Source organism: Hemibagrus wyckioides, linkage group LG14 (genome assembly GCF_019097595.1).
Source record: "Hemibagrus wyckioides isolate EC202008001 linkage group LG14, SWU_Hwy_1.0, whole genome shotgun sequence".
In the NCBI taxonomy this organism is placed as follows: Eukaryota; Metazoa; Chordata; class Actinopteri; order Siluriformes; family Bagridae; genus Hemibagrus; species Hemibagrus wyckioides.
Window position 1 is genome coordinate 7,152,193 of NC_080723.1, and position 237,955 is coordinate 7,390,147.

At 38.3% G+C, this 237,955-nt stretch overlaps 17 protein-coding genes across 30 annotated transcripts; 12 read left to right on the forward strand and 5 right to left on the reverse strand.

Moving 5' to 3' along the window:
- The first annotated feature begins 642 nt into the window (after positions 1–642).
- sergef (secretion regulating guanine nucleotide exchange factor) lies at positions 643–21,981 on the forward strand. The gene is made up of 12 exons (XM_058408447.1): positions 643–733; positions 2,407–2,542; positions 3,007–3,162; positions 3,944–4,035; positions 4,181–4,241; positions 4,336–4,449; positions 4,546–4,608; positions 5,111–5,269; positions 9,259–9,383; positions 13,898–13,934; positions 19,828–20,027; positions 20,345–21,981. The coding sequence occupies exons 1-11, from the start codon at positions 674–676 to the stop codon at positions 20,010–20,012; spliced, it is 1,188 nt and encodes a 395-aa protein (XP_058264430.1). The 5' UTR covers positions 643–673; the 3' UTR covers positions 20,013–20,027; positions 20,345–21,981.
- Positions 21,982–22,116: 135 nt separating this feature from the next.
- kcnc1b (potassium voltage-gated channel, Shaw-related subfamily, member 1b) lies at positions 22,117–41,250 on the reverse strand. 2 transcript variants are annotated; one of them, XM_058408446.1, is made up of 4 exons: positions 39,886–41,250; positions 28,530–29,463; positions 27,454–27,627; positions 22,117–23,398 (listed from the first exon to the last, which is right to left on the reverse strand). In XM_058408446.1, exons 1-4 carry the CDS (start codon positions 40,468–40,470, stop codon positions 23,289–23,291), a joined length of 1,803 nt encoding a protein of 600 aa, XP_058264429.1. In that variant the 5' UTR covers positions 40,471–41,250; the 3' UTR covers positions 22,117–23,288. The 2 variants fall into 2 exon arrangements, with proteins under 2 accessions (XP_058264429.1, XP_058264428.1); XM_058408445.1 differs by lacking the exon at positions 22,117–23,398 and adding an exon at positions 24,394–25,662 and having other exon boundaries at positions 39,886–41,247.
- Positions 41,251–47,327: 6,077 nt separating this feature from the next.
- Positions 47,328–62,748, forward strand: dhtkd1 (dehydrogenase E1 and transketolase domain containing 1). The gene is made up of 17 exons (XM_058408050.1): positions 47,328–47,621; positions 47,905–48,057; positions 48,223–48,434; positions 50,138–50,332; positions 52,417–52,686; positions 54,110–54,281; positions 54,723–54,921; positions 55,005–55,317; positions 56,895–56,979; positions 57,132–57,271; positions 57,391–57,541; positions 58,137–58,243; positions 58,366–58,530; positions 58,823–58,905; positions 59,015–59,184; positions 59,984–60,069; positions 60,189–62,748. The coding sequence occupies exons 1-17, from the start codon at positions 47,429–47,431 to the stop codon at positions 60,288–60,290; spliced, it is 2,796 nt and encodes a 931-aa protein (XP_058264033.1). The 5' UTR covers positions 47,328–47,428; the 3' UTR covers positions 60,291–62,748.
- Positions 62,749–64,699: 1,951 nt separating this feature from the next.
- Positions 64,700–79,210, forward strand: camk1db (calcium/calmodulin-dependent protein kinase 1Db). 2 transcript variants are annotated; one of them, XM_058408051.1, is made up of 11 exons: positions 64,700–65,079; positions 71,217–71,348; positions 74,667–74,741; positions 75,344–75,482; positions 75,589–75,718; positions 75,905–75,980; positions 76,080–76,192; positions 76,609–76,687; positions 77,412–77,499; positions 77,601–77,763; positions 77,862–79,210. In XM_058408051.1, the coding sequence occupies exons 1-11, from the start codon at positions 64,985–64,987 to the stop codon at positions 77,951–77,953; spliced, it is 1,182 nt and encodes a 393-aa protein (XP_058264034.1). In that variant the 5' UTR covers positions 64,700–64,984; the 3' UTR covers positions 77,954–79,210. The 2 variants fall into 2 exon arrangements, with proteins under 2 accessions (XP_058264034.1, XP_058264035.1); XM_058408052.1 differs by lacking the exons at positions 64,700–65,079; positions 71,217–71,348 and adding an exon at positions 71,588–72,497.
- A 78-nt stretch (positions 79,211–79,288) lies between these two features.
- ucmab (upper zone of growth plate and cartilage matrix associated b) lies at positions 79,289–82,272 on the reverse strand. The gene is made up of 5 exons (XM_058408053.1): positions 82,140–82,272; positions 81,883–81,951; positions 81,631–81,726; positions 80,509–80,607; positions 79,289–80,315 (listed from the first exon to the last, which is right to left on the reverse strand). Exons 1-5 carry the CDS (start codon positions 82,195–82,197, stop codon positions 80,218–80,220), a joined length of 420 nt encoding a protein of 139 aa, XP_058264036.1. The 5' UTR covers positions 82,198–82,272; the 3' UTR covers positions 79,289–80,217.
- A 1,141-nt stretch (positions 82,273–83,413) lies between these two features.
- Positions 83,414–90,283, forward strand: hal (histidine ammonia-lyase). Its single transcript, XM_058407363.1, has 20 exons — positions 83,414–83,687; positions 83,799–83,859; positions 84,024–84,051; positions 84,263–84,337; positions 84,563–84,635; positions 84,825–84,891; positions 84,991–85,028; positions 85,115–85,240; positions 85,382–85,521; positions 85,656–85,703; positions 86,055–86,202; positions 87,300–87,395; positions 87,483–87,541; positions 87,650–87,730; positions 87,840–87,905; positions 88,005–88,170; positions 88,351–88,485; positions 89,224–89,332; positions 89,446–89,515; positions 90,019–90,283. Exons 1-20 carry the CDS (start codon positions 83,441–83,443, stop codon positions 90,148–90,150), a joined length of 1,965 nt encoding a protein of 654 aa, XP_058263346.1. The 5' UTR covers positions 83,414–83,440; the 3' UTR covers positions 90,151–90,283.
- A 713-nt stretch (positions 90,284–90,996) lies between these two features.
- On the forward strand, positions 90,997–100,722 carry nox5 (NADPH oxidase, EF-hand calcium binding domain 5). Of its 2 annotated transcripts, none has more exons than XM_058407361.1 (17): positions 90,997–91,128; positions 91,460–91,581; positions 93,024–93,174; positions 93,450–93,660; positions 93,753–93,990; positions 94,083–94,236; positions 94,597–94,772; positions 95,794–95,976; positions 96,245–96,377; positions 96,583–96,725; positions 96,900–97,073; positions 97,243–97,287; positions 97,547–97,671; positions 97,822–97,906; positions 97,995–98,094; positions 99,004–99,170; positions 99,401–100,722. In XM_058407361.1, the coding sequence occupies exons 2-17, from the start codon at positions 91,462–91,464 to the stop codon at positions 99,530–99,532; spliced, it is 2,337 nt and encodes a 778-aa protein (XP_058263344.1). In that variant the 5' UTR covers positions 90,997–91,128; positions 91,460–91,461; the 3' UTR covers positions 99,533–100,722. The 2 variants fall into 2 exon arrangements, with proteins under 2 accessions (XP_058263344.1, XP_058263345.1); XM_058407362.1 differs by having other exon boundaries at positions 96,903–97,073; positions 99,401–100,720.
- A 296-nt stretch (positions 100,723–101,018) lies between these two features.
- Positions 101,019–104,694, forward strand: glcea (glucuronic acid epimerase a). Its single transcript, XM_058407640.1, has 4 exons — positions 101,019–101,197; positions 101,546–102,124; positions 102,347–102,586; positions 102,689–104,694. Exons 2-4 carry the CDS (start codon positions 101,635–101,637, stop codon positions 103,711–103,713), a joined length of 1,755 nt encoding a protein of 584 aa, XP_058263623.1. The 5' UTR covers positions 101,019–101,197; positions 101,546–101,634; the 3' UTR covers positions 103,714–104,694.
- An 854-nt stretch (positions 104,695–105,548) lies between these two features.
- ambra1b (autophagy/beclin-1 regulator 1b) lies at positions 105,549–120,051 on the forward strand. The gene is made up of 19 exons (XM_058407850.1): positions 105,549–105,875; positions 107,355–107,592; positions 107,688–107,746; positions 107,854–108,037; positions 109,216–109,388; positions 109,480–109,546; positions 110,008–111,401; positions 111,594–111,680; positions 111,760–111,939; positions 112,378–112,458; positions 112,656–112,756; positions 112,861–112,971; positions 113,200–113,388; positions 113,513–113,667; positions 113,769–113,908; positions 114,381–114,473; positions 114,584–114,783; positions 116,159–116,290; positions 116,900–120,051. The coding sequence occupies exons 2-19, from the start codon at positions 107,461–107,463 to the stop codon at positions 117,421–117,423; spliced, it is 4,002 nt and encodes a 1,333-aa protein (XP_058263833.1). The 5' UTR covers positions 105,549–105,875; positions 107,355–107,460; the 3' UTR covers positions 117,424–120,051.
- Positions 120,052–122,364: 2,313 nt separating this feature from the next.
- Positions 122,365–128,390, reverse strand: mdkb (midkine b). Its single transcript, XM_058407851.1, has 4 exons — positions 128,236–128,390; positions 123,396–123,472; positions 123,124–123,282; positions 122,365–123,045 (listed from the first exon to the last, which is right to left on the reverse strand). The coding sequence occupies exons 2-4, from the start codon at positions 123,469–123,471 to the stop codon at positions 122,855–122,857; spliced, it is 426 nt and encodes a 141-aa protein (XP_058263834.1). The 5' UTR covers position 123,472; positions 128,236–128,390; the 3' UTR covers positions 122,365–122,854.
- Positions 128,391–129,237: 847 nt separating this feature from the next.
- Positions 129,238–163,011, reverse strand: dgkzb (diacylglycerol kinase, zeta b). 2 transcript variants are annotated; one of them, XM_058408523.1, is made up of 32 exons: positions 162,209–163,011; positions 144,786–144,894; positions 144,280–144,375; positions 143,862–143,939; positions 143,712–143,768; positions 143,554–143,622; positions 143,363–143,431; positions 143,155–143,271; positions 142,544–142,615; positions 142,350–142,445; positions 142,164–142,246; positions 141,984–142,044; positions 141,662–141,775; positions 140,919–141,059; positions 139,903–139,981; positions 139,743–139,798; positions 139,610–139,672; positions 139,337–139,410; positions 139,121–139,232; positions 137,740–137,939; positions 137,379–137,479; positions 137,158–137,237; positions 136,306–136,375; positions 136,083–136,123; positions 135,795–135,976; positions 135,139–135,246; positions 134,663–134,697; positions 134,521–134,570; positions 133,909–134,029; positions 133,749–133,785; positions 133,416–133,515; positions 129,238–130,709 (listed from the first exon to the last, which is right to left on the reverse strand). In XM_058408523.1, the coding sequence occupies exons 1-32, from the start codon at positions 162,391–162,393 to the stop codon at positions 130,593–130,595; spliced, it is 2,973 nt and encodes a 990-aa protein (XP_058264506.1). In that variant the 5' UTR covers positions 162,394–163,011; the 3' UTR covers positions 129,238–130,592. The 2 variants fall into 2 exon arrangements, with proteins under 2 accessions (XP_058264506.1, XP_058264504.1); XM_058408521.1 differs by lacking the exon at positions 162,209–163,011 and adding an exon at positions 150,938–153,327.
- Positions 163,012–172,571: 9,560 nt separating this feature from the next.
- phf21ab (PHD finger protein 21Ab) lies at positions 172,572–202,339 on the forward strand. Of its 7 annotated transcripts, none has more exons than XM_058407509.1 (18): positions 172,572–172,841; positions 178,324–178,364; positions 178,847–178,945; positions 179,985–180,017; positions 181,407–181,472; positions 186,322–186,489; positions 187,214–187,465; positions 188,084–188,176; positions 189,254–189,538; positions 189,737–189,841; positions 189,943–189,994; positions 192,218–192,297; positions 193,223–193,283; positions 194,271–194,446; positions 195,052–195,207; positions 195,633–195,708; positions 196,143–196,246; positions 197,054–202,339. In XM_058407509.1, the coding sequence occupies exons 3-18, from the start codon at positions 178,889–178,891 to the stop codon at positions 197,699–197,701; spliced, it is 2,412 nt and encodes an 803-aa protein (XP_058263492.1). In that variant the 5' UTR covers positions 172,572–172,841; positions 178,324–178,364; positions 178,847–178,888; the 3' UTR covers positions 197,702–202,339. The 7 variants fall into 7 exon arrangements, with proteins under 7 accessions (XP_058263492.1, XP_058263496.1, XP_058263495.1 ...); XM_058407507.1 differs by having other exon boundaries at positions 172,573–172,841; positions 187,211–187,465; XM_058407513.1 differs by lacking the exons at positions 194,271–194,446; positions 195,052–195,207 and adding an exon at positions 194,107–194,129 and having other exon boundaries at positions 187,211–187,465.
- Positions 202,340–203,136: 797 nt separating this feature from the next.
- Positions 203,137–211,179, forward strand: prdm11 (PR domain containing 11). 2 transcript variants are annotated; one of them, XM_058407505.1, is made up of 8 exons: positions 203,138–203,348; positions 204,895–205,015; positions 205,490–205,581; positions 205,708–205,970; positions 206,088–206,155; positions 206,288–206,475; positions 207,861–208,442; positions 208,858–211,179. In XM_058407505.1, the coding sequence occupies exons 2-8, from the start codon at positions 204,951–204,953 to the stop codon at positions 211,014–211,016; spliced, it is 3,417 nt and encodes a 1,138-aa protein (XP_058263488.1). In that variant the 5' UTR covers positions 203,138–203,348; positions 204,895–204,950; the 3' UTR covers positions 211,017–211,179. The 2 variants fall into 2 exon arrangements, with proteins under 2 accessions (XP_058263489.1, XP_058263488.1); XM_058407506.1 differs by lacking the exon at positions 207,861–208,442 and having other exon boundaries at positions 203,137–203,348.
- A 6,137-nt stretch (positions 211,180–217,316) lies between these two features.
- On the forward strand, positions 217,317–220,047 carry LOC131364410 (CD59 molecule (CD59 blood group)). The gene is made up of 4 exons (XM_058407552.1): positions 217,317–217,467; positions 217,614–217,680; positions 217,800–217,940; positions 219,638–220,047. The coding sequence occupies exons 2-4, from the start codon at positions 217,626–217,628 to the stop codon at positions 219,829–219,831; spliced, it is 390 nt and encodes a 129-aa protein (XP_058263535.1). The 5' UTR covers positions 217,317–217,467; positions 217,614–217,625; the 3' UTR covers positions 219,832–220,047.
- A 4,296-nt stretch (positions 220,048–224,343) lies between these two features.
- Positions 224,344–230,009, reverse strand: kcnj11l (potassium inwardly rectifying channel subfamily J member 11, like). Of its 2 annotated transcripts, none has more exons than XM_058407544.1 (7): positions 229,918–230,009; positions 229,329–229,475; positions 228,854–229,035; positions 228,456–228,692; positions 227,403–227,672; positions 227,001–227,208; positions 224,344–225,302 (listed from the first exon to the last, which is right to left on the reverse strand). In XM_058407544.1, exons 3-7 carry the CDS (start codon positions 229,010–229,012, stop codon positions 224,860–224,862), a joined length of 1,317 nt encoding a protein of 438 aa, XP_058263527.1. In that variant the 5' UTR covers positions 229,013–229,035; positions 229,329–229,475; positions 229,918–230,009; the 3' UTR covers positions 224,344–224,859. The 2 variants fall into 2 exon arrangements, with proteins under 2 accessions (XP_058263527.1, XP_058263528.1); XM_058407545.1 differs by having other exon boundaries at positions 229,291–229,475.
- Positions 230,010–230,097: 88 nt separating this feature from the next.
- bet1l (Bet1 golgi vesicular membrane trafficking protein-like) lies at positions 230,098–232,863 on the forward strand. Of its 2 annotated transcripts, none has more exons than XM_058408829.1 (5): positions 230,098–230,230; positions 230,343–230,393; positions 231,819–231,877; positions 231,999–232,055; positions 232,238–232,863. In XM_058408829.1, exons 2-5 carry the CDS (start codon positions 230,372–230,374, stop codon positions 232,403–232,405), a joined length of 306 nt encoding a protein of 101 aa, XP_058264812.1. In that variant the 5' UTR covers positions 230,098–230,230; positions 230,343–230,371; the 3' UTR covers positions 232,406–232,863. The 2 variants fall into 2 exon arrangements, with proteins under 2 accessions (XP_058264812.1, XP_058264811.1); XM_058408828.1 differs by having other exon boundaries at positions 231,819–231,904; positions 232,238–232,849.
- A 1,889-nt stretch (positions 232,864–234,752) lies between these two features.
- On the forward strand, positions 234,753–236,389 carry arpp19b (cAMP-regulated phosphoprotein 19b). The gene is made up of 3 exons (XM_058408827.1): positions 234,753–234,936; positions 235,238–235,360; positions 235,474–236,389. Exons 1-3 carry the CDS (start codon positions 234,883–234,885, stop codon positions 235,642–235,644), a joined length of 348 nt encoding a protein of 115 aa, XP_058264810.1. The 5' UTR covers positions 234,753–234,882; the 3' UTR covers positions 235,645–236,389.
- The last annotated feature ends 1,566 nt before the right edge of the window (positions 236,390–237,955 follow it).

Below are 237,955 nucleotides of genomic sequence, written 5' to 3' on the forward strand. Positions count from 1 at the left end.
ACACAGCATGATCGGCTGGCAGCCATTAAAACCTGCTGATAATAAATATCCATCTCCAACAATAACTAATAAGCATTCTAAGAAGTTGAGTTGAGAAAGCATTGCTGGGAACGAGGCTGGAATTCAGGTTTTTCTGTGGAGAAAAAAACAAAGAGATTAAAGTGAAAAATTTAGTGTATGTCTAGTTTATTTGACATGGGTTAGACACTGGCCAGTATTAATCCCAGAATAGGTTAACATGGTCATCCTGAAAGTGAAGACTGGACAGAGCACACTACACTATCTGTGAATGCAGTCTTATTAGAGATAAGACTGTCTCTTTTCTCAAGGTCTAAATAAAAAAATGTAATTAAACACGTGTAATAGTTGTTAACAATGTTATAGTTAACTAATTTCCACTTGATTTTTTTTAATTAATTTATTTATTCATTCTTTTATTCAAATGGAACTCATTCTGAATTTATAGTTTCGTTTTACATCTAATAACTGTAAGTACACTGTTTGGTTTACTAACTGATTAAATAAATAAATGAATAAATCCTTTATTTATTTATTTATTTATTTATTTATTTATTTATTTATTTATTATATTCATGTCGCTTATCATCCTTTATCCGTCGCACAATCACGCAACATTAAATATTGTCAGCAACAGCCGCATGACGTCATCACTATGCGTCCACAAAATCAAATGGAAACACGATCCACGATAAAACGCACACTGTACACATGGGTAAGTTTAAGACAGTCTACGAGTCACTTTACAATGAAGACGATGCAAACAACACACATTCACCACTCTGAATAGGGCGAGCTGATAACTGTGTGATTTTTAATTTATACGTCATTCAGACGCGCATGTTGCTTACTCTGGTCCAAGGAAAATAAATAAAGAACAAGAAGATTAGGGCTTTTTCACTGAATTACCCTCAGCACACACCATGACTGGTAGTAAATAATAACAATAAAGCATAACATACGCAGGAGTCAGTTCGTTCAAGCCATATCGCTTTGCAGATTTGTCGTCTCGTTTTGTGTGCAAAGAAATAGGAGGGACTTTTACCAAAACATTTACCAATACAGCCGAATACCTGTAGATACATTTACCTTTACAGATGTACTGAATGATGAGATTTGCTTTTTTTTAAGAAGCAATTGTACATGTGTCATGTACATTATGCATGATGAGTTCAATGAAAAGTCGAGAACTCAGAAAGTAGTAGTTTATTTGTCATGTGAACAAAATGTCAGAAACTTGATTGGATCATACATTAAAATCCCACAGCTGTCCTATACAAAATATAAACATAAGAAGATAAGGGGGAAGGAGAAGAAAAATACATATATACACTTTGAGCACTTTAATAGGAACACCTAAACTACTGCACATTAATCCAATCAGACAATCATCTGTCTGCAGCACAATGTATAAAATCATGCAAATACAGATTAAGAGCTTCAGCTAATGTTCACATCAAAACAGGGAAAAAAGTGTGAAATCTATGCCTTTATCCACAGCATGGTTATTGATGCCAGATGGGCTGGTTTGAGTATTTCAGAAACTGCTGATCTCTAGGGAATTTCACACACAGCAGTCTCTAGGGTTTACACAGTATGGGGTGAGAGAAGAAGAAAAAAACACATCAAGTGAGCAACAGTTCTTTTGATGGAAACACCTTCAGAGGAAAAATGCTAAATGTATTAAAACAGCTAGTAGCTGAGTGGATGTGAGATGTGTAGCGTCTGAGCAGTCGTCTATAGACATAGGAGAGCATAAGAATTATAAGCAGATGAGAAGTTGCATTATTTTTTTTCCACTGTAGTGTGTTACATGTATGTAGTTTATGTATTGTGTAATAAATATGATCTTTTATATTGCACTAGATGTCACTCTTGGGCCTGAAATGATTTGTATTCAAAGCCTTTTCCAAAATGTCTCAGGACAGATTCAGGGCCCCCTCTTTTTTTCTGAATATTTTTTTTTCCAATGGTGCCTTTAGACCCAATTCCTTTCAATGTGTTTAGGCACTTATAGGAGAATCATTAATACTATATGCACTATTAATAACTGTTAGTTGGGGTTACATCATAATTGGTGGGAAATTTCCAGGCATAGGTCATGCAACACATTATACACCATGTTCATATACTTGTTGCAATTAACCAAACCGCACAAACATCCATTATGGTGTCCCTGATCAAACTGATCCCAGGATCAAGTCAAACACAATAAACAACAATTTACCAACATTATTTTTAATACTGCTGAATATTGCAATTGAAATGAATGTATATGAGTTTTGATATTAGGTTGGTATGTTTCATTTTAATGTCTTAATCTGGAAAACTAACAAAAATCCTGTCTAAGTTCTGCTCACTTTCCTCTGGTGTTGTGGTGTTTGTCAGGGTGCTAACAGTTTTGGGCAGCTGGGGCTAAAGAATGCTGAAGATCAGGTGAAGCCACAGCGTGCAGAATATGGACAGGATGCAAAAACATTACAGGCCATCACAGGTGGAGGTGGACATTCAGCGCTCATCACTGGTGAGTGAAATTCCTTTTTATGAAAAAAGTACAGTATAACTCTATTTAATTTTGTGCAAAAGGAAAAATCCTGCTATATAAATTTCCAGATTTATAAATCTTTATGTATATTTTATTTCCTATATCTTTCTCCCTTTACTGTAGCTGATTCTTAGAATACATTAAAACCCAATACTCTAGAATGTAGTTAAATCTTTTTCTAAATAAGTGTGTTGTTGCATATTGGGCTTGTGCATGTGTGACTCATATAACCAGCATGGGTTGTGACAGCCAGAGAACTGTAGCAGGTACAGAGCAAAAATTTAATCAGAGTATTACATTTGTCTATAAAATTCCCAAACCTAGATTAAAACTTAAATATGTTGCTAGAGCTGGCAGTTCTGCTTAGTTGTTTTGGGTTTATATGGTCACCTGTCTAAAGGCTCTTTAGTGCAAAAATGACAACATATTGTTCTCTCCTGCAGAGTCTGGGGAGCTGCTGGTATGTGGACAGAATCACAAAGGCCAGCTAGGACTCGGCCACGTATCAGAGGTCATGACCTTTCAGCTTTGCCAGTTGCCTGGCAGCAGGACTGTCCAGCAAGTGTCATGTGGCTGGGACTTTACCATCATTCTTACAGGTGATGTAACCTACAAACTGATAACATGACACATCTTTAACACGGGCTTTAAAAGCTTTGAATTTACTTTTTCTTTTTTTTTTAATTTTAGGTAGGCTTGTGTAATATAACAGGCTAATAGTATTTTCATGACATAAAATCTATCAGTGCAGGTTTAACTTATCCTAGGTTTGACAGGTGTCAGTATATTTAACATTAATTAACTATATTTATTATGGATGGTGCTGAAAAATGTCAACTTGAAAGATGATTGAAGGATGGACAAAAAGTGTCAAACACTTTACAAGCAATGGTGATGGTGATTAAATATTTTTTTATTATTATTATTAAATGTGCTGCACTTTGCATAGTGTAAATTGTTGGCCATATGGACATTAGACAATTGATATGCATATGAAAAATATACAGTTAGATTTTTACTGTGCATCCACCATGTAGCTGAGTTTTTGAGATGCGAGCAAGCAGTTCCTGACTTCACAGCTTATAATATTACTTACACCTTCACTTTAATTCTCCTTGATCCTGAAATAGTGGAAGTGCTCTTTTCCTGTTTTCTTTACACTCTCAGTTCTGGACAATTACATTTCAATTTACTGCAATTTTTTACAATGGTAAATTTCAAAAAAGGAAGATTTGTGTCATACAAGCACACAATATCAATAACAGGGCTCTGTGTATCAACAGATACTTGGTATCTGTAGATCAGGTTACATCTGTTATCACAAAGTATCACAAATTTTTACAATGAATTCCAACAATACAATTGTGCTTCATCTGGTAGATGATGGACAAGTCTTGACATGTGGCTCCAATGCTTTTGGTCAGCTAGGCGTCTCTCCGCAGACACAATATGCTGCCCAGCCTCTAATCACGGTCAGAATGTGTGTTTTTCTCTATACATGGGGTTTGCATGCTGTAGAAAATGTTAGATTCAAGTATGTTTGGTGTTTGTATGTAACAGAAGTCCAAAATGTCTTCATTAAAAAGGTTCTTTTGTGTATCTTCTCTTTCTTGTTAGTCTTTAAAGGAACCTGTGATCAGTGTATCAGCAGGGCTTAGACATGCGCTCGCAGTGACAGGTACATGTATGACAAGCTCTGTGTTTTCTTTCCTCCTTGCCTCACTCCTTCACTCCCTCCACACTCCACTGTGTTTATATCTGTTTATGTGAAGGTTCAGGTGGTGTGTATCAGTGGGGTACAGGCCTGTTAAGTCAAGCAAAACGAGCACTGAATCCTCAGCCTGTCCCAAACCACTTCAGCTCCAAGGAGCCCTGCTTGGTCACAGGTAGACTTTATCACTTTCATCAAAATGCCCTATAGTTATGGTGATTGTACAGGAAACAATAACTCTTACATTTAAACCTTGCTTCTTCACCTGTAGGGCTAGACCATGTATCTGCCAAGAGTGTATCTGCAGGCTCTGCGCACTGTGCCTGTTTGACCGGTGAGGTCACTCATGATCAATAACAGTCTTCTTAATTTGATCGATGTTCATATTTAAACCAGGCCATAGAGATATCGAGACCTCCCTTCAGAATGTTTTGTCTGTAGTCCTGACCATGCATAGGTCATGTGACCTCCTGTAGTAAGATCAGTGAGATTTCTATTGTCATTGCAGCAGGCTGTATGTTTACCGCAATAATTTAACCAGCAATTTACATTTACATTTCTGGCATTTAGCAGACACCCTTATCCAGGGCAACTTACATTTTCATCTCATTTTATATACAACTGAGCCTTGTTCAGGGGCCCAGTAGTTGCAGCTTGGTGGACCTGGGATTTTAACTCACAACCTTGTGATCAGTAGTCCAACACCTTAACCACAAAGCTACCACATCCCCCCCAGCAATAGCAGCAATTCTCTAGCTAACCTTTTGGTGTGGGAATAGGTTATACTTACATAAATGTTTGGATTTTGAAAAATTCATTTGTTGTTGTTTGTCTAGTATCCGGGGAGGTGTTCCTGTGGGGAAGTAATAAACATGGCCAACTGTGTGGAAAAGAGACCTTCCTACCTCTGCCTACAGCTTTAGACTCGTCACTATTAAATGGAGAAAGAGTCGCAGCTATTCACAGTGGCTGGACACACCTTATCGCCCAAACAGGTACAAATGTTAATTCTGTAATAACACACAGTGTATTATTTTGAAATTGTTGATTTAGAGTCTCTGGTTATAGAAATAAACAGCTCATTAATGAATTCCTAGTATGGTGGTATAGTGAGATATAGGATTATCAAAAAACATCATTGCTATGTGTAAAATATGCTGCAAGATTTATAAAACACTCCTTGTGATGATTTCTCTTTTTGCTGTCTTTCAACATCAAATGTAAGTATATTACCCTGGAATATTTTTCCTCTCATTTTTAAAGTGTTTCTAAAACTTAAGTGATAAGTCTTTACAGTTAAAACTTCATTTCATGTTCATTTTCCTTCTGCAGCAGTTACAACTAAGTGTTATCTTACATCTATAAGCATCAATGAGCTTTGCACAACCCACATTTTCTCTAGCTTTCCCAAATTACATGGATGATGGTGCATAGCGATTTTCAGGTCCTACCACAGATTTTCTATTGGATTTAAGTCTAGATTTTGACTTGGCGATTACAGAAAAAAAACCCTGTACCCTTTTACCCTGTAATTTAATATTGTCATGTTGGGATATATAATGATCAGGCATAACATTATGACCACCTGCCTAATATTGTGTTGGTCCCCCTTTTGCTGCCAAAACAGCTTTGACCTGTTGAGGCATGGACTCCACTAGATCCGTGAACATGTGCTGTGGTATCTGACACCAAGATGTTTGCAGCAGATCCTTTTAGTGGGTCCATAGAACTCTAAGGGCCCATGGAAGTCCCACCTCACAACTTACAGCACTTAAAGGATACTTACAGGACTTAAAGGACTTACAGGATTTAAAAGATACTTTTGATAGATACTGACCACTGCAGACCGGGAACACCCCACAAGAGCTGCAGTTTTGGAGATGTTCTGATCCAGTCACCTAGCCATTACAATTTGGCCCTTCGTCAAACTCGCTCAAATCCTTACGGTTATCCAGTTTTCCTGCTTCTAACACATCAACTTTGAGGACAAAATGTTCATTTGCTGCCTAATATATCCCACCCACTAACAGGTGCCATGACATGGAGATAATCAGTGTTATAGCAGCTTTACAGAACATAAGAAACATAGTACAAAAGTCCAACATTAATTTTAGACAAAATCATCCCTAGTGAGCAAGCCTGAGTCAACTGTGGCAAGGAAAAACTCCTTTAGATGGTAAGAGGAAGAAACCTTGAGAGGAACCAGACTCAAAAGAGAACCCATCCTCATTTTGGGTGACATCGGAGTGTGTGATTATAAATTGTTATAAACACTGGAGAGTGCGATTATGAATAATGTCCTTTTTGTAGTCATAAACAGTCAGTTGGAGTTGCGTGATGTAGATCCAGCATATGTAGAATGACATTTTGTGTATTGATTAGGAGGTTGTTGTCCTCAAAGTCCACATGGGGTCGGCATCTTCTCTTTGACTGCCCAAAATATTCATGAATCAGAATCCAACTGGAGCTGGTCCATCTCTGGATGCCTCGGAATACTCGCAGGGTTGGCCTCTTCTCACTGAAGGTCCGAAATCTACCTGAAGCAGAACACAAATGGAGCTGGCACTCGGGATGGGTAGAAAAAGAGAAATGAGTGGAAAGGAATTAGTGTAGCTGCTGTTCATAAAATTAGCCAGCACTAGATGATAATGTGCATGTGAATGAATGTGTTGATCAGATGAATGTGTTGATCAGATTATGGGATATATTATGTGTATGCCTGGCTAAAGAGATATGACTTTAATTTACATTTAAACTGGGAAACTGTGTCTGAGCCCCGAACACTATCAGGAAGACTATTCCAAAGTTTAGGAGCTAAATACGAAAACGCTCTACCCACTTTAGTGGACTTTGCTGTTCTGGGAACTACCAGAAATCTGGAGTTTTGTGATCTCAAGGAACGTGATGGATTGTAGTGCGTTAGAAGACTGGCTAGATACATGGGAGCTAAACCATTTAGAGCCTCTTTACGTAAGTAGCTATAGTTTGTAATCAATTCTAAATTTAACAGGTAGCCATTGCAGGGATTGGGGTTAGATGTTCATATTTTCTTGACCTGGTAAGAGCTCTGGCACCTGCGTTCTGGACTAATTGTAGCTTGTTTATTGAGGATGCAGAACAGCCACCTAGTAATGCATTACAATAGTCCAGTCTGCAGATCATGAATGCATGAATCAGCTTTTCTTCATCAGATATAGATAAGATGTTTCTTAGCTTGGCAATATTTCTAAAGTGAAAAATGCTGTTTTTGTAATATTGGAGATATGATTTTCAAAGGACAAGCTGCTGTCTAATATTATACCCAGGTCTTTAATTGTTGAGCTAGTATTAATAGTACATCCTTCTAAATGCAGGTTGAATTGTATGAGGTTCTGTCTACTTGTTTTTTTTCGACCAATAATTAATATCTCTGTCTTATCAGGATTTGATAATAGAAATTCATAGGTCCAGTCTTTTATATCTTTAACACACTTAGCTAATTTAGATATTTCATCTGGTTGTGATGAGAGATACAACTGGGTAATCAGCATAACAATGGAAACTAATCCTATGTCTTCTAATGATATTACCCAAGGGAAGAATGTATATTGAGAAAAGCCGAGGTGCTAAACTGATCCGTGTGGGACCCCGTATTTCACTGGCATTACACTGGATAGTTCTCCATTTAAATCTACAAAATGGTATCGTTCAGACAGGTAGGGTCTAAACTATTTTAATGCTTGTAATTTTGTAAGCGATCTAGGAGAACATCATGATCTATAGTGTCGAATGCAGCACTTAGATCAAGTAAAACCAATATTGAGATGAAGCCTAGGTCCGAAGCTAAAAACAAGTCATTTGTGATTTAGATTAGCGCAGTTTCTGTGCTATAATGGGGCCTGAAACCTGACTGAAATTCTGCAAAGATATCGTTATCCTGTTATCCTAGAAGAATTTGTTTGTTTTTTGATGCCCTAATGGCACCAAGCTTTCCATTTGTTCCTGATAAATAGCAACCCTTGAGTCTGATGCTACCACCATCATCCTTGATGGTAGAAATGGTGTTTCCTGGGTTCTGGGCTGTATTTAGTAACATAATACTTTACTTTTGGACCAACTGTCTCAATTTTTTCTTTATCTAAAATTGTTCAGATTTTTCCCCATGCCATCTATCACCAACTCCAGGTTTCAAAGCTGATGATATTGTTGAGGTCTGTACTAGTTCTCCTTTTTCAGCCAGTGTCTGTATCTCCTTCAGTGTTGTATAAGGCTCTTATAGATAGAGGGGGTTAATGTACAGGTTAGTGCACAAGGGTTCCAATAAAAAGAGTAAGCAGAGTTGTTCTAAATCTACATTCGCACGTGATTTTATCACCGCAAGTAACCAGTCACTGTATTATGAAGTCTCCAGTTGGTTGCATAGTAACTTTTATCAGTGGATAGTGCAACTAGCTTTCCACTTTTGACAACAAATCAATTTTATTAGAACTAAAAAAAAATCTCTAGAGAGAGAAGAACTGAGGGCATGAAGCCTTTATTATTGCTACATATAAATTACAGCACAGTGGAATTCTTTTCTTTGCATATCCCAGCTGAGGAAGTTGGGGTCAGAGCGCAGAGCGTCTGTATCTTAAATTATATCAAAATTAAAAGTTTATATTATATCATATGACATGAAGGAGATGCAGTATGTGCTGTTGTCTCCATTGTCTTCACTCCCATTCGTAGTCGCTGCAGCAAGTTGCCCCATATTTCCATAAAATTAGACTTTTCTTAACTTTTAACATCACTGGACACTCCACATCTATTCGCCAATGGTTACTTTTCTCTCATTTTTTTGGAAGATATCTGTTGAACATAAATAATCTCTGGTCGCTTTGTCACTGTGAGTCACTGTTTGTGTGAACGTTGTGTAATGCTATACCAGTGGATATTTGAAAAGGCTTGTACAGTCATCAAATTGTGAACATTTCATTTTATCCCCACCCTATGTGAAACTTTTTAGAGAGTGGGAGAGTCCTTACATGGGGAAGAGCCAGTTATGGACAGCTTGGGAGGCAAGTGACAGTCAGTGACTGTAAAGAATCAAGTCTTCCTTCTGAGGTCAGGATGCTTCATGGGGCCACGCAGGTAAGAGTTTCTGACTGGTGTTAAAGGGAAGTTTTTATGCTATTTAAATACTTCTATTCCAGAATATAAACAAACTACTAAAATTGTTCTTCATTATTCTCTGGTTAAGTTTAAAGGGCATTTTATTTGGTTGTAAGATGTAGTGTGCGAACAGAGCCAGCAGGTGGAGACGTCACTGTGAATATTTTCATTGTTTCTCACATCCTGCCCAGAGACAGTGCCTTCACAGTCAATGAAGGTCACCACTAACCTTGGAGATGCAGCATTTCTGTGTGTGTGTGTGTGTGTGTGTGTGTGTAAACTGAAAAATATTAGGTTGAAAAGTTTGAATCTCAGTTCTTATAAATAAATGTAAAGAGAAAGGGTGGCTTAAAGGTGCTTAATCTGACACACAACACTCACACTTTTTTCTTTTACTCTTCTCAGGAACAGAATCTTTATAGACACTGACACTATTTACTGACTGTTGGTTTAAGTAAGAGTGTGTGTGTTTAAACCATAATTTATTTAAACTATGTCAGTTTTAGACCTTGAATGTGAATAGAAGCTTCAGTGGAAAAGTGGATTTGAGGGTACGTGTGTGTGTGTGTGTGTGTGAGTGAGACAGAGGGGGGGGGGGGGGGGGGGGGGCAAGAGAAGGAGAAAGTACAGAGTGTAATAAGGCAAAGAAGCAAGACAGTGCGAGTTACAGACTGGCATGTCATGTGCCATGCTACATTTATTCCTGGTGAGATTTCAGAGATGGATCTGTCCATATCCTGTCACTGTAGTTCAGCATTCCCTTCTTGCTCAGAGATTCGGGCAGCTGTCCCGAACTGACTTCATTTGTCCGCCACATCTTTTTTTTGGCTGAAGGTGTCTGGTTTTATCACTTAGTATATTTAAGTCTCAAAAGCTGCTGATTCCACATTGTGTTGTTTAGTGATATCTTCTTGAGCACTCTGTGCCATGGAGAAAGGGGACAGTGAAGGGCAGAACGTGCTGTAACATGCTGCAAAGTGTGCTATTCTTAATGAAAGTGAAAGGCAAAGGAACAGGGGAGTGCACAAACGGCCCTAAGGACGCATGTGAAGTCAGTGAGCGAGCACAGTGCTGAAATGTGAAGTTTCCATTCTTAATGTATTTTGTCTGAAAGTCCTTGCCTAGGGCTTTATGTAAAATCTCATCCATAACTCTCCAGCAAGGGCATCCAAAGGAAAGACAATTTACTGCATCTGGGCGGTGGCTTAAATCTGCATCTAAACATTTGCATTAATGTATATCTATTCGGCAGATGTTTTTATTGTTGAATGTTTTTATTACCGGATTAGAAGGATGTTCGTAGTTAATTTAGTATGAGAAAGAAAGAAACAATGGATTCAGTGAGTTGCAAAATCCACTGTCTTTTAAACCCAATGGTGATCATCCTTCAAAGGTCATATTGTGTAAAAATCCAGTTTAAAAAACGCTGCAGTAAATGCAGTCAGCCTACCTAATGATGTCCAAAACCTGGTTCAGTCTGTTTTTTAACACTGCTATAAATGAAAGGCAATTCATCAACTTCTCTTTTGAATCCAGATGCAATCAGACCATATACACAAGATACCATATTGAACACTCAAGACATACACATGCTTCCTACTAAACACTGAAAAATTACTGTCAAACATATATTAAAATACTATTATGCTCTTTACACTAGACACTGCTTTTTCTCAGAAAATATGTATTTAAAAAATGTCTTCCGAAATGTCTCACCAAAGAATATCTTGAGTTTTTATTGAGTATTAAGTCAAGGACCTTATATAGCTGAAATGCTGTAAGATTATTTTGTTATAATACTATAAGCACTACTAAAATATCTCGCTTTACCCACCTTGACCACATCGAAAATCTGGGATTTATAATCGTGTATTGTTCCTTTAATAAACAGAAAGTTTTATAATTCTGAAATATTTAAAACAAAGAAAGTAAATGTTCAGTATCTGGAATGTTTAAAATGTACAACGACTAGGTCCCAATTTAAACGTAAGCAGATGTGTTATATAGAGAATCTTCTCTGCTTTGTGCAAAAGGTCAGATGTCTAATCTTGTCTATTGAAGCATGCGTTCAGACAACACTGACAGATATGATCTAAAATGGTTCATAAGTTTTTGTAGTCCAACAGCTTGAGTGCAGACTGTCATTAAAGCAAAAAAATGTAGACAAACCAAATACAAAAATATTTTTAAAACAATTTGTGTAAAGAAGAGAATATTTATTTGAATGTAGTCACTTATATTACACAGACACAAGTTACTAACAATGTTAGAATGTTACAGTAGTCCTAAATTCTGGATCTCTGGAATAAAAAATTTAAGGTGGTCAAGACATGGAGTCTTGTAATCACTGTTATAATCACATCTCGGCTCTGAAAATATCCGCAGTGTTCCCTGTTCTGCAGTCAGAATGAACTCTTTACATTCTTAAAGTTTCCTCCTTTTCACTTTACTTTACAGTGTCTTAACTTCTACACAGCCACTACACATATACTACACCCTAACCTAAATCTTCTAGCCTTAACCCAAATGAGCAACAGTATCTCCTAAATCTATAAATAAGTAGGTGCTTGATATCTTCAGGGCTGAACTGCTGAGAGAAGACCTAGAATTCCACAATGATGATGTTCCTGGCCAACTTTCACTAGCAAAACTGCTTAGCTTTAAAGAATGGGTCCTTTTGTGTTTGGCCAATTTATATCATAACAGCTAGTAGTTAGCATGTATGTTAGTTTATCTTCAGAGTGTTTAGCTTTAATTGCTTAATTGCTTCTCTTTAGTCAATGTTTGCTCACATTCTTTGGTTCTTTGGTGCATTTATTTAGTGTTGTTAAGAAAATCAGTGTATGATGTTTTCTCACACTTTAATACTGTGAGCATAAGTAGCTGGATACATTAATTTAATTAAGTTACCCTTACTCAAAGTATGAAGGGTAAAGTAATAGAAAGAATCACACATATGGAAAAGACATCAGTATTACAGACAGACAGACAGACAGACAGACAGATAGATAGATAGATCACTCCTCTTGTTTTTTCATCTTGATAAGTGGAAGAAATTAAACAATAGCATAAAGTCCTACAGAAATGCCTTCTTAAAGAATATATTATTATGTCACAGGACCTGCATGTGGAATCTATGCTTTAGATCATACCACAGGTTTTTATTTATTTATTAATTTAGATGTGGGGCAAATAATTAGGGTACAGAATTTCAGAAAGTAGTGTCTTTAAACCGTTAGTTTCTGTGGGGTTCTAATCTAATTGGGCATCAGTTTTTACTACAATTTAAACTAGTAGACTCCATTTATGTTTTCTATCCTAACAAAGTTGTTGTGCCATTTTAAGCTAAACATCACCACATCATAGTCGATCATACATATGTCATACATGACATATTGGAGAAGGTTCTTCTATGAATTATTATTTATACAAACACACGTATCATTTGTGACCAAATTAACTGTTGGTCTCATTTGACACAAAGAAGACACTGATTATATTAATTCAAGATGCTAAAGTCTTTGCTTTGCTTTTAGCAAACTTTGACAAAGTTAGAGCGATGGGTAACAAACCTTGGAGGGTAAAAAAACATTAACTATTATAAACGATTTAATGATTATAGTGAACCTAATGGCTGTAGAATAAAGAATTTAATACTCAACAGGTGCTGAGAGAAGGAAGTAAATTGCTCAAGGTTGGCAGATCCAGTGTTCAGCTTGTTCACACAGTTGTTATGAGTGTTCTATTCAGTGTCCAGGGATTGTTTACACACAGACACACACAGTGATTTTTTTCTGTTGTGCTGTGTAAAGCTGTGTGCTTGGCTGAAGGACAGTCTGTTTTGTAACTAATGTAAGAAAGCAGGTTTCAGGACAGAGCTTCTCCTGCTTTTATCCAAATTCAGAATAATGGGTTTAAAGACTCCAAACCAACAAAGTTTCATTTTTAAAAAGTGGGAATAAAAATATTAAGTTTTAAATATTACTGACAGGAGTGTGGTCTTCTGCTATTGTAGCTCATCCACAGTTCCAGGATTTGATGTTTTCTGCATGCTGAGGTTCATTTATACTCATCACAGTTGTAAATAGTGACTATTTGAGTTACTTTATCTGTCCAGGGAAGTCAAATCAATCTGGCCATTTTGCTCTGATCTCACTTATCAACAAGCTGTTTCCACTCACAGAAGAACTGTGGCTCACTCTGTGTTTTTACCTTAGTAAACTCTAGAGGTTATTTTGTGTGAAAATCCATGGCTCCGTAGCTCATCATGCCATGGTCAAAGTCACAGATATCACAAATTTTCTTCATTCTGATGATTGATGTTACCTGATGCCCTTGACCTGTGTCTGCATGATTTTATGCACTGCTCTGCTGTATGCACTGTATGATTGGCTAATTAGATAATTGCATGACTGTTCCTAATAAAGTGCTCAGTGAGTGTAGCCTGAATCTACACTTCAAGTTTTTTAATAGTTTATTTTCTCTGGTTACAGATTGCATGTGGCTCAGAGCACAACCTTGCCATCGTAGGTGAGTACACTATTTGTTGTCATGTGTTCATCTTTCGTTGATGTTTTGGTTTGTCGATTCTTGTTACATCATAATGTTAATGTTAAAATGAAACACTGTCTCTTCCTTGAATTATGAATAGTCAGTGGTATATTCCAATTTACTAATGTCTGATTATTAGCACAAGCAAATTAGCACTGAGGGCAGTGATGTGATTGAGGCATGAAGGAAGTAAGAATTTAAAGCGCCATGCTTTCAAGCACTGGGCAAAAACATGGATACCACTCTGTTTGTTGTTTATTGGCAACAAGGTAATCCTCTAACTGTGATGAGTATATTTTCCTCCTGGAAGTATTAAACTGTATAAGTCAGTGTTATAGATTTACAGCTACTCCAGTAGGCTTGTGTGTTTCATTCAAAGAAACTTGGATATAAAGAATAACTCATTTAAATTTGACATCTTTCTTGAGTAAAAATTCCTAGTTAAGGGGCTTTTTTTTGGTCAGAGATCAGGAATTCAGTTATATCCTTCAGTTGAATGCAGCATAATGGCATACTGTAGGCTTTATCCACTGCTTTCAGACTCTGAGAGTTCAATGTCTGGATTTCCTGTCATTACCTTAGGGATAAATAAAGAGGTATAGTTAAGTAGCCAGTACCAGACTCAATATGAGCTTTTAAAGAGGTTTCGAGAAAGTATTCTGAGTGAATGTAGTCTTTAATGTACAGGACATTATATATTGTCTGAATGTAGATATTAGAAAGTATATGCCCTAGGTCAAATCTCTTTATTTATTTTTTATTATCCTTTGTACGTTAGCATACATTAAAAATTATAGCCTTTTTCATTTTTTTTAAACTGTAGTTCTAGCCAGTGTCTACCTCCTGTTACTGAAGGCACTTCAGAGGACACTGTCACTGCCTTTGTCTCTATACATGAGCTAACATAAGCCCAGGGCTGACAGAAAAAATACAAAATCCAGCTTTATTACCCAGAGAGCAGTGTCTGTCTTGCTGTTTTGGAATATTGGCCATAAATTGCACTTTTCTCATGAAAAAAGACCTCTTACTTATTGAGCTACAGTCACACTGCTTGTGACTCACTCCCTGTCTGTAAGCACAGTGGCAAGCAGATTTTTAGCTAGAGTGTCCTGGTCTTCCATCAGTCTTCAGAAGACCTCCTACACCTTCAACCACAAAACACATCCAAAGCAGCGTCAATGCTCTACCACAATATTACTCCATATTATCATGTTAACGGTGAACATGTTTGATCCCAACACACAGAGCACAAGTTTAGGAGCTGGTTGTTGTGGGTTGCTCTTAGAACTGGGCAGTTTGACACTATACAGAGATTTTGTAGGTATTGCAGTGTCTTTTTATAACCTTTTATAACAGTTTCATGTTAAAGATTTAAAATGATAAAAGGTTACTTTTCTTGTTTGTTTGTTTGTTGTTGGGTTTTTTTGGACAGAATTTTAAAATGTTTTTCTAAAGTTCAGTGTTAATTTAACATTACAAAAAATGTGAATAAAATTGAAAGTAAATAATTAGTGCATTTTACTTATTTAATAATCTAAATTAATTAAGCAAATATTTAATCAAGTGTTTTTATGCAACACTGCAGTTTTGCTGGTCATTTTTCTTCTGCCATGATTCATATCAATCAATCAATTCACTTTATTGTCATTGTCATAAATAACAGAGTATAAATAACAACAAGATATCATTAAAGCATCATCTTTCTAGGCATATAATAAAGTGCAACCATAGTGCAGCAGTGCAGTACTCTTAACGGTTATGTCAAAAAAATAGAATATGGGGGAAAGGGTCAAACCAAGAAATTGTGTTTATTATGTGTACTGCAGCAATGCAAAGTCCAGTTCACAGTTATTGTCATAGTGATGTGTGGTATATAATGATAGGTGGGGGCAGGGAGGGGGGTGATTGCTCGTTCAGCAGCCTCACAGCCGTTGGAAAAAGGCTGTGGGACAGTCTGGTGGTTCTAGAGCGTATGGACCTGTACCTTCTACCCGAGGGCAGTAGCTGGAACAGGTGATGTGCATATATATACGAACAGTGATAACATTGTCATTTCAGTTCAATTCACCAAGCTTCATTGTCATGACTGTATCGATGTAGAGAATTGCCAAAGTGTTACAGGAAAGAGAAAAATGTTATTAATTAACATATTATTTATAAAACTGAGTGTCTATATAGTAAAATGGAGGGGAGTGAATAGAACTTATGTGCTAATGCAAATATTGGCAATATTATCTTAAGGACAGAAAAGAAAGACAGAAGACACACAGGGCCCTGTGTGTGTGTGTTACTCACTTACTAAGCATATAAATGTTTTCATTATTGTGATATGAAATTTATTGTCACATCACCCACCTCGCATTGCTCCCAGAAAGGGTTTCTTTTGTACTATTGTTTCATGGAGGTGGTGTCCATGTCCATCTGCCAACTTGTCTTGTTGGGAAACCAGTAATTGGTTGTAGAAATTTTGTAGACAATGCAACTGTTAACTTTTAATTAAAGCCTTCAGGGTTTCCCCTTGAGTTCATAATTCTATAAGATGTTTTTAGCTTTTTAGATGCCACAGTACCATATTTCTACGTTTCATATTTTTGACATTACTGAAAGTTGTCTGTGGCTCCATTTTGTTTTATACAGATAGGAAGAGATGATTTTACTTGTAGAAATGTGAAGTGAATTCATTACACGGTAGTTCAGAAGCCAGTCAAGTGACAATGATCTCTCTTCTGACTTAGAAAGGAACATGTTTTTGCCCTATTATTTAAGATTAGTATATTGTGCCTTATGGTCTTTACGTTTGTTGCTATGGCAACTGCTGTGCACTTCCTTTCCCTGACTGAATGCTGCCTCTGTGTTGAATGGATTTTGCTCTAGTCTTTCTGTTTGGTAAACGTTTTGCTCTCCCAATGAGCTTTTAATCCTTTCAGACGTAATTGCTGCTACTACCATTCATATTCATATTCCTTATGACAAGCTGTATGGGGATGTTTTTTCACTGGCTTTGTTGTTAGACATGATCTCATGATAAGCTGCTAGGTTTTGTGCGGTTTCATGTTTTGGAATGTGTCATTTTTGAGGGGTGTGAAGTGAACACTGAGAGTGAGAAATCTGAGAAAAACTAGTCTCCCCTTGAGATAAGCAAGCTCACTTCAGGTTGCCACGGCAATGAGGCAGTTATGTAACGGTGTTACCATGGCACGTGTTGCAACTGCACGTGTTTCCATGGTGGCGCAAGCCTGACCACGCCCACCAGCTGGATGAACCCAGAGTCCAGTAAGCTACAGTGTGTTAATGTGTAGCAGTTTGATTACAGGAGGATCATTATAGTTATTTACTAGAGTACTAGATACCTAATATAGATTATTTACAAGCATTTACTATAGATATGCCATAGTTCCATATTTATATGTGTAAAATACTTCACATTCGGGTTCTAACCAAAGCATTACCTGATTGTGTGATTGGGTAAAAGGTTTTCTGTGTTGCTAAGAATCTCGTATGTATCTCATTTGCTAAACGGACCCAATGAATTACCTCCTTCTTCTATCTGTTGACCGGATTGTACGGGTTTGTGGAACGTAATGTTGCAAACCATGATCACAGGTCATTTGAGGTTGCAGAACCAGCTTCTGACTGTTGAGCCTAGTGTGTATTATTTATTAATGATAAATCTAGTGTATTATTAAAATCCCCACAATATTATGCTTTTTTTTTCACTGAAAATGTCCCTAAATGTGTCTTTGATGCACAGCTACACTGGTCAGTATGGGAGTGTATCTGGGGTGTTTTTTTGCACATTAAAAATATCTGACTGTTGATTGGACAGTTTGTTCTTTGTAATTGCATTTTGATCCTGACCAGATGCACATCTTGTGTGTAAGATGATTGGAGGTTCTTTCAAAGGGGCTGAACTCACCAGTCACTGAAAAGTAATGAGCATGACTGACAAGTCAACTGCAGACTTACAGAAGTTTTAGCAGCCATCAGCTGAGAGTCCAAATTTGTAAATTATATAAGTGTATGTATGTATTTTTCTGCTCATTTTTAAAATTTGATGTGTTTTTTTAGGTCAAGATAGCTAGTAGTTATTACATTGCTTGTTGCAATTTAGCTACTTTTGCGTGTTTGTTTGTTTGTTTGGTTGGTTGTTTTTTGGGGTTTTTTTGTTTTATTTTTTTGCTCTGACACTGAACAGACTTACTTATGACAAGAGCCTGAAAATTAAACAGGATTCCAGACTGATTTAATCAAGAAGTCATGGATAAAAAACAGATCCTTTCAGTTCTCTTGGTCCAGCAAAGCTGATCGGCTGATTGGTGGTGCTGTGAACAAATGTTTGTACTGCTTACCATGCCTGCTGAAAGACAGCAGTCTTTCCTCTTTTTTAAAAAAAACCCCACCAATCTCACAGTATAGAGGTGCAGCAGGTAGCACTAGTGTCTTCCTGCTCTAATCTCCATGACATGCCTTTTTGATGGGTTACAATGTGAGCAGAGTTTTGTTAGTTTTTGTATGAAGATGAATGATGAATGTGGTCAGTATTAAAAGTGGTCCAAGGAAGGAACAGTGGTGAATCTGCGACAAGGTCATGGGCGGCCAAGGCTCATTGATGCATGTGGGGAGTGAAGGCTGGCCCGTGTGATCCAATCCAACAGACGAGCTACTGTTGCTCAAATTGAAGTTAATGCTGGTTCTGATTGAAAGGTGTTAGAATACACAGTGCATCACAGTTTGTTGCGCATGGGGCTGCATAGTTGCAGACCAGTCAGGGTGCCCATGCTGACCCCTGTGCACCTCTGAAAGTGCCAACAATGGGCACGTGAACATCAGAACTGGACCACAGAGCAATGGAAGAAGGTGGCCTGGTCTGATGAATTACGTTTTGCAGACCATGTACACCCTTTCATGGTAACGGTATTCCCTGATGGCTGTAGTCTCTTTCAGCAGAAAAATGCGCCGTGCCACAAAGTAAAAATGGTTCAGGAATGGTTTGATGAGCACAACAATGAGTTTGAGGTGTTGACCTGGCCTCCAAAATCCCCAGATCTCAATCCAATTAAACATCTGTGGGATGTGCTGGACAAACAAGTCCGATCCATGGAGGCCCCACCTAGCAACTTACAGGACTTAAAGGATCTGCTGCTAACATCTTGGTGCCAGATACCACAGCACACTTTCAGGGATCTAGTGGAGTCCATGCCTCAATGGGTCAGGGCTGTTTTGGCAGCAAAAGGGGGACCAACACAATATTAGGCAGGTGGTCATAATGCTATGGCTGATCTGTGTATTTAAACAGTTGACCACTTGTGGTACAGCTTGAGCAGGCAGTATTAGCTACCTAACATTGATAAGCTACTCATTAAGCTGACTTTAACTACCGCACACGACCACAAGGCACAGTGTGTTTATATATAATGACACAGTATACAGTATATTATCTTACTTTAGCACAGTTCAAATCCCAGGTCCACCAAACTGCCACTGCTGGGCCCTTGAGCAAGGCCCTTACCCCTCAGTTGCTTAGTTGTATAAAATGAAATAAAATGTAAGTTCCTCTGGATAAGGATGTGTGCCAAAACATATAAATGTAAATGTAAATGCTCCTAATTGCATTTGACTCAACTGTTATGTGAGTTTAGATACAACTGCTCACTACTTGCACTCATGGACAATTATGGGTTCCTCAAAGCATGTTTAAGTGATTAATGGCTCGAGCCTAAAAAATAACCTTAAAGGCTATTTATTTTGAAACCAATAACAAAACCTTTAAGGGTACGTAACTCCTTGGATGCTGCATAGAAGCTTTGCATCAAAGTTTAACACTGATTTACTTTTTATGTAGGACATTATTTAAAGTGATCTGTCTTTTTAGGCAATCAGGTTTTTTCATGGGGCTGGAACGAGCATGGAATGTGTGGAGATGGTTCTCTTTATGATGTCATCCAACCACAGCCAATCCCCGACCTCCAAAATGCCAAAGGTCTCCTGATTGGCTGTGGAGCAGGACATTCCTTGGCCCTTTGTTGTTTGAAGAACAGTGAAGACACTGGAAGCTGACCAGAAGTTAAAAAGGTTTTAGATCCTCTTTGTTTCATTTGTTTGTCTATTTGTTTTGCTATAAAAGGCTATTATTGAACTTTCACAGAATCTATAAGCTTTTTTAACAAGTGAAGTAGCTAATCAGTTATGAGCTTGTTATGGTGTAGAGTAGCTTTTACCTCTTAATGTATTTGCAGCTGTAGCTCTCTGTCTGAGTCTCCCCCACCCCCCACCCCCCAGTCTGCTGAACTGGTAGAGCGGCGACACTCAAATGACTGAGCATATTCTGTTAACTCCATTATTTTCTCATATTCACATACTGTATCCCACTGTGATTTATATGTCTACAGCAGCCCAAGGTCGCCTTTTCCCAGGAAACACTTCAGGAATCCAGGAATGATGTCATCTCTTCAATCTAGCAGTGCTGATGTATTTTGTACTTGATGATTCTAAGACTGTTAATTATAACAGTCATATATACATCCAGTTTTATGTTTTATTTTTTTTAATGGAGTTGAACATTCAATAGATAGATTATCTATGATACTTTTTGTATTGATCTTAAGATTTCAGATTAATTATCTCTGTATTTATATTAAACATGTAATTTAAAATCCTTAATATACCTGACATTCACCTGAATTTGTCTTTGCCTTGAGAAGAAATGAACTCTGTAGTAAAGCTAGGTTATGTATTTAATCTGCTACTGTTAAATTCATTTCAGTTTTATGTGTATAGCACTTTTAACAACACACACAATGCAATTTTACAAAAATCTAAATGTAGATTTGTGATCCCTAATAAGCAATAGTGATAAAGAAAAAATCCTTGAAAGGACTGAAACTCAACCCAGTCACACTGTATACCAAGATTATAAATCATTACAGCACACTGTTGTAGAAAAGTAAAGTCAATATTTACTAAGTGGTTCGACAAGATGTTCAGTTTGTGAATAAAAGTTCTGCGATAAACACAGGACAGTTGTTATGACTGCAGCCGTAGTTCTTGGAAGAAATCTCCAGTATCTGTCTAAAGCAAGGGTGAGACTTGAAATATAATATGGAGGAATTACAAATCACCATGGCAACCAACGTTTTACAAAAAACTGTGTACAGCTGTGTATAGTTTATAATTCAGGTAGGCTTCATTTTCCAAAATACAAGGACTGAAAAAGGTCACATATTTGGCATGTTGTTTTTCCACATGGTATTGAACATTGAACACATTCATCTTGGTGATGATTCACTGTATTAAAATGATAACTCCATCCCAAATAAAATCTCAGCTGTTATATGTGACTCATTCACTTCTTCCTTCAATATGACTGCTATGTACTCTATGTACAACATGGCCAAAAGTATGGGGACACCTGACCATCTTGTTCTCGTGTGATTCTTCCCTAAACTAGAATCACACAGTTGTATACAATGTCTCTATGTTGTAGCATTACAATTTCACTTCAATGGAATTAAGAGACCCGAACACTGTTCCTGCATGACGATGCCCCTGTGCACAAAGCGAGCTCCATGAATACATGGTTTTGGAAAGGTTGGGGTGGAAGAACTCGAGAGTCTTGCACAGAGCCCCGACTCTGACTCAACCTCACTGAACACTTTAGGATGAACTGGAACGCTGACTGTACCCTCACACAACATCAGTGTCTGATCTCACTAATGCTCTTTAAGCTGAATGAACACAAATCCCTACAGACACACACCAACATCTAGGACTGATTCAAACAGGGGACTAAATCTGGTACAAGACGCTCAGCAAGGACATATGGGTGTCATTTTCAGGTGTCCACAAACTTTTGGCCATATAGTGTATGGTGTCTAACCCATAAAGACACCAATTTCAGACATAACTCTGAGCTGAACACCTCTGCAATGGTCTCAGCAATCATCCAAAAAAACAAAGAAGCTGTTTGTAATGCGCAGGTAATTTTGCATATTTAATTGCACACTTAGTAAACGCATTCTGCTCCTTTTTTCATACCACATTTTTTAAGTCTAAGAAACACGACACACTCAAAACACTTTATTAATATTTTTATTACCGTTTAGGTTTTTTTTTTCCATTGTAATTTTTTTTCCTCAGGAAAAAGACACAAATTTGCTTCAACAAATCAAACCATCAATGAAAACAACATCTTGTGTTTTAAATCACTAATCACACTACGCAGTATGTCGACTAAACATTTGCACTCTGAAACATTATCATTGACATGTACATGTGCTCTTGTGGTGTTGGGTGTACAAATAGTCCAGCATATTGTTACAGTGTGACGTCGACATCGCCAAAGTTGTGTACTGGCAGTGTTTCAGGTTGGTCCCAAAGAACTGGGCTTACTGTACATTTCCACAAATATGAAAAATAAATATCGGACTAAACCTAAGCCACAGTATTGTTTCCTTTCTAATGTGCACCTGCCGGTTAAAAACCCTGTATGTTTTGACATTGCTACAGATAAACCAGTGTACCAGAATCACTTTTTTTGTGCTGGATTGTCGGCTGAAAAAGTCTAAAAGTAATTCTTAAAGAGAGAACAATCCAGACACAATACAGCTGCATGGAATCGAAGGGATTAAACCCCCAAATCCTTCAAGATTTTCTTTTTAAAAAATCAGCTTAGGTGACATCATAAGGGACTTTACATTTGTTCAGAATGTGAAGTTTGGTCCTCTGGTTTTGTCAGCCAAATTCATTTATTCTATTCACTTCAATGGAGCGTTACAAGCCTAGCTTTCCAACTGTTATCTATTCTAGATAAAGAAACAGGTGAACAGGTGCAAACAGTGCAAATGCGTTTACGATATAATCGCTATGTTAGTACAAAAAAAACCCTCAGCTTCTCAGCTTTATTATTTTTCTCCCCTACGTGCGCATGACTGCAGACTACGTGTCTAATCACCTAAAAAGCACCGGCGCTACATTTCACAACATTAAAACAGCAAAAAAAAAAACCTTAGCTAGTCAGTTGTGATGCAACAGCACACAAAAGCAGTATATACAACACCGACATACACACGCACACATACATACATACACACACACACACACACAAGTAACGCAAAACAATAGGCACTTTACACAATACAACAGCACAATAATCAGTCACGGAACAGAGGTACATACGGCTGAACGACAAGTTTCTCTGAGCTACTTTGCTACATCTACGCTGAGTTTATGTCTGTCACTCAGAAATAATGCTGATCTAGTTTACGCCAACGAACTCGTCCAACATCCACACACACTTACATCCACATGCGTACAGACACACACGCTACAGCACTATCAGGTGGGAGAGGTGGCTTTATGGTTGACACACATAGTGGTTGGCACACCATGGTTCATAACACACACTGACTCTGTTGGTTGTCTGCTTCGGCTCACTCGCTTGGCTTCTAAAAAACACATAAAGAAGAGAAAACAACAACAACAAACAACAAGGAAAAATCATATTAATACACCAAACGAGCACGACGGAAAAAAAAGAAGACAGATGGAGGGCAAGGGGGAGCGAAGCATGCGAGCGGACGCAGCAGGACGTACCAAGGCAGGGAAATGGACTCGAGTGAAAATGCCAAACGCTTTGCCAAAGAATCATGGGAAATGTCATGAGTTTTTCCACCATGCACTGCAACCATGCTTGGGCAAAAAAATCAGCATTTACCACACTGGCGATACACACAGACATATATTATGGTAAGAACGTCCATTCGGTCCGAACATGCTGCATGAACTGAACATTTAGACGAGACATTACAGCAGCAGTAGTTTCTCGCATTCTCAGGAAATGCTGTGGGTCATGCTAGTGTGTGAAGCAGGGCAAAGTCATCACCGCTCCTGCTTTCTCTCTCTTGTTACACCCCCGAAAAAAAGGTCACATCCTCTTTGACCTTGTTGACCTCGTATGGGGTCCAATGACACATCTCTTGCACTAGCACTACAGCTACAACTCTCCAGAATTTAGTACATACACCACCAGCATGGAACAATTCAAAAAGACAAGAGGTGAAAGGTCAAAGAGAAACCATTGTAATGGAGGTGCAGAGCTTGTTGCCAGGCAACGACAGTGATGTGTATGTGTGTTCTGTCAAATAAAAACAGAGTCCAAACATGGATTCAATACAAAATTTATTTCATGCAATGTTTTTATTTACAGTGTCATTCGCATAGGGTACTTATAATTTTGCATAAAAGTGCATGCATTTACCTTTCCCCAAATAACTCCAAAAGTACACACACACACACACACACACATATATATATATATATATACATATATATATATATATATATATATATATATATATATATATATACATATATATATATATATATATATATATATATATATATATATATATATATATATATATGTATATATATAGTAGTTGTTTTGTTTGTGTTTTGTGCACATATTCTTACACAATACATTTTTTAATTGATTTGCTACAGAGAACAACAAATTACTCCAAATACCACAGTATGTAACTGAATTTCTGAAAAAATATACGCTAAACTCAAATGTATTCTAATTTCCATAGCTGGATTGGAGTAAAGTGGAATAAGTCTGCTGTTTTCAAGACTTTATCAAAGTTAAAGTGCAATATTTCGCTATTTGCATTTTAGTCTTTTTTTTCTCCAAGAAGGAAAACTGGATGGTCAAGGCGACCACTGCTACTATTAGAAATATGGCGTGTGCTCAAACGCACACAAGCTCACGGTTTGGGGAAAGGCAAAAAAATGTCAGCAAAGGAAACGTCCTGTTTGCTACATGTCATTTCTATCATGTTAAATGATCACATACTGTATCTGCATTAGATTTTGTAAAAGAAGCTCTGGATGTTCAATGTCAAACAAAATATTGTCCTTACATGATTTAATTAGACTTACATTTGTTTTCTCAGTTTCCCATGCAAGGCATGCAATGCAAATGAGTTTTCTTCAGTCATAGATTTATGTTGGTGACGTGTGCATCACTGAAGTCATAGTTGGTTAGTGTTACTAACTGCTTTAATTCCATGGCTATTTTTTTTTCGAATGCTTTATGAAATACTATATGAAAACGCCATTGTCTTTTCTTTTTCTCTTTTTTTTTCAAAATGGTGTCCAATAGCACCTGATGAAAAACCACAGCTTTATAAACAGTGAAAAGGGGAAAAGGAAGCTTGGGAAAGAGGGGATGCTGAGATAGAGAAAGGGAAAGCATGATAATGCAGAGCCTGGAAGAGGACAGGAGATAAGACATGATAAGTGGGAAGAAAAGGAAAGAGACGAAGGAGAAGACTATGGATTACGGTATGGAAAATAACACTATGTCAGTAGATGTTTGCTATGGGAAAACCAATAGAGTGATGAAAAAGACAGAAGAAGAAGACAAAAAAGAAGAGGAAATAGAAGAAGAAGATGATGTGAATGCTGGGGAAGTGATACTGAAGAACTGAAGGCTGATGACAAGACGGATGGTACACAGTGTGGGCGGGCGTCTCAGCGCAGCGCTGCAGAGTGGAGCCTCTGATTGGTTAGTTTGCTTGTCCATGCTACAGGATGGATGGGATGGGGGAGTGGGCCTGCTGCATGAGACAGGGCGGGCTGCAGGGGAGGGCCGACACTGAGGCCACGCCTCCAGACATGCTGCTATGGCTCCATGGCTTTTCATAACCTTCATTTGAAGAGAGAAAGGGCTTTCAGTACACCAAAGTGCAGTCTCAAACTCCAGACATGTGTGTGTGTGTGTGTTCATGGGTATATTTATGACTAAGAACACATTTAAGCAACTGGGGTGCATTAGTGTGTTAGACCCGTCAGGTAGTTATACTCATGGTGAGCAAGTTGACAGTGACCATTCACCAAGTCAACCGCATCATCTTCCATGCGTGTTATGCATTATGCATTAGACTGTCTACTGCATGCACGGGGTGGTATCACAGTGCTAACCATAACAACACAGCTTTAAAGAGACACCAAAGAACACAGCCAGACACATCAGCTTGATGAAACTACATGCCAACCTATCAGCCTATTAAAGTTCAGCAGGAAAATTCATAGCAAAATAGTTCTCTTGTGTGTGTGTGTCTGTGTCATTTGGAATGTGGTAAAAAATCACAGTTGTGAATAGCCGTGTGCTGTTGTGTGGATTACACTGGAATGTTCAAGCGTCTGTCTGCTCCAATTCGATCCTAACATAAGAGCTGACTGTGTTTCACAGTGAAAACAATCTCACCTTGGCATCAAATGAGGTGCAATATAATTGCAGTCATCCTGCTCGAGCAACAGGAAGCCGTCTGAGTCAGCTTTCGGTCACATCTTTGGAGTGATGTGATTCTCCAGAATGAAATAACACACTCATAATTGAAACATTATGCCACCTTACCTTTGAGTAATGCTGGTTTGGTTGTGCCGGGAGTTCGTTTCAATTATCTTAGAGGCTAAAAGCTAAGATCACCATCACATTACAGGGTTTAAGTGACACAAATCCGATGTTTTGCCTAAATGCCGGGCTGTGAAATAAAAAACATTTTATTTCCAATTAGATATAATTCTGGCATCCCATCATTGGTGTATTCCTGTCTTGTGGCCAGCGTTCCAGGGACTGAATTCACAGCAGCACTAATCAGCATAAAGCGGCTACTCAAGATGAACGAATGAATGAAAGTTTTAAGCTGCTTTTTACAAAGTCCATGTCCTATGTGGCCATGAAATCAGGATAAGAACTTTTTTACAACACAAAGATGAAAAAACAGACTATATACAAATAAACCATCAAAGCAGAAAGACTAGATTTGAGCAAAACATCAGAATTGAGCAACGAGCCTGTAATGTGGCTATAATGTGAATGTAGCCTTAGAGCCTCGCACTGGCTGTGTTCTTGTCATGTGACCACATGCCTCATACCCCATGCTGGACCTCTGTGAGGTTCACCATCACCAGTCCCACCTGGCATAGTAAATCTGCATGCATGACTAATTACCAGGCAAGAACATTTATTAAGGTCCCTATAATTCATTTGATTACATTTAAATAAATGTATTAAAAAAGTAATTTTATAGAATTATAATATTAACAAGCAGTTTTTAACTGATTTTGAATCTAATCCAGGACCTGGATCGCAGCTTGAGGAAGAAGTGAAATAGGTTTAAAATTTCAACCCTGGTAGATAAAAAATTATAAATTGTGCCTTGCCTTTTCCATGTCACAAACATATTAGATCAAGAGAAATGCAAGAGAAATGTGCCAATAGAATACGTTCTTTCTGTTACTACTACAACTCATACTGCCATACTCTGAGCAAGATCTGAAGAGCCGAGGCATAGACTGCATTGTGAGCCTAGCTAGTTAATCTATCTGCAGTGAAAAAGCCATCTTGATGGACAGCTGCTCCGTTTCACAGTAAGCACCTTGTGCACTCTTACTAATCTAGGCACGGATAAAAGGGACTGGCTGGGTTACGTACCCTTCCTGACTCTTGCCCCTATGTGATTGCCCCGATCTGAGGAGGTGAGCAGGAAACAGGGTCTCTCACGGTCTACAGGGCTGAAAACTTCCTCAGGTGATACGGCCTGGTCAATGTGGGGACAGTCTTCATTGGCCAGGGCCGCTTTAGACGGTTCTCCATTCACTTTGAAATCTGCATTTACAAACAAGGACAGAAATGACACTTGACATAGACATGAAAATCTTTCATTACACTTATAGCATTCGCTATGAGTTACAGCTTACAGACAACATCAACAGAATTAGAATGGTCAAATTAAGCTTAATGTCATCCATATGAAACTCTTTGGCATTCTTACATTTCTCTACAATAAAGCTGAGAGTATTCATTGTTACATCATTTCAGATCCTACAGTGTGGGGCAAATGTCTGTGACCACACTAAAAAGCTGGGATTCTTTTTTGTTTTCAATTAAAATAAGTAGATGATTTTCCAATTTTGGTTTTAGAATATTTAAAACAAAAAAAGTAATGCTTAATATCTGGAATATTTAATATTCCTGATTCAGCACTATTTCAAGGTCCCTATTTAAATGTGTGATATTGAGCATGTTCATTGCTTACAATGGCCAGATTTTCCTTATGCCTAATCTATTGTATTGAAGCGGGATTTCAGATGACACTGATGTATTTGATTTAAAAAAATTTTTTTTACAGACTCGAGGGGTCATTAAAGAAAAAAGGTGACAAACCAAATACTAAGTCTGAAATTCATGTAAATGGCCAAGACATGGCTGATCATAATGATTCACACTTAAAAAACATTTCCTTTATATAGAATATGTATCACAATATATACATTAGATAACAAATAGCTTGAAAAACAGTGTTGATGCTTTTGCAAAGTTGTCGAGGATTTATTTATCTAATGTCTACAAAATATATTTATTTCTAAAGAAAAATATGAAATATGTCAAAAAGTGTAACATTTTCCAATTATTTAAAGAAACGAAAAACATGTATACATTTTTTCCTTAAATAGTTATCACTGTACTCATTGGTTGTTGTGAATCAGGTATGTTGTTGGATGTCCTACCTTGGTATCTAATCTCAGAGACTTCTTCCTGGGCCAGAGGGCAGGTATCACTGTGAGTGCTGGGTCTTGGCGAGTTAATGGCTGACTTACAGTAGTTGGGGGACCCCAGCTGAGGTGCCCTTGGGATATGCTTGCTCTTTTTTTTTGGTAGTTTTTGTTTCGCCATTGCCAAAGAATAATACATGCCAAAGTTGTTGACAATCACAGGCACAGGCATGGCGATGGTCAGCACACCAGCCAGAGCACAAAGCGCCCCCACCAACATGCCCGATGTTGTCTGAGGATACATGTCACCATAGCCAAGTGTCGTCATGGTGACCACAGCCCACCAGAAACCAATGGGGATGTTCTTGAAATGTGTGTGTTCACTAGCACGGGGATCATTAGGGTTAGCTCCAATACGTTCCGCGTAGTAAATCATGGTGGCAAATATGAGGACACCAAGAGCCAGGAAGATAATGAGGAGGATGAATTCATTGGTACTGGCACGGAGTGTGTGTCCCAGCACCCTCAGACCAACAAAGTGCCTTGTCAGTTTAAAGATACGCAGAATCCGGACAAAGCGAACGACACGCAGGAACCCTAGCACGTCTTTTGCAGCTTTGGAGGACAGGCCACTCAGTCCTACTTCCAGGTAGAAAGGCAGGATGGCCACAAAATCAATGATGTTAAGGGCATTTCTGATGAATTTGAGTTTGTCAGGGCAGCAAGTTACACGTATTAAAAACTCAAAGGTGAACCAGATCACACAGACCCCCTCGATGTATGTGAGCTGCACCATGGTCTCTGTCTCTGGGTAAACACGCACCACGGTCTCATTGTCCACCATTTCAATCTCTGTGCGGTTGATGATGGGGTTAAAGGCCTCATGAGTCTCCAGGCAAAATGTAGTGATGGACACCAGGATAAAGAATAGAGATGCAAAAGCCACCCACTGTGTGAAAAAAATGAGAAAGAAAGAAAGAAATCACCAAAGGAAGTGTGGGTGTGTGTGTGTGTGTGTGTAGAGGGTTTAGTGTTGTGAATTAATATCACTGGAATCAGTTACATCAAATGATTGATCTAGGACTGATCTAGGGAGTCAGTATAAGCAATATGCATCCTTACTCACAATTCCCAGCTATTTTATTCATCACTTCCTGTTGTACTGTACCCATTGCACTGCACTGTCATTTCCCTGCACCATGCTAATGTTGAACATTTGCCTTCTGATTTGGGTCCTCAAATCCACTTCATACTCTGCTAACTGCAATGAGGACAATGGAGCAAAAGGACATAAAGCACCACAGCAATACTAATTGCCACTAAACAGCTGCTTCAGCAGAATTTGAAGGAGTTCAGAAGGATAATGTTGCTGCTTCAGTTTCTCTATGAGCCACACAATACTGCCGTGTCAACAGGAGTGTGTCACTTAAGCCGTTCTCCTTCTACTGCTCCTGCTGAAGCTCAAGGTCACCACTCGAGCTTCAAGGACAGTTTAGAAAGGGTAGCCAGCCCAGCTCTCTCGGCTAATTTTATCTGTAAGCTCTTCTCACTAGGGACTGCAGCCTGCCTAAGGCAAGGCCAGCAAGGGCACATTGATTCATCCTGGAGGACGGATGATGATCCCTGTGAGATTTTAACCCCTCTTACACTGTAACATGAGAGGAGTTCAGGTTCGGATGGATGTAGCTTTCTGTAGAGGACATCGAAGTTGGTAGTGGACAACTGGCCAGAAGCAAAGTGGTTTACGACTAATGAGAACAAAATGCTTTGACCTGAATACAATGAATAATGGATGGTGCTTCATATTGGACCTCAGTTATGAACGAGGCTGCAGAAGTCAAAATATCAAAGATGTCATGGCAACAGTTGTCATTATATGACAATCATCACAAATGTTTCTATTTCTATTTTGGTAGCGCTCACAAACATTACAGAGGAAAATGCATCAGCTGTATGTTCAGTATGCTAATGGTCATGAAAAGAGTCATGAGAATTTGATGGCAATGTGTTTAGATCATTTAAAGTCAGACGACATAAATATGACTAATGGCTACTTTCTAGCACATTTGATAAAGCCTTTGATAAAGAACATTTCATAAAGCCATTTGTAAAGACAGCCACTGGTGCTCAAGCATTACAAAAGTGCCTGAAACATGGAGGAGCCTTACTTATTTAATGACTGAGAACAACTTCAGCAATTTATTTGTCACTATTTGTTCTCAACATGGAAATGGTTCCATCATGGAAATGTGAACAAAACATTAAAAAAAAAATTTTACGCCATCTGGCAATACGTTTTCACTGTATATGTAGAGTCCTAGTTGCTTCATTTGATATCTAGAGTTTTCAATATCACTCATGTTTGTACTCATAATGTTGGTCTAATAAAAATGTCAACATTACAAAAGCATTTCTCTGTGACGTAGTATTAACTATCATCATCACCATCATTAATATCAAGCTTTATCAAAGCCCACCTAAAGCCCCCTTTCTATCTAACATCAAACTTGTGATAGCGAATTTAAATAAGTGTTCGCTTATTCATTCTTCTTCTTAGTAATGGTTTTATCCTGGTCAGTGTCACAGTTCAGCTGGAGCCAATCCCGGGAACGGTGGGCGCGAGACGAGAATACACCCTGTATTAGATGCCAGACCATCACAGGGTATTACACACTCATTGACACCTAGAGGCAATTTAGTGAAACCAATCCACCTACTGGCATGTGTTTAGGAGGTAGAATGAAACCGGAGAATATAGGGGAAACCCATGTGGACACAGAGAACATGAGAAAACAATGCACAGAGAGTAACCTGAGCTCAGGGTCAATTCAGGAACCTATGAGCTGTGAAGTGGTGACATTAGACCATCCAATACTTTGTACTCTGCTTAAACAAAAGGGATTATGCACTATCATTTATTATAGTAGTAATAGTAATATTATATATAAAAATATTTCATTTCTCGTCTAAATGTGATTTCACTGTTAATTTAAACAAGCATGAAGTGGCATAATGGTTAACGCGTTTGAGTCCCATCTCGATCCTTTGTGCCTGAATACTGTATCTTGTTGCGTTGTAGGTTTCCTCTGGGTACTCTGTGTTACAGAAAATGAACAGAAGTATTGGACCTACTAGAATTTACTGACCAATACATATAATATTAACATGATTACATTATAAAATCTCGCAAGGATGCTGAGCGCTGACTGGAAGAAATGACTATGCTACTAAATTAACTTGAATAAACAGAGTGTGGCAAGATAGATTAGTAGCTAATGCTGCTGCCTCACAATGTTAGAATCTTGGGCTCAAACCTTTTTGTGGAGTTCACTTTTATTCCAACAAGGAATCATCAAATAATGATGGTTGTAGGAAAACAAACTGTTACTGTAACATTTCATTTACATGGAACCAATGCAAAAAAATGTGAATAAATGATATAATTTTTGTTTGTTGAAGCAAGTTAAGTTGTGCAATCAGTAAATTCTATTAGATTGTAATTGCCAACAAAGTGGCAGGTGTTAGCTATTGATTTGATTATATATTAACATTTAATGGATCATCCAAGGGCTGGATTGCCCTGCAAACATTTACACAGCCATTCTCCTGAAAGCTATGCACTGTTCTGTTGGAATGTCTTTCTGCAGCATATTGCATCTCACTAAGTCTTGCTTTCGCTCCACAGGACCTTTATATCTGGGTCACCCAGTACTTAATCAAACAGACAAAATTCCCCGAATGTGCTTTGTTGGTCATTTGTAAGGCACTAGGTGTTTTGTTTCAGCCACTGAGAAAACACACATACACACATACAATTACACAAACAGGACCTTTTCATTTATCATTAGGATCACCTTCCTCTGTGCACTGAGGCGGTAACCCATCATTTGCTCTGAGACTTGTGTGGTTCTGTTAGGCGGCACTGTGCTTCCAAAAGTGGAACCGAATAGCCAGAGAGAAAACTGCATTAGATTTTAAAATGGGAGGAGGGACAAAATGGAGTGCAAAATCAGGAAGAAATGGGGAGGGGAAAATGAAGGACATGTACACTGAAGAACAAGGGAGATGATAGGTTTCTCATAAAGTGAGGAAGAAAGGCAGAGGAGCTGCTGAGGAGAAGGACTCAAAGGAATGCACATCACTGAAAATGTCAAAGCAGGAGGAGTTTGTAAAAATTGAAGAAGAGAATCTTTGGAATTAAATGAAGAAAACAGTAAAGTATAAGTAAGAAGGGAGAAGGAGCAGAATTTTGGAGCAGAATTTATAAAAAATGAAAAAAGAAAGGAAGAGATTTAAAAGAAAGAGAAATGGAGAGTGCTACAGTACAAAGATAGCAGGATAATTCACTTCCTCATATCCATGCTGATATCTACAGTTCGCCATAGTAGACTAACCACACTGACCATAAAAATGCTTTTAATAATTGATTCTGGTAAGAAAAGAGTTCTTTAATCACCATCAGCATAAACTGAGTCCAGCATTCCGTTTCACAAGTCGATAAGATATGAGTCTTTTTAAGTATATTTGATATACTTTTGTTATCTCTTGTCTCCCCCAAAAAATACTCTGAAAGTGTTTTTGTTATATAAATAGATTAAAGGTAAACTCGCAGTCACATCTGTGTGTGTCTTAAAAGCACTTAGTGATCTCAACTTATCTAATATTGCCTTACAATCTAATTCATCACAGCATGAGACATAAAATATTTGATCATCCACGTCTGGGTTGCCATGTGATATCTCTGTGCTCTTTGCCCTGCTGTGCCACACCAGTGACCTCACCAGGTGTTACCATAATGCACTGCTCTCTGATGAATTACTAAGCACAATCGCTGCTCAGACGATTTCCCGAGATGTTCAGCTAATGGACTGATGCTTTGTAAGATGCAAAATTAGAATACCATCATACCTATAATTCACTTCTGCTGACAGTCAGACAGACTGATGGTCTGTGTATATTACGTTAATATTTTTTTTGGTTGTTTGTTTCAAAGTGAAAATGGGAAATTGAGAGAAGGGCTTTTGATTTTATTTTCATTTTCACAAAATAAAAAAAATTACAATATGTATAAATAATACTGCAGTACACAGCAGTACATTTTTAGTATAAAACAGGACAAAAAAATTTTTTCAGCTGCCATGTCGTCCTTCTTTAGTCTGTAATTCTTTAAAGCATATTTGTACTACATCTGGCACTAACAGCAATCTTTAATCTACCCAGTAATTACTGGTACACATTGCGGTCATTCAAGAGCGTTAAATAATTTTTAGTCCCAATATCAATCTGAAAAAACAAGCAAAGAACTCTTTATAAGCATAATGTTCTTGTTTTAGAGCCAAAAACTGTTTCAGGCATCTCATTTACATTTTATTTCATTTTATAACAAAACTACACAAAAACCATTCACTTTAACCAACTGCAGATATTTAAGCCATGTTAAAGCTCCATTGTATTGTTGGAACAAAAATGAGAAATCTGTAAGCTCAAACCAGCTCAGAAGGAGATCTTTCTCAATGAAAACAAAATTAGATTGAGACCAGTATAAGCAGAATAGATTTTGCTGATACCAAATGCAGCTGACTGAACTGAAAATTGGGGTGGAAAAAAACACGGTAATGTGTGCTCTCTTATTTGTGTTCTGAATTTAATAAACTTTAATAAAATTCTGCCCACATTTTTTTCAACAATTACAAATGTGCACACAGTCCCTGAACAGAATGAAGGTTACAGTTCAGTATAAGAAAAAGGAGTTCATTATGGAAAGAGATTTGTGTTTAATATTAACTTTAGCATGGACTTGGAAAGGTTTTAAATCTCAATATACACTACATGGCCAGAAGTATGTGGACACCTGACTGCTGAAAATCTCATTCCATGGCCATTAATATGGAGGTGTTCCCTTGCACCTTTGCTATTATAATAACCTCCACTCTTCTGGGAAGGATTCTGTGTGGATTTGTGATCATTCATCCACAAGAGTGATGATGGTTTGGTACATAGTCATTGGTCCAGTGTTCATGCCAAATGATTAAATGATTGAGTAAAATTATGAGTAAAATGATTGGGTCGCTAAATCATCTTCATAACACTTGCTAAGTGCACAGAACCATTGTCATGCTGGAAAAGATTTTGAGCTGCTTAGTTCCAGTGAAAGAAAATTGTAATACAAAGCATATAAAGCCATTCTACAGAAGCTTTGTGGCAAAATTCAGGAGAAGAAGCACATATGCTTGTGATGAAGTGTCTACGTACTTTTGGCCATACAGTCTGTTTGCCTCATCCAGTCAACATGTGTGTAATCAACAAATCAAAATTGCAGTCAAAGAACCAAAATAGAACCAAAATATAATGATGAGTAAGCCTTACGTGCGTCATCTTAAATTGTATTTGTTAAGTGATGTATGAAGAATGGAGCCTAGGTCTTTGGCTGATGTTGTGCTGTTATTGCTGAGCATTGTTTACCCCCTCAAACACGCGCTCTCTCTCTCTCACACACACACACACACACACACACACACACATGAGATCCAGCAAGGCAGGCTAATGAATGACATGTGGGAGGATAATTACTGAGAAAGCGAGTCTGGACAAGCCTACACTCAGGGCCACAGTTCAATCAACCATCTTCTCAACACACACATTTACAGACAGCTGGCTTCTACACATGCATCCCAAACCATCAATGCATTGATCGCTATCCTCAGAATCTACAATAAACCATCTATAAAAGTGTTAATTGAACTGATTGAATTGATGCCTAAAATTCATCTTGTGTTTATACATCAGAAAACAGAAATGTAGACATCAGAAAACAATGCCAAATATCTTTTACACATATCATATTCCAGGCTAGATTTTATTCTCTGTTACTGTCACAGCAGAGCATTTTTTTCGCCATGACTTTCTTTGATGAACAGTTGTCTCTTTCCTTTCAAAGTAACCATGAAGCATAAACAGAACCGTTATTTAAATCCTCTGGCATTACAACAACAATTTCAGTTATTGCCCATTTCATTTGCCATGCATCATGATTATTATTTTGAAATAATCAGATTTTAGCATATTTAACAATTTAAACATACACTACCAGTCAAAAGTTTGGACACACCTTCTAATTCCATGGTCTTTCCTGATGTTTATTTCTTTCTACATTGTAAAACAGTTGATATTGAGATATGTCTGCTACTGATGCTCTGTAAAGCCTTCATAACGGCTCTAATCTGAGATGCTGTTAATTGGTGATTTCTGAGGCTGGTAACTCTAAATGAACTTCTCCTCTGCAGCAGAGGTAAGTTTTGGTCTTGCTTTACTGGGATGGTCTTCATGTGAGCCAGTTTCATCATGGTGCTTGATGGGTTTTGCAAATGCACTTGACAATACTGTTCTTGCAAGAACTATTCCAGAACACCTGACCTTCGTGTCTTAAAATAACAACTGACTGTTTTTTGTTGTCGTTACATATAGATTACTTAAGTCCATGTGTGTTATTTCATAGTTTTGAAATCTCCAGTATTGTTCTAGAATGTAGAAAATAAATCCCTAAACAAAAAACGCTGAATTAAAAGTGTCCAAACTTTTGACTGGTAGTGTATATAGCTATTAAATAAACTCACCAGCAGTTTTAGGAACACTGTACACCTGCTCATTTATTCAATTATCTGATGATGTCACAGCAGTGTGGTGCATAAAATCATGCAGATAGGAGCTTCAGATAATGTTCTAATCAAAATGGAGGAAAATGTGATCTCAGTGACTTTGGCTGTTGATGGTGCCAAATGAGCTGGTTTGAGTATTGTAGTGTCTGCTGGGATTTTTACAGTCTTTTGAGTTTACAAAGAATGGTGAATAAAAACAACATCCATTTAGTTGAAGAACATCCAGCAACCAGTAGAAATTATTTATTGGTGAGAAAGGTCAGAGGAGAATGGCAAGACTGATTTAAGTTGACAGCAAGCCTGGCAATACCTAACTGTACTAACTACTGTACTAACTTTAAAAAAAAAATTCTCCTTATTACTGTGGTGAGGGGAAAATCAGCCAAGAACAGGAAACTGAGACTATCCATGTACTATGAATCTGAGAAATCCATTGACCCAACTTGCCTTGTGTCAGCAGTTCAGGCTGGTGGAGGTGGTTTTATGGTGTTTTCATGGTGCACATTGGACCTCTTAATACTTATTGAGCATGCTTTCACTAGCATAGCTTATCTGATTGATGTAATTCAATTAGAAACACAGCCACAATTAACAATTATTTTGCACTTTTCTCTATGGTCTTCTGAAAGAAATATATTTTAATAAACATAGTTATTTCATAGAATGAATCATCGTAGAGTGATTATATAGAGTGGTGTCCCAAAAAGGTCTGAGACCACATTGAAAAATAGTTTTTTTTTTTTAACTATTTGACAATTCAGTTTTCAAGATGTTGCACAAAGTCCTTGATTAATGTAAGCAAATGTGTTATTTTGTTCATGTTAAATGCTTTGTACAAAAGTTCATATTTTCCGTCAGTTCTATCACTTCATTCAGAAGACACTCTAGAGTACTTGATCTAAACGTTTTTAGAAAACAAACATATCAAAGACCATTCATGATTGGAGGATTTTGCATGCCAACTTGAGTGCATACTGTGATTAAAGCAAAAAAGGGGACACACCAAACACCAAGACTCATTCATGCAATTTCCTTCATGCAATACATTCATAAATGTCATTAATGTATGTCATTTATTTGTAATGAAAACCTTTGTCTAGATTTAAAAGAATGCCAAACAGAAACATTTTCACGAGTGCTCTCTATATTTTGGACCTCTATATACTTTTACGTGCACGTTCCATAAATAATAAATATAGTTCCTAATATTTCTGTTTTTCACTTAGCCTGCTATATATTTTATGTTGCATGCATTATATGTGTTTGTTCGTCAAGCGAACTTTGTTGCACCCAAACACATTTGGTGGTAGTATTGTTGCTGACCATGTGGCATCCCTTCACGTCCACAATTTACCATCTTCTAATGGCTACTTCAAGCATGAAAATGCACCAATTCACAAAAAAAAGCTTTCTCAAACTGGTTCTGTGAACTTGCCAGTGAGTTGGATGTGTTTCAGTACTCTTGCCAGTCACCAGCTCTGTATCCAGTAGAGCATCTCTGGGATGTGGTACAAAGCTTTGCAGCATGAATGTGTACTTGGCACATCTGTAGCAATTAAGTGATTCAGTCAGATTCCAACATCTTGTGGAATCTATGTCAAAAAGAACTGAGGTTGTTCTCAAGGGCAAAGTTGAGTCCTACCTAGTATTACTGTGATACTGTGTTTGAAAAGGGCAGCATGGTGTAACATTGCTGGCTCAAAGCTCCAGAGTCCCCAGTTCGATCCTGAGCTCAGGTTCCTCTCTGTGTGGAGTTTCATATATTCTCCCTGTGTCCTTGTGGACTTCTTCCAGGTTCTCTAGTTTCCTTCCACCTCCCAAAAACATACTGGTAGGTAGATTGACTATGCAAAAATTGACCCTAGAATGTACAGCAATCCTGACTAAGGTGAAGTAGTTACTGAACATGAACGAATGAACAATTAAATGCATGAATGTACTTGGATAGTACAGCTCAGCTCTGCCTGAGGCAGAAGAGTTTAAAGTGGAATCAGGACAGCACCAGTGGAGCCTTGAAGGGCACTCCTAAAATCATTTTTTTCTTCCCTGATCTCCTGATTGCTCAAATGAGCCTCACACCTCACTGGAGATGTCCCTCAGAGGCTTCCATTCTTTAAGTAGAGATAAAAAGATACATCGATGGTGATTGCAGCAAGTAATTGAGTTGTCAAGTGGTAATGTAATTAAGATCTACAGTTTGATGGAGAGAGACTAAAAATAACTCGCACACAATTGAATTGGCCCGGGAAAAACACACCCAGTCCAGTTCCTTCATGCTGAGAAAATACGGTAAAGCATTAACCCACATGCTTGCAGTGTACTCCGTGCACAGTCTAAAATGATCCATAAATAAAATCAGCAACACAAAATATCAAATTTCTGAACCCTTCTGCTTTTGATAGCACCACAGCTTAACTGCTGCCACTTTTCATAGTTCACTTTCATTAAAACATCCATTATAGGCACATGACACTGAGTAGTGAGTAGGTCTATCTTCTAGTAAGTGAGAATATAGTATGTGAGAATGCATGCTGATGTATTCTCACTTTGTCCTGAATGAATAGAAATGCAATTGTGCAGCTGTAAATCACACTTTGCTATGATATGATTTCTAGACCTAAGAAACTTCATCAGCATTCTAGTGATTGTCTTAGATAGGGCAGTTCATCATTCTTGGCGGTGGGATCAGCAGCTCCAGCAGCTTTCAGCCATGGCAGACACACAGTCCAGCCTGACACACAGCAGTGGAGCAGGACAACCCTGATCACAGCCAAATTAATAAAACATTTCCCTCCAGCAGTTTAGCATCACCACTATCATTCAGGAGCAGATACAAGCAGCATATGCCAAAGCTCCTTCTATATAATACTTTTACACATCTCTATTTTTTCTTTCCTACACCCTGGCTCAATGATTAGAAGGTATTCGACTCTTTCACAGAGTCTGCTCATTTTGGGCCTGGAAACCTGCCATCTTGTGCCATTCCTGTGCCAGACCTTCAGGTCACAGTAAACCTATTTCAACTGACCTGCTTTAACCTAACTGCCAAAACTTGTGTGAAAGCTGTGATCACATTCAGACCTACTTTGAAGCTTACTGACCACATGGTGAGAATGCTGCTGGGATAATAGTAAGAAGAGTGGTGGGATATGGGCCAGTCTTGACTCTGGTTTGTGTGTGTCTGTGTGTGTGTTTCTCCATGGGTGGAGTTTGTAGCTTTTAGGACATCAAAGTAAATGCACAGCACTCACTAACAGGACAGAGCTCACATTGTCTTAACAATTATAGATATAAGCAGGACTTATTTGCAATGCATACACATAAAAACAAGAAAGCTGAAATGACTGACAGTAGGCAAGAAAGAGCATAAGAAATAGTCACAATTATTCATTGAGTTCTCATCAAGAAGATAAAGGGAAGATAAACATTCATTCCTGATTTATCATTATGGTGTTTTTGTTTGTACATTATCTAGACTATATCTTTCAATTTAAAGATAGGCAGAAGAGGGTGAAATGTTGTTTTCCTTTTCAAGGTCATTCAGTAGGCTACTGAATGGTGGTAGAACTAGAAGTTGCCTAAGCAACAGCATTAATGATCTTCTGTTGAACAGATGCTCAGTCAATATGAGACATACAGACAGGTTATATACTCGCAATAAATAAACGTTAATAATAATAAACGTTTAATGAGCAAGCTTTACTCGCTGCACTCACCCGCGCGTATTTGGAGGAATAGGGGTCCTCGAAGAGAGCCCACATCTTCCTCTGCCATCGGTTCCAGCGGCCTGAGCGGCTTTCGGGAGAGTCTCCGTGCGCGAGGCGTCGCGTCATTTCCGCTCCCTCGTCCCCTTCGGCGGGCGCCTCGTGCGTGCCGCCTTCTGCCTCCGTATCATCGTGTGCGCCACCGGCATCCAGCAACGCCCCGCCGCCGAAACTAACCAGCGCCTCCTCAGCCTCGCGGTGCTGCCGGTAGGTCATCCAGCAGCACGGCTCCACGTCCGTCTCGTCGATGCCCCAGAAGGCGAGCTCCTCCTCATAGAGCGGACCGCACACATCCGCCGGGCAGTGCAGCTTGCCCGTGCGATAGTAGTTAAGGATGTGCGCGAAGACACCCGGGTGCCGATCGAAGAAGAACTCACCGACCGTCGCGTCGTAGTCGAAGTGACTTGCGGCGTCGGGTTCTGCGAGCCACGAGAGGCGCGTGCCGGGGAGCGTGCGTAGCGTGCCGCGGTACGTCTGGTGCTTGATGCCCCCCACGTTGATCACAATACGGTCCTTCTCTTCGCCGTGGTGGCCCATCGCGACGCCCTGGGCATTATCTGCCACCTACCTCGGGCATGGCTACCGGGAAATAGGGGTGTGAGTGATTAGAATGCCAACAGGCCAGCGCCGCTCGTACTTATGCAAAACACGCATCTACAGAGCCGTTCAAAGAAAACGTTCTCGGAAACAAAACACGAATCTTATAAATAGCCTAGCACCTGTAAGGATATGGTGATGGTGCCAGCCTCGTATTTAGCGCGCGAATTCAGAAGGGTGATTTCTCACCGTTGAAGAGGACAATGAAGAATGCAAACGCGAACCTCATCTGAGCTCTAGAGTAGCGTGTAGTCAGTAACGAGCGGATTGAGTGTGAAGAATGCGTTAATTGCAGACGCCGTGTATCACTGCCCGCTCGTCTTGGCTCTCCGTGTCATTCGGTACAAGGTGACTGTGGCAGAGCTGCCGTCGCGCCTTCATCATTCCTCCTTACACCTCGGTAAAACAGGTGTCCTCTGTTCTCAGCTTCCGCCCAATAATACTAATACTACTAGTAATAATAACAATAATAATAATATGGAACCGCTCCTGATCTTCGGCTCAGACGGAATGTGCTGAAAATACTTTAATGAAATGTTAAATCAGTGCGTTCACGCGTTGACAACGCACAGCCCGACGCGCCTTCAGCCTCCCGCAGCATGTCGAGCGCCGCAAGTCACGTGATCGCTAGAACTACGTTAGGAATCGAGGCTATACGCAAGAACAGATATGAACACCATCCTGATGGAGATGTTTTTATCCTTCGTTCACTAAAAGCACCAGCGCTTTGTAGTGCGCGCGCGCGTAGCTTCTGGAGTCTGGAGCACATACTCTGTGTGTGTATGTGTGTCTGTGTGTGTTTTATATCTTGATCAAAATTAAATGCCCCCAAAAGGGTAGTAATGAAAGTAAAGAAATTTCTGCAGGTCTACAGCTGATGATGACCCTGGCATCTTGAACATGGCCCACTAGTAGCATCTTATTCCCTCTAGGTTGTACATCCTAATGGTTCATGGACTACAAGCTCACAAAGCTAAACTCATTAAAGTCATTCACTATTTGGAATAAATTTCTAAGCATTAATAAACCTGTAAGCAAAGATCTTTTACCAATCTACTGTAATAACTGCACCAGGCCTTCTCACCCTCCCTCCTCTTGTAGTTGAATGATCACAAATCCCCACAGCCACACACCAATATTTAGTGGAAAGCCTTCCCAGAAGACTTGAGCGTAAGAGCATGGGGGATTAATTCCATTATGACAGGATATTCAATAACGTGTGATGCTCAGGTGTCCGCAAGCATTTGGCCATATAGTATACTGTATATACTGTACATTGATGTGCAAAAACACCCTATTTTTGTTAGTACAGATTTGCCTTAAACACATATTTTATGATTTATGCATTATTTTGTCATTTAAAACATTATTAAAAATATTTCCAAAACTTTATTTTAAAATATTTTCTTTACCAAAGATAAATATTACATAAAAATGTTTGTATGACAACATATATTACACTATAATAATATATTATAGTGATCACCTGAAAAAACAAAAGTAAGTTTGACTGTCAGAGTCTCCAGAAGAGCTGTCAGATTCACCTAGATGCTTAGAAAAACTGACTCGCCAATTTCCTTATAGAATTGTACCAAATATTCCTGAGACTACTGATTAATGTTTAAAGACAAAAGTTATGTCAGATAGTTACTTTGTTTAGTTGTTGCTGTTATTTATATAAGTTTTTGTATAGATTTAATTTAATTGCATTCCATTTAACAGCAATATTTTTGAAGTTACCTTTGCTTTACTGCATTTTTTGGCATGTGTAATATGACTTAATAGTTAATATTAATGTGCTCATTCTAATATTTCTTATAACACTTAATTCACAGTGTTTTCTATAGTTGAAAAACAGATTAATAAACAACAAAGAAAAACAATTTGATTGGTTCGTGGATTTTTCTTGTTAGGACAAATTTATTTTACATTTATAGAAGGAGTCTCCAGTGTCAGCAAACGCTTTCCAGAAAGAGAATTCAGGAAAGAGGGATTCATGTTCTTTCTTTTTTTTTGCTATAATGCTAATGTGTAAAGTCAATAACCTGTCTCTGAACGTCGACAAGACTAAAGAGATGGTTGTTGACTTCAGGAGAGCAAAGAGTGACCATTCTCCACTGAACATCGATGGGTCCATCGTGGAGATCGTCAAGAGCACCAAATTCCTTGGTGTTCACCTGGCGGAGGACCTCACCTGGTCACTCAACACCAGCTCCATCACCAGGAAAGCCCAGCATCGTCTCTACTTCCTGCGAAGGCTGAGGAAGGCTCATCTCCCACCTCCCATCCTGACCACCTTCTACAGAGGGACCATCGAGAGCATCCTAAGCAGCTGCATCACTGCCTGGTTTGGGAATTGCACCATCTCGGACTGCAAGACCCTTTAGCCTATAGTAAGGACAGCTGAGAAGATCATTGGAGTCTCTCTTCCCTCTATCACAGACATTTACTCCACATGCTGCATCTGCAAAGCTAACAGCACGCCCCTCTCACACACTCTTCACCCTTCTGCCATCCGGAAAGAGGTACCGAAGCATTCGGACCCGCACAACCAAACTGTTGAACAGTTTCTTCCCTCAGGCAATCAGGTATCTCAGCTGAGCTGGACACACACACACACACACACACACACACACATACAACCAAGATCTGATCTCAAAGAACTGAACTGTGCTGGACACAGACACACACACATACATAACACACACACACAAAAAAGAACTGGACTGTGCTGGACATAGTCAGACACACACACACACTAAATGTCCTGTTTGCACGCACATGTCACTTTACATTTCACTTCACATTTATATTTATATTAGTCTTGTTACATGTGTCACTTTAATAACTGCAATCACTGTATACACTGTTCTTTCATTGTCTAACATTGTCTTGGTCTTTGCACAAAGTCGGCCTATATGTTGTTTGTCTTGTCTTGTCTTCCTGTGCACTTCTGTTGTATGTCTTAAAGATTGCACCGTAAGTATAGTTTAAGTATAGTTTAATTTTAATTTTTAAATTATAGTTTAATTTTTTTATCTCTATGTTTAGTTCTATGTTTGTCTGCGTCACTGTACTTTGTCTGTGTTATGTGTAGTACCTCTGGTCTAGGAGAAACGTTGTTTCACTTCACTGTGTACTGCATCTGCTATATATGGTTGAAGTGACAATAAAGCTTCTTTGAATTTGACTTTGACTTGAATGACAACAAGAACTATTCTCACAGATGTTCCACAATATTATACCCAATAATAAACATTACATTAAATTAAATACATTAAATACAACGTTACATTAAATGAAACATGGATGCCTGACCTTAGTAGTACAGGTATAAACAAATTTGGTTAATAATTCTTGAAGCAAACTAATTGTAAACTACAGTGTTACCTGCTTGTGTAGTAAACAGGAAGCTCCTGAAAACTCAGACCTGGAGAGAAACAACCACAGTGTTAAAAAATGGCATGTCTCCATGCTGACCAAACTCATATTGGCAGAAATAAAATTTTATTTTATATGAGTAGCTAATGGTATACCTTCTCTGCACTGCTGTTAATGATGATTATTAAAGCTTAGGCATCTTACTACATACAGCCAAGTTTGTTAATCCAATGCACAAACCGAAGTCTTTTTTTTGTTAACCATAAAACACATATGGGCACAGTGTGTCTCTTCCTAACTGAAAGGTGTGTAAATGTTTAGGGAGTGTAAATGTAAGGAAGTGTAAATGTTTAACATATTGAGTTTTTTGAGAGACAATGATCATACAAAATAGTGGATGTTGAAAATCTGCAAACAGGTTATAAAGCCATTTCAGAAACCTTTGGACTCCATAAGTCCACCATTAGACAAATAGTATAAAAGTAGTATAAAAGAAGGCAAGAAAACTTTTGTAACCCTGCCTAGAAATGGACCTTCAAAAGCTAGGAGGAAATTTTAAAAAGAGGCAAAAATTAATCTGAAAATCTCTTCCAGAGATCTACAAACCTACATCTGGTGCAAAAATAAGTATCCCCTGAAAAAATGATGTTTTCAACAGACCTAGAAACCTGAAGAGTCCTGGATGTTGGACATGTGAATTCAAAATTGAATTATTTGAGCAGACTGAGAGGGATCATACTTGGCAAAGAGCCAAAATCTTCCTACAGTCATCAAGGAATTCTTGGGAATAACATCATTTACGTAAGTCTAATAATGCATTAGATCAAAGATGCCAAATCTCTGAGATGAATCCTAATGAGATGTGGTGGCAGGATTAGATTAGATTAGATTAGATTAGATTAGATTAGATTAAATTAGATTAAATTAGATTAGATTAGATTCAACTTTACTGTCACTGAACATGTGGGTACAAGGCAACGAAATACAGTTAGCATCTAACCAGAAGTGCGTTTTCGCAGTGCAAATAATTAGCATATATAATAAGTACATAACAATAAATAATTTGCATATATAAACAATATACAAAAATATATAAATAATTTGCATATATAACAGTATATAAACAGTATACAGTGGGAGGTAAATGCAATGAGCAAATGATTATAGTAAATGCAATGAGTGCAAATGAGCAAATGATTATAGTGGTGCAATAAAGAAGGTATTGTATACCATGATAATAATTAAATATGTAAACAGTATACAGAGGAGTTATGTACAATGAGTGCAATGATTTAGATGTATGCAATGAGGAAGATATTGTATATTATGATAAATAATTTGTATATGTAAACTGTACACATACAGTGAGGGAAAAACGCATTTCAGGAAAGTTATACATTGATTTGCATTTTAATGAGTGAAATAAGTATTTGATCCCCTATCGATCAGAAAGATTTCTGGCTCCCAGGTGTCTTTTATACAGGTAACGAGCTGAGATTACAGTAGGAGCAATCTCGGGGAGAGTCATCTGTCCACAGAAGGAAGCAATCAATCAGATTGAGCCATGTACCGTCAAATCTTGAGTGAGAACCTCCTTCCCTCAGCCAGGGCATTGAATATGGGTCGTGGATGCAAAGAGGAGTGGGCCCAAATTCCTTGAGATGTGAGATGTGTGCAAACCTGGTGGCCAACTACAAGAAATGTCTGACGTCTGTGATTGCCAACAAGGGTTTGCCACCAAGTACTAAGTCATGTTTTGCAAAGGGGTCAAATACTTATTTCACTCAATAAAATGCAAATCAATGTATAACTTTTTTGAAATGTGTTTTTCTGGATTTTTTTGTTGTTATTCTGTCTCTCACTGTTCAGATAAACCTACCATTAAAATTACAGACTGATCATTTCTTTGTCAGTGGGCAAATGTACAAAATCAGCAGGGGATCAAATAATTTTTTCCCTCACTGTATGTAAACTGTACACAGAAAGGTTATATACAGAAAGGGTTATATACACTGATAATAATGTGCTCAGTCAATGTGTATGTGATCGGGTGGAGGCAGAGTTCAGCAAAGAAACAGCTGTGGGGAAAAAGCTGTTCCTGAACTTGCTAGTCTTGGTCTGGAGGCTCCTGTAGCACCTCCCAGAAGGCAGGAGGGCAAAAAGGATTTGAGGAGGGCAAAATTCTGCCATGATTCAGCAGGGCTGGTAGAACCCTATCCCAATAAACTTAAACCTGTTGTTGCAGCAAAGGTAGTTCTACCATGAAGTATTCTTAAGGGATGGAATATGCATTCAAGCAGCATTTATAAGCTTTTTAAATCTGTTTAAAAATCATTTTAAACATGATTTCAGAATTTAAATTGCAAGCATATTGGTTGGCAATAAAATTACAGGCTGAAACAACCTAAAGTTTTATTTATAATCCAGATGAATCCAGTGGCTTTTAAGGTGGGTGAATACTTTTGTAAGACTCTATATCTCTACAATAATAAAGATAAATAAAAAATAATGACTACCTTGAAGGTTTCACAAGACTTTGAGCATGACTGTGGTGTTTTTATTTTTTGTTATCACGGTAAAACTGTGGTGTTTTTATGTAGTGGAAGAACAAATAGCGGTGTTTAACACGGAGTAAAAGTTCTGAACAAGATAGTGACTTTCATCACACCACTATGGTGCAGTGATTTATTGCTAAAGATGAAAAGTGACCGGGCTTCAGTTTTAGCACTGTCCACATTTAGAAAAGAAATTGTGCAATTGGTGGAAGGAGCAATGGTCAACTGTCCCTTCAGTCTAAAGTTCACATCAGTGTACAGCTATGAGTGGTGATTAGAAGAAAAGTGTCACTTCAAACATTTTCAAATTTAATCCAAGAGACTCATGACATGTACATTACATGTCATTAGAGGTGCACCACAATCCCATGGATTATCCAGTACTGCTTGACTGGTCTCATCTCTCAGGGCACAAGAAAGGTGAACAAGACTCTTCTGTTATGGCACCTAGGTGGTGGACTAAATTTCCCCGTGTCAGAACCAGCAGTCTGCAAATGGTATCAAAAAAACAATTTATTACTGAAATACTTAAACTAGCACTTGTTAATCCATATATATATATATATATATATATATATATATATATATATATATATATATATATATATATATATATATATATATGTTTTATGCACAGGGTCATGTTTCTTCTTTAACAGGTCTGGGATTTACCCCTTAGATACACTTGACCACATCAAGTGTATCATGCCCGAGGCCTAATTAAAATAATGTCACCAAAATAACGTTGTAATAGAGTTTGTTTGCGACATGAACTGATCATTGGTTAATCTGGTTAGTCTGTATTCCAATCAACGACGTGTCACCAAATCTGTCCTCTTTCGTGCAGCCAATAGGATTTGAGAAAATTGTCGCCTCCCCTCGTTTCTGCCTGTGGCTGCTTCCTATGGCGTGTACAGACTTTAGCCGGTTCAGTGTCGATTTCATTTGAAAGAACCTTTAAAATGTCTGCCGGTGTTATGCTAAAGAGTTTATGTAAAGTTAGTAGATATCCGCTGGCGGTGTTGAGAGCGCCGTTAGTAGCTTCGTACCACACGGAGAGGGGTGTTTTTGGGTACAGACCGCGGAGAGGAAACTCGGAGGAGCCGGACGCCGTGCTGCAGGAGCTACTGAACACATACTCTTCTCTCAATCAAGGTCAATGTGGCTTATAGTTCACTTATTTACACACTGACAACAAATAATGCGAGACGCTAATCAGTATTAAGCATTTTAGATCATTTTAGTAACAGCTTTGTTCCGGTTATTCTTTAGTATCCTGTATGTAGCTACTGTTTATTGTAATGCACTTTATTATTAATGTCGGCGGTAGCAGTATGGCAGGTGTCTGATGTAATCATGTGCTTCTCCAAATGAAATACGCCATGTCTGAATTGCTATGTAGTTAATGTGAGTTTGTGAACTTGCTTTGTATAAACAGATCATGGCCTGGCGCGGTTGGTGGAGGCCTATCGCACACATGGGCACAAAGCTGCTAAAATTAACCCTTTAATGCCCAACGCGCCTGTTATGGACAAGGTGCCGGAGATCAGCATCCTTACAGGCAGCCTCCCAGGAACTATGATCACATCTGGTATGCACTGTTTCTTGGCTCTGGAATTGAGAATCGTAGTTGTTTGGGCATTTCAGGTTTGTCCTAATCATGTCATCTAAAGCTTGAGCTCGAAAAGTAAAAGTATTCCAACTGTAGCTCCGCATTGCATCATTGTGTGACTCTGGTTTTTGGTCCTTCCTGCAGGTTTAAGGCACTTTGGGAAAGTGGAGGCCAGGACAGAGGAGGTGGTTGCATACTTGGAGGACATCTATTGCGGGAGGATCTCAGTGGAAACCAGTCAGCTGCAGAGTCTGGAGGAGAGAGTGTGGCTCACAGATCGATTTGAGGAGCTGAAGAAGGAGAGCTTCACTGCTGAAGAAAGGAGGCAGCTAGCAAAACTCATGCTGGAATCACAGGTACTAGATGCCATTACAATGCACATTCTTGTGCAAAATTGAAATGATCTGATATAACCAGATCTTCATGCAACATATTATGTCTGTATTTTATTAAAGTAAGGGATTCAATTAAGGGACAAAGGTAGTTTGTGTTAATAAATGTATTTCTTGCAGTCAAATCAAATTTAGGTCATTCTGCCGCAATTCATAATGAAATACGTACATGAAATATTGAAGCCTTGACTATAAATCTTTTCTTACTAATGTTCTATGTACTTATCCATGTTATGTTAGTTTATGTTGGTATTTAACATATTCTTTTTTTAATTGCTGGATGTATTACTAACGCTGGCGCTAGTGTTCATGTGGTATTATTTAACTCTATAATCATACATGTAGCTCTGTTCAGCTTCCCTTTAGATTTATTCGAATGTGCTTACCAGGAATCTGACCTTTATGTGAACTTCTTGCATCTCTTCACTGATCTTATGCAGGTTCATATGAAAGTGTAGCTTTTGGCCCTGGCAAAGATAGTTGGATTAATAGAAACTTCAGTCATTCCATCAAAACAGACATTGGTTGAGATAGTACATGATTTTATGAATGAGTTTCTTTAATAAGAAGTTTACCAAGTGTAGTGTGATTTTGGTTAATATTTCAGCAGGTAAATTATACTGAACACTTAATCTGTAAGGATAATGTATGTGCTCAAATAAAACATGAATACAAGCTATCCCAGTCTCTGTAGTGAACCATACAAAGCTGCTTGGTATTAAGTTTCACTGTAGCTATATATCCAGACAGTTGCGGCTTAATTTAGGCACGATTCATGAATAATTTGACTTCATAAATAATTTGCGTGTACACACACAGGTAGCGATTACAAGGACACATGTGTTTGACTTTCCCCTGCTATGCAAAATAAACTCCTGAGCTGGGGCTGCTGACTGCCTGAAGTTTCTGTGGATGTTCTCCCTGTGTCCATATAAGTTTCCCCTGGGTTCTTCAGTTTTGTGCTACCTCATTTTAAACCTGCCACTAGGTTGATTGGTTACCTGAAATTGCCCCTAAGTGTGTTTGTGTGTGTGTGTGTGTGTGTGTGAGCTGAGGCGTACAGGGCACAGAAGTCACCAACTTTCTGCAGTCAATAGCTACAGACCTCCGAACCTCATGTGTCCTTCAGATTAGCTCAAGAACAGCTTCATGGAATGGGTTTTCATGGCTAAGCAGCTGCATCCAAGCCTTACATCACCAAGTGCAATGCAAAGCGTCAGATGCAGTGGTGTTAAGCAGATTTGATGAATTTAATCCTGGGCATACTTAACTTTAAAACCAATTTGTCATGTCTAGCAAATCTGACATTCTGATAAAAATAAAGAAATGTCTAAGCTTGCTGATATGTGGCAGTAAAGAACACCACAGTGTGAAACATAGTCCTTCTTATCCTACTTATATTTTAAATCATTACAAAAACGGAGGATATTTTGTATTTGTATGTTCATGACCATGTCAGATATGTTATGATACCTGGCAACCAATCAGAAACTAGTATTTTTCCATAGCCATCAAATTTATTATATTGGGGATACTTCTGCATTGTGAGATCTGGCCTGTTTTATTCGAATCAGAGGGAAAACCCTGGACAATCTCATAAATGTCTCATAAATATCTTAATACATGAGATTGATTAATTATATTTTATTATTTTTTAATTGTTGAAGGAATTTGACCACTTTCTTGGCACCAAGTTTGCCACAGTGAAGAGGTATGGAGGAGAGGGAGCAGAGAGCATGATGGGATTTTTCTTCGAGCTTTTCCATTCAGCTGCAAAGAGTGGCGTAACAGATGTGGTAATGGGAATGCCTCACCGCGGACGCCTCAACTTGCTTACCGGACTTTTGCGCTTCCCACCCGAGGTGAGTAGAATAATGGTGAAAGGAAAGGTTGTAAATGTATTAACCATTTTTCTGTAGTGCACTGTCTGTTATTGTCCGTCCATCTACAAATTATTACTTGACAAATCTTAATAGTAACAAGAATACATAAGGGTGAGTTGAACTCTGTAAATGCAGACAAATAAGCAGCAACCACATAAAGGTGCTAAAACCTTAACTGAAATAAATTTGTGCCTAGTGACTGTAAATTTTGAGTGTTTTTTTGTATTCAAATGGGAACCAGTAGTGATTTATACCATGTGCCATTTGTTTTTGAAAACATTCGGAATTTTGGTGCCAAATGTGTTCTGTGGCTTTCCATACTGGCACTAATATCATAATATTTGGGGATTTTACATAATGGGAATTTTGGAAAGCCAAGAACAGTGTATCATCCTTGTCTAGTTTGTCTAGTTTCCATATAGCTCCATAACTATATACAGCTCTGAAAAAAAATAAGAGACCTGCCACAATCTCCAGATTTGAACCCTATTGAAAACATCTGGAATGTCATCATGGATGGATGGTCACAAACCATCAAGCAAAGCTGAGCTGTTTGCTTTTTTGCAAAAAGAGTGGTATAAAGTTCCCTAACAGCAATGTGAAAAACTGGTGGAGAGCATGGAGCCAAAACGCATGCAAATCGGGGTTATTCCACCAAATACTGATTTCTTAATGTTATTTAGCCAAATCATTAACACAATTTGTTTACAGATTATTTGCATTTTGTTTTATTTGAGTTATTAAAGCTCTGCAAAATCTTGGGTTATTTTGATGTGTTGTCATTTCCTTTAAATATACACTCTAAATAACAATAGTTATATTTTGAATTTAGGAGAAATATTGTCAGCAGTTCACAAAAAATGAAATAAAACTGTTTATCTCACCAATACATGAACCTGTAAGAAAAAAACATAAACTGATTGTTGCAGTGGTCTCTCATTTTTTTCCAGAGCTGTATATATAAATATATATTTATATAGAGATATTAAAGAAACCACTTTAATATGCAAATTATAATGTAAAACATTGCTATGGACATTTTTTAAATGCATGCTAACAGCAGTTGCAGAGCAGTGAAATGCCTTCTCCTGTACACAAAAACTGTAACTTGGTTGGTTGGTTTGAGCCAGATACATTATCTAAACCTAACTGGGTTCTTTAGTGTTACACAAACCAGAATTCAACTTTCTTGATACACTTTTAACGACAGAAGCCCATAATCAGCTGGTAGCAATAGATTGTGGAATATGAAGAGAAATAAAACGATGGATTTTTGTTGTGACTCCTATCCAGATGTTCAGCTCAGCATTAAATAAATAAATAAATCAGCATTTCTGAATCAGTTGACATTCAAATCAATATCTTTGCTGTAACTATATAATTATAACATCTTTCAGGCTCAAATGAACTCTACACCATATTTCCTGTGGTGGACTTTTCCTGTCATGTTCTAGTTAATGTCTTGTGTTTTAAACCCATTGTTAATCTTACACAGATTCTTTTGATGAGGTTGATAAGTAACTGGAATTGGAGCTGGGGTGTTGGAGCAGAACATCAAACATGCTGTATTGCTGTAATTTGTATGACATTTCATGCAAAATCTCAGCATTGTTGAAAAGTTTTAGAAACAGTGGATTGCATTGGAAATGAGTGAGTGAGGACTGAATTACTTGGTCATCTGAGACCTGATAGCAGGATAGAACACACAAAAGCAAAAAACTGAGAATGAAGCATAAGTATTTCAGAAACCAGTGAAACTATAATGTAGGCCAAATACTGAGGTTACATTGGTTTTACATATCATACTGTATATTTTACATATACTTCAGATAATATATATCCTTCATACATGTTATACACCTGAGCGTTAATTAGGTTTGTCAGCTGAATGCCATTTAGTTATAATGCCCCGCACATTTATGGCACATCCCAGACAGCTAATTTCACTTTTTTTTAAGCCTTGTTTTCAGAGATCAAATAATGAAGCACACTTCTTTTAATAAATAATACTTAAGTCACTTTCAACACTGTCCCATTTGCATTCTCATCTTTTCTAACTCCAGCTGATGTTTCGTAAAATGAGAGGTCTCAGTGAATTCCCGGAGAACTCTCCCGCCATTGGGGATGTCCTCTCTCACCTCACTTCTTCTGTGGACTTGGAAGTTAGCACTGCTCACCCGCTCCACGTGACCATGCTACCCAACCCATCCCATTTGGAGGCCATTAACCCTGTAACTCAGGGGAAAGCACGCAGTCGACAACAGGTTAAACAGGATGGGGATTATTCTAATGACAGCAACGCTAGGCCTGGAGATAGAGTCATCTGTTTGCAGGTACCGTTTTTGTATACTGGCTTGTGTTATAAGGTAAAATATTGGCAGTGTTTTTGATCTGCCTTCATGGCATGGAATTACTATATATAATGGAAATTGGACTTTGGAAATTGGAAGTTGGTCTTTAAGGCAAGCAGCACTGCTCATACCAGGGGTGTCCAATCTTATCCAGAAAAGGCCAGTGTGGGTGCAGGCTTTCATTCCAACCAAGCAGAAGCTACACCTGATTCCAACTGGCTAATCAACTGATCTTGGCTTTCAGTGGACTCAGATGTGGCTTCTGCTCAGTTGGAATGAAAACCTACACCCACACCGGCCCTTTGCGGATAAGATTGGACACCCCTGGCTCATACGATCATGGCACAAGAAACCCGTTTTTCCAGGTTGAAGGTTTATTTCCTGTCATCACAATATGTCTGAACATGTTAACAAGTAAACTTGCCTAGCTAATCATCTTCTTCCTCTTCTTCTTGTCCTTCTTCCTCTACTACTACTTCTTCTTCTTCTTTCACTATTATTAATATTTTTCATGGCATGTGAATAGTATCATGTGCTTTTTTTCTTTCTTAAATATACTGTTTTCTCACATCTCACTTTTGTACCTACAAGGGTGAGTCAAATAATAAACTTAAAGTGCAACATAAATTTGAGCAACAGATTCTACATAGCTGTAATTTTACATGAGTCATCAGCAATAAGCAACATCCTGTTTTTGGATCACTGAAGGACGCATTGGGTGGAAAGATCTTCCAGTTGTATAAGGAAGTACAACAGATGGTGCAAACACAACAGGAGGATTTTTTTACAAGGAGGAATCCAGACACTCTTTAAGAAAATACTTGCTCTGAATGAAATGAAGTTCATGTAGAAACATGATGCACCTTTCTGACTCCTGTTTGCACAAAACCATGCGAAATTTTAAAAAAGAAATAATAATGATGATAAAGTTTTCATTTGACGACTTCTCATATATTTCATTGACCATCTAATTTGCTGGTCTTGCCTGCTTTTTAAGCACTGATTCATTCACTCCTAACTGTTCATATTCAATATGAAGGTCAATATCCACTGACCAACTCTGAAACACTCAAACTCATTACATTCACAGCGTTTGCCAGACTCTCTTATCTGGAGCAACTTACGTTTATCTCTCTTTTATACAACTGGGCAGTTGATGGTTAAGACCCTTGTTCAAGAGCCCAATTTGATTATTTTAAAATTACTACTCGTGCAGAAAGTAGATGCCTTAATTGACTTGCTAAAAGAAATGTCTGGTAACATCAATTGTAATTGCGTTAATTAATGTCCACTTATCAAATATTCTTTTGATATATGCATCCTCCTTTGTGTGAATTTTGTTAGAATTTGAAACTTAGTAAGGCAATGAGTTTTGATATTCTATTTTCTTTCATTATATATTTAGGTTCATGGTGATGCCTCATTCTCTGGGCAAGGAATTGTACCAGAAACATTCACCCTGTCAAATCTCCCTCACTTCAGAGTTGGTGGAAGTATTCATCTTATTGTGAACAATCAAGTGGGCTATACCACTCCGGCTGAGAGAGCCCGCTCATCCTTATACTGCAGTGATATTGGTAGGTTTGAGGAGCTCTGAGCACAGACCAGTAAGATATAGTGGGGAAGTGGTAGCTCAGTGTGAAAGAGAAGGCATCTTAAACAAAAACTTAAAAAAAAATATATATATTAAGAACAGATCTTAGAATCTACATGGGTTTAAGAATTAAGCAGCAATAAGTAAGTAGATTTATGCAAAGTGTGCTCAGAATGGATTGAATTATCAACATCTAAAGTGTAAGAAAGTATGAATCTATGCAGGGTAGATATCAGGATAGGTTTTTGTGTAGCTTTAATTTTGTTTATATTTGTATTAGTATGTGCTAAAATTAAAAGTTGCCTCTTGCACTTCCGTGAATGTACTGAATATAGTAGAGTCAAGTGTAGGATTAAATCTTAATCATTGGTCATGGAGAAGAAGTGCTGAGAAAAAATGCACCATGACATACTGTTTCTTTCAGGTAAGATGGTGGGTTGTGCTGTGATCCATGTGAATGGCGATGATGCTGAAGAGGTACTCAGAGGCACACGGTTAGCTGTGGAGTATCAGAGACTCTTCAGGAAGGACGTTATAGTGGACCTGCTGTGTTACCGGCAGTGGGGACACAATGAGCTGGACGAGCCGTTCTTCACAAACCCTGCCATGTACAAAATCATCCGGTGAGCTCTCACTCTGTCCTGGCTTTAATTTTTCAGCCATGAATTCATTATAAGGATAAATCATCCAGAATACTGTTTGGTAGCTCAAGGAAGAGCATTCCAGATTCCTACACTGACCAGCTGATCTCGGAGGGATTGATGACAGAGGAGGAACGCAGTCAAATTAAAACAGCTCACCACTCTTTGCTCAGTGACCGTCTGGCCAACATGACTTTCTATAGCCCTCCACCCACCAACCTGCAGGGCCGCTGGCAGGATCTAACAGAGCCGCAGAACAGAGTTTCATCCTGGGACACCGGCGTGACTGTTCCTCTGCTTCAGTATGTGGGAGCAAAGTCCGTGGAGATCCCTGAAGAGATCCAGGTGCACAGTCACCTTGTGAAGACACATGTAAAGGTAGAGGTTTTATAGCTCTTTTAACTTTTCTTGGTTTGTGTCTTATGCTTGTTTAGGCCCCGCCATTCTGTGAAGCACTTTTGATCCACTTTCATAAAGAAACCTATAAAATCTATTATATCATACTTTATCACAAAACCTTTTCAATCTACTATGTCGATAAACTTGTTTAAACTCTACAGGCTTCTGCAGTTGCTTAATGTTTTACTGTGTTTTATTGCATATGGGCTATTACATTGAACATTGCAAATAAGTATTAATAAAAATGAAGGAAGCTGCAGAAAAGAATGATCTTTTAATTTGATGCTCAAATCCTTTTTAAAAGATGTGTGGTAGTCTGAGGAATAACCATCAGAGGTTTCTGAGGTGGTTTATACCTTTAACATGTGTCCCTTCCCCAAACTGTTACTATAAAGTTCCCTTCACTGAAACAAAGAGGCTCAAACCTGTTCTAGCATGACAGTGCCCCTATGCACAAAGCAAGCTCCATGAAAACATGGTGTGTTAAGATCATGTGTTCTGCACAGAGCCCTGACTTCAACCCCACTGAACACCTTTTGGATGAACTGGAACTCTGACTGCTCCCCAAACCTCCTCACTCTTACATCAGTGTCTGATCTCACTAATGCTCTTGTAGCTGATTGATCACAAATCCTCACAGCCAACATCCAGTAGAAAGCCATCCCAGAAGAGCGGGGCTTATTACAACAGCAAATGTGGAATGGGATGTTTAACAAGACAGTAAATATTAAGCAAAAAGTATGCAAGTGTAATCAGATAACGGCTCTTAAAATATCTGCAATGCTCCTGTGCTGCATTCAGAATTAAACATTTAAACTGTGATTTTCTTTAACTTTAAGTTTAGGGGTTAAGAGATGCTTTCTTTCAAGGAAGGCTATGTGATGGGGTCTTTATGGAAAAAAAAAAATCTCACGTTTCACACCAAACAAACACAATAAAGGCATCTGGGATTTGCTTATAAAAATTAAGTTAGAAGAAGGAACTGTAGCAGATTCTCCAAATTCTCAGTACAAATTACCAGCTGATTTCCTTTAAACTTCACAAATTATATTTGTACTACTATTTTACCAAAACAAAAGCAAAGGATCGTCAGATCAGCTATTGAGTTTGTTTAGTTTACTAGTTTATTGCTTGCTTCACAACTTTTCTTTTAACTAGAAAGATTTAATATCATCATTGAAGACATATTTACTTTAAAGCATTTCTTTGCATTTGCCTATGCCTTTTGCACAGAGCTAACATTAAAAACATTATCAGCTTGTTAAGGTTTTCAGCTTGTTAAGTTTTTTCTCCTGTGTGAAGCATTTATGTAGCTTTTGTTTGTGTGCCTCATTTTAATGGTGGAAGCTGATGGAACTCAGACAAGCAAGAGCTCTCATCTGCAAATTTATTAAGAACACAGAAATTATTTTCATAAATGACCTTTCATTATATCCTGTTATTATATGATAAACAAAATTATTTAATTGGTTGTGAGATGTTGTAGACTACATCTCTTTGTGTCTCTGTTGTTTGTTGGCATTCGATTGAATCTGCTTTTTCACTGAACTTCACAGTCGAGACTGCAGAAACTTGAAGCAGGAGCTGCACTGGACTGGTCCACCGCTGAGGCGCTGGCGCTCGGCACTCTTCTCTGTCAGGGTAAGAACACTTCTTTAAGCTGAATGCTTTCTTATTGTATGAATGTTTAACCCTTCCATTAATGAGTGTTCAGATCCAGCCTAATTTTGCTGCATTATTCTATGATTTAAATATTTTTGGGGGGTTGTTTTTTTCTGCTTGCTTTAACGCAGGCTTCGACGTGCGGATAAGTGGACAGGACGTCGGGCGTGGTACATTTAGTCAGCGTCATGCCATGGTTGTGTGCCAGGAGTCTAATGACATGTACATCCCTCTCAATCACATTGACCCGCAACAAAAAGGCCATCTGGAGGTCAGAATAATACACAAATCTCTTTTACCCCTTCACTTTATAGTGAACTAATTGTATTTTCACTACTGCATCTGAGGTGTTGATATTGTGGATGAGCTGTGTGTGTGTTGTGTTATCAGGTGTGTAACAGTGCACTGTCTGAAGAGGCAGTGTTAGGTTTTGAGTATGGAATGAGTATTGAACAGCCAAAACTGCTGCCCATATGGGAAGCTCAGTTTGGGGATTTCTTCAACGGAGCCCAAATCATCTTCGACACCTTTATCTCTGGAGGTAAAAAATAATAATAACTTCAACAATTCTTTATTAATTGTTTTAATTGAGTGAGCCTAGGAAAACCCACCATTAGTTACTGTAGTTGTGGACGAAAAACTTATATACAGTATACTGTATCTTTAGGACGCCATAAATATATTGGACCAAAATAATGTTTTTACTGACATTCTCTTCATTGCCTAGGCTTTTTTCTAGCGAAGCGCTAGAAGGAGCCATTTCAACAACAAACAGATTTCCAAAACTTTGCTAGCTGTCTGTGATCTATTGTTTTTTGCATGTAGCTATTCCTGTTACTTAATCTGATTAATCTGGTGTGTTTCTAAAATTCTCAAAATGTGTATAAAGTCCCTACACTGCAATCAGAATTAAATCTTTAACTTCTAGCCAAGATATGTGAAAAAGAAATTTGTTTCAGTTTGCCGTTTTCTGAAAAAGTCACCAGGTACGGATGTCCCCATAGGCCAACACACAATTTGACTGATTTGCTTAGCTACTGCTTCTTCAACAATTAAGGACTATTGATTTCATACCAGGAAAGAAACAAGTGTTTTTTTTAGCTGTATATCCTTACAAAATGATTTTCCTCTACTAGGTGAGGCAAAGTGGTTGCTGCAGAGCAGTATGGTCATCCTGCTTCCACACGGCTACGATGGAGCTGGACCCGAGCACTCATCCTGCCGCATCGAGCGCTTCTTACAAGTGAGTAGTGAAAGTATTAAAGTAAACTCTGTTTCATCACACAGACTTTGTACAAGTCTAGAAACTGCTTTATTGATAAGGCAGGTTATATTATTATTAAGCCCCTTTTTCTCCTCTAACAGATGTGTGACAGTAAGGAGGAAGGCATCGACGGTGATGTAGTAAATATGGCCGTGGTGAATCCAACAACTCCAGCCCAGTACTTCCACCTGCTAAGGAGACAAATGATTCGAAACTTCCGCAAACCACTCATTGCGGCATCACCCAAAACACTGTTGCGTTTTTCTGTGAGTTCTGCATTGGAATTATTAGCATACTATTTTTTTTTTTTTTATTGTCTGATTAGACACTTTATGGAGCACTTATTGTATTGCTCCTGTGCTACAGTACAGATCACAGCCTATGTTCTGTGTATTTATTGTTCTGCACTCATCTCCTACTATTGTGTTTCTGTGCTTTATGTAGTAAGGTGTACTGTTATGTGTTGCTGTTGCACACGTTCCAATGTATGCATACAATCTATATAGAAGAATGACAATACAATCTACTTGACATGATTTTTATTTGGTATTACACTAGGGGGCAGTGTCGAGCTTAGAGGAAATGGGACCTGGAACTTCCTTCATGCCTGTAATAGGTGACACCTCTGTAAATCCTGAGAGGTAAGCCATGCAGTGAAGAAACTCATTTTGTTCAACTCTAATACTATACAACAATAAAACCTGCTTGTAATCATTTAATAATCTCTACATTTTCTCTGATGTGTATAAGTGTGCAGCGGGTACTGCTTTGCTCAGGCAAGCATTATTATGCACTGCTGAAACAAAGAGAGACACTGCCTGAGGCATGTAAGAACACAGCGCTGATCAGAGTAGAGGAGCTTTGCCCTTTCCCCACAGATGCCCTTCAGCAGGAGCTCCGCAAATACAGCAATGCCAAAGGTGAGCACTTGGCCATGACATTACATTCTTCTTATATTTTTCCCAAACCAGCAAAACAATGAGAGGGTTTATGGATTTTATTTCATCTTCCTTTAAATAGCAGTTTTTAAGTAGCAACCCAGATCATGCCTGAACACACAATGTTTTAAATCTCATTGTCCTCATGCCTGATGGTTGCATTTTATTTGCCCACTGATGCTTTTAGAGAGTTACTCGAGGATTTGCACTATATGGACAAAAGTTTGTGGACACCTTTAATCTTCCTGCTGTTATAATAAGCTCCAATTTTCTGAGATGTTCTGGGTATTTGCTCATTTAGCTCCTACATCATTAGTAAGATCACGCACTGATCGGGTGAGGACAGCACAGCACAGTCTACAGCACAGTCTGCATTCCAGTTTATCCTTAAATGTGATGAGGTCAGGGCTCTGTGCAGGACACTCGACTTCTTCTACTCCAATCATAACAAACCTGCTTATCATGAACTCGCTTTGTGCACAAGGGTATTATCATGCTGGATCAGGATTGGGCGTCTTAGTTCCAGTGAAGAAAACTGTAATAATACACCATACAGAGGCATCCTATGTGACTGTCTAGCAACTTTGTGGCAACAGTTTTGGGAAGAACCACATATGGGTGTGATGGTATCCACAAAACTTTTGACCATATCATGTATCGCCTGAAAAAGTGTGATGAGTGCATTTCTAAAACAGAGTACAGTATATGGATTTGTGCTGGGTGCAGTAACTCAATCATTTCTAATCCACTTTTAAAGCTTATGCCAAAACTTTTCTTGTAGAGTTTATCTGGAGCCAAGAAGAGCCACAAAACATGGGATGCTGGTTTTTTGTGTCTCCCCGATTCGAAAAACAGCTTGCCTGTAAGGTGAGGATGTGTACTGTTTTGTATCTTTTTTTATTCTTTTCTTATTCCAGTAACAATAATCATACAGTTCTTAATAACAAGATTTTGTCGTCTTTTTTCTTTGCATTTTCTTCACCTAGCTGCGGTTAGTCAGTAGGCCTCCTCTTCCTGCCCCAGCTGTGGGTATTGGTACTCTTCACCATCAGCAGCATGAGGCCATTCTTACAGCCTCTTTCTCCTGATAAACCTAAAGCCCTAAGCCAGCTTCGTCCAGTGCACCACCTGACGTAATGTACAGCTGCCACACAGTCATTCTCCCAATCAGCATCTGTGCCACATTTTTTCTGTGCTATATATTTTTGCATTACAGTCTATTTTATGTTTTAAGGATATGAATATACAGTGAAGAGTCAGTGAATTCTGTAAAGTATTCGGTATGACAGTTCTTTAAAACTGATCAATTACATAGAGCAAAAGGGCAGATTTATAGATGCAGTGTTAAAATACTGATTAGGATCAAGCTGTATTGAGAAAATACATCCTACATACCACACACCTGTGCAGGTGCAATGTATTCAAATGTATATAACAACATTTTAAATCACTCACAGAGGGAAACCATTTCAGATGAAGCAATCTATGAAACACAAATACTGTTACTTAGTAGTCCGGATAGAACAAAGCAAATCAAATCACAAAAACATCCAAATCGATAGTAAACAAATGACAATAATTAAAGCTCATTTGTCAAACTTGAAGAAACTTTGAAATTGTCTTCCTATAGTTTACATAATGAGAATGTGAAGTGTTGATTAGTACTCATTACATGATTATATACAGCAGGTGGTGCTGAATTGTACAAATTTCACACACACACACATGCATAATGTTCCATATGAAAGGGCTACATCAGTTCTGAATTCATTTTTGGTTTTCACTGCCATAATGTTTCTCCCTTTTATTATATACATACACTATATTGCCAAAAGTATTCGCTCACCTGCCTTGACTCGCATATGAACTTAAGTGACATCCCATTCCTAATCCATAGGGTTCAATATGACGTTGGTCCACCCTTTGCAGCTATAACAGCTTCAACTCTTCTGGGAAGGCTGTCCACACGGTTTAGGAGTGTGTTTATGGGAATTTTTGACCATTCTTCCAGAAGCACATTTGTGAGGTCACACACTGATGTTGGACGAGAAGGCCTGGCTCTCTGTCTCCGCTCTAATTCATCCCAAAGGTGTTCTATCGGGTTGAGGTCAGGACTCTGTGCAGGCCAGTCAAGTTCATCCACACCAGACTCTGTCATCCATGTCTTTATGGACCTTGTTTTGTGCACTGGTGCACAGTCATGTTGGAAGAGGAAGGGGCCAGCTCCAAACTGTTCCCACAAAGTTGGGAGCATGGAATTGTCCAAAATGTCTTGGTATGCTGAAGCATTCAGAGTTCCTTTCACTGGAACTAAGGGGCCAAGCCCAGCTCCTGAAAAACAACTCCACACCATAATCCCCCCTCCACCAAACTTTACACTTGGCACAATGCAGTCAGACAAGTACCGTTCTCCTGGCAACCGCCAAACCCAGACTCGTCCATCAGATTGCCAGATGGAGAAGCGTGATTCGTCACTCCAGAGAACGCTCTAGAGTCCAGTGGCGGCGTGCTTTACACCCCTGCATCCGACGCTTTGCATTGCACTTGGTGATGTATGGCTTGGATGCAGCTGCTCGGCCATGGAAACCCATTCCATGAAGCTCTCTGCGCACTGTTCTTGAGCTAATCTGAAGGCCACATGAAGTTTGGAGGTCTGTAGCGATTGACTCTGCAGAAAGTTGGCGACCTCTTCGCACTATGCGCCTCAGCATCCGCTGACCCCGCTCCGTCAGTTTACGTGGCCTACCACTTCGTGGCTGAGTTGCTGTCGTTCCCAAACACTTCCACGTTCTTATAATACAGCTGACAGTTGACTGTGGAACATTTAGGAGCGAGGAAATTTCATGACTGGATTTGTTGCACAGGTGGCATCCTATCACAGTTCCACGCTGGAATTCACTGAGCTCCTGAGAGCGACCCATTCTTTCACAAATGTTTGTAAAAACAGTCTGCATGCCTAGGTGCTTGATTTTATACACCTGTGGCCATGGAAGTGATTGGAACACCTGATTCTGATTATTTGGATGGGTGAGCGAATACATTTGGCAATATAGTGTGTATATATGCGTACACTGTATGTGCCTAAGAAAACGGCACAGATCACTGAAAAGTCTGTTTACCAACAACAATAAGAGACAATCATACATATTTTTCAACTGTTTTTTTCTCTGGGTGCAGGTGAATGTTATGTTATAAATATTATATGTGTATTATATTTCATTATATTTATAACTTATTGGAAAGAAACTGGCTCTGGAATCTTGAACAATCTGCTGTTTTGGTTAAAATATTTTACATGTTCCACATGCAAGTTAACATTCAACAAAGTCTGCTGTTTAAATCCGACTGTCTGTGTTGGGTTTACCTAACAGCCTAGAGTGTATTTTCGGGAACAAGCACTTTAATTATGGTATTTCATTTTCATAGCAAATCTGCAATTCTGCTGTCTTTGACTACATTTTGACTTGTATCCCCTGTTTTTTAAGAACCATTGTTGTACATTTAAAGGAACTGAACACTGAGAAAAATAAATATGATTTTATGTGACCTTGCTTGTAGCATTGTATAGCTGGTAGTTCCGAGTTTGGTTACGAAAGAAGAAGCAACGGATGTGAGAAGCTATATTTATTTTTCAGACCACTTGTTATGTAAAGTGCTTTTACTGATACAACTTTGCAGAAATCTGGTTGCAGATTTATATCCCAGATGAACAAAAAAGAGGCAACAGTGGTGAGAAAAATCTCACCGAGATGACACGAGGAAGCATCCTTGAGAGGAACCAGAATCAAGAGGAAACCTGTTCTCTTCTGGGTAATGCCAGATATTGGCATTGTAATTTGTTACAATATACAGCTGTAGAAAAGTAAAGACACATCACTAACATGCTGTGTTGAAAGGCTGGTCATGTTCAGTCTGAGCCCACTGTGAATAAAGGTCCTTGGAAAGCTACAAGCTTTCTTAGAAGGTACACATCTACTGTGGGATTATCCAGGAAAGCAAGGGGGCTTGGCTTTGGAAGTGGAAATGTACTTCTGTTTGTTTAGTGTAAATATATGTAGTTGATCCCCTGTTGACTCAAAATTGTATGTTTTATTCATACATGACTGTATGTAGATTGTATGCTTGTCTTGTCTTCTTCTTTTTAACTACATACATTTATACATGTGAAATGTCCTTTCAGTCAGTCAGACAGGAATCTATTTGCTGTATTACTCATAATTTCTAATGTCATTCCTTATTTTTAGTTTTATGAAATAAGATGATTGTTGTATCCAAAATATTGAGTTGGCATTCATGGATTGCATGTGCCACATATTTTAGCTGTCAGATGTCAGTTACAACAAAAGTTTAAAAGTTTAGTTACAGCTAAAATTCTTCTCAATCACTTTTAAATTGGTTTCAGAATGTCTTTGGTGAGTTTACAGCATGCAGGTATAATCTTGTACTCATGTCAGTGTTGACTTCTCTTGAGCATGAAGTTCGAAAAGACAGAAATCCTGATGGGATTAACCACTGATGGGTTAATCTTCCACACTCTGTGTCCCAGACAATTTTCCTTAGACCCTGTGCCTGTTTCTGTCTATTGAAATTTGATTTTCCCCTTCAGGCAAGACCTCTCACACACACACACACACACACACACTTTTTTGCCCCTTGAACATCTAGATACATTAGCAAATCTGTCAAACTACAATTTCCTAATGCTTGATCTCTCAAAGAAGTAATTTGTATTGAAGTGTTTTAATGTGTTTAAAGTCAAAGTATAAAAAGTGTGGAGCTTTGAAAAAGGAAATTCATATAATGAATTCACTATAGAGGCAAAATTATGTGGACACCTGTGGGCCTTCCCCAAACTCTTACCACAAAGTTGGAAGCACATAATTGTCTAGAATAGCTGTAGCATTAACTAATATCCTTTACTGGAGGGTAAACATGGGCAAAACATGCTCATGACAATGTCATTGTGCACACGGGTATCATCGCGTCCATAACGAGTTAGATCTGGATCTGGATCACAGATTTGCACCCCCGGTCTCTTCACCTTGTCAGCAGTGCCTGACCTTACTATTACTCTTCTCTAAATGAGCATAAAATCAAGTGGAAAACCTTTAAAAAAAAAAAATTTTTTAAGTGGAGGCTGCTATGGATAGTCAAATGGTCTACAAACATTTGACCGCATGCATTCATGCATCAGCTTCTGTACAGGTTTTTTTCCTGCCTGTTCTTTTATTTTCTGCATAACCTGCACACAGTATCATCATTAACAACGATGTCATGAAATGTGTTGTGGAGATTCAACTTCAGCTGTTTTGCATTTCGGTTCTTATTGTACTAATAAATTCAATTTTAAGACGCGTTGGTGTCTACGCTTCTACTTGTGTCTCCTGTTTACTGTTTGTGTTCTGAAGACTGACATTGTGCTATATATTGCAGTGCCCTGTGTTGCGAGCTTGCTCTTTATGTGCTGTAGCTTCTCCTTCAGCTATAGGCTGCAGTTACTTCATAATAAAGAGTGAGCAAAAGTGTGAGTGTTTTTCGTCTCATGCAGCCGTCTGGATGATCGAGAGAGTTTCCTCTGAGTAAAAACAGGCGTTAGCTGCAGCAGAGCCAGTTCGCTGGATTAGTGCAGGTTTTCGGCTCTGCGTAAATCAGCTGAGACACACACACACACACACACACCGTTAGACTTGCATTCACCGTTTCATTTTCCTCTGGGTAATATCACCGCGCTTGTATTTCTATTTGGTGACAAAGGGTTATCAATTTACGCACTGTTGATCCCATGGCCAAAGGAAACGAAGACTCGGCGAAAGGCTCGTGGAAAAAGCAAGTCGATGACATCAAGAAGATTTTCGAGTTTAAGGAGATTCTCGGGACGTGAGTATCTCGATACTGCTGCATCACCACCATTTACACATGTACACATTTTCACATACACACTGCACACGCGTGTATCCATTCATCATCGGTTTAAGAGTAAGAGCTGCTTTCCTGTAGTTTTTTTGTTTTCTTTCTTCTATACTCACACCAAGAAGGGCTAAAAAATTACATCAGTAGTGCATTGACAGACAGTGACTAATTGCACACTTGAGGAATGTCAGCACAACAGTCTGCCCCGTAGTCTGATTTCAAGCCAGAACTCAGATTTGTAAACCTTTAGTATTTATTGTTGTTGTTGATGTTTATGGTGTGTGTATTTACACTCATTATTCCTGGAAGATGACATTTGAATATGTAGTTGCTCTGCTTCACTGTACACAAGTAAATGATGCTTCATTCATGAATTCAAAGCTCTGTGAGTCAAAGCAAGAACTTAATGCTTGGCAACCAAATTAATTGTGATTCAGGCCTAGGATCACTTTTGACAATTTGTTGATTCTGTTTATTTTGATTAGATTCATTTAGTGCATTCTTGTGTGCCACTTTCCCCCTTTTGAAAAGGAAATCATGGTAAACCAGGTATGACTGTAAGTATGTGGACACCTGGACATCACACCTATTTGTGGATCTTCCTCAAACTGTTGCAACAAAGTTGGAAGAACACAGTTAGAATGACTTTGTATGCTCTACATCACAATTTGTCTGCACTGGAACTAAGAGGCTAAAATCTGTTCCAGCATGACAGTGCCCGTGTGGGCAAACTGAGCTCTATGAAGACATGGTGTGTTAAGGTTGAAGAACTTGAGTGTCCTGCACAGAGCCCTGACCTCAACCCTACTGAACATTCTCCACCTTTCATTGTGCCAGAATGAACACAAATCCCCATAGGCAAAATCTTGTGCAAAGCTTTTCCAAAAGAGTGGAGGCTGTTATAGGAGCACAGGTGGAAGTACATATTAATGCCCATTTTGGGATGTAAATGGGAATGAGATGGCCAAGGACAGATTTCTGGTGTGATGTCTACTAAAGATTTGGCCATATAGTATATGTGTTCATTTTTAGAAGGGTTTTGTCTTCTTTGTTTATGAGGGTTAAATTTTGATCATTTTTTCTGGCTGTGCACAAAGACATCAGTAATAATGTGATGAATTAATAATATGAATCTACATTGCCATTAAGCGAAATATGAAGAGTCATTTCCTCAACTGATTAGCATTTCCTTCTTGCTCCTAATTATGCCTTCTAACGTTTTGTGTAATGAAGAAAAGACATTTATGGATAGTGACCTAACTAATTCATGTGTAATCTTTTCATTTGTAATGTTTTTGTGTCTAATGTTTTCAAGTGTAAGTACAGAGTATCCAGCAATATCATGTATGTACATAAACACAGCTTCTAGGTTTGGGCTTATTCCAAAAAGACTGTATTACATAATTCTTTCAAAATAAAATGTTTCCGTTTCACAGAAGAAGAACTCTGGTCCACTTTGACAAGAATTGAGGGCTTCCCAATATAGAAATACACTTTAATTTCTCTTATTATGTTTAGTGATTAAACACTCAAATATGACAAATATATATTGCTGAATTATACAATTTGGCCTGTGAAGTTTTTTTGTGTATTATTTAGGTATTTTGCTAGGCTTATACTCTCTAGTAATAAAGCTTTGATTGCAAACTTCACCCCCTCATTGATTGCTAATTGAGTCTTCAAGTTATGAATCACCATTCACCATTCACGCAGCGCCATCCGACCGCACCACCCCCTCTCCCCTCCGCTGCACTGCCATCTCCAACGTGGATTAGAATCATGCTGATGCATGAGAGGCTTTAGAGTTGTTAGGTCTATAGTTATATGAGTTCTGTGCCTCTCTTTCTACTTGAAACATTTATTTTAGAGCCTCAGAAATATAGAAGTAACCATTTGTTTCAGAAGTCAGATTAGTCTTGGTAAAACTGGCCACTGAGTTATATAAAGACCAAACTGAACTCAGGATTGAACTCAGGATTATGTCCTGAGGATTTTCTGTCCTGTCACTTATATAAGAATCCTCTAATGCGTCCTATACAAAATACTTTAGTCTGATTATTCAGCAAACTGAGAAATCAACTAACAATGCAAAATATCAAACAGCTGATGTTATGAAAGATTTATTGCTTGCTTGCTCATGCGCATCCAATGTTTTTCCTGTCCGGATTAAAACATAAAGCCTGTGTGGCATGTGGTTAACTTTGTCTGCCTGTCAAAAATAGCTCATTTGTTCCCTGCAGTGGTGACTCAACAGAAATCTATTCTCAATCCAATACACACTTACACACCTCCTCCTCATCCCTGTCCTCTGGCATGCTGGAAGGAGTTGTTTAATCAGGGTAGTTTTTAATCCAGCAACATGTTTAGTTTTTAATCCTTTCCACTAGTACCAGAATACACCTACAGTAACCATATGTACTGTACAGTACAGTGTGTGCAGTGTGTTTATATGCAGGTTTGTATTCAGATGGTTGTTAGCGATGTGCATGTGCAAATTCACATACAAGCCACGCTCTATAGAACTCAGTACAGACATTTCTCTATATTTCAGTCGGTATAATTCTCCAGCTGCCAGTACCACTACAAGGACATATTTAGGTTTAAGTCTCTTAGCACAAGCTATCATGCCTAAACATAAACCATGGATTGCTGGCTAGTGTATATACACTACTCACAAAAAGTTAAGGATATTCGGCTTTCGGGTGAAATTTCAGGAGAACTTTACAGGTGAACTTCATTTGACCTTCTCTACACTTTTGAATGCACATGTCCAACTGTTCAGTGTTTCAGTACTTTTTGCATAACGTGCTGTTCTCTAACAAGGTGCTTAACGGCAAAATTCACAACTGGTGTTTGATCCATGAATCGACCAATACATTTTCTGGTTCAATTAGAATTGGTATTTAAACTGTCCTCTTCATCATGCTGTTCACATTTTGACATCATGAGACCAAGACAACACCTAACAATTGATCAATAGTACCTCGGCATTGCGAGGCTTCAAACAGGATGTTCTCAGAGGGAAGTGGCCACTGAGCTTAGAGTGTCACAGAGTGTCATACAAGTGGACGTCCTATTGGCCAAATCCCACGTTGATTATTGCTTCATTGTGAACAGTGCCCTGCGGAACCGGATGATGAATGCCACTCAATTCCAGGCACATTTAAGAGGGGCACCCAAGTGTCACGTCAGACCATTCGAAACCGTTTATATCAGCGTGGTCTGCGTGCTAGACGACCTGCAAGGGTACCTGACCACACCACCAGGCACAGGCATCGGGCCAGGGAGCATTTATGCTGGACGAGGGACCAGTGGGCCTCAGTGCTGTTCTCTGATGGAAGTCGATTCATGTTGAGCAGAAATGATGCCAACCAATGATGTTGGATATGTCAAGGAGAGCACTATGCATCAGCCACTGTTGTGGTGGTGTTACAGTCTGGGCAGGTGTGTCTACTCAATACAGAACTGCCCTGCATCTTGTGAATGGTACAGTGACAAGCCAATACTACCTGAATAACATCATTAATCCAGTCATGCCCCTGCATGAACAGCACAGGCCTAATTTCATCTTCATGGACGACAATGCTCCAGCTCATCGAGGTCGCATCATTAGGGAACAGCTGCTGGAGGCCGGGGTACCTCAAATGGAGTGGCCTGCACTTTCTCCAGACCTGAATCCCATAGAAAACCTATGCGATCAGCTGAGTCGCCGTGTAGAGGCTCGTAACCCTGCACCCCAGAATCTCAATGACCTGAGAGCCGCCCTTCAAGAAGAGTGGAATGCCATGCCTCAGCAGACAATAACTCGGCTCGTGAACAGCATGAGATGTCATTGATTGTCGTTGAAGCTGTAATTGATGGTCAAGGGCACATGACAAATTATTGAGACATTGACATTTTTTGTTGTGGTATACCCACCACTGTTGTTGGCTTTTGTTTCAATAAATTGTTTGAAATGAGGAAATCACCATTGCATGCTTCTACTTAAATGCCCTACATTTATATATATATATATATATATATATATATATATATACAGGTGCAGATAGGTGTTCCCAGTCTGCAGTGGTCAGAATACATAGTGCAGCTAGTCAGGGTGCTCAATGCTGACCCCTGTGCACCGCCAAAAGCAGCAACAATGGGCATGTGAACATCAGAACTGGACCACGGAGCAATGGAAGAAGGTGGCCTGGTCTGATGAATCACATTTTCTTTTACACATTTTCTTGTGTGTGTGTGTGTGTCATCTCCTACCTTACCATAACATGCTTCTGCTATTGGATTCTCAACAAATATAATGTATTTTTAAACAAATTAAAAAAATGTTAAGGATGTAGCTCGACTGCATCACCCACTGCAGTAAGAAACTGACTGTTTTCTGTATAATATGCTGTGAGGCACATCACTCATAGACACACCAGATGTGAGCTTCCTGTAGTGTTGTGCTCCTTTATTTTGTATCCTAAAATAACAGTGTTTTCTCTCTGTGTTTCAAAAATCAGGGAACTGATTCAACTTTTATGAAACAGTAGAACTTTTAGGGTCTGTTCTACAGCTAACAGAAATGCTAACAGCAGTAAATTAACATGCATCTTACAGATTTATAGTTTGGATAATGGCTGGATAAAAAAAATATTATATACTACATTGTTAATCATGATTGTTAAACTTATCATAAGAAGTGGTACATTTTTTACATTTTCTTTGAAAGAGTCTTCATTTGAGGTTGAGAGGAATTAGATTGGGGGATACAAAGTAGCTTAGTTGCTTGCACATTTGCCTCACACCTCTGTGGTTAGGGGCCCGACCTCCACCTCTGTCCTGTGTGTGTGTGTGTGTGATGTCTTCACCCTGGGTTTCTTCCCAGTCCATGCATTGTAGTCTGAATGGCGTCTCTAAATTGTCTGTAGAATAAGTGTTGTGTTTTAGGCACAGATGGAGCCTCAACCTGAATGCCACAGACAGTATAATTTTGTTAAATACAAGATTGTTTATAATCTGAAATCCACGTTAGAATGTTGTGGCTGCTGAGCTAAAAGCTGATAAATTTCTCTTTAATCTGACTGACTGTGTCTCTTGTGCTTGTGAAGGTCAGCTTCTGTTAAACTGCTGAGCTCTTAAAATCCATCCGAGAAGCAGTGTGTGTAATGTTCTTTTAGTTGCTGTTATAGGATAATAATGTTTTGATTTGTTTCAAAGTCTATTTCATACTGAAGAACATTTGTCTTATTAGAATATGTTGACTGAAGAACTGACTGTTTCTAGCTATTATTACAAGAAACAAACTAGTTATGCAGACAACATTAAATGTAACTATAAACGGATAAAAATTTTAATACTTTTTAGATTGTTTGTGCTATGGTATAAGAGGAATAAAACATTTGTTTTATGTGCAATAAGTGCACAATTATTTTTCAGTAATGAGCAGTTATTGGAAATTAAGCAATTTGTTGTTGATTATGTTCTTGTCCATTGATCTCAAATTACAATTGCTTAATATCCCGTATGAAATATTTTCTCCCATCTTTGTGATTTCTTCTGATCATGAATCTGTCGAAACCTGTCAATATCTCAGGTGAGCCTTGAAATATATTTTACGCTGTCTAAATTAATTGATGCTTAATTAATATTTTATCCGACACTGAGAATTTGCCTTTGAACTGTGAAGAATTGCAGTCTTGTTGGCGTCATGACATACAGCACACGAGTGAACAGAGAGCAGTGGCCTTTTGTGAGGTCTGACCTGCACTCCTGTGACCTTGCGCTGATTGTCGGGTGTGCATGTCTCCCTGTGCATGGTGTGAGGGATTACTGAGGATTTTCAGTCCCCATGGAAGGCTTAGCTACAGAATGTACACTGCAGATGACTTAAGAACATGTGAGCAGCTGAACACACACACACACACACCCACACACACACACACACACACACACCCACACACACACACACACACACACACATACACACACACATGATATAACAGAATTTTTCTGAACAGGCGGAAGGGAATTGAACTCTGTGTGTATTGGAACAGAGTCATAACGTCTACATTGCCTGTTTCTATTTTAATATGCAACTTTTTTTCTCTCTGATTCTTTCTCAGCGGTGCTTTCTCAGAAGTAGTCCTCGCTCAGGAGAGGGCCACGGGGAAGATGTATGCAGTCAAATGCATCCCAAAGAAAGCTCTAAGAGGGAAAGAGAGCAGCATCGAGAATGAAATCGCCGTGCTCAGGAAGTAGGTATTGCTTAAAGCATATAGACCCTTCTGCATGAGAGAGTAGGGTAATTGGCTAGGTAATTGGAACGCCTAGCCTGGTACACATTAAAAATATTTGTGTGTATATAAATAGGGCAAAAACACAATCAAACCCTTTTCCACAAATGAAACAGAAAAAAAGCACAGAAATAAACCCCAAACAGAATCAAAGTGCTTGTTGGTTTTACTTACTTTTGTTTCCATTCTCCTCTAAGAGCTAGAGATGAGTCAGGCCGTCCCCCACACCCACCTCCACCTTCTATTACAAGTCTGCAGTGGCCACATGAAGAACTACATGCTTTATTCAAATTGTCACTAGCTGGTAGCTTGCATACACAAATCAGCTACACATTACTGTGTAGGGTTACAACACTGCAGCAGGTAAATGTTCTTTCTTTCTTTTTTTTTCTTTTTTTGTTAACCTGTGTGGTGCTCTTCTGCACGCAGCCCATTTCTCTCCCTCAGCAGTGACTCATGCTGCCTCCTCTGCAGACCTCGCTATTCCACACACGTTTGCGCCCGAGTCCAACCTGATGGTTGTCATGGTAAAAGAGGAGCAGGGCTGGTTATGATGAAGAAGAGGGCCTGTGCAGACAGCTGAGGATCAGCTGCTCAAAACCGTGTGCTTGTAGTGCGAAAGAGCTACAATGCAGTAGCAGACGTGATTGTTTGCTGAAATGATTCAACTTTAGTGTGCAGATTTTTTTTTGATGGAGTTTTTCTTTAACTCTATCACTTTGGATTATAAATGAAACGATGACTGTGGGTTTTCTACAATTATACATAATCTACAATTATGTAATAAGATTTATTATTAATAATTATTATTAATAATGTGAATAATTTGGCTTGATTCGTTCTGTGGCAAATCTTTTGCAGTCATTGTTAACGGACAGAGAAAGTGCACTGATCATGTGATCAGGTTCTTTTTTGGAGAGTATGAGCCATTACCAAAATGGGAATCCTCTGCACTTGTGAAGTGCCTGATACCGCCTGAACACACCAGCTTATAAGAGCTCTTCAGTAGCTTTCAAACGCCACCAGCTGTGCACTTCTGTGATCTACTGTGCTCGAGAAAGAGGCCATGGATTTTGGGCATTTTAGCCAGCTTTGAAGCTTTATTTACAGGTAAAATTACACCTCAGGCATTGCCCTGAGATGGTTATGTTTGATTTGATCATTTTCAAAGTTCCCTATTCATATTCAGTTCAGTTTTTTTGAGAAACAATATCACTGCACTCCCTTGGTCCTGCTCTGTCGTGAGAATGCCCTCTCCTGGTCTTGCTCTCTCCTGGGCCTACCCTCTCCTAGTGCTGCCCTCTCCTGTGTCTGTCCTTTCCTAGAGAATGCCCTCTCCTGGGCATGCCCTCTTCTGGTCCTGCCCTAGCTTGGTCCTGCTGTCTCCTGGGCCTGCTAAATCCTGTGTTTGCCCTCTCTTAGATTTGCTTTCTCCTTGGCCTGCCTTCTCCTGCCTCTCTTCTTGGGCTTGCTCTCTCCTGGACCTGCCCTTTCCTGGTCCTGCCCTCTCCTGGGCTTTGCTCCCTCATGGGCCTGCCCACTCCTGGACTTGGTCTCTCATGAGTCTGCTCTCTCTTGGGGCTCTGCCATGTCTAGGGTCTGCCCTCTTGCCTGTCTCAGTATTTTAACTCCAGGTTTGCAGTCAGTTACTTACCTGAGATCTGTGAGCCATAAACCACCTTGTCAGATATTTTATCTTGGTCTGCATGAGGCAACTTTAACAGAATGACTTTTTATCATTAAGTGCAATACACATCACTGGTTTAAATAAATCAGCCAGTCGAAAAAAATGCTACATTTTGACCATAGTTATCTTAGTAGCAGGTTTCTTGGTATTTCAGTAGTGCAAGATAATGTATGCAGATCTATTCCTACTGCTGGCATAAAGTTGGATTGTAAATTGGATGTTTCTGTCCACTTCAGAATTCATCCTGCTGCCATCATCAGTCACTACATCACTGCATGCAAATGTCACCATTAATATCTGTTGCTATTTTATGCCTGAACAAACAATGTAGAGACACAACAGGCTAGGAAAACATTGATCACTGCTGCTTCTCTTAAATTGGAGTGACTATTCATACATTTCATTGCACACTAGGTCTATAGGTACCGTGGTAATTATACCATAGTCCAGTTATATATGGTTGCACCTTAAGTACCAACTATGATTACAAAATTCAGTAACATTTTATCTGAAGGGTACCTACACAGGTCACATTCATTAGCATTACACACTCCAGAAATACTGGAGGGTTTATCTAAGGCTTATTTCAAATCCGGTCAGATGACAGAACAGAGAAGAACCTCAATCCATTATGCCATTATAGGTCAACTGTTTGCGACTGTCACATCTGTCATTTTTAACCTTATCTTTGAAGTTATTATATTCCTTTCTCAAACAGCACATTACTGAGAGTCTTAAGTTTATGAAGTGTCCCTGTTATCTGTCTTTTGCATTAAAAACTCTTATATAATACCACCCAGCACATATTCCAAATGCCAAAGGAATTACTTAAATGCCCTTACATTAGTGAAGCACGTTTACATCTATTTTATTCTTTTTGAGTGCAGATGTTAGTTAAAAATAACTAATAACTTTTTGCAAGATGAGGATAAAAATCTTGATCATAGCCATAATGTTTTTTTCATACACATAAGCCTATTTTTCTTCTCTGGTTCATGAATCAAGTCGCACAGAATCTTAGGTTGAAACAGAAACCTTAATTTTGCCAGTATCACTTTATAAAAAGCATGTGTAATGCTTGTATAATGCTTGTATAATGTGTTTATAAGGGTATCTGTAAGCATCTGCAAGTGCTTTATGGCACGACATAAGCTTATATGGCCAACATTTATTAGTGTTTAATGTATAAAAATCTGTTTTGTTTTTGTTTGTTTGTTTTATTTTTTATTTAATGACACTTTCTGAGCTGACTCTTGTTAGAATTTCATAACACTGGATTTTGTAGATCAGTGTATTTCTGGCATGTCAGAGTCACATAACAGTGATGCTGTGACAATATTTTTGTCGTCACAAAAGTCAGCTCAGAATATTCTTTTACAACACAACCTTATGTCACCAAAACGTCATGTGCCTTAAGTGTTATGCCACCATTACATTAACACTGACTTATGACAGTGCTTTTAAATTTAAGTCATAGGTTTATGAACACTACATTCAAGGAAATTGTTACCAAAAATTCTGCATCATTGACATGGTGTTTAAATACAATGGCACAAGCTGATCATGTTTTTTTTTTTATTTCTTTTCCCCAGGATCAAGCATGAGAACATTGTTGCCCTTGAGGACATCTATGAAAGCCCCAACCATCTGTACCTCATCATGCAGCTGTGAGCAAAATGAAAGTGGCTACTTATAGCTACTTATGGAGTTTTAGAAGAAGCATTCCCCTTAGTAGCACCATAAGACCAGCTTCACTCTTCAGTCTTAGAGAACAAATTGCTAAACTAATCAGAATACTGATTACACTAAAGAGCATGAAAGTGGTCACTTCCACAAGTAGAGCTTGTCACTCCATAAATTTTAGCATGGCTTGTCAGCCGTTTTCATTTGTATTTTATGTTAAAAGTGGTACAGACAGATCCATAGATATAATAAGAGTTTAAGACTTTAAAATGTTGTATTTATAGTAGTTGGAATAAAACTGTAGTGGTTAAAACATTTCCAGGTTGATGGTTCGATTCCCACCTCTGCCCTGTGTTTCATTTTCTTTCAGGGTTTCCTCTGGGTACTGTAGTTTCCTTCCCATTCTAAAGATATGCATTGTAGGCTGATTGCCATCTCTAAATTGTCTGCAGTGTGTGAATGGGTGTGTCAGTGTGTGTGTGTGATTGTGCCCTGTAACGGGTTGGCACAATGTCCAGTGTGCCCCCCTGTGCCCCGAATCCCCTGAGATATGTATGGAATACATCTGTTTGTCTGGCTTTTCCAGTGTGTCTGGAGGCGAATTGTTTGATCGAATTGTGGAGAAGGGTTTCTACACTGAGAAAGATGCCAGTGCTTTGATAAAACAAGTTCTGGATGCAGTCAACTACCTCCATTCTCTGGGAATAGTTCACAGAGATCTGAAGGTTAGTAAAGGAAATGAAATTCAAGGGATACACTTGTGACGTTACACAAAGCTTTTATCACAGAGGAGAATTTCATCTCTCTGTCGTTCTTTCTTCTTTCTTTTAGCCAGAGAATTTATTATATTTCAACCCTCATGATGAGTCTAAAATAATGATTAGTGACTTTGGCCTGTCGAAGATGGAAGGAGCAGCAAATGACATCATGTCCACTGCCTGTGGGACTCCAGGATATGTTGGTGAGGTTGTCAGACATTTGCTGTAGCACATACTCATAGTAACACCATTTCCTATAACGGTAAAATAAAATGTGACACTAGGTGGCAGTATGCAGTCAGATATAACAGTAACCACTTGGGCTGTTTATTTATTTGTTCACTGGCATTTTCCCTGTTAGAATTTTGTTTCTTCTTCTATATCATTAGCTCCAGAGGTCCTGGCACAGAAGCCCTACAGTAAAGCAGTAGACTGTTGGTCTATTGGGGTTATTTCTTACATATTGTGAGTAACTATATCCAGTTTCCAGTCTCCTTCATCATGAAAGAAAATAACACAAACAACAGATATAAACTGAGTACCTGTGTGTCCCCTGTGTCACAGGTTATGTGGCTATCCTCCTTTTTATGATGAGAATGATTCCAAACTGTTTGAGCAGATCCTTAAAGCTGAGTATGAATTTGATTCGCCTTACTGGGATGATATCTCTGACTCAGGTGAGTATTAATTCTGTAACTATAAAACTTTATATATTGTTATTATTTTACTTTTACATATTTTATGCTTTTTAAGTGCCAGTGTGCTGAACCTCAGGTTTTGACAGAAGCCTTTACATGAATTTGCCAGTATTACTTTATACAAAGTATGTGTAATGCTTATGAATACTTTCCTTAAGGACAGTGTTTATGAGGCTGCATGCCATCTGCATGAGCACGTTATGACACAACTGACATAAACCTACAGTATAAGGGCAACATTTATGAATGCTTAATTCCCTACAATTTAACTATATAAAAGTCTGGGGATTTTTTTTTTTCTTTTCGATTTTTATATTGAGATCTATATTTTTACTGCCATGTTTAATGACTTTCTGTGTAAGTATCCATTGTGAACATATCCTGGTGTCAAACAGCTAAAGATTTCATCAGTAATTTAATGCAGAAGGATCCGGAGAAGAGGTTCACTTGTGACGAGGCTCTTCGGCATCCCTGGTTAGTACAGCTTTGCACAACAACATATTGTATGTGGATTTAGGTTTTAGAGGGTTTGGAAATGAACCTGCAAATAAAGCTGTCTCAGAGGACATGGTGGCTTACTGGCATCTCTGGAATTGGAGGTTCTCCTGTGTGCATGTAGTTTGCATGTTCTCCCTGTGTATTTTCTCATGGTTTTCTCCCTCAGTCAGGAGACATGCAATATAGGCTGATTGGCCTCTCTAAATTGCTTGTATTGTGTGAATGGGTGTGTGAGTGTGTGTGATGGTGCCCTGTAATGGGTTGGCCCCCACCTTGTCTCCTTTGATAGACTCTAAGCTTCAAACAGCCCTGTATAGGATACAGAAGATGGGTGGATGGATGGATGGATGGATGGAGGAATAAATGTGTCTCAAAACGAAAGAGATTATTTGTGGTTTGATAAAGCAAAAGATAGCAGTAGCATGAAGATTTGATGCAAGCGGTGATACATGGGATTTGCTCAAACAATTGTGATTAGAATTGTGTAAAAGGGTGATGAACGTCAGGGGATTATACAAATGTTAGCCATAATAATAAAATCATGTTAAGGGCTGAAAATGTGTTAGAGCAGGAAAGCCTAATGGATCCCAACAATGTATGGATGACAAATTTCCTCCGTTATTGGGAGAAACTGAGCAAAATGTATACATCAAAGTAATATTACACACCTGACAGAGGTTTTTGTATTTTGTGTCTTTAGGATAGCTGGAGACACGGCTCTTTGTAAGAACATTCATGAGTCAGTCAGCCGTCAGATGAAGAAAAACTTTGCTAAAGCCAAATGGAGGGTGAGTAATTCCTTTTTTCATTCATTAGACGGGAGCGAAGAGGATTTCTGTAAATGTAGCATATAACATGAATCATAACTAAGAATAATATTCTTTCACAGCAAGCGTTTAACGCTACAGCAGTAATTCGACATATGAAGCGCCTTCAGCTGGGCAGCAGTTTAGGCAGCAGCATGGACACCACACCACACAGGACTGGGAACCAAGCACCCATGCCTATCAAAAGCCAGTCTATCGATGTCTCCTCCATCAACCACAAAGACTGTAAGTGAATGTGTGCCTGCTATATTCTTTTTTTATTTGTAGCAATGATCATGATGTCATAATTAGCAGCTCATGAGAAGCGTGTTATTTTGGTCTAGACACGCCCCGTCGAATCTCGAACACAGGGGCAACAGAGAAGCGATGCACGCGGCCTTCGACCGTCACCACCATCATCACTGGGTCCAAATGAAGTGCTTTTGAAGAAAGCCATTTGAAGGCTGTTGTATTTTCACAATTCCTCGGTCACTTCTCGCCACCTTCACGCACCTTGTTCAATCCTTGTTGTGCTAGTCACCACTCAGTAGCACACTGTTCTGCCTGACAGTAACAGAATCACAGAAGGTGCCCAGAAGTCCTGTTTGAGAAGCCTAACCATGTCAATGATGTGATGGAAGACCCATTGATCAGCAGTGCTGCTGAAGACCTGAGAGGGACGTCGTCTGGATTTCGGTGGCTATGATTTGTATTGCTGGATTAATTCAAGAAGTGATTTGAAATGGAGTAAATTTATGACCATTTAAAAGCTGCTTTCATTAGAAGCATGGAATAAACACCAAGTAGAGGAATTGTATAGAGTTGCTTTAATATGTTCATTTTAGCTGGTTCTCAGTTTCTTCCATTTTGATTGTGTATAGCTGAGATTCTCCTGGTTTTGCCTGACTTTGAGGTAATATCCTGTTGTGGTTTTGTAAGTGAACTCGTAATTAAAAGCCAATAATCACAATAATTATTGGGGTTTTTAAACTGTGTTTCAGGATAGCAGTGATTCATTCTTTTGTGGGCAAAACCTTGCCAAGAAATTTGACTCAAATGATTAGAGCATAGATTATTATATGGCTAAGCAGATTGCCAAGCCCCAGTTTCAGAACGCAGTGTACTGTACAGCCCATCATATGTCTAAAGTGATACTTTCTCTATAGTGTTGCAGTGTTAATTGTGCTACTTGATAAAAAACACAGTTGATTGTTTTGGGAATTTTTTCTCCCATCATCTATGCTTAAATCACAGCTTGTAATGCAGTACTGAAATATACACAGTTTTTCTTCAGTGTGTGTGGGTATTGATGAAAAAATTTTGTGTGATTTGTTGAAACATTTAACATTTTCTTAAGATGCCTACTTTTGAAATGGTCTCAGATGGGTGTATTTTTTAAATGTAGGTGACACTATTTATTTATTTATTTAGCCACAGAATGTTTTTTGCAACCTTATTGAATTGTATCAGTGCTTTCAGAAATACATTTAAAGATGGACGGAAGTGATTTGTGTTATACACCGTTTTCGTTATGTTTTGTTATTATTTTTTTTATTTAAGACTAATGAATCACTAAGGAGAAAAGAAAATCTATAATTGTCATGCTGCAAAACATAAATCTTCATTCAGTGAGGAATCTGAGTGAAGTCAATTTGCTTGAGTAAGCATTTAATAAAAAAGAAAAGAATAAGAAGGATATTTTTTGAAGATTAATGCAACTTTCTGCAGCTAAGTATGATGTGAAAGATGAAAAATAGTGAAAGATAGCACATACTTGACTCAGGATTTCTTCACAGTCTTCATAGAAGGGCTTTGAATTTAGCAGCTAGGTGCAGCTTCTCTCAGTCTCATGCTGAGGCCCTGTTTTTCTTCCTGTTTTTCCTCCCCATATCCCCCTGTTTTTCATCGCCCACAGGCCTTAGAATCTGATATTGCTATTGGTATTTATTTAAATGATGTAGATCATTACACTGGAAAGAGTCAAGATTACTTCACCATAATGTCACGTTCATATTGTTTTATATATGATCCCATGTACAAGAGAAAATATCATTTATGTATGAGATTGCTGTGGAATGTGAGTACAACTGAATATTTGCAGCTGTTCCTAAAATGAATATAATTAAACGAATATAAATAACTATTTTTGAATATTATCATTGTCACATGTTTAATAAGAGATTAATATGCTGTCAATGGACTGATGATAAATCATGGCAACAATCCAGTTGATCATCAGACAGCATGCATAACCCAATGCATTGCAGAAATCGTTTCAAATATATCTAAAAATAAGGTAAAAATATAGTAGTTTTAGCTATGTATGTGAAGACATTTGGAATAAATAATGTCCAGTCACACATCTGGTTTAAGCTAAAAATTGCTGCACATCTCAAATACTAAATCAGGCTGTTTATAATCATAGGTGTTTTCAGGCCTTTTATAAGCATTTAGGTGATGCTATAACCTTTTGTCTACTTCTTCTACCTTCACCCATACCGTATGTAACGACTGCTTTAAAGTGGACCACTGAGATTTTGTCCAACAGATGGATGAGAACCTCACACTGTGTGTTTTCATTGAAGTCCTGCTAAACTGGACCTGAATCTACAGCCCATGCTGGTGATGATGTTTTTACATATTTGGCATTAAGAATATTTTTCTGTTCCCAGGAAAGACTAAAAAGTCTCTTGGACAGCTTTAAACAGTGTGACGGTTGTACTCGTAAGAAGGATCAAGGCCGTCATGGTGGAACTCTCTCCACTGCTCCGTACTCTCCTGAGTTCTCTCATCCTGCTCTGTGAAGAAAATGAGGATGACTTGAGAAAAACTGTAGAGATACTGCATATAGACAGGCAGACAGATACTGCATATAAACAGACAGACAGACAGTCAGACAGACAGATACTGAATATAGATAGGCAGACAGTCCAATAAACATACAGATACTGCAGATAGACAGACAGATTTAGGAGAGGTTGCCATATTCACCATTATGCTCTTCCTCTGCATAATTTTCAAACTCATTCCTCTGCTCCTCATGATATTCTCTCTTCCTTTCATCAGCTGCCAGTCTCTGTTGCTGCTCAACTAAAGGCCAAAAAATATACATATTTTTAAATATGATGCCAGGGTTCTGATGAAATCCAGATCTATTTTAATTAAAAACAGAGTTGCTTGGATAATTAATCTGTACATTAATCAGTGTTTTGGGCTATCGTTATCCTTTACATTCAGTTCCTGATTTTTACTTTGTTCTCCTCAAGCAGAAGGAATAACAGCTCACAGACATCACATTAGATCTAACATACTGAGCACATACACAACAATTCATACAGCTACACTATACAGAAATACAAAAAATGCATCACATTTCAAGGCCCAAGTCTTGCTGAAACAAAGGCATGTTTTCCTGAATTTTTACATTGCATAACCTCTGATATATTCGGTCACAACACTGGAGTTTCATTTATTTCACATTTCAATCTTCATCTTGTGCTTGAATGCTTTGCTCTCAGGACATGATTCTGAAACACATCGCTGTGACTGCCAAAAACTGTAGTCAAGTTTTACTATTTATTAACGCCCCAAAACTGGATTTGATTATGAATACGCTGCCTTCTCCATGAAGACCTGTGACTCCTCCACACCGGGCTGCATTCCTCAACTGACTGCAACCACACCAGCACCTGGGGTACCTATAACGTCTCCTTCTTCTGAGACAATTACATCTGTTTTCTAGTATTATTAAAAAAATCATCCCTTGAAAAAGTATTCAGATTCATGTATCTCTTTGGAAATTATATTCAGCTAAGGATCTGCTGATCTAAATAGACCTGAATGTAGTATTGCACATCTTCACAACCATATTTGTCAAATATATCTGTAAAAAGTGTAGAATTTTTATCTTTATACCACTCAAAAATTTTTATGTAACACCTTGATACACACTTTGTAAGATACTTGTAAAGATTATTTTCTCATTGCTGTTTACAGTTACAGTACTGCTTCCACCATGAGAAATATCATCCATAACAACTGACTTATACATAATCTTATTCAACAATCAACTGCAGCAGAAAGATTGTCTGAAGATACATTCCATAAACTCACCATTGAGCTCATCTTGTGATTTCACGGCCCTTCTGCCACGGCGCTTGAAAAAGTTGGTGGCGTCTCTCTCTTCCATAAAAATCCTTCTTAGCCCACCTTAATACACACAGTAATGAGGAACACAAGTGACACATTTCATCCAGGTGGCAATGAATGAACCGTTATTCCGAGGACATACTCTACAAATCCCCATATTAGCCGTTCTGTTCTGAATAATCATTAGTGTCTGATAGAGGTGATACTTTTTTTCACCTTGTAGGCCTGCTGCTTTCTTATGCGCTTTGCCATCAGGTGCGTTTGCAGTGTCAACCTCGTAAAACACTGGAAAGAATGTCACAAGTAAGTGTTCTCAATTCAGTCTCATATGACAAACTAATTTTTCTACGATCATACCACTGCTGCTGTTTTTTTTTTTTAAATCCAAACCTCTAATATCCAGAACATTAAAAAAAAACCAATACAAAGTGTACGTTAAAAAACATTCTCGGTCACCTGTCCATCATACTCACAGGTGAGGATGAACAGCAAAGCCAGACAGGTGAGCAAGGCAGGGCGCATCCAAGACATTTTTAAACCTGTGTCCAAGCTACAGAAGGGAATCACACAGGAATACAAGCAAGCTCTGATGTAAGGTGGAGTTTGTTACTGGGGACTGACTGCCAGTAGGAATTCAGGAGATCAGTCATGGGAGGAGCACGAGACTTTTGTCTGTTGAGGGTAGGCCATCATGGCAATAACAACACTGGGAGTTTAGTTTATGGAGTATTTCATTAAAAGATACAAAGGTATGCTTTATGTTGCTAGATTTGTTATAAGGTGATATGCGGTAACACAGCCGCACAGCAAGTAGCTCTGCCACCTCACAGCTCATGGGGGGAAAGTAATTTTATATTGTTTGGTGAGGATCACACCAACTATATAACAATAGTGGACAGGGAACTCGTAGTCACCCTTTCTCAAACAATTCAATTCAATTAAAATTTTTTTTTGTATAGCTCTTTTAACAATGGGTATAGTTGCAACAAAGCTTTACAGGAATAGAAAAAAAATCAGAATATAAGTTATACAGTTTGGAATTTAAATTTATGTTTATCCCAAATGAACAAACCAGAGGCAACGGTGGCAAGAAAAACTCCCTGAGATGACATGAAGAATTAAAGAAAGCCAGAGAGGAACCAGACTCAAAAGAGAGACACCGGAGAATGTGATTATAAATCATGAAAAAATTCTTCTCTCTTGAGTGCCACCAACACACTTAGCAAAAAATTATAACTTACTATATTGCTTGGGTACAAAATCTGATACAAAATGTGCCATGGAATTTATTTCAACTTTTCATCTCAAACCCAAATGTCTAACGCAACAACAAATAAATTGGCCTTGCTGTTCCAATAGTTTTGGATTGTACTCTATGTATGTATGTATGTATGTATGTATGTATGTATGTATGTATGTATAGACATTTCTTTGTGTTGTCATCATTTTCAAAATGATGTTTTCTTTTTTTATTTTATTTATATATCTTTATTTTGTTAATAATATGCTGATTTCGTTCAAATAAACAATGTTTACTAAGGTTTAGGTAATGTGTGTGTGTGTGTGTGTGTCTGTTGATAAATCTGACAAGGCTAGAGATAACTTGCTCAAACACAACCTCGGGTTCAACCGCCCTGCAATGAGGAGGGGTTCATTAGATGCCATTTGATTGGTCTGTTTCACCTGGTGGCTTCCACCAAATGTGGTCCCTCACTTATTTTCCCTCAGTACAAAACCTGAGTAGACATTAAACCTGGTAGACCAAAGTGGTACAATGCCCCGATTTACTGTGCATGTACGAGATGAGTGGCTGACCGTGCCCTGTAAGGATACATCCTGCTCTATACAGTGGTTAGGAGTGGAGGCTCTCAAGCGATATGTTAAAAACAAGCCTGATAATGGAGGCTTCCCTCACGTCAAAGATGTCTGTTTTGTGGCCAGGAGGTGCCAGGGCCAAGGACTGCTGGATGCTGATGATACGATAGATGACGTCTTGGAAGACAATGACTTTGTTGAGCTTGGTAATGTTCAGCACATTCTACTTTTTTTTTTTTAACACAGTTCTTCAGGTTGCTGTAATAAAACCTAATAACTGATCATTTTTTCAGTGACGTGTCTTTTGTTTTGTCTAGAAATAAAAGGAGACACCATGTCTTCTGATTTTATTCCTAGCCAGCCTGGAATGTCATATCTGTATCCTTACAAAACAATATATTGTGGTGTCACTATTTGTGTTCTCCTTGCGCTTAATACAATACATAGATTCAGAGCATTATCACTGTAAACTCTAATCTATGTGTCCGGTAAGTTTATTTAGAAATATTTGAAGAGTTGCCCACCTTAACAAGCATAACCAGAACAAGAGCCTACAGAGAGCCAGAGGAGGTGAGATAGTTTCTTTCCTAACAGAGCTGACAAAAAGGTTGTAATTTTTTTTAAAGAATGAAATTTTAGATAAGTTTCTCATTACGAATGCTGATGGGATATTTCAAATCTCTATAAAGAGACCTGACTTGTGTTTTGACTACTGATCAGAAAGACATTAAATTATCATCATTTTCAAAATCTCCTGAGTGATGAGTTTATCTGTGTACAGTACCTTTTCCTAGATGGCAACAGTCTCAATTCTACTGATCTAGTCAACCTAGGAAGAGGCCGTTACAAGATTAAGGTATAGGAATTTCGCTTGACTGTCATTCATCAGTGTCTCATTTGCAATAAATTTACTGTATTATTCACAATAGACACAATACAGTAATATTAAATGTAGTACTATTATTTACAACACTATACTAAAACCTCTAACCCACTTCTAAACGGCTCCAGAAATTGAAACAAAGCATGCCTAGGGATAAATATTGGTTGTTGTTGTTGTTGTTGTTGTTGTTGTAATCAGTTGACCCCTGAGGCTGAGAGAAAAGTCGAGCAGTCCAGAGAACTTCTGGACACCATAGTGAAAGAAAAAAAAGGTAAGCAGGTTATGCTTCAGAGCCTTTGATGTTTGATCTGTTTGTGTCTGAACTGAACTGAACTACATCTCCTATACTGTAGCACTCATAATATAAAAGACTGCTTTAACATTAAAAAGTTCCTAAACATTTTAAAATTTGGTACCTGTAATGAATTAATATCTGATTTTTTTTTGCTGTACTCTCCAGTTGTGTATGGAATCACCACAGGATTTGGGAAGTTCGCTCGGACCGTCATCCCAATCAGCAAACTCAAGTATAATCACACTTTTGATTGTTGGAGTAAATGGGTATAAATTTCAGCCCAAAAGATTTAAATGAAAAGAAAAAATATTTTAAAATATATTTTTAATAGGGAACTGCAAGAGAATCTTATTCGCTCACACTCTGCAGGTAAGGTGATTTTCAGTATCTAAATATTGACCATTTATTATATTTTCAAATGAATTGAGTTGAATGGATTGTGTGTGTGTGTGTAGGTGTGGGTAGCCCTCTGAGCCCGGAGAGGACTCGCATGCTGTTGGCCCTCAGAATAAATATCCTGGCTAAAGGACACAGTGGGGTTTCTCTGGAAACCCTGCACAGTATGATACAGGCATTCAATGGTACATAAAAGCTTTTAGTACTGTTATACTTGGAAAGTGCTCACTGATACTGATTTGTTCTTTTCTGCCAAGAAACACAAAAACACACAGGACCAGTTAAAGGCATCTTTGTTATTATGCTATTTCCTCTTGTTTCCTCAGCGTCCTGTTTGTCTTTCGTTCCTGAGAAGGGAACAGTGGGTGCCAGTGGAGACCTTGCTCCGCTCTCACACTTAGCTCTGGGGTTAATGGGAGAAGGAAAAATGTGGTCACCTAAGAGTGGATGGGCCGATGCAAAATATGTACGATCCTAGTACTCCGACATTGTCCATGCAGTGTCCCTGTGTTTACAAAGCTTAATGATGAAAGCATTATGAAATATATTTGCTTTCCCACACAGCAATCCTTTTAAGTCTGACCTTTGCATTGCACACAGGTTTTGGAAGCACACGGGCTAAAGCCTATATCACTGAAACCAAAAGAGGTATTACTCTAATCATTTCTGTCAGGCTTTAACCATGTTTATCTGTCTTTGTGTTGACACAGTGGTGATGGCCTCAGCTAGAAAATGTGCCCTTGACCCATCTGAAGCCAAGTTTTGTAACACCCTGAGATTATAGAAAAGGCTAGCTTTGGGGAGGATGACATAGAAACATAAAATCCATACAAAATACTGCTTAACTGCTGAATTGTTGAACTGCTGATGATTTTAGCAGGTTGTGTTTTATTCTAATCAATATGAACAAAGCTGGAAAGAAGGTGTTTCTGTGATTTAAAATGGTTTGTGTTGAGGATGATACAATTGCTTTAACATTCTACATGTCCTGATATGCAGGGTCTGGCTCTGATTAATGGGACACAGATGATCACTTCACTAGGTGCAGAGGCTGTAGAAAGGGCAGAGTCCATTGCCAGACAGGCTGATATCATTGCTGCGCTCACCCTGGAGGTCCTAAAGGGAACCACGAAAGCGTTTGACAGTGGTGAGAAAATACTCTCCATTATGCTTCATATAAAATATATTATATTTTATAACATTTGAATATTCAGGGAAATACAGTCAGAAGTATTTTCTTCAAGTTTATAGAACTTACCAGTTATATGAGTCTCTTTTGGTGCATATAAAGACTGCACTGACACAAACACTTCTGAAAAAGAGTGTAGAATCACATACATGGATAACATCTATATAGAGTTGTCTGCTATCTATATGCTAATATAAAGCAAATTATTGGCACCCTTCATAAAAATATATATGAAAACTAATTTGATATTTTGAGCTCACTGGACAGGATTCTTAGGTTCACACATATGGATATCCTCATCATGGACATATGGCTATCCTCATCAGGTTCAGACCACAGGTTCATATCCTGTGGCTGAGATTGTCATTAAAATATTAATATTTGTGTTAACCATTAATGTGTTTTGAACTGAATGTATGTGTGGGGTAAATCTATAGTTAAACTTTAACCTCCTGACTGAAGCAAACTGGTTATCTGCTAAAATGTTTTGGTACTAAGCAGAAAGCTGAAGATGAATGAAGTGTTTGTAGATGTAGGAAATCTATCCTACTGCTAAATCTATCAAAATTACAACAACCATCACCACCACCACCACAACAACAACAACAAGACTTGAGGGCAAAAAAATATTAAATTTTCAAGGATGCCAATTTGTTTTCATTATTTAATTTGTTTTATTTTAATTGCATTTAATTTTATTCTAATTCTGTAAATAAATATAAATAAATAAATATTTATTACAAAATTATTTATTTATTACAATTTTTTATTTAAATAGTTTTAATTAATTTTTTATTATTTATATTATTGGTCACTTTTATGAAGGGTTCCAATAATTCTGGATGACACATGGTATTATGGATTATGGTACATAATCGATACCTGAAAAAAGTTTGTGTCTTGCCAGGTCATAGTAGCAACAGAGAGCTCGTTGCATAGTGAGTTTTAGTGATGGATAAATGGAGAAATTCAGTGAAACTTCTCCTTAAAATATGACCTGTTTCAGCACCTGTTACAACAAAACTCCATACGCATACACACCAAACCTCTTGCAGACATCCATGAGCTGCGTCCCCACCCAGGACAGAAAGAGGTGGCCTTGCGTTTCCGTGCGCTTCTGGACTCTGATCACCACCCTTCTGAGATTGCAGGTAAAATGTTTAAAAAAGCCTAGCATAATATGTACACAGCTAACATAAACTAATCATTTCTAGCTAACTATATGTTTGCATTCATAGAAAGCCATAGGTTTTGTGACCGTGTCCAGGATGCCTACACCATGCGTTGCTGTCCCCAGGTAAGCTCTCAGCCTTAAGGGTGGAGAGCCTGCTTGAAATGCCTGTGATCATTTACTATACATGGTGTTCTCTCATCATGATCAATACCCTCATTTTTTGTTTTGCAGGTCCATGGCATCGTCAACGACACGATTGCTTTTGTGAAAAATATCATAAATACAGAAATTAACAGTGCTACAGATAATCCTGTATCCTTTATGCATATAAGAATTGTCATGTCACAATTACCTGTACTATTAACTTTTTTTTAAAGTTCCTCTAAAACTGGCATCTGTTTAACCCTGATAAATGAATCAGATGGTCTTTGCTGAAAGGGGAGAGACCATTTCAGGAGGAAACTTCCATGGAGAATATCCAGCAAAGGTATCATCTGTACACGTTACATTATTAAGGTCTGTGAATATACGAGAATTAATAAATGGCTGATTTTTTCACTTGCTTTCTCATATACCTTTCTTGTAGGCACTAGATTATTTGTGTATAGGAGTTCATGAATTGGCATCCATCAGCGAGAGGCGTATCGAGCGTCTCTGTAACCCGTCTCTCAGTGAGCTACCTGCGTTCCTAGTTAATGAAGGAGGACTGAACTCAGGCTTTATGATTGCACACTGCACTGCAGCAGCACTCGGTCAGTCATCCACTGTCCACCTCACACACCTCACACCATGAACTCCAACAGTCAAACACATAATGTCTCTAATATATAACAGTGCGCTTAGGCTCAATCAAGTCAAGCCAGAGAATGTGTTTAAGCAGTCAGTAAAAACTTATCATGTGATTGCATGCTGAAGGCCCTTTTTGTGTGCAGTTTCTGAAAATAAGGTGCTGTGCCACCCCTCCTCAGTGGACTCTCTATCCACCAGTGCAGCCACTGAAGATCACGTGTCCATGGGAGGATGGGCTGCCAGGAAAGCTCTAAGAGTGATCGAACATGTGGAGCAAGGTATAAACAGAAATGGAGACTTCTTATCAAAGATATAGTTTATAGTCAGCTCTCTAGCCACCTAGACTTAGTGGATAAGTGAATCAGTATGTAACGGTTTCAGACACTGGTAAGGACTTTGGCTTACTACATATTGGGACACTGATAACTCAGTTTCCTCATCAAGCACTATAAGAACCCGAACATATGAAATATTTAAGTTTTATATGTTATATTCATTTGTTAGCTTAATCACATGCATTTTAGTCATGGTTCTTCAAGCAGGATTGTATGCTAGATAGAGGTTTTTTTAAACATTAAAAACAAAAGTCATTAGACTTTAACATGATTACTTACATTTGTGATTTTTAACTTTAACTTTATTTGCCATATATATATATATATATATATATATATATATATACTTACAAATGTAAGTAGTCATTTCAAAGCTACAACAATGATAATCATTTCCAGTAAAGAAACATAGTGAGCAATAAGGATTGTGCAGTTAATAGTAAAATGTCTGACTTCCTGATCAGCGTAATGACTACTGAACTAGAGTTGACTGAGACGCAGCCTGTGTTTCCAAATTGAGATTCTAAAGTTAGAGCAATAATATAATTCAACTAACAAACACAAGATGGTTTTATAGCTTGACCATGATTTTGGACACCATGTTGCTGGTCCAAAGTTGTTTTTTCAGCAGTTTAATAATGTGTATTTCTGACTGTTCCTGTGCTGGGTGTGTTTCCACAGTGCTGGCTATTGAAATGTTAGCAGCTTGTCAGGGTATTGAGTTCCTTCGGCCACTCCACACCACAACGCCTTTGGAGAAAGTGTATGACCTTGTTCGCTCTTTTGTGAAGTAAGTTAAGCTGCACTGTCCAAAACACACTGCCTTTAGAAACAACAAAGTAGCTCATTGTGTAATTTTACCTATTTTTTTTTTTTTTTTTGCCTTACTCTTCTAATGCACAGGCCCTGGATAAAAGACAGGTTTATGGCTGCAGACATTGAGACTGCCCATCGTCTTCTCATAGAACAGAAAGTAAGTCTCATTCTATGCTGTTTTGAATCTTATAATTACTAAGATTATAGGACTATAGCTTAGGATCTTTTTCTCTATACCACAAAAGAATGTTAGGTTCTCATGATATACCACACTATAAGACACTGAGATAACTCTTTACATGTATCCTGAACCAGTGTATGCTTTTCACCTTCATAACTATTCACATTAATGAGAATAACAGGTCCCAAAATACAAAACATGATACCGCAGCTTGTGAAAAACTTTTGAATATAGTCATATTTATCTCGCATTTCCTACTATAAGAGTGGAGAGATTTTCTTATTCTATTGGCAGAACCTCTAAAACTTTATTTTTGCTTTATAAGACTATTTAAGATTATTTCAAATGATCAAAAATATCCATAAACAGGTTTACTAATCTTGTATTTAGTCTAAAGTATATAAGTAGAAATTTGTTCCCTTTCATAACAAAACATTTGTGTTATGGTGTTTGTTGCTTTTGTCATTTTCTTCCCCCAGGTTTGGAACGTCGCTAAGCCATACATTGAGAAGTACTGCACAGAGCACTTCCCCGAATCACGTCCTTCTTCCCCGACTGCATTCTCTCTGGAGTCACCACCATCTCCGCAGAAACGAGTGCGACTGGAGTGACAGAGATGCTACACACTGAGAATAAACACGACATAGGCCATCATTATTTACACAATGCTTATAAAGGTGTTTATGTACAAATGTGCAGCGTATAACTGATTGTTCTGGGTACAACTGTAGGTCTCAACTGTAAACAATACACTCATTCTACAAGCATTGTGTCTCTGTGTATGAAATACTTTGCTTATCATCACTGCGAATATTTGACCTCATGAAAAAAAACACAGTGAAATTGTGTAAGCTCTGAAAACAGAAAAAAGTTTAATTAAAAGTAATATTTCAAATAGTCTGAAAGGCATGTTCAGTAATCATGCAGACGCAAGCTGAAAGGAACACAGAAACATGAGTGAGTAGCAGTGATGGTTCCAATTCAAAGATGTGAATTGTCTATTTGCAGAAAGGGGACGCTTATAACAGATTTGAAAAAAACATATTTTTAATCTGAGTGTGGTGCCTAAAATGTCCTGTATTTGCTGGCTGAAGCTGCTGGACCAACATCTGTTTCTCCAGATGTTCTACTGAGGCATTTTCTCCCTTGTTATTAAGAACACACATCAGGGATTGTCTGTCAGGAAGTTTTAATAAAACAAGCTCACTAATTTTTGAAGGTTTGGACATTAGATATGTTTTATTTTTAAATCTCAGGTTTGGTTTATTTGATATAAAATGTGAAAAGATGTTCATTTATTTGGTGTTTCTGGCTCCTATAATTAGCAGGGATGTTGTGCACAGTGTAAAAGAAAGGGGGTCTGCTATAGTGATACACACCGCAGAGACGGCATGTCAGACACAGCTGCTCTGTTCCTATTAGGGACACTGATCAGCACAACAGCCCCTCCCTCCTCATTTTAATTTCTCCCTAAAGGAAAGAACACAAGAAACGGACGGTTATTTTAAGAAATATAACGGTTTGGGTTTGTTGTTTGCTTTGCTGAAAAAAACATTACTTCATAAAGATATTGGAAAATACACAATCAAGTAAGTTTCCAACAGAAACATTCTATAGATTTTTTTGTTGTTTTTCTTTTTATACTTCGATCTCAAATGTGCACTGTAATTGTTTTAACATTTTTATTTAGTTTCTATTTTAATGAAATGCCATTAATCTACTCTGTTCATAGTTCATCTTGCATCAAAACCACGGAATTCAAATTATCAAAGAAATGGCTTATTGAACAATATCAAGTTTTTGTGTTTATGTGTTTTGTGTTCAGCAGGTATTGAAATGCATAACTATATAAATGAATCCCACAGTATTGTTCTCCACCACATTGTGTAAATCCTAAGTAAAATCTTGTTCACATAACAGGAATGAGTGTGGATGAGGACACGCGTTGGCTTGAATGGGTCACAAAGCAGTTTGAGACTATTGCAGGTGAAGACAAGGAGATTGACTTGGATGAGTTTAAAACAGCTCTTAAAGTGAAAGAGGTGAGAGCTGATGATCTGTGTGCTAAGAATTGTTGTAAGTGATCAGTAGCATACAAGTGATCAGCAGCAAGTGGTCAGTCGATTGATCGATTGTTTCTTCATGGTTCATGGACAAAATTTATAGAAGATTCACAGCCTCTGTGTTATAAAAAAAAAAAAGAAAAAGAAATTGTATGCACACTGGGCTACAGCTTTATCTAAGATAATACAGCACTTGAAATAGTAAACCAGCTAGATTTATAACAGAAATATAACAGAAAAATTATATGTAAGGTAAGAAAAATCCATGAACAATATTCATTATTATATTTCATTTGAATATATATTTTAGGTGAGCTGTTTTCATATTGACTAATAGAATAATTGTAGAATTCTGTGAGAATTTTGTGAGAATGGGCAATATATTCATGCCACTACAGCTACTTTTGAAATGAACTATATTAAATTGTCCTCAATACAGGGAAATATGTGTAGGGTTTAGAGCTACGGTTGCCTACATCTACAGCTTATAATATTTGCTTAAGGATGATTTATATTTGTGTGTAGGCATGACGTTATAGTTATAGACATGGTACATTTTCTTATTGCCTTTCAAACTCCTAAAGCACTGTATATTTTTAGTTAATACTGTATATTCATCCTCTCACAAGAAATCTACTATAAGTATCTAGTATAAGTAACTCACAAGAAAAAATTAAGCCAGTGATTAATGCTAAAATGCGGAACAACATGGTATACCACTAGAATAGAGAGAAGACAATTTAGAACAGAGAACCTGTCAAGACATAGACCTCACAAGACCTCTGAAGGTGTGCTGTGGTATCTGACACCAAGACATTAGATCTTTAAGTCCTGTAAGCTGTGAGGTGAGGTCTCCATGGATCAGATTTGTTTGTCAAGCACATCCCACAAATGCCCAATCAGGTTGAGATTTGGGGAATGTGGAGGCCAAGTCAACACTTTGAACTCTTTGTCATGTTCCTCAAACAATATCTAGACAATTTTGTCACAGGACCTGTTGTTTTGGAGATGCTCTGGCCCAGTCATCACAGTTTAGCCATCACAGTTTAGCCCTTGTCAAAGTCGTTTGTCACATGCTCGTTTTTCCCACCCCTTGACAGTTGCCATTGTAATGAGATGGCATCAATGCTATTCACGTCATGTATCAGTGGTTTTAATGTTATGGCTGATCAATACACATAATGTGGTTTAACATTGTGTTTAGAGGTCTCTCAATCTCAGATCTTGAGGAAATTAATAATCTGGGAATTTTTGTTTGTTTGTTTGTTTCTATTTTATTGTTATATGACCTGAAAATATGTGTCCATAAATCGACCTCACTTACTCTAAACTGAGCAAGCATAGAGTTCTGTTTATCTCAGCTTCCATGTACTTAAAACAAAACAATACTGATTTCTTTCTTTTGGCCATTGCCTTGGCAGTCTTTTTTTGCAGAGAGGTTCTTTGCACTATTTGATTCAGATGGCAGTGGCTCTATTAGCCTCGATGAGCTGCTGAAGGCTCTGGACCTCCTCATTCATGGCAGCGAGACAGACAAGCTGCGATTTCTTTTCCAGGTCTATGATGTGGACGGTCAGTTACAATACAGGAATCAGACAACAGATTATTCTTCATGATAATGCACTTACATATAATATACATGTTGGTGTGAGTTGAGTAGCTCTTGTGTTTTGTAATTACCATTTGAAAGTTTTTACCATCCATCTGTCCACACTCTAAACACTTACAATCCATCTTTTATGTGTATCCAATTATATATACATACATACATATATAAATACATGTGGATCTGTCTGTGTAGAATATTGTATAAATAAATAAATAAATAAATAACCCTGGCTCTATAGGAAGTGGTTCTATAGACCCTGATGAGTTGCGAACAGTGCTGAAATCCTGCCTAAAGGAAAGCGCCATCTCCCTGCCAGAGGAGAAACTGGATGATCTGACACTGGCTCTATTTGAGTCAGCTGATAAAGATAACAGTGGCTCCATTACATTTGAGGAGCTAAAAGCAGAGCTTGAGACCTTCCCTGAGGTCATGGAGAACCTCACCATCAGGTAACTGCTAAAATATGAGAAATTTGGTCAGTTGGTACGTTTTTTGGAAACTATTTTTTAAACCATAGTATCATTTGCATTATTTACCATAGTGCTGCTAACTGGTTAAAACCTCCTGATGTGGACCAAACGAAGAGGAAGACGCCTCGCTATTTGACTCGAGCGTACTGGCACAACAACAGCCGAAAGCTGTTCTTCCTCTGCCTGTACACCTTCATCAACATTCTCCTCTGCATCATAGCTATGCTGCAGCATGCTGCTGGTGGACCCTGGTTCATGTTGGCGAAAGGGTGTGGAATATGCCTTAACCTCAACTGCACTTTTATTATGGTGAGCCTCACACATTCAGGAGGTTGTTCATTAAGTTCCAGATTATTTAAAAACTTCAATAAATGTTACAGCAAGATTGGTATTGCCTGCAGGTGCTGATGCTACGGCGTTGTCTCACATGGCTGCGTGCCACCTGGGTTGTGAAAATCCTACCTTTGGACCAGAACATCCTTCTGCATCAGATAGTGGGTTATGCCATCTTCATCTTCACTCTGGTGCACACAATGGCACATGTCATGAACTTTGGTAATCACATTTCCTTGAGGTTCTTTCATAGCTTATTAATGCTCTGTAGATGCATATTTACACCTGGATTAGTTGTTCACTACACATAAACCAACTATAATTTATTTATAAAACATTAGAGTCCTTTATGTTTACCACTGAGAAGAGGAAGACTAAGGCTGGCTTAATCAGAATTCATGATGCAATCTCTAAAGAAACATCTGTAGAAATTAATGTATATTTTAATATGCAGCATCATCTCGCATTTGGCACTGAAACTTGTATAATCCCATCATAAGTAAATTAAAAAGTAAATTTACTTTATTTTTTTTTTTTTAAATCCTGTAGACTGTATGTCATTTCTTATTACCTTCCCCGCAGTTTTGCTATCGCGAGGAGATAGAGGATATAAGATGTGGGAATACCTGTTCACCACACGCCCGGGTATTGGATGGGTTCAGGGCACTGCCTCTATCACTGGCGTTGTGTTGCAGGTCCTCATCTTTCTCATGGTGGTTTGTTCCAGCACATTTGTCAGACGCAGTGGTCATTTTGAGGTAAGTGGCCCTTACTGGGTTTTCCTCCAATGACCAAGAATATAATTCTTGTTTACAATGATATTAAATGATAAATCATCCTAAATATGCCTGGAAATAAGCTGTGTTGATCAACAAAGAATTAAATTTAACCTGGAATTAGTTTTATTTGTGAATATATTATTCTCATCTGTTCTACCTTGGTGATTGTATTTTTGCCTTTTTAAAGTGCCTTTTTTTCACAGGCTTTACTTTTTGTACATTTAAAGTGCTTTTATTGTAAGCTTCTTGAATTGCAGGTACTTTACTATACCTACACTGAATATTGGCTCCAAGTGTCTCAAACAAATGCAGAGATTTGGCACCTATAGCCAGGTCAGCTGTGCTTGTGGGTTTCACCCCTTGGAATGAAGAGTAGGGTACACCAACTGAGAACTCCAACCCTAGCAGTCCAGTAAATGCTCCTGAATAAAAGTGCTTTTAGAACGTAGGTCTCGTTTGGCCTTAACTGAAAGCTGAAATGCAAGTCTTTTGGGTAGTGATTGCATGCTCTGGTGATTACCTTGTTTTGCATGCATTACATCCCAGATGACTTTTGGGTGACCTTATAGTTGGACCCTGCTTGAGTCCAAGGTCACATCACATGGAGTTTGCACACTCTCTCTGTGCCTTGATGGTTTCCTCTGGGTACTCCGGTTTCCTCCCACAGTCCAAAGACATGCATTCTAGGCTGATTGGCATCTCTAAATTGTCTGTAGTGTGTGAATGTGTGTGTAAGTATATGTGCGAATTTGCCCTAAGATAGACTGGCATTCTGTCTGGAGTGTACCCTGCCTTGAGTCTGATGGGATAGGCTCCATAGTTCCCTAAATCATTTTTAATGTAACCCCTGTTGATGCTGCAACCCATCCTGTGTTGACTGTCTTGGACTGTATGATGCTCTAATATTATTTTGATCTACAGCCTTATGGTACAAATACTGAAATATTGACAAACCACAAAATTTTCTCTTATTGCAAATGTCCTTTTTGTGTATGTATAGGTATTCTACTGGTCTCATCTTTCTTATATTTGGGTCTGGGCACTGCTCATAGTCCACTGTGCAAATTTCTGGAAGTGGTTTGTGGCACCTGGTGTGATCTTCCTTGTGGAGAAGATAGTTGGCATGGCAGTGTCTCGCATGGCAACCCTGTACATTGTTGAGGTCAACCTGCTGCCATCTAAGGTAGCAACAAACGCTATCCCTAACCCAAACTGTAAATATAGTTCTTTGGGTGTTATTTTTAAATATTAAATCTTATTTCTTGATTGCATTCTGTAGCTCAGTGCAACAATGTTAGTGTTTAAATCTTTAGTGAGCCATATAATATTTTTACATATAGTCCTGACATTTCAGGGAACCATTTATAGACTGTATTGAATTGTTTATCCATACAGTGCTTTGTGCCTTGATATAACACCTTTGTCTTTCCTAATTTTAATGGATATTAAAGGTAACACATCTAGTGATTAAGCGGCCACCGTTCTTCCATTTTAAACCTGGTGACTATGTCTACATCAACATCCCAGTCATAGCCAAGTATGAGTGGCACCCATTCACCATCAGCAGTGCACCAGAGCAACAAGGTACAGCCCATTGCTTAGATCTACAGTATATAGCCAAATACATATTAGCAGTTCACTGTTTCACAGTGATTCTCCATCACAAAGGTTCTTTCTGTGTTCAAGAAGCAGTAAGTTAAACACATACATAGATCACTCTTTGCAAAATGGCTCTCAATATGTTATATATAAACATGAAGAGCTGATAATTTATATATCATTTTCATAGATACCATGTGGCTCCACGTGCGCTCAATGGGCCAGTGGACAAATCGGCTGTTTGAGTATTTTCGACAATCTGAGGGCCAAGCCATCAGCAACAAGAGACTTACAGCCAGCCTGAGGAACCGAAGACACCATGCGAGCACCCAGGTGAGCACAGGTGAACTTTTTTTAATATGTGATTAGAATCTAATCACATATTTATCTCACTATGCAAGTCATTCAAATGGCACCATACTGCTTGGCTCTTTAGTTGGTTGCCTGCATTTTACTTGAAACAGTTATCAATGCCACAAACTGTTTCTTGAAAACCCATGCTGAAAGCAGGAGGAGCTGTTCAAATCTGCGGGCATCGGTGAAACTGTAGCATCTAATGAGGATAATGCCATTGAGCTAACTTCTTATCGCAAGAACGGAGTACGGTCCAATTCTCAGAAACCAAACCCAGACTTCGGAGTGCAAGTAGAATTGGGTGATGGGCCTTCAGGTACCAGAGAGGTAATTTTTTGTTTTATTAAACAACACCCACGCCTGCTAACCTATTTTATAAATTCTATACAGTGTTCATTCAGTATTTATTCCACATGTTTTTTAATGTTCTACCCAAATAGACTGTTGTATGTAGTTGTTTTAGATGTTCTGATACTGAAATTGTACCACTTCACAGATCTCTGCTAAACTAAGTGAGAATCATCAATACTGTAACATCAAGGTGAGTAATGATTACATGGTCCCACTGAGGGTTTTAATTGTATTATTTAACTGTTATACAAATCAGTGTTAGAAAATACAAATTTACCATAAAACGACAAATAAAGGACAAATAACACAGGGGACACTCCATAGGTGTCTCATTACTTTACAAATGTGATGTTAGTGGGTTCAACCTATAAAGGCAGTTGTGTTTTTTTCTCTATTTCAATGAATTAAACAATTAAATAAATAAATCATGTGATTGACATTTACCACAGTGTTATGTAGATGGGCCCTATGGCACACCAACCAGGCAGATTTTTGCCTCAGAGCATGCAGTGCTGATTGGGGCTGGCATTGGCATCACACCCTTTGCTTCCATCTTACAAAGCATCATGTACCGGTGAGATCCTACAACCTACAAGCATTTTCAATTCATCTTTTAAACCAGAATGTCCTATGGATAAAAAGACTGCAGTAGAAGAGAAAATACTACAAGTCTAATTACTGTATAGACTCATTGTATTTATTTTCTACTGTTTCTGCTCTACAGTTATCGAATGAGGAAGCAGAACTGCCCAAACTGCAACTACTCCTGGTGTGAGACTATCAAAGATAATGAGATGAAGCTGAGGAAGGTAACACATAACTGAAATGAAATTGCAAGCAAATTAAAATGAAAGTAATCACAGCCATGGATGACATTAAAGTTCTGACCTTCTACAGGTGGATTTCATTTGGATAAACCGAGACCAAAAGTCCTTTGAGTGGTTTGTCAGCTTGTTGACCAAATTGGAGATGGACCAGGCTGATGAGGAACCTGAGGGTGAGAGAGAGAGAGAGAGAGAGAGAGAGATCAATAAAAAATGTTCAGACAGACAAAAAGGATATTAAATTGCATATCCTGTTTAATCTGCAATGATTTTTATTTTTTGCGAGAAAAGCAAATGCAATAATAGGTTTTTTTAATCAATACCTACATCATTATTTTATTTTGCTGTGACAATTTACATCTTAGCATTTTGTGTATTGTGACAATCTATCAAGATATTGATATGTTATCACCATATAACCAGCACTATTTGTTAAAGATAAAGTTAGTGAAATATCACATGTTCCCCAATCCTCCTTTTATCAAGAAACACCTCCACCAGCTCTTGAATATTTCTTGGTTGTATAATGTATGTCTGACTCATTACTAAATCGAGCTCTTGATCATGTCAGCTCTTAGCTTACTTCACAACGATTATGACACTTTTCTCTGTACTCCAGTTGCTCATGAACTAAGTCCATACAAGTTCATACAAGTGTGCTTCCACTCTGTTGTTACACATAATAATTTAGGCTAAACCTAAAATGTTTATCTCAAATTCACAAATATCAATACTTATGTTGATGGTATGTCTGGAAGATCTTCACAGGTTGTTAGACATCTTGCTTCTTTTTGACTCATTTGAGGCTTCCAATACTCATTTGACCATATCTGCCTTGTTGCACTTTTTCATACCATTGTTGTCTAAACTGTTTCGTGAATATAAACAATGCTAAGACATTTTCATTAACTCTTGTGTTGATTACTGCATTTATATTTACATGCTTTGTAAAAAAAACAAAACAAAAAAAAAAACTTGGGAGTAAAAATGAAGCTATATAAATGGATCTGATTAATGACTAATGAAGGAATAACAAGGACTGTGTCCCTGATCTGCGTGTGTGTGTGTGTGTGTGTTTTCAGGTCGTTTTTTGGAGATGCACATGTACATGACGTCAGCTTTGAGTAAGAATGATATGAAGGCTATCGGGCTGCAGATGGCATTAGACTTGTTGGCAAAGAAAGAGAAGAGAGACTCTATCACTGGCCTGCGGACACGCACACAGCCAGGCAGACCCGAGTGGGGCAAGGTACGTCACAAACTGTCAATGTAAAATACTCTAAAGGTGTAAAGTATCTAATACCTACGATGCATCAAACATGAAATCTAGTTTAATCATATGGATGCACAATACCTATTTCTTTGTAATGTTTACCGTGTGATAATGTAGTTTTCCTTTTTTTTATCATTTCATATTTGTTCAGTTTAAATCCACCTGCTTGTTACATTTGATGACTAAGATTTTGTTTTTTTTCTAAGGTGTTCCAGAAGGTGTCTGAGGAAAAGAAAGGCAAGGTCCATGTTTTCTACTGTGGCTCCCTGGCACTTGCCAAAGTTATCAAGGCTCAGTGCGAGAAATTTGGATTTAATTTCTACAAAGAAAACTTCTAAGATACTTGTTCATGTTTCTTGGGTATTTCCTTACTTGCATTTTTCATACCCATAGAATATAAGTCTGTTTTTGTTTTTTTGTTTTTATCTGTGTCATATTTCCTATTTTGTACTGTAGGATTGTCTTCTCTTCATGAATGCACTTGCCCTCGCACTTTCAAACTCACTTTGAATACACCCAGACAACCAAATGACCATAGCAAGATTCACATTTTAAAATGAATGCCATTGGTTTTCAAGTTGCAATTTGCTGTTTCTGCTCAGAGTTAGTAAAATTCATTTAAAAAGTAATAGATTAAGTAGATATTGTAGCTTTAACATGATTATGAAGTTGAGTTGTCCTTAAGTAATAATGTCTAGTGTGATTAGATTCACATATATATAGTTTCACATATATGCATTGTGCACATATTTTGTGTGTGTGTGTGTGTGTGTGTGTTTTACACCATAAAGATATTTCTATTCAAGGTAAACTAGAAGTGTAATGATTGTATGTAAAGGTTTTATTGCCATGAATATGTTTTTTGTGATTCTTTTTCTTGCACGTTTAGTGAGTTAAACTATGTATTAGAATATATCTGTTAAAACTTCTTAAAATTATATTGTACCTCTGAAAGTCTATTGAATATAAACCAATGGAAACTTACTAACTGATAAGCAATGTTAGTGACATTCATAACGTAATACTGGTACATAATAATGTAATAATGTTCTGTTTGAACATATAAATAGAGTGTACAGTAGTTTGGAACCGGAGCCTATTCATGGGAACACTGGGCTTGGCTGGAATACCCACTGAATTGAGGACAGTATATTCACACACTCATTGGCGATTTAGAAACACCAAACACATTTGATGCATACCTTAAGAATGTGGAAATATCCATTAGCTCAAGAGCAGGTTGAAATCAGGGACCCTGGAGCACCCACTGCACCACTTATATTGCAGTAAAGTGCAGGTTCCCTATAAGTGGTCCTGGAATGTCCAATGTTTTGTCTATTTTATTGTTTTTCCTGCTACCAGCTCCCAATTAATAGTTGAAGTGGGTGAGTTAGAACTGAAAAACCACTAAAATGTGCTCTTCAGGACCAGGATTGGGATCCTGTGCATTAAAGTTGTTGTAGCTGCTGCTCTTGTTATTGTTGTTATTCTCTTCCCACAGCGGAGCATCTCTTTAGTAGCTATACTTGATTTGGCACAGGTTTTACGCCGGAATCTGTGCATTAGAGTACAGCCTCATAAATAGTGCCATCTGGCGATGTAGTTTGGAAATGTCATATTTTATATACCCACACATTTTGATAGAAAATCTAATTTAACAAGTATTATTATTGTTTTTAATTTAAGATCAAAAGAGTTAATAGATAAGTAGCACTTTAGTAACAATAAAGCACTACTTCAATCTTCTCTATATTAAAGCTGTTATAAGCTACGCCCCACAGTCTGATTGGCTGGTGTGATTGTATCTTGCGTTTTCATTGGCTGAAAGCTGTGTCACTCTTTCGTGTACTGTGGCGCAGGTGAGGGAGAAACGAGCTTTGTTTGCGCGCATATATTTTGCCGGCTTATATATATTTATAGCTTTAGATTTTAAATATATGTGGCATTTCTTTCTTCTTCTTGTTTGCTTTTTGGATCTGTTTCGCCTGAAATTACATACGCAGGTAGGTGTTAGTATTTTTCCTGAATTTGTTTAATGCTGCATTCTAAACGCTTTCTATCGCAGTCAAAACCACTTGAACCATTACAGCCTCAGATCCTCCCTATTATTAAAATAACGGGGCTATTGAAAGCCAGAATTAATTGTCGCGATTTCAAAACAATCCTTCAAAAATCCTGTATATCATTATGGTATAATGTACATGTATGCTGTAAAGGCTGTCTGCTTCACTGACCCCTGCATGGTTATAATTCTGAGAACAGGCTAAAGAAGAAACATATTAAACAACATTTTTAATACTATCCTATGTTGGAATTTTCATATGATCGCTAATGGAATTTTACGCATCCAGCTCCAGACCATAAAGGCATCAGAGATCCATGTCTTGTAAGATGTCTCTTCCTGTCTCATCCCACACCTGTGCGTGGCTCTGATGTGAGGATGCGCTGCCTGGTGGCAAGAGTCAACCACAAAACACTGATAGTCCTCTGTGCAGTCTTTGCTCTCATCACAATTGTGCTATGGAACAAGTGCTCCAAAGATGTGGCTGTGCATCCTCCAACCAGGCCCCAGCCTGAGCCTGCACCCACTACAGAGGAAGAAGAGGACCATGGGCAGCTTCCTGAAGTGCCCCTGGTTGCCAGAGAGGTGCAGTATGAGCAGATTGACTGCCTCATTAATGAGGATGTGACGATCAAAGGGCGCAGAGAGGGCAATGAGGTGTACCTTCCCTTCAGCTGGGTGGAGAAATACTTTAATGTGTATGGACGCCTAGTACAGTATGATGGTACAGAGCGCTTTGAGTTCTCACACAGCTACTCACGTGTATATGCCCAGAGAGAACCCTATCATCCTGATGGAGTCTTTATGTCATTTGAAGTCTACAATGTGGAGGTGAGAGACCGTGTAAAGTGCATCAGTGGAGTGGAAGGTATGTGAGAGATTGCAGCTGTTGACATCACTGGGAAATGTACTATAATTATACTAAAAATAAACTTCACAATCATAATAATTCAATACTAACAGGAATAATTACTTTATATGCATTACTGAATTATGTGCTATAGGAATAAATAACATAAAGTGACATTAAAGGTTTCATATACTTAACCTGGTACTCATTCTAACTCTTTGTTTCTTTGATTTCATTCAGGTGTGCCCATTTCTACACAGTGGGGTCCCCAGGGCTACTTTTACCCAATCCAGATAGCTCAGTATGCACTAAGTCACTACAGTAAGAATCTTACAGAGAAGCCACCTAGCATAAAGACGTATGGGTACATGGAAGAAAGAGAGGGGAGTCCCAACCCCTGGACAGTCCCCAAGGGTTGCTCAATTGCCAAGGTCCATGAGCCAGGTCAAACATCCGCTATTTACCAGTTCACCACAGCAGGTAAATTCTCAATTGATGAAGTGTCAAAATACGAAAAGGATTACGGGTGGATGCTAGAACATAATATAATATAGCTGGTATACTCTCTTTTATTTTGTGTAGATAACTCAGAGGGTATATCTCTGCTTCTGGACAACTCAAAGGATTTTGTCTTGTCCTTTGATGTCAAGTTCACTTCAAATGGTAGTATGTCTGTGGTGTTGGAGACAACAGAGAAGGGACCTCCATATATCATTCACTATATCACCAGCCCCATTCTCATTTCCTTCAAGGACAGGGAGGTCACCTATGGTATTGGTCCCCAGACAGCCTGGAACACCCTAAGCCGGGACTTGGCGACTGACCTGCGTAAGGGAGTGGGTTTGTCTAATACCAAAGTGGTGAAGGCAACTCGGATCATACCACGACGTGTTGTCCACCTGGTACTGCATGGCTCAGGCTTCATCAGCAACATCACCATCTCCTCCACAGCTCACATGGCTGCCTTCTTTGCTGCTAGTGATTGGCTCCTACACAACCAGGATGAACGTGGTGGGTGGCCCATCAGAGTGGCCCATAAGTTAGGGGAGGGTTTTCGGACACTGGAGTCTGGCTGGTACTCCGCCATGGCCCAGGGACAGGCGATGTCCACGCTGGTGAGGGCGTACCTCATCACACATGACCTTGTATACCTCAGCGCAGCAGTGCGTGCCACTGCACCTTTCAAGCGCATGTCAGAGCAGCATGGCGTGAAAGCTCTGTTTATGAACAAATACGACTGGTATGAAGAGTATCCCACAACACCTAGCTCCTTTGTGCTCAATGGCTTCATATACTCGCTGATCGGACTGTATGATGTGGCTGAAATAGCAGGGGACAAACTGGGCCGAGAGGCAGGTGTACTGTTTAGCCGAGGACTGGAGTCCCTGAAAGCCATGCTGCCACTGTTTGATACAGGTTCTGGAACTGTCTATGACCTAAGGCATTTCACGTTGGGTGTGGCACCAAATCTGGCACGCTGGGACTACCACACCACTCATATAAACCAACTGCAACTGCTGTCCTCTATAGACAGTAGTCCCATTTTTAGAGAGTATGCAAAACGCTGGAAAAGCTACCTGAAAGGGGGTCGGGCCAAGCACAACTAAAGATGGGCCAAAAAGACTTTTTGTGGAAAGAAATTGCTGATATGCTTTCAAAGACCGAATCAGCATGTACATTAAAGCAGGTTATACTGATTAATATGAAGGATTTACACATTTTAGCTGAGGACAGTTATCCAGTAGTTAAGCTATGTTCCTCTCAAACATACATTCACACATTGTGAAGTTGGAAAGCACCATTTTAGCAGCAATGTTACTTCATACTTCCAATACAGTGCTAACAATGCAGATATTTACATGCACTTTAAGACAAGCACATCCAACGTTACCTATTGCGATTTATTAAAATATTGTTTGTCAGTGACAGAAGCAAATATTACAACTGGTGATGTACAATACTAGGAAAAACTAAGAAATGATGAACAGGACATTGGATCCCTTCATGAAGATAGGGCTGTTTCAATGTCTTGTGCAATAATTTCAAATTGTATAACCTATATCGTATGTCTTATTTATATTTTGTTGGCAAGTGCTGAACATTACAATGTGTGGTTTATTTCTTTTAGTTTGAAAATGACAGTCAAGGTGAGGTTTCTTTGTTTGTATAAACATATACTGTATATTGAAGATATTTCTGAGTACAGATGTACTAGAGTTCATGGTTTTATATTATTGAGCAGCTTTGAAGTTAAAATAAATGTATTTAGACATGAATGTTTATTTCTCTCAGTCATCTAACAACTATTTTAATCATTTGCTTTTCCTTGAGATGAAATGTTCCCAGGATAGCTCCAGGTATACTGTGAGCCTGCCCAGATAAAGAAGTTACTGAAGATGGATGAATGGTTGAATGAATGAATGCTGGTGAATCCACATTTGAGGAACTGTCCAGAATGGAGAAAATAAGACCTTTTAATTAGCATAACTGGGAAGCAAAGAAAACAATAAACCATTATAATGTACAATGAATGGAAGAGATTTAAAACAGTAACAAAATGAACTAGTTCATATAAACATAACCCACAAGAAGTTTTAACTCTGCCAAAGATGTCAGTATTAATAATGAAAAGTTGTATATGGCCTAACATGAATCTGTAACTTGTAATTCCCCAACCAGTAAAAACCAAAGAAAGCACCTTCTCAACTTAAAATTTCTTAAAATTCTTCAGCTTGGAGTATTCTTCTCTATCCAAGATTTTTTCTCTTATTGAACTCACCCTCCATATACACAAAGCTCTGCCTCCAAAGCTTATGGTGGTTCAAACAGAGTAAGCATACTAACCAGAGATATCATTAGCAAGACATTAGCAACATGACTTTCAGGTTAATGTCCAACTGCATGAAAATCAAATGACAACTCATTACTGATACAACTCGTACAGCTCATTATTCTCCTCATGATGATTTATGAGGATGTGAAGGGGTGTTGTGGGCATGTCTATAAAACAGTGGACAGGAGGCCAATCCAAATACAAACAAATATTCTGGACTGGAAATCTGGTTTCCATTTTTTTCCAGCTATGTAATACACAGTTCCCTATGAACCATTGCACCTTATAAATAAGTTATAATGTATATACATGTATTTGCTTTAGATCAAACACTCACCACAGTTAGCTGTAATAATCACAAAAACATTTCTCCTGGATATATATATATATATATATATATATATATATATCCAGGAGAAATGTTTTTGTGATTATTACATATTATATATATATATATATATATATATATATATATATATATATATATATATATATATATATATATATATATATATATATATAAAACTATGTCATGGTGGAATCTATGCGCTCTGTTTTCTATTAGTCTGACTGGTACAACTATGTAGTATCTTAGCTCGACTAAAATGCCTGACTACGTCAAGCAAGATGTCCACAAGCCCATAAGCTAGTTAACCTACGTTTTATTATTTTATTTTTTTTCTTGGAATCGTCTAAAATTTTTGAAGTAATCAAAATGGTCTGACTGTTACGTTTCAAATGAAATGAATGTAACCCGGTGGGATGTGGGATGTGGGATGTTGTATGACATCGTCATTATATGCTTAAAAACGCCATTGCCAGTTCTGGTTGGTTTTCTAATAGCAAACAAGCTTGGCTGTGTTAGCTAGCAGGCTAGCTAGCGAGTTTGTAGCTACGCCTTCGATGACACTTTTCACTGGAAAGCCAAGAAAACAGGTATATATTAAGTGTATACTTTTTATATTTTGCACTTTTTACATTTTAATATAAAACTACACATATTCGTTATCCTTACTAGCCATACCTTACAGTGTTGTTATTTTTAATTTTACTAAAAAAGCAGCGTCTGCGCTTGGTAGCTTGATTGTTGCTAGCGTAGCTCATCTTGCTAGCTAGCTGTAGACCAGTTTCTATATTGGGCGGGCACGTTAGTGACTCTGGTTATCAAGTTATTGTTAGCTAGATTCAGAAAGGAACCGAGTGTTTTATATTTTATTGTATCTTTTTGCGTGTCACGATTACCGAAAAAGCAAGACGGTTAAACCTCGTAGCAGTCAGCACTTTAAAGCGAGAACATTTTGAATCTGAAAAGATTTGACGCAGTTTCAGGCGAGGCTGTGTAATGACTTAACCATCTCGTTTTAGACATATAGCTTCATATATATGTACAGGGGTAGAATGAGAGCAGACGTAACAGATTTGATGGAATATTTTGGAATAACACCAAGGTCCAATGCTGCCACATTATCCATTCATCAGTATCCTTCAGTGAATTAGCATGAATTTGGGTATCAAATCAGTTATTGATCTTGGCCGACCATTAAGCGTTTGTTGCAGATGTTTAGTTAGTAAAGTGAAGCAAGTAACATACACTACAAGGGCAAAAGTATGTGAACAGCTGACCTGTATGTGATTGTTGAACATGCCATTCCAGATTTAGTCCATCTTTATTGTTATAATAAGCTCCACTTTTCTTGGAAGACGTTCCACTAAATGTTGGAGTGTGACTGTGGAGATTTTGATTTGTTTAGTCATTAGTCATTTAGTCATTAGTGGGATCAGACACTGATGTTGGGTGAGGAGGTCTGGGGTGCAGTCAGTGTTCCAGTTCCATCAGGGTTGAGGTCAGGGCTCTGTGGAAGATACTTGAGTTTTTCAACACCAACCTTGACACAGCATGTCTTGATGGACCTTGCTTTGTATACAGTGGCATTGTCATGTTGGAACAGGTTTGGACCATGTAGTTCCAGTAAAATGGAAATCTTAATGTCACAGCAAACATATCCTGCACAATTTTGTGGCAACAGTTTAGGAAAGGCTTACATATGGGTATGATGGTTAGGTGTAAACAAAATGTTGTCCATATAGTGTGTTCAGGAATTTTGTGCCTCTGTATTGTTGTGAAACATTGTTTGCTTTTGTAAAGAAAAAAAAACGCATGAATGACTGTTGTGAGGTTACAGTGGGAAATGAAACAAGACAACTCCCTAGATTAAAAAAAAGGTACTTAATAGTAACTTGAATGTTTTATATCAAATTTTACTACATGTGATGAAACATAAAATAAGGTTAGGATGCTATTTATTCCTCTGCCCTGTTTGTTACATATATGGGGTTTTTTTTGGTTTTTTTATTTGTTCTGGTGGCAGTTTGCATGTGGATTGTCTTTTATATGCTAAAATTTCTTTTTCCTAGTATGCATGGCCTACATGCTGCTGAATAATAACTGATCCGTGCATGAGGAAAGGCCGAGCCGGACTCTGTCTGCTATAGAGAGAGCACAAGCAGCAAAGACAGAAAGATGGCTGTGCAGAACAGAAATGCAGTGTTGGTCCTGTCTGGGCGAGAGCGGGGAACTCGGATGTTGGGATCCCAGCGGCTCCTGCAGCAGCTTGTGGAGGACAGGACACGCTGGATGAAACTGCAGAGTCAGGTATTTCTTCTGTTGCACATTTCAGTCGGTTGAGCTCAGGCTTCTGTAGTGTTCTGAATACTGGTTTGAGCTGATTTTTATTGTGTTTCCTACAGAAAGTGGAACTGCCTGATAATCCTCGCTCAACCTTCTTGCTGGCCTTCAGCCCAGACAGGTGGGTAGTAATGAGTTATCATGCTGTGGGTTCTAATATTCATAGTGCATGGTGATTAGCATACAATATAAAATACCTTTCATAATGCTGTTCTTATCTTATTGTAGGAATCTCATGGCTTCCACCCATGTCAACCATAACATTTACATCACAGACGTGAAAACTGGAAAGTGCCTGCACTCTCTGGTGGGTCACCGCCGGACCCCATGGTGTTTGACTTTCCATCCAACAATTCCAGGTTTGGTGGCTTCAGGGTGCCTTGATGGAGAAGTGCGCATCTGGGACCTACATGTATGTGCCTATGTTTTGTCAAACTTTTCACAAAAGTTTTGTTTTTGGTAAAAGAGAAATTTAAATGTACATGTAGAAAAGGGAGACAAATTAAAGGAAAAATGATGGCTTTAACACAGTAAGGATTGTTAATTGGTTAAATCATGTGTATTGGCAGTAGGGATAGTAGGAAATATGCAGGATTAAGGGTACTCCAGGACCATTTTGGCTGATCAGCTTTATCCTTTAATTAACCATTGCGGTCCACCCTACTGAAAACCTATGAATAACTTGTGACTAACTTGTGACTGACATGTTGATTTTCCAAGGGCTTCAGGTGTGTTTTTGTGTGTGTGTGTGTGTGTGTGTGTGTAATAGGGATGCAACAATACAGTTAACCTACGGTTCAATATGTACTACGGTTTTATAACCACGGTTTTCGGTTCGGTTCAGATGGCTTGGTAAATTAAAGGTTTTTTTTTCATTATTCATTGCTTAGGTGACAGGAACAGTAAGTATGTTAAGAAGAAAAAGTTCTCTTTATTTTACTCAAGTTTATGCAATTCTCTTTATTTTACTCAAATGCAAAAATCAACTTGTACACATTCATAGTGTACTGAAAATTGTGAGATATAAAAATTAGCGCTTGTATGACTTTCTTACAGGGGACGGGTTTGGAGTACAGCGCTCTCTTTTCCCAATCCGCTATATAATGAACGGTAACAGTGAGAACTCTTTGTTGCCCACGAGGTCCAACTATCTGTTGTTAGAGCATGGCTTTGCCGCTTTAGCCAATTCGTTTTCAATTTTTTTGCGTGTCTTTTCACAGAGGTCGGGAATTGCCTCGGTGCCTAAAAAAAAGCACGTGTCGGTAGTGCCCCTAACTTTAGTGCTCACTGATTTGATATTTACTTGCAGGGAGGCGTGTCTATCTCAGCGCATAGACATACAGTACAGGCAAACACAAACAGGCGGTTCAGACAGTAATAAAATGCATGGAAATTATTTAAATGAAAAACCAAGAAAACACGGTTCACATACATGTATTGAAGCGTGGCGGTCGTACCAAACAGTTCAATATTATATTGAGTTTTGTGGCACCCCTAGTGTGTAATAGAAAAATGGTAATTAGTCCCACAAAAGTGTATTTGCGTTTATTGCAGTCCTTTTTTGTGTTGACGTTGTGTTTTGTTATGCAGGGTGGAAGTGAGAGCTGGTTCACAGAAGGGAACATAGCCATTGCGTCTTTGGCCTTCCACCCCACAGCCCAACTGCTGCTAATTGCCACCAACAACGAGCTGCACTTCTGGGACTGGAGTCGGCCTGAGCCCTTCGCTGTGGTCAAGACCGGCAGTGAGACAGAGCGTGTCAGGTAGGATATTGTACTTTGGGTTACTTTGTGTCTTTTAAAATTTTAACTTGTCCTTTGTTAATGATTTGTACACATTCAAATTTCGTTACAGGCTTGTAAGGTTTGATCCTCTTGGACACAATCTTTTGACAGCTATCGTGAACCCAACCAACCAACAGGTGCAAACCCTTTTGTTTTCTAGGTTTGACAGCCTCTAAAAGGAGCTTTTAACTGTTCATGTCCTGTTGAGGGTAATACCTTGAGAGACGAAAATCCAAGCATAATTGTTTGAGTTCTGTTTCTTCTATGTACAGTAGATGTGGTTTTCTGCTAACAATACAGAATACAGTCTATTTTGTCCGTAATCATAAAAGTTTATGAGCCATATTTCAGCTTATTCAAACTAAGTGAAAATTGTAACTGCTATACACGAGATATGTGCATTGTATATGGTTTATGTTGACTATTACGGGTAGTACGGATATTGGCATGCTATATTTACTAAGTCAGTCCAAACAAAGCACAGAAATGAGTACTTCACATCACCTCTGGTGTAAAATGGGCTAAATCATGTATTATCATATTTTTTCTGTTCATTGCAAGTCTCGTGCTCTAACAGTTCTTCAAATATTTTTGGTAGAATGATGAAGACTCTGATGTTCCCATGGACAGCATGGAAATGGCCCTGTTCCGTCAGCGTTCTGTGCTCCGTTCCCCTCCTGTTCGCCGCACTCCAATTTTGCACAACTTCCTGCACATCCTGTCGTCTCGCTCCTCTGGAGGAACAGAACCTCGTGAACCTCCTCCCAGCATGCCTCTGTTTCAGTATCCTGGGCGGAGTGAGCTAGCAGATCGGCCTCCTCAGCAGAGCTGCACTCAGCACCTGGGGCTTGGTTGCCTGTGCAGTCGCTGTGCTGCCACGTCTCGAAACGTTCAGAATCCTTCTGCCCTGCAGTCTACAGACTCTGCCCATTCACACTCTCATCCGCACCCACAGCCTCCCAACCAATCACGTCCTTCCTCAGACAGGCCCTCTGCTTTTAGCAGCGTGCATAGCGGTGCAGCAGGGAGCTCACTGCACCGAGCGCTGTCATCTCTCAGAACTAGCTTGGCTATGGGTAGCACTCCAGAGCCCTCAGCTCGGTTGCCAGGGACTGATTGGTCCAGTAGTTTGCTGGGCACCAGTTCTGGAGCTACGCTAAACGAGGCAGCAGTGGGCATTGTGGGAAGGGGAATTGTACCCCCTCCCAGGACCAGCTCCTCTTCTGTGGGTCTGCACTCCCTGCATAGGTACCCTGACAGTTCTTCTTCCTCTTCCTCTTCACCTATCTATACATCAGCCACAGAGGGTCGTGGCTTAGGACTACCTGGCACTGACCCCAGGCAGGGCAGAGCCAGCGATGGAACCAGTAGTGGACATCACCCCTTCTATGACAGCTCCCAACAGAACAACCCAGCCTCTATCCGCAACGTACTCCAGTGCAACCTGAGCCGCTACTTCATGGAATACGAGCGCATGCAGGATCTGGAGAGAGCAGGTTCTAGCCGGGAATCAGGCACACAGGGGCCCATGCAGGACCTGCTGTCCAGCAATGTAGACTCAGAAAGAGCTGGGCCTTCACATCGGAACTCTACCTATGCTGGGGATGGCACCAGCAGTTCCAACTTACAGCACAACCACCCTAACTGCTGCCGCTCATGCCACAACCTCCTCACTTTTAACCATGAAACTCAACGTTGGGAGCGTTCAAGCCAAGCTTCTTCTGCTTCAGCTCAGGAGGGGCCCCACTGGCAGATGCCCGTGCCTGCCTTTGAGGTACCTGCACAGAATTCAAGAGAAGAAACCCATACTACAGCTGAGGGGCAGCAGCCAATTCAGGGCCAACAGCCTATGGGCCTGGTATATAATCAGGACACAGGACAATGGGAGAGAGTGTATCAGCAGCCCACAGCCAACCCCTCCACTGAAGCAGCACAAGAAGCCTTAAACCCAGATGTGCCTGTGGACAATGCTGATGAGGATTCTCTCAGAAGGTTCTGTACATTCATGTTATGAGTTTTATCTTCCAAATGCATGAGCTGCTTTCATGCTGTCTTTAATTGCATGACAAATGTTTGATGATTCTGTGCAATTTTCAGAAAGGAAATATTTGGTCAGTATAATAAATGCTTAAATGAGTGTGCAGGGGAAGGTCAAGACTAGTTACATGCTGTCTTTATTTACAGGAGGCTTTTGGAGTCATCACTCTTTCCTTTCTCCCGGTATGACATGTCCGGTTCCCGTGATCATCCTATTTACCCAGATCCTGCCAGGTATGTAACAGTGTTTTTAAATTCTGGTGACAAAATTCAGCTACTTTACTAGTTTACATGGACTTTTTGTGTTCTGCAGGTTGTCTCCAGCTGCCTATTATGCCCAAAGGATGATTCAGTATCTGTCTAGGAGAGAAAGTATTCGTCAGCGTTCCTTACAGAACCGCCTGCGCACCCTATCCACATCATCTGATAACCAGGCGGGCAACCCTTCCTCTGCACCAGCAGAGGGCAGTGATGCCGACTATGAGGACATAGAGTAGGTGTTATGGTGTGGCCCAGTTCCGAAGTGAATCGGGCCACACCCTGTACATGGAAACCCTGAAAGATACCTGTGTGTAGTGTTAAAATGTTATGGTCATGCAGAATGCAGCATTTTAATCTCAAAGCTGAGATTTGTATGTGTACTTATTTACATCATAAATTAATGAATAGATGTGGCTGTTGGCAAATTGTTTGTATAAGAACGTCTGCTCATATCACTTTTGTCCGTTTCTACACAGAAAGTAGATGTGGTCTGTTTCAAACTATTTTCTAGATCTGAGGTCTAAATCTGAAAATACCTTAAAATAAGATTGTGGATTGTTTATTTTTTTATTGTTATACAGCTACATATTGATTCTTATTTGCTTTTTGATTCTGCAAATGAGTATGATTTATAATAATTATGTGTCATATGTTATTTCTCTAACTGCAGGGAGCCTGGAGACCGGACAAGACACAGAATGCCTCGCAATGCACGAATGTCTGCACCTTCCCTTGGTCGCTTTGTGCCACGGTCAGTAAATATGCACCATTTTTCGATCTCTTTGGTTTACTTAAGCAGCCTTGAGTATTTAATTTCAGTGGTTTCTCTGTTTTAAGATGAAATAGACAATATGGCTGCATAGATTCATGTTCTCGCTGCAAAAAGCATCAAATTGTTTTAACGTGTTTTGTAACATGGTTTCTTTTTTTTTGTTTTTTAAATAAAAGAAGGTTCCTGTTGCCTGAATATCTTCCTTATGCTGGTATTTTCCATGAGAGAGGTCAATCAGGTCTGGCAACCCACTCCTCGATTAACAGAGTATTAGCAGGTATGTATTTTGTACATGATATGTTTTATTACAAGACATGACAAAGAGGGCTAAAGAAAGAATTATGTGTTTTAAATGCAGCTCAAATTTATGTTTATTTCCAGGGGCTTCAATTGGTGATGGCCAGTCTGCAGTTGCCAGTAACATCGCCAACACCACCTACAGACTGCAGTGGTGGGATTTCACCAAGTTCGACCTGCCTGAGATCAGCAATGGTAATTTTCTGCAAAAGGTGTAATCAGTATATACATGCTGATCTGACCTCAGCCCCAGTCATTGTGATTTTATTTGTTGGGAAATTTTGATCTGATCACTGTTTTCATACTCTGTTTATGTTCATATGGTAAACCCATGGTGTGAAATTGAGAGAATGTGATTTGTATTGTTTTTATAGTTGATTCAGTGATTCTGTCCTAATTTTGGTTGTATCCTGACCTCTGTAGCTTCTGTGAACGTGCTGGTTCCACACTGCAAAATATATAACGATGCTAGCTGCGATATATCAGCAGACGGGCAGCTACTGGCTGTTTTTATACCCAGCAGCCAGCGGGGCTTTCCAGATGAGGGCATCCTTGCTGTCTACTCTCTTGCACCTCACAACCTGGGAGAGATGCTCTATACTAAGCGATTTGGTAAGTGTCATGTATCTAAAATGCACCTGAACATTGTAGCCAGGTCAGTTTGTATGGGCATAGTGATAGTTCACAGTTGAGAAATTTTTGGATAAGTGTTATTGGTTCGTTGTGTTATATTCAGGTCCCAATGCAATCTCTGTGAGCTTATCTCCAATGGGTTGCTATGTGATGGTGGGCCTGGCATCACGCAGGATCCTGCTCCATCCTACCACTGACCACATGGTGGCACAAGTGTTCCGTCTGCAGCAGCCTCATGGAGGAGAAACTTCCATCAGGGTGAGTGATGGTGTTTATGCTAGAGCTGGGCAAACTGTTTCTAATGTAAATCTTTATTTGTACATGCTGTGTTTTAACTCTCATGGCTCTGTCTTTTGTAGATGGTGTATAATGTTGTGTACCCCATGGCTCCAGACCAGCGCAGACATGTGAGCATTAACTCGGCGCGCTGGCTTCCTGAACCTGGCATGGGTCTGGCCTACGGGACCAGCAAAGGAGACCTGGTCATCTGCAGACCTGTGTAAGTGTCTGGGTGCTCTGGAAGACTTACTGGCGTATACTGACTTCAAGGGAGAGAAAGGCATAATCTTCTAGATGCTTCTCTACTGTCTGCTGCAGTCACTTATTAGGTTGTCGTCACGATTATGGGCCGGAAACTAAGGACGCTGTCTGGAAAACAGACTGGCCAATGATTGCTTTTTAAAAAGGTTACAGGCATATTGTCTCTGCCCTGAAAACCTATTGGAGCTCAGTGCTTTTCAGAAATTCACTGTTAATACACTTACTGAAAAAAGCTTCTATGATTGCATGCTGTAGGCTGACATCAGTGTTGCTTTATTTAGAACAAGTCTGAAAGCCAACATGTCAGTTCAGGGCATGATTGTTAAATCCATTGTCTTTTTCTAGGAGTGGTTTGTTGATGTAGTGGTTATACAATAAAATAGAATTTGTCTTTTAAGAACATTACAATCAATATGGTCTTTTGTTTTCAGTGATTACCGTAATGAGGGAGACAGCAGCACTGATCAGAACTCAGATCCTCTATTCACTGCCAGCAGCAGCAGTCGGACGCGTGGAGTGGAACGGTCAGTATTAGAAAGCCCTCTAACCTTCTTACTTTTGATGTGCCATAAAACCTTTAGATATTTTGAATATTTTTGTTCTTGTGATTGATAATTTTCACACTCTGATAAAGGACAAGCAGGTCTGGCTGGCGATTGGACAGAGACATGGGATTGATGAGTGCTATTGGCCTGCAACCCCGTCAGCCCGCCCCCTCAGTGACCTCGCAGGGCACGCAGACACCTGTGGTGCGCCTGCAGAATGCAGAGACTCAGACTGAGAGAGAGTTGCCCTCGACGAGTGCATTTCAGACCATACACACACCACGACAGTGTAAGTGACATGCACAACCCACTACAGCACCATCTCTTGCTTCCCCCCCACCCCAGGAGTTCATATTTACATTGCATAAATGTTTGCTTATTTCATGTATCAGTACTCTTATGATATTGGAAATATGCAGTATGTGTATATACACCGATCAGTCATAACATTATGAGCAGTGACAGGTGAAGTGAAGAACACTGATTATCCCCTCATCATGGTACCTGTTAGTGGGTGGGATATATTAGGCAGCAAGTGAACATTTTGTCCTCAAAGTTGATGTTAGAAGCAGAAAAAATGGGCAAGTATAAGGATTTGAGCGAGTTTGACAAGGGCCAAATTGTGATGGCTACATGATTGGATTAGAGCATCTCTAAAACTTTTCAACAGTGTTCCCGGTCTGCAGTGGTCAGTATCTATCAAAAGTGGCCCAATGAGCGAAAGCTGGCCCGTGTGGTCCGATCCAACAGATGAGCTACTGTTACTCAAATTGCTGAAAAAGTTAATGCTGGTTCTGATAGAAAGGTGTTAGAATAAACAGTGTATCACAGTTTATTGTGCATGGGGCTGCATAACTGCAACAATGGGCATGTGAACATCAGAACTGGACCACTGAGGAATGGAAGAAGGTGGCCTGGTCTGATGAATCACGTTTTCTTTTACATCACGTGGATGGCCGGGTGCATGTGCGTCCCTTACCTAGGAAACACATGGCACCAGCATGCACTATGGGAAGAAGGCAAGCCGGCGGAGGCAGTGTCATGCTTTGGGCAATGTTCTGCTGGGAAACCTCGGGTCCTGCCATCCATGTGGATGTTACTTTGACACGTGCCACCTACCTAAGCATTGTTGCAGACCATGTACACCCTTTCATGGAAACGGTATTCTCTGATGGCTGTGTCCTCTTTCAGCAGGATAATGCACCATGCCATAAAGTAAAAATGGTTCAGGAACGGTTTGATGAGCACAACAACGAATTTGAGGTGTTGACTTGGCCTCCAAATTCCCCAGATCTCAATCCAATTGATCGTCTGTGGGATGTGCTGAACAAACAAGTCCGATCCATGGAGGCCCCACCTCGCAACTTACAGGACTTAAATAATCTGATGCTATCATCTTGGTGTCAGATACCACAGCACACTTTCAGGGATCTAGTGGAGTCCATGCCTCGATGGGTCAGGGCTGTTTTGGCAGCAAAAGGGGGACTAACACAATATTAGGCAGGTGGTCATAATTTTATAGCTGATCAGTGTATATGTTTTAGTGTCTAATAAAATTGTCATATCTTAAAATTACTTTCAGTTACATGTTTCGTCAAAGTAGTTTGGAATTATGAAATTAGTGATTCTGTTAGACTTTGGTGTAATGTAATGTTTTTTTTAAGTGTCAGAGACCAGTGAAGCGCAGACTGCCAGTACAGAGACACTCCCACACAGTGAGCCACCAGACACAGTGGCTCATGGAGCTGCTTCCCACAATTCCAGCACTCACACTGACTCACTGAACACCAGCCACGGTACCTATATCTCTATATGCATTAATTCTCTTTCCTTTTTCTCTTTTTCCTTTTTTTATTTGTTGTTGTTTTAGCTGTGAGTTGGTCATCCACAAGCCAGCTCTCTTTGTCATTTGATCGCTACAAATCATGAAGGGTGAAGTTTAACACACTTGCTCCATCTTATGCATACATGATGCCCATGATTCCTTGATGTCATATTGATAGACAGGGGAGGCAGAATAAACCATCTCTCCCAGCCAGAAATCACCTATGGCTCCTGGCATAGTCAGGTTTCAACTTTCTAACAATTTCCCAACAACAGTGGACCCATTTATATGTTCATTATTATTCCTAGCCTTGATCAGTCCCAGAGGCACATATTCCATCTGAAACTGAAAATGGTGCAAAGCCAGGTGTAATGTCTGCCTGAATATTTTGGCTAGTTATTTTTTGCGCTATAGGTCTAATCCAGACTGTAAAACAGTTTTTACTTTTAATAGTAGATATAAAAAGTTGTCTTTTAAAATACTAATTATTCCCATAAGTTTATTACTAGCTTTATGAATATATGAGTAATAACTCACTAGCTTTTTAATTAATTGATTAAACTTTTTTTTGCCATCTCAGTTGAGTCCCAGTCAGACCCTGCCCCTGGTGAAGATGCTCTTTCCCGGATCCGGCGTCTGATGGCTGAAGGTGGGATGACAGCAGTGGTTCAGAGAGAGCGCAGCACCACTATGGCCTCTATGGGAGGCTTTGGCAACAACATAGTGGTGAGCCACCGCATTCACCGTGGCTCTCAGACACCAGCTGGAGCAGCACAGGCGAGTAATCTAGCACCTTCAGGGGAAAACAGCCTCCACTCAAGACCAAACACGGTCCCCATTGACACTTCAGACGATCCTGCACCTTCTGAGCCTGTTGGTGGCCCTCTTCTATCGGAAATCCCCTCTAGGTCTGCCCTTCCCTCTTCAGGCCCTAGTGCAGTAGTGTTAGAGCCTCCGGCCATGGAGGATATGATGGAGGACAGTCAGAATGAAGAACCTGATCCACCTTCTAGGAGAGGGTACTTGGCAAACATCAGTAACAACAACAGCAACAACAATGAGAATAGCAGCAGAAATTACCCCGATGACCTGTACAGCAGATAGTGCTTCCTCCCACCGTTCTACACGGACGTCGCTGGAGCAGGTTGATTTGGATTTGGCAAGATGTGAATGGTACTATGTCAGAACCTGACAGAATGAACCCCTGAGGTGGACCTATGTGCCTGTGTTTTGCCTCCTTCTGCTTTGGCCTTATGTGCAGAAGTAAGAGTGCCAAATTTCCACTCTGTCTCTCTTCCGAGGAGACAGTAGTGTGTCTACAAATATTTCACGGGGAATGTCTTCATGGAAAGCCATCGTTGTTGCACTTGGTCCTTGCACTTCAGTTGTAGTTTTGCTTTTTTTTTTTTGAAACGTGTCTCAGACTTTTGAGCATTCCATCGCCAGAAAGGGCTTCTACTTGAGTCATTCTTGTACTGGGGTACAGAATTAATGCGGTTCAGTTTACTGCTCCTTCAGGAGCCATCTTTGTCACCAGTCAAGTTCTAGGCATGGCTGCAGGCATGGTGCTTCCCAGGGCCCATGAGTCATGCATTAATTTCAAGTGATTGCATTTTAGTCTGAGGAATTGGAGAAACATTGAAAGGACATTCTAATAATCCTGAAATAATCATATTCACTGTTTGTTCACTCTTTTTGTTTGCAGAAGAGATTGTAAACACAGCACTATAATCCACCCAAATGCTCCATAGTTTAAACTAATATGTAAGAACGGTGAGAGTAAAGTTACCCATGTGTTCCTTCAAAATGTTTTATGATGGCTTTTAAGTTTCCATTTTGGCAATTACATTTTATTAGTTTCCTGAAAAAATGTATTTCAGTAAAAATGTCTGAGTTAATCATCAAAGCTGAGACATACATTTCTTTTACACTATCAAAAAGGGCCAAAAAACAAAGCTATCACCGCATCAATATTCTGTAACTGCATAGGTTTTGAGGGCTTATGTGAACTGAGTTCATTTTAATTGGGCTCTGTTCCCCTGAAACATGCTGCTTGTGCTTGTACCTGTGTTCAGCCTAGGATGCTAATGGTTCGTTTTGATGCCACCAGTCAGAGCATGCTTGTGCCACCTACAGTGGTATCTAGTATCTGATTGCACTCTCCAGGTTTTCTATGTGGGGAATGACTGTCAAAACACATCTCCCAAAACAAGCCTGGGTAAAGAATTATACTTGAATTACGTATAGTAGAATATTTCTAAGGAGCTGGCCAGTTGTAAAAAAAAAAAAAAGAAATGGCCTTGAACCAGCAAATTGAACTTGACCTGCATTGAAACACATACATTGCTTAATCACTGAACAGAGGGCATGTGCTTGCGCATGCGTGTACTACTGTGCATGAGGTTGTATCACAGGTAAGTGTAGCATTTCCAATCAAGAAAATGACTTGAAAGCTAAATTTGCTTGTTTTTAGGTAGATAAGTTTGTTCTGTCTGTTCTTCTGAAGTTCTGAGTACTTCCTAGTCATCTCTGCCCTGTGCAGGTGTCGAGCTCGACCTCTTGTGGGTGTAACAGAAGCGTTAAGGTAGGCTTTCCCAGGTTCGCAGTACTTGAGGCAAAATCATGAAGCAGAGAACATCCTAGTTTCTTTTTATTTGGTGTCTAAATGGCTTTTAACAGTTTGGGTCAACATGTGCCCCTTAATAGCCTTGCTTTTAGCTGTCTAATATTTATCCCTAGTTTTTGACGTCATAACAACTGCTGAAGCACCCCACCTTCTCATTTCTCTACTACGTCTTGATATTCGAGACTCAGTCAGTGTTGGACTGCTTTTCATATAGAACAAAAAGAATGAGTGAGAAGAGTGACAAAATAATTGACACACGTCTTTGTCCATTTCATGCTTGGAGTGGTTTTGATTGCTGCTGTTTAAAATATGAATTAAAATTTCACCTTTGGTGCTGTTTGTATTTTTTATTATTATTATTATTATTATTATTATTATTTTACTCTTCATATGATTAGCCCTGTTTAGTCATTGAAGACACTGATTGAATTGTAATGTATTTTAGTTTCCCCAAAACACTGTTACTCATTAAAGAAGGCAATATGTGGAATTTATGGAAAAAGGGGCAGAGCTGTAATAAGGGAGATAATGACATCTGCTTTAATTTGATGTCACTGTATACTGTATATCTGTTGGTCTGATAAATCTGCTCATAGATATCCAAACTGTTTGTAGGCTTTCTTCTTTTGTTTTTGCTTGCTTTTTTGGTTCCTTGTTTTATTTTGTTTTAAAGCTTTCTTCACTGCATTTTTGCCCACATCAGACAATGCAGTTCATGTCTAAGAAACACATCTCTGTAGTATTTTATTAGCATTTTAGGTTGTCTTAAGATGCGTTGGTCAACTGAAGCATACAAAATTAAAGAAGATACCAGCGATGCAAAACGTGGTGTAACGTGACAGACAGACAGACAAACATTAGCGACTCTGTGCCAGTTTTGGTGATCTCACTGCTGGGTCAGTGCTGAAGAAATCAAAGGTATGGGAAAAGCAGGATGTAAAAATCCCCTTATCCATTTATGTGAGAAGCATCTTTTATTAAGTAAAGAAGTGTGAAGTCAAGTCTTTAGCTAAAATAGGGGTTAGGTGTTTGTTGAACAAAGTGCTGTTGGACGCCAAAGATCCAGTGTTATGATGGTTAAAAGAGGTTTAATAAAAATGGGAATATGGAAATTCTGAATCTTGTTGAGTTTTTTTGAACATACATTTCTGCCAACACACAAGTTCTTGTTCATCAAGTCAGCATCATTTAAATGTAAATGTAAGAAATCTTGCCAAAAATCTGATTGAGACTGTGGTCCTCTGGAAGCATAAGGTTTTTACAGTCATGCACTGGCAAGCATGCAGTCAAATAGGAAGCTTGCGTGAAAAAGAACTATGGATGAGGAAACACTACATAAACATCTCTGTATAATTATATTAATAAGCATAGGAATGGTGAGGACACCAATTTTATACTTATTCAACCTAGCTGTAATAATACACACAATACACTGACCAAAAGTGACCATCACACTTGTACTTTTTAAACATTCCATCTACATTTTGTCGTTGTGTTGCTGTTATAAAAAGCTCCACTTTTCAGGGAAGGCTTTCCACTAGATTTTAGATAGTGACTTCACCCACCAGACCACTGCATGTACATTACATTTATCCCATTTCCTTAATGCCCTTATCCAGGAAGACTTGCTTTGAAGTCTCCTTAAAATACATACACAATCATACTGGTTCAACTGGTCATGGAGTTAAGAGTATTATCAGTCTAAAACACTGTTAGGGATGTAGCACATTATTAAAAACACACAGCAAATGACCTTAAAATTGATGACCTTCATGAAGAGCCAGTAACTCAGCTGTTCAGACATCTATTGGATGTTGGTTCCACCACCTCAGCCACAGAGCAGAGAAGAGTCTTGATGCATACCTTCATTGTACAGTGAGAGATTGTAGGATCAGACGTGTAGTGCTAGAAGATTAGAGGAAGCGTGGTGCACTTCAGGCTATGAGCCGTTGCAGTCAAGCATGAGTGTTTAAATCTGATGTAGGCAGCTACAAGAAGGCAGTGGGGTTGTGTGGGAGAACTTGAGGTTGGGTAAAACAATTTTATTTTTAATATGGTTTGCAGTGTTTTTCATCACATGACTTGAATAGGAAACATCTGTTAACTACTGCTAAGTCAAATGTCACCTACAAACAGCTACTGTTTATGAACCTCTATATCTTGTACCAGTATCTGGAAGAATAATATACACACTGCACACAATAATTAACATTTTCCACTCTGACAAGTGGAGAAACACTAGCTGTTATCTAACAAAACTGTTCCCATAATAGCGTACTGCACTCACCCACGCTGAGGAGGATGGTGAGATCAGCGAAGAAAAATCCAAAGATGACAGTCTGAGAACTGCAGTTTATTTCATACAGTCAGATAGAAGTCTTATTTTATAATTAACCAAGACACCACCTCAGTAATAAGAAGTTTGTATGGAAACTTTGTATGAAAGAAGCACTTCTTGAGGACAATTCTCAAAATCTTGCAGCACCAAAACATTGCAAAAGCATCAAACTGGAGGACTCAAGGGTTGTGGGTCAAACAGGAACAAAATTTCTCTGGTGGTCATGAGCACCATCTGAATGTCGGGTTAAAAATGGGGACTGCATAGAAAAGAAAAGCACCAGATATCGACTATAAAACCCTGTTATAGATGTTTTGTAGCTGGCATGCTTTTGTGAAGATTTAATGTTTCATGAATTCTGCAATGTACCACAGTATTTTTGGCCACAACCTGGTTCACAACCAAGCCTCTTCCAAGTGGTTCATTAAATTAAGAATAACCCCAACCTTGATCAAATCAGCAGTGTCTTGCAAATGGACATCTCGGCCTCTGGATTTGAATCCTGTGGAAAGTCTGTGGTCTGAATTAAAGAGGTCCATATGTGCAAGCCTAAGCAGAAACATGACCATTAAATGTTCTTGCAGATATATAAAAGGTCCTTCTACAAGTGTATCCAAACCTGTTTGAACTTACAGGATGAAACTCTAGAGTGTGCACAGGAGGCATAGATTTAAGTTCAAAATACCATTTATTGAATATAACTATTCATTTTTGCCTTTTCACGTGAGATTATGTTGTTTATATGTAAATAAAATTACCATTTTTATTTGTGTTTGCAGTTTGATTTGGCTATATGCTCAGCACATGCTAAGCCAACAATCTGCAAACTCTGTGTAGTCTCTCTGGTTAGATTGAAAGTCACACTGCACATAGCTCACGTTCTCACTGAAGGACTGACTGTTGACTTAAATGAAGGTGTGGAAACGATAATGCCAGAGCCAGGCATTCCTCTTCAACTGTAGTTTGTGAAAATTGTGAAAAATACATATAAAACTGACATGATTACTTGTCTGAAAATGTGTACAAAGAATAAATAACTCTACAGCCGGTAGGTATTTGTGGGGGAAAAAATGCAAAAGAATGCCATTGAAAAAAAAAAAACGTTTTCTTATTTATTCACAGACCTGAAGAAGTATCCGTTAGTGATGTTAAATGTACATTGATTACAAATCTAGAAACATTTATAAGCATAGATACGCAGGTTGTCTACCATTGCAAGTGTACTAAAAATTGAAGGGTACGGATCCAGTTGATCGCTGTGTGTTAAATCATATATCTACTGTTGCAGTATTTAGATCAAATTTTCAAGGGCCAAAAAAATGTCCATATAGACATGCATCTTTAGTAAATAATGCTTTTCTCTGTTTCACTATTTATAAATGGAAAAGCAAATTACAGTTATCATCTTCCTACAGAAAATGCTTAAAAATATGACAAAGGAAAGGATCACAACTGTACCAACAAAAGACAGAATCAAATATAGATAGGGTTACAATAGTTTTTTTCCCCTCATTGCAGATTAAGCGCCATTCCATTTAAAGGTTGGGGAAAGGGGGTACACGCTGGATTTCTTAATTCTCCTTCCCTTTCTTTGCCTTCTTCTCCCCGCCCTTGGGTTTGGGTGTTTTTGGAATGCAAGGTTTGTTCACCTTAATGGTCTCCTGGCAGTCAGCATTGAACAACGCTTTCCTCAGTACTCCAGACCTGCTTCGAGTGCCTGCCTCACACTCTCCCCAGCGGCCAAACTTGTACTTGCAATCAGCTGAAGGACGGCAAAAATATGTTTAGTGGAACCTTTACATACAGAAAAAACTGTTAGTATTTTAAACATGTCATATACCTCCAAAGTCCTTCTTCCAGTTGCATGGCACTTTACACTTGAAGTTCTTGGTCTGCTCCTTGCAGATGGCCTCACGAACACCCAGGCCACAGTCACCGCTGTTGGGCACACATCTCCCATAAGAGCATTCACCTTCTGCTTTCAGCTCCTTCGCTTTCTCTGTGGAAATATCATTCTCAAATATTACAGCATATGCATCATCATGCATGTAGATCACTGGCATTAATGCCAAAAAAAACTATAGTGGTCACCACATTTGTAAAGGAGCTCACCTTTCGTCTTTGCTGCTTCCACAGCAATGGTCAAAGCCACAAGCAGCATGATCGTTACTGAGAATACACCCCTCATCCTACAGACAGTAAATGTGTTCAGGTTAAGTAAATCTGCTTGTACATTGTGATAGAGAGTAGAGTGTTATAGAGGTTTGTTTGGTTGCATAAACCAACTAGCAAATTGATGATATTGATGGGAGACACACTTCCAAGTTCATACTAATATATCCCCAAAACATCTAGTGATGAAAAGTGCCATTTTCATCCTCACAGTGTTGTGAAAAAATATCCTGCTTCCTTCATGGGACTGGCTAATCCATTTTACTCACAAGCAAATCTTCAGAAAAAACAAATCAATAAAGTTACATTTGGGTTGTTTATGTTACCCATTATAATGTAAAACTGTTGTGAAAAATTCACAGCTTTTTATTAGAGGCCAAAAAGTTTATACCTGTTTTTTGGTGTCCATGTTCAGCATTGTATTTCTTTGTCATGTCACGCCACAGTAGTGCATAATGGCACATATGAAAGTAGACACTAAGTGCTTTAAGAACATTTAGCTTTTTATCTGTCTGTTGTTATCTAGCCTACTAGGGGCAATAATTTCATAGAAAAGTAAAAAAAAACAAAAAAAAAAACAAACAAACCCAAAAACATTAATTCCATTCACACAAATGTTCTTCAAATTAAATGCTTATATTAAATACATTTCTGCTCTTGAGATGCTTTTAGTGTTTAGTCATATGCATCTAAAATTTCATTGTTATCTTTAACCACAAAAATTCTGTGTAAGGTTATCCAGCAAAGGGAAAAACACACCCCTCACACTGAAATCCAGCAGACTCATTTTATATCAGACTTGCGGTGATAAATTGATTCATTTGTTTGTACTGATTGAAAATGTCTGATAAGTGGATTTCCATTCCCAGCTGCATGAATGTAACTCCAGTGTTTTAAGACAGAGTTTATATGTGCTTCAGCACTAAGAATTCTCCTGACGTGAGTATAAACAGCCACCATTTTGTCACTCTGGACAGTTTTGATTTGGGAAGCTTTCCATGTTGAGTTTATTGACTTGTGACATCTGCTGTTACTCTGAGTCTGTTCTCTAGTCCCACTGGTTTACCATAATAATGATAATATCCAGTCTTACATGAACTATTCAGTAACTATTAACTTTTGAGGTATTATCCATTTTATTTGATCAGAAATCTAATTACTCATGTACACATCCATACAATCACAAAGCAACATTGAGCTTCATTGCATCTTTCTTTGCTGTGTGGCTATGTCAGGTGTTTTTTGGAAGAAATTGCTGACTGATCCATGACCCAAAATTATGCAACACTAAGTGTTTACACAACAATGTGAACAGATAACTATGGAACGTCTATAATCAGTAACCACGATTAAGCAGTTGCAGACAATGAAGTCAGACAAATGATAACCACTGATAACCATCATGATAACTTTTAGCTCAGTCGATCAGCTATTTTCGGAACACTTAAAAGGGTTCATCTGTTTTGTTTGTTTTAAGGAAAAAATTCTCTCCTGAATCAATCACAGGCATCTGAGTTCAGGTTTAGAGTTAACACTTTCCTCCAAACACAAATTGCCAGTGCTGTCTTTGTGTCAGCATTCACACTCATCATGCTATAGTGTAAAGGTGAGAATAGACATGAGTGGACCCATGAATACCTTCAGTCCTGTTATTTCTAACTCTTGATAGCTCTTAATATAATCACATATATCAATTCTGTATGATTTTTATTTCAGCAAAGAATTATATTAATGTAAATAATAGGCACTACTGATCCTTCAGCTATCTTTCCATCCATTTCTGATCCATTTCATACACCCAGGACTGCTACTAAACCCAATACAAATAAAAGATTTTGAGAAAATGATTTATTTGTACCGCAGTGAATGTATTAGGAATTAATGTATGTATCTAGGATAAGACAACATATAACTCAATGGTTGATATTCTGATTATTGGCCTATAAATATTTAACAGTACAGTAAGTTTCAGCTCAATAAATATTTGGTTTCTATTTCTAAAACTAGAATAAAGGCATAAAACCTTTAAATAATTAAGACCACAAATATTTAAGAGTTGAAAGACAGACAGTCAGTTCTAGTTCATTTAGTGCCAAGCAGCCCTGAACAGGCAATCTCACTACAGCTTCAACATTTTTCATCAACATCTGCTTTATATTAAAAGTAATTCAATACCAACACCCCCTGGAATAAGTGTTCCAGTACTGATTTAATTTTCCTCTGTAGCATTCTTTCCATATTAAATGACCCCAAGAAGAGGAAAAGCTGTTCAGATCTACAAAGCTTTTAACAAAATGAGGAAGATAGTGGAACGTTTTCCGTGATCCTCCATTAACAACCATCATTAATATCTGCATCATCATTATTTACCTATTTGCACAGTTATTTTTGCTTTAGTTCCTTCCTGTGTGAATGAAAAGATGCAAAGATGAAGGCGATTTCCACAGGGATTGGGCCTGAAATGTGCTGTTAATGTCACGCAAATTGCAAATGATGTATTTGATGTAACTCTGAGTAAGAGTGAATAAAGATCAGACCTTCACTACCCACAGCACAGTTCAGGAAAATAATCACAAATTATTTGATTATATGCATACTATGACTTAAAAGACTTAGAGAAAGAAATAGAATGAACTACCCAGCTGATGGATAATAGTACTATTTGTGTTGTAATATTTTTGCAGGATACAAGTTTTGTACTGTGGAAGCCTAAGGGAGGTCATTTTTTAACAGCCATCATATATGACACTTAGTTTAGTCATCCTAAAGAAAAAGGATCATTTTATGATGATGAAATATGAAACATCTAAGGAAATGTGTTCTGGGTGATTCATCTTTCCTCATCTTTCCTTTAAGGAGCCTAATTATGACCACACAGCTAATAGAGCACTAATTTAAACATGGTCCACAAAGCACAGATCTGTTTGGCATGAAAATAAAAACACTCTTAATGTACACATCCATCATTGGGGAATACAGGGGCCTTTCACGTTAAACATTAAAAAGAAAGCAAAAAAAGTGAATTGAAGCAAACCATGGCAATAAATAGACCTCATGGTGAATGTTTCTTTTCTACAAAGCATTCGAGCACCAATAGCTAATAACATCATACCAAGACTCCACTAAGCATGAGTCCATTTAAGTGCCTTTCTATATTTTTCTCCTCTTTCCTCCTGGAAAGCACAAACACATCACTTGTCCTTTTCATTACCCCATCCCTCCATTAATGCAGTGCTTCTTTCACTGCCATTTTCCCCCGGCTTCATAAACGTAGGGGGCTTTTTGTGGGAACAGAGGGGCGCTCTTGAAGGCCTCCAAGCCGGATTGAGAGAGAGCAGCCCAATTCAGTGCCTCAAAACAAAAGGCAGCTCTCGCCTGTTTTTCTTCCCTTCTTCTCTTTTCCCCCCAAAAGAGCCAGAGCACAGATACCATGCAGTGTCACTCGGCAAGCTAACTGAATGTAAGCTTATTTGCATCAGAAGACAAAAACAGCTCTGTGGAGGAGCGACGGGACGCTAGCCGCCTGTGGAGAGCTGCAAGCCTGAGGCTTTGGGATTCACAGGTTGCCAGATTGGATTTGATTGTTTCCAGTCCCATCAGTGTTGAAAACCCGCCTGAATTGTAACTCAATTATATCCAAAGTAAACCATCCCCATCCAATGTTATCGTTTCCATTATTTAAAATGCATTTTAAAACTGGGAAACTGCCCAATCTGGCTCCACTAGCTACATTATATGGACAAAAGGTACATTATCTGGACAAAAGTTTGTGAAGACCAGGCCATCAGACTCATATGGACTTGTTGAAATTCCTGTACCAGGTTTAATCTCCTGTTTGCTGTTATAATAAGCTCCACTCTTCTGGGAAGGCATTCCACTCCAACACTGACCAAAACATATCTTTATAGATCTCACTGTACATAGGAGCATTGTCATGCTGGAACATTGCTTTTTATAATACAGCATACACAGACCTCCTTCACTATCATGTGCTTCCAAGTTTGTGAAAGAACAATATGGCTATAATGGTTAGATGTCCACAAACCTTTGGCCATAAAGTGTATATGAAACTTTAGTGGATTCATTGTGGAGCATGTTCCCATTAAACGCTCATCATCTCTGAGGCTCCTCATTCATCTTCTGTAATTTTGCACCGGTAATAGCTGATGGCTGAAGGGAAAAAGGCCTGAAGAAGCAGACTGGTTTGTAATGAGTTTGAAAAGTGGGTCAGTGAAGCTGGCACAAAAACTGCACTGCCACCCCTAAGGGCAACGTCTCCATCCGCCAGTGAAAAACCAGTAGCCACTGATGCCATGTTATAACCAGCAAAAAGGCTATATGATGACATCAAGCTTGAGAGCTGATAACAGTGTCAGGTTTACATGCACAGTACCAGTTACTTATTAACCAATCAACGATCTTACAGTTACTTTCCGTTAATTCATTTTCAGTGAGCAGATTTTCACAGAAATGAATCTTTAAGAGCACAACACCATCCCAAACCTATTTCAGATACCTATTTAATGTGCCATAGGATTTCCCGTCTAGGGAAGACAGAAAACATTAAGGTGGGTCTGCTTTATAACGTTAGGCATTAGTAAAGCTAGACATTTAAATAGGCAAATTATGCAATAGGTAATCAGAGCGCTCGAGGACGACAGTGAGAGACACCGTGCAGTTTTAAATCAGTGTGAACGCAAAGAGAAGAAAAGTACAGCGGCAAATATTTCAGTATGTTAGAAATGCACAATTATGATAATGAGAGAATAATGCTACTTGCCTTGTTGCTGTGGAAGAGGTCCTTTACCACCAGAGAGCTTCTGTGAGTGTGCCCGTGTGTGTGTGTATGATTTCCTAGCAAAGTGCAGCTCCTCCTCCGCTACGCTTTGTTTTGGGAATCTAGTTTGAGCTGGTCGCGCTGCAGCGCCTTTACATCCTGCCTCGCGCGTACAGAGACACGCGACCTCAACTTCATCCTCACGTGAATCTATCTATCTATCTATCTATCTATCTATCTATCTATCTATCTATCTATCTATCTATCTACTATACTATATTGCCAAAGGTTTTGGGACATCCCTCCAAATCACTGAATTCAGGTGTTGTTTTTCAGGGGTTGGGCTTGACCCCTTAGTCCCAGTCAAAGGAACTCTTAATGCTTCAGCATATCAAGACATTTTGGACAATTTCATGCTCCCAACTTTGTGGGAAGTTTGGAGAAGACCCCTTCCTGTTCCAACATGACTGCACACAAGTGCACATGGTCCATAAAGACATGGAAAAACTACACCTGAATTCAGTGATTTAGAGGAGTGTTCCAAGACTTTTGCCTATCTATCTATCTATCTATCTATCTATCTATCTATCTATCTATCTATCTATCTATCTATCTATCTGTCTATCTATCTATCTATCTATCTATCTATCTCTCTCTCTCTCTCTCTCTCTCTCTCTCTCTCTCTCTCTGCCTGTCTGTCTGTTTACGTGGTTTAGTAGGACAAGTGCTATAGACTGATGAATTAGAGACAGAAACCAAAAAGTGATTTGAGGAATAATACATGAGTGGAAAAGGTCAGTTCACCTAGCACCACTTATTACATAGTCAGTGACACACAGGACCTACACTTCATAGATGCACATGCTTTTGTAACATCTTTTACATTACTGATACATCTCATAGTGGCAACAATGTCCATCTTGCAACAGTGTGAATAGCACTATATGGTATATGGTACAATAGTACTACTGTATACTGTATAATCACTACTTTAAAAAAAGCAAAGAAATTTAAAACTTTATTTCTTTTATACAGGTCGACAATAACAAACCAACAAATGTACAGTAAATACTATAATTTATTATCTAAGTTTATATTGTAGTAGGATTAAACCATTGCCTATTATTTTATTTTATTTCATAAAGTATTACAAATGCTTCAACAAGATTTTGGAATGGTATCATTACTCACACATTTTTAAAATGTTTGATAGATATGTACACACAATGTCTAGTGAATTGCACAGCAACTCGAAACAGAGCATTGACAATGCAGTTTAACTCATAACTCATGACAGTAAATAAAAAATTAAAAAAACATATTCAGTACCTGAGGAAATGCCACTAACAATTGTGTAAGCACAAAATACACTAACCAGAAGATAATGCAATGTCTTTACTCATCAGGGTGTAAATATGAACCCACAGATCGTTTTAGTAGAAATTCCAAGACCATATTTTAATCATAAAATGAATCTTTTAATGCAGCCACTGTGCCTAAAATGTAATTAACCATTGACAAGCATCTTCTGGTGGAATTACACTGTGAAATGACACATAATGATTTAATCAAAGACCTCCTAAAATAATTAAAAGATGATAAATGGTAACTTACTCCTAAAGACATTGTGACCTAATGAGCTAATATTATCATTCTATTTCTATAAGAGTTCTTCAAACGATCAATGCAGTGTTCCATCTACAGAAGAAATCTGCTGAAAGAAGCTAGTTCAGAATAAGATTAAAAGAATATCCCGAAAAAGAGCCAGCCACTAACTATTACTTAAAAAAAGATTTGCAGAATCATGCCAGTCACTACATTCTCATAACAAAATACAACATTTACTAAATGAGGAAGAGGTTTTAAAAGCAGGTTTCTGTGTCATAAAGTTCAATTCAGTCAAAATGACAAAAACAAAAGTTTAATATTACTATAATATTAATAAACAAGCAAAAATAGAGTAGAATAAGTATCTAAGTTTCTGGCAAGCAAATATCAGTTAAAAGTAAGATAGATTCCTTAAATACAGCTAAAAGAGACTCTTTTGTCCACATTGATCTGTTTTGAGGTTTAAGCGGTTTGCTTAATAAAAGGCTAAACCCAAAGTCAGATGTACTTCTGTTCTTCTAACCCTCATATCCAAAAGATTTTTGCTTTCATTATCTATGAAATTTAGCTTTTGGCACAAAATGACCCCCAGTACAAGAGAAGCATATTCATGCAGCTACAACAGGACATCACATTTTGTCTTGGTTTGGCATTGCAGTCAAACCAAGACTGACAGGCTGCCCAGTGTCATCATTAGGCCATGACAAGAAAATCATTTGCCAGTGGATGTCCAGGACAGTTTAGGATGTTGTTTATACTGCTGTCTCATGATCGTCCCTCTGAATCATCTGATGGTGCTGCTGGTTCTCCAGATACTCGGCCAGTTGCAAGTCCTGAGCTCTCTCAGCATGTGCTTTTGCAGTGTCACCCTAAAGATAGCACAAAGTTAGACTCAACCCTAGGTCTGGTAGAGTGGTAAAGAAAAATCCTATTTGAAACTGTAGCAGATTGGAATTGGATTTAGAACTGTAGTAGGTTTGGACTATATTTGGAACTGTAAGAGATTCGAAACTGGAATTGGATTTGGAACTGTAACAGAATGGAATTGGATTTGAAACTGTAACAGATTGGAATTAGATTTGAAACTATAACAAATTGGAATTGGATTTGAAACTGTAACAGATCGAAATTAGATTTGGAACTGTAACAGATTGAATTAGATTTGGAACTGTAACAGATTCAAATTAGATTTGAAACTGTAATACAATGGAATTGGATTGGGAACTGTAACAGATTGAAATTGAATTTGAAACTAACAAATTGAAATTAGATTTGAAACTGTAACAAATCGGAATTGGATTTGTAACTGTAACAGTTTTGAATTAGATTTGTAACTGTAATAGTTTGGAATTGGATATGGAACTGTAATAGAATGGAATTGTATTGGGAACTGTAACAGATTGACATTGGATTTCAAACTAACAGATGGGAATTAAATTTGAAACTGTAACAGATTGGAATTAGATTTGAAACTGTAACAGATCAGAATTAGATTTGGAACTGTAACAGATTGGAATTAGACTTGAAACTAATAGATTGGAATTGGATTTGGAACTGTAGCAGATTGGAATTTGATATGAAACTGTAACAGACTGGAATTAGATTTGTAACTAACATTGGAATTAGATTTGGAAGTGTAATAGAATGGAATTAGATTTTATTTGAAATGGATTTGGAGCTGTAACAGATTGGAATTGGATTTGGAACTGTAACAGATTGGAATTGGATTTGGAACTGTAATAGATTGGAATTGGACTTGGAACCGTAATAGAATGGAATTGGATTTGAAACTGTAACAGATTGGAATTAGATTTGAAACTGTAACAGAATTGGATTTGGAACTGTAACAGATTGGAATTGGATTTGGAACTGTAACAGATTGGAACTGTAATAGATTTGAATTAGATTTGGAACTGTAATGGATTGGAATTGAATTTGGAAATGAAACAGATTGGAATTGGATTGGGAACTGTAACAGATTGGAATTGGATTTGGAACTGTAACAGATTGGAATTAGATTTGACACTGTAACAGATTGGAATTGGATTTGGAACTGTAACAGATTGGAATTAGATTTGACACTGTAACAGATTGAATTAGATTTGGAACTGTAACAGATCGGAGTTAGATTTGGAACTGTAACAGATCGGAATTAGATTTGGAACTGTACCAGATTTGAATTGGATTTGAAACTGTAACAGATCGGAATTAGATTTGGAACTGTAACAGATCGGAATTAGATTTGGAACTGTACCAGATTTGAATTGGATTTGAAACTGTAACAGATCGGAATTAGATTTGGAACTGTAACAGATCGGAATTAGATTTGGAACTGTAACAGATCGGAATTAGATTTGGAACTGTAACAGATTCGAATTGGATTTGAAACTGTAATACAATGGAATTGGATTGGGAACTGTAACAGATTGAAATTGAATTTGAAACTAACAAATTGAAATTAGATTTGGAACTGCAACAGTTTTGAATTAGATTTGTAACTGTAATAGTTTGGAATTGGATATGGAACTGTAATAGAATGGAATTGTATTGGGAACTGTAACAGATTGACATTGGATTTCAAACTAACAGATGGGAATTAAATTTGAAACTATAACAGACTGGAATTAGAATTGAAACTTTAACAGATCAGAATTAGATTTGGAACTGTAACAGATTGGAATTAGACTTGAAACTAATAGATTGGAATTGGCTTTGGAACTGTAGCAGATTGGAATTTGATATGAAACTGTAACAGATTGGAATTAGATTTGTAACTAGCATTGGAATTAGATTTGGAAGTGTAATAGAATGGAATTAGATTTTATTTGAAATGGATTTGTAACTGTAACAGATTGGAATTAGATTTGTAACTGTAATAGTTTGGAATTGGATTTGGAACTGTAATAGAAAGGAATTGGATTTGGAACTGTAACAGATTGGAATTGGATTTGGAACTGTAACAGATTGGAATTAGATTTGAAACTGTAACAGATCGGAATTAGATTTGGAACTGTAACAGATCGGAATTAGATTTGGAACTGTAACAGATCGGAATTAGATTTGGAACTGTAACAGATCGGAATTAGATTTGGAACTGTAACAGATCGGAATTAGATTTGGAACTGTAACAGATTCGAATTGGATTTGAAACTGTAACAGATCGGAATTAGATTTGGAACTGTAACAGATCGGAATTAGATTTGGAACTGTAACAGATTCGAATTGGATTTGGAACTGTAATGGATTGGAATTGGATTGGGAACTGTAACAGATTGGAACTGTAATAGATTTGAATTAGATTTGGAACTGTAATGGATTGGAATTGGATTGGGAACTGTAACAGATTGGAACTGTAATAGATTTGAATTAGATTTGGAACTGTAATGGATTGAAATTGGATTGGGAACTGTAACAGATTGGAACTGTAATAGATTTGAATTGGATTGGGAACTGTAACAGATTGGAACTGTAATAGATGTGAATTAGATTTGGAACTGTAACAGATTGGAATTGGATTTGGAACTGTAACAGATTGGAATTGGATTTGGAAGGTGGTATGTTGGCCACCCGCTCACCTGTAGGTCAGTCTTTGTGAGGGAAGCGCCTGCATCCACCAAGTAGCCACAGATTGTCCTCTGGCATGATGCTGCAGCTTTGTGCAGTGCTGTCTCACCTCTAGATTGCACAGACACACAAACCCAAAGACTTTTTTTATAGCTACTATAAATATATATATAAAAAATTATCAAATATAAGTAAAATTATGATGCTTAGATGCTTAGTAACCTGGATTATGGATTATGCAACAATACAGAACAGAGAGGTTTTATAGACGAAAAAAAAACCTCAAGTCATGTTTCAAATAAGTAAATGCAATCAATCCAGCATTTTCTTGCAGTTTTACTTACGTATCTTTTTCTGCAACATCCAGGATACTCAGTGGAGCTGCTCATAAATTTAAAAAAAAAAAAAATAATAATAATAAAAAAAGGAAAACATGTAATGTGAGTCAGCAGTGGTGACTGTTAAGTCATTGCTTTACACTATGAAATTATTTTGTCACTGTACCATTATCTATGATGTATCTGACCATTTCCTTGTTGCCAGTATCAACAGCATAGTGGAGCAGAGTACATCCCATTGCATCATATACTGCAAGACTGGCTCCTTCTTTGTGTAGCTGTACAAGCTGCACAAATATGACATCAGAGATGATTTGTATGAAACTGATCAAAATATAGATGGCATTGATCTAATGTGCATGTACCAACCAAAAAAAGATGGATCAGATATCAGATACTGTAACAAATGGCTTCAGAATTTAAATTTGGAAATGTAACAGATTGGAATTGAAACTGTAGCAGATTGGAATTGGATTTGGAACTTTAGCAAAATAGAATTTTAATTGGAACTGTAAGAAACTGGAATTGAAACTGTAGCAGATTGGAACTGATTTTGGAACTGTAGTCAAGGTCAGATTGAAGTCAAATTTGAATCTATAACAGATTGTATCTGGATTTTGAACTGTAGCAGACTGGAATTAAAACTGTAGCAAATTAGAATTGGATTTTGACCTGTAAGAGATTGGATTTTGAATAGTCAATTGATCAGAATTGGATTTGGAACTGTAACAGATGGGTTTTCAGGAATAAAATGTACATGTGTGAATTATTTCCTTACCTTTTTAAAATTATCTGATTTCACACTTGTGATTAGCATCTTTATGGTCTCTATATCGAAAAAAAGTTTGGACATTTAGGGTTCACCAGGCTGCAGTCTTATAAGCAACAACATTATATGATCTTCAAAATGATGAGTTTACCTTTATCAATCTCATTCTGGATCAGGTCACTTGATCTGTGAGTACAAGGGGAAGAAATAGTCAGTGAGCATTCTCAACACATTCATTGAAAAGCTTGGTGTGTGTGTGAGAGAGAATCAATTGTCCTTTGTAAAAGCAACCCACTGTTCATCAGTTGTGCTAGATCACAATTGTTTCTACTGTCTTTTGCAATAAATGGACCAAAGAAGAGTGGAAGTACAACTTTCATTAAAAAACACTTTTCTTAGAATTTATGCTGGAACACATTTCTATTTTTCCAAGTGAGAGAATTACATGTTGCAATTTCAGTTCTGGAAGCAGCTCAAGCCACGGTGTGGTAGAACTGAATTAAATTCAAATCTGAGCAGAAGCCGATCATAAAAACTGGACATTTTTCAAATACAGTTGGCACGTGACATAGCCTGACTGTCACTGCTCAGATTCGTCATTTACACGCCTTTAATTCAAACCCTCACTTGCGAATGTCCGTGTTTGAGGATGCCAGTGAATCAGCCTGTCCCTCTGCATTAGTGACATCGCAGGATATGAGCTTTCTCTCAGCTGCAATTTGATCTTCATTTATCCTGTAAGAAAACATGTAGAAAATAATAATACTCTTTTATGCCAGCACCGATATTAAGGACTGCATTTAGTGTACACTAGTAAAACAATAGCAGTGATTGTCAGAAAAAAAGAATCCTCTTTTTCCAAAATCGTCTTTACATTTTAAATGATTTACCAAGGTTATATATCCCTATATAGACAAGTGCTTACATTTTTAATCTGGCTTTAAAACATCTTTAGAGTTAGGGATGTTAATGAGTCTATGAACTGAGTTTTATTTCAAGAGAAATGTAAGACAAATGAACCAGCTGTAAGACAAATGAACCAGCTAAAACTTACAGTAGGTTAGTTTGTTTCTTATTGTGATGGGGTTCAGTGATTCAGGAGATTAGAAAGATACACCACAAATATAACTGTTACTCATGTGAATCAAAAGACAGACCAGTGCAACTGTAGCTTGTGTTTTTGCCGAATAGTCATCGAGCTCTAGAGTAAAATCAGTGAACAGATTTTTACTTTTAATAAAGCAATGGTGGTGCACGTACAAGCCGAATAGACAGAATGTTACCTAAAGAGCGGTGCAGGGCATGCTGGGAAGGCAATCTGGTCAGAGCTATTAGAGTTCTCTCCCAGTGTGTCTACCATTTCTGGCATTCCAGTAGATGTGCCCACCGTTTCCTTAGTGACCAGCTCAGGGTCCAGGATAAAAAGCTCATTCTGTGAGATCTCAGTCACATAGTTCAGATGCTCCTGGAACAAATGACATAAAAGATAGAAATATGTCAGTTGAAAAGGCAAAAGTCAGAATTCAAATGTACCTGTACACTATAAGTATTGACTAAACCAACATATCTACCTGAGCACGGTCTATTCTGTAGAAACGATCTGCAGTTGTGGCTGCAAAAGAAAAAACAGACGCTGTCAAAAATTACATTGAAGGCAATAACTGATTTTGGCTCTGTTTTTATATCAAGGACAGTCGTAAAAAAAATATTGCACTACATGTCATACTGTGTATGGTTGTAAAAATGTGAAAACTAAAATTTGAATTTGATATTACAACTACAAATTTCACTTACAGTCTAGGAAACACCATTTGGGTGAGAGCTTTGTTATGGGTGCTGTGTCCGAATTCACACCAACCCCCTCCTGCAAAAAAGAGCACTCCTAGAGCAACTGCCTAAATGGATTTGATTTGATTTTATAGTTATTCATAGTGTGTTTGTCTGACTTACCATAAAATGGCTTTATAATGAAACATATTAGAATCAGAACACTTTAATGAAATGTTTTAAATGTGGTTATAAGGTCAGATAGTTGTTCTTTAGGAACTAAGAACAAATACAGCACCTTGTACAAGCCAACAGCAGTAACTACACCAACACCAGTACTGCAGTTCCTTTTCTACCATTTAGATGTTTACACTTCCCTCAAATTCAGGAGAAACTAACAGGTACAAATGCCTAGTGTCATTCTGATCAATCTCAACTCTTTAGTTGAGTACACAGTTATAGAAGGAAAATAATTTATAATCTGGTGTCAGATGAGAATGGGTTCCCTTTTGAGTCTGTTTTCTCTGAAGGTTTCCTCTTAATGTCATTCTTAATGAGCTTTTCTGTGACCTCTGGCTTCCATAATAGGGATAAATATATCAATTTTAAATTTATATCATGAAGATATATTTCTGTAAAACACTACAAGTGCAAACAAACTGATTTGAACTCTTTGACTTTCAACCACAGAAAAAAAAATGTATCTAAAGATTTATTTGTTATTTATAAAGGTTTATTATTTAACTTTTATTTAATTTAAGATTGTAGTTACATTATGGCTAGGGTCAATTCTGATCAACAGCCTTTCTTTGAAAAAGATGATGTACTTGTTATGAAGTCAGAGCTACTCTAAATGTGCGTTTCAAAATCCAAATATACCTCGTGAAGCCTCTCAATGTGCAGCCGACAGGTCTCCAGATCGCTGTCTGCCCGCACCGTGATGATTCCCAGAGGAATTGCTGAGAAAACAAGAAAGTCTGATGTGCATGCCTTCTCAAAACAATAATAGAGGTTAATCTGTCAGGAAGATTAAGCATTCAAGTGTTACATCATATAAGTATTTCACTTAATAAGCATTCAGCACATGGAAAACCACTTACAGGCTTTTTTGAGCTGATCTTTGTCGTAGTGTAAAGCCTCATAGTCCCGCATGCTGATTCGGCTCACTTGGATATGCAGCTGCTCAGAGATGGGCTGCTGACTAAGACCACACACACACACACACACACACAAAACAAACAAACAAAAAAACAGATTAATACAGGACTTACTATAATTTCCTGGTTATTGTGCAAAATAAATTGTACATTAATCTATGCAGTCAATTACTCTGATATTTCTTTATGTTTATTAATTCTGTACATTATAAACATAAAATACTTCAAAACACAAAAAAATACTAAAATGTCTAGGTCTAATGTTTGCACTTAATTTAAAACATAAAGGAGCAGTGTGACTCACTCATTGAGCTGTGGGAGGGAGATTCTCCTCTTGGTTTTCTGCAGCATATTGGCCTGGTTCCTGAGCGTGATGTGGATAACGGATGGAGCCAGTCTGCATGGCTCGCCGTCCACCTGCACAGGAATGGGCTTAAAGGTGGTGAGAGTCACCTCCTGACACTGGTGGAGCCTCTCGCCATGACCTCCTACCTGCAGTGTTGCCTACAAGACCATCCACATCAAACTGTCTAAATCACCAAACCAGGGGCATGTAGCACATTTATTCACTGAATACAAGGAGAATGTAATCTACTGTATTATAATGCATACTGTTTTAATTGATTTTGCTTTTCTACCTCATTTTCCCATGACCTCTGCACTCTTTTCAGTGCACTCGCTGGTTTTAAAGTGAATGTTCATTCACACTTCATTACATTCATATTATTTCCCTGAATCCATTAAAAAAGCATGCTAAATTGACTTAATTGGTTCCATGTGATTGAATTGAGTACATTTCCCATTGAGATGAATAAAGTATCTATCTATCTATCTATCTATCTATCTATCTATCTATCTATCTATCTATCTATCTATCTATCTATCTATCTATCTATCTATCTATCTATCATTAACACAATTAGATTTTTTAATATAACCAACATGATTTGATCAGGTGTTTTTAAAGCTCTGAATAAATTGAAACAATAAGCTAAGCTTCAAACTCACAACACTGGTGTTTTGACACATTACCACTGTGTTATTCTGTCATACATATGTTATGTGCCTAAATTTAATACTATAAATAACTTCAATACTGTAGTTCATATCAGTGCCAACATCTTTGTGAGATTTCACCCTGTAACTGGTTTACGTGAATACTACATGATTATGGTCACTCTATAATATTCAATCTAGTAACTAAAAACCATAATAAACTTGTTTAAATTAAGTTTATTATAACAATGAAATCACCTTTTGTTGAGAAATATTATTAATATTTACATGTAAACTATACAAACTTTTTTTTTTCATAGATCTGACTTAGCATTTCGTTGCTATGTACCTGTACTTTGCAATGACAATAAAGTTGTTTCTATCTATCTATCTATCTATCTATCTATCTATCTATCTATCTATCTATCTATCTATCTATCTATCTATCTATCTATCTATCTATCTATCTATCTATCTATCTATCTATCTATCTATCTATCTATCTATCTGAGCACATATTGTTTGTTGATGGGAGTCTGGCACTATCAATGGTTTTACACTTTAACAGTATTGTAGAATTTGGCATATGCCCATATCTAACAAATGTCTTACTGTAAATAGTGTATGAACCAATAAACTAACCAAAAGCATATTAAACCCTTGTTGCAGGGAAACAATGATTAATTTACCAGTGAAGTCATGGTGAATCCAATAACTTCTATGTAGCCATCATCATGTCTCTGAGGCTCAAAGTCATGATGGTCACTAGGGTTTCCCCATGGCGTAGTACCAGCACAATATCTAAGAAAGAGAGAGAGAGAGAAAGAAAGAAAGAAAAAGAAAGGATCACTCATGACATCAGGCTCAGCATTAGAAGCTATGAAATAAATCAAAGACAGGATTACCTAGGAATGTTGAGAAAGAGCAGACACTGTAGTTTCATCTCCTGAACTTTACTTGTGAGGTCTGTGCCATCACACTGGAGATGTCCAGCAAGCAAATAAGAAGACAGAAGTGCAAATATTAAGAATGCTTTTAGATTTTATACTGTCAGGTATTGCCGTTTTATTCTAAAATTCAATCATCCTTCCATTTTTCACATGCATATTCTTTTTACTTTTTTTCTGACTGTATGAACTTGAGATAAAATCATTCAGAGAAACCATTTTTCTACTCACCACCACTCTGATATGCTTAGACAAGTCTTTTGCGCTGCCCATTAGGAAGTCAGAGAATGCCGTCTGGAAGGAAGCAGGAAAATCAGCATGTGAGAACATTTACAAAGATACATCCAAACCTAGACACACTCACCCCTGCGTAGAACATCTTATTCCGAAGACGGCTGTTGAATTTTTCAGGTTTGGCCTCTGAAAAAGAAGAACAGAAAAAAACAAAATGATCAAGTTATTTTAGTTTATTGGCAACAAAGATCTAAATTATACAAATACAAGAAATGGTAGAGAAGGTGCACCTCGGGATTCGTGGAACTCTAAGGTTACATGTGCATCAAAACCCAAGCTGAAATAGTTGTTAAAGACATCAATGGGAAGCTAAATTTATAAACAGAAAACACAGATTTCAGAAGTGATTCTATATTATATTATTATGTTGATTATCAAACACAATTTTGTCCTTACAAATGCAATAAATGAGGAACATATCTCAAATATAGTCAAATGTTTCTTGCATTTAATTTTTTTAAACTAATTTCACGTTATCTTCCACTGACAGATCATTTTGCTCAATTACAAACAGCACCAAACAGGACAGGCAAGCTCTCCAGAGGGTGGTACGATCAGCTGAGCGTACCATCCGCACCGAGCTTCCTGACCGGGACACTATATATCTAATCTATAATATCTATAATATATATATTATTTATTGTCATTACATTTATATTTGACTTTTTATATCTACATACATGTATATACTATATATTATAGATGTTTATACATATATATATATATATATATACACACACACACACACACACACACATATATATATATATATATATACATACATATATATATATATATATATATATATATATTTTTTTTTTATAAATATTACATTATATTACATTATCATATTATTATTATCATATTATAGTTATAGATATTATATAATTATACCATTATATTATTTTATTATTGTATTTTTCCATTTATATTTTTATTACCTATATCCATATACTTTTCTTGTCCACACACTTTACTTTATACTCTTCTTCAAATGTAGGACAGTCGTAATAAGCATTTCACTACATGTCGTACTGTGTATGATTTTGTATGTGACAAATAAAAATTGAATTTGAATTAAATAATAATTTATTTTTAAATAGATGCAAAATTCTTTTTTTTTCAATTGTTAATAGATCTGCCTTCTAATAGGAAACGCTAGATAAATTTGACTAGCTAAGCTTTTTTCAGTTGCAGCTAAGATATGAGGCTCAGTGCCATTTCTGTGCTGGGAGCATGGGATGACCTTGTCTGTCTGGTGTTCGTCTTTGTCTTCTTCGCTGGCCTCTGGGTTGGGCTCCACACTGAGGTTCCAGCGGTCCAGCTGCACAATGTTCCCATCCTCCACATGAGACAGAATTTTAGACACCGGCTCATCTGTGTAGCCCTGAACATAATCACACAGATAAATCAACAAGTAGAGTGTGAGCTTCATCTAGGAAGTAACCTTTTATAAGAAGAAGAAGACAAACCCATCAAAAAGTGCATGATGAAAGCAATAAATAGATTTTAGGGAAGCCTTCTCCATCAACAAGTCTACTTCTTCTGTTACTAATGTGTATGCTAGAAATACCCTTAAATATTCTTCAAATAGGAAGGAAGTTATTGGAGAAGCTATTGAATAAAAACCATATCAGATACATGAATTTGCTGTGATCTTGACTCTGTTTGGCTCAATAAATCTAAAATCAAATCAGTTCATCTGCTTGTTAAAATGATAATTCCAAATCAATCCAAAACCATTCAACCATTTATTCTTGAAATATTGTACTAATGAGAATCTTGGATGGACAGATAGATAGATACAATCTGAAAAAATAATGCCTCTACCACCTGGTGATGGAGACCTGAAAGTAAACACTGTGACAGCAGGAACACTATGACACTACACCTGATCCATAAGCAAATCAAGTCACACACTGTAACCTACACTAACCACTGCTAGCCAAATTATTTCAAGAATATTTTAGAGCATTATATTTTCCTCACTCCTCCCCAGTTGAGTGTTCTAGCCAGGTCGTTTCCCGTGCCAAGTGGGAGGACAGCAACAGCAGGCTGAGGATTCAATTGCAGCTCATCCAGCACTGACAGGATCCAGCCAACCTGCATATTAAAAAACGGTTCAGTTCATCTTATCAGCCTTCATACATCTGACCTGATATTTAACAGAAAGCCAGCTCTAGCTAAAAAACTAATATTTAGATTACACTGAATGATTTATGCAACATTACCACCATTGCTTATTCTTAAACATGAAAGCAGCTCAGAAGGTACTGCATTAAAGTCTAAACAACTGACAAATTGTACTGACCGTTCCATCTCCTCCACATACTAGGATGCGCAGGTTGGGCACTTTGCGGTACATTTCTAACCTTAATAATGAGTACAATGGAGCAGGGAAATTAAAATGGTAAACTTCTACAACCAAAGTAATAAATACATCACACTATCAAAATGAATGTAATGGAACGACCAACGTTTCAGTACTTACCCCTCTCTAGGCCCTCCTTGTGAGAGATCAAACACCTGTCGTGGGTTTAGGTACCACAAGAAAGACCGAATAATTTTCGTTCCCTGAGAAAAAAAATAAAAAATTAAATATATTTGTTTGTGCTTGTTTGTGTTTAGTTCTTGAAAATTCCATGTGACAGAAAAAAAATAGCTGGATCATACTCACTTGATTTCCACCACTCTTAGGATTCACAAACACAAGTAATGGCTTCATGAGCTGAGAGGGAATCGGTTTGACTATGAAGTGTTTCCATTTGATGTCCTAGAACAGGGATTAAAAAGCAAAGAAGTGCTATTCCAGCACATAGTAGCTGCATTATACTTTACCAAAATGGGGATAGTGAAACTGAATAGTTTTACCTCTGTTCCTTTCTTGCTGGCCTTGCTTTTCAGAGATGTCTTTTTCCTCCTTTTACTAGACTTTAGGGAAGCCTGAAGAAAGAAAACAGGATTGTAGGCAACAGTCGGAACTGATCTGAAGAGCAAAATGTGTCTGATCACCATCACATATGCATACGGGATTTACAAAAACCTCACTTGACACTTGTCTGTGGACAAGTCATTTATCTGTATGAGAGATAAATGTTGCTCAATAATTGATCATTTGTACTACTTAAATGCTGAGTATGAATTTTGTGGAACTATTCAGGATTTGCTGTGGATGAGTGTTAATTTGGTTGTCTTATGGTTGATGTGAACATTAGCTGAAGCTCTTAACCTGTATCTGTGTATCTGCATGATTTTTTCATTGCACTGCTACCACATGATTGGCTGTTTCGATAACTGCATGAGTGTGCAGGTGTTCCCATTATAGTAGACATTGAGTGTATCTCAACTATTAAATAATATGTTCAGGTCTTATTGTGTCTTATGCTGAAGACTGTGAGAAAGCAGATGGAAGATGCAATGTTAATTCAAAGAGGAAAATCTGGAGAGAAAACAAAGCACAAGAAAGAGAACTGAGTGTGAACCTGCTGTCTGCGCACTCGGATGATCCAGGTAGGAGGAACTATAACAGCAGCATGTGCACCCAGAGTGCAGGTCTCTTCTATGTGCTGTAGCATGAAGCAGGTCACCTTATTGTGGTACTGCAAAGCATACACAGACCCCATTAGCTTTATTGCCTTTGGTATATTCTTTTTGTTACATAAACACTCTCAGATCGGCAGATCTATTTACCGCCTGTTTACACCAAGAGCAACTGATGGCCACAATGTCTTTATTGTGAAAGAACTTCTGCTGGAAACCCTGAGAAAAGAAGAAACCATGATTGTAGTATTTTCAGTTAGTGTAAAACAACACAATACAATACAGTACAATACAATATAATGCAATACAATGTGTTTTTCTGGCACTAAAGTGTAACAGACCTTTCCACATTGTCTGCACTTCCCATCTTGCCGCCTCCTGTGGACCCAGTGATGCCGTACAGTACATGGCTTAAAAAACACACAAGCGTAAAGATGTTTGAGAAATACTATACAGCACCGATATACAGAGAAATTCAGGTTAATGAGGCTTTTCTTACCTCTCGCACATTTCTCGTGCCAGGATCCCGAAATGATGGCTTACACCTGAAATTAATCTGCACACAAAAGCAGTTGAATAGCAGAATGAATGCACTCAATAAATATATTGCAAAATCAAATGTGTTGTCCGTGTCATTTGAAAAGTTTACCTTCTCTAGCTGGTCCATGCATATTGTATGGACTGCTATTTTGCAAGCGGCACATTTATAGCGAGGCAGTGATTTTTGCTGTTGGTCAGAAAACATATGGTTATAGACAGAGCAGTGATGTATTATTAGTTGTGGTTTATGGTCTGCCACAAGGCCTGTGCTTACACATTGTCAACAGTGGTGGGTGCTCTTGCCTAAGGTTTTCCACGGACATCAACACTACAGTATTTGATACATTTATTTTAACCTCATCAACAATTTCGGAAGCTTTTTAAAAATAAAAACTTAATTTATTTAGGTTCCTTCAGAGTTATGTTCCTTTTGTGCTAATGATTTTCAGTTTGACAGAACAAAACAGAACTAAAAAAAGGAAGTGTAAAATAGGAAAAGCAGCATATGTGCTCTGCAGAAAGCTCACCAGTGATTTGGCAAAGCAGTAAAGCTCTCCAACATAGCAGAAATCTCCAGAAAGACTGGTCTCAAACCAGACATGCTGTCCGAACTGAGCATTCTCCTGTAGGGTAGAGAACATTCAATAACCAGAGCTTACTGTATTTATCAAGAGCAATTATACCATTACCATATAGTGCAGTATATGTGTACACAGTGTTACTAGAAGCTTTTTCATTACATAGCAAACATTTTCACATCTATAAACCACCATTTGAAATTTTCATCAACATAGATTAAGATGACTCTCCAGGGTAATCTGCTCTTAGTCATTTATTCTGTGATTTATTTTGTATTCACTCATATGGAGTTACACAGTGCATGCAGTACTAGAAGGAATTATCACTTTAATGAAAACTGCTAGCAGCCACCTATCAGACTGATGCTAATTAGCAGAATGTGAATACATGACCTCATTATCCATGGTAGCAGGTAGAGCTGTCATATCATCTTCATAAAAATAATGAAACTCACGGTCCAATCCACTGTCTGGGAGATCTCTGGGTTAGTTTCACACTTGGTTGCTGCCAAGGCATTGGACTGTGTGGCTTGGTTCTGAACACCAGATTTGGCAATGGCTTTCCTGCAACAACACAAACACACATATGCTTATGGACTAATATACGTGTTATATTCAGCATGTTTCCTTTAATTATTCACATTCATCACATAAGCATTAAAAGGGAAAGACACATTGGAGCTAGCATTTGAAATTTAAGCTATTTCTCGAAAAGCTAATAAAAAAATGGACTAATCAGACATCCCACTGTATGTGTTGTGCATATTCATCTCTCTCATGTTATCTGTTTGTGTTTATATCATATACAGTAATATTACAGATGAGTAATACAATAATACAGTAGCATTACGTAACAAATATATGCCATCTAAGCAAGTGAAAATATTTTAAATGTACCTAAAATGTTCCTTTTTTAAGACTACAATAAACCAAATATAAAAATGATCAAACCTATTTCATTTTAGAGTTTCTTTTCTTTCTATTGGCAAATAATTTTGCTTCTTTCAGAAATAAATGCTACAAATAAGAAAAATTATCTGCCAATAGAACAACACTATTTCACACTTGTGAAGTGAGTTCAAATATCTGGAAATGGTTTTACTAATCTTAAATTTGCTTTGTTGTAATCTTAAAAAAGACAATATTAGCTAAATTTGACTATACTCAAAGTATTTCCACTTGCTAACACTTTTTGTGGTCTACTAATTTCCAGATTAATGAACACAGATACATGAAACCTGTGGGTCAGATTCAGCAGTGTCCTGAAGAGCATTCAAAAAGATGTTTTGCAAAATAGCAGAAGACTGTGCAGCATCTGGATATAAGACTCATTGACACTTTCAAGTTCAAGAGAAGCAGGAATAACTTCAAACTTTAGAGAAAATTCTATATACTAAATAACAAACAAATAAAGTAGCAAAATAAAAAGAAATATTAAAGATAAGCTCTAAACCATATTCAACTGTAATAAACCCATAAACGTTTACCGTTTATTACAGTTATACAGTTAATATTTGTTAGCTTGTGGAAAGTTAACTAAGATTAATCTTGTAAATGGATTTATATATTTGCAACTGCTGACAGTTCATGAGGACAGGTGTTACGATGTTAAGTGATCAATTTAAAATGAATTCATTGTTGTCTAATTTGGAATTTCATGCACAGGTGTAGTTTCAGGGGGTGGGGGGTAGTTTAATTAAAGAAATTCCCCTCAGAAATGATTCAGAACTAGCAATTAAAACCGTGCAAATATTTACAGTAATGAACTGATTTATATGTAATTTTGTTCAAAATAAGTTGTTGGTTTGTTATAATAAATCTGAATAAAAAAAATACTAAAATTCCCCAAATCGCCCAACTATCACCGCACAATGCTTGCTTATTGCCGTTAGATAGGAGAGCACAGGTAGCTTGAAAGATGAAGAGAAACGTTGCATATCAAATTATTTCGTATTGCTAGTTTATAGGCTAGGAAATAGGCTAATGTGGCATAATCTAGTTAACGATACTCCAAATATACTGTAGCTAGCTAGCTAATTCATTGCAATTTAGCCTTAATTATCAATTTTACATATATTTTACAAAGGTTAGCAAAAAACAGCCTTGTGTGAAGTTAGCTAAATTTTCTTTTTATAGTTCCCATTATTAGCAACAGCAACAAGATTGTTACACTGGACGTCACTTTGTGTTGTCTTCTATTGACAGCGGCCAAGTTTTATTTTATATCACTTGGGTTGTGAGGTGATGTGAAGCTTAGACGGAATCGACACATCAAATCGACTCTAGGCAACTCTCCTACACTTCCATCGTTTTTACTTAGTTTACTTTGGACAGATACTAGATTTACTAGAATTAGAGAGATGGGTGGCTGGATGGATGGATAGGTACAGACACTGAGAAATTATGTAAAGTAAATAGATTTTTTTTAATCTAATTAAAACATTTCAGGGAGCATACCCATTCACACTTCAAACCCCACAATGTACTCCCATGATTTCATGTAATCTTGTCATCTCTTATGCCTGTTATAGGGATGTATAGTACACCATGACGTATTCAGTCGGCTGCCAAAAATCAGCTGTAATTCAATTCAAATGTTTATATAAACTTGTTTTGGAGATATTCCACCATATTAGGCACAACAATAAAGTGAATAAATGTATGCTAAGTCATTAATAAAAAAAAGTAATTATGTAATTATTCTGTGGCATAAGAGGAAATAAAACATTCAGGTCATGCTGTTGAAAATAACAACATGCACTGTTGTGTTTTTGGATATTATTCTAGCAGGGTTTTTTTAAATGTTACTAGACTAAAGAGTAAAACACTCACTCAATTCTTTCGGATTATGATTATTTCTTATAAATGTTATAAATGTACATTATGTGTATGTACATTTACATCAGACTACACCCCACTGCTTTGCAGTCAACGCACATACTATATAATTACATTTGCATCACCTGCAGTATGCAGAAATGTTCAAAAAATCAGTTGGACATAAAGCAAGTTATAGACAAAGGTAATCAAGGTAGGCTGGTATTTCTAAATAGACATGTGCTAGGTTATAATAGAAGTGATTGTTATGGGGTCAGCGTGGGTGCTGATGTCTGAAAGTAGTTAGCAGCAACACTTATTGTGGGATTTCTAAGTCCTATGTCTATGGATAATGACTCAGGAAGGAGTGCCGCATCCTGATATTGTTTCTGTTTTTGAAATTAATAACAGATATTATTTTTTTATTTGGCGTTACACAAAAATAGCTTGCATCACAGCAGTGCTATTTCATCAAACACCAATTAACATTGAAGAAATGACACTCTGCTACAATGTAAAGTAGTGAGTGTACAGCCTGTATAACAGTGTAAATTTGCTGTCCCCTCAAAATAACTCAACACACAGCCATTAATGTCTAAACCGTTGGCAACAAAAGTGAGTACACGCCTAAGTGGAAATGTCCAAATTGGGCCCAATTAGCCATTTACCCTCCCCAGTGTCATGTGACTCGTTAGTGTAACAAGGTCTCAGGTGTGAATGGGGAGCAGGTGTGTTAAATTTGGTGTTATCGCTCTCACACTCTCTCATACTGGTCACTGGAAGTTCAACATGGCACCTCATGGCAAAGAACTCTCTGAGGATCGGAAAAAAATAATTGTTGCTCTACATTAAGATGGCCTAGGCTATAAGAAGATTGCCAAGACCCTGAAACTGAGCTGCAGCACGGTAGGCAAGACCATACAGCGGTTTTACAGGACAGGTTCCACTCAGAACAGGCTTCACCATGGTCCACCAAAGAAGTTGAGTGCACGTGCTCAGCGTCATATCCAGAGGTTGTCTTTGGGAAATAGACATATGAGTGCTGTCAGCATTGCTTCAGAGGTTGAAGGGGTGGGGGGTCAGCCTGTCAGTGCTCAGACCATACACCACACACTGCATCAAATTGGTCTGCATGGCTGTCATCCCAGAAGGAATCCTCTACTAAAGATGATGCACAAGAAAGCCCTCATACAGTTTGCTGAAGATAAGCAAACTAAGGACATGGGCAGAACCATGTTCTGTGGTCCGAAAAGACCAAGATAAACTTATTTGGTTCAGATGGTGTCAAGCGTGTGTGGCGGCAACCAGGTGAGGAGTGCAAAGACAAGTGTGCCTTGCCTACAGTCAAGCATGGTGGTGGGAGTGTCATGGTCTGGGCCTGCATGAGTGCTGCCAGCACTGGGGAGCTACAGTTCATTGAGGGAACCATGAATGCCAAAATGTACTGTGACATACTGAAGCAGAGCATGATCCCCTCCCTTCGGAGACTGGGCCGCAGGCAGTAACGACCCCAAACACACCTCCAAGACGACCACTGCCTTGGTGATGGACTGGCCAAGCATGTCTCCAGACCTAAACCCTATTGAGCATCTGTGGGGCATCCTCAAATGGAAGGTGGGGGAGCGCAAGGTCTCTAACATCCACCAGCTCTGTGATGTCATCATGGAGGAGTGGAAGAGGACTCCAGTGGCAACCTGTGAAGCTCTGGTGAACTCCATGCCCAAGAGGGTTAAGGCAGTGCTGGAAAATAATGGTGGCCACACAAAATATTTACACTTTGGGCCCAATTTGGACATTTCCACTTAGGGGTGTATTCACTTTTGTTGCCAACAGTTTAGACATTAATGGCTGTGTATTGAGTTATTTTGAGGGGACAGCAAATTTACACTGTTATACAGGCTGTACACTCACTACTGTACATTTCTTCAGTGTTGTCACATGAAAAGATATAATAAAATATTTACAAAAATGTGAAGGGTGTACTCACTTTTGTGATACTGTATATAATTTAAATATATATTAGAAAAAACGTCCAATCTTATGTAAAAAAAAATTTCAATAGATTTACATTTAGAATGTCTGCCAATAAAAGAATGTCTTGCAATGAAGTCATGCTTGCAGGCTCAGGTATATCTAGATAGCTTCAGCACAAGTCTAACAAATCAGACAGTGACATCTCGTCATCTAGTTATAAATATTCTTGGTATTAGAAAGTAAGGTTTTTCAGGAAGAGCTTTTTCAGTTCATTTGCCTGGAGCACCTCAGGGACCTGTTTAAACTGCTTCTTTTTTTACTCCCATATCAATCACTGAGCTAGTTTTAAAATATGCCTACATTTTATAGATCTTCGTTTGCCTTTTTTATACGTCCCAAGGAATTTATGCTTGCCATCATTTAACATCATTTAAGATCTACAAACATCACTCCTTATACAAGACATTCCAAAGTTTATACCTGGTTTATACCTCACAGTTTTTATCTGGCAACTCTATTTGCCAGATAAAAAAACACACTCACAAGGTGAAGAAATGTCTGTCTAGTTTCATCCTCACTTCCAAATGACAAACTCATCATTCACACACATAGCTTTCACACAGCCACAGCAATAAGCAGACCTGATTTTGATGGCACTTGGAAATAACCAGTACTGCCATGTTTCATACTTTTAAATCATTAAATAGGTCAAGATTTCACTGAAACAACTGTATGATGTCTGTAGACAATTTCCTGCCATGCAGGAAATTCATATGTGCTGCATTCACTGTAAAGCCTAAAAATTGAGGGTTGACATTACAAAAAGGATAATGTGAATGGTCTGTAGGAAGCCTAATTTGGTAACAGATTTTTAGAATTTGTGAGATGAGAGGAAAAAGTGAGATGAGAGGAAAAAAGTATGCACTGATGGCGGTTAAGGCAAGCACAGGGTTTGGGGGAGAGGTTTTATTTGTTTGGTAGGATCTATTTTCAGGCCCATAACCATATGTAAATAAATACAGATGAAGAATTTTATTCAGTATATTTCTAGAATTTGTATATTAGCAGAGAGTATAGAGTAATAGAAGTATATTTCTAAGTTAGAAATAACAAATAAAAATACAAAATGGTGTAAACACCATACAATGTACTATTTTGCACTTAACTGAAGTCAAATTTATGTTATCATGACTTCCCTTGCACGATGGTTTAGCACAGATAAGATTAAAAGTTATCTGTTTTGCTTCCTGTTTTTGCGAGACCTCGCATGCTGTAACCTTTGTGTGCAATCCCGCTGTGAGAATCAGTGACGCTTAGCAACCTGAGGATGGTTAACCTACTGGCTGATCAGTTGGACTGATAAGTAACGATGCTACGCTGTAGTACCAGTGCCGCTAATGAGCTAGCGCCATGGAGCTCGGATCCACAGGACAGAGAATTAGAAGGTCACTCAGGAAAAACACACACACACCCACACACACGTGCGCAACGACAGCCAACATCAAATGGCACAGATAACGCATTTAAATGTTATCATGTCTGGTTAATGACTACATGACATTGGTTTCTAACATAAAGAGATGTGCAAGTGTGAAATGATTGAATTTTACCACATTTCTCTGGTCTAAAATGCTCTGTGAATGTTTTGGAGAACCCAAATTGTTTGTGTTCTGCAGTGTAATGCCCATTATATCTTTTCGATTCATATGTAACAGCAACTGAAAAAAACACTTTTAGATCTAGCAGTCGGTGTGACCACTGACAGTAAAAACAGAGAAAATCATTTAGACTGAAGGAAAGTGTAAGTTTTACATACGAGAGGAAGCCACTCCATGACTCCAGTGTAGGGTCATAATGGGCTCCCATTAGCGGGCTAAAGGCAGTGTGTGTCTTCCAACAGGTGGAGTTCTTGCGACTAGGCAGTGGTTGACCTCTTCCTGGCCAAGGGCTGCCTGCCTTGGATATGGTGGATACACGTCTGCGGTGTCTTCTCTGGCAATAACGTCCTTGTGGGCCACCTTCGGCATGGCCTAGGTATGAGGAATTTCTCCTGAGACATCGTGGGACACGGATTAACGTATGAGCCTGGACCCGCTCGACAACCACACTTAGAGGCAGGCAGTTCCGCTGGCACAAAATAGAGGAATTTCTAAATTCCTGCTCTGACAAACCTGCCTCCATAAGATGCTCATCATATGGCTCTCTGTACTGGTCAGTGTCAGAATCAGTGGTGGTGCTTGGACTATCACTTTCGCTGTCTCCTTCTGAAAGCAGAGGGTCTGAGCAGACATAAGACATGCTCCCTTTCAGCTCCACCTGTCCAACAGCTTGATCTCGAACATCCTCTTCCTCCTCTGTCATCTGGATAAGACTGGCAAGCAGCATGGAAGGGCCAAGAAGGTGCGTGTCAATGTTACGTAACTTGCTTGCCTTCTTACGGCGTACAGCAAAACGTGGATTTGCACCTGGTGTGGTGGTGCTTGAGCGACGCCTTGAATTACCGATCTTATTTGTTCGGCTGCTAGCAGCATGAGGCAGTGACTGTAGTGACTGTAATGACTGTAGCTGAGCGCTGGATCTCCTGCGCTGCGCCAGTGTAGCTGAGGCGAAACCTGCGCTGGAACGCCTACGTGCACGGCTTGCTGGTACGGCAATACTGGGTCTTCTGGATCGACATGCCTCAGACCCTTCACCACCTGGCCTCACAAAAACAGCCTCCTTCCTCTTAAAGTGGCGTCGAAAGAACACGTCCATGGAGGCTTTCTAAAGCTTCTTTGAGGCTGTTGGTGTAAAATTGTCAGTATGAATTACTGATTGTACGATAAACCTAAGCCTTTAGGAGACATATTGCTTTGAGCAAAACCCTGATGTAATGCTCATCTAATTTAATCCTAATGCAATTCCAGTCCTTAATGCAATATTAAAAACCTGGCATTCGCATGTGTTGCTACACACCCTCTCCAGATCCCCTCAGAATTAGTGCACTGCTTATATTCTAGTATATTCTGCTCAGAGAATAGTCCTATTAAACTTCCTTTCAGAGGTTAGAGTAGCCACCTATGCTACATCCCTGATGACACACATGATCATTTAGTGTCATGTAAAGCATTCGAAAAATGAGCTAGTGTTCATCTCCTGATTAGGAACCTCTGACTTGAAGATGTACAGAGCAGATTAGGAGGCTTTCTAACTCTTCACTAATGGCTGTGCTAATTATAGCCCATCTCTGTCTCATTTAGAGGAGGTGAGCAGCTGTTCACTTTCATTTAAAGTTATTAATGTTTGTGGACATTACACTTAGTCCAAACACTGGTCTCTGTGTGCAATGCTGCAGTGGTGCTTTTACTAGCCATAAATATTAACAACAAACTATAGGATTGGTTGTTGAAACAGAATGTTATCTTTATCTACCATTCTAGAAATTGCATCTTCCATTTTTAAACAGTAGATAGTATAGAAGCTCCCATGTGAAAAACATGTCCTGTAGTATACATATAAATTAGTGGTACTATAAACAGTTCTTAGTGTTCCATGAGAAAGTCCTATCCTTGTTTGTTCTATCCCTGGGTTGTGTCAGTCTAAATTCAGATAATGTCATGCCAGGAGGCTGATCAGGTAACAGGATTTGATTAGAAAGTTCTGTAGGTCTTCCCTGCTAATCAATGACCAATCAATCCAGCTAAGTTCCTTCTATGCAGTAAATACAAGACTTAAGGATCTGTTAGAAACTGTGCAGAGCACTAATTTTCTTTGACTTCTTTTGTTGTACACTAATTAACTGCATGTTTCCTGATTACTGACCACGACCACTTTCACTTCCCCCAGACTCAGTTAAAGGTTCAGATTCACTGTGCAAATGAATATTCTGTGAGATAAAAAACATTATGATTAGAATATATATTTTACAAAAGATGTTATGGACAAACCACATGCAATTTTTGACAGTGAATTAAAAGAAGATTCAGACTATGCTGTGCTAATGTACTACTGATTCAGCTATTCCAAAAGTTAGGCAATGTACACACAAGAAAATAGAAATTATGGTAATGCTACAGTGATGATGAATAAGAGCATTGCTCACCAATCTGTAAAACCTGTGTTTTATGAAACAAACTATTTCAAACAGACACTAAATAAATAAACAGTAAATGTAATGCAATCAGGCATCAAAGCAACCATCATCTTACTGTACTTAAATATTTAAGCAACTTTAAACCAAGCAAAGAACCAAATTATGGAACTTTACCACAAATGCTTAGCACACTAATACTACTGTCAAAGAGGAAAGTAGCAGCATACGACCTGGCACTGATTACGAGGCACTCCTTTGGCAATTCTGAAACACAATGGACTGATAGAAAGAAAGAAAGTAACAGAGAAGAAAAAGACGAATGATCAGGTGAAGGCAGAGAGGAGGTGCTAAAGAACCCAGACACAAACACAGCTCATCGATTGGCTGTGAAGGAGCCAGCAGGAGTGCATCAGAGGCTAAGCCTGTGGTTTAAAATAATCACTGATTACCAGATTCAGACACACACTGTGCTTGTGTGCATCACCCACTCAACACACACACACACACACACACACACCATAGTAACAACTTCCAGTGACAACCCCCCAGTCCACTACCCTTTTCAGTAGGAAACCTGTATTTATTCATCCTAAGGACAACTAAACTACAGAGGACGCATTACAAGCCTTGACCAGAAGATCCACTCTCTGCTGATTTTATCTTTTTGCAGGAATAAACAGAACGCTTTTCATAAGGTTCCCTTAACTAACATTACTAAAAAAAAATTAAACAATAACAAACCAGATACTTCAGCAATAATACACCAACAGTACCATTAACAAAGTAACAACAGCGCATATTAACTCATGTTTTTGTAACAATAAATAAATAAATAAAACAAACACCTGCATAAACCAATATTCATACCATCAATAAGTAAAATTAAACCCACTTTGACTGATACAAAAGATTAACACACTGTTAAATGACAAGATAAACTGACCCTGAATAACATATTCGTGTTTACATCTAGAGATCAGATCTTAGTAATTTCTCAGCATTTAGGGACCTGCTGTAATTTAACATTATTTTTTAAATAGTCAACAGGTAGCTGATGCGATGCAGCCTTACCCAAGTCAGTCTAGTGTTCAGCTAACATCTTGCCATTGTATCAACTCTTTACCAGATAAAAAGACACAGCTAAGCCACTACAAAAGCAATATAATACAACACAACACGATACAATACCATTCATTTCCATTTCAAGGCCTCCGAGCTCTTGAATTATGGATCAGTGCGTATAAACCAGCGCAGCATCTGAAAAAGCTGCATGCTAATTTAACATCACAGAACGTTGATCAGCCACCATCTGTTTATTACAAGCCTTACTTAAAATACAGCGTGTCAATACCATCCACTTCATTAGATTATCAACCTCAGCAACACTTCTGCTTACAAGAGATGTATCACAACGCTCAAAGCACAACACATAAGGAACTAATTACTGCTCTTTAAGAGGGCCCAGAATACTGCTGCTTACTCTAGCGGTTACCATGGAGTGGTCTGGAAACTGTACCGGCTCATGTCTCTCCTTCTGGGATATCAAATTCAACTTTGTACAAAGTTCACTTTAAAATAAGTCAGATCAAGCTTTGAATGCTTTGTTTGAGTGCCTCAGTGTGAACAATGATGGTGCTTCATGTACTGCATCAGAGAGAAATCAAGAGAACCAGCAAACCAAAAGCATTCCAACAAATTATGGCAATTATCATTTTCTGATATTCCATTTACTTGAGAACACTTGAGTACAATTGTTTTACCTTACCCCTTACATGCCTCAAAGTCTTGTGATACATTTTACATCACAGGAGGGTATATTGCACTTGGACATTACTGTTTATGTGTACAGTGGCACTAAAACCCCCTGTTTACTAATCAGTTAAACTCACCTGTTGCTATAAATGTCACTCCACCATAGCAGGTGCATAACTACTTAAATGTTTAAATGTCTTCAAGTCATAAAAAGAATAAACAGCTATATAAGAAGATGGCACAATACTTGACATTAGGCTACACAGGACACTTCTGGTGTAAATGGGTCTTTACAATATTGCATTATAAGTGGCACATAGGTTTGCAACAGCAGTTGCTCAAATCAGCAGATGCAGTATAAAAGTTAGCTAGTCATTAATGCTTGTTAGCACCTCACTACTGATGGTGGGGCGTAAGGGCATTGGATGTGGTTGATTCAATCCACCTTGCCAAAGGTGTACTAATTATCACTGCAGAACCTGCCTTGTATGCCTGGGGCCTACTGCCCTGCACAGAAGGTGCAGATTTAAGAATCACACAGCCAGCATGGCCAAATAGACTGTCCATGTGGTGTTTTCAAGACACCACACATAGGTCATGCCAGGAATTTTTTGGTCCCCCCTTATATGACTCTCCCTGGCAGAGCTGGATATCTAGGACATGATGATCTGGCTCACAAATGGATTCAACAATTATTGAGGTTGTATTAGTGGCCTTGAGGTGGTCAACAAGGTTTCCAGTACTGTTCACTGTTTGTTAGTAAACCCTGGCAGCTTCCTCCCCAAGATGGACAGCATGATCTGACAAACCCTGCCAGGTCACCTTTGTCTTCAGACTTTCATTTGACTGAACTGCCAAACAAGGACTTCTATTTAGTCATGAATATTGTGTCTTAAGTCACTATGTGACCTTTTTGGAGTACCTTGGCTTACATACACACATGCATGGGTGTTGTGGGTGATATACCACATCTGATGGTTTTACAGGTTTCACAGAAGCAATTCTCTAATCATTTTGCTATTTTTCACAGAATTCTTTTCTTGGTGAAGAAAAATCCCTTAACAACATCTAGTCAAGTCAAGACTCTCTCGAGAGGTAAGCGCATTGTTGTCAAAATCCACAAGTGAGAGACACCTTCATGAATGTAAATACGGGGATTTACATCAAGATGCCTCTAGTAACACTCAAGAATAGAAAGGCCATAATAGACTTTGCTAGAAAACATCTAAAAAAACAAAACAAAAAAAAGCCTGTCCAGTTTCGAAAATAAATAAATAAATAAAATAATGAAACCAAGCTTGAAAGAAGAGCGTATCATATCATCTGTCAAACATGGTGTTATGGCTTGGGCATGTATGACTGCCAGTAAAACAGGGTCACTAGTGTTTATTGATGATATGACTGCTGATAGAAGTAGCAGGGTGAATTGTGACATGTATACAGCTATATATTCTGCTCAGATTCAGTCAAATGCTGCAAAACAGATAGGACAGTGTTTAACAGTACAGATTGTTAATGACCAATCTTGTTTGATCTCACTGTCCAAATACTTATGGACCCAACTGTAGGTGATTATTATATAAAAAAAATATATTGACACCTGAATATGGACACATTTTCCTGTACCAATAAGACTACAAAACCTGTTGATTCAAAACTGACATATAATAGTATAGCAATTGTTCCATCCTCTCAAGATGATATATTAATAAGACAAAGTTTATATCATTCTCTTTGAATAACTTGCCCAAGAAAAGTGAATTATTTTGAATTTAATTTAATTTTTTGTAATATGTGTATATGCTGCATTGTAGATATATTAACCATTACAATAAAGACATATTGAAATATTGATCCACTTGGGATAATGCATTAGTCCTATACATATTTAGCTTTGCTTGCTAGTTACTCAGGCTTTTACGCTCAGGTGAAAAAACTTGCTATACCTTGTTAACTGGTATTCTGTGTACTGTGTGTATTGTGTATTAGTTGTTGCTAGGAAACATGCTAGGTGTGTTTAAAGAAAGCTTGTCTGAGAGTTTCACAAAGATGCCAACTAAGATGGAGAGCAGCAACACTGAAAACCAAAGGCAGTGATATAGTATACATTATACAACATAACAACATATGCTGAAACCAGTATACAAATATATATATATATATATATATATATATATATATATATATATATATATATATATATATATATATATATATATATGTATAACACCAGTGGGCATTAGTGAAACAACTCTAAGTAGAACCAATTTTAATTAAAGTTTAAACATAGCATTCTGACCACAGTCTTTGACCATATATGTCTGTTCATTGTCACTGTGTACTCACAGCCACTACCCAGCCAAGGCACCAGGACTTCCCTAATTGTCCCCATGACAGTAGGGCTTGCTGTGAATGCCAAGTAAAAGTAATGGCTCTCAGAGCAAAGGGACTTATGGGCCAATGATCACACAGAACGCTACATGTAGCAGTGTCGCCATCTAGAGGACACATCCCAAACATCCATTTTTTGTGAAGAGAAAAAGTCAGGATGCATCGAAGAACAAGTATCAATACCATATACTTTTATATTTATAATAAAACTTAGTTTGTCACACAGCATCTTCATGTGAAAATCTGCTCGTAGAATTCCCCTGCTCCTCCCCTCATGTATCCTTGTCATTATATTCCCTGTCTTCAGTCTAAAAACAAATCAATGAAATCATAGAACAATAAGCTCTGTTAAACAGCAGTGTCACGCTCCAACTAAATCTTGGATGTAGACAGGGTAATGACTGGATCAACTGGAAAAGCTTAATATACAGATGAGATGCTAAATGTTTAGATCTAAAGTGTTAAAATAGATAAGGTGAATACCTTCACTGCTTTGTTCAGGTCCACTAGTTCATCTCCCCATAGCCCAACTTCAATCAAACAGCTGGCCTAATTCCTTTGAGTCAGAGCTCAGGAGAGCATCATTTAACATTTAACACACACACAATCCAATACTGAGTCTCTGACCCTGATCTATACATAGCAGGAGTGCAGAGGGAGAGATGGTAAAGATAGCAGCAGAAATGGGTCTGTCCCTCTTCAGGTCTTGACTGGGACTGCTACAAATGTGGACTGTGAGCTTCATGATTTGTACGTAAATGTTTAAGAGACCTACTTTTGATGAGCCTTAGACTAGGCACTTTAAAGATGTTTGCAATAAATCAGTTTGTTTGAAAGACTGGGGCATCACCTAGCAGCTCTGTAGAAAATCAGGTATGTGTCACTATTCTGCCTCCTGTGTGGTGAACTTACTTTTTCAAAACAAAACTCAGGTAGCTATGGAGTGTGTGACATTATCAGATTACACAAGCTCAGTGAACGTATACTAACAAAGCACCAAAACAGCTGCCTCTTTCTTAAACAGAGCAGGTGGAATACATGAGTTTACATACATGAACACACACAATTCTGTACCAAACTGGAGAGTACTACATGATGGACCAGATGACGGATGAGCACTTAAATTTTAAAGAACAAATTCTCATATTTCTGACACACTGCTTTTCATCTATATGTGAACACAACAGATGAACAGACATATCTCAAATCAACCACAAGCGGTCTCAATCCACTTTACAATTTGCTTTATTGAAAAGGAACTTAATGTTCTATATCACCCCTTCTAACCAACACATACAATAAAACATGCCTGCCATTCTCACACAATTTATAGTGTTTGGTTTGGGAACTAAAAAAAAGTCCATTCCTTAGTACCAAAACAAGCGACACAATTAATTCATATGAAATTAGATTCAATGGCAATACTACCCACCCTGTCATTATACATGTCATCAACTTTTGCCATATGCTGGTCTAAACAGACATAAGGGTAAGATACATCAATCACAAAGGTCGCTCTCTTGGTAGGTTGGATAGCATTCTCCACCTTGCACAAAAACGTATCCGGTGGTGACATCCATGGTTGTCTTCATTGAGAGCAAATCATTTGTCAGGGCAGCATAACAATGTAGCAGATGAGTTCTCAATACAGCACACACACCCAGATGTGAGATGCCAGATCTGGCAGGGAACAGATGGACCTATTTGCACATTCCAAACTCACCCACTGTCAACTGTGGTTCTGAATTGCCTGATAGATCAGGATGCCCTGGCTCATGAATGGCCACAGTGTATACTATATGCATTTTCACCTCCACTCTATTCTGTCCACCTTGCATATAATTCTGAATCCTGCCTGAAATGGCTTCAAGGGCTTAGTTTCCACTGCTGCACTCACTAGTGAACTAAATGCCTTGGCCCTTTCCTCTAGATCTATTTTAGATCTATTTTCCCAAATAGATGGAATGATTTTGCACCTTCAGCTAAGAGTTACCTAAACCTGTTGGTCTGGTCCCTTTGCATGAAGAGCAGGTAGAGAGTTTTGATCTAACTGTCCAAAGGTCATTCCTAAATGTAATTCTCCAAATGGAAGCTGTTCTGCAAATGATGTGCACTCAATCATCTTGCTCCAGTGACAGGTTCTAACATTTCAACAAGTCTTCTTCAACATTGAAGTCATAGGTGTAGGTGTTCACTATCCTCATAAATCTGCCACAGCCTTTCTGAAGACCGCAATGTCCCTTTGTATACCAAGGGATTTCACCATTGCACTAACCCTTGTAGTCCTGTAAGACTCTGCCCTTCACCCAGATGCCAGCAGTCACAAGCTCGTCTTGCAAGTGCTGGTGGCTGGATGACACTGGAGTCATCTTGGGGTTCATCCCTTGGTTGCTTTTTTGGCTGATTCCCTTGCCCAAATTCATATCACCCAAACTTGTCCAAGCTATTAACCTACCCATCTTCCATGATGGGGAATTTTCTGAGTATTCCTTGCTATGCCCAGAATGAACTTGGACCACATAACAGTAAATTTGATCAACTTTCCCAATTTATTTCATGGGAAAGGCACCTAAACAGACACTGTCCCACTGGATGGTGAACCTATTAAGCAAGGTCAACCAGTGGCCCAGACACCCAGCCCCTTCTGTGACTTTAGGGGGTGTGGATTACTTGTTCCACTCCAATGAGGTGTGCCACTCTAATTAGTCTGAGCCATTGCAACTTAGGCACCACTGCATACCATCCCCAGATTTACAGAGTTAATATTGCCCCTCCCAGTGGCAGGAAGTAATTATCTCAGAACACCTTTCCAGTCAGCCCAAAGTTCCACATGACATGGCATACAGCATATGACTTGTGGTATAGGTTAACCAGGTGAATACACCTGGCAGTTAGGAAAAACGAAATAATATGCTAATTACATCTGTAACTGTTCCTGTCATTTGAAACTAATGCCAACCCAGGGGGAACAGCAGGGAACAATAAGTTGTATCAGATACTGCATGAAACGCTTACTTTATGACATTTTGTAGGTCTGGGCATGTGTGCACATGTGTCTACAAAGGTACACAATTCCAGACTAGTGTTTAACATCCATACATTTCTATCACTTCACAGAAACCAAGTAAAAAAAAAAAACCAACTAAGTAAGCAGTGTTGAGTAACAACAGGACATACAGGTTATTAGAAGCACTGTTACACTAGGATTGTGCTATTGAGCTTAATTAATTAAATAATAATAGTAATAATAATAATAATTTTAATAATCTGTGACATGAATAACAGTTTGCATATATTACTATTGTGCATGCATGTATTTTCTCTAAACCAATCACTAAACAACAGCTACATGAGGCCTGCATAAGGCATGGTTTTGATTGCAAAGAAATAAATGTTACTGTATTTTATACTGTATCGACAGATGTGAGAGCTCATAACTGCTAAAACATGCAGAAAGAGAATTTTAAATCTACTTGTTCTGTGTAGCTATTTCCATTTCAAATCCATTTTAACACAACTGAATACAGTTCATTAAAAAAGAACAATATGTGAAACCACAAGGTGCTATGTTTTTTCACTTTGTAAACTGAAAACTGTACTCCCACTAACTGTTTTGGCCGGCCGAATCAGAATCATTTTTTAAAGTGCCTGTGTTCACCCAGTGTCAGATTTTTATGTTTCAAATATGTGCTTAGATGCAAATTATCACCAAAAACAATCATCACCTATAATTCATAAACAATCGCACACACACACACATTCCACATGCTCCTAACTAAACCATAGGGTCCAATAAAAAAAATAAATTTGGTAAGGTGCAGCTTTCATTACCTAGAGTCTCTTTCACTCTTTTAAAAATGAACTGAAATTATTTTTTTCCATCATAAAAATAGGCCAGTAACGGTAATTTGTAAAGTATTGTGCCAACAGATCAAATGACATGAAACTTCATTTTTAAAAAATGTATGCTTCCTCTTTCTTACTTCCTACCTGTGTTAACCTATAATCAAATGTTAACTCCGTAAACTGAAGGTTATTCAGTTATTATTCAATAACAACTATTAATTATTCAGCTACAACATTAAAGAAATATATGTAGTTACATGAGTGAGGAATGCGATGGATCCTAGGAGTTTAAGAAGATAATCTACATATTACATATTAATGTACATGTCCCAAAATATGTTATTTACATACTTAAATAATGATGTATATTCTGATTAGAAAAACCAAGTAATAAACAAAATATATACTTTTACAGTGTAATTTGTAGGTCATCTCTAAAAAGCACAAGGTCAGCAGTGCACTAGAAGGGTGTGACCATAGTCCCAACAGGTCTGACAATAATAGATCTTAATTAACTTCTTTAGGAATCCATTAAGGCAGCCATTTTTGGCAAACCACATGAGACTGTAGGATTAGTATACCCAGTTGATGAAAGGTGATATTGCACATTTAAAAACCTGCCGTGTTTTGAGTAAAATTCATTTAGGAGTCAATGTGGGTTATGAGAAGGAAAAGAGTTGACATACATATAATTTGCAATAGTAACAGTAACAGGAAAAGGGCAGATATACATTTGGAATTTTAAATAAGTGCTATTCCACAACCATATTACTAAACTCTAAAATAACTGAAGAAATTAAAGTGCAAGGCTTTTCGGTTACGTTGAGAAGCCAGCTGTCAGGAATGTTGGGGCTCAAGGTGTAACTGTTCTGACTCATCTGAGACTCATTACTTATTGTTTAGCTGAAGGGTTTTTGTTTTGTTTGCTTTTGATTTGGGACTGATGTTATGACTTTCCTCCTAAATTCAAAACATAAAGCAGCTACACTTTCTCACACATTAATACACACACAATCACACACTCACTTTCTGCCAAAGAACCGGAGTCCGCTGAAGGTCCTGGTGGTGTGTGGACAGGGCTGAACTGCAGGGGTAGAGGTGGACAGATCTGAACAGGACGACGATGCTGATCCTGGAGTTGCCTGTTCCTTACCATCCACAAGAGCATCCAGGTTGGCAGACATCTCACCTCTGTCTCCATCCCCCTCCATCACGAGGTCACAATGCAAACTGAGTCCAGGTAGAGATATCCCATCTCACACAAACATGATTTTATACACAAAAAATCAGTCTATTTTTATGTTATTACAAGAAATATCCTCAGATTGTAAACAAGAGCATCACAATGTGCTTGATCTTCATGGTGTAGGAGCTCATTCCACCAAGCAGCTCAGTCAATCAGTCCACACAGCATACCAGGAAGTGCAGCTGTCTGAACATGTGTGTGAGCAGTGAAAGTGTGTGAATGTCTGTACGAGGCTTTTACAGTAAACTTTTCCTTCTCCTCTTCCATGTTCTGGAGCCTGTTTTTCCACCACCCACTGACAACAATATGACTTTGTCTCAAACAGACGCTTCCTCCAGGGCCGAGCCTTTTCCCTGACTCTTCTGTTTTTTCCTTTCTTTCTTACTTTCTTTCTCTTCTGGCACTCAAACAAGACAGTGTCTCTGAACAGTGTAGCAAGTCCAGGAAGTGTAAAACCCTCAGGCAGCAACAGGACCCATAGTTGTCTTCTTATCTGCCTTTTGGTTTTACTCCATGCTTAAAGCCATGTCTTCTGCATTCACACACTTCCAGCTGACTGCCTCAGAACCACACTTTTATCGGCTCACCTCTCTGAGCATGTTACAGTCCTCCCTCCCACCTCCTCTCATTGGCCCGTGTTATGATGAAGCTGTGTTGCCACCTGTTGGTCAAGAATGAAAAGTGTACAAGCAAATCAGCAGTTCTTTTTATAGGAGCATACATTTGTCAGCATGCTGCAGGATATTTGACAATATCATAAATGCCTTTAAAAGAAACTAAAATCAGACTGCTGTCAGGACAACTAAAGGTGCCAGGAAGCATCATCAGTATAAAGCTATATACTACAAAGGGCACAATCAGCCTCCATAAAGGCCAAGCATCCCTCCTACTTAGCTTTACATAAAACCAAGCAAATAGAAACCCACTCAATGTGCTATGCATTCCCCGAACCGTTAGTAGAACACACAGGTTCTGCTCCCACACACACACACCTCTGAGGTGCCAGTGACTTACTCCATCAGCTCAGTAACATGAGAGGCTCATGTGCTAATGTAGTGTCAGTTTTAAGCACATTATGAAGTCATTTTCAGCAGCCAATATTACATTAAAGGTTACACGGATGTATTGCAAAGCAACAAGTAGAAGAGCTACTGGCAAATCATGAAATGAACCATCAGCAATAGTTAGCATAGATTAATATGGAAGAAGCAATGTGTGTGTGGGTGTGTGTGGGTCTTGTACAACATAAACTACAGTAAAACATACTATCTGCAGTCAGTCAAATGGGCAACTTAAACTTCCTGTAAATTTAAACAAAGACTCAAATCATCTTCACTCAACCGGTGAAGCACATGCTGATTCATCTCTGCGGCATAATTTCACTTTGTGTTGGGCGTGCATGAGGGAAGTGAAATGTTAACACTGTCCCGGTTTGAATGTACTGCGTGGTCCGAGCGCGCGGTACACTGTGGGCCTCTAGCTGAGCGGGACGGTGGAATATAGAAGTGCACTTCTGCACCATATGCAGCTGATATCCATGAGCGTATGAATATAATCCCCGCCTACACACCACACACAGTTAGATAACAGGTATAACAGGACAGAGAGGCAGTTTAAGTGGATGTGGAGGGGTGGGGAGATGAAAAGGAGATTTAAGCAAATCAAAGAAGTAAAGAAAATTAAAAATAAATAAATAAATAAATAAAAGTTGAGTTATTTTTACTTTAAATTGCTTTGTCCCATTAATGTTTAGCTGAGTCAGTAAAATAAATTAAAGGCAGCAGTACAAGTGTAGGGATGATGGCCCTCTGCAGCAATTACTCACAAAGCTGTGCTGCAGGAGTGTCTGTAGTAAAAACATCAAATCTTCTTTGGCTCATCCATTGATAATATTTACGATTAATCCTTGCTTTCATTTTGCTAAGTACACAGACAATGCAGGGGACCAGCCAAACCTAGTTAGATAATGTGATTGACTTTTGCAGGCTGTGTTTGAGAGTAGAATAAGGTGACAGATTTTGTTTTTCATCTATCCATTGTAAAGCGTTTGCCTGTTCATTTCAATTGAGGGGAGTAACTTAAATTTAGTAGTGAACAGTTATAAGATATAGCCTGACTAGAACCCAACCCATATAACTTAAAGCCAGCACTATCGTCAAACAAAACAATATGGGATTCTCAGACCTGATGAATTAGGTACTGTAGATAAGGAATGTAGACACTTGAACATCACACCCATATGTGGTTCTTCCCAAACTCTTGCCACAAAGCACAAAATTGTATAGAATGTCTTTGTATGCAGTAGCGTTACAATTTCCCTTCACTGAACTGAAGAGGCCCAAACCTGTTCCAGCATGACAATGCCCCCAAGCACTGGTGGTTGAAGCTCTGGGTTGCTGATCAGAAGGCTGGAGATTTAAGCCACAGCCCTGCCAAACTGTCTTGTTGGGCTCTTGAGCAATGCACGTAACCCTCTCTGCTCCCAGGGCACTATATCATGACTGACCCTGTGCACTGATACCACAAGCTAGGATACGTGAGAAAAAGAATTTTATTGTGCTGTAATGTATATTTAAAAAACTAAAGCTGAATTGTAGAAATGTTCAAGAAATTCAAATCTCTAATCTCTAATCTAAGCTTTTGTCTGTTTAAGTGCTCTAACGGGATCCAGCAGAGGAGAGAGCAACTCTGATTTTACTCTGCTTAAAAACTATAACATCTCCTTTACTGTGTGCCCTGATTTGTTCTTCACTTTAGAATTAACAAGATCTTTTACACATAATAATAATAATAATAATAATAATAATAATAATAATAATAATAATAATAATAATAATAATAATAATAATAATCTGAGAACAGAAAACCTTGCCACTTCAGCACTTCAAGCCTGGCTGCCATGTCTTTGCCAAGATGATTGTCCCTCTCAAAGTAACAACCTCCTGCTGAGTGGCAACATCAAAAAGAATTAGAGGCTGAGACACACAGATGGTCAAAGTGCTCCCATTTTGCCAAAGCAAAGTTTTGAATTGGAAGAGAGTTTTTTCCCCAATAGAATAGGATTTTTTTTATCCTTTAGTGTGTATTTAAATTATTTTGATGACTTTAACATTAAGACAGTTTGGTTGACGCTGATAACATATTTGATAGAAGAAAAAAAAGCAGATGGTGCAGATGCTGGTGAATTGACTGACACCAGAGCATGCAGAGACCAAAGAACAGTGCACAAGCCAGAACCTATTATCTTCTATGCAAACCCTTTAATGTCTGCATCAGAGCATGCTTTGAGCTCTGTGTCTGCATACACAAAGCCCTTTTCGACCAGATGAATTTAGAGTTATTTGGGTACATTGGTGTTTGATGTAATGGCCCAGGTGTGGCCGGATAGCCTTTGTTCCTCCAAAGCTACTCTGTTCATCACATCCACGCAAAAACGCAGAGTTCATTCCACCTACAAGCCCGTTTGTAGAGTCAATATGGAAACAAACTAAATTACTGGCCAGTGTTTTTGTCACTTCACTTCTGATGAGTAATTTTGGTGTTTATTACTAGGGACAGAGAAATAAGAAGCTTGCTTCTGCTTCCATTTACAGTGAAACTAACTACAGCCTTGCTAACATTTTAGATAAACTACTATGAATGATGATTTTTTTTTTGTTTGTTTTCTTTTAATCAATGTATTATGTCCTAATCTCAATAATAATAAATAGAAGAAGAGGAAGAAACTTATTATTTTTATTATTATTATTATTATTATTATTATTATTATTATTATTATTATTATTATTATTATTATATGCAGCAGCAGCAGCATCACCAAAAGAAGTTGCAATGTATCAATATTTCTTCTTTGCTTTGTTCTAGTCTTATTTTTATACTTCTAAACTTTTTAATATAGTGAAAGAAAGATGGCCTCCCTTGGAAGGTCTGGTAAGGAAAGTGGTTTCTGGATACCATCACCTTTATGGTTTTATAATGCAGAATGACACAACAAAGCAAACAGTGGCCCAGTGTCTGGCATTACACAGAAGCCCAATACAATTTGGGGCTTTTGATATGGAGTGCATGGTGGTTCACTTGAGTGAAATGGGAGACATTAGCAATGGAGCCAGCACTTTGATGAGCAGCCTGTTAAAATAATGTCGGAAGATTGTCTCCCTACAATCCAATTACATCCAACTACGTACTATATACTGATCAGTCATAACATTAAAACCACCTGCCTAATATTGTGTAGGTTCTCTGAGCACTGCCAAAACAGCTCTGACCTACTGAGGTGTGGACTCCAAACGACTTCTGAAGCTGTGCTGTGGTATCTGGCAACATGAAATTTATTTATTTTTTTTTAAATCCATGATATTTATTATAAATAGCTAGCAGTTGTGTTTACCAGGCCTTAACTGGTAAAAACAATGGCAGTACAATTTATTGTGACACAGTAAAATAGTGTAAATAGATCCATGCCTGTATATTTCATGGTAAAAGTCTTTGTTTATTAATAAGAATACACAATTCAGAAATAGCACTTATGTGAATTAAAAGTCACATTTTTTGCTATTAAACTAACAGCCAAACCTTGTATTTTATCGATTTTTTTTTTTTTTTTACAAGCCCTGTCTATACAAGTCTCTGTAGGTTCCAGTCTGGGCTTGTAAAACTAAAGATAACATATATTTACAGCATTTGTATTACTATTTACAGTGTTTTGATGTTTTGAAAATGTTTCCCCACATTTTTACTTTTACAGGCTTTTTTCTTTCTTTTAAAACAGTTTTACAGTGTACCTAACATGATCTGATGATGCAAAAACAAAACACAATTTGTAGGGTTTAACAGAAAGAACAGTGCAGCCAAAGAATGATCCGCAAAAAAGTGAAAAGTAAAGCAGAACAGAGAAAAAGTAAAGGCAGAAGTAAAACAGGTAGGCAGAAGAAATGGAGTAGAGCATGGAGAAGGAGGAAATAAGGCATCAGAACAGGGTTGAAGGGGTGGGTCTTTTAAAATGATGTTTAGAATGCAATCTGGGTGACAAACATACAGATAGCAACCCTGTCTCAGTATCCACATCAGTACTTAGGCACAAAAAAGAGGGATTTAATTGCTTGGTTTGACAGCTTTGTGTCCCAGTAAAAATTTGCACTAGGTGTGAATCTGTGTGCCCCAGTGGAACCATCACAAGCAATTACTGTAAATTTATGAACAAATCAGCTACAACTGATAACCATGAATGACTGTGTTACTCAACAAGACACATAGCACTTTGTTTGTGCCTGCATATTTTAGCACTACCACTGCAGAGTAACTTCTTATCATCTTATAAGCTTCTCAAACCTATACATTTGTAATTGTAGGGATTGTTTAAACTTTCATCAGCTTTTGTATTTTAGGGCAAAATGGTAAGCCGTTTGCCCTTACAAACCCCAGTACTGATTAGACGTAATCAGTGCTCAAATTGTTTGGGATCTGAATATCTCTCACAGGTACTTACAGACTATTGCTTTAATTGTAGCATTGCTTTAATTGTAGCAACCTACCTGAAAAGAAGAAGATGACAAAAACTGACAATAACCCTGATTAGTCTCATGGAAAAGGAGAAATAAGTCTATATTGTGTTGGAACACAGAATATAATAGCTGGCAGTGGGTATGGGTCAAATGCAGGCGCTATGAGCCTGAACACAGCCTTGCAATGAAGTATAGTGCTCAAGGGGACCTAGTACTGCTCCTGGCAATTCCTCTTCTACAAGCCAATGACTGGCTGCTGGACAGTCCCAAGAGCTGGACAGGGCTACTTGTCCCTGTTCAAGATCTAGGAAGGAAAATCAATTAAAAGAAAAGCCTTCTGGCACTTGCCCAGATTGGTCGTAGGAATGAAGCTTGACTCACAGGCTAAAAGATGCTTTCTGACAAAAGGCAGGGCTATCTCAATCAAAATGGCAGACAGAAAATCACAAGTGACCACACACCACCTATATGTAGACTTTGTATATCTGGCAAGGATACGAACAGCAGTCGCCTCAGTCGTAAACCTAGCAATGCTGCAACACAGACCATTACAATGTTCTGGTGATTGACTGACAGTTGTGAAAAGCACGAGTCAATAATGGTGATAAGAGCAAGCAATCTTGAGGTTGGTAAAAAAGCTTTGAAAGTGGGCAGATGCACACCATCCTCAGAGTCTCTGTACGCTGCATGGCTAGTGAACCGAAACCACCACATAGCAGAAATGCTTTACTCAAGGACTGTCAAATCCATAATATGGTGGTTCAGCTGGTGAGTTTCACAGAAAGGGCAGGGACAGCTGTTTTTGGCTTGGATGCCCCATTCTGGTGGCTGAATAGATCATGATTCAGTTACTAATATTATAACAGCAGTTTTAGGCCCTCCATTCCCACTATCCATCAGAGCAGACCTACAATCCCAGGTGAATGGATCAGCATGGCACAGCAGACCATATGCCTAGGGGTCAGACACACCTGTGTGAGTGCACATGCACGCACTGGTGTACAACTAGCTGTATAGTATGCTGCAAGTTCAACATATTTTCAAATCCCCTTATCTTGAACCGCAAATGATATTTTGGAGGTTGTTGTAGAAGAAGCATCTCTTTCTCCAATATTTTATCAGAATAGTGAATCATAACAAAAATATTAAATGGACATACTTGACAGATGAGGTAAATGAAGTTTTCTTTTAAATTCTGTGAAAGCCATACAGATTAGACGTTAGATTCGTATATCATCTGAGGATTTTAGACTATCATTATCTATTTTAGGATTTAAATGGTTAAATACACACATAGCCCCCAAAAAACTCACACACAAAATCAAACCAGATGAATGCTTATTTTAGTGAAATCAGTTTGATTAAATTGTGCTTGCTTATCAGTTTCCTTAGATGAAGCTTATGAGATGAAATACAGACTTTGTCTATGAAACCTCCTATTAACAAGAAATGTAAATTACATTGCTCAGATTTTGTAATGTAGCCATAGAAATACTGTATAACATCATCTCTTTTATGATTTTGTGGTAAGTTAATGACGTTTGGAAACATATTTTTTTATATTTTCAATTCCAAGCCTATGTTTCACTCTCTTTATTGACTTGTAGTTACTTGACATTTACTATCTGGTCTTATGGTACTGACTGAGACAATGCAGTGGGATGAGTTGGTCTAGTTTTTCCACCAGCCTGCTGGCTGTGTGAGAATATGTAATATTATGTCTCCCTCTACAGACCAAAATATCTAATAGTGTTTTCTTGTTCTTTCCTTTTCTTTCTTTTAGAAATTATTTATTGAAATTTCTGAATTTAGAAATATTTCATTAGAACAAATATTTCATACACTTAATTTTGTTAGTTATGAGTCTAACTATAACTCAGAAGAGGCCCAAGTGTTTTTAAGTATTTGAATGCTATTAGGGGAAAAACATATGTCATACCTCTGTGCTTGGGGGTTTGATTCCTGCCTCTGTCCTGTGTTCAAGGCGTTTGCATGTTTTCCCTGTACTTTGGGGGGTTCCTCCAGGTACTCTGGTTTCCACCAACCTTGTCCAAAGACATATCATATGCTGATTGGCATCTCTAAATTGTGTGTGAAACTAGGGTGTGACTGGATAGTCTAATGGCTCCCTGTTACCCTGTGTATAATAAACAGTACCGAAAATGGAGAGATACTTTTAAAAACTGTGTCAACTGAAATAAAATGCTGTTTTTTCTTTTTGATGTTCGTATGTATTCATACACATAAGCTACCACGAGAAGTCATGCTCTGTTTTAGTTACGTTACCTTTTAAAATGCTGAGGCAAAAACCAAACTTCCTATTCATTTCACCCCTACCATTTCATCCATTTCGTTTACTGTTTCCAAGACCATCACTGAGCATTAACAGTCTAAAGGAAAGTGTTAAAGTGTTTCTTCACCTTCTTCTTCTATCACACTCCAGCTCTCATTAAGAGTTTTCTAAAACTCAATAATGAGACACAGATGTCATAAGGCCTAAATAATAAAGATTGGCCTTAATTTAGCTTTGCCTTCAGAATGTATTTTTAAACTAAGGACACACTGTGCATCATTTTAAATTCAAGGGTAATTCTAAGAAATATTAAATAATAACATTTTAGCCCTTAATTCAAATCTATAAACTAAAATTATTAATTATCCACAAAAGACATCACATATCTATTCACATCTATTTAATTTGAGAAAATTAAAGGTAGTTAGGTTGTGTACTTTTTACAGAAATATGCAATGGGACAATGCAGAGGGTCACCATACAAAATGATTACTGGACGCAGTTTAAGGTCCATATTCATAAACATTATAATAATATGGAACTGCACTCTCCAACTGTGGTCCAACTGGCATAAAGTGTGCTGTTAAAAGGGAATACTCAACAACCGAGTCCAGTTTTATTTAGTTGATTCTATTTAGTTAGTGTAATCAACTTACTATTAACGTATGTAATTTTTGTAGGGCCTTTCTAACACTCTAGGTTGCTTTACAGATTATTGTTTTACCATTATAATTACCATTATAATGTTTAAGCTTCCCATATGGAAGCTGAGCTTGTAGACTGTAAAGTATTGCTTGCTTGAAATTGAATGACTTGGTTAATCACAATCAGGAAAAGTGTTTCCTTTTTTGCTCCAGTATCTGAATATTTTGTTCTTTAGTTTTTTGGGGGAAATTTGAAAAGGGGTAATTATTATTATATGTACACTATATAAGTTTGTGGATACCTGATCAGCACATATGTGCTTATTGAACATTTCGTTGCTGTTATAACATCCTCCACTCTTCTGGGAAGGATTTCCAGTAGATTTTGAAGTGCATCTGTGGAGATTTGCCCATTCAGCCAAAAGAAGATTAGTGAGATCAGACACTGATGGTGAGTGAGGAGGTCAGGGGTGCAGTCAGTGTTCCAGTTCATCCCAGGGGTGTTCAGTTGAGTTTTGGTCAGAGGTCTGTGCAGGACACTCAAGTTCTTCTTTAAAGCTATCCTAGCCCTGACCCATTTCCAACCATGTACACAAAGCTCCGCCCCTCAAATCTTACAATGGTACAACTAGTTATCAATAGCAAGGACTGACTTAACATCACTTTCGAGCACACATGACGTGCCTATATGCCTAAAGCAAAGCTGCACCTCATGTTAAATTAATTAACAATTCTCATCATAATGATTTAAATGGATGTAAAAGCACGTTAGGGGCGTATCTATAAAATGACTGACAAAGGGGCTAATCCAAATACAAACAAACATTCCGGACCGGAAGACAAAAAAAAAACCTGCCTTTTAATTGCCTGCATAATATTTAAATACACGTTCGATGATTTTATATATATATGTATATTATATAAATAAATGTTTGTTTTTTTTAAATAGATTCGCCCATTATTATAATAGTGAGAAATGAAAAATGTCGACTATTGTACCTTTAAAACGATTCTTGAAACACTTTAATGAAAGTGTGTGGAATTATACCCAGACTCAAATATGTCATGGCGGCGCAGCACAAAAAACTGTTTATTGGTTAACGGAGCAGCAGCAGCCTCCTCTTTCATAACACAGCACCGCTCGCCTCGCCTGTGCGCGCGCTCAACAAGAGTATTGTTTCTCCAGCGATTAGCCAGCAGCACAATATGATTACCAATGCACGTGCAAGAGGGACTCGAGGTGCACAAGTATCGCGTGTTGGAACTACAAACAAAGTAAAGACACTTTATAAAAGGGGGCTTGCGTAGGATTCGTCCGTATAACCCAAGGCCTGCTCTTCCTTTTCCTCCTCTCTTTTTTCTGGGCTACTTCTTTTGCTTGGCGTTGAGTTGAACTGAGTTGGTTGTGCCACTTCTCTCCAGATGAGTTTCGCCGAGTTTACATCCGGGTTTTTCCCTAGGCAATGGAAGTCGCAGTACCACTGTTCCCTAGGCAAAGTGAAATAAATTCGCCGCACCGTCACAAAAAGTAGTTCTGTTTTAAAACACCTTTCGCTTTCACTTTTTCGTAAAGATTTGACTAACAGCCATCACTTGACCATTCTTCTATTTCATATAAAGCGATTTAACGCACAAGGGAGCTAAATTTACACGTTTTCCGTGTAGTTTTAACAGCCCCTTCGTCTCCCTCTTCCTGCGCGCATTGATCATTTTTGTGCTGCGGCCGTGGTGAATGAGATTGAAGAAGAGTTCTTGTTTTGTATCTCAGTTTCTCTCTTTTTTTTTAACGCACAAATTAAATTTAAGCAAACAAAAATAAGATCGGATCGTCCGACTAAATCAATGCTAGTGTAACGCTACAGTTATGTAAGGGATCGTTTCTCAGATTGTTTGCCGAGATATTTTTGGGTGTTTGTAAATATTTATTTAAATAATTTGTCAGAAGGACTACTGCTGAAGTGAAGAGTGCAGGGTAAGTGCACCTTGGGATCTTTTTTTAAAAATAATAATTATTAGAAGTTTTATTTCTGGACTTTGTTCGCTTATTGAGCCGCTTTTGTTTTCGTAGAGTCAAGATATCTCAGTCTGTATGTTGTAGGTGAGGAAGTCTGGACGCCTGCCTTTTCGTTGGTTTATCCTTATTCTAAGAGTTGAGTGGTATCCCTGAGTGCAGTGCTTATTGGAGGAAGGCAAGCGAAAACAGCAAAGGGGCCGAATTTAACTTCGTTTACAAACAGTGAAATCTTGAGAAGGAGCCAAGGAGGAAAAAAATCTTGTTTATGCAAGCAAATTTGTTGCTGTGTTTAGAAAACGGCCGCGCGGCTTATAAAACATGCTGCTCGCAGTTAGCCTGCCAATACAGTTATTTGTCGTTTCAATTGGCTAGTGCTAGCCTGTTAGCTCTAGCTGTGTTAGCTTCTCATCTGGAAAGCGTTCGTTAGCCTGAACCCGAAGAGTGCTAGCACGATGCCACATCAGTGCGTCCGAGCTCCCGGGGCTCACTCGCTCTCTTTCTCTTCTCTCTCTCCCCGTGTCTTTCTCCATCTTTTCTCACCAGTTATACATTAAGAAAACTAGCTTGTATAGTTCACATGTTTGTTCCTGACAACCTGGGACGAGTTGGTCACTTCTTAGTAAACGCAGTTACATGTTTAAGAAATGTTTAGTCGGTCTCTCGCTAAGTTGTTCTGCTCTTGCTAATGCTCCTAGCTAGCTTGCACCAAGTAACAGGACCGAGCAGATTGTTTGAGATTCAGCTAGCAAGAGCAGCACTTAGCCACCCCAAACTCAAAAGCGCGAGCTGCTTGGAAACTTTATTTAATCTTCTTTTATTTGCCCTCACTCCTGTTAATGAAACGATCCCTCCACGCCTAGTTAAAGTCTAGGCCCGTGTTAGAATAAAGTGCACTTTTGTGCCTCGTTGCCGTCTCCGAGTCCCGCATCATCTTCAATTCATGGGAGCTGCTTTAGGCCCAATAAAAAGTGCCGTTGAACTTTAGCTGTTCCTGTGCACCTTGCGGGATCTCACACGCACTCTGCTCTCGCGTTTCATGCCGCAAATCAACTGATAACTTGTGTGATGCGCACTTTTTTTATTTCCTATTCACTTAGCCAATGTTGTTCCTTCCTCCTACCAGCTTCTTGCCTTTCTCTCTCACTGAGTGTTAATGTTCAGGTGAGCAGCAGGAGGATGAGTCCAGGCTCATATGGACTTTTCATGGTGGTGTGTGATGGATTGCGTGTGGTGTGTTTTGTTTGTTTGCTTGCTTTGTTTTTAAGGATTACAAAAACATCAAGATTAAAAAAAGGCTTTGCTGGAATAATGTCTTCACTTGTCTTAGTTTTTAACTGTGTATGTTTCTGAATGGTGTTCCTGTAGTTGTTTAATCTTCTCATGTGACACTCCTGTTTATGTATTCATAAGCACTTTGGAGTGTTTGTTTAGATTAAAATGCTTGTTTACTTTTTTTTTTTTTTTTTTTTTTGCAAGTTTTAGATTTTCTGTAAAGTAGTGTACCTGTGGTGCACTTGTCATGTGTCTCTTTCAGCGCTGGATTTGGACCAGCAAAATATGTCTCATCCATCAGAGTGTCATCTGAACACATGCTTCAGTAAAAGAGATTAGACATGGGGAATTTAGGCGTTAGGTACAAACAAAGCGGATAAAATGATCAAAATCTTGCATTTGAATAGAGACCTAGAAATAGTGTACAATTATTGAACATTTCTTTCTTTCTTTTAAATATTTCAAACTTCTAAAACCTTCTGTTAATAAACAGAATACTTGGACAAACAAATATGTATATTTTCCAAATACTTGTTTATCAAATTCTCTGAGTGGGGGGGCTCTTGCTTTTTAGCTACCTGTGTTAACGCAATCTGCTGCCTCCGTCAGGTGAAAAGAACAATAGCCGCAGTTATTGTAGCTATATTTTCTAACACAGGAGCCATCAAACATCTGTTCACAGGATGCATTTGTCCCTGGGGCCAGAGTTTGGTCACCCCTGATGTGTATAAGGTGTACTGTTGGGCACTTTGTCTTGCATGTTTTATGTGTCTTTGCTTTTTGTAATGTTTGCATGCTTCAGGAAATTGAAACTAAAAACTGCACTGCATTAATTATATAGTGTATAAATCTCTGTACATTTTAGGAAAAAAAAACTTAAATATGCATTAATTGTGAGTTTGTTTCCCAGGTGTTCTTTATTTACATAATTCCCTCCACTGTTCACGAAGCTCTGCCCCAGGATATGTGTGGCCAGTAGAGTGTGTTTAAAATGATTGACTTGAGGCGCTTCCAAACCCAAACGGTCATTCTCGACCTGAAGTTTCCAAAATTGTTTTTTTTCAGTGATTTGATACACTTTTGCTAAGGGCACAATTTGATTTTATTAATTATTTATTTCTAAAAATCATGTTCTACATATTTTCAAAGTTATTTGTAAGTATGTAATAAAATAATTGACTAGAGCACCTTTAATGTCACATTTGGGGGACGTTAAGTGACAACTTACTCAGTGAAACCCTCTTCACCCACCCACACCAATCATATTATCTGATATGCTAGGATGAAGAGAATTAGTATTTCATTATCTTAAATGAAGGAAAACCAGTTTAATAACCGAACATAGTAATAAGCAGATTGTTATAATCTGTGTATTGTAGCACTAAAGTAATTGTTGGCTGTAAATATTAGCTGTCATAATTTAGACATGAACAGGTAGTTATACACTCGCTGTCTACTTTATTAGGAACACCTGCCCATTCATGCAGTTATCTAATCAGCCAATCATGTGGCAGCAGAGTGGTAAATATAATCATATTCATACAGATACAGGTCAAGAGCTTCAGCTAATGTTCATTACAAACATCAGAGTGGGGGAAAAAGTGCGATCACTGTGACTTTAACTGTGGCACGGGTGTTGGTGCCAGATGGGCTGGTTTGAGTATTTCAGAAACTGCTGATCTCCTGGGAATTTCACACACAACAGTCGCTAGAGTTTACACAGCATGGTGCACAAAACAAAAAAAAAATCCTAAGAGTGTAGGTTGAAACATCTTGATGAGAGTGATCACAGGAGAATGACCAAAGTGGTCTGAGCTGACAGGAAGTCTGTACTAACTTAAATAATTACTCCTAAATAAAGCTCTTGAAGATATTCTCACAACCATGTTGAGAGGTCCTTTAGGTCCAGTCATGTCCTAAATCATTTTAAAAATTTTACCATGTAAAAGATTGCATAAGAGAGAAGACTCTTATGGGGTAACATCCCAGAGACAAGGAACCTGGAAGTACCTAATAGTGTACCTTGGCTTATAAATAAATAATAACTAAATAACCCAAGTCTTGGCACGCTGAAGTTGCTTGAAACTGAGTCATTTTTTTTCTTTCCAAAATGTTCTTTGATCTTCTTCTTCTCCTCCTTCTTCTCCTCCTCCTTCTCCTTCTTCTCCTCCTCCTCCTCCACCTTCTCCTTCACCTTCTTCACGAAGTTGGATTCAACTGTTGCTTGACCACTGGGATTTTTGTAGTGTTTTCTTTTATGCGCCTTACAATTCAGTAAGGAATTGTGCGAAACCACATGAGAGAGCTTTGGACAGAAAGCGCTTTCATTAGATTATGTGTTGTACTGGACTGTACATGTCTGCAAGAGCAGTCTCTTGTTTTTGTTTTTTTTGTTTTGTTAAATAAAATCAATAACTCAGGCTACGTTATTTATGCCAAGCCCGAGCCGAATGTTGGTACAGCCAAGAACCATGTTTTAACAAATAAGCATAAAGCTGTAGCACAAGTGTTGATCTGTGGTGGCAATGTGTGAACGTTGTTTGCTGTACCCCAGCTCATGTTTAATACAGTATTAATGGCAAGTGTGCCTCTTAACTCTTCTTAAGAACTTCATTAAAATTGTGCTATTGGTGAAATACGTTATATGTAATACAAGGGTGTATTATTAAAACAACTATACGACTCATTGGATTACTCTTGCCTTTTAAAAAGGATCAGGGAAACATTTCCAAATCTTAAAACAAAGGAAATCAAAAACACTGAGGAATTATTGAATTTTGCAACATCCTGTTCCTCCTCCTGCTGTGTCAAAACTTTCTTTTTCCTTCTTTCCTTTCTAAAAAAAAAAGAAAGTGGATTTCATGTGATCAAAAGTATTAGTGCACTGTACTGATCAGTAAAAGAAATGTTAATATCATGAGATGTAGTGAAATGTGCATGTCTTATTAATTTAAAGCAAGTTGGGAAATGTTATGCAGTTTGTTTATGAATATTTAAAGTATTACTGTTGTAGAAGATCTTGTACTGCACGGTGTGTCAGAGAACTTATATCCACAATAACAGTTGAAAGGGACTCCGCTTTTTTTGTTCTCCTCAAGCTCCCAACTCACCTTAAATCAAGCTGGCAACAGACAGAATACTGTGAAATGTATGTTGGGAGATGTATTAAGGAAACCATTCATCTAGGGTTTGTTCTTGTTTTTTCTGCTTGGAAAATACTGCTTGAGTACGTTTTCTAAAATTTCTAATCCTTACTAATCCTGATGCATTTAATCATGTGTCATGGATATGTTTAATTGTTAGTTTGCTGTTTTTTGACTGGAACCCAAGTCAGAAGTTTAGGTTTTAATTAATATATGTATATTTTGCATTTAGAGATTCAAGACTTAATTTTTCAATATACGATGCTTTAACTATCTCAGTCTGTTGGTAGTGCAGGGTTCCTTAAATTCGACACAAGTTCACTGCTCAGTGAATGTTTGTTCCTCTACAGTTTGGGAAGTCATTTTTAATTAAATTATCTATTTTTCTTTCAAAATTGAGGAAGATGAGGTTAGAAATGTTTGAGGTTTTCGTGAAATTAGGAAATCTTATACATGAACAGGGTTCTTGACGTTTACGGTTTTATGAAATGATAAATAAACCTGCTTTAGTAGAGATTAAATGTTTAGTATAGATTTCTCATATATCAGATTTATGACTTCGATCTACCATCTAAGTTATGCGGTCCTGGTACAAGCCCCATATAGATACAGAGGGAGTGAGAGAGAGAACAGATTACTCACTAAATGAGTGGCCAGTTTGAATTGACCGTGTTTCTATGTTGCTGTGGCAGTGCCATAAATGCGTCAGGACCAGCAACACGTTTTCTGGCTGCAAATTGTTTAAAGCCACAGTATCAATATATCTTCTTATCAATATATCATATCAATATATGTTTGCAGCAGGTTGCAATTAAGCTTTGACGTTGAGTTTGATGTTTTTGTGTGTGCAAATAAAGATATTAAAGAATAACTGTAACAGATCCTTGCTTGTTTTTCTACCCCTTGTAGTAGAACTGCTGTGTTACACATGCAACAGTAATGAGCTGAGAGATGAATGCTGTGCTGTCCCATAGGCTAAGAGTGTCTCTTCCACTGTCTAATTGTGTACGTGTGTGTGTGTGTAGGGAGTTGGAGAGTGAGTGGACACCAGTCTCATTGCCAGCTGGTGAGTCCTGTAATAGCTTCAGTTATAATTGTTCTTTTGGCTCAGTGCCTCGCACACCAAAATCAATGATACTGAATGTCTGTAAGGCTGCCTCTCACTCACACATTGCTGCTGTGTGGTGATTGTCATGTCCTTAGCCAAAACCACCCCCACCCCCCTTACATGCACACTTATATTTCTATACAACAATATATAAATATATACGATTCACGCTAAAGATTTTACATAGCTATAAATACTGTTAGTCTATATGTGCTATCCTTTTTTTGTGTGTGTGAACCTTTTTTGTACAACTGCAAATGCGCTGAAACACCTGACCAGCATACTTATTAATGTTATTACTCTAATGTCCCAGCTAGTCTCCATTTAAACCCTTCGTAACCCTGCCTGATAAATAGTGTCAGTTGTTTCCTGTATGGGATATATATGATTACACTTCAATAAATGTCTAAAAAAAATAATAATTTATAAATATTTTACAGGCTAAATAATTTCTGGGACTGACTTGCTGGCGAACTGGACCAATGATGGAATTACAAACATTACAAGAGGCTCTAAAAGTGGAAATACAAGTCCATCAGGTAAGAAGCTGTTTATTAAATTTATTTTGTTTATTGTGTTTTGTATTGAAGCAGGTTTAAAACAGACCTTGTCTCTTGACCAGTAATTGTCTTGTCATGTTTTAAGTACACTCCAGATGTGTGTTAATGACTGCGTTATGACTCTGAGGCAGTGTGTGTTTCACTGTAAGGGTTCAGAGAAACTGACTCTTCCTTGCTGAGGTAGTTGATGCATATGGATTCAAGTGTGGCACAATTTCTATAAAGTCAGTAAATATTAAAGATACATGTGTGGATTTAGTAGTGTGGAAAAAAAACACTTTCTTCTCCAGCAGTATAATTGGGAACTGCATGTTCCAGCAAGTAGAGAATGAACATAGATGCCTCAGCAGGATAAATACAGTAGTTTGGGGACATGGCAGCACTATTGTTAGAGTGGGAACATTGTTGCCAAGTATTGGGCTCCTAGCTTTAAAAGCTCAGTATTTGCATGCTCAAAGTGTACTCAATAAACTCTAGGTTAATAAGACATGGTGCACTCTCAGTGCGAGTGCACAGGGATGGAAAGCTGCTGTAGTACAACCATTTACATTTATGCAAGGAAGTAACTGATGGATGCTTCATAGCAATTATATGGGAATTTTTGGTGTTATTCTTGAGGTGTGTGTAAAGCGCACATCTCCTTCTATGACCTATAACCAGTTCTGTTTCTTGTATAGTTTGGTGCACAAACCAAAGCTATTTAAAAAACAGGCCAAATATAATATTTGAATGGTGTATCTTTATAATGTAGTTGTGTTCTGCCTGTGGTTCTTTTTTCATTAACCACTGTGAAATATACATGCAGTCATGATCTCCTAATAACACACAAAGAATGAGTTAGATGACTGGCATGTAGCTCTGGTTGTTTGTCTAAAACTAATTTCCTTCAAAGCATCGTACAGGTTATCATGTTGCAGTACCAGGGTTGTCCTGCAAGTGCTGCTGATGCTCTGTGTTGAATATTGTCAGTGTCCCATATAATTTGACAGTTTTCTCCTTTCCTTTTTTCCCTATACAGAAACTGGTTGCACAAATGAAGCAGGACCCACAGGTAAATACGTTTAGAAAACAATTCTTCACTTACAGTCTACTTAACCGGTCAATTTTAGAAAGAAATATTCCACAAAAAAAAATAGAATTGCCGTTTAAGGCAAATAAATCCAATTTGAGGTCAGCCAGGCAGTAGTGAAACACTGCTTCACAGCTGCTTGAAATGCTACTTGCTTTTGAATGTCTGGCAGCAGAAGAACCTGTAATGCCAGTACACATGCCCCATAGCAGGCTAGGTGCTGTTAGGGAGTGTTCAGGGAGCTGGTTATAACAATATTTGTGTTGTGTTAAGCCTTGCTGTTTAGAAACTTCTTTTGAATACAAAACAGGCTCAGAGTCCATTTTCATATAAAGTATTTGTTCATTTCAGAAAATCAAACTGTTTTAAAGATACAGCTAACAATTCGCTAGCCATCATTGCACTCCCTAATGAACAGTGACATGACAACAAAAAAATCTATTTTTTAATATTGTGATATTTTTTATTATTATATAATTAATATTGGAAATGTTGGATTGAGTTTGTGCGTCATGTTAAATTACATCCTGATTCACACAAACAGTAACAGATAAGGGCTACATGGCCAAAAGTTTATGGACACCTGACCATGTGCTTGTTGACCACCTCATTCCAGATTTATTCCCCTTTGCTGTTATAATACCCTCCAGTCTTCTGGGAAGGCTTTCTAGATGTTGGAGCATGGTTGTGGGGACTTGTGTTCATTCAACTACAAGAGTATTTGTGATATCAGACACTGACAAAGAAGGTCTGGGTGCAGTCAGTGTTCTAGTTCATCCCAAAGTTGTTCAGTGGGGTTGAGTTTAGGGCTCTGTCCAGGACACTCGAAATCTTCTACTCATACCTTGCTATGTCTTTATAGAGCTTGGTTTATGTATTACGGGCATTGCCATGCCAGAACAGGTTTGAGCCTCTTGGTTCCAGAAATAGGAAATTTGTAATGTTATAGCATACAAAGACATTATATACAATTGTGTACTACCAACTTCTTTTGGGCAACAAGAAGTTTGGAGAAACTCCACATTTGGTAAGGTGTCCACATACATTTGGCTATGTATTGTAAGTTTCTACAACTCAGGCCACTTTACTATTTGCTAACTCTCAGTCTCTGTGTATATTACATATTGTTCTGAATGAATTTATTTTCTCCGTCTCACCAAATCTTTGTTGCCTACCTCTGTGTTCGCCTGCATTAAATGTCCCATGGCTTATTCGAGGTTCATAATTACTGAAAGAAAGTTAATAAATCTGTTCACAATACTTTATTTGAGGACATGAGACACATTGTATCTCATTAACACCAAAATTAACACCACACATTGTCACATGCTTTTTTTTTTCTCTCTCTCTCTCATCCTCCTTTCCCTCTAGAATGCTGATCTGAAGAAGCAGCTTCATGAACTTCAGGCCAAGATCACTGCTCTGAGTGAGAAACAGGTACAAAATGCAGTTTGCTTAACTTCACAGATATTATCTCTTACCAAGCGCTCATAAAAGCAGTATTGCTATCACTGGAGTACTCTGACGTGTTGTCTGAGGATTTAATCACAGTGTTTTGCAGCAATTAGCACTGAACATGGGTTTCTGCTTCACACGCTGAGACGTTTCTGAGCTGAATCAGCTCTGTAGTAAGAACACTGACCTGCTGCAGGATAACATACATGTCCTTGTGTGGACATTTTGTCCTCTGCCGCAGCTCTTTTTTTTTTTTTTTTAAAATAACCTACAATCTTAAGGTCCTTAGAATCCGCTCTACATTGTAACATAATAAAAAAATAAAGGAGATTGGATATATGCTTATTTGTTTTGAGAGTGCTATGGCAGTCTGTGTTTTCAGAGATGGGGACATGCTGACTGATCAATAATCAGTGAAGACTAATAAACAATTTATAACGCTGTTACATCTATTAAAAATACCATGCTTAATGAAAGTGCATTACTATAAATGACTGTGCCACTTGGAGATGCTCCATGTCCTCCTGTCAGCTAGCTTACATCTGTCACGGGTCATTTCAGGTCTGTCATAATGTCTCTAATGAATTTGTATAACTGTAGCCATAACAGCAAAGATTTTAATCGCTAACAGCAGGTAGTGTCCCGACCAGCTAGCTAGGTTGGACAGGGTTAAAGTTAAAGTAGCTCATGCTCGTCACAGGTAGAATCAACTGAGTTAAAGTATTTTGATTTGCTTAGTCTTAGTAATTTAAGAGCAGCCTAACATGTTAAAATGCTAAATATAAATAATGCTTAATATTTTCTTTTCTGGTTCATAAGTAATGAGAATGTTCAGGTTTGTCATGTAACCCCTGCCGTAGCTGGTTAAGTAGAATAATACAAGCCTTTATACCCTGCCATGCTGAAGTAAATGGTGTGGTGCTCTCTATATTGTAGTGAGTGTTTTCCTGACCTATAACAGGTTACATGAACATGCAAATGCCACAACACTGTCTTTTCCTCCACATTAGCATGGTGCTGTGAAACCCAGTGTTTGCCATGTTGTGGATGCAGCAACACACAGCAGCGCTATATATATTAGGGGCAGTGGTGGCTCAAGTGGTTAAGGCTCTGGGTCGTTGACCGGAAGATCAGGGGTTCAAGCCCCAGCACTGCCAAGTTGCCACTGTTGGGCCCTTGAGCAAGGCCCTTAACCCTCTCTGCTCCAGGGGCGCCGTATCATGGCTGACCCTGCACTCTGACCCCAACCTCCAACGATGGGATATGCGAAGAAAGAATTTCACTGTGCTGTAATGTATATGTGACAAATAAAGGCTGTTTCATATATAGGCATGCAGACTGTTTTTACAAACATTTGTGAAAGAATGGGTCGCTCTCAGGAGCTCAGTGAATTCCAGCGTGGAACTGTGATAGGATGCCACCTGTGCAACAAATCCAGTCGTGAAATTTCCTCGCTCCTAAATATTCCACAGTCAACTGTCAGCTGTATTATAAGAACGTGGAAGTGTTTGGGAACGACAGCAACTCAGCCACGAAGTGGTAGGCCACGTAAACTGACGGAGCGGGGTCAGCGGATGCTGAGGCGCATAGTGCGAAGAGGTCGCCAACTTTCTGCAGAGTCAATCGCTACAGACCTCCAAACTTCATGTGGCCTTCAGATTAGCTCAAGAACAGTGCGCAGAGAGCTTCATGGAATGGGTTTCCATGGCCGAGCAGCTGCATCCAAGCCGTACATCACCAAGTGCAATGCAAAGCGTCAGATGCAGTGGTGTAAAGCACGCCGCCACTGGACTCTAGAGCAGTGGAGACGCGTTCTCTGGAGTGACGAATCGCGCTTCTCCATCTGGCAATCTGATGGATGAGTCTGGGTTTGGCGGTTGCCAGGAGAACGGTACTTGTCTGACTGCATTGTGCCAAGTGTAAAGTTTGGTGGAGGGGGGATTATGGAGTGGGGTTGTTTTTCAGGGGTTGGGCTTGGCCCCTTAGTTCCAGTGAAAGGAACTCTGAATGCTTCAGCATACCAAGACATTTTGGACAATTCCATGCTCCCAACTTTGTGGGAACAGTTTGGAGCTGGCCCCTTGCTCTTCCAACATGACTGTGCACCAGTGCACAAAGCAAGGTCCATAAAGACATGGATGACAGAGTCTGGTGTGGATGAACTTGACTGGACTGCACAGAGTCCTGACCTCAACCCGATAGAACACCTTTGGGATGAATCAGAGCGGAGACCGAGAGCCAGACCTTCTCGTCCAACATCAGTGTGTGACCTCACAAATGCGCTTCTGGAAGAATGGTCAAAAATTCCCATAAACACACTCCTAAACCTTGTGGACAGTTGAAGCTGTTATAGCTGCAAAGGGTGAACCGACGTCATATTGAACCCTATGGATTAGGAATGGGATGTCACTTAAGTTCATATGCGAGTCAAGGCAGGTGAGGGAATACTTTTGGCAATATAGTGTATATATATATATTTGTGTGTGTGTATATATATATATATGTATATGTGTGTGTATATATATGTGTATACAGTCTTATGCAAAAAATTTTATGGAAAAAATGCACAATATTTTCAGCAAACATTGATGCATAGTTATTTCTTATGCCATAAATTGAACAAAAATAAAAAATAAAAACATTATTATGGCACTGTGCAAAAGTTTGGGCACTCTAAGAGTTCCAGAGTCTCAGATTCTTTTTACAAGGTTTCAGACCTTAATCAGCTCATTAGATCTGATGCATGGCAACAGCTGTCATTAGTAAATGCCAATTTCAAAGCTTTACAAATACTTTGACTCTTCAAACCTTGTGCACACACTTGCGGACACTCAACAACCCTGGGTTCCTCTAAGCAGCTGTGTGAGACTCTGAAAATGAAAGTTATTGATGCCCACAATGCAGGAGAAGGCTACAAGAAGATAGCAAAGCGTTGTCAGCTTGCAGTTTCCACAGTGAGAAATGTAATTAAGAGATGGCAGTTCAGGGGAACTGTGGAGGTCAAGATGAGATCTGGAAGACCAAGAAAACTCTCGGAGAGAACTGCTCGTATGCTGGTCAGAAAGACAAATCAAAACCCCCATTTGACTGCAAAAAACCTGCAGGAAGATTTAGCAGACTCAGGAGTGGTGGTGCACCGTTCCACTGTGCAGCGATGCTTGCACAGACAAGACCTTCATGGAAGAGTCAGCAGAAGAAAACCTTACCTGCGTCCCCATCATAAAATCCAACGTCAGAAGTATGCAACAGAACATCTACAGAAGCCTGATGCGTTTTGGAAACAAGTGCTGTGGACTGATGAAGTTAAAATAGAACTCTTTGGCCACAATCAGCAAAGGCATGTTTGGAGAAAAAAAGGAGCAGCATTTCATGAAAAGAACATCTTGCCAACTATTAAGCATGGGGGTGGATCTATCATGCTTTGGGGTTGTGTTGCAGCCAGTGGCACAGGAAACATTGCACAGGTGGAGGGAAGAATGGATTCCACTAAATACCAGCAAATTCTGGAAGCAAACATCACACCATCTGTAAAAAAGCTGAAGCTGAAAAGAGGATGGCTTCTACAAGAGGACAATGATCCTAAACATACCTCGAAATCCACTATGGAATACCTAAAGAGACGCAAGCTGAAGGTTTTGGAATGGCTATCACAGTCCCCTGATTTAAACATCATTGAAAATTTGTGGGTAGATCTTAAAAGAGCTGTGCATGCAAGACGACCAAAGAATATTACAGAACTAGAAGCCTTTTGCAAGGAAGAATGGGAGAAAATCCCAAGTACAAGAACTGAAAGACTTTTAGCTGGCTATAAAAAGCGTTTGCAAGCTGTGATATCTGCCAGAGGAGGTGTTACTAAGTACTGATTATGTAGGGTGCCCAAACTTTTGCACAGTGCCACAATAATGTTTTTATTTTTTATCTTTGTTCAATTTATGGCATAAGAAGTAACTATGCATCAATGTTTGCTGAAAATATTGTGCATTTTTTCCATTTCCAAGAGAGACTGTGTTAACATCTTTTCAATTAAAAAATCACCAAAATCTGTTATTTATCAAGGGGTGCCTAAACTTTTGCATAAGACTGTATATATGTGTATATATAATATATACATTCACACACGCGCGCACTATATACGTTATAAAATTTAAATTTCAGTTATGATATTTTTATCTTGTCAAAGAATAGAAGGTTGTTTGACCATATTGTGCAAGTTTAAAAATTTGTGTGACATGGACTTGTGTTATATGAAGTCGTCCTCCCCGTAAACTAGTGTTATATCTTGGTTTGATTTTTTTTTTTAATCTGCATTATGATCAAGTAGAATTTGATTTTATCATTTTATCTGTAACTTATCTCTCTGATTAAATTCAATAATGTAAATAGTCATACAAGATAAATGGCCTTGTTAAACTAGGAACGGTTAGCCCTTTATGTTAAAACTGTGCAAGGATGTAGAGAGTGTGTGTGTGTGTGTGTGTGTGTGTGTGTGTGTGTGTGCGCGCACACGTGCACACGCTTTCGTTTTATTCCACTCTTCTCAGAGGTGCACTTTTGCTCTAGCAGATTCTGAGGCAGTGGTGTGTGTGAGCTGAATTTTAATGTGCGTGTGTTTGTGTTGAGCGACTCTGGCAGCCTTTACTGAATAGGTTCCTCTGAAGGTGTGTAACTATTCTTCACACCTGAAGGGTCTTTCACAGTGACTGTCTCTAAGCCAAATAGAAACTGGGTTTGCAGTGCCTAAAACAACCCAGTGAATACTGTCTGTGTTATATATTTGAATAAAATAACAGCAGATGCAGTGGTACTAAAACAAAGTCTGACTCCATTCTAGAAAAAGGTGGTAGAACAGCTGAGGAAGGAGCTGTTGGTGAAGCAGGAGCCAGAGTTAAAGCTGCAGACAGTGCAGGCAGCGGCAGACGGTAAAGCTATGATACTTTCACCCTCCTGTCAGCCTCAGCAGCAGCCCACAGGGCCTCCTCATAACAAGGCAGCATCACAGGTAAAGCAGCACCTGCATCCTGGACTCCTAACCTAACCAGCTACTGAAAGTACTAGAACTTCAACTGAGCATCATCAACTGAGCTGTAGAATTCTCAAATTTGATAGATCAGAAGGCGTTAAGTAACTTTCTGTAAGAGCTTTAGCACAACTCTATTAATAGTGCTGTCTGCAACGCAAATCACAGGTTTATATTAATGTTAATATAGTAATTAATAAAGTTTTTTGTTTTTGATATCATTTTTATAGTAATAGATTATATGGTGAAACTTTCTGTAAGGGTGCATTAAACAGTTATTGAAGGAGTCTCTGGTAGCAGCCCTTTTGGTCATTTCCCAACTTTTTCTTGTCCAGTTTCTGATAAATTACATGCACTATTTCTAGCTTCTAGAACATAAGCAGTAACTGGAACTAACTTGTCTTTTTTGGGATGTGCTGTTGTACAAAAATAATCCACTTTGCCCTGGCGCAGTTAATTGGTCATAAGAGATTCCCAAAACAGCATGTCATGTTGTCTTACTTAATAATCATAGCTTATGGACTTGACTTAATCTTCAATAGCGCTACTTTGCTACTTTCCAGCTTGAATACTTGCAACTCGAGTCATGCTTTATGTATGTAGTAATCAGTTTGTGCCTGTGCATCCATTCAGTATCTAATATCAACCTCTTGTTGTTATTCCTCTCCTTGTCCTCTCAATGTTTCTCTACTTTCCACTATAGAAGACTCTGCAAGTCACACCGGTCATCACCACGAAGACTCTACCTCTAGTGCTGAAAGCTACCACCTCCACCATACCTGCTTCCATGACAACGCCACGCCCCACAGTTGCCATGGTCACTGCCATCAGCAATCCCCCCAGGCCTGCCTTGACCCCTGATTCTCGCAGTGCACCAGTGAACCTTCAGATGTCCAGCAAACTGAGCAGTCAGGACACTGAGGCTGCATCACGGGTCATGGCGAAGAATGTTATCGTAGTGAGTGCAAATTGCTGCATCATCTTTTTCTTGTCCTTTCTGTACGAGCTCCTTTAGAGTGAGGCCCTTATTTGCCACATCTCAGAGTAAAAGTGCTAATCCTGCCTCAGACCTTTCCTGTCACTCATTTAAATTTATTTGCTAGTAATATTAGAATAATAGATAAAAGAGGCGTCAAACTTTTACTCTGAGAATCTACACACAACCTTTCTCTTCTTTAGCTCATATAAGCAAGCTTTCTCAGAGACATTAATTTCAGGCTTATTCTAGTTTTCTTTTGTTTTTTAAATGGTTTCTTTAGCAGTTTGCATCTGGTCATTTAGCTCTGAAGTTCTTTCATGTATTATGGATCGAAAAGGATGTTTAATATATTTACATGCAAAACTGCATTGACTTTTTTGCTGATGTGCTCAGCTGGGGTGATTGCTTGTATGCATCTGTGATTTAAAACCAAAAACAAAAGGGGAAAAAGTTTAACATTAAAATTCAAATTCAAACTGCACATTGTATTAGTTAAGAAACTTAAAAAAAGTATTTCCTCTTATTGGTATTTTCCCCAAACAACAATAAAATAAAATCAGCATTTTGGTTGCAAATAAAGCACTGATTTTGTCACAGGTGCAGGCCAGCACCACCTCGGCTCAGCCTATCAAAGTTCCCCAGTTTGTCCCTCCTCCTAGACTGACGCCTCGACCCACCTTTCTGCCACAGGTGCGTCTCTGTAAGATCCGCCCACCCCCTTCCCTGTCCCAGTGTGTGCAGTTCAACACTGATGCCACTAGAGGAACTTTAACAACACAGAATAGGTTTAGACTCGGAGGAAGTTCATAGTTGTTGATATCTGAGTGCCACAAAATGTTGACTTTATAAGGACACTTCAAACTGAACACATACTTTAACACTTTAATCAAAACATAAGTGATATTTATTTAATTCTGTAATCATACTGAATGTGGTGTTTTATTTATAGGTCAAAAAGATGTAGAACGAAACTCTGTAGGGGTAGAATTAGGCATACATGGCTGGCTCACTGTAATGACCCTAACCGTCCTGTTTTCTAACCCAGTGCTGGCTGCGGTCATTTGTCAGTTCCATTCACCTTACTGTTTTCTGCAGCTAGTGTACCTGCCAATGTGTTGCAGTGTGTGTATCCCTGTAAGAATGTTTCTGTTGAAGCATTTCTAATGCTTTACTTATCTCCTTGTGTCGCTCTGCTGTTCGCACTCTGCCCTTTGCAATGGGTTGATTTTTTTATTTTATTTTTTTTTCTTTCCGCAATTTCTGCTGTGCTTTGGCTGTCCCTTTGCTTAACGTTTGTTTTTGATGGTTTGTTTGTTTGTTTGTTTGTTTGTTTGTTTGTTTTTTAAATCTGTTTTTTTAACTGAAAAACCCTGTAATGCTAATTGGGGCTCTGTGACTTTTTAATATTATAACAGTTTACATATTATTTAATGACCAGACAGACCAAAAAAGTGTCATAATCGCTGAAACTCATGTACCTTTTACACTGCTTGATAAATGTAACACACTTAAAATTGACCTCAGGAAATGATTAGTGTTTGTCCTGTCTGTTAGTGGAGAAGGAGGATTTCTTTTCTTTCTCACTATTGATTAAGTACTTAGCAGAGCCCTTTATTTGGCCTTACCTGGGACTAACATGTCAGCATGACGGTCTTTAAAGGCATGGGATCTTCTCAGACCCAACATATACCACAGAAATTCAGAAAAGTTGGGGGTGTAGGTGTGCGTCACAATCAGCAGTCTAACTCGACCCTCTTTATTTCTCAGGTGCGCCCAAAACCTGTCACCCCCAACAATGTGCCCATCGCCCCTGCTCCTCCTCCCCCTATGATGGCTGCTCCACAGCTGCTCCAGAGACCAGTCATGCTTACTACCAAGGCGCTCCCCGCCTCGGCAGGCCCCATCCACCAAGTGCGGATTGTTAACGGCCAGCCCTGTGCCATTCCCAAAACTGTTCCTTCTACAGGAGCCAGCACAGGTCAGGTGACAGGCATCGTAATCAGTGGCCCAATGCAGACGCTGCAGATCAGCAGCTTAAATGCAGACATAAAGGTCAGTACTGCATTTCTGGCTGCATATTGATAGCATTTTCAAACACTCTTTTGAGCAACAATAACCTCCCCTTCTTGTCCATCCAGTTTTAAGATAACTTTCAAGTGATATGTGTGTAGCTTTGAAAGTGACACATTTTTATAATATGAAGAGTGTCATTTTAATTGTAACTCATAACCCTTCCCATATTTCTGTCAGACTGTGAAATCTCAGGGGGCTTCAGAGCAGGTGCTCACAAGCTCCCCTTCTTCAGCATCTCCTCCTCTTTCTCCACCTAAAGTTAAACGAGAGGAAAATCCACAGGTAATGTGATGAGCTGATCTCTCAGACCATGGATCTGTTACATTTTGTGTGTCAGTTATTTGTTACTTATTGCTTACATGTATGATCGTTTTTCTTGGTAGAAACTTGCCTTCATGGTGTCTCTTGGGTTGGTCACGCACGACCATTTAGAAGGTAAGTTTTACCTATGACAGGATTTTTTTCCCCATGGAAGTATAGTGAGGGGAAAAAATTATTTGATCCCCTGCTGATTTTGTACGTTTGCCCACTGACAAAGAAATGATCAGTCTGTAATTTTAATGGTAGGTTTATCTGAACAGTGAGAGACAGAATAACAACAAAAAAAATTCTACAAAAAGTTCTACATTGATTTGCATTTTATTGAGTGAAATAAGTATTTGACCCCTTTGCAAAACATGACTTAGTACTTGGTGGCAAACCCTTGTTGGCAATCACAGACATCAGACATTTCTTGTAGTTGGCCACCAGGTTTGCACACATCACTCAAGGAATTTGGGCCCACTCCTCTTTGCAGATCCTCTCCAAGTCATTAAGGTTTTGTGGCTGACCCTTCAGCTCCCTCCAGAGATTTTCTATGGGATTAAGGTCTGGAGACTGGCTAGGCCACTACAGGACCTTAATGTGCTTCTTTTTGAACCACTCCTTTGTTGCCTTGGCCGTGTATTTTGGGTCATTGTCAGGCGGAAATATCCATCCACGACCCATTTTCAATGCCCTGGCTAAGGGAAGGAGGTTCTCATCCAAGATTTAATGGTACATGGGCCCGTCCATCGTCCCTTTGATGCGGTGCAGTTGTCCTGTCACCTGGGGATGGTCTTCTTGGAGTCATAGGCAGCATTCCTCCTCTTCCAAACACGGTGAGTTGAGTTGATGCCAAAGAGCTGGATTTTGGTCTCATTTGACCACAACACTTTCACCCAGTTCTCCTCTGAATCATTCAGCTGTTCACTGGCAAACTTCAGATGAGCCTGTACATGTGCTTTCTTTAGCAGGGGGACCTTGCGGGCGCTACTGGATTTCAGTCTTCCACGGCGTAGTGCGGTACCAATTGTTTTCTTGGTGACTATGGTCCCAGCTGCCTTGAGATCATTGACAAAATCCTCCAGTGTAATTCTGGGCTGATTCCTCGCCATTCTCATGATCATTGAAACTCCATGAGGGGAGATCTTGCATGGAGCCCCAGACCGAGGAAGATTGACAGTCCTTTTGTGTTTCTTCCATTTGGGAATAATCGCACCAACTGTTGTCACCTTCTCACCAAGCTGCTTTGCGATGGACTTGTAGCTCATTCCAGCCTTGTGTAGGTCTACAATCTTGTCCCTGACATCCATGGACAGCTCTTTGGTCTTGCCCATGATGGAGAGTTTGGATTCTGATTGATTGCTTCCTTCTGTGGACAGGTGTCTTTCATACAGTTAATGAGCTGAGATTAAGAGCACTCCCCGAGAGTGCTCCTACTGTAATCTCAGCTCCTTACCTGTATAAAAGACACCTGGGAGCCAGAAATCTTTCTGATTGATAGGGGATCAAATACTTATTTCACTCATTAAAATGCAAATCAATGTAGAACTTTTCTGAAATGCGTTTTTCTGGATTTTTTTTGTTGTTAATCTGTCTCTCACTGTTCAGATACACCTACCATTAAAATTACAGACTGATCATTTCTTTGTCAATGGGCAAACGTACAAAATCAACAGGGGATCAAATAATTTTTTCCCTCACTGTAGTAGTTTTACACAGGAATCTGGTAACTGTACCATTTACAGTACCTTATCTGCTTGTGCTTTCTAGCTCACAGGGCTATCTGGGCAGCATTAGTATTACAGCATGTGCTGGGGTAGTTCAATCTGTTACAGGTGCTACCTGGTGATTTATGTCCATCCATATCTGAAGTCTGTGTTTTTCTTCATCTAAAAAAAGTTTTTCTTCATCAGAATGTCAGGTTATCTTATTTTAAAAAAAATCACTTTAATAGAAGCACAGTAATTTTACCTTGGATGTTCTCTTAAGCTTAAAAAAAGGTTTTGATCTCCTGAAACTCATGCATTGTGTGTACTTGATGTATTTTTTGTGTGACAGAAGACATCCAGCACTCATGAGCAAATGAATGCTATGGGTCATTTTACTTCCCCTCTATGCTGTTTTTATCTAGAGCCAATTAGAAGAGGGGGAAAAAAGACCAAGTCTATCAAAACAAAGAGTACAGCCCCAAAGGCTGACTGAATTCGATTAGAGGCATTTCCGTGAAATGCTGATACTGTCCAACAGGTGTAATGAATCGGTTAGATACTTTTAATCGGTACATTGTTTTCGTTGAAGTATACTGTCACTGAGCCAAACACAAAGCAATTTCTCTGACATGCTTTTCAATTGCAGAGATTCAGAGCCGAAGGCAGGAACGGAAAAGGAGAACAACAGCCAATCCTGTGTACAGTGGAGCAGTATTTGAACCAGAGGTATAGATATTTTTCCTTGTAGACATATATGTACTGTATGGACCTACTATTACTGGAAACTGTCCTGCTTTGAATAAAATAAAGAATATGATAGTATGATAAAGAAAACATACTGGACATGGGTTAAAGGCAAACCAGATCCAGTTCCAGAAAAATTAAATCCAACCTCAGTCTCACAGAAAAGCCATAATATGACAGAGGTGTAAAGCATATTGCCTCTCAGTACAAGAAAAAGATTATGTTGTAGGATTTTCAAGTTTTGCATCATGACATATGAACCTGTTATGTTCCAGTACATACATACAGTGTAGAACATTTTCATGCTGGAACAGGTTTGGACCTTTTAATTCCAGTTAAGAGAAATTTGTAATATTACAGCATACCGAGAGAATCCAGACAATTGTGGACATTATGGCAACAGTTTGGGGAAGAGACAAAAGGTTCATTTATGTGTCCCCAAAATATTTGGCATGTTGTGTATCTCCTGTTATTACACTGAATTACCAGATGAGGGAGACTGGTGCATGTAAAATAGGGATGTAACAAAATACATTGTTTGGATTGAACACATAATATATACTAAATGCATACAGACAGATAAAATTGAGTTTGTGCTACTCTGTTTGTTTGTTTGTTTATGTATTAATTTATTTATGCTAGGGTTTTTTTTATTTGCTACAATTGTTTATTGCTGTTGGATTATGAGTTTTTTCTGTGTGGCAGATATCCATAGAAATGTAGATGTCTATAGAAATATATATCTAAAAAAAGTTTCATAAATATTTCAGTACGAAAGTTATTTTCCAGTGAATTAGACTTTTCTAATATAAACATTCAGAAGCACACTGCATTTTGGTCAGCCTTGATGAAGGCTTTGTTTTTTGAAGCTTCTTAAATATGTACTCTACCCAATTTGTTGTTTTAGAGGAAAAAGAGTGCTGTCACCTATCTGAATACTCCCCTCCATCAAGGAACGAGGAAGAGAGGTCAGTAACAGCTCACTGCATCACTTTTAGCTCTGAAAAACTTTTATATGATACAGCTGTTTGTTGTCTTCGTGCTTATAGTGTGTGTTGTTTCATTGGTTGTCTGCCTCCCCTGCTTTTACATGCTTCTTAACAGAGTTTGATATTGTTGACAGCCAAAACTGAATGACCTGTAAGAGTCCATGAATCCTCTTGCCGCTGCTCCTTCTGTGTATACTCTTTCCCAATCTTACAAACCTTATCTGCCTTCTTTCTTTCTTCTTTCCCTTTTTTTCTTTAATTTTGATTAGCCCACCACCAGACCTGAATAGAAACTTGTTAAACTAACATATTCCATGGAGATACAAGCTAACATTGATTATGCATTTGCCTTATATTTTTCTGCAAGTCAAACTGCTTAATCAGTGTGGAAGGATTTTGGTTTGTCATTCTGGAAGAGGTGGAAGTCACAAGAAAAAAAACACGCATTTCATTTCTTCTTATCTTTGGAGCAAACAATAAAACTTGTTCATTGGATAGAGCTGCATGATTTGATTCTTATCAATTTTGACAGTGTTCCGGAGCTCTCAAAGGAGTGAACGGTCCTTCTGTGTGTGTCCGGGCTCTTTTTCTGTGCCGCTCTTTTTGTCTTCCTCCTTCCCTCTTTCTGAATCTTGTATATGCCTCTCTTGTATTTTCTCTCTTATTCTCTGTCCATCTCTCTCTCTCACCCAATCTAACCCCCTGCATGCAGTTGTTGTCTGGTGCACTAATTGCTTTCTGGACCTCCTTTCCTTTTTTCCTTCCTTCTCTGCTTTCTTTAATTCCTTCATTTTCATGCTAGCGAACGAGGACCCCCTTTCAAAGGTATGTTGTGACCAATGTATCATCTGTTTTATTTCACCTTTGTTTTTTTGTTGTTCTTTTGTTCCCCCCCTCCTCCTCCTCCTCCTCCATCTTTTTCTGTTCTTTTTTTTTCCTTTTCTCGTCTGTCTCATTTTCGCTCAGGTCGCCCACCCAAATACAGCAGCAGTGCATCAGGGCCAGAGCTGGGCTGCCACCCCCTGCTCTCCCCATCCAGCAGTCTCCCCGCCTCCCCAGCCGCCGAGCGGCCTGAACTCGGGGGCTTCCCCCTCCCCGTCCACCCCCACTCTGTCCCTCAGCCCAGCCCCAGCTCCGGGGATGTAAGTAACCACAGAGGTTACCCAACTTTTCACTCTGGTCTAGAGTACAGTAGTGTATATCACAGACTGCCCCTACCGTACTTTTACACCTCCCCTGTTCATTATGTACTGTAGTGGAGTGGAGTGATGTGCTGAGGAGCATCCTCCACCTTGTTCCCCTCTTGGAAATACAAAAAAACAGATTGTTCTCAATGCACATTCTTATACGTGTGTTTTTGTTATTTGATTGAAAAGAAGATAGTAGCCCTTGCAATGGAATTAGTATTAATCTCCTTAATTATTAAAATATAATGATCACTTCTAAAGTGATTCACAAGGTTTGTTTTCCCAACTATTCTATCTGTTTCATTTGTCTGTAAACTTTAAATCTTTAATACACCTACTAATAGTCATTAGAATCATTTCCAACGCCTGCTTCACATATTTGATCTGAATTTATTCAAAAATGATTTGGATTTAAATACTGGATTGTAGCTTAAACTATACTTTTTAGGAATCAGCAAAGCTAGTAGTCAGCACTTTCCCTCCCTGCCCTGCCCTCTCCCCATTTGATTGGTCCGGCACAGAGGGGTGGTGGTACTGACCCGTGCCGTTCTTCCTGACAGGGAGACATCCATGAGGATTTCTGCACTGTGTGCAGGCGTAGTGGCCAGTTGCTCATGTGCGACACATGCTCACGCGTCTACCACCTCGACTGCCTGGACCCGCCCCTCAAAAATATTCCTAAAGGCATGTGGATCTGTCCCAAATGTAAAGACCAGGTAAACTACATCACTTTGCCACGAAGATCCCCAAACTCGTTAATCTGACTGCATTGAATCCTGCTAACCTCAAACTTATCAGGATTTTGAAACACATAATTACAGTAATATATATAGTCTTTGATCTAAGACCAGGCTTCTCTCTTATTGTTTCAGATACATCAATTACAGTTACATCCCCTAATCCATACCAAAAAAGCTGCTTATAAGTATTTGTAACTTTCCATGTGGTCTTATATCAAGTGTCCTTTTATTTTACTCATCATGTAAATGGAAGCTGGCATCCAGCACCCTCTCATTGAACTCCTTTCTTTGTTCATCACTACACCATTAGCAGTTGATCACTGGGGGAAAGGGGGGTTATTCTGGTGTCCCAAAAGTGTTCCTCAACACTGTGCCATTTCTAACATCATATATCTTTTCAGATACTGAAAAAAGAGGAGGCCATTCCATGGCCCGGGACCCTGGCAATTGTCCATTCCTACATTGCATATAAAGAAGGTAAAATATCTTCATGTTGATAGGGTTACGATTCAGGATGTTATGAGACATAAGCACATCTTTAGTGACTGTAGGAATGTTTTAGTCCAAATTTAGTCTACGTTTTGTTTGGTTTTCTAAAAAGGAAAGAGTGGATTTGGATTATTCCTTTGCAAGCACTCAATTTCTACTTATTTACTATATTTTACTTAATTACTACCATGTTAATACAACTGTCCTTTGGGTTTCTTTTCTGATATCTGTTTAGCTGTTTTACAATCAACAGTTAGGATGAATACTTGAGCTGTTTGTCTGTGTTTGTGCGTCATTGTGTTAAATTTGTCTAATTAAAATGTTTAAATGAAATAGCAGATGCTGTGTTAGATCTTTTAGAAGCAAGTTAGAAATTGTTCAAAATCACATATAAAAACCACAGTTTGTTTTGTGCTTGACAGCAAAAGAGGAAGAAAAGCAGAAGCTAATGAAGTGGAGTACTGAGCTCAAACTAGAACGAGAGCAACTGGAACAAAGGGTCAAGCAGCTCAGCAACTCTATAACGGTAAGTATACATAAATGGTAGACAACTTGTTTAACCCTCACCAGGCACAGATTAGACCAGTGTAGGCCTAGTTAGAAGGTAAAGCAAGATTCAAGTCTTTAATTGCTCCCAACATTAGGGTTCATTTATTAAACTTATTGTCAATGGATTTACGCATAAATCCGAGTGTTTACACAAAAGAATTTATATTCATAAAAATCACTTAATTTCAGAAAAAAAAGCTCGAGCTACATGTGTGTAAATTTATGCAGAATTACATTACCTACATTTATGTTTTATATGTGCTCATTTACTGGGTGCTCTTATCCAAAGCATCTTACAAACATTATTCTGACAAGATTAAGAATATATTGCAGCAACACATAGCAATGACAAAAGCAGATGCCAATCATCCTTAGCAGAAACTTAGAAACTTAGCAACTGTTTATTTTGCTCTTCTTTCAGTTAGTGTTGGGCAAAAAAGTCAATGGCTATACCTACAAGAGTCAAAAAACATGGGCCAGCTGTGATTACGGCATAGTTCACATAAAATGTGACATGACGGTACTGCACTTAACCAAAAAAAAGCGTGTTTCTTTGTTTTTGTCTTGTTGCTGTTATAATTATTATTACCATACAAATATTTTTTCTGGAATTCCAAGCCAATCTGTCATAACATGCTATTATAGTACTGATGCTCTGCTTCATGTGTCATTCACATAAGCCTAATGTGCCTTGTTCTCTCCTGTACACACCTGTCCAGTTTAGCCCCTCTTTTAGTAATAAATTCAAAACTAACACCATATGCTTCTTTCCTTAATGTCTAAGAAATGCATGGAGACCAAGAACAGCATCCTGGCTCGGCAGAAGGAAATGCAGGCCTCACTGGAGAAAGTGAAAAACTTGGTGCGCCTCATCCACAGTTTTAACCTTTCTCAGACTGTAGCGATTGGCACAACCCAGGAGGACAACCCTGAGGACAAGACTGATGGCTTCCAAGAGCCCAAGGGTACAGTTCTTTCATGCACCAAGTCATCAGGGTCTGAGCAGAACCCTGCCCAAGTTGGTGCGCAGGTCCCTGCTGCTGGTATGTTGCCCAAGGTGCAGCCTGAGCCTGAGGTGGGCGAGATGGCCGATTCCGCTGCCGCTGTCACTCCTGAGGCAGAGCCAAAAGAATCAGGAGTCACGCAGGCCAGTAACACAGCAGTCAGAGATGAAGTAAAGCCACTTGTGAAGCCAACAGAGGTTACAGAGGTCAAAGAGAATGGCGCAATGGACTCTCAAAGCTCTGGAGAGGTGGGAGAGTGTCCTGAGATGGTTACAAACTCTGAAAATACGACTCCCAATGCCAGCAACAGCGATGAGGAAGTCAAGATGGATGTCGAGGACCAGGACCATAGCAAGAACACCAACAGTGGAAAAATCTCACAACAGCTTTTGCCAGTGGCACTCAACAGCGTGGACATCTCCAAATGAGTCTTGTCCCAGTTGACTCAACTAAGTATACCTCTCCTTCTCCCAAACATTTAAAAACAACTTTTATCGCATCCAGCACCAGTGCACCAAGTTGCCAATCTATATATATTATACATATATATGTGCATTTTAACTACATTGTTTTCCCCCCAAAGTGTAAGGTTGAGACTGTCAAGAGTGCGTCTACATCCAAGGTGAATTAGTCATGGTTCTTGTCGATGAATACGCCCAACAAAAGTTTGTAGAAAGGTGCTTATGATACAGTGTCATACCAATTAGCGGACTGTTTTAAAATGTAAAAGAAAACATGACCGAATTGAACTGATAATGAAGGAGGAGGATAACTGAATATATCTCATCACACCAGTGTGTGCCTGCAACAGTTGCCCTTAAAAACTCATGGGGATTGTTTTAAGTTATCTTATGTTTCCTTTTCTCTGGGAAGAGGGTGGCAGGTCACACGTGTCCAAAGACTGCATGCTCTGCCCACCCTCGTTGTGTCCCCAGCCAGGTCTGAGAGGACCCTTCCTAAACCAAAAGCTTCTTGTTCTGAGCTGGGGACAAGTTGTATCAGTATTCGCCAGCGCAAGGAAGCGCCGAGGTTTCTGAAGTCACAGGCATTTGTTAGACTGAATCAGGACTATAAAATGCCAATATCTTCATCCTGTTTTCATTTCATGTGAGCTGTAGAACGTGAATGATATGGCTAAAAAGAAGTCCCATATCAAGCACGCCTCAGACTAAACAGAAGAGGATAATGTCTAGCATGGTGTGATGAGACGAAATACAACTGCATCTCTTGATAGCAGCATCTGATGAGTATGACAAAGATGATGCTCTTCTGAAGTGAGTCTTTACTGCATTCGTGTGTGGATCTGTGCAGGCTCACTGTGTTGAGGGGGGGAGGTGTCCATGTCTGAGGAGTATTTTTGTCTTTTTGTTTATAGCAAAATGTATTCAGGTCTTCCTAGTCTTCACACAAAAATAAGTGCTTTTCTGTTTCTTAAAACAGTAATTTGCTATCAGAGGTGTTAAAATGGCATCGTTTATGCAAGGAGCTCTTTGTTGCAAGCAGAAGGGCATTGCATAATGAGTGTTTTATTTTTTATTATTCTAAACTGCCAAATGTTTTTCCCCTTCTACATCCCGGATATAGATGTTAACATATTTTATGTCTAGTCTAGAAAACAGTAAATACATTACCACTTCTTTCTTCCTTCCCCTGAATCATCCTGTATGGTAAACATACATAACAATAATGCTTCACAATTTACTGTCTTAAACTTGAGGGTTTGATGTTCGAGCCAAATTTAGTAATAAGACAAAGACGGAAAACCCTGGATTTAAAGCACAAGCTTATTCAAAACAACTAAAGCAAAACACTCTGAAAGACTTAAAGTAAGGTGAAGCTTAAAACAGCTTTTAAAGGCTTATTTGTTAATTCCCATTAGGCTTGCCGTTTTGTTTTTTTTGTTGTTGTTTGGGTTTTTTTTGGTTTCATGCATGTGTAATGAATCTGTGCTGCTTGCTCACCCACAGGTGGAGGCATCTTTTGTCAGACTTTTGTACCAGTTCATTTTGAGCCTTTCTTCCCACCTTCCCTAAGACCAAAACATCAGACACACACTTGCCCAGTTACCTCTCCTACGCTGACTCTGACTCTTTCTCTTGCAGTCATTTGTACGTTGCACTGGGTTAAGTCTTAATGGTACTACACAGCTGGCACCTCAAACATGTTTACATCACCTCTTTCCAAATTTACATATCTTCATCTGTGCTATGTTGACAGATAATTAGTCTATTACTGAACAAAAAAAAATCCAACTTTATTCATTATACCATGTAAATTATATTGCACAATTACTGCTGTTTGCAGGGCAAAACAGGCCTCGTGATTTCAGACTGTTTCACTAAGATGTAACCAAACTAACGTAGAGTACTTTGTATTAGGAGGTAGACAGACAAAAAAAAGTTTTTTTCAGGCGTCATAGCTTTCATTGGAAGCATGCTGCAGTTCCTTTTGCATGACTGTGAAACACTCCCTGCATTCCTTTACACTTCTGTTACTTAGCTAGGACTAGCAAGCAGGATGATGACTACATATCTTTACTGTTATGATTATAAATCTAAATCAGATAACCTTAAAGGACATTTTATGGCCTTCTGAAACCCCTTACTGTCTAGTGCATCATGAGGGTGAGAGGGTTTTTCCCTTAAAACACCTCCATTCCTTTCTGTACAGGTACCCTAGAGTGCCTTTATTACATTCTCTCCCAATATAGTTCCTGTCCTGCGTTAGTTACAGTATATAACCACAGATCTGCCATTAACTCTCTGACACTTCAGGTGTCACCTCCTTAAAATAGAAGCACAGCCAGATTTTTTTTTATTGGGCAAAAGTAAAATCGGGTGTAATAACGTGGTGTTAAGTACGTGATCGTCTGGTTCTCTCTGGCTGTCTGTGGTTGACGTAGATGTTTCACACACTCCCTTTTAAAACAGAAGCTTAAAGAGCTTAATGTTCAGGTTAAGGAGTTGCCTTAATAGGTGTGTAAGTTTGTTTTTAAACACCCATAACAATGGTGTATTTATCATGGCAATTGCACAAGTTAAAAAAAAATTCTCCTATTGTGGCAAAATTAGTCCTTTTGTTTAGTGGTAAATTCTGACTTGTTTAAGTATGATCTTTACTGGTTTTTATTGGCGTAAGTAATTTTTTTTATGATACATTTTTTTCATAATTGTTTATGCACTTTCAGCAGTGATACCATTAGTATTAAAGGTACATAAAGGAGTTGGCTTAATATACCGAAAGAGTAGGCCATCATTTCTCAAGCCTTTCACTTCTCACTTTGTCATATTCCATACATTCTACTGCTATGTAGTGTAGAGCCCCTTTGTGAAGGTTTCGTGAATTATTTTTTATTTTTTTCTTCAATACCTGGGAATGTTTATTATCTGGTTATTAACAATTTAATACTCCTAATTATTTTTCTATTCCAGAAGTCAGTGGTGATTTATCAGGTATTCAAATTCAGCCTAGGCTTTGGCAGCTTAGGAACGATCAAAGAACACCGGCAAGCTGACTGCAAAACCACCGAAACACCACCGATCAGTTCAATAGCAAATGCCACTTTCTTATGCAAACATTTTTTTAATAGAAATGTTTCGTCGTCACTTTTAAATATGCATTTAGCTTTGAATTTAAGTTGTAGAATTTTTATGCAGAACTATTTTGTTACTTTTCATTGAACATTGCTGGCAGCGAGATTTAAAACAAAGCAAAATTTAAAAAAAAACTAAGCGGTACATGCATGCTGTGCGTTTATTATAAAGGCGTTTTATTGATGAACAAATAGACTTTTCCTTTTGGCATTTCTGGTATCTCTGGCACATGTTTAAGTAAATAATCAGTCAAACACTGTAAGGGTAATCAGAATGCCTCCAACTTTGTCATTTGTACTAATGTGGAGTATTTCATCTCATCGTCTCATGATCAGTGGACCATTATTTTTTTTTTAAATTACTTTCATATGTGTACCATGCTGAATTATATGGTTTGTTTGGGTTTTTTTTTTTCTTTGTTTGTTTGTTTGTTTGTTGTTGTTTTTTTTGGGGGGGGGGGGTCTGAAAAAGTCTCACTGGCGTAAAGTTGTAGTGTAAGAGCCCCACATTCACGTTCTATAATCAGAATACCCAAAGAGACTGCAAATGTGCATTTTGCTGCAAGGAAGCTTCTTATGTTCTATATACATATCACATCTCTTATGTCTAACAGCCTACAGCATTACATTGTAGATTTTTGCAGACTTTTGGGTTTCATTAGTCATTTGTCTGTGCACTGTAATAATCTGGGGTTTACAATATGAGAGATTGGGGACTACATTTATGCATACATGGGAACATTTTGATTACAGATTCATTCCAGCTGTACATCTCATTAACCTGCTAGATTTTAGATTCTCCATATTCACACACGTGCATTATATTCCCTCTGACATGTTAGTTTTGTTTTTTTTTTTCTTCTTTATACTTCCTCATGATTGTGGCCTTCTAGTATTTTTGATGCATTTCATTATACAGTAACTTCCCTGGTATTGTACACCTCCTGTGTCTGAGTGTGTGAGCGAGTGAGTGTACATGTGTGTCTTTTACCTCATCTGCAGTCAACTCTTAAATCGGAGTACTTTTGTTTACGCGTGCAAAAAAAAGGAAAAAAAAGGAAAAAAAAAATCTTCCACTAAAGAAACACAAGATGCATTGTAGCGATTTGAGTAATTACGAAACGTTCACCTGGTGTGCTGAACTATGTGTAAATTGTTTATTACACAATATAAATATTTGTAAAATTGTTTGTATTTTTCATAATGGTTTTAAAAAGGAGTGTGTTTATTTTTATGAATTCTTTCTGTTACAGAACTCTTGCTTTGTCTTTTTCGCCTGACATTGTGAGTGAATTGGTTGGTTCTCTTACCTCTCTCATGTATTTGAGCCTGTGCTGAGTTGTTTGTATGCAGTGTTTAGAAATACTGTAGGGAACGTGAGACAAAATTGATATTAGGAGCAACTGATCAATTTGTATTTATTTATTTTATCATTTTGTTAATAAATTTACCAAGAAACTTGGTCTGTTACATATCTTGAGTGAACTTCCAATGTTGTTTTTAATATTTTGGCATTTTATTTACCAGTTATTGCTTTGGCTTAGCCATTTTTACATTTTATTAAAAGAAGAAAAAACAACTTAGCAGCAGATATTTAAGTGTGAATTATAAGGTAAATTATTTTGGGGACAGACTTTAGAAATCATCTTTGCATCAGGCTGCATCACAACTTCTCACTGATTATTTTCCTGTAACACTGCCATGATTGTTTTATTCCTTACATTTAGGGCTTTGGGTAAAATTTTAGAGATTGTCTCTGGTGTGTTCAAAGTAAAAAGGAACTTAAGAAGGCTCTCTCTCTATTTTGTTTGTTAGTTCTAAATTAAAATAATGGAGAGAGCTGTAGAAATCATCTTTGATTCAGGCTGCATTACACACCTCCTTGATTTATTTTCCTTTTTTCCAGTAACATTACGGTTATTGTTTATTTCTTACACTGAGCAAATAGATTTGAGATCTCGGTTCTAGTGTCTTAAAAAAAGGTATTGTGTTTTAGTTAAAATATGGAAGGGGTTTGCTTAGATGTGGTTTTAGTGTTTTCTAAAGAGTGAAGTGAAATCCTGCTGAATGGACAGAACTATCCAGGAGCTTGGTGTACAGCACTTTTATAAAGAATCTTGCCTAAATCCCTAGCCTCCTTCCGGGAGGTGAAGTAGTTCATGCTCTAAAACACAGAACTAAACGTACATGATGAGACCACTCCTGCACATGAAAACTTTTTTCTAGTTATCTTGCACGTTGGACCCGCTCCTCCACATAAACGCAGCTTTCTTCCGTTTTTCCATGTCATTTCCTGTAATAAAAAAAAGATGGTGGTCAAAGCTGCAAGAAGCAGCTGACTCGGTAGAAAAGATGTGAGGAGCTAAAAGTTTGGCTCTCGCTGAGACTAGTTTAATTAGCTGGTGGTCGATGTGGGTGTCGTCGCAGCTGATGCAGAGGAGGGAAAGTCAAGAGCTCCGGACGGACTGCGTCTTCTGCACAAGGTGAGTCCTGCACTAGCCACACACACACACACACACACACAAAATACACACGCTGTGGCCAATGGCTTCCGAAAGCGTTAGGTAAGTCGCCAGTGGCCTGCGCAGTGCGAGACTCCTTCATGTTATGAGCTAACCGAGGAGAAACTTTACCAGCAGCCGTTGGACGGCGTAAGAGCTCGACGTTTGGCCCTCGGTAGTTCTCTCTACGCTTGTTTTAGGGGTCCATGAATAGCTGGAGGATTGTACGGATAAGGTTTGTTTGTGGTGCTAACGTTCGTCTCCTCTCAGCTTTGACTAGCTTCTATGAGTGACGCGGCAGTCCACCAATCACGCTTCAGCTTTCCAACCGTATCGCATCGAAGGCTCGAGATCATCGGGACGCGCGCTGCGACTCCTCTGCCTCAGTCTGTCAGTCAGGTCTAAAGTGCGTGGTGTTTATTGCCCCTTGGTCAGTTTACCCCTCTTTCTTACCTGACACCACTGGGCCTCTCATCCGATGTGGTTTATTCAACTTCGTTTCAGCATTAAAAAATAATAAAATAAACGCTTGCTCTGTGTAGCAGCTGCAAAAACACAGGCCGGGCTTATGGAATTGTGCTACATTCTAAACAAAATCTCAAACATTTATCAACTCAGTCTTGTAATAAGGCTGAGGCTGGAAATGAAATTGACCAGTGGTCACGTGGTCGACCAGCTTGAGCAGCTCGGCTTGTGTTTTTGGAAGCTGGTAGCCACTTTTTTTCTCCTCAGTAGGTGTTCAGGAGAGCTTATTGGCATACATGTCAGTGCTACACAGAAAACTGACCACACTTCCAAGGACCATTGCTACTGATTATGTAAGGCACTGAGTAATATTTTAGAAATTCCTATGCTTGACATCTCCAGATTCCTGAGGGAGTTATGCCTCCAAGAATTTGCCCTAAATAGTTCAAGTTACTAAGTTAATCTGTTTTTACCTAGTTATCACATAACAATAACTGCTTTGTTGTTTTCCTGACATTTAAATGTGCAAAGTCTTATTGAGACTGACTAGTTACTTACTAGTGTATCATACTTGAAGGAAAAGTGAACCCTGTTTTAAGCACTGGACCCATTAATTCAGCAGAATGTACAGATGTGCAGGTGAAAGAGCTCGAACCAAAGGTTAAAGTGCTGTTGCATTTAGCAGAGAAGAATTCCCACAGGTGCCAACGGGCAGTCAAAAGGCATTGTGGGTAAAGTGGTGTGAATAAAATGGTTAATATATTCATAATTGAATGTCACATATTTATTATAATTATTGATAAGCAAGATGTTCAGGGTGGATTTCTCCTTAACATAGCCTCCTGCCAGGTCAGTGTGCCTCAGCTTTCCGACAGGCTAGTTTTTATTCCCAAGGGTCACCAAAGCCTTTATTTGTACTTAACAGACCATATGCTTACTATTAGAAAGATGTCCTGAACAGTCATTTTTGCTCACATTAGAGTACATTTGTAAGTTGCTTCTATAGCAGCTATATAAATATCTCTTGAATCCTCTAGGTTTTTTTTTTTTGTTCTCTTCACAGTTGTATGATGTTTGAATGAAGATAGCCAGGGTTTGACCCTCCATCCTGCACCAGTCATGGCGGACTCCGTCGACTTTCACACTGAGCCATGTATGGAAACTGAGCCAGAATGCAGCACAGGGTAAATATCCTAAAGTATATTTTTCTTGGAAAGTCACCATAGCTTTGTTTTATTTATCCATGTATTGTGTGCCTTTTCCAGTGTGTCCAATAAAAGTGATTAGAGCTTGTTCCAGTGCTTAATTTAGCTACAAATGTATTTAGTTCCACTATGAGATTCCAGAGCCCTGGATATTCCATAATGTGCTAACAGACATGACTACTAACTAAAGTGCTAAAATAGTGCACTAGTTTGCAGGAACTTAATTATTGATCCGCAGCATTTCGTAGCTTTAAATAATATAATGCTTTAAATGCTGTGGTAAATTTAGAAATTCCACATGGGAATACTCTGCAATCCAATAATGGATATTAGCACATTAAATAGGGCACGTTATAAACAGTATAAAAAAGCATGTCCTTGCCAAACAACTTGCTTATATCTGTTTAAATGATGATGATAATGTAATGCATTGTAGTATGTGAAATGTTTCAGTGCCGTTACTGATGGATCTGAGGAGCCCAAAGAGAAGAAAGTCAATCATGAGCGTTGTGTGAATGTGGGACAATGGAAGGCTGACTGCTGGTGTAGGTATTCGGTTGTTACAAATTTTGCACATCGATTTTAAATTTGATCCAGTGACAAGCCAGTGTAATGACATTTTTCTGCAGATAACAGTGCTTAAGTATGTTCTTGTCCTATTGTTTATGTAGTCTGTGAGGAATGTAAGGAGTATTTCCTAGAGGAATGTCTAGTCCATGGTCCCCCTGTGTTTGTGCCTGATACACCCACTGCGCTTGGAGTGCCTGACCGTGCAGCTCTCACTGTGCCTTCGGGGATTCAGATCGTAAGGAAAGGCCAGGATGTGGATGTGTGTTGCATGGATGAGAATATCCCAAAGGGAGCTTTGTTTGGCCCCTATCAAGGCCAACTCATAGGAGCCCACGACAAACCGTCAGGAACATATTCATGGATGGTATGATTTATTAGGGTTTTTTTTGTTGTTGTTTTTTTTTTCCAGAATCACATTTTTTAGTTTTTAATCATTAAATCCTGTTAACTTGTTAAAGTCTGGTTCGGCTTTTTTTTTTAGATTTTTGATGAGGATAACACCTACAGAACTATTGATGGCTGTGATGAGACTACAGCAAACTGGATGAGGTAAACATCATCGGCCCTCTCTGACTACTTGTGACAAATTCATGCACAAGTGTCCTCACTTGTTAAAAGCTAACTCCATCATCATTTTTTTCATTCATATTTGTTGGACTTTAGCATGTTTTATTTTATTAGATACATCCGGATGTCTTCTGAGGAGGGTAAGAGAAACTTGAGTGCGTTCCAGCATGGTGAGCGTATTTACTTTCGCGTGTGTCGCAGACTGTCGGCCGGGGAGAAGCTTCGTGTGTGGTACAGCGATGAATACGCAAAACATCTACAGAGTATATCCCTGGACAATACCAACCGTAAACCGGACACAGGTGAGATATCTCCTGCTGTCCCTGGTAAAACTATTTCTTGTCATTGTATCAAGTGGAACACGATAAATAAGATTTACTACTAATTGGACTTGAAACAGACCTCCAACAAGTAAATATTTGAAAATAAATGTAGAGTGTTAAAAGAAAATCCTATTTGTTGGCATTTGTGTCCACTGTCATTATTGAAGCCATTAACACGAGCAAAAGCAACAACATATTGGTCAAATTAAAGGAAAAACAAAACAAACACATGATTTTAAAAGATTTTGGTTGACCTTGAGTTACCTGAACAGCTTTTCTAGATTCTTCAAGTCTCAGGAACTGTACTGGAGAGAGAAGCAACATTCTTTTAAAATTCTTTGATGATGGTGGGTGAGGGTGAAGTGAGAGGTGTAGACCAATGGTCCAAAATCAGTACAGTTGGGTTGATATTTGGCTACTGTGAAGACCATATCAAAAGATTTGCCCATTCATCATATTTTCATGCTCATCATATCTTTGTGTCATTTAAAATTGTTGAAAAGTGTTGACAGAAATGTGTCTCTGCTTTTCAATAGCGATTCTTCCTTACATTCTTTTTAGATGGGGTGCCAACACACACATTCACACCTAGGGGCAATTTAGACACCAAGGCACTTACTGGCATGCTTTTAGTTGGTGGGAGGAAACCAGAGAACCTGGATGAAACAGGAGCCCAGCACAGACAGGGGAGAATGTGCGAAACTCCACACAGACAGTAACCCAAGCTCAGTATTTAGCTGTGAGGCAGCAATTCATCCTGCTGCTACTGTGGCACACATGTAGTACAAAACAGTAATTGAAGCATGTGAAGTGAGCATTCCCAAATGAGTGTACCCAAATAAAAATTAAGTCATCTTCTACACACTACATGCACTAGACAGGGTACACAATACAATGTATACAGTACAATTTAGGATCTTTTAATTATAAGCTTTGATGTACACTTTTTTAACTACTAAATTAAGCCTGTCATGCTGTTTACTTTGAACCACCGAGTACAGAGAACAGACAAAAACAAAAAACGAGAAACTAAAATCATCTTAAGAGGGGTCATAGTGAAACATACTGTCCCAGTTTAAAGCAAAACAATTATCAGGAACAGCCAAAAATAATAGTAGAGATAATAGACCAATAGTCTATTGGTCCACCATATAAATATATTTGACCCAAAAATTTAATGTGAGCTTTAACAACTTTTGTCAACAATATAAAAAAAAATCACAGAGGAAATGTTCCTGGCCGTTTATCTACAATGATGAACAGGTAAGTAAAGTGGGTTTTGTTCATCCCTCTTGTCTGATAAAGTTTCATGTTACCAAATGACCCTTACCAATTCTGAGCTGTGTGGTGTTTTTTTCCCCCAGCCCCGAATTCAGAAGACATCACCCAACACCAAGAAGAAACTAAAGGCCCACTTCTACGCTCAACTTTACATGGAAGGAGAACCCTCATAAAACATGGGAGTGATGAGGCAGATAGCCAGCCTCAAGTGAAGAAGAAAAAAATCGATCTCATTTTCAAAGATGTTGTAGAAGCATCACTGGAAGCAAGCCAAAGCCAGGACAATCCACTAAACAGCACTCTATCATTATCAAGACCAAGAATGCAAGTCAGCAATGTCCTCAGCCAATCTGGTCCATTTTCACCAAACCCAGTGGAGACAATCATGGGGCAGACTGAGAGAAAAATGCCCCTTGTAGGCTGTGGACTTCTGCCTGTGAAGCAGCTAGAGAGCAGTCTTGAAAGATATGTGAAAGTAGAAGATGCACAGGAGGAGCCCACAGTAATTAGTGAAGCCCCATCTACATCTTTTTGCCCAAATTGTGTTAGACTGAAGAGACGAATACGTGAACTAGAAGCTGAGCTTCTTCATTTTAAACAACAAGAGCAGGCCGAGACATTGGGCTTACCTCCATCCGAATCCTTGCCAAGCGATGATCTGAGAGGTAGGTTTACACATGGGCAACAACTCGGCTGTGGAATAGTGGTCATGTTGTATTGGTTCACTGCTGATACATTACGTATACGAGATGTTTATTTGCTTGTTCATGCATAACAATTGTTGTCATTTCTATATTATTGTAAACTTAGTCTTATTAAATGTTTGAAAAAAAAACATTGTCTGTTTGCTGTCTGATTATCAGCTATTCATGGTGTGGATTTGAAATTGGAAGTAAGTTTAAACAATCCCAAATTAGATTGCAGTGCATGATTCTGCTGTAAGACATCACATTTTGAGTGCTGTCCTTTCAGAATCCCTATTGTTAAGAGATTTGTCATAGAGAGGTATAGCATTGAAGTAGGTTCAGTTTGAGGGAAACCTTTGTGAAACCTTATATCCAAATTTCTGTTCTCTTGCAGTGGTAGAGGCTATGACTCCCATTCCAGTTGGAATAGAGGAGGATGACCAGGATGTGGACTCTGCAGATGAATCCATAACGGCTGACATGATAGTAGCTGCCGACGACTCCTCAAAACTGTCTGTTAGCCCAGGTCGACGAATCCGGCGCTTTAAACAAGAGTGGCTAAAGAAATTCTGGTTCCTGCGTTATTCTCCAACGTTGAACGAGATGTGGTGCCACGTGTGCCGACAGTATACCGTACAGTCTTCGAGGACTTCTGCTTTCATTATCGGCTCCAAGCAGTTCAAAATCCACACCATCAAGCTTCATAGCCAGAGCAATCTCCACAAGAAATGTCTGCAGTTGTACAAGCTACGCATGCATCCTGAGAAGACAGAAGAGATGTGTCGGAACATGATGACACTGTTCAATGCTGCTTACCATCTTGCGGTTGAAGGACGGCCGTATTGTGACATCCGGCCCTTAGCAGAGCTGTTAAAAAAGTGTGAACTTAAGGTAGTAGATCAGTACATGAACGAGAGCGACTGCCAGATTCTTATTCATCACATTTCTCGAGCGTTTAAAGAGGACTTGGTAGAGAAGATCCGTCTCTCACCTTTTCTTGGCGTAATCATGGATGGCCAGAATGATGATTTGTTAGCAGACACGGTTGCGGTTTATGTGCAGTTCATCACCACAGAAGGCCCACCCGCTACTGAATTTGTCTCTTTACAGAGACTGAGTGGTAGCAGTGTAGATGGATACCTTCAAGCTATTGACCGTGCCTTTGGTATCCTAGGTCTGCGTCTACAGGACATGCTCATGGTTGGCCTGGGAGTAGATGGTTCCAACATCACTTCTACCCTTCGGGCGAATCTCTACGTAGCCATAAGGAAGATTTTTCCGTTTGTATTGTGCCTACCGGTCATGATTCACCGTCCCCATCTAGAGATACTGGATTCCATCTGTGGGAAGGAGCTCTCGTGTTTAGACGACTTGGAGAACAACTTGAAGCATTTGTTGAGCTTCTATCGATACTCCCCTCGTATGATGACTGAACTGAGGTCAACAGCACCGACTCTGTCTGAGGAGACAGAGTTTCTTGGGGATATAAGAGCAGTTCGGTGGATCATAGGTGAGCCCAATGTCCTTAATGCTCTCATCAAGGACTATCTCGAAGTGGTGACCCATCTTAAAAGCATCAGCAGTCAGACCCAGAGGGCAGATGCAGCTGCCATTGCTCTTTCTCTTCTGCAGTTTCTTATGGATTACCAGTCTGTGAAGCTTATCTATTTCCTTTTGGATATTATTGCTATACTGTCACGCCTTGCCTTCAACTTTCAGGGAGATTATCTACTAGTTTCTCAAGTAGATGCCAAGATTGTGGAAGCCATTCATGAGATTGGTCAGCTAGTTGATTCTCCAGGGGAGTACCTGCAAGAGTTTGAGGACAACTTTCGTGAAAGCTTCAATGGTGTGGACCTCAAGAACCTGCGGGTGGCTGAATCCAAGTTCCAGTCCATCCGGGAGAAAATCTGCCAAAAGACCCAGGGAATTCTGGCCCAGCGTATTGATCAGCACAGCCATTCGGTTGTGCAGGCTTGCAAGGTGCTTGACCTGTCCTTGTGGCCACACAGTAGGGATGACCTCCAAACCTATGGAGAGGAAGAGATCCTCCTCATCTTTGACCATCTCGAGACAATTCCCTTGCCAAGTCGTGAGCTGTCACATGACCGGGTGGATTTACGAGGAAGCCTGATAAGAGAATGGAGGGATCTCAAAGCTGACTACTTCAGCATGAATGGCTTTAAGGACCTAATGAGTCACGTCTGCAAATATAAGCAGCGCTTTCCTTTTCTCAACCAAATCCTGCAGTTGTTGAGGGTTTTGCCAACATCGACTGTCTGCTGCGACAAAGGACGAGAGGCTTTACACAAAGTAAGAAGGAACAACCACTCCAGACTGACTCTGGAACAGATGAACGACCTGCTCACGTTGGCTGTTAATGGGCCACCTATTGCCAATTTTGATGGCAAGAGGCCACTAGACAGCTGGTTTGAGGAGAAGTCGGGGAATAGTTACACACTTTCTGCAGAAGTGTTGAGCAGACTGAACACTGAACAAAAACCTGTGCTGCACTCCATGGATGTGAATTCAGAATTTTATCCTGGTATTTGATTTGTACTTGCGTTTCAGCCAGTAATATTCCAAAAAGCCATCTCAGTGGGCGTGAGCTGACCGGGGGCTGTTATGTGATTGGCCAATATGATTGACATTGGCTCTGCTGCTACAATGGCCTGGTTAGCAATCCTTATTCATACAATTCATATATATATATATATATATATATATATATATATATATATATATATATATATATATATATATATATATATATATATATATATATATATATATATATTTAAAGTATAAAGTATAAATGCCTTTGCAGGGCTTTGGCACTTACACACTTAAACCTATTCTGGAATGTGTAATTATTTTATGTGATTTGTTGTTCCAAAGAAAAAGAAAGCACTTATTAGGTTGAATGAAACGAATAGCTGAAATCTATAAAGAAAAATGGATATTCCATTTTGTGGACTTTTTTTTATGTTTGTTTATTATCACTTATTAACTTCAGCGTGTCCAATATTTGCTTGAATATGCACAATTATGCCTGAGTTGTTTGTGTATCTAATAATCTTTTTTCTACTATAAACTATATAGTTTAACTTTCTTCATTGTATGAGAATTATGTAAGGTTTTAAGTATGCCATGTTTAAATACTCTTTAATTATCCATTTAAGTAGAAAGAGATTTTGCCGCCTTTCTTGCTACTAAGCGTTCTCTTAACTGAAACTGATTGTTTAATGATAATAGCATTTTTTTGAATAAATATCTCTTTTTTTTGCTTCAGAGAACCATTATAAAGACTTATGGGCCATAATGCATTAGAAAATTGTAGCTCTGCATGACGCAGTTTATTACCAATCGTCAAGAGGTTTGGAATGCAATATGCAAGATGCTCATGCCTTATACTCACTTTCTATTCTTTACTCTTCCTGTCATGTTTTCTTCTCTTCTTCTGTTTTAGACTGTATGCCTTCTGTCAGTGAGATAATGTATGGGAAATTTCCAAACATACAGATCTTACAGACTTTTAATAGTGCAAGAACAAAGATTCTGGAAACATGGTATTGTGCTTGAATATGTGTTGACCTACATAATTTTATTACAATATACTTTTTCTTTGGGTGGGATTTTTCATTTTTATTTTTTTTATTTACCACTAAATATTATTGTTAAAAATGTGCAATGTGTTGTCACACATTTATTGTCTATTTCTAAATGCTGAAGAGTTAGGACACTTTTATGCTCTGTTGAGGAACATTATGGATTGAGAAATCTCAAAATACCTAAATTTTGATGATGAAATTTGATTTTTTTATTATTATTACTGATCACAGGTGATTTATTTAGCATTTATATAGACAAAAAGAAATGAACAGAATTTGCAATGCTGCTTTTAAAAAGTCTTAACCATTATTGCCAAAGTTTGTACTGAAATAATGGGTGTGTGTGTCGAACCGTATCACTTTTAATTGTATTCTCTTATTTATCACATTTTAAAGGGCACATCAATGGAGAATATGGCCTTATACAATATATGATGTTGAAATTTGTCTTGTGACAAATTTGATACAGTGATTTTATCTGCATGTTATCTGCACAGCTAGACCTTATTCTTTTTTGTAATACAAGAATTTGTATGCAAGTATCGATCACCTTTAGCCGTTTTTTTTTGTAACATTGGCATTTTACAGACCTATAAAACCTGGCATGTGTTATTATTCTCTCAAAGTTTGATTCTTATTTATGCAGATCACATGCTGTGTGCAGAAAGCTTTACTGCAAAAAACATATGCGTCGTTTAATTGTTTTTCTAAACAATTACTAAACTAAATGTTCAATGCGTTTTATGACAAACTTTTATACTTCCAACAAAGCATATTGGCTCCGTACATTTTTTTCATGTTTTTCATCATAAACATTTAATTCCATATCATTCCTTAATTTTCGTTCTAGTTACGGTCCAATTTAATGCTTTTCTATAATAATACCACAGTATGTTTTTTTTTTTGTTGTTGTTGTTTTGTTTTGTTGTTTGTTCATGAATGTACAGACTGTTACCTCACATGTGCCGTGAACCGAACATTTTGGTACCTGTTTGTTTTGGTGGGGTTTTTTTTTATTTGTTCAGTGTGGGTTTCTTTTTTCATGATGGTCTGCTGCAGCCATCACTGCACACGTCTTCCATGACTGGGATTTTCGGTTGGGGATTTACCTTTCTTTCTTTCTTTCTTTCTTTCTTTCTTTCTTTCTCTCTCTCTCTCTCTCTCTCTCTCTCTCTTTCTTTCTTTCGGCACATTTGCATGTATCAGAATTACTTCATTGTTTATTTTTTTAAAACTATTCTATTTCTCCTTTACAGATCTAGTGTCTAGAAAACATTCATATGACATTTACATATTTTATATTGATATCATACCTTATGCTGTTAGTGTTTTGTTGGGATAAAATTGTTTGGATATCAGCAAAAAAAGAACAAAATATGTTCAGATATTTCAGTCCAAATTATGTATTTTGGTTGCATTGTTGTTGTTTTGTTTTTTTTTGTTCTTAGGAAGTCAGCTAAGACGTGTCTTCAAATATAAACATTTACCCAGCTCTATACATCACAGACTTGGGATTTTGCATGAATACATTGTAACACTGGAAATACATACCTATAAAGTATATGTGAACTTAAGGAGTGAGTTGCATATATATGTGTGAGATTATGTGTTATATATATATATATATATATATATATATATATATATATATATATATATATATATATATATATATATATATATATATATATATATATATAATATTCACTCAAAATGCAAGCTTAATAATATATAATTCCACATATAACAGTTTAATAAAGTTGTTTTGTATTTTAGATGTACTCGTCTGCCGTGTTTTCTTGCTTGCCATGAAAGACACAGATGAAATGCTCTTTGTTCATCTGATTCCAGCTGTCAAGCTGCAGAACGATCCCTGGCATTGAGACAAATAACATGTCATTATTAGCCATGTAGATCAATGTGCATGTGATTATATTAGTTCATGTGATGCTTGGGAGGGAAGGAAAACCACTGAAAATGTTCAGCTTGAATGTGCTGAACGAAATGTGTTGAAGCCTGTTACTTTTCCAGAAGTGTTAGAAGAAAAACACATTTTTATAGTTTGTAGGAAATACTAAAAGCATGATTTCATTCATATTAAAATCAGATTATAGTTTTTCCTATTCCTTATTCCATCTCTAACTCAGTTACCACACTTATGAACTTAAAAATCACTTCCAAATCACCTTATTAATTTACAAATTACTGTAAATAAAGGTAACCTTAATTGATGAGGGTAAAGCTCATTTGTAATTTGCAATCTTTACTGACTTTCTACATTAAAAAAAAAAATGAAATGGAAAAATATTTTCTTTTCATTTCAAAATTTTTATTATTTACCTACTAATTTTGAAAATATCAATGTTTAGACATTTGAGGATACATTTGTATTTATTTATTTATTTTACTTCTCATAGACAATCTTTTTATCATCATCATTATTATTATTATTATCATTATTTACATTTGTTTTTATTTTTATTATGTATTTTTTAGTACTTTTCTGGACAATAATTTTCATACTTTTCAATGATATATTATTTTTAGAATGAATAAATACATTATATTCCTGAGTAGTACAATAAATAAAATCTTGATCATGTATGCTCCATTAAACAGTCAAAGTATTTACTGTACATGTTTAAATAATAAATTGGGATTATGAATTATGATCTTTGCAATAAAGCTTAGCATGAAATTTATTAAAAAGTTGAATTGGTTCTAAGAATTTGTGAACCCCTGCATGATTTCTGATGCTTATTATTGGCAAAAATGAAAAGACATTTTTGATACTGTGTTGATGTAATAAACACTGTGGGCTTTATAGAAGATCGGGGAATTCACTGAAACAAAACAGTGCTCTCAGTTTCACAGTCAGAATAATGACAGTATACTGTATAGTCATAAAATCATTATAAGGCACCCAAACGGTTCAGCTGAGGGGAAAAAAACATTTGAATGTCTGTGGAAAGTCTGACACAGTGCTCTTGTTATCTTCCCAGCTGCGGCACCAGATTACTGAATGCTTTTTTCATTCCCATGACCACTCGCTGTTGTTTCTTATATAACACATTGTTTTGAAAGATGCCAGTTATTTTTCAGTATTTAAATGTCCGATCGATAAAGCTGTAAATTCCTGACTGCAATGCTATTATAGATCGCCTGACACTATTGTGTAGCACCCACACTGAGACCTAGTATTCTGTGAAATAATCTGCTTGTGGCTTTCTTTGGAAAGTAATATGTTGATGAATGTCAGGGCAGAGTTATACCACAGATGACTCTACAGAGAAGAAAATCAGAGTTGAAGTAATTGAGCTTTTCATTCAACAGAACTTGAATTGTTGCTTTTTCAACAATTCATTTTATTTCTCACTTTTAATACAGTCTTATGGTATTCAGTACAGACAGCATGGTCAGATTTAAAGCATTTAAATGCTGTATCTGTTGAAATATTGTCAGTGGCTATTTGACTCTACTTAACACTCGTTTAATCTTGCTTATTAACAAAATAATTATCGAAAAAAATAGTAATGTGGATGTGAAGGCAAGTTAATTCACAGTTTGTTTAGACAAATAATTTAACATGACATCATCTCCTGTATCCTGGGAATGTTTATTCAACGGTGTAGAACTTTACTACTTTACTAGTGTGTTGATCCTCTTGATTTTGCTGTATAATGAATTCTATAGCCAGTTATCGATATAGTCAGTTAAAAGGATTATAAATAATTGTCTTACAAAAACAAATGATCTATCTGTCTGTCTCTGTCTGTCTGTCTGTCTGTCTGTTGGTCAGTCTGTAACTTTCTACTGTTCAAAAATCTTGCAATAATGGTGTAAAGCAAAAACATCTATGAATTTGAAATTAAATGTTTAAACAAAATACTGCAAAGAGCAGTAACTAGTATTAAACTGAACGACTAAGTCCATTTTTAATGTGACAACCTTTAAATTTCAAATGTTTATATAATTTGTTCAGGAAAATAGTTTTTCAGCTTCTTGGAGCATATTTAGACTGCCACACTCACTGCTTTTTTGTTTCTGCATGCAAAACAGCTTCTAACCTTCTTGGAATATATACATACATCATCTAGTGAAATTTTGCACCATTCATCTAGCAGAATATCTTCTAGTTGCTTCAGAGAGGTTGGAGCAGGGAACCTGCTCCTCGAACGTCTAACCAAAATTTTCAATATTTGTTCGATGATATTCACATCAGGTGATTGAACTGGCCAAGGCAGATTTTAAAGCTCATACTGGTGCTCCTCAAACCAAGACTGAACTGTTTTGGCTGTTTGTGTGGGACAATTATCATCTTGAAAAATGGCATCATTGTTTGGAAACAATGTTTGGACCTGATCACTTAGAATTTACAAAGACTTGCTGGCAGTAACAAGACCATGTAGGCTAATGATGTGGCCAGCAGAATACCATGATATGGCTGCCAAAATCTTCACAGATCCACCCCCATGTTTGACCGTTGGAACCAGACAGTCCAAGTTCAGTACGCTTCCTTGGGGTTGTACGTACATAAACCTGACCTGCTGCTGTGAATAATGTAAATGATGATTCTTTAGACCATATCACTTGTTTCCAGTTTTCAGCTGTCCAGGTTTTATGATCATGATGCCTGTGATTAATTGTTAAGCAATTGCAACTCTTCCATGCACGTTGGCTTTGTGAAGCTCTCTGCGGACTTTTTAGAAACAGGTGGATATGAAGTTCTGCTGAAATTCTGCTGCAGAAGTTCCTTCTTGTTTGGACACAATCCTTCCTAGTGTTCTATGGTCCCTATCATTAAGCTTTGATTTTCATCCACTATTCCTCTTCGCTGATGAAGCCACATTTTGTATACGCAGTCATAATTGTGAGACTGTTGCTCTTGAAACACCAAAGAGTTGGGCTGTAAAGGTTACAGAGGCTCCTGCTAAACAGGACTATCCCACTATCTCCCCCCTCTGAAAGTCTAACAAATCACCCATTTCAACAATGTCATAAACTAACCACTTCTGAGCAATAATAAATAAATAAATGATAATCGCAACATTTATTTTTAAAAAAAATAATATTGACCCCTATAACAATGGTTGTTCACATTATTTTGTATATATAGTTGTTGTTGTTTAAATTTATTTTTTTATTTTTTATTATTCTTTAGAGAATGTTTAGCCATCAGTAAGCTATTATTTGTCATGAGTGGTGTGGCTTGGGTCAACCCAGTGTGTCCATAACAGCAATCAATGACATCATTCATGCAGGGCAGCAGGGGTGAGACTGGGCGAGAGCAGAGGAGAGATGGCATGAGAAATCTTTGTCTTCAATGGGCTGTGTGTTCAGTGGACTTTTAACTCCTCTCGCCTAAAACCATCAGCAGACACTGTAAACCACTGGTAAGGAGCTTACTGATATCTAAAACAACTATTTTATTGGTTCTTTGAATGTTGATCTCATTGTTGCATGTATGTTCATGTTCATGTTTCATTAATGTCTAACTGTTGCACGTATGTTTGGGGTTTTGGGTTCTGTTTCTGAACAGCGTTATTGCACAATGAAATACTCATTTGGACTTTTCGTGGTAATCTCTTCGTTGACCGTCACCGTCTGTAAGTTTACTGACACAGTGGTCATTCACTTGTTTCCTACTGTGTTGTGTCTGACCCCGTGTGTGTGTGTGTGTGTGTGTGTGTGTATGTGTGCGCGTGTATGTTTGTCTTGGATACAGGCAATAAGCATTATGGAATGCAGTACTCCTCATTAGACACATCACTGCGTTGCTATAAGTGCTCTGATTACTACGGAGGCTGGTGTAGAAATATCCAGGAGTGCACTTATGAAGATTCGTGTTTGTCTCTGCATGAGAAAGGTGCAGGTCAAAAGTATGAATGGCTACTAACAAGAGCAGTAAAGATCTCATTAAATTAGTAACATGCATATGTGTAACATACATGACTAAAAAACAATTTCAATTGACTGACAAGTTCAGTGTTGTTATAGTAAAATAATCCAGGTTTGTGTGAAACAAGGACACATGAAGCAGAATCAGACATCTCTGTCCATCAGGTGTAAAGTGAAACAGCTCTGTTTCTCTTTTAAACTTTTCACTGTCATTGAGTGTATGGGATGTGTGGGACTGTGGGTTTTCATTGTGATTTAGCTGGCTACATTTGAGTACAAAAATTTGCATCTTTCTTATTTTGTTGGTGAATTCATTTTGGCAGAAGGCACATGCTCTTTGAAGGAAAAATCCACCCTGAAAGATTTCATTATCAATATTCGTAATGCATATGTGATCTTCTCTTGCAAAAGATTTGGTTCTCACCACTCCCTGCTCAGGTTGCCACAGCTGATCATTTGGTCCATAGGTTTTGATTGGGCACAGGAGAGAGCAACAACCAACAAATTAGCACCAGAATCATTTTGCACATCAACATGTTTCAGTGTAAACATATTTAATGTGTTTCAGGATGGATTTTTCTTTTAAATGTGTCAGCAGGTAACATCCCTGACATCCTATAGTACATTTGACTCTTTGAATGTCTTATTAAGGGACTTAATCTTATCTAGACTTTTAGAGGAAAGTATTGGAACAGCAAGGCCAATTCTTTCATATTTACTAATATATCACTGAATGGATTTTGGTTTGAGCTCAAAATGATAAAATAGATCCAAATTTCTCTCTGCAGTCTTCTGTTCAGGATGTGAAATGGTGCTCAACTGCTTTAAGTTCTGGTGATTGACTTGGCCAGTCTAAAGCCTTCCACCCCCTCATCAAGTCCTTTTTGTGTCACTGTCTTGCTTCATAGTGAGGTTCCCTTTTAATTAGATTGGATGCGTTTTTCTGTAAATTCATTCTACTACTTCCATCATGAGTTACATCATCAATAAAAAATGACTGATCCTGTTTCAGAAACAGCCATGCAAGCCCAAGCCATGAGAGTACCACCACCTTGCTTCATCGATGAGATTGGATTATGAGCAGAGCTTTCTTCACACTTTGGCCTTTCCTGCTGTTGGTTTGGGGTTTTTCTTCACAGCTCTCACAACATGTCTGTCATCAGCTGCAGGCCAACCTGTTTGATGACTGGTTCTTAATACAACAGGGGTTTCTTTCTTTTTCAGGAAATTCCAAATTGTTGTACTGACTATGTGCTATGTGTTCTCCCATTCTACCTCTTTTCCCTTGAAAAATGAGGGTTCAAACAAAAGGTGTCATGTTCTAAGTTGTTTAATGCATCTAGATATATAACAGGAAATAAATATCAGGAAATCAAAGCTGAAAATTAAATTCTGATCTATTATCTCATACTCATCTTTTGATCTCAAACCCAGATGTCATATTTGAGTGTAGCAAAAACCAAACAATTTTCCTTAGTGTTATAATACTTTTGGAGGACTGTACATTAGGCTATAACACATTAGTTAATAGGTACACTAACTTGAATCAAGAACATTGTGCACTCAAACTAGCTTATTAGTAATGTCCAACACTGCAAGAGAGGTCTGATGCTACATTTAACTAAATGGCTGGTTCAGAAATAACAACAACTGTTTTTGCGACAGGAGGGAAAACGATCCGGCAGTGCATCAGGTACACGGACTGCGACAACTCCCGGCTGACTCAGATGTTTCCAGCGGTGTCTGGATTCACGTACCGCTGCTGTAACTCTAACTTATGTAACAGCGGGCACAGGAACATGGCCATCCTCAGTCTGTTTATCTCTCTGCTCAGTGTGTGGTGGAGCTACTGCTGCTAACCTTCTCACCGTGTCACAGAAATTTACTACTCTTACGTGCAGTAATGGTAATAGAATGTTTTTCATAATTTTAACTCATTCTAATAAGTTTAACTTGATTTAATACATATAAACACATTTTCTAGATGCTAATGACTTGTTCTGACATGTTTTAATTGAATTTGCTAGTTGTTGGATAGCGATGAAAATAACAAATAAAAGCTTTGTGTTTAAGGAGTTATGTGTATTTTTGCATTTCAAAACTGGTTAATTTGCTAAGTTACTTCTGTTCGATCTTAGTTTGTGTAATTTTGACAGGCTAGTGTCTATTTATCTTCTAATCATGTTGAGCTTGTGGTGGCTGGTGTTGTTTCACCAGGTACACATCCCCACAACATTTTATAAGTGTGTTTTCTTTTTTTGGGTTGTTTTTTTACATTTAAATAATAGGTCTTAACAGAACCTGATCCAAATGTTTTATGGATATACTAGTATACCTTTATTAAACTAAATTTTGTTTTATTTATATAGTGATTTTGTTTTTTGTTCAATAGACAATAGTCACAAAAAAAAGGTTACAGTAGATTTTATTACATGCGTTTTTATGAAGGATAGACCCAAGGAAAGTATGTACAAGGAAAACAGAATAGGGCCCAGATTGGAGCCCTGAGGTACGCCACCTGTGATTGCTGCAACTGACATAGAAACAAGTCTTCACAGACAATGCCCTGTCTTTATGTTACAGACTAAACCACTTTATGCAAGCATCCAAGTTAACCTTAACCAGATTGTGTGATCCAATGTATGAAAACATGTTAGTCAAAATCAACAGTTTTAATTTGGATTGTATTTATTGAGCAATTGTTTATAAGAGATATCTAACTTGATTTTGATTGAGTAGAATCAGGAGCCTTGCTACTGATGTCTTTGATGGGTAATTTCCAGTGATGAATCTCACTCTTGATTCTAACAAATAAAGACTTGGTTCTGATTTCACTAAGGAGTTTGCCTAACGGAATGGCTATTGATAACTTAATTTTATGGCAAGCCAAAGCATAATCACATCCCCTATTAGTCTCAGCTGGAATTCAGCAGCAAGTACAGGCTTGTTCCTTCTTCCAGTAGCCACTGCATGAAATTCAAGAGTGTTCTCAGCTGCTGAGCTTGTACAGTGTTTATGGGATCGAGGCATTCACCTGCATCTTTCCTGTAAGGAGAATAATAGGCCACATTGCAAAACACTTTGACAAAACAGCAAAACACTTCATCTTGCCAACAAGCAAAGAGATAAGCTTGGCTACTTAGTCTTTACCATACTTGTTCTCTCGAGAACAGAGTGAGTGTGGTAGTTATTTGGGTAGTTTTGGAATTTTGATACATCTCTTACTTGTCAGACTTGTCAGTTTGGCCAGTGAGAATCTTGTTCTGTGACCTTGGCACTGTCATGACTATACTGGTATTCATCATTGGTTGTTGCTGGTTGTTGAGGCTTCTTTGAGCCACAGGAATTGGGGAGACTTGCTATTTCTGTTCATTGACTGCATGAAGTGAATTGATTCAATTCTATTCTATTCTATTCTATTCTATTCTATTCTACTCTATTCTATGGATAGGATTTTAACAGTGGTCTTTTGCATCTTACAGCAGATTAACAGAAATATAAAAATTCAGATTAAATATGACAAAGTTTAAAATTTAAATTTTATTTATCCCTAATGAATAGATATATTAGATAGATGAATGCAAGTGCAGGTTTTCTGGATTTTTTAAAGCTAACACAGCAGACAACCCAAAGGTTGGGGATAGGCAATACTCACAAAGGGGGCATGCAAATAATCCAGTGATGAGAAAACAGGCATAAACTACAGAAGAGTAATAGAGGGCTGCACTCTGTGAACATCAGACCCTGGAAAGGTTTATTTCTTTGTGTCATGTTCATGGCAAGATCTTTCCCCTTTTCACACACACATGCATTAGGCAAGCTCTGCTCATTGCTTAAGTGGGAAAAGAACATATACATAGGATTTATAACCAAGTTCAGGTGTGTCACATCAGCTATATCGCTCCTTTTCTTCTCATAATCTCTTCTCCCAGTACAAACCTGCCCTAACCCATGCCCCAACTTGCTACATGCTGAAATAATCACTTTTAACTCAGAACAACCCTGATCAGGATTAATCATTACTTGCCATGGGAATTAAAAACTCCTGAAAACTTAATCCAAATGTCTGACTTACTCATCTTTTTTTTTTTTTCAAACTAATACATCTTCTAGTGCAGATACTACCAGCTTTATTATTTAAGTATTTTGGATGTTCAAAATGAAACTTTTAATGGAGTTTTATGAAGTCTACCACCCTTCATGTCTGTCTGTTCTCTCTTATCAGTATAACAGTAAAACCCACTCCTGTGACTTGTTTTTTATTAGATGCCACATTCCCACTTTACACCTATATTGGAACTACAGCTGTAATTGTGCGCTGTGTTCAGATGAAAGCATTTAAGCCATGAACCCCATCAGCGTGCTTGGAAGCTACACAATATGAACCTATGAACCTTTCATCATTTGAAAAGAAAAGTGGTTGCTATTTATATATTTGTTAACTGTTTGTAAAATCATATTTGAAAGAAGATAAAGGAACAAACCATTTTGTAAATACTTCATTTTTAACCATATTTACATTTATGTGACATTGCAGCCTGTGTGGTGACAGCTTAGAATACTAATGAACTGCTTATTTAACCAGCAACTGCACAGTATCTATTGCACAGTACATTTCTATACAGTCATAACAGTGACTTTGGCCTGGGTCCTGACTTATAAATCATGTTTTGAAAACACAAATGAACTGTTCAGTGAAAGCCACTAGTGCCTGGCAGATATTTTCTGCCTCATTTACTTGATGGAAAGATGTTTGAATGGCACTGCTATTAGCGTGACCCTGTGGCTTTTTAAATTGCTCTGTATGCTGGGGGTGTTGTGGGGTTTTCACAAAAGCCGTGTAGCACAATGCAAGTGGTGACCATATATTTTATATTGCTTGTCCTGGAGAAACTATATAAGAGAGCATCACTGTTATTCTATTAAAGACCGTCACCAGCTTCTGTTAAAGTCTCCATCACATTCTTGGTGAAAATGAGTCAACAATATTCACCACAAGAAGAGTCACTCCATTAAACACAATTTTGAAGAGATTAAGTAATTGTATTTAGTTACTAAAGTATTATTTTGCTGTATTTTTTTTTAGTATTATTTTAATTGAATTACACTCTTACTTAATTACATTTTCTTGCGTTTTACTCCTTATATTTGTATTAGGCCTTATTCTGAATCTCAAAGGTCTCTTCTTTCTTCGACCAGGCAGTGGCTGTGCACTGTACTGTTTACCATTTAAATGGGCTCAAAATATCCTCCAGGCGTTTTATTTTCATAAACAATCAAGAATCATTTAAATTTGCCATCTGTAGTCTATTGTGTAGCATGAGATGCCCTGTAGCTATTTCTGTGGAATAACATTGGGTTATTTCTTTCTCTTATGACAGCTTATGAAGTTATGAAGTTCTGCTGTGAGTTTGCTGTTTGTCTTTAAAACAGTCACAACAGACAGTAGTTCCTGGAAGTGACATGGTAATAAATGAAGAACAATAAACAAACAAACAAACAAAAAGGGACACCAGTCATATAGCAATAAATTTCACATACATACATACTGTATGTAGTGTATGTAGTAGAAAAAGCATTTTTTTCTTTCTCAGTTTGCATCATAATTCTGGCCTCGCTGAATTAATCTACAGCTGGAGTTAAACGAGGACTTCCTTCCATTCTGGCTGCTCCATAATACTTCTATCATCGCTGTTTAAAAAGGATCGTGCCAAATATGTGGATGCATGTGGTGTCTGATACATTTTAATCTTTCATTAAAGTGGTCTAATAAATCATGTGCGACCCTTAAATAACAGGAAAGTAATAGAGATCACATATTAAACACTTACTGTACTTATCTGGCCATTATGAGACTTCAAGACTTTAATTATAGCTTTTAAAAGGCTTTAGGATGGTCCGTTCTCACTGTTTTAGGTTAAGACAGAGAGATGTAGAAAACAAGGTTGTGAAATCCCAGTAATCTTTTAAAATTTACTCTGTGCAGCTGTTGCACTGAAAGCTGATGACATAACAAGATCTTGCTTGTATAAGCCACCCAAACCTCTCCAAACAGTGTTTATGTTTGGATTAAAAGTGAACTCAGAATGCTTATTTCTAAATGCTTGTTTATAATATATTTTCCAATGATAAATAACGCTTATGTGTTATTTTTTAATTTTAATAATCTATAGACTTTTAATATTCTATAGACTTTTTTACATTTATCCCTATCAAAATAAAAAAGGGTTCAACTTTCGTGACAAAAAAGATCTGGATGTAGATCCATAAAACATCACTTAGCATTTTGTTGCTGTATTTAGAATAAATTTGCATAAAACATTATAAAAACAGTATTTCATGAAAGAAACAAGAAAAGCTTAGAGAAAAAATAACATAAAATAAACTTTTATTTGAATTATAAATACTTAAATAAATTAATACAAATAAAATGATAGCGAATGGAAAGATATCCAAACAGTAATCAGTAGTAATAGAAAACCAAGTGTTCACAATCTTGAATGTGAGGGACTGGGTTAGGTAACTGCACACATTCACAACAATAACACACAACATAACAATAAAACAGCTATAAGAATATTGATTCATAAAATTGGAGCAAAGAAACACTGATGGCAACTACAACTACACAACCACAACACAAAGACAGAGGAGCTTAAAAATGAAATAGGGTGGAATTAAACACCAACTACATCTGCTTGTATAAAATACAAATATCCAGTAGTGTAAAGAGAAAAGGAGAATTACAATACATTAAAAAAGCACCTACCTTGCTGTCCATTCTTCCCAAATCAATGAAAAAGTGATTATTAAAAGCTTTCTGACAAAGTAGCTACACTATACAATCTGCACATCTATTCCCTATATATACACAGCATATTATATATTTAGTCACTCATATCCTCCATGTTCTCCTCCTCCATCTCTCTTCCTATTTCCTCTAATTTCACAGTCTTCTTTTGTCCGTTCTTCTCTTTACTTCTCTCCTGCTCGTCTTTCTCTGCTGGAGCGTACCACGGCCGGGAAGGGTTATCCTCGCAGGCACGGCCTGCACTTCTCCTGTAACCACCGCGTCCTGCCCGCACCAGTCCCCAGCCCTGAGGCTTACCCTCGTGAGGGCCATTGTCTTGTACCCCTCTCGTCTGGTCCAGCTCCTTAGCACTGAGGGCAGGCATCCTCACAGGCACCGTGTTACCGAATTTAGAATAGTCCACAGAGTAGCGGCCATCCTCTTCGGTCATAATGGAGACGAAGCGGCGCCCCCAAAGAATCTCGTCCGGTGTGTAGGACGTTCGTGCCTGCATGGTGATGCCAGTGGTCTCCACAACGCCTGTTAAGGAAACAAACATATAGTATAGGAAGTCAGGAATCATGAACAGGAAGATGTTTGTGATAATTTTAGATGGCTTCATTTTTCAGTTTTTTTTTAAGTATAAATAAAATGATTCTCCTCACATTACACAGCAGCAGTCAATAAAACTCCAGTATCTGTGGCTCCTAAGGTTTTATAAACAAGACGGGACTAATATGGACCAATACAAAATAATACAAAATACAAAAATAACAACAATGGACCAATACAATACAATAAATACAATACATGGACCAGTGGCACTGGATCCACAAGGAAAATGAGGTGTCTCTTGTGAACTTGGCGGCACTTCTTAGTTTTCAAAATTATTACCTTCAACAAACTGATTTGTAAGTTGATTTCCTGGTTTGTATAAGAAGAATACATCCATTTTCTGTAGCACTTATCCTACACAGAAACATGAGTAGCCTAAACATCCCAGGGGACTCGAGGCACAAGGACAGGGACACATTGAACAGGATGCCAATCACAGCTTCACCACCGCTACCTGGGGTTCAGTTCCTGGGCTGGGAATCAACCCAACCACTGAGGAGTTAACTCTCAGTACTGGTGTTGCATGTCCGGATAAAATGGGAGAGTTGCATCATGAAGGGCATCCAGCATCAAACCTGTGCCATATCAAATATTTGTTTCGAATAATACACTGTGGTGACCCCAAACAGGGAGCAGCAAAAGGACAACATTCTGTCTCTTTTCAAAAGTGCTACTGAATTCTCAGATGTGATTGATCAGAAGGCTATGATTGGTTTTCTATGACTGCAAATGACAGGTTTATATTACTGAGCTTGTCATAATAAGCTATGTATCTATAGTAACAGCTTTTGTAAGACACTCTACATACTTTAATAAAAAGTAGTCTAATAATAAACAGATTAAAATATGTTGTTATTTATTATATAAAATCATTGAATTTTTAAAATGAAGCTATTACTCTGTAAGAAAATGTTAACATTTACATTAAATAAGAAGTCTCAAGTGACAGCACTTTAACTTTCACACCATATCAAACTAAAGATGGAGAATGCTGTGTTTCGTAGTTTTTTACAAACAAGAAGTATAGTTCTGTCTTATTAACTTACTGTATTAGCTTCATGGGAAAATGAAGGAATGGCTGTTGTTGCTGAAAATAGGTTTCATGAACACTCTAAAACATCATAAATGTTACTATAAACCGAACAAAAGTATTATGTACTGTTTGAAAACAAAAAAGTAATTGTATTTTATTTGTATTGCTGTGGTAGGCACACAAAGAATAAAAAGCTGTTTTTATTAAATACACCACTCCCTCAATGATTACTTACCTATAACAACATGTCTGGTTATGTTTATTTAAACACAAATGAATAGACTATTTATTTACTCAGTACCACTGTTGTTGATACTCAATAACAGAGAAGTGCTGTACTACTGTTATTAAAATGGTGCTGTTAACTAAAGCAAAATAACTTTTAATGTTTTGATAATACATTTTACATGTATTATTATTATTATTATACTATTCTTTTAAGTGTTAGGACCTCATACATGATTACAACATTTTTCTATTTTTAAACAAAATCTTACATGCTAAATGGCATAAAAACCAGTGTACATTATTAAAAACACTTGAAGCAGCCACCTATAGCTTAATATTGCTTCAGTGGAACAACCTCCTACCTTCCAGTATAACTATGATCTCCAGATCCTCAGTGGCCAGCGACTGGGCTGAAAGTTCATACAGGGGGCTTCCTCTATCGATAGTGTGACTGATGATGAGTGGGGAGACAAGGAAGATGCCGTTGCTCCTGAGTGGGTTTTCCACTTGAATGTCAAGTTGGCAGACTGGAATCACCTCCCCTTCTGCTGTCACCGTTCTGCGAATGACCTGAGAGAAGTGGTACAAGACAACCAATCAGCATTTATGAGACAGAATTAAAATTGCTACATATGATCGCTAAACCAGTTCTTCAGGCATCCTGGAAAAAAGTAAAGAATTCCTAATTAGGTTATTTCTAAGTTATCAGATTATGCTAATTAAGGCATCCCTGGATAATGATGTCTACCTGCCCTCTTCCTCACCTGCATCTGAATGGTAGCTGATATAATCATACTCTTCCTCAGGTCTCCAACACGAAACATGAATGTGGGTTTGCCATTGCGCGGTGCGATGACAGCATTACGGGAGAAGATGAGTGTCTCTGCTCGACGATTGGCCTGAGCTGTTTTCATGAACACACAACCCAGCATGACAGCGTTGATGATAAGGCCCAAAATGTTCTGGATGATCAGAACTACAATGGCCAGTGGACACTCTTCTGTGACCATCCTCCCACCAAAACCAATGGTTACCTAATAACATAGTATGACATGTTACATTAACAGAAGTAAGCAGCAGTTATCAGTTAGCAATTATCAACGGCAACAGTAAGGAAAACTGTCCACAGTTTTTTTTAACTTAAAAAATATTAAAACAGTTAGGTTCATATATCCTAGATTCCATTTACAAGCAACAACCCACCAATTAAGAAAAATTTGTACATACCACAGATTGCATGTAAAATGCCTTCCAGAATCATTGGCACCCCTCATTAAAGTAAGCAATAATGTTTATATAACAGGGTGTTATTTGTGCTCGAACATACAGGGATGTTGTATAGGTTTTATTTGCAGGAGTGCAGTTTGGTTCAATAAAATGATGCTTTAGAAATTATTGCCACTCTGGATAGAGACACTTGTAGAGAATCTTGGTCCACTCCTCCATACAGAACATTTTAAGACCCTTTATATTCTTAGGTTTGTGCATGTCAGTTTTTCTTATGGACTGGGAGACTGAGCTGGACAATGCACAACATATATAACTTGAAACATGTTTCTGTGTTGACTGGGAATATATTTGGCTCATGATCTTGGTGATAACACCAATAATCAAGCCTGAACCTCCTAGCAGGGGTATCGGGCTGAGAAATCCTCACACTATTCAAGCAAAAGCGATCATGAAATGTTCATGGCAAAACATTAAACTAACAAAAAATTAGTTTTTTTCGCTAATTTTTTGTTATGTGACAATAATTCTGAAGTACAAAATAAGCCGCATATAATAAATCTTTTGTTTTAGCCAGCCTGTTTTCTCACCTGCACCTCGATGGAGAAGAGGAATGCTGATGTGAAGGAGTGGATGGCTGTGACACAGGGAACAGGCCCAGGCTCACTGGGATCTCGAGGTTCCAGATCACCATGAGCGAAGGCCAGGAGCCACCACATCATAGCAAAGAGCATCCAAGAGCAGAGGAATGCTGAGGTAAAGATAAGGAGTGAGTGCTGCCACTTAAGGTCCACCATGGTGGTGAAAACATCCTGAAGAAACCGACCCTAGAGGGAGAAATTAAATGGAAAACAAAGCTAAATTACATTGCCCAGATTATACACCTTGCTCACTTTAACAACAAAAATGCAGAAATATGGCATATATTAAATTCTGACTTAAAAAGGTAAGAACATATTACATGAAAGTAAATATTGCATTGTTTTACCTGTTCCCGTATGTTCTTGTGAGCAACGTTGCATGATCCGCTCTTGGTGATAAAGCGAGCACGCTGTGATTTGGTACGGAAACGGTTAGGTTGGGTGGCATCTTCAGCCAGGCGTGTCAAAAGAAATCCTTCAGGCACCAGGCCTTTCCGGGCCAACATTGCTGGATTTTCAGAGCTTTGCTCTAATAAACATAATAAAAATATACAATTAAACAAATTACTGATTTTAAAAGATTTGCAGACTAAAACTATAATTGTACAGCTGTTTCAGTAACAGAATGGCCAGAGGTCAATCTGGAGTATATTTATGATACTATAGGTTACTTAAAGGAGAAGAGACAGAGGATGGTTTTACACCTGTGGGTTGAGACATGGGTTTTAACACAACAGGGATTGTATATCAGTTACAATAGAAGAAATATTTAAAAGGAACTGACCGCAATTTCATAGTGAATTAGACCAGTATAAAACCTACATCAGCACAATGCAGGAGTTCAGAGGATCCTGATTAAATTGACACACAGAGGCATCCCAGGTTTGTCGTGGATGTCCATTCATTCACTGGACATCCATTGATCCATTGTCTTTGTGATAAAGGGCACACAAGAAGATAAGCTAGGACCTGGAGGGGAAAAAGAAAAGATATATCAGGGTGAGCTTCAGTGTTGCAGCTTATACATTCTTTTTTCAAATTTAATCATATAGCACCAATATCACATTACTACACACATAAAAACGTCTATAAACGTGAACCTGAATGATTTAATCAGTAAAAACAAAACAGATGGGTGTTATAGACAATGCTGGAGTAACCCTAGAGAAAACCCCAAACCAATAACTCAAGCAGCTCTCACACAAATATAAAACTGTTTATATAAAACAAACGTTTGCCATAAATACATCCTGTGGCAAATCACCTTAAACATACACTAAAACCTTAAACTACAGATAATAATAACAGTCCTGTTATTTGGATACCCTACACAAACCCCAATGAAATCATATGTCTCAGTATACACTTGACTAAAAAGATTAATTTCTTAACACTTTTTAAGCTAAATTACCTTGATGTCTGGTTTTACATCGAGGATGCTATCTACCGTGACATCTTATGAAACGCATTTGTCGCTGTTACCCGTATCCCGATAAGACCCGCCTCCTGTGCTACTATTGGTTAAATATCTCAAGGCGACAGTTGAGAATTGGATAGAAGCTGCGTTTGAGGATGGCCTACTAGCCAATCGCAGCTAAGCAAAGATGGCGACCTTTGTCAGAACAACACTGAGACAGCTAATCCAGTTGTGCGGAGTTCAGCAGGAGGACTAACATATCCCACAATCCCTTTAGCATTTTGAGATACTTAAAGAGAACATCCGTGTATGTGTTCACTCTTATAGGATCTATTTTACACATTAAACATTTATGGTTTTATTTTTCGCGCTGTTGCTTAGTTTTGACTTGTTACCTGGACTATTTTTCGGGATTACAGGCTTGAAATAAGAAGGCTACTTCATAAAGATGGCTGATCACTGGAACCGGGGTAAGTGACACGTAGCTCGCTGTGGCAGGGTTTATTAATACAGCGGTGTTCTATCGTCATCAACATAGTCCAAACTTTCCAAACACTACACTTCCTTTTGTAACAGTTCTTGATGTTCATTTTAATTTTACTCTTAACTGCGTAATTAATGTTAGTCTACTCCAGAAAGCCTCAGTCATCAGTTTCAGGATATCAGACATTCAAACAGTCTACTTTTTTTTTGTGTTAAAGCATAAACTTTTAAAAGTTCACTCTACAACATGTGTTTAGGTAGCACTTATTGATTAATATATGTTTTCAGTACGTTTATTGTTTTATTGAACAATAATACACTATATGGTCTTAATAATTTCTTTTAGTGCTTGGTGGATAACCCATTTCAAAGCCATGGGCATTAATATGGATTTACACCCCCAGCATCTTTGCTGTTATAATAAGCTCCACTCTTCTGGGAAGATTTTCCACTAGATGTTGGAGCGTGACTGTGGGGATTTGTGTCGTTCAGCTATAAGAGCATTATAGAGATCAGTCATGTTGGGTGAAGAGGTCTGGAGTGCAGTCAGTGTTCCAGTTCATCCTAAAGGTGTTCAGTGGGGTTGAGTCAGTGCTCTATGCAGGACCCACATTCTTCCTCTCCAACCTTAACCTCCACACCATGTCTTCATGGAGCTCACTTTGTGCACAGGGGCATTGTCATGCTGGAACAGGAAAAGGTCTTTACCAAACTATTGCCCTGAAGTTGGAAGTATACAGTTGTCTAAAATGGCTTTGTGTTGTGAGATTCCCTCTCCATTTTTTTTTAATGTCAATCCTTTTTGTTGATTATAGAGGAGTTGCCCAGGCAGGAAGGTTTAGGGATTACAATAGGATAGGGTTAATATTGGATGGGAAGCAAGTTTTTCTTTGGTGGGGAAAAGGTTAGTTGTATGTGAGGAGATTAATCCGGTTTAGAGGGACACCTGTTTTTCATGCTTTCAGGGAGTTAGGACATCCCCTGTGTTTGCAGATCTAGCTAAATGGAATTTCACATACTGTCATGTGGCATGTAAAGTGCCACGTTTAAAGTCACTGAGCACTCTGTTTGTCTATGGATATTGCAATGCCAGGGGCTTGCTTCTGTGTACCTGTTAGTAATGGGTGTGGCTGAAATGCATATTCTTTAATAGAGGTAGGAAAACTGTGTGCAGTCCTAAATTACTTACACTTTATAGCCAATGGTATGTGGACAACTGGCCATTGCACCCTTCTCTTCTGCACTGACCAAATTGTATATGTAAAGAAAAGTACACCTGTGTGGTCAAAGGCTATTAATTGTAGATATTAGGTAATTAAAGAAGGAGCTTTCTCTGTTATAATAGGATTAGCTAATTTTTTCTATTAATCAAGTAAAGGATTTGTGTACCTCTTCCACCACACTCTTTTTAGGGCACGGCGCTGTTGATGATATGCTGGATGCAGAAAACAAACATATGGCTGAGAATCTGGCAAGTAAAGTATCTAGACTGAAGTCGGTATGTTCTCATCACTCCAGTTTGTAGTAGCATCATGCCTTACAGATTCAGATTTAATTAAATGTGTGATTTGTCTCTCTTCTCTCTCTGACAGCTGGCATATGATATTGACAAGGAGGCTGAAGAACAGAACTCGTACTTGGATGGCATGGTGTGTTAGCTCATCAGCAATTGTGTGGTCTATTGCTAGTGTGTTAATAATATACAGGGCAGAAGAAAAAGTCAAGAGGCAATGAGTGTAAAACTTGCTGTAGTGCTTTATGCCCTTCAGTTTGCAAATATTTGAAGATATTAACATTTAGTAACAGTGTCTGGATGTTTTTTTTTTTCTAGGACACAAATTTTCTCAGTGCAACCGGACTCTTAACAGGCAGCGTGAAGAGGTTTTCCACGATGGTCCGCTCGGGCAGAGATAACCGCAAGATCCTGTGCTACGTGTCAGTAGGCCTGGTCCTGGTATTCTTTGTGCTTTACTATCTAGTCAGAAGAATACAGAACTGACATGCATGCATTATTTTTTATTTATATATTTTCTCAGTTTTATGAGAAATATATTCATTTTGGGGAATTCAGTACTTCATCTTTATTTATACAAGGAAATGTTTTTCACTCCTCATTCATCTAGGTATATTAAAGGTGATTAGAACTAAAAGCACTTGGGTGTGATTCCTGTTTATCCTGTATTGCTTGCTAATTTCTAATGCTTGCTAACTGCTGTAGTGACATAGTCATGCTTGATTTCAATATAGTCCATAAATAATGTAACAAAATAAATATTTTAAACAGATATTTTGTATCTTGGAAATTCTAAGGAATGAAAAAAGATGACTTAAAATAATAATTAAATGATAAACTGCTTTATAGCTGCACTTTGTACTAATTGTCTAGTATGTTACTAAATTTTGACATTGTATCTCTGTTGTTTATTTCTAATGTTTTCTTCTGTATAATAAAAATGTTTTTCATTTCTGTCATTTTCTTTTAAAGTATTCATTCATCTTTTCAGCTTTGATGAACAAATAGATGAACAGTACAGCACAGAGCTCTGCCACTTTCATTTGATTAAAATGTTCATACAGCTTAACATAGTTTTATAGAGCACAAGAGAACTTTAAACATTTAAAATGTTGGCTTTGCTATATGCAGCAGTGTGTATTTGAGCTGGCTTACATATCTGGGTATGTAAGAGTAACTATTTTATTAAAGGCTTTACTTTATTATGTACGTTTATCAGAAAAGAAAGATATTTAGGTGTCATTTACAGTATAGCCTGATAGGCCACAGATAAATACTAAATACTGAAAGCCTGCTCATCCAATTGTAGATAGATTTAGCCTTTCACAAAATGAATCCATAAATACTTGCACATTTTTAAAGTTATTGATATGTTAGCTGTTTACCACAGTATATTAAAGTTGAAATCAAATTGCCAGGTTTGAATAACTTTGCTATTGTACTTTATTGTGAGGAGCTGTCCAATGGTTTTGGAAGCATTTAGCTGAATTCAAGTAGATAATATAAGCCTTATACACTTCCAAATTCATCCTGCTGCTTTTGTCAGCAGTCACGTCCTCAATTATCACAAGAGAACCAGCCACATATTCCCACATCAGAAGATGAGGTGGTTAGATGCAGATCATGAGCAGTTCCTTCCCTTTAGTATATTCTCGGTTCATCTTTGTCCATTTTGTCCATAGGAATATAAGTCCACAACTACACAGGCTTTTATTTTTTTAGCAAATGATTTTGGGTTTTTGATGTATTTTTTGCCACACTAATCTGTTTTTTCTTTATTTGAGACTTGTGGTAATCCTTTTGTATTTACTATGGATTTTGAGTTTCTGTTTATTATCATTTCAACTCCAATATACTGTTCCAGTATACAGCTAAATTAACAATAACTTTCTTAGTGTCTGAATATTTTTGGCCCTGACTGTATGTCACATTTCTAATGATATAATGTTGAGAACTCAGTATAAAAAACACGTGACTGAACTGGGCACCCATGAAAAGAAGTAAAGCTTCTTCATAAATTGCAGTTTAAACCCTGAGTACGGTAAAGAGGTGTGATACTCCATGATGATGCTGTTCCATGTTATACCAAATACACTATATATAGCCAAACACGTGGACAACTGGCCATCAAAGCACACAGTGCTGCCACAAAGTTGGAAGCACACAACTGTATTAGGATGTCTTTGTATTGCTCTTCACTGGAACTAACAGGCCAGAATCTTATTCCAGCATAACAATGCATCTGTGCACAAAGTGAGCACCATGGTGTGTTAAGGTTGGAGTGGAAGAACCTTCACAGAGCCCAAACCTTTGACTCAACCCCACTAAACACCTTTGGGATAAAGTGGAACAATGACTGCACCCCACCCAAAATCAGTGTCTGATCTCGCTAATGCTCTTATAGCTGAATGATCACAATCCCCACAGCAGGTGAAAGCTTTCCCAGAAGAGTAGAATGCATTATAACAGCAAAGAGGACTAGATCTGAAATAGGTTGTTCAACAAGGATATAGGAGTGTGATGGTCAGGTGAATACAAATCTTACACCATATATCCAGTAATGTTTCTTTAACAGTGCGGCTTAATTAGGCTACTCCTGACACTCTTCAATATTCATTCAGTTTGATTCAGTATTATTCAAGATCTGCCTAGAAGACACTTTCTTAGACACAATTTACCTTTTTAAATGTTACTGTTGAAAATCTGGATTCTAACATGCCAGTGAAGCTAGGGATAAACCCTACAGATGTAGATCCTGGAGCAGTGCTGTTCCATGTTTATGTCTCCGGGCCGGTAAAGGGCGCTACTGCATAAAGTTAGAACCTTCATCCATCTTTTCAGGTTACTTTAATTTCCATTCACAACCGGTAGCAACACAGCGGCATTGTGGTGGAGGCTGTGCAGCAAGAAAAAAAAGCACGAGCAGATTATTAGCAAGTATTTATACGCGTGTGTTTATCGAAATGTCCAGCGAGACCGGGCAGACTGTGGAGGAGGCGACTACAGAGGAGCAGCAGGTCAGCACAATGCAGTGCGATTTAGCTAGCGTTAGCAAGAGAGCAGCTAGCATGCTGTTTCCTCTAATGTGGATGTCAGAGATGTCTCTGGAAATGATCATGGCGTGCATATTAACGCTCATAATTTGCTCAGCGTGATCCATCGATTTGTTGTTCTCCTTACTCACTCATCTCTGTGTGAACCTGCATTGCTGCTCTTAAAGCTTCTCTGGGTCGGACACTTGTTGACGACCTAAATTATTTTACTTGTATATTCCGTTTCAGCTTTTTTAGTAACTCATGTCTTAACCCTGTTCCACAGGAGATGCAGGATAAAGTTGTGAGTCCTGAGAAGGCGGAAGAAGCCAAGCTGAAGGCTAGATATCCTCATCTGGGCACTAAGCCAGGAGGCTCAGACCTGCTGAGGAAAAGACTCCAGAAAGGGGTATGTTTCTATCTCCAGACAAGAATGCTGTGGAGAAGTTAATCCTGACCACATTTGATCAGGCTAGAGTGAATTTATTTTGTAAATTAATCAGTACTTGTGCTTTTTTGCAGCAAAAGTACTTTGACTCAGGAGATTACAATATGGCCAAGGCCAAAATGAAGAATAAACAGCTCCCAGCAGCCACGGCGGAGAAAACCGAGATCACCGGAGATCACATCCCAACTCCTCAAGATCTGCCACAAAGGAAGACTTCACTGGTGGCCAGCAAACTGGCTGTTTGATATGAACTTTGTGAGGACTTTCATGTTACCATTCCTGATGTTTTGATCTCTGCTTTACCTCCATTTTATCTCTCACTCTCTCTCTCCCTTTCTCTCTCTTTGTTTCTCACTATCTCTGTCTTTTCTTTTTTTGTGTGTGTGTGTGTCTGTTTCCTAACTCTCTCTTGCCTTTGTAATTGCTCTGAAGAAATGCTGTTTTGATAAAATGTTTGCTGCTGGGCACCCATGTTTACCTGTTCATGTGTGGAAACAAGACATTTTGGCTGTAGAAGTAGATATAGTTGCAATTTCTACTCCCAGGTGTGAATGCACTGTTATCTGACTGAACCAATTGAACAGAAACCTTTTTTTAGGATTTTACTAGTTTTACTCACTTGCTCTCTTGCAGTGATTCATGTGTGATTCAGACATTTACACTGGTCTTTAACGAAACCCTCTCATTTGTTATAGTGACTTCTAGTAAGACACGGGTTTTTGATGTGTGCTGCTTGCCTTCTGTGTGTGAATGGTAAAACTTGCCTTAATGATATCTGCCACGGTTTCTCTTGGGCAATATTTGCCCACTCTGAGTGTGAAGCCCTTTGGGGTTTAGCCATGAGCTTGTGCTGAAGTGTTTTTCAGTAAGGTTTTCTGTTTGGGGCAGCTCTTCAATTTCAGCATTCTTTTCAAATTCATAACTGTGCACAAGCACTGACTGTCACAACTGTGCCATTTGTTTTGTAAATAAACTAGTTTTGCACAAGAACATTCTGATCTGTTTCCTTTTTGCCTTTGACAAACAACATCCTGTTGCACTATGCTGAAAAAATAGTTTGTTTACATAGATCATGACTGCATGCAGAAAATGAAATATAAATTTACTATAAGGATCATTACTGTGCCATACAATAAGAATTCATTAAACAGTTATAGCTATAGTTAGGCAAGTAAGGAACAGGAAACATGGTTTATGTTTTATTTTAAAAAAAAAACCTAAGTGACGATGAGCTGTCTGGTAACCGAATGACTTGGTCCTTACTGATGATCTAACAAAGATCTGACTCCCAAAATAAAAGAACCGAACAGTCCATCGCTATCTATCCATTTATTTATTTATTTATTTTTTACAAATTATGTAAAAGAGTGCAAAAGACACCTCTATATAAAAGAGCCCCAGAGTGCCATTATCTTGTTGCAGTCCACATGGAATACAAATTTCTTACACTGTTTTCAGTGCAGTGTTTGCTTCATAGGCTAAACACATACTACAGTGAGGGAAAAAATTATTTGATCCCCTGCTGATTTTGTACGTTTGCCCACTGACAAAGAAATGATCAGTCTGTAATTTTAATGGTAGTCTTATCTGAACAGTGAGAGACAGAATAACAACAAAAAAATTTCAGAAAAACACATTTCAGAAAAGTTCTATATTGATTTGCATTTTAATGAGTGAAATAAGTATTTGATCCCCTATCAGTCAGAAAGATTTCTGGCTCCCAGGTGTCTTTTATACAGGTAAGGAGCTGAGATTACAGTAGGAGCACTCTCGGGGAGTGCTCTTAATCTCAGCTCATTAACTGTATGAAACACACCTGTCCACAGAAGGAAGCAATCAATCAGATTCCAAACTCTCCATCATGGGCAAGACCAAAGAGCTGTCCATGGATGTCAGGGACAAGATTGTAGACCTACACAAGGCTGGAATGAGCTACAAGACCATCGCCAAGCAGCTTGGTGAGAAGGTGACAACAGTTGGTGCGATTATTCCCAAATGGAAGAAACACAAAAGGACTGTCAATCTTCCTCGGTCTGGGGCTCCATGCAAGATCTCACCTCATGGAGTTTCAATGATCATGAGAACGGCGAGGAATCAGCCCAGATTACACTGGAGGATTTTGTCAATGATCTCAAGGCAGCTGGGCCCATAGTCACCAAGAAAACAATTGGTAACACACTACGCTGTGAAAGACTGAAATCCAGTAGCACCCACAAGGTCCCCCTGCTAAAGAAAGCACATGTACAGGCTCATCTGAAGTTTGCCAGTGAACAGCTGAATGATTCAGAGGAGAACTGGGTGAAAGTGTTGTGGTCAAATGAGACCAAAATCCAGCTCTTTGGCATCAACTCAACTCACCGTGTTTGGAGGAGGAGGAATGCTGCCTATGACTCCAAGAAGACCATCCCCAGGTGACAGGACAACTGCACCGCATCAAAGGGATGATGGATGAGATCCATGGATGACGATGGATAAATCTTGGATGAGAACCTCCTTCCCTCAGCCAGGGCATTGAAAATGGGTCGTGGATGGATATTCCAGCCTGACAATGACCCA

What these genes read in the sequence shown, in the direction of transcription:
- glcea (XM_058407640.1), top strand. Translation starts at nt 101,635, where the DNA reads ATGCGCTGCCTGGTGGCAAGAGTCAACCACAAAACACTGATAGTCCTC. An exon ending in GTGCATCAGTGGAGTGGAAG is followed by an intron (nt 102,125 to 102,346) that starts GTATGTGAGAGA and finishes GATTTCATTCAG; the next exon opens with GTGTGCCCATTTCTACACAG. An exon ending in TTACCAGTTCACCACAGCAG is followed by an intron (nt 102,587 to 102,688) that starts GTAAATTCTCAA and finishes TATTTTGTGTAG; the next exon opens with ATAACTCAGAGGGTATATCT.
- hal (XM_058407363.1), top strand. Translation starts at nt 83,441, where the DNA reads ATGCCCCGATTTACTGTGCATGTACGAGATGAGTGGCTGACCGTGCCC. An exon ending in TATTCGCTCACACTCTGCAG is followed by an intron (nt 85,029 to 85,114) that starts GTAAGGTGATTT and finishes GTGTGTGTGTAG; the next exon opens with GTGTGGGTAGCCCTCTGAGC. An exon ending in CACGAAAGCGTTTGACAGTG is followed by an intron (nt 86,203 to 87,299) that starts GTGAGAAAATAC and finishes AACCTCTTGCAG; the next exon opens with ACATCCATGAGCTGCGTCCC.
- bet1l (XM_058408828.1), top strand. Translation starts at nt 230,372, where the DNA reads ATGGCTGATCACTGGAACCGGG. An exon ending in AAGTATCTAGACTGAAGTCG is followed by an intron (nt 231,905 to 231,998) that starts GTATGTTCTCAT and finishes TCTCTCTGACAG; the next exon opens with CTGGCATATGATATTGACAA. An exon ending in ACTCGTACTTGGATGGCATG is followed by an intron (nt 232,056 to 232,237) that starts GTGTGTTAGCTC and finishes TTTTTTTTCTAG; the next exon opens with GACACAAATTTTCTCAGTGC.
- ucmab (XM_058408053.1), bottom strand. Translation starts at nt 82,197, where the DNA reads ATGTCTTGGATGCGCCCTGCCTTGCTCACCTGTCTGGCTTTGCTGTTC. An exon ending in ATCACAAGATGAGCTCAATG is followed by an intron (nt 80,608 to 81,630) that starts GTGAGTTTATGG and finishes TTTGGCCTTTAG; the next exon opens with TTGAGCAGCAACAGAGACTG. An exon ending in TGCAGAGGAAGAGCATAATG is followed by an intron (nt 80,316 to 80,508) that starts GTGAATATGGCA and finishes TTTTCTTCACAG; the next exon opens with AGCAGGATGAGAGAACTCAG.
- nox5 (XM_058407361.1), top strand. Translation starts at nt 91,462, where the DNA reads ATGAGTGTGGATGAGGACACGCGTTGGCTTGAATGGGTCACAAAGCAG. An exon ending in GGCCTTCAGGTACCAGAGAG is followed by an intron (nt 97,074 to 97,242) that starts GTAATTTTTTGT and finishes ACCACTTCACAG; the next exon opens with ATCTCTGCTAAACTAAGTGA. An exon ending in GGCTGATGAGGAACCTGAGG is followed by an intron (nt 98,095 to 99,003) that starts GTGAGAGAGAGA and finishes GTGTGTTTTCAG; the next exon opens with GTCGTTTTTTGGAGATGCAC.
- arpp19b (XM_058408827.1), top strand. Translation starts at nt 234,883, where the DNA reads ATGTCCAGCGAGACCGGGCAGACTGTGGAGGAGGCGACTACAGAGGAG. An exon ending in CGACTACAGAGGAGCAGCAG is followed by an intron (nt 234,937 to 235,237) that starts GTCAGCACAATG and finishes CCTGTTCCACAG; the next exon opens with GAGATGCAGGATAAAGTTGT. An exon ending in GGAAAAGACTCCAGAAAGGG is followed by an intron (nt 235,361 to 235,473) that starts GTATGTTTCTAT and finishes GCTTTTTTGCAG; the next exon opens with CAAAAGTACTTTGACTCAGG.
- prdm11 (XM_058407505.1), top strand. Translation starts at nt 204,951, where the DNA reads ATGGCGGACTCCGTCGACTTTCACACTGAGCCATGTATGGAAACTGAG. An exon ending in GAGCCAGAATGCAGCACAGG is followed by an intron (nt 205,016 to 205,489) that starts GTAAATATCCTA and finishes GAAATGTTTCAG; the next exon opens with TGCCGTTACTGATGGATCTG. An exon ending in ATGGAAGGCTGACTGCTGGT is followed by an intron (nt 205,582 to 205,707) that starts GTAGGTATTCGG and finishes TTGTTTATGTAG; the next exon opens with TCTGTGAGGAATGTAAGGAG.
- dhtkd1 (XM_058408050.1), top strand. Translation starts at nt 47,429, where the DNA reads ATGTCTGCCGGTGTTATGCTAAAGAGTTTATGTAAAGTTAGTAGATAT. An exon ending in TTGTGAAGACACATGTAAAG is followed by an intron (nt 55,318 to 56,894) that starts GTAGAGGTTTTA and finishes TGAACTTCACAG; the next exon opens with TCGAGACTGCAGAAACTTGA. An exon ending in ACCTCTGTAAATCCTGAGAG is followed by an intron (nt 58,906 to 59,014) that starts GTAAGCCATGCA and finishes GATGTGTATAAG; the next exon opens with TGTGCAGCGGGTACTGCTTT.
- camk1db (XM_058408051.1), top strand. Translation starts at nt 64,985, where the DNA reads ATGGCCAAAGGAAACGAAGACTCGGCGAAAGGCTCGTGGAAAAAGCAA. An exon ending in TTTAAGGAGATTCTCGGGAC is followed by an intron (nt 65,080 to 71,216) that starts GTGAGTATCTCG and finishes ATTCTTTCTCAG; the next exon opens with CGGTGCTTTCTCAGAAGTAG. An exon ending in CTGTACCTCATCATGCAGCT is followed by an intron (nt 74,742 to 75,343) that starts GTGAGCAAAATG and finishes TGGCTTTTCCAG; the next exon opens with TGTGTCTGGAGGCGAATTGT.
- mdkb (XM_058407851.1), bottom strand. Translation starts at nt 123,471, where the DNA reads ATGAGGGGTGTATTCTCAGTAACGATCATGCTGCTTGTGGCTTTGACC. An exon ending in GGAAGCAGCAAAGACGAAAG is followed by an intron (nt 123,283 to 123,395) that starts GTGAGCTCCTTT and finishes ATATTTCCACAG; the next exon opens with AGAAAGCGAAGGAGCTGAAA. An exon ending in CTGGAAGAAGGACTTTGGAG is followed by an intron (nt 123,046 to 123,123) that starts GTATATGACATG and finishes GCCGTCCTTCAG; the next exon opens with CTGATTGCAAGTACAAGTTT.
- kcnc1b (XM_058408445.1), bottom strand. Translation starts at nt 40,470, where the DNA reads ATGGGCCACCACGGCGAAGAGAAGGACCGTATTGTGATCAACGTGGGG. An exon ending in CTCTGAGATTAGATACCAAG is followed by an intron (nt 27,628 to 28,529) that starts GTAGGACATCCA and finishes TTGTAAATGCAG; the next exon opens with ATTTCAAAGTGAATGGAGAA. An exon ending in AGGGGCAAGAGTCAGGAAGG is followed by an intron (nt 25,663 to 27,453) that starts GTACGTAACCCA and finishes CTTCAAATGAAG; the next exon opens with GTTATGAAAAGCCATGGAGC.
- dgkzb (XM_058408521.1), bottom strand. Translation starts at nt 151,875, where the DNA reads ATGGACGTGTTCTTTCGACGCCACTTTAAGAGGAAGGAGGCTGTTTTT. An exon ending in ACATTGAGAGGCTTCACGAG is followed by an intron (nt 136,376 to 137,157) that starts GTATATTTGGAT and finishes TCTTTTTTGCAG; the next exon opens with GAGGGGGTTGGTGTGAATTC. An exon ending in TGCCCTGCACCGCTCTTTAG is followed by an intron (nt 135,247 to 135,794) that starts GTAACATTCTGT and finishes GTTTTCTTACAG; the next exon opens with GATAAATGAAGATCAAATTG.
- LOC131364410 (XM_058407552.1), top strand. Translation starts at nt 217,626, where the DNA reads ATGAAATACTCATTTGGACTTTTCGTGGTAATCTCTTCGTTGACCGTC. An exon ending in TTCGTTGACCGTCACCGTCT is followed by an intron (nt 217,681 to 217,799) that starts GTAAGTTTACTG and finishes TCTTGGATACAG; the next exon opens with GCAATAAGCATTATGGAATG. An exon ending in TTTGTCTCTGCATGAGAAAG is followed by an intron (nt 217,941 to 219,637) that starts GTGCAGGTCAAA and finishes TTTTTGCGACAG; the next exon opens with GAGGGAAAACGATCCGGCAG.
- phf21ab (XM_058407508.1), top strand. Translation starts at nt 178,889, where the DNA reads ATGATGGAATTACAAACATTACAAGAGGCTCTAAAAGTGGAAATACAA. An exon ending in ATAACAAGGCAGCATCACAG is followed by an intron (nt 186,490 to 187,210) that starts GTAAAGCAGCAC and finishes TTTCCACTATAG; the next exon opens with AAGACTCTGCAAGTCACACC. An exon ending in TGGCGAAGAATGTTATCGTA is followed by an intron (nt 187,466 to 188,083) that starts GTGAGTGCAAAT and finishes ATTTTGTCACAG; the next exon opens with GTGCAGGCCAGCACCACCTC.
- kcnj11l (XM_058407544.1), bottom strand. Translation starts at nt 229,012, where the DNA reads ATGTTGGCCCGGAAAGGCCTGGTGCCTGAAGGATTTCTTTTGACACGC. An exon ending in CAGCTACCATTCAGATGCAG is followed by an intron (nt 227,209 to 227,402) that starts GTGAGGAAGAGG and finishes CACTTCTCTCAG; the next exon opens with GTCATTCGCAGAACGGTGAC. An exon ending in GATCATAGTTATACTGGAAG is followed by an intron (nt 225,303 to 227,000) that starts GTAGGAGGTTGT and finishes TTTCCTTAACAG; the next exon opens with GCGTTGTGGAGACCACTGGC.
- ambra1b (XM_058407850.1), top strand. Translation starts at nt 107,461, where the DNA reads ATGGCTGTGCAGAACAGAAATGCAGTGTTGGTCCTGTCTGGGCGAGAG. An exon ending in TGCGCATCTGGGACCTACAT is followed by an intron (nt 108,038 to 109,215) that starts GTATGTGCCTAT and finishes TTTGTTATGCAG; the next exon opens with GGTGGAAGTGAGAGCTGGTT. An exon ending in AGTGAGACAGAGCGTGTCAG is followed by an intron (nt 109,389 to 109,479) that starts GTAGGATATTGT and finishes ATTTCGTTACAG; the next exon opens with GCTTGTAAGGTTTGATCCTC.
- sergef (XM_058408447.1), top strand. Translation starts at nt 674, where the DNA reads ATGCGTCCACAAAATCAAATGGAAACACGATCCACGATAAAACGCACA. An exon ending in ACATTCAGCGCTCATCACTG is followed by an intron (nt 2,543 to 3,006) that starts GTGAGTGAAATT and finishes TCTCTCCTGCAG; the next exon opens with AGTCTGGGGAGCTGCTGGTA. An exon ending in GCACAACCTTGCCATCGTAG is followed by an intron (nt 13,935 to 19,827) that starts GTGAGTACACTA and finishes CTGTCTTTTTAG; the next exon opens with GCAATCAGGTTTTTTCATGG.